The 280,891-nt window shown below is 36.9% G+C and overlaps 2 protein-coding genes across 3 annotated transcripts in view; one reads left to right on the forward strand and one right to left on the reverse strand.

The window, feature by feature from the left end:
* Window positions 1-62,863: 62,863 nt before the first annotated feature.
* Window positions 62,864-243,371, reverse strand: LOC112045732 (homeobox protein araucan). Of its 2 annotated transcripts, none has more exons than XM_024082034.2 (6): window positions 243,018-243,371; window positions 129,791-130,156; window positions 105,065-105,177; window positions 87,904-88,208; window positions 73,797-74,376; window positions 62,864-69,233 (listed from the first exon to the last, which is right to left on the reverse strand). In XM_024082034.2, the coding sequence occupies exons 1-6, from the start codon at window positions 243,123-243,125 to the stop codon at window positions 69,230-69,232; spliced, it is 1,476 nt and encodes a 491-aa protein (XP_023937802.1). In that variant the 5' UTR covers window positions 243,126-243,371; the 3' UTR covers window positions 62,864-69,229. The 2 variants fall into 2 exon arrangements, with proteins under 2 accessions (XP_023937802.1, XP_023937803.1); XM_024082035.2 differs by lacking the exon at window positions 243,018-243,371 and adding an exon at window positions 164,306-164,595.
* A 9,808-nt stretch (window positions 243,372-253,179) lies between these two features.
* The window catches only part of LOC112045729 (uncharacterized), a 77,782-nt gene continuing 50,070 nt past the window's right edge, over window positions 253,180-280,891 (forward strand). The window contains exons 1-4 of the mRNA XM_052890839.1: window positions 253,180-253,405; window positions 253,995-254,581; window positions 277,189-277,215; window positions 278,328-278,453. Coding sequence (XP_052746799.1) covers window positions 253,279-253,405; window positions 253,995-254,581; window positions 277,189-277,215; window positions 278,328-278,453 — 867 coding nt within the window. The 5' untranslated portion in view covers window positions 253,180-253,278. The remainder of the gene's footprint in view (window positions 253,406-253,994; window positions 254,582-277,188; window positions 277,216-278,327; window positions 278,454-280,891) is intronic.

Genomic DNA, 280,891 nt, shown 5'->3' on the forward strand with positions numbered 1-280,891 from the left:
CATCACCTTATAGCCTAGTAAGCTTAGCTTGTGTTATGTACTAAGATGACAGATGAATAAATTCCAATGTACATCATCATCATCATAATTGTCAACCCATATTCGACTCACTGCTGAGCTCGAGTCTCCGACCAGAATGAGAGGCTTTAGACCAAATAGTCCACCACGCTGGTCCAATGTGGATTGGCAGACTTCACACACGCAGAGAATTAAGAAAATTGTCAGGTATGCAGGTTTCCTCACGATGTTTTTCCTACACTGTTTGAGACACGTGATATTTAATTTCTTTTCACATAACTGAAAAGTTGCGGTAGATGCCCCGGACCGGATTCGAACCTGCACCTTCCAGAATCGGAGGTCATAATCCACTGGGCTGTCACTGCTGTCAGTTATGTACATTATACTACTATATACTATGAATATGGTTTATTAAACAAATAACATGCCTGGAGATGCATGAAAGTTGATCCAATTGCACAAAAAGTATCATTAATTATTTTATTTAATGTCATCATCATCATCATCATCAAATACTGAACCTAAATAATGGGACAGCCTGTACAACACGTCATACGTCATATTACAGTACTTATTAAGACTCATCGCACCAACAATACACTCACGCGGCACGCGGTTGTAATAATAGATACCTATTAACACTGTGCTCCTAATTGAAATGTCATATAAAGAAAAAAACCTTAGTATTATCTACTTGTTTCATATCCCTATAATTATCCCTTTTGAAGGCCTCCATGGCGCAGTGGTTCGCGCAATGGATTTACATGACGGAGGTTCAGGTTTTCTTAATTGGTTCAGGTCTTGCTGGTGGGAGGCTTCGACCGTAGCTAGTTACCACCCTACCGACAAAGACGTACTGCCAAGTGATTTAGCGTTAGCGGATGTTGTAAAGAAACCGAAAGGGGTGGTGATTTTCATCCTCCTCATAACAAGTGAGCCCGCTTCCATCTTAGATTGCATCATCACTTACCATCAGGTGAGATTGTAGTCAAGGGCTAACTTGTAAATAATAAACAAAAAAAAAACCGAAAGGGGTTGTGGATTTTCATTCTACTCCTAACAAGTTCCGTTTTCACCTTAGATTGCAACATCACTTACCATCAGGTGAGATTGTAGTCAAGGGCTAACTTGTAAATAATAAAAAAAAACCGAAAGGGGTATGGATTTTCATCCTACTCCTAACAAGTTCCGTTTCCACCTTAGATTGCAACATCACTTACCATCAGGTGAGATTGTAGTCAAGGGCTTACTTGTAAAGAATTAAAAAAATATATAATCGTACCCAGGAGCCCAATAATTGAATGCGCACGAGACAATCACTGTACCAAGGAGGCCTTGCCCTTAGCTCGTAATAAAGTTTGATGATCCAATAACAGAATTGTGATTGTGTTTGCGCATTTTACTTTAGTGGATTAATTAAAAGGGATTAACAAGTTCTTATTAAAAACATTAAGGCAGTTAAAAGTGCTCTATAAAACTCTCGAATGATGATGGTTTTGAGAGAAAAACAAAACATAAACAAACCATAATTATATCGGTATCTGAAATTAAAACGATGGCATCTCAGACTGCAATCTCGTTTGTATCCCATTCTGATTTTAATGTTAAAGCAACTATTATGTATTCTGGGTTTAATTATTTGTGTTTATTAGCGTAATTAACGCAGTTTATTGTTTTTTTTTCTGTTGTAAAGTACCAATTTGGTACTTCACAAAATTACGATCTAGCCTTCCTACTTATTAGTAATTTAACTTTAACCTAAATTATACTAAAATAATGTCCAATAACTTAATCTTAATCTTTCACTATTACTTTATTTTCCACGTGATCATCCTTGTCCGTTTAAGTTCACCATCGATCTCCTATTAAAAAGTGGATGCACAATCAGCGACCAAAAAACGTCCCCACTCAATGAGTGCCAAAGACAACTTCTTGGCACTCAATTAAAGTATTTTCATTTGCAAAAATTTAAACTCAATATCTAAGGTTGAATTGGCCCTAAATTTGGGATTTAATTGAATATTGAACTATATATTTTAAAGGTCTTTAGGTATTTTCTTTACCAATATTTCTAAAACTGCCAAAAAATTGGCCAGTTTTTAAGTGACGTTTTCTACATAATTGTGCGTCCTTTTATTATAAGAGGTCAATGCTTCTCACTGTATTCGTCACGTCGAGTAGCTGGATTTCCTCTATATTTACCTCATGGTCTTCGTATATTTGTTAGAGTTATTGTCAAAACAAGCTTTTAGAAATATGGGTAAAGAATTACATAAAAATAAAAAAGAGATTACATAAGTGTGAATTCTGTAGGTAGGTATGTTCCCGTGTATTGATTTGTATGCTTTTAAATAATAATTTAAGATGGTGATAATAAAATAGTTGGCTGAGTTTGTTGTAAATTTAACGCTAAGCTAAGACTGAACGCGCTTGGAAGCCTTTTCTCGACTGAATGATGAATATTAAACAAAATAAAACAAAAGTGTCATTATTTTTTAATATGTACTAAGGATGTCGCGCAAATGCAACGTTGAACCTAGAGATTTTTTTTAATTTTTATTTTTGGGTTTTCAAAAAAGGGTTGAAAAGGCAACAAAGGCCGATGTTTGCACCCACTTATCTTTTTATCAGCTTAATTGAAATCCATACAAGAATCGTTGAGATTGATCTAATCAAATGAGTCAGTAAAAAATAACGAACGGGTCCTGACCAAAGAGATTCAAAGGTTCAGAGTGACTACTCATACAGGCAATTATCATTAATGCGAAATCCAGTTTATTACTTGATCGATTTCATCGATTATCATGAAGCAAAGTTGGAACTTTAAAGGTCGGTTTTGGATTTCGTGATTATCAACAATATTTAACAGTGTTGGCAGGCAAGGATTTTATATGAAATAAAAGAAATGGGAGAGACATAATGTTACTTACTTAGAAATAGTACTAAATAATAAGTACATATTGAATCATTGCCTTGTCTCTATAATCACTCGTACATATTTGATACTTCCTTAACTCGACACGAATGTAAAATATGTAGTTTAGTCCTATCGTATTTTCCTATCTATCACTGATAAATTGATGAATTATCTTTACCCCCAGCGCATCTCGGTCAACGGACAAGCTTTAAAAAGTTAAGTCCTTTTCGAAAAAAAAGAAAAAAAGGAGAGCCCCTAATTGATGCGTCGTCTTTGTTTAGTTTAATTCTAACATGCTTTTGCCATTAAAGTGGTCAGAAATCGGGCTCATGTTTGAGATAAGGGCGTCTTCTACTCCTTACACGTTATAATATTATAAAGTTGGGGCCAGCCCTCCGTGATTTTAACCCTAGTTTAACTATTGTTGTATTATACATTGATATAGCACATCCAACGACATACAAGTAAGACTGAAACAAATTGTCAGACACTGAAAACATGCTAGTAGTTATTCGTTATAATAATTATCGTAATTGAACTTTTGTCTGTTTCTTTTAAATTCCTTACAACTTAATGGATAGAGTCGCTATGAATTGACATGAAATAAAAGAATAAAGGGAATTTTGTATTTTTGAGGTCATGGAATACATATATATATATATAACCTATATATAAACAGAATTTTTAAATTAAATGAACATGTCACGACACGAATTTTTTATTTCAATGCATCCATAGCTAGTTTACATTCATAGCTACTACTAACAGTAGGTATTATCATTTTGAAGTATTAGATTTTTTAAAGTCAACGAAGTTCTAGTTATACTTATTATAATAAGGACCTATACCTATTATTAATAAAACGAGCTCTCGCATATAATAATGTAAAATTAATTATTATTGGGAGGTAGTTCAAGATATCATCCGTCTATAATTATAATCGCTCTAACCGTGGAACGTTGAGTCATTATGTCTTCGAATTTTGTAAAGTTAATACAATCAGGTCCAGTGTCTGTCATTTTAAGTTCAGTGTTGGTGTGTGCGTGTGTCTCGATTAATTTTTTCATCCTGGTTAACGTAATCTGTTAATAAATAGTTCTTCTGAAAAGTGTGAATTCCAACCTTTGATGTTGGTGCTATTATTTTTAAAGAGACATTCCTGAGTTTTTAAAATACCTTCCGACCTTTCGACCTTTTGTCCAGATTTTTTTCTGCTTACGAGGGATACAGTGATAGTTATACGACTGTTTGACAATATACAAAATAAAGCGAGTAAATCTAAAAATCTGGTGAATAAGAAACTTTTGCCCGTTTTGTAATTTTAAAAACAACGTCAAATGCCTAGTTAGGTTATTTTCATTACAAAATATATGTACATTAGTCTCGCCCGAAAGTACTTCAACATAAACTGCTCAAGTTACAATTAGCATGATTTAGCACTTAAATTGCAAATGCGCACTTAAAAATAGCAGTGTTAATTATACAACAATGGAAAATTATCAAGAGTCAATGATTTTATCTAAACAAATTTTTATAAAGTATCTTTAAATCTGCCAAATTAACTGAAATGGCAAAATAATGATACCTAATATCCAAGCATAAGCAGGTAGATATTTATATTATTTCTAATAAACTCTATACCAATGAGAACAAATCTAGTTGCATCTCATATAAAGCTGAAAATAGAGATGTAGAGCAAAAAAACTAGAAATGCTTACGTACTCCAACATACAAAGTTTATTATAGTAAGCAACATAACCTTTTTAACACAGATAAAAAACGCATAACTACGAGTAAAAGATTCCCAGATCTAGGATTTATAATCTGTGTTTGGTTATTACTCTGATACGCATCTACGGTGTCTTATATCAATGGTACCCAGAGCACAGAGCAAACAAGCGTATACAGACGGGCGTTCGGCTCCGTCGCGTTTTTACATTGTCACGCGGTCCCCTGGGTGCCTGAGTATCGACTAGCAATGGCGATGTGTTTGCGCTAAGTGCTTAAGTGCTTGCAAGGGATTGCGTTTCACTGATGAATAACCAATGCAAATTTATTAGCATACACGTTTAAGTGAGTCTCACTCAAACCTCATAACAGAGTTGTGGTACTTACTTAGGTGCCTACATTAAAATGGTCTAAGGTTGGTAAAATTTTGTGTACCTTAAACAAAGACTAAATGGACAATTTCTTGTAAAGCAGGAGGAACACGAGACACAGATTTATAAAAATACCATCGTGTGTTTAGTCAGGTTATTTTATTACAAATATGTTTAACCTGAAGTGATAATATACAATGTATTTGTGCCTCATGGCATAATAAATATTTAAGCTAAGCAGCATTAAAGATTTCTTATAGGAATTAAACCCAGGAAGACATAACTTGTCTTCGTTTAATCCTTCTAATATTAACTTAGTCTTTGCCTTAACAAACTTTAGTTTTATTTCATTAATGGAGACACCAGCCAATATTTAATTAAGTAATACCTCTGACAAACGAAAATACTCGGTAATCAATGAAAATAATTTGCTCAAACATACTTAATTAAGTTTGGAGTGATTTCAAAGCTGACTTTATTTCACCAATATTTTTTTATGAAAAGCGTGTTAAGTACGATTCTACAAGTTCTTGTTTAATTATATTGCATGATTAAATTCTAAAACCAAAGCATGTATAGAGTTAATAGATTTAGTAACAATACTATATGAATTTCAATGCGTTATAATCTTAAATGTCATAAAGAAACAAAGAAAGATATAAAAAACAAAACAAATATAATTTGTCAATAAAAATATTTGTGTGCTATTGTAATCCACAATTATTCAATCGTTTTTTCGTGATAAATTAAGCATCATATTTTTATATTTAATAATATTTTATTATTATTTTACATTTTACATTGAATTTTCGTGATTAGAGTTAATATATAGAGAGTTTGGTATAAACAGCGTCCCATGTGTAAATCCATTCATTCAAATCAATAGGTACAGTCGGATTTGTTTTATTGAATAATTAAGTATTTAAGCATATAATAAATACACAAATATACATAGAAAATATCATGAGAATAAGAATACAATTTAATTATATATTAGAAACGAATAATGTAATTGAGTTTATGTAATCAAGGATTAATTAATTGCGGGTTAAGAGCGCGGTGCAACCGGCCCCACAAGAGGCTCGTGAAGACCGCTCGGCACCTTTTGTGGGTTTTATGGATAATGTGTATTAACATGGCGACCTGTGTCCGGTCGCACGTCCGTCCGTCCGTAGCGTCCGCAGCTCGCGTCCGCTACAGCGTCCAGTGTCGACCACTCTCCGGCTTTATCAGCACCGGTCAATGTTCGATAATTTTATTACAGTTTTGTCGTATTACTTAAGCCTTTGAATTAAATTAAACGATACTTGTATTCCTTTGATAATATGAACAATTAATTTATTTGTATGGCGATGCTTTTCTGGATTTGTCACCTATAGCTACAGTTTGATTATATTGCTTTATTTATGCCCATTTGAAATGTATATAAGATTACATAGGTGAGTCTTATGTAGATATTTGGCAAAATCAATTCCTGCGCGCTTAGGTATAGGTACCTACTACTAGCATTATGCATTGTCATCAACTCATATTCGGCTCGAGTCTTCTCTCAGAATGAGAGGAGTTAGGCCAATAGTCCACCACGCTGACCCAATGCGGATTGGCAGACTTCACACACGCAGAGAAAGAAGATAATTCTCTGGTATGCAGGTTTCCTCACGATGTTTTCCTTCACCGATTGAGACACGTGATATTTAATTTTTTTAAATGCACACAACTGAAAAGTTGGAGGTGCATGCCCCGAACCGTATTCGAACCCACACCCTCCGGAATCGGAGGCAGAGGTCATATCCACTGGGCTATCACGGCTCTTGCATTATGCATTGCTCGTTATAAAAACAAATGTTGAGTACACTGCTGCTGCTGGACATAGGCCTCTTGCATGGACTTTCAAACAAATCCGAAGCGCGAGCATCCAGCGTCTCCCTGTAACCCGGGTAGATAATACTTAAACTTAATAGTAAAAAACTAAGTAATTCAAATATTATATTTTTAATAAATTTTTAACTCTTTTAAAGTATAATCAGTCAGTCAACCGACTTTTGAGAAGTATGTTGTTCATGAGTTTTATTTCATCTCCCTAACCTATACCAACCAATCGCAGTCGAGACTTCAAATCCCACTCTTTTATAGGAGGGGTAGCCTGCGCACTCTTTGATTTTTTTGTACAAAAACTTAGAAGTTTAACCTAATTTATAAAAAAATCGATACTACACATCCTTGTGCAATATTGCCATTGGATGCAAACACAACATGCTTACATTGGGTAAAAATATAAATTTACTCTATAAACACATACGAAAAGATAGCATATATACATTTAAGCTTAGTTTTTACTACTGATTGTGTTACTGAATTGAAGAAATACTTCATTGCACACATAAACACAATAATAAATAAAACATTGAAAATGAAAATCTTAAATTTTCATTGTCAATAAGTCTCCAGTAGGCAGGCAGGTGACATTTTCTCAATTGATTTGATGTTTATAGGTTGCCAATAAAGACCTAAATAGTGAATAGACCAGCTGGCATGGCTATCCAATACACCTACACTGGTTTTTTTTTAAATAAATTTTGAATGCCACATTTTTAAAGCTGCAGAATGTTCCAAATGAATTCCAAAGGTATTGTACGTATTATCTACACTACATTTTTACATAAACCCAAAAACCTAACCATCATTCGACAGGTGGGTAAAACAATTCAACTAAAAATGCGAAAACGCCAAATTCATACCTCTCACGCCGTAAACAAGCAAAATAACCTATGTAAAATCTAGAATACTAAAAACACCGCACCGAAATTACCAACAAAGGTAGTTAACATTTGTCCCAGGCCGGCGCGGCGTCGAGTGCCGGGCTTTTGAAAGCCCCCGTTCAAACGACACTGTAAACAAAAGTATCATATAAGTTTATTAATTACAAGTCCCTCGCTCGAGCCTCCATGAATATTAATTACGAGATAGGCTTTAGAACTCAAGAGGGAAAGTTGCACAAAGAGCTTTATTATTTAAGAAGTAGCGCCTATGCGGCGGAACGAAGTATGTTTGCCGAAAAACTCGATTGAGTTTCGACCCTATTACGTGAGACATAGAGTTGGATTTTCATCGGTGGTGTTGTCATAACTAAACAAGAAAGTAACGGAAGAAAGTCAATAGACGTAGGTGTTTGGGGCTGGAAGTAGAGGCCACGCCTCGACAAATAACGAGCGATAAATTACAATTTATGCCTCCAAATTAAACGCTACATTTTGATGTTTTCGAATTTTTGAATTGGAATATGGAAAAGCGGAATTTTGTTGTTGCGAGGTCTATTATTCCCATATTAGGGGAGCCTGAAGGCAGCTGTGAGTAATTCACCGCAATGGTTTATCGATAAGCATTATTTTCGAATTATTTTTCCGCTGCGCTGTAAAAAATGCAAAAGCCTTTAATATGCACCGACAATAACATCCTACCCATCCATTGGACTTGCCAATGGATAGGTAGGATGTCATTCTACTAAAATTTTGTAAAAGTAGTCTTTAACCGTCTAATTAGTCGAGTTACATAACTTTCGTAGGTACTATATGAAAAAAAATCATAGCTAAGAATAGCGTTTTTTCCGCACATACTGTTATGTGCTTATGAGCATACTTATATTTTTTTTTAATTTCCATTATAAACCTAGGTAACTATGGGGTTCGATAAGATCTACCTTCCTAACCGCTGATAGAGTTACTTATTAGTACAGTCAGACTCGATGTTTTAACAGTGTTTGAACTTTTGTACGTACCTATTACAAAACAAAGTCGCTTCCCATGTACATGCGTACCCACAGTATTTTCATAGGAATTTCTAATTAAAAACCTTCAAATTATCAATACGTAGCTAAAATTTTATTAAAAAAATTCAACCGACTTCAAATTCACAAAAATGTGACTACTAAAGTAAAAAGTGAAAAATAACATCCTATGTGCTACCTTGTGATCAGTTTGAAGGCGGTACCAAGTTAGTGATGTGTTAATTAAAGCCGTTTCTGAAAGAACTGAAAGAATATCACAACTAGTGGAAAAATACTGCGTCCAACAAAACTCTAGGTCATAGTTCCTCAAAGTGTAAGCTACGCCCTGAAGTGAACCATAGAAATAGAACAGTTTGATTTGCTATTTCTTCTTCGTTTTAAATAACTTGAGCTTAGCTCTTCTATCTTATATTTATCTTTAATCTCTACCTTTATTTGGTATGCAATTAATAAATTTAAGTTAACGTGACTAACATGTACAATTATATATATATTCCTATCAATAGACGATGTACAGGTTGTATAAAAATGAATTAATTGGTAAAAGCAAGAAGGATCAAAATAAAAAATAAAAAACACATTTATTTACATTGTAACAAGACTTTTTTAATTAACACTAATCTCTTATAAAAACATGCCATAAATGTCATACAGAAGCACCCATCACACCACAGGACCACCAATCAAATCACACAACAAAAACCAAGAACCACACAGCAAACCACAAGAAATTCTATCATTTAGGTAGAAAGCTAACGACCGAGTCTTAAAAGTTCCTTTCAATATAAAAATAAAATGCTATCTTCGGATTGGATTAATTATCCAATAGATATTCATCGCATGTAGAAAGTTCTCCCCTAATTCTATTAGGAAAATCGCACCCAAATTGGTCCATCTATTTAGAAGTTATAATGCCACAAACAGTTACTTACAAGTAAACTTAACAATAAAATAATCTGTGAAATTTAAAGTTTGAGAAGTACTGAGTTAGAGGTACCAGTAACATGCCAACAGAACCGCCATACCTAATATAGTAAGTACAAAGTTACCGCCCCCTATCTGTAAACAGTAACACAAGCATTCTACATTACGCTACCATACCTACTGCGACACACTATAGTCTGGCCATTTTAAGAATGCCTGTCTGAGAGGACAACCTAACGATGTAACTTTAAGTGAATCCGAATTTATTTTTATATATTGTCCTTTTAGCGAACTAGTCATGACTGAAAACATTTGACAGTAGATAATAAAATCATTGTGATAATTTTAATGTTAAATAATATGCCGTTTACAAGGTCATCATTATATCAACCCACATTCGGCTCACTGCTGAGCTCGAGTCTCCTCTCAGAATGAGAGGGGTTAGGCCAATAATCCACCACGCTGGCCGAATGCGGATTGGCAGACTTCACGCACGCAGAGAATTGAGAAAATTCTCTGGTATGAAGGTTTCCTTACAATATTTTTCCTTCACCATTTTGAGACACGTGATATTTAATTTCTTAAAATGCACACAACTGAAAAAGTTGGAGGTGTATGCCCCCGATCGGATTCGAATCCACACCCTCCGGATTTGGAGGCAGAGGTCATATCCACTGGGCTATCACAGCTCGTTTACAAGGTAATGTCCAATTTTATTTATTATTTTGTACCTACCTATGTATATTATTTTTTTGTATATACAAAAATATTATCATCAACTGACAGAAGTCAAAAAAGCATAATTTCAGCGACCGCACTATACTCTACAAATAGTCGTAGGTTCGTAAAGACTACAATGCTATTTCTACGATGGAAACGGAGAAATAACGGAGAAATAATAAATAATAAATAACTTTTCGGCATAATACATAACTAAATTAAGACTAACCATAGTTTTGCCTTTGAATCGACGATTTGTATACTTACAGAAGGAAAGTACAGTCAAACCAACTTGATTTATAGGTAATAGTGAATTGGTATATGGTACTTAGTATTGTTTTTGAGCATTTCATTACTTAAAAAAATAAATACTACGAGGTCGTAGCTACGTGACAATGATACGTCACGTATAGACTACAAGCTTGAAAAAATGTACCTTTAAAATGTACCTTTCCGATATTTATTTTTAATCATCGTTAACACTATAACAAACCCGTACATTAATAATTAGTCGCAATTCATCATTTGTACCTGAGAAATTCCATTCACTCGCGTACTCACCTGTACCGCTCAGAAATGACGGCGACGTAGAGTCAGAGTTATTTTCTGATATAGTAAAAGCCTTTTAAGCGTTATTCACGTTGGTTCATTTCTCAGGTAATTTGTTTTCAATGGCTTGTAGTCTAGTATATTGGTGATAAACTATATCTAGCCTATTTTTGAAATATATTAAAAACTTGAAAACATTTTTGAAAGAACTTAATTTACAGAAAAATGACGTTTATAATAAAAATTAAGTACGTAGCATTTAATAGGAATCATAATAATAATCAGTTATTTGTGCAGAAAAAGATGAAAGGAAAAAAGGAAAACTTGACGGAAGTACCTAATACTCTAATGGCACGTGTTTTATAAAAATAATATTTCAAAGGGCATGTAAAAGTACACGAAAGGGCAACATTTATGTAATGGACAAAAGCTTTAGGCCATTTCGAGAACATTTTAAATACGTAAGTCACTTGAACTGTGCCTCAGGCCTACAAGTGAATCAACCAGAGAGAAGGGATCGTCTGTACCAACCATTTTGAGACTAAACGACGTAGAACTTACATCCACCTATGTGAATAAGTAACTTTATCTCAAAGTAGTAAGGTTGGTTTTTAATTCACAATGTAAAAAATATAGGGTAAAGTCCCCCGGTGTCGTACTATACCTACCCATTAAATTTTATATTGACTTTTTCTCCAATGTTACGCTCTGTTCTAGGTATTGTTCGGAAGCTTGTTTAATTATGCCTCGCCGGTATATCGGTATAGAACCGAGTGCTTTTCAATTTTCAACAGATTTCAAAGGTTTTGTTACATTTTGTATCAGAAATAAACAGCGTTCTCTACAATGGGGGACGATATTTAACTAAGCTAAACCAACAAGCCTGAACAATGTACTGAATAAAAACTAACCATTGATATTTGAGAACCAATTTTTACCTACCTGGAAAATTGGTGATTCCATTCGTGAAAGATTTACATAGTTAGTCTCTAACTCAGAAATAAAAACACACCCGTCACATTAATTTTATAAGAATTTTAATTTGTTTTGTTTATTTTAAAACAAATCCTATATTTTTTATATTTAACCGTTACTTTATTTAAAGTAGTTATATATCAAATCAAACTAATATCTATATTTAACCTTGCTCAAGTGTGTGTTTATTTGCAAATACATACAATTATTTTAGAATAAATAATAATACTTAATTATTTAAAAAAAATATACTCAATAATTGTTTCAAAGTTATGACCCCAATCGTGAATTACGCATATTTGTAAGCACAAACAAGTAAAGAGTCAAAGTCTCTCACAATTTTATACCATTGAATGTACTCGTACATACTATTTAAGCGTTGCTATTGTAAGGAAGGTACTGTAATATTCCAAGTCCTTACAATAATTTATCACTACTAATAAGCATAATAACGTAACTCGCAACGTTCCTTTATTTAGCGCCGCTAAGGCACTACAGCGGAGGTTATTTAAAGTAATTATTTAATTAACATGCTGTAGCAACCTCTTAAGCGAGTTAGGACAACAAGGAATTAAGTACGGAGCTAATGTTAACACGCGGATACGTACCTATTGTTCCGAGACCCCCCGTGGCTCTATTTATGAAGGCAATACCCAACTTTTGGCACACATACCCTATTCCCTTGCAACAAACGCCACAATAAATATCAACACACGGCTAGTGTTATTCACAACATCGTCCATTACCGTTTATCTTTGCTAAGTGTTCGTTTATTTCTATGGAAATAACGCAATGTATACAATACACAGTGACTGTGTCTAAAGTTATTGGATGTATGTGTAATGTGGTAGCGTTGTGGAACTATGACTGTTATACACTTACCCCTCGCTTTTAGCGTCATTAGTTGTGCGAGATTTCATACGGACGCATAATGTGTGTTTGTTTTCATAACTCAATGTATTTCAGCCCTTTGTGTTGCGGATACACTTAATCGTTGTGGGAACTCATATTCTGACTCGGCTTTTTAATTTATTGGCATAATACACTTTTATGGTACAGACAGATGCATCGAGCGTATAAATATTACGCCTGTATCTGTAATAGGCAGATAATAAATAGCTTTATAATTATCAATACATTAGTATTTATTTATAATGATAAATGATTTATCTAATTGCTCACTCGTTCTATATTTTTTATACAGCTTTTTGTTGTAGCTTTTATAATATAGTTAGATATATTATAGCTCATATACGTAAATTGTTACGCCCGATTTTATTTTTACACTAGAAGACGCTCTTAGTACCTACCTATATCTATGTATTCATTTATCTTAATTATTTTTAACAAATGAGTTTACCCTTATACATAATAATAGCTATTATTTTTATAAATAAATGAACTCAGCTATCTAGCCCCAAAGCAGGCGTAGCCTGGGATATATGAGTAGGTACTAATAGCTAATAATAATTAATTGTTATAAAATGAATTATATCTGATACCTACATAATTATCATAATCAAATCATATTCGGCTCACTTTTGAGCACGAGTCTCCTTTCATAATGAGAGGGGTTAGTTCACCACGCTGGCCCAATGCGGATTGGCAGACATCACACACGTAAAGAGAATTAAGAAAATTCTCAGGTGTGTAGGTTTACTTACGAAGATTTTCCAACACGGTTTAAGAAAAGTGATATTTAATTTCTTAAAATGCACATAACTGAAAAGTTGGAGGTGCATGCCCCGGACGAGATTTAAACCTACGCCTTCCGAATTGAATGCAGAGGTCATATCCTACAAATGAATACTTATAATTTATATAAATCCACCCAGATACTGTAAAATTCCCTTGCTCAACCGCACATCATCACACAAATACTTACTTTCCATTAGTAGGCCTCTTACCTACGGACGTGGATGCAAAAAAGGCTACTAGTCACGCGGCTGTCATATAGTCAAGATAAAAGATAAAGGAAGAAAGGAAAAGTATACTTATAGTGGACTAGTGGACGCCCGCGAGTTCGTTCGCGTGAAATTGTATTTTTTTAAAATCCCGCTTGGACTTTTCCGGGATAAAAAGTGTCCTATGTTATGCTCCAAAGTCTAATTCATCTCTATACCGAATTCTGCCAAATCTGTTAAGTGATTTGTCGGGAAAAGGTAACAGACAGACTCACTTTCGCATTTATAATTTAAACTTATATTATAAAACTGAAGAGTTTGTTTGTTTGATTGAACGCGATAATCTTAGGAACTACTGGTTCGATTTGAAAAAATCTTCCAGTTTTAGATAGCCCATTTATAGAGGAAGTCTATAAAATATATATTATCCCCATATTCCTACGGGAACGGGAACCACGCGGGTAAAACCGCGCGGCGTCAGCTAGTATTAGTATACTCGTAGATATCGAAACATCCCATTTACATACACTCATAAGTCAAAACCGACGAGCAGGAACCACACAACACAAACAGACAAATATTTGCCAACCATTTAACGCTAAAGTGCCAAACTGTAACCTTACCTTTCCGGTCCTCTACAAATAACAAAACAAAAAAAGCAATCGTTTCACCGCCGAGATTGGCAACATAAAAGTTAATCATATTATCGGGCCCGGTGTCGGTCGCATTGTCCCGGGTTCAGTGCCGGCCCCCCGCGATTCGTTGCCTATTTAATGCCACGTTGCACACGTAAACATCTATATAACTTTGGGTGACATCCCCTATTCTAATTTTACTGAGTAGCAAGCGGTATCTCTACAAAATGTAAGGGAAGATTTTGTAGGATTTTATCAGACTACACGACACTCCCGACTTCATCTGCGTGGTATCACACTATCACACTAATATTATAAAGGCGATAGTTTGTGTATAAGTATGTTTGTTCTTCTTTTACGCTGCGGCTACTGAAGCGATTTGGCTGAAATTTGGAATGGAACTAGATTTTACTCTGGATTAACACATACTTTTCATCCCGAAAAAATCCATGGTGTCCGCGGGATTTGTGAAAAACTGAATTCCACGCGGACGAAGTCGCGGGCGTCCACTAATCTCTAATAAAATATTTTCTTGTTACATCATCATCATCATCATCATTATCAAGCCGTATTCGGCTCTCTGCTGAACTCGAGTCTCCTCTCAGAATAAACCCTCTCATTCTGAGAGTAGACTCGAGAGAGCCGTGATAGCCCAGTGGATAAGACCTCTGCTTCCAATTCCGGAATGGATTTGTTTCGAAGATTAACAAACATACATCTTTTTTTAATTTTGAATTTTAAATTTTCAAGGAAAAAGCTAGTTTCTAGATTGGACCCACCACGATGCTTTAATGCTGGTTGGCGGGCTCAGGATGATTTTGTGTGATTTTTTTACAATCACTCATCATAATCATTACAAATCATCATCAGCCTGTATCCGTCTACTGCTGGATATCATCAATACCACCATATCAGTCAAAGGACTGCAGGACATCGGTCTTTTGCATGAACTTCCAAACATAACGATCCTGAGCCGCCTACACCTAGCGAATCCCTGTGACTCGTTTGATGTCGTCACCTGGTGAGGGGTTGACCAATACTGCACTTTCTAGTGTGGGGTCGCCATTCCAGCACCTTGGGACCCCATCGGCTCTTCGAACTGTGTGCTGCTCCTACTACTAGACATAGAGTTTTATAAATTGCTCTCCGAAGCACCAACACAAGTTCATCACTACCTACCACTAAGCCTCTACTATCTGTTCAACTCCAGAATGGTACCTAGTCGAACTGATGAAACCCCTTCATCGATTAAATGAAATTCATGAACCCCGAAACCTTCACCGACGGCAACAAATTGAAAAAAAAAACGTTTAAGACTATAAAATAACTGTTTGTAGTTGGTTGTGTATTCATAGTTGGTAACATTATAATTCGCTGGCTATAACACGTTAATTATGTTTTAAATAATTAATACATATTAATTTTTTTTGCACACTAGAAGAGAATTAAATTTTTTTGTTAACCAAGTATTAACGATTATATTATAATTATAATTACTGTAAAGTTACTCTATTTCATAATTCTTTAAAATAAGTTATTATAATATAAATGGTGGCCATTAACGCTTAATTATTATTATGATAAAGCCTTAACTGTAAAACTGTTAACATTAATTAGGCAGATGTATCACATTACAAATAAAACGGGCTTCCTTCTTTTGAACCGACTCTAAAAGAAGAGGAAGTATTAGTTATATGAATGTATAAGTATATATTATAATTAGAAACCTCCCCTTAAATTTTAAAGGGAAAATTAGGATGAGTTGTAAGTGTGGAACTATCGCCTATAAATAGAACCACATATAAATGGCAACTATGTATACATCGAAGAGCCGATGGACATTGGGGTCCCAAGGTGCTGGAATGGCGACCCCGCACCGGAAAGCGCAGTGTTGGTCGATCCCCCCACTAGGTGGACCGAGGATATCAATCGGGTTGCAGGGAGCCGCTGGATGCTCGCGGCTCGAGACCGTTTTGTTTTTAAGTCCATGCAAGAGGCCTCTGTCCAGCAGTGGACCAGTGGACGTCCATCGGGTGTTAATGATGATGATGATGTATACTTTTATGATGACCTACGGATCCGACACTTGTACTCTATCTATGGGCCTCTTATGAAGGCTCAAAGATACTCTGCGATTGAGTGAGCTATATAGCAGTCTCTCTGCGTCATAAATTCAAAAATGAAGAGGTCAGAGAACCAAAGTCACTGCCATAGCTCACCAAGTCGCGAAGCTGAAGTTGCAATGGGCACATATATGGAGAGCCGATGGACGTATGTATTCTGCACCGGAAAGATCAGTGTTGATCGATCGATCGGCCCCCTACTAAGTGGAATGAGGATATCTAGCGGATTGTGGTAACTGCTGGATGCTGGTGACTTGAGACCGTGGTGTTTGGAAGTCCATGCAAAAGACCTTTATATACAGCTGTTAATGATGACGCCTTTCTAACAAGCACAGCAATGCTGTTTGGCAGCAGAAGGAAGCGTGGCAGTCCTATGTACCTACTTCCGTACCCCCGACCTTTGTCCCCAAAATCTCCCAAGATATACCTATAACTTGCCCAGAAGATCAATTAAAAAGATCGTTATCTAATTCTTAGCCTATTTTATACTCTCGTTACGCGGCAAGGCCTTCCTCGTTATAGGAGAAGGGGATATGGAGTTTTAACCCACCACGATGCTCCACCACTATCAGATGTAAATAATAATGACCGATAGTAAACACAGTATCTCAAAGCCTGACTCAGGATTTGAACCCAGAACTTCGTGATCCAAAAACATACAGGCTAACAAGTTTAAAACAATCGCACCCGTAGCTTCCATCAAAAATTACCATTCAATAAACGAATAGGCAAATTCTGAAAATAAATAAAATGGTGAAAGAAATTGCCCTAAAAAGCCGACCTCAGCAGTCAGAAGCGTCGATAGCTAAATAAAAATTTGCCGGATCATTAACGACCTCAAATGGGGGTCCCGTTAATTGATCTGGTCGGGTAATTATTCACAGGGGGATACGTAATAGACTTGGGTGGATCGCGACTGAAAGATGCAAATTAACTATGTCTATCCTTTATCTGTAGCAGTCATTTTTAGCACGTACTGTAGATATTGGTTTAGTTCGATGATCCAACCTTAAGTTGCCTAAAAAGCATGCTTTATTTGTATACCACAATTATAATATAAGCGAAACAGAAATATAGCAAGAAGTAGAATACAAAAAAGAAGGTTTGAAAAGAGCCGTGATAGACCGGTGGATATGACCTCTGCTTCCGATTCCGGAGGGTGTGGGTTCGAACCCGGTCCGGGGCATGCGACTCCAACTTTTCAGTTGTGTGCTTTTTAAGAAATTAAATACCACGTGTCTTAAAACTGCTTATCAGAGAATTTTCTCAATTCTCTGCATGTGTGAAGTCTGCCAATCCACATTGGGCCAGCGTGGTGGATTATTAGCCTAACTCCTCTAATTCTGAGAGGAGGCTCTAGCTCAGCAGTGAGCCGAATATGGGTTAATAATGATGATGATGATGAGAATAAAAAAAGGCGACCTTATCGCTTAGTAGCGATCTCTACCAGGCAAGATCTCACCTTAGACATAGGAAACCTTTAACGAAGGTAGGTAGGTATAAGAGACTCATCATCATCATCATATCAGCCGATGGACGTCAACTGCAGGACATAGATAGGTACTTCCAAACATCACGATCCTGAGCCGCCAGCATCCAGCGAATCCCTGCAACTCGCTTGATGTCGTCAGTCCACGTGGTCGTCCAACATTGCGTTTTCTGGTGCGGGGTCGCCATTCCAGCATCTTGGGGCCCCAACGTCCATCGGCAGTTTGAACTATGTGCTCCGCCCATTGCCGCTTTAGCTACACGACACGTTGAGCTATGTCGGTCACTTTGGTTCTTATTCGGATCTCCTCATTTCTGATTCGATCACGCAGAGACTTTGAGACTATCAGATACTAGAGCTAGGTATAACTGCCTCGTAGGTCCAATGGTTAGCAAAAATGATTAGCATAATTATAATGTTTGTTACCTCATAACTTCGTCAAATATTAATAAATTTAAAAAAAATATTTTTTTGTTTAAAAGAGTACCTTCCAAATTGTCAATTCCAAATCCCATTTTCATGAAAATCAGAAGAGTATTTTTGTGTTAAAATCAATAGCTGGAATATGTCTTTGAGGTCGGTTCCATTTTTATGTTAAAAAGTATGCAAAATTACAGCTTTCTAGTAGTAATAGTCTCTGCAATAAACCGCGGGCAAACGGACGGATAGACAGACATGGCGAAGCTATAAGGGTTCCCTGTGGTCTACGGAACCCTAAAAATGAGCCTGCCCTTCTGCCACTAGTCGAAGCAACTAACCGCGATGAAATAGTTCGGAGAAATTTATTGCCATATCATGGCCCAAAAAATAAATTATGATGAAAAAAAAAATTACCGAATCATATCATCGCGGCTAGTTGCCTCGACTGGTGACAGAAGGGCTGGCTCATTTTTTGCTCAAAGGATCAGCCTGGCTGTTCAGCGCGGAATTGCAGCCAGTATTTTTGCCACCATTCCACGTGAGCATGATTTGTTTAACCATTCGCTGCCCGCGAGTATTTTTTGAAAAGCCCGTCTGCGTTGAAGAAGCCGACAGTCAGGGAATGCGGTTTTAATCTATCGTACCGATAGAGGAATATAAAGATTTTTTAAATGACTCACATTTAAAAAATCTTTATATTCCTCTACCGCGCGGAGCACGATACTGTGCTCGCCTATTGCCCTTAGTTAACTTTATATTTTTTTACATGTCACGTAACGGATACGATGGGCGACCGGTCGTCCATTTAGGAGACAAGTGGATTAAATAATAGGATAAGTAAGCTTAAGCAATAAGCAATAAAAAAAAATATGAAGAATGATGATATTTCAGGTCAGTTAAGCATATGAGAGAGCTGTTTTTCCCACCTCTAGTCTACACAAAGTAATTATTGGCGGGCCCTTCGTTGTCTCCCCGAGTGGCGCTAATCACCGCTCGCCGCCGGTGTCGATGACGTCTTGCCGGCGCTCGCTGACAGAATTTTAATATATTTTCCTGCCGTATGTAAATCGCGCCGTATTGAGCCGAGCGCAACACGCCGCGCGATTTGTCACGCCGCAATTTTTCAACTTTCAAATTGATAAGATGAAAATATTTTAGAATTTAAACTATCGTGAGTGTTATTCATATTATTTTATTATAAAACACGGCTAAAACTCACGTAGTGCAATGTCGGAGTATGGCCAACTAGTTTCGAACCCATACGAGGCCCCAATAGAGCCGTGATAGCAAAGTGGATATGATCTCTGCCTCAGATTCCGGAGGGTGTGGATTCGAATCTGGTTTAGGGCATGTACTTCCAACTTTTCAGTTGTGTGCTTTTTAAGAAATTAAATATCACGTGTCCCAAACGGTGAAGGTAAACATCTTGAGGAAGCTTGCATACCAGAGAATTTTCTTAATTCTCTGCGTGTGTGAAGTCTGCCAATCCGCATTGGGCCAGCGTGGTGGACTATTGGCCTAACCCCTCTCATTCTGAGAGGAGACTCGAGCTCAGCAATGAGCCGAATATGGGTTTATAATGATGAATGATCCAATAAAGCTATCTTAAATCCAACTCCTGTTAACAAATAAAATATACAAAGCTATTCAACGTGACGCAATGGCAGCTGGGTTAACTCCGTGGTAAATTAGCTCTACCCCTACATCCAAGTGAAAAAACGAGATGAAAGGAGATTTATATTTGTTAAGAAGTTATACGTCTTCATAACGCCCGACGTTTCATTCTGTCTAGGTCGACAAGTGGACCCCCCCTCGCTCCCTGTCGTCCCCTTTCCCTCCTTGTTATGCATAAAATTCTGTCTTATTACTCCCAACTTCGCTATTATATTTGACGAGGCGAAGTTGCGAAGTTATTTTGTTATTAAAATTTTTGGTCGCGGCCGATGTTGACAGTGTTTGCGCTGTTACCCTGTTTTTGGGGTATTTTTTCTGATTTTCCTTTGATTATTTATAATTTTATACAGAAATTCATGAGCTACAAGTGATACAACTCCAGAACCTGCTAGTCAATGAAAAAAATTACATGAAAAAAATATGATGATTGCTTCGTAGTCAATTTTAGATATTTCAGATCCCTCCAAATCAGCTAGTTTACCCTACTATTGTATGTATACTGTATAAAAAAGTCACCTAAATTATTTTTTCAACTTTTATATAAACGAATTTTTCAATTTAAAATATTGTAAAGTAAAAATAAAACATTAGACTACTTAAGTATAATGCAAGATTCTCGTACTCTAGGTACTGAATATTGTAGGGTAATCGACGACTATAACAGCGGCAACACTTGTCGCGACTCCGAATCTAGAATGTAAATGGCTTCGAAATTATGAAGCAAGAACTTATTTGATTGAACAAACCTACAGATTCGCGGATTACTGTCGGAAACTCGGCAGACGTTTGCGTTGGATGGAACTCGAATAAAGGAGGACAAAATGGGATCTGGGGGGTGAGAATATTAATTTACGTCCGCGAACCGAGGAACAAAAGTGTTTATGAATGCCCGCTTTTGATAATTAACTTATTCCTCTGTTTGTTTTCAGCTTTGTTCGCTGGGAAGTGCGACTTATGTCAAGCTACGCTACTGACTTATGTGAGTATGCTAATATGCACAAACTACACTAGAAATGTCTACATAGAAACCTCCTAAAACTAAAGACACCGATTTGTAGGAGTAACGAGAAAATCTACCCAATTTGTGTTCTATTTATCTGAGATTATTATAATTACAGAAGTAAGTAAGATAATAGGTAGGTAGTAGGTAAGTAAGCAAGAAACTGATCTTTAGGAAACCAATTCCCTGATTTGATCAATCAAATTCAAATCTAAATATATTAAAACGAAAGGTCACTCGTCACGAAATCTCGAAAACCGCTTTACGTACAAAGTTGAAATTTGGCAGTGAGGTCGGTTATACTTTGTAGATGCCCGCTTAGAACGGATTTTAGGCCGGATTAAGCTCTAAGGTCGGATGAAGTCGCGAGCGTGCTGCATACCGCAATAGTACCACCAGTGAAGCTCGAAAAACTTGGTGGTTTCTAAATTGTGTAACAAAGAGCTCTACAACCAATAACTGTGCTACTACTAAAAATAACACATTCCCAATTTACTAATTGAGTTATGACGTCACAGTTCATTCAATACGTGCATTCATCAATGAGTTTTTGCTTTACGAACATGGAAAAAGAAATGTAGAACGTTTTACCGAACTAGCCAGGATGACACGGGTACAAGCTGGTTTGCCATACACTCTCACAAGTCATAAAGCATTTTTTCCTCACTTCCTACGTAACGACCTGCGTATCGTTCACACATGGCGAACTAAATTATGTTACTTATAAACGACAACGAAATAAAAATGTCCAAACATTTGTATACATTAAATAAATTTATCATCGTGCCATGGCGTCAAAGGAAGCTGCCGAGCACACGTGGGGGCCTTGGCTTGGGCCCTTAGGGATACACAACGTATTATTTTTTTCAATAACTTAACTAATGCGAGATAGTCGTAGACCGAGAGCTGGTGATTCATATTTCCTAAACCATAAGTCATAGTTTAACTATCGTATCTACCTATTCCATGCCTCATGCTACTATCATTTACATCTGATATTGATCGTTAATGAATTTAATTTAATTTAAATTAAAGTAAAGGCAGACAGACTAAAAGGTGGGAAGATGATATTAGGAGCATAGCGGGGCCAATATGGTCTCGTATAGCAAGAAATAGAATACAATGGAAAACTTTAGAGGAGGCCTTTGTCGGAAGACAAGCTGCAGACTAACGACCGTTTGCCGATAATAATTGTTATTATTATTTACTAAAAAAAAAAAAAAAATGTTATTTTATTTAAAGATTTGTATATTAATAAGTAATTTGGCAAATAGTAAATTAATTTTTAAAAATGTACACTGTAAACAAAACTCAGCAATAAAGGCTTTTTTATTTTTTTATTTTTATTTATTTTATTTTACGTTATATCGAGTTTGGCGTTGTCGTAAGAATTTAGAAATGCAAACTAAATATATTACCTATATTCACTAACCACTCGAACCACGCATTCACTTATTGATCGGTCTAAACAATGTCAGCCATTGACAATCAAGTATGCTCACATGCCTGCAGCGCTAACGGCTTGACGTCTGATAAAACTGATCCTGTGTTGTTCGCAATCAGCATGATGACATGAATATTGCGACCAACATACTATCAGTTTAGAGAATCGTTTCGTCCTCTGTCTTACTTTCAGCCTATAGGTCTCATCAGGCAATGCTTCTACGCTCGCCCAAGCCCTCGCCGCAGTAGTCCTGTATGGAGCCAATGGCAATTACTCAATCAAAAAAGGATAATTTGTAACCGAATTGAGACATTATTCGAACCGAGGAACAAAACATTCGGGCGGGCATTCATAAAGACTTTTGTTATCCTAAGTCCGTCAATAGTTACGTAGGCTTTTTGCCTATATATAGATGTAGGTATGTGTAATATAAATATGGCCATTATTCTTTGAAAAAATATTTCGTATTCTGTTTAAACAAGTGGGAATCAACACTTGAATTTTGAATGTGATACATACCTACCAATGAGTTTGCACAAACGCGATCATTGTTAAAATGACTTGCTCTCAGATGGTGAGAGATTCGCGAAAATCGTCAAAATCGTATGAATATTCGCGCCGCGTGAAATGATCTTCCTTTGTGAGCGATGACGAGTTGTTATGCTACGATACACGTGTATGTGGGCGCTGTACTGAGACGAGGGAGCGGCCGCTCCGAGCTACCTGTCAAAATATGACGAGCGCTTTACTCCACTACAGATGTCACCATTGTCAGCCGGCTAATCTAATTTTGCGATGTCGTGCGTAAAGTACGGCGTGCGATTAACACATTTTTCGTATTTCGTCACCCTGATATACATAGACCCGAGATACACAGAGCGACCACTTTTGTTATAATGAAAACTTCTTTTTTCACAGAGCGACCACTTTTGTTATAATAAAAACTTTTTTTCTTTTTTTCACTTTGGGATAGGGAAAACTGGTGCGAGTCTCACGCGCAAATATATGATACATATAAATATTCAACGTCCGTGACGATGTCTTAGAACTCGACAGCCTGACATAGCTCAGCAAGTCGCGAAGCTGAAGTGACTTTGGGTAGGCCACATAGTTTGAAGAGCCGATGGACCTTGGGGACTAGGTTGATGACTAGATATTAAGCGGGTTGCAGGGAGCCGCTGGATATTGGCGGCTCGAGACCGTTGTGCTAGGAAGTCCATGCAAGAGGCCTATGTCAGTGGACGTCTATCGGCTAATGATGATGATGAAGTCTGAGATTTGAATTTGTATCTATCGGTCTCTGTTTATAGTAGCTAGCAGACGCGATCTGTATACGGGGCTCATGTTACTATGTCGTCATCAACCCATATTCGGCTCACTGCTGAGCTCAAGTCTCCTCTCAGAATGAGAGGGGTTAGGCCAATAGTCCACCACGCTGGCCCAATGCGGATTGGCAGACTTCACACACGCAGAGAATGAAGATAATTCTCTGGTATGCAGGTTTCCTCACGATGTTTTCCTTCACCGATTGAGACACGTGATATTTAATTTCTCATGTTACTATACACGGGGTTAAAAATAATAGCCTATGACGCAAATAATTCTCTATTGGTAAAATAATTTTCTAAATCAATTCAGTATATCCAGAGATTATATACAACCTCACAAACTTACAAACATTTTCTCTTTATAATATTAGTCACCTTTATCAACCCATGTTCTGCTTACTGTTTAAGCACGAGTCTCCTCTCAGTATGAGAGGGGTTAGGTTAGGTCAATTACCTATAGTCCACCACGCTGGCTTCGGGTATGCAGATTTTCTCACGATTTTTCTCCTTCACCGTTTGCTATGCACGTGAAATTTAATTTCTTAAAATGTAGTATAACTCAAAAGATAGAGGTGCATGCCATGGATCGAATCTGAACCTACTTCTTCCAAATCAAACGCAGAGGTTATATACAGTAAGCTACCACGGCTACAATATTAGCTAAATCACAGCTTTTTGGGTCTAATATTACGGAATAGATTTAAAAAAAAAAAGGAAAAATACGTGCATCTTGAATAACTTGTATCAATGTATTGTAACGAATTATTGGGAGGCTGTCAGTTTTGCGTAAGCCGTGACATGAGAGTGGCAGGAGGGGTCGGGCGGCGCGCTGGTGCGTGGAGCGCAGATTGCGTCGCCCGTCGGCTAAGCTCTAACAAACTGATGTCGTTCAGCGGGTAGGCTATCGGCTACTACTGATGTCTTACGGCTAACAGACTAGTGTGCGAGCTAGCCAATTTGTACGCTCACGATAGTGTAGATACATAGACAGTTTCCCGGAAGCGTTCGCACTTAAACAACATTACAATAGGTACTAACATTTGTGGAGTGTTGATTTTAGTGATTTTGTCAAGCCATATTGGGCTCACTACTAAGCACGAGTTTCCTCTCAGAATGAGATGGGTTAAAAAATTAAAATCTATATTTAATTTTTAAAGTAAACATTCACACATACCTAGATAAGACAGGGTCTTTAATTTATAATGTACCTACCTATGCGATACCTCTCAGAATGAGAGGGGTTAGGACAATCCACCACGCTGGCCCAATTCGGATTGGCAGGCTTAGTAGAGTATTTCTTAATTAGTCTCGGTCTGTCTAGTGCGAGTCTTCGGCCGTGGCTAGTTACTATCCTATCGGAAAAGACGTACTGCCAAGTGATTTAGCGTTCCGGTACGATGTCGTGTAGAAACCGAAATCGGTGTGGATTTTCATCCTAAACCTTACGTTGTTAAATTAGCCCGCTTCCATCTTAGATTGCATCATCACTTACCATCAGATGGGATTGCACTAAAGGGCTAATCTGTAAAGAATAAAAGTCACCACAGTCCAAACTACAATAGTTAGTCAGCGTACCTAACCTATGGTAGAAGCATGGGCCAAGAAAGTTCATCATCATCATCATTATCAACCGATGGACGTCCACTGTTGGACACAGGTCTCTTACATGGACCTCCAAAAACAGCGGTCTCGAGCCACTAGCATCCAGTGACAAAGTTACCTCTTTATAATATTTGTTTAGTTAACGGATAAAATGGTGAACGGTGAACGTCGATAAAACGAAGTATGATTCCAAAATTTGACCCACACATATATACAGGGCAAATTAAATAATAGTTTGTATTTAAGATGCAATAACTGCAATGAATACTATTAAAAAGGAAAGCAACATTCACTGAGGCGTTGCTACAACAATTCTGGCTAGAATGAGAGCTGCCCTTACCGACAGCTGTGTCAATTTTGTATTCTACCCACTTTGTTTTAGACCGGCCACAAACGTTCTGATCCATTTCAATTTAAATCTTTTACTAAAGTATATTCATTTATAATATTATGTTTAAATAATTACAATCTTTATTTCATTTTTAAAGTAAATACAGACACAGACGTGACATGGTCTTTAATTTATAATGTACCTACTTATGCGACAAAATATATAACAATTTTATAGTGGTAGATAGAATTCCAAATCGATCTCCTCAAAATTTATAAAATTGTTTTATATCCTCGAATTAATATTGCATTAACAAGGTAGGTAAAGAGACATTTTCAGATTGGCTATCTAACAACATGCGAAGCGAGTGCTAAATTCAACATTCTATTAACAAAACGGTTCCAAATCAGTACATCCTTCAGGTGCAATACCTACCATAGACAGAAACAGAGTTACACAGAAAAACAAACGAAACCAAACGATATTCATACTTTTTAGTCTTAATCTTAATTTATTTTAATTTAATTTATGTGAATATTAAAATATGTATTTTGTAGAATTTTGTAGGTGAGAATAAACAAATATTCTTAAAACGAAACCAACAATATTTCTGTTTTATATCTGGGGGACAACCGTACCTACGATGTCCGCCCGACGGAGTCGGAACGTTTGCGGCCGAATTTAATAATTTGTAATCATTCTCACACTTTACGAGGAACAGTCCGTTTGAGAAAATTTGATATCCCCATAAAGTCTGTAATTGTGTTATTTTGAGTTAATTAAAAGTTATGAATTTAATGCTAAGCTAAGCCTCTCTTGACGTTTTAAAATGTAGCCATCGGGACGTAATGGTTTTAATTGTTTATTGTGATGATTTTGCTGACGCTCATTATTGTTTTTTTATAGTCAAAGTTAACTCAATTTAATTTATTAAGAAGATGAAAATTTCTTTTTAAGTATTTAATAATATTTTTACGTAAGTGAACCAGTAAAGTTACTCATCCTCTGAAGCCTTTTCCCAATTCACATAAGGCGCAGGAGATTTGACCCCCTTGTGCTTAGACCCACCATGCTGGTCCAATGCAAGTTGACGGATTAGCCGGCGGTTAGGTTTCGACTGTGGAACGATCACTTTCAGAAATTAATGGTAGGTACCTATAACGATGTTTAAACGTGCTGTAAGACTAACTCAACTTCTGTAGATGCTACTGTGTAATTGTTAGAAGGAACAAAAACCACAACATTTCATCATAATATCAACAGATGGACATCCACTGCAGCTCATAAGCCTTTTGTTGGGACTTCCAAACATCATGATGCTGAGCTGCTTGCATCTAGCGAATACCTGTGACTTGTTTGATGTCGTCAGTCCACCTGGTGGGTAGTCAAATAACACTGCGTTTTCTAGTGAGGGGTCGTCATTCGAGCAACTTGTGACCTCAACGTCTATCAGCACGATATCTAGTTACGAATAATAATGTAAACAACAAATAAGACCAGAAACCTGGCCCAAGGAATCGAACCCAAGACCTCATGATCATATTAGCCGCACATAATGTGAATTATGTTGTTGCTTTAAGACAATGATTTTTCACATTTATGTAAGCGTACCAAATTTTTTTCTAGTAGAAGTAACTGTAGCTACGTATACCTACATATATCTTGTTCTCACTTTTCAAGTGCGAATTATATTATAATCTGAGTCTAATTTGGCCGTGGATAATTTCATATGCATAATTTCCATATATGAACCTCGATATTTATAAAGCAAAACATCTTTGAATGTTCATAATAATCCAAACTTATTAACTATCTCTTTATCTCACATACATAATATACAATTAAATACCTTCTAATATAGGCTAACCAACCACTACAATGACGGAATCGAAGAAAACCGAGACGAAACTGCAAATAACAGCGATGCGATGATGTTGGTTTGGTGCCTTAGGAAAAAAGAAACCTCTTTTTTCGAAATCAGTTAACATAATAACATACTAGTATATAAGACGTGATAGGCTCTGACTTCGATTCGGAGGGCGTAGGTTTGAATCCGGTCTGGGGCATGCACCCCCAACTTCAATATGCATTTTAAGAAATTAAATATCACGTGTCTCAAACGGTGAAGGAAAATCATTTTGAGGTAACCTGCATACCTGAGAATTATCTTAACTCTCTACGTGTATGAAGTCTGCCAATCCGCATTTGGCCAGTGGGAGGCCTAACCCATTCTGAGAGGAGAGTCGTGCTCAACAGTGAGCCGAATACGGGTTGTTAATGATGATGATGAATAACTTAAATATACAAACAGCCTCATTACAGTTTTATAATAATAACTGAATTAATTAGTCAGTTTCTTTTCTCACATCACGCGCGGGACTGTAAACAGGGCATACCGTTGTACTGATTACGTATTCCGACATTATTACTACGAACCAACGATTAGACTCACTCTAGATTGTTATATTTTGTTAATGTAAGTAGGTAATGACAGCTATAATTACGACGTTTTTTGTCTTCGTTTGTTTTATAAAAGAAAATTTTAATTTGGACTACATATACACGACTTCGTCCGCGTGGAATTTAGTTTTTCACAATTCCTCAGGAACTATGGATTTTTCCGGGATAAAAAGTAGCCTATGTGTCAATACAGACTATAATCTATATTTACTTCAAATTTTAAGTGATTCGGTTCAGTAGCCGAGGCGTGAAAGAGTAACAAACATTCGCATCATCAAAATTATTAGGTTTGGCAAATCTCGGGAATCCGTGGATTTTTTCGGGATAAAAAGTAGCCTATGTGTTAATCCAGAGTAAATCTATTTCCATTCCAATTTTCAGCCAAATCGGTTCAGTAGTTGCAGCGTCAAAGAGTAACAAACATCCAAACATCCATATAAACTTACACGTTACAGAGGAAAAAGAAAAAATACGCGAACACAAAATTAATCAACATCAGCCAAATAATGTTTATGGGTTTTCAAAACTTTCAGTTTTGCTTTTCAATATTTATGAGACAGCTTCATTTACTTATATCCTTATTGAGTAGATAGTTTAAGTAAATATATCTATTAGATGATAATATTTTTTGTACAATTTGCAACATACTCGTAATATTCATATATAACATGTGCTAAGTTGCTTTGAAATCAACCACTCTAACACCAAATACTTAGATAAATGCATCCGGGGTAGTGTTGTTTATTTATGTAAACAATTATATGTCCATATGATTATAGACTTTAATAACTAAGAGATAAGTAATAAATTACAATGATTTCCTAGTGATAGCCCAATATCGATAGTTTTGAAATCGATAGTGTAGCACAGTACCTAGTCATTAATACTGAAAATATCGATAGGTTCTGTAAACTAAAAAACCCAAAAAATGAGAGTATGTGGAATGAAAATTGGTGAATAGAATGCATTTCGAAGGTCGCCCTTTTTGTGGTGAAAGTGATTTTAATAAAAATATTTGATACAATATAATTGACAAAAACACCTATTATATGATGGTACTCTGCATTTTTCTTAGACAAAAATCTGTTTCAATGAATGTTGGATTGTAAATTTAGTTTTTATTTGACAAACATCGTAAATACAATATAATATGTATGTAAATCGGAAATTGTATAATTTGATATGAAGGAGAAGACATTAACTACGGGACAAGGGGCCCTAACTATTTACTCCTCTGGATAAGGCTTACCCTTTTTGACGTGTGTTTCTAATCATCATTAGGTATTTATTTATTATATTGACCGAATAACAAGTTCACTTTTATTTTACACAAGTAAATACCCATCTGCTTTTCTCTACTATCTGCGTCGATAATGCAGCGGGTAGTTCATGTGGCTTTTAGGAGCTTAAGTTCTATGGGTCTTTTACTTTCATCTCAGTAATGATCAGTAGCAGCCTGAATAATAGTGGTAATACAGCATCGTGTTTCAGAGAGTTCAGTTTAAAAGTTAGCCGTTTTACTATCATTAGCCCGCCACCCCACATAAGAGCACCGTAGCGGGTCTTAGTTTTAAATCTCTTTTCATATGCGAAGAGAGATCTGACCCTATAAGAGACCATTCAAATGGGCTGATGATGATGAAGTGATACATGATACATGCGAGTAGTATATCATTGATAGCTCTTAGTATTTTATCGATAGTCAATCATAGTCGAACATCACTATACAGATGTCTGCGAGACGGTACAGGGACGATCTAATGCCAAGATAATGCTCAGACAGAGGAGTTAATTGCAAGCAATGCACCACAACCAGGCGTCGCAGCCCTCACTCCCCGGGGGCCCCGTGTCCCCGTCGAAAGCCCCCACCCAAGCCCCCAGTCCTTAATCATTCACCTAATGGAAACCCATCTGATGTCTATCGCTAAAATACGCATGAAATTTAAATGACCCCACTCGGAGTTGCGAAAAAATGTTCACCCAAATCTGTATTTAATCGTACCTACTGAGTCAAGGGCAACGGATGTCGGCACTGAAGCGGTTACTATGACGACCAACGTTTCCTTATACAAGCTTTTATTTAACTTTGGATAATTTAGCAAAGTAACTATTCATCTTTACTTCTATTCGTAGATAAGTTACAGTAGAATATTCACCTGAAATGGCTTGACCGATTTTTATTATATTTTGTGTATAGATTCAGTAGCACGGAGAATAGGTGATACACTATTTCTCACCCCTATCCCCAATTTTTAAGTCATGTATCTTTGAATGAAAGAAATCTATATGGCAGTACGTTTGCCGAGTCAGCTAGTAATAGTATAACAGATAGATGTGCATTTGTATACTCTGATATTGAAAGCTCTATTAAGAGTATTCTATCTCTAAGTTATTGAAGCGAATAATTTATATGAGGCACTCGAAAAAAAAAAAATATTTGCCGAAATGTGTCCCCCGTTGAACAATAGATATGCCACCAACGAGGGACCCCCGCGGTGTGCGCGCTGAATACGAATAGAAACGTACACAGATAGACACAGTACCATCAATCAATGTACATCGAAATGTTTCATTAGTAAACATTAAGATGTTTGCTTACATGTCCGAATTGTGTCGGGCCACGCTATGGCGAGGTTGTTGTAATTTCGAATTCCTTGAAACGACTTTTGTGTGAATATAGGCTGCAAAATAAACATTGCGGCTAGGGTTGCCACTGCCACATTTTTATGCGAGCCGGGTTGTAACGTCACTGATCTACATACGTAGATCAGTGACGTCACAACCCGGCTCGCATTGGGTTTGACACTTATGATAGATCTGATAGAGTTTTAAACGTATGAGAGATTTTTTTTTTAAATTCTTACAAATATAGGTTAACGGTTAGCATTTTGATGACCATTTAAGAAATTTTTAATCTAGCTAATATTTTTTATATTTTAGTTTTTTTTTCGTTTGAGGCCCTAAATAAATAAAGTAAAAATTGAGCAGTTTTCTTGTTTCCTACAGTAGGCACAACATATTCCTAAGAGTTCAGCATCTTGTCTTTGATTTTATTACACTTACATATAAGATAGCTTGACGTTCATACCAGATGATCCAGTGAAAATTCCTGTAAAAAATCACTAATTTTGTTTTAGAATTTCTCCCAATAGATTTTTTCCCAAATCTATATCAATTGAGCAGTTATTTAGTTTCCGCGAGACAAAATATTAACAATATTTTGTATAATTTACATACTATATATACTTATATACATCTTATATCTTATAGAAAATTGAGTTTTAGTAAATCAAATTATGAATAACTGAAATGTATAACATAACATCATAACTTTATATTTAAATAAAAATATCTTTAGTTCGTCCCTAAAAAATTTCGCAACCCTAATCCTAAACCCCAATAAATAGTTCGTCCACGCGGTAGGTGTCTTGAGTCTTGACCATTGGAGGTGAGAATCTCCCAAAATCGATCCAAACACCTTTTCCGTTTCAACATTACACAGTCCCCTAATGCGCGTCCTATTGTACAAACGTAGTATAAATCATGACTGGCCAGAATCTGACAGAAAGAGAGATATCAAGTAAACTTTTAATATTTCGTGATTTTTTTGTCCAAATGTCGTGTCTAAGTGATTTGTTTACTCGATTTCAATGCGATGGTACGTCCTGTGGGGAGAATAGGTACAACAGTGAGTAGGTAAACGTCATGATTTGAAAAAAAAACCGAATAACACTTAGTCTTTGTATGGAATGAAATGGTACTATGGTGGTAGTAAATACCATTTCCTTTTGATAGAAGGCAGTAATAGATGATGGAATAGATGTTTCAAATACTGCTGATCCATATTCGAACTCAGTGTCTTTTAGAGGAACATTAGTAATTTAATTAATTTAGGCTGAAAGTTTGTCAGCTTACGAGTACCTAATGCTCCTACCATTGGTAAGTATTTGAGTTTGTACTGTGGTGGTTACGGTAGCTAGCAGATTCGAGTCTCATCCCCGAATTCAAGGGGTTAGGCCAATAGTCTACCACGCTAGCCCAATGCGGATTGGCTGACTTCACACACGCAGAGAATTAAGAAAATTCTCTGGTATGCACGTGTCCTCACGTTGTTCTCCGTCACCGTTTGAGACACGTGATATTTAATTTATTTAAATGCACAACATTCAAAAGTTTAAAGTGTATGTCCCGGACCGGATTCGAACACCCTCCAGTGGTAGCAGTTATATATATTATATAGATATATGCCTTTAGTTATTTATATTATATAGATATATGCGTTAATACAAAGGTTAAAATCATTTGTCTAATGTTTTTACCGCGTACCTCAAACGCCTTCGCGTAGTAAGACGTCGGGCCAGTTCGAACACTCGTATGTTTGCTATAAACAATATTACAGGAGCAACTCGAGACAAATAAAATGCAAAGAATAAAATAAAGGGACATTCTTGGGTCGCATATAGGTCGTAGACTCGTTTCTTTTTATTTTTATTTAGGGTTCCGTAGAATTATGACCGGGCGAAGCGTCAAGCTCTATGAATTTATTTGGGTGAAACTTTGCACTTTTTACGTCCATTCTCCGAGTATTTTACGTATGTTTACGAGTATTTAGACATAAACAATTTAAACTTGTGTTATTAATACATTTGTATATATTTTCTGCTAGTTTTTCGCTAGTAGGTATTAAACATAAAAACAATGAAGAAGGCCAAGCCTAACTCCGTGTAGGAGTTTATAGCCACCAAGCTGATTCAATGCGCGTTGGTGGGCTTAGGAATATGATAATAATGATAATAAGATGATGGTCTAAGATCCGGCATCACAAATATATACCAGAACCATCACCTCGTGATCCTTCGGTGGTGGAGGAGGTGGAGATGATGGTCCTGGTATACTATGCTGACTAAAGTGAGCTACTGACTATTAAGTAATCTCACACGATCAGTTTTATCGGATTTCAAGCCGTTAGCGCTGCAGGCATGTGTGATTACTTATTCGTCATTTGCTGACCTATCGATGCAGAAACTGATTAAATACTAATAAATTGATTATTCAGTTCAAATAATGTTTCCTCGATACGGGATTTTAGGTACGATCCGCATCTTCGTTCTTGGCTAATCTTTTGAAAACCAGCTTTTGGCTTTGTGTTGAAATTAGTCAGTCACTTTATCGAATGATACTTATTTGAGATGCAAATCGGTTTGGGCATTTTTTCTGTAAGAGGATAATTTTTGTATTTATACATGATTGTTATAAAGTGAAGTCCTCTCCAGTCTGCTCACGATAAACTTAACTTAACTTGGACAATTGCTTTCATGCGGTTTTCATCAATTTATAGTGACCCTGGTTGAGTTTGTTGAGGGCTCTTCTCAGACCAAGGCGCTTTTGGAACCCTCAAAACTATAATTTTGACTTCCATTATCACCATTCAATCATGACATAAGTTGATGATTCAAAAGTGCTTGTAAACTAATTATTGAAATAAATTAATTTTTACTTTGACTTTAATTCTATTGGTGACGAGGAAGAATTTTTGGTACACATAATTTGTTAAGATTCCGTGTAAATTGATTGTAATATGGCGACAATTGTTGGAAGAGTCGGATGAGCTTTCATAGAAAACGCAGCCTAATCCCTTAGATAACAAAAACATGTATTGGTGAAATATTTCTCTTTTTATTATATTTTTGGCTGGCACTCTACCGACAAGGACAAATCGCCAGGCGTTCCGGTACGATGTCGTGTAAAAACCGAAAGGGGTGTGGATTTTCATCCTCCTCCTAACAAGTTAGTCCGCTTCCAGCTTAGATTGTCATCATCACTTACCATCAGGCGAGATTGTAGTCAAGAGCTAACTTGTAAAGAATAAAAAAATATTGTTCTACGAAAAAACCTAGATGACAATATATCTTTTAAGGCTAACTTACTCATTTTATCTTCTAAAAATTGTCACTTACAGTGAAAGTACTTCAGTTTCCTCGCGTAAATAAAGTTTAATATGGTAGAAACTGAATTCACGAGTAAATACGAAATGTTTTAGGTTTTTAGGTTCAATGCCTACTCATTGAGAACTATAACTTCTGTTTGGCTCCAGTCCAGTTTTGGCTGCAGTTTCTGCCCTTTGGCCTTCCTACTTGTCGGAGTTTGATCCCTGGTTCATTCCTTTTGTAACCTTAGATTTAATAATAGAGCTTTTTTAACACTTTCGCTGCGGCACTGATCTTTCTGTACTTTCCTCTGGTGTGGTACGAGGTCCATCGACCTCGTAACTCTTGAACACGCTAGACGTACAAGGTCAATTGACCTCGTACCGCAGCGAACGTGTTAATCTGGCTCGTTGGATATTGGTTAGCCGAAGCCATTTCTTCGGCTTCGGCTAGCCTACCTTGGATCACGAGGTCTCGCTTTCGAGTCATTTGTCCGCTTATGAGTTAATGATATTTTCATTCGTCTAGTAACTTTTCAATAAGTTAGTGATGACACACTCCCGTTCTTTGGAGAACATTTCGGTTTACCTAATCACACACGGCTATACTGCATTGTAACAGCGTGGTTTCATACCTATATGACGTCTCTAAGTATCAGTGGGCATTTTCTGTCACCTATCAATTAATAACATACATACATAAGCTAGAAAAATTATTTAAACATACATACATAAGCTAGAAAAACATAACCTCCTATAGTCAGCCCAGTAAATAATGCTAGCCACATACGGTCAAGTATGCCATTAAATCGTAGGGATGTAAGTAAATTTGAAATAATATGAATACCTATGAGTTTTGATATTGCCGCGTGCCGCAGTGGGTAGTGACCCTGCTTTCTGCTACCTCGGCTGTGGGTTCGATTCCCACAACTGGAAAATATTTATTTGATAGGCATGGATGTGTTCCAGTGTCTAGGTTGTTTTCATACATTATGTAATTATTTACGAGTATATGTAATATATCAGTTTACTTTGGACCTAGATAGTGATGTGTGTTTAAGTACCTTCTTATATTTATTTTACTTAAATTTTAAGTAACTTTAATTTTAAGACTTCGACATAACTTGCAAAAGTGCTTGTAAACTAAGGCTAATTGAAATAAATGAACTGTGACTTTTACACATATTTTTTTTCTGATTTGAAAAGTTGACCGTTTGTGGCTGACATTATAAAAGCCTCGCACACACATTCTTACGTTCTTAACACCATGTGGCGCGTGTCGATACCAATACAACATACAAATGTTATGTGATCACTATAATAAATCATACACGGTGAGCATTCCACGCATGCGCCGCACAACTACAGGCATGCCAGACAACTATTACATGCATAGATGAAGCGTAATCATTTATCATTAACAAAAATATAATTAAGTACATATAGTTATTGATTGCGGCTTTTCTCGCCTGTATGTAAGGACTAAGACCCAGACTTTCCTCAGTTTATTAACACTAAAAGTTAGTCATGATTTTACCATGGGTATAGACATCAAGAAGAAGAAAATTAAATATCATGTCAAACGGTGAAGGAAAAACATCGTGAAGAAACCTGCATACATGAGAATTTTCTTAATTCTCTACGTGATTGAAGTCTGCCAATCCGCATTTGGCTAGCGTGGTGGACTAAGCCCCCCCTCCTCACATTCTGTGAGGAGACTCGTGCTCAGCAGTGAGCCAAATATGGGTTGTTAATGATGATGATGATAGACGTAGTAGAGTTAATGGAGATCACCACGGTGGGTTTGTCTTTGGGTATATTTGAATCCGATCCTCAGATCCTCCTCCCCAGATCTTCAATCATCTAACCATAAATCGTCATCTATGTAATATTTTCTGCGGAATATGAGAATTTGAACATGAGAAATTAGGTCCCCAGTCGCCAAACAACTAGCTCCGTGGTGATCCTTCGCTAGAGACCCTTAAAGTTCGAACTCTAGCGGTGTTTTTCCAAGGGTTAACGCTAAGGTAAATGACTTGCGACTGAGGACGTAATATTTCATTATTAAATCAAGGAAAATATAAAACAATGGCGCATATGCTTGGCTCGAAAACTTGGTGTTTAGATGTCCATGCAAGAGGACTCCAGCAGCGGTCGTCCATCGGGTGCTAGTGATGATGATGATAATGATTTGGACGAATGTGGGTCTGGACCCTTGAAGCTTGTATTTTGTACGAAATTATCAATTTACAGTATGTACTTACATGGAATTAACAAACAATAATATTAAACAACCGTAGGTATACATGATAAGTCTCGTTTCGAATAGTAACCATTATGTATTCAGTGACATTACATCACCGCTTTACAATGTATGTTCGTAACAAAACAAAACATTTTCATTATAAAGCTGCGCACACACAAGAGTCAACGCAAACAAAAACAAACTCGCGTTCGCCCGACGTCGGTCGCGTGCCGAGGATCAACAAATTTTCATATCAAAGGACTGCTCAGTTTTATGAATTACACTTATTTGAGTTGAGCGTAATGTCTCCTTAATAGTGTGAGAGTTGACGGTGGTAATCACAGTCGTTTTTATCTAGGATGTCGAGAACGGAGACACTTCGCAGTGTGAGACATATTTAAATTTATTTTTATACATCATCATAATGATCATATTCTTCCTCCTCCAGTTTTAGCATACTATTACAAGGCCCCTCTGTTTAGGAGAGAGGATGCTATGCTATTAGAGACACTCAGGACTCAAACCGTGCTACTTGAGATAGTTTAGTTTTGAATTATATACTGTATGTAATAGGCTAGTGAAACACAAGCTGTATATTTTATATGCTGTCACTGCCTGATGAGACAGTAAGCTAAGAGTATAACTATAAACAAACTTAGTAAATACAGAACCAAAAAACTCAGTAAGGTTATAAATTAATAGTTGCTTGTGAGAAAATCCAATGTTTTTTGTAGACCTGAATTAAGAGAGAATTAGAGACTTAACATAAATAATTTAATGTTTTCATTATAGTTTGTTCTATCATATGCATAAATTGATTGATTTGTATTAAACAAATATATTTCAGTCACTTGAAGTGACTTATATGTATTTGTATTTTTGCCAGTAAGGATGAGACGGCTGACTCTTTGACTACTGTTATTAGGGGGCTCGTGGGAGAATTTAATTTGCGTTCGTATAATCGCATTAGTGTGTTCGCATCTTTATTTCGTTTTATCGTGACGTCGCAGTAAGATTTTTTTAGGTAAAATTAATTTTAGGGGTGGGTTACGAGACTAGTTAGAATTTATATTGAATTATTATTAAATGGATTTTATTAGTACCTTGTTTTAGGGGTTGGAAAACGCCTCAGCTGATAGTTTGATATTGTTTTTAAATATTTTTATAATTTTTCATTACTTATACTCTTTTTTAATTTGTTAAGTTTTATTTTATCTTACTAATATCACAGAATACACAATATATGTATAGTACAAGCTAATATTAAAAATGTGAAAGTTTATATAACAGTAGCATTATAAATAAACTGCGAAAGATTTTACGATTAGCTACGTGCTCAGACCAATTATAGAAGGACCAGTATCGCACTCATAGTCACGAACAAAATTGTCATCTCATCATTTTCTGAAGAAAACGAGCTTAGATTCTGTATATATCTTATACTAAACTAGAAGTTTTTGCCCGTTTTTTACATAATTCAATTACTTACGGACGAGTTCTATTACCAAAATCTTTTGTTTTACGGAAATCGAATCCAGGACCTCTCTGTTGAAAACTAAAGCTACCAACTATGCCGTAGGAGTCATGATATAACTACTATTGGAAAAGTACGTTGGCGACACGACGCGACGCGATGCGACGCGACGCAACGCGACTCGTTGCGGACCACCTGCGCCGGCGGCACCAGCATTGTCCGATTTGTTACCGTTTCCATGAATTTTGTTTACTCAACATTGTTTTTGTCCCTTTTTTTCATATTTGATTTATCCATGGCCATTAGGTTATGGTTAGGATGGCCCTATTTATTTACATTAGAGGACTATATATTTTTAGCTCATACCTAGACAATATTTGAACTATCTTCGTGGATAGGTAGCAACAATCTTAGTTACATACTTACTTACTTAACTTTATCAGCCGATAGACGTCCAATGCTGGATATAGGCCTCTTGCATGGACCTCCAAGCACAACGGTCTCGAGCCGCCAGCATCTAGCGGCTCCCTGCAACCCGCTTGATATCCTGTCAACCTAGTAGGGGGACGATCTTAGTTTCGATAGGTTAATAGGTTTGTTTTGTCACGTTTCCACGTGTATATTCTGACATATTGGTGCCAATGTTCAATGTCTTATACAAATAGCAATCTATTAGTATTTTAAAACAAACACAAGATTGAATAATAATATAGAGCCGTGATAGCCCAGTGGATATAACCGCTGCCTCCGATTTTGATCGGTTCGAATCCGGTCCAGGATCTTTTCAGTTTCAGTTGTCTTCTTCTTCTTCCAACTTTTCAGTTGTGTGCATTTTAAGAAATTAAATTAAAAGGAAAAACATCGTGAGGAAACCTGCATACCAGAGAATTTCCTTCATCCTCTGCGTGTGTGAATTCCACCAATCCACATTGGGCCAGCGTAGTGGACTATTGGCCTAATCTCTCTCGTAATCACCATAATATCAAAAACTAAACAAACCCCTTAAATTAGACAATTGAGAGTAACGTGAGTTTTTGACGGCCTCCGTGACGCAGTGGTATGCCTGGTGAATTAACAAAATGGAGGTCCTGGTTTCGATCCCCGGCTGAGCCGATTAAAGTTTTTTTAATTAGTCCAAGACTGGCTGGTAGGAGCATTTGTCCGTAGCTAGTCGCCACCCTATCGACAAAGAGGTTCCGCCAAGCGATTTAGCATTCCGGTACAAACCGTTCGTGTAGAAACCGAAAGGGGTGTGGATTTTCATCCAACTCCTAACAAGTCAGCCCGCTTCCATCTTAGATTACATCATCACTTAGGTGTTATCGTCAAGGGCTAAGTTGTAAAGAATAAAAAAAAAGTAGAGAGAGAGACGAATCTTAGCATTCCATGGATTCACCGTGCGGGTGTCCAAAGTCAAAGTCAAAGTCCAGGACTTGTGACTACTGGATGTAGGGTTAAGGAATTCCTTGACGATCGATCAACACCCTTCTCTGCTCGTGTTGTTCTCCCTACCTATCCAAATTTGGTAAGATTCTATTTTCTTGGATCTTACCAAATTTGGATAGGTTTACAATTCGGAGACTCTCCCGAAATTCCCGTGAGCCTGGCCACCCGACGCATGGCAAGCAAAGAATAAGGACGCCATGGCGCGCCGCAGGGCGTCCGATGTATTCGCTAGATAGCCATTTACATGTGTTGTCAAGTTGTACGTGTTCATTCAAATATTTGATTCATTCGTAATAAACGATAGCGTGGTGTTTGGAGCCGAGGTGTCACATATTAAATTCGAACGTTTTTTTTTCCGAAGATACCCCTCTCGATACATTAATATGGGAATTTTTTGAATCGGACCCCTTTTTGTCGATTGAGATGTTATGATTAGCTCTCGAAAGGTAATTACGTGTTGAATGACATCAATTTGAAAAACACAGCTACCTGTTATGAATATAGACAAATATACCCTCGTAACTTTAGTTTTAAGTTTTCGACTATTATTACCACCCTTAAATTAAATTAAATTATGACATAATTTTGACCTTTCAAAAGTGCTTGTAAACTAAGCCTAATTGAAAAAATGAATTTTGACTTTTGACTTTGACTTTGACTTTGACTTATAACCTATATGCTATAGTCAATCTATTCCAGGAAGTCCGTTTGACTTTGGATGTAGTAGTAATGTACAAACAAGCTTTAGACAGGCGCGTGTATAGGTATCTGTGAGTGACGATGTAACGCTATCAAAAGTTCTAAAATCAAAAGTCGTTTATTTCAAGTAGGTACGCTTAGTGTACAAGACTCTTTGTATGTCATGTTTGTGTATTTGTAAAAACTTTACCACCTTTTCGTAAGCCAAGTTCTGCTAAAAAGAAAATCTATAACAAAAATCCAGTCCTTCTATGTGTGTCTGCTCCCAGAGCATTTTAAGGTCCAAGCAACCGTTGGTTGGGTCCAGAGCTCTCACAATACGCACCGTCTCAAGAATCACTGCCTTATGTATCCGACCCTTAATCCAACAGTCAAAGTTGCTGATCGAAGCTTTTCGCTATAGACCATTGAATGAAATAAATGATTATCAGAACAATAACAATTGTCATAACATGCCGTATGGTAATCTCGTGAGCAAGGTCCAAGTATTTTGATTATTTTTCTCTTTTCAGCTTTAACCACATTACCGTCGTGGAGTACAGTAATATCAACAATTACTGGCTTATTAATTATTGACTGCAATATAACTATGAGTGATAATAATCGTTAGGTTAAAGAAGAGCAAAGCACTGTTATTTTCAAGTACTGTCACTGGTCCGTACCTATAGTATGACATCTCAAAACGATGAGGCCATTATGAAGGAAGCAAGCAAGCTGTTGGTTATGTAAGATGATCTTAACTTCTTGATCATGTCCAAGCAAGTATTCGCTGTTAGCAAGGTGAGAACACCCGCAATCAATTAGCCCGATGAGGGCTCCCCAGGACATGCTCGGCATATGTCTAGGGCACCACATACACTGCCGAAGAGCTTGGGACAAGAGGGGCTAAGGGCGTCTATGAATGCTCCCGCTACTGATGGTGTCACGGATATATGCGCAGCTGTGCACTTTGTTCTTGTGGTGGGTGCGCCGCTTGAGATGGTCTCAGTCCATAAATGAGCGTCATGCATGCGTACTATAGGGCAACAGAGGGGGTAACTAATCTCGCTGCGTACCATTTGTTGGAGCAATCAGTGATCAGGGATCAATGACCTAGACTGCGCAGCGACTGTCAGCGACGTCATATTCTGGATGAAGCTCAACTTCCTTCATGACACATCGATACTACCCGTAGCTTACATCGGAAAACTCTGCAAGCCAACAGCCAAGAGGTTCTAATGGATGATGAGCAATTGAGGAAGAAACAAAATATTCAATATTAATACATTATTAATTAATAATGTAATTAATTCTATGTGAAGATGAAAGCCGTTAGTTTTAACTATCTCCAAGAATCTTTATCATCAATTATACAATCATAAACTGATTTCTGTGACCTTTGACCTTGAATAACTTACGACACTGTCACGAAAATTTATGAGACTTCTAAGACAACTTTTATAACACCAAAATTATGTACTCATGTTTTTTTTTTTTTTAAAGTTTACAGCTTATTATCTCTTATTCCGAGATTAAATCCTTATTTTTTTTAAACAAAGGTTTGGCTATTGCAGGCTATTGAACCAGTAACGTTTTGAGCAACGGTTTTGGTGACATTTTGATACAAAGGGCTTGTAGACGATACAACAAACTAAAATGATTCCCAAATCCACTACAGTACCCAATAAGTTAAGACACATAAGTCCAAACAATATCAATTAATGTTGCTATCAAGTCCGAGTTAACAACAAATCTTTCACCGAACAACAAAACAAAAGAAAGTGCACGATCACGACAAAACAAAAGAAGTTAAACAAATCAACTAATATTATAAACAATGATCACTTGTCACCCGTATGGGGGTTTTTGTGGTGGTTTTTTTTAGTGGTTTTTGTTCGAGTCGATGGAGGAAGGAAACCTCGGCAGGCGGTCCGGGCCCCCCGGGGTCCTCGTACACAAAACGCTTCGTGATTCATATAAAGACAAAAAGGACAAAACGGCCGTAGCAGTCCGCAGTATGACCTCGATGTAGCAAGCGCACAGATTGGCGGAGAATGTTGAGACCAGCTACTCGTACTGTACACTTCCACCTGTGAATTTCATAACGAATTATAGTCTATTTACTCATATTTTTTTGTTTGCTGGCAATACAGGTGTTAAACTAGCCAAAGCTCGGCAGAGATGGTCTGATCTGGAGGAGGCCTTCACCCTCTCCTAGACGGGTTCTTGTATTACTTATACAATCTGTTTTTAATAAAAATATTTTGTAGTAAATAAGTACAATTTGTTTAAATTGTATTATTACTTGTATGTATTACTTGTAAAACAAGAAATAAAAGGCTTTTTTATTTTTATTTATTTATTTACTCATATTTACACTACATAACAGGCCAAGTGATGCGATGATCTTGCGCTCGAAGGGTATCCGTATCTGTAAAACGACAAAAAGTCATGTCTCCTCTAAATATTTGGTAGACAAAATGGAACCATAAGTCCGTTTGTCTGTCCATGGTTTAACACTAATAGAAATCTCTAATTCAGTATGACTATAACCATTAGTAATGTCAAATGTAAAAATATATATAATTTTTTATAATTTTTTTTTATTTGTTGTTATAGCGGCAACATCATCTCTGGTAATTTCAACTATCACGGTTCAGAAGATACAGCCTGGTAATGGACAGACAGACGGGTAAACGGAGAGCGACGTCTTAGTAATAAAGCTTCGTTTTCCCTTTGGGTACGGAACTCTAAAAATAACTGAGTGACCGATTAATCTAAAGCAAGCAAGTACTTACTTAATGTTTTGTTCACGTGAAAAATAGCCCCTAAAAAGTTAGGGGATTTCTTAAAATGCAATAAAAGGGAATAGAAGTTGTATAAAATCCTTTATTTTTCAAGATACAATATTTTACCTAGACAAAAGGTTAGGTAAGTAAAGTAAAGTTTTTCATCCAAATCTACTAAAATGTACTTTCACACTTACAGTAGGTATTAAGGACATTTTAAACTATATTTTTTATAATTTGACAAAAAAATATTTGAAATATTGCGAAAGCTTTATATAAAGCCCAAATCTTTTATTACATGTTATAGCCACATATTTATCAAGACCTCTATAAAAAGGAATGTAGAATATTCCCAAAGTATAGACTTTCGCTAATAGCTTGGAATTTAAAAGTAAAATAAAATAATCATGCATTCGTTCACGCTAAGCTAATTCTATCGGGTAATGGAGCTTGTATGACATTTTTTTTCTAGGAACCCACACATCTCACCAATAGAAGAAATGGGTGAACGTTCTTTTCAAAGATAGTTTCACTACCCGCAAATTCCGCATACGATACTCGATACATAAATATCCCCACTGTATGTTTGATAAACTGTTGTAGACCGTGCTCGCAGTACACATTGTTTGTGGTAATTAATGAAAATATGCCTCCAAATACGCATATGCGATTTTTTCTGGTTCATCTTCAAAATATTGCTACAGCAACACTGCTTTCTCATTATCGCTCTAACAAATCACCAATTATGAATGATATGCGAATCATCCCGTAGCATACTCAAAGTAGAGTCAGGTTATAGATAACTATTAAGTAACTACTCGTAGATTCATCCAGATTATTAGATCGACCTGTAAAATATTGGAGGTTTCTTTCTTCTCAGATGTTGAGTGACTGGGTCACGCGTATAACCCTGTAATAGAATCATTTTTTCTTTCTTACCCAATCTCAGTAAAATAAAGCTTCTAATTTGCTACTAGTTTTAGTATTTTCAGTTTTTAGTATTTTTATACAAACAATTTCTCTAAATCGACCTTTAGTCCTTAAGTAAAAAACGCTATAATTTGAATTATTACCACTAACGTAAATAACTTCACTCTTGCCTTTAAGTTCGACTTATGGAGGTTCTACCGTATATTCTGGATTATCATTACCAACCCATATTCGGCTCACTGCTGAGCTCGAAGCCCTCTCATTCTGAGAGAAGCTAGGCCATAGTCCACCACGCTGGCCCAATGTAGATTGACAGACTTCACACAAATTTTTCAGGTATGCAGGTTTCCTCACGATATTATTCCTTCACCGTTTGAGACAAGTGATATTTAATTTCTTAAAATGCACTTATCTGGAAAGTTGGAGGTGCATGCCCCAGACCGAATTCGAACCTACGCCCTCCGAATCGAAGGCAAAGGTCATATCCACTGGGATCACGTCATATACAGCAGTTGTCGTGGGCTATATCGTTGTACGCGTATATTCTGGATTTGTAGGTATATTTCTGTCATCGGGTAAAGGCCTCCACCATTGTCAACAACATAATAATTCTCGTAATATTTAGTCTGTGGGAACGCAAAGACGTCTGCGCGTCGAAGCTAATAATTCCATAAAGACAATACAACATTTCCCGCCGGCGACATAAATTATGCGATCGTCTAAATAAGAGGAACATTGGTGCAATCTGGTCTCTTGCCTCGCTCAGGCATGATACACATCGCTTGCTATAATATAGGAAACTTTTTGCAAGCCTTCATTTATAGCCCTTGGGCCAAGGAACAACGAACAAGGTTATTCTTAACCATTATTGACGTTTGTCAAGTTTACCACCATCTGTTCGGTCAAAGTGAGAAATGCGGTATAGTAAACCTTGAAATAAATGAATTTAGACTTTGATTTTTTATTTTTACTGCACAATATTTGTGTACCTACGTGATATTCATGGCGATTCTATGAACGCGATGAACCATGGTAGTTTCCATGCCATCTTCCAGACTCTAAAACATCCGACAACAAATATGGCCAATTCTCCGACAAGGCACCATATTTTATTTCTGTCTGTAACTTGAACGTGGTTATGCTAGTTGACATAAACGCAATTGAGATTTTATGTAACAAATGTCATCCGGTGTTTACTGTTGGGTATTTTAGTAGTTTGATATTAATTTTAATATTAGGTTTATAATAAAGACCAAAATAATTAATAGGTCAGTAGGACCCTTGTTGAAGGCTGTAAAGACGGCCTGTGGAAATGCATCGGTTGAGACAACGTTGACGATTTAGTGAAAATGCAAATTCATCGCATTTGAATTTTATATAATGATCGCAAGTTATGTGCATCATGGCTTAAACTTTGTCGACATCGACCACCTCCCGTAAAAGCATTTTGTATTAAGTCAACAAATCCAAAAACCATTCGGGGTACATTTGTTTCCATGAATAATAATATGTAAATGCCTTATTATACATACCTACCTCATATATTATACCTACGTGGAGAGTCAACGACTTCCCATACCCGTTTGGGCTTTTCTGACAAACGTATGTTACATACACTTTTGATACAGAAATCCTTTTTAGGTAATGTTTAAAAAACCAGAAAAATTAAAACAATTTTAAATTTTAAAATCGGTTATTTTCAGAGGTAACTAGTTTACTTCTAGTGGGAACCTCTTTTATTGTATTAAAGTTAGGTAACGGCATTGCAGCAGTTTGATTGGTCTAAAGAGAAAGGCGAAAGGAGACATGATTTTTTAGACACATAGCTTAGGGTGGCGTAGAAATATACTTCTCATTTAAAAAACCGAAACAGTACGCAAGTACAGTTGAGGCGGACTGTTTAGATTTTTTGTATATTATAAAATATATACAAGTATGTCTTGTTGTAGTGGGTACTCTTCTAACGCCTCTGAAAGAATAATAGATAGAATCTACTGAGAAGAGCCAAAACTCAGCAGTTGCCCTTTTTTCCTTTTAACCTCACAGACACGTACATTTTTTAAAATACTATTTTCCATATTTTTTATAAATATCGCCAAAATAGCGAATAGGCCAGCCGCAGGCTAATTCACAATCTTTGACGTATGCTAGTTGACATACACGATACTGCGATTCTATGTAGGTAACAAATGTCATCCGGTGTCTGCTGGTGGATATCATACAGTAGGTGGATAACATTTCTCTATTTTAATGTTTATTTTAATAGGTATAGGTAGGTTGATAATAAATGCCAAAATAGTGAATAGGCCGGCAGTTAGGTACGAGTAGATCCAATTTCGAGAATGAGGTGAACCGCTGCCGTAAACCGTGGACAGCGTTCGGGAAACTCCGCGACATCTTTACGTCACAAATTTCTTAGTGCCTAAAAACGAAAGTCTTTGAATAAGTGCGTGTTGCCAGTGACTTGGTGGCTAACTGTTTGCCTTATTGGAAGGCTCAAAGTCACTCAGCGGGCGATGGAGCGAGTTACGCTTGGAATTTATCTGCGAAATCGAATCAAAAATGGGGAGATCCGCAGACGAACTAAAACACTGACATAGCTCAGTGAGTCGCAAAGCTGAAGTGGCAATAGGCAGGCCTCATAGTTTGAAGAGCTGATGTTCATCAGCTCTTCAAACTATGAGGCCTGCCTATTGCCACTTCAGCTTCAGTTGGGGTCCCAAGTTGATGAATTGGCGACCCCGCGCCGGAATGCGCAGTATTGGTCGATTGCAGGAAGTCGCTGGATGCTGGCGGCTCGAGACCGTTGTATTTGGAAGCCCATGCAAGAGGTAGACGTCCAGCACTGGACGTCCATCGGCTGTTAACAATGATGATCAGGTTGAATAGCTAGCCGCTGAAATAATTTTTGTGTGCCTATCTACCTCTTTTATCTTCTGACTTCTAACTTCATTGTGTAAGATAAGAAAGATTTATACTGTATGAATACAGTACTTCTTAAGTAGAATCTTTCTGCCACTATGAAACCTATGCCAATACAGAATTTCTTAAATATTGAAAACTTAAAAAGAAGAATTCACTAATTAATTAGAAAATGACAATTTAATTCAAGAAATGGTATTTTGTCTCAGAACATTTCCTTGGCACTTATTCTTTTGTCCAACAAACTACGTAAGTAAGTACTTGATTAAAACGAATGACAGCAAAAAGTGTCTCACTCAAGACGAGTGTCAATAACGAGCTCGTCATAACCTCGAGTGGCGCTTCGTGTCAAGTGGTCACAGGATGACTCGACCGCACCGATCACTTAAAAGTAAGTAACTATTCATTTTAAGATAATTTTAATTATTGAGATAATGTGTAATGTACAGTTAGTTTTATATTTCCTATGAAAAAACTAACCGATGCTAGGGACTGAGTTCGCATAAAGTTCTGTTTTTTTTTTCATGACTAAACCAATAGACTGATTATAAAAATTCATTCACCGATGAAAAGCTACATTATGGCCGAGTGGCATGGGCTGTATTGTTTCACGAGAACTACGCCGGTGAACCCACACCCTCCGGAATCGGAGGCAGAGGTCACATCCACTGGGCTATCACGTATCTAGAATAATAATATAAATTGCCAAACTTAGATTTTGTCTTTGGGAAGACATACACGTCTTCCCAGCTCAAGCGAGATTATGCCACAGTAACCAATCTCATTTAGCCCTTGAAGTATATCATCTAGTCAATAATACTAGCCATTGTGAGAGAGAGATATTTTCCCCAAGAAAAAGAGAATTTGTTCCTAAGTTTTAGAGCAAACAGAGCTGCACTCTCTATTCCCTCACTTTCATAGACTAAACTAATGAGATTTGAGAGAGAGGCACCTTCTCTGAACAAGATTTCTTATTGCTTCTAGACTGCGATTATATTATTCTTACAAGCATTAAACCAAGAACTATTTTATATGGATCCGCCTCTGGAAATCCAACCCGACGTAGTAGTGTAAACGACACACCACGGGATGAATGAGGCAGTCACCTTAAGTACTTCATAAATAAAAAATTATCACACACCACTTCTTACTTCACCAAACTGATTTACTACTTACTTATACCGCATATATCGTTAATACCTTTATTTGTTGTACTTATTTATTTATAGTGTTTACGCCTAAATGGGGTATCGTTAGGGTACTGGTCGAGGCTCTCCGGAAATCGCTGCAGCAATAAACAGGCCCCGAGGCCTTAGCCACGGCTCGGGGGCCCACTGTGTGATCGATGCGCGTGAAACGACAAAAAAACACCACTATCTCCTTAGCAAACTGTCATGATACACGACCGAAGATACGACGTTACTTTGACTGCAATTAATTGCTGTTTTTACGAGTAGCATCATTATCTAATGGTGTGAAATTTATACTAGTTTTTTTTTGTTACCATTTTTATTTTATTTTTGTTAAATTTTTTGATTTTTTTTTTATTCTTTACAAGTTAGCCCTTGACTACAATCTCACCTGATGGTAAGTGATGATGCAGTCTAAGATGGAAGCGGGCTAACTTGTTAGGAGGAGGATGAAAATTTCCACACCCCTTTCGGTTTCTGCACGGCATCGTACCGGAACGCTAAATCGCTTGGCGGTACGTCTTTGCTGGTAGGATGGTAACTAGCCACGGCTGAAGCCTCCACCCAGCCAGACCTGGATAAATTAAGAAAATCTCAATCTGCCCAGCCGGGGATCGGACCCAGGACCTCCGTTTTGTAAGTCCACCGCGCATACCACTGCGCCACGGAGGCCGTCAAAAATTTTTTCACAAATCCCGCGGAAACCATGAAGAGTCCATGGAATAAAAAGTATCTTTTATATTGCTCAGTTACCGACTTTAGGTGTTATTTTTTAGTGAAACTCTCATTAAAATCGTTTCAGCTGTTCCAGAGATTAGGCCAGACAAACAACAGATAGACAAAAAAATATAAAAATTGTGTTTTTGTATCGTGTAAACAACTATACTTAAGATTTTCTGTGGTGTGTTTCTTTGTCATTCACGTAGTATATCAATGGGTGAACATGTTTCATAAAACTTATGAGCATCGCGTATATCTTCACCTGCTTAGAGTATGACATAAATTATAATAACATTATGTTGTACAAGCGCGCGCGCCTGCGCAGCGCGGCCCAACAATACTGATTCACTAGGAAATAAGACGTAACAGAAAAAATAACTTAGGCTAAGAGCTAGTGTCATCAAACATTCGTCAGGTCATTGGTGGTTCAAAGGAAGATCAGGCTAATTATTATCTATACTATTATCTATAAGAGAATAAAAACCGAATTCCTGAAAGTCTGAAATTAATTCTGGCATTAAAACGTGGCTTTAAAAGTACTGCAGCAGAAAACACAATTCACATTCTTTCTCTCTGTCTGTTTTTTCACATCAAAATACTAAACGGATTTTTATAGATATAGTTAAAGTAATGTTAATAGTCTATATGCCTAAGAACAAACACTTGGTTTAACCAATATCGAATGAATCGTTATCCGAAAAAGAAACAAAATATCTCGTTTTTTACAACAACTAACAACAGTTATTTTGTTAGTGGTAAAAAGGCAAAAAGATAAACCAGAGAGAAGTAAGAGTATGTAAATGTTATTAAAACAATCACAATCCTAGTTACCCTTCATTTTGGGTTTGGTTGCCAGTCGCCAAAAATGAAGGAAAATTATCGATTAGCTCTTTGACTATGTCTAAATTATTAAGAAATAGAAAAGTATAGGAACCGTATATAAAGGCGTCTTGTCGTACTTCCTTGTGTACAGGCCCTGACTAATGTGATATGAATTTGGATTAAGGATTGAATAACGGTGTTAGGTAAAGTATCGACGTTTGGACGCGGTCGTGCGCCGTTTCTATTAAAGTCCAGTTCTTTTTTTATTATTTTCCTTTTTTTATTTAGTTTAGCCTGGTTATTTTGTAACCCATCCCTTTTAAGGGCAAATATCCCCCAAACTCTTCTATATTTTTGGGTTTTGTGTCTTAAGACCACAAAAAAGGGACCACATACTCCACAAGATCAACTCGCCATTTTCATAATCTATACATATTATAATAAATCTGTAGAGCGGTCAAATCTTTATATGAAATATATTTCCAAATTAACTATCAGGGGGTGATTAGTGATCGATACTGATGCCAAAAATCACAATCACTAAAATTTTTGTCTGTCTGTGTGTACGTTTTAGACACAAAAACTACTCGAAGGATTTTAACAAAACTTGGTAAAATTATTCTTCATACTCCTGGGCAGGTTATAGTATACTTTTCATCACGCTACGAGCAATAGGAGCAGAACAGTGAAGGTAAATGTTGAGAAAACGGGAGAAGTTACTACATTTTTATCAGCGATTTTTACTACTGTAAGGGCTGGATTTAAGAGATCTAAGGGCGGACGAAGTCGCGGGCGTCCGCTAGTGCATAATATAATAGTCTACCTCTTCTTATCTTTTTATTTTTTGTCCACCTGTTGTGCTTCCTTCGCAATATATGCCCAGACCAAATCCTTTTATTGCCTTTTCTTTGAAGTTTTCTTTTGATTACTTGTTTTGTGTTTAATTTTATAGTATAAGATAATACTATGTCCTCCTGACCAAATTTCAGCCACCGCAGTCAGACTGGGTATCACAGGGACACAAGTGAGTACGCATATATCTATCTCTACTAAATTGATTGCACAAGCAGTTGAGAGGAATATGTTGGAATTCCAGAATGATAAGGACACAAGTTATTATGCACCAAAATGGGGCATAGAGATCTCTACTACATGGATTCACCGTTCGGGTGTCTAATTCAGTGTGGCTGAAAAAAAAATCTCTGATCAGAGCCTGGGACTTGTGGGCCGGGTGTAGGGTTAAAGGGGTCTTGGTGCCAAGCAACAAACAAACTCACCTTCACCGATCGTGTACTTTTCTAATAGAGGAAAATGTAACATAGCTTTAGAGCTATTTTTATCCTCGCTCTACCGCAGCTTTATCATAAACATAATATATAACTATAATGTAGATAATAAATATAATATTGTGCAAATACGTGCTACATATGTAGCGCATCTAAATTACTATCAGTAACAAATTTTCGCTCAGTACATTGAGTAATTCTGAAACTATTAAGTCATGGCCATACATCTTGCGGCGCTATGCAATAATTCGGTACATTAAACTTTTATTTCCCGGGGCTTTGTGTTACCGATTCGAGTTAGTGGGCATTAAAAATCGATTCCGGGGAGGATCGCGCGCCCCAGCCCTACATAATTAGCGCTAAGCAATATTTAGCGGCGATTAAACCGAATTGAGTTAGAGGTGTCGTAAAAATCGATTAGCTGGAGTCCGGGTTATGTAACCGCACGCTTCCGAATTCCTTTTATTATCAATTAGACGGGTTTATGTGTGGTTCATAGACTAGGGGGAAACGTAGACGAATATTTTAAAGACTTCTATCAGTTATGGAAAATCTACGCTGGCCTCGAACTTCGCAACGTTATTTACTCATTGTGAAACAAATCACTAACTTACCGTCGAGCCGGAGCGACAATGATGCAGTGTTATATAACGTTATAATGCATGCTAGACCTACAGATTAGTACACATACGTGAATTTTCAAATTGCTGAGTTAAGTGGCTGCTATTCATTTCCTTTCAAGATTTGACCCACACATATTACAAACAGGGGTACGATTCAGGTATTTTACACTCGTCGACGAACTTTTTGCGTATAACACATGATATTCGAATTTGAACTTTATGTTTATAGGTTGGCAACATTAAAATGCCACTATCAACGAAGTTTTCGTTTCTTCAACTTGCAACGGTTTCTTCTCAGCAGAATCTTCCTTCCGAACCGGTGGTAGAATCTTTACAAATAGTCAACTGACGTATCAAAAGTGCTTGTAAACTGAGCCCACTTGAAATAAATGAATTTTGATTTTTTTTATTTTGACCCATTTTGTTGTAGACCACTACTGTACTAGATGACAAATTAAATAATAGCTTGTATAAGTTCGTAATGAATGCAGGCTAAGCTGTCCATCACATGTCTATGTTTACGTTAAGTCTGCGGAGGTGGCGTAGTTCGTAGGTGAGGATTAGGCCGGGCGTGTCCCGGCGCATCGCCGGCGGCTTATCCTTGAGGGAGTGACCCTTCACGATGACAGCTGCCTTTGTCGTGTCCGAGGAGTTTTATACCGCAAAATCAATGGTGTTATACGTGTAGCTAATACTATAGATAAGTCACTGCTATCCCTACTGACTTGATAATATACACTTTTATTTATGAAATGTCGTTTGTCCAGTGATAAGTTTCTTAAATTACAAAGCTTGAGATCGGCCTATAGATTCAAGAGATTTTTTTTCTAAAATTTTCTCAGTAGCAGTGCGGGATCAGTTTAGACCCCTACGGGTATGTTTTGTAGACCTTGTGCACTTCGTCCAAGACATTTTTCTTATTCTAAAAATGATAGCGGCCAGATTTAGCTGTCTTTATCACAGCAATCCTGTGATGATGTAATAACCAAGGGAAAGAAATAGTGTAACGTTTTTTTTTTACTTTTTTAATTTTTTTTACGTTAATCACTCATTATTATTAATTTTTTATTTAAACATTTAACTTATTTTATTAGTTTTAGTTTATTTAGTTACTGTTTATCATTATAATAAAAGGCGTAGCACTCAATATGTTTTAAAAATAGAATGATGTCTTAAGTTATAGAGCGCATAATTGTCATCATTTATTGGGATGGCATAGCTTGAGTCTTTAAACATCAACATTAGATAGGTGAGGAAACTTTGTTTTTAATTGGATGAACCACGACGAAGTCTTGAGCGTCTGATAGTAGGTACACTAATAATTATGTAAAAATCATCATCGAAGTTACTTTGTAATTCATTGAAATATGTAAGCAGGTTTTGATGCACCACATAAAATACAATAAGGTTAGTACTTTGGCGCGTATTGGCCGTGGATCGCGGCGGGGACCAATTTATGGTTCTCCATACAAGCTTGTCCGTTTTTGTTAATGTAAAAATTAAATCAATAGCCGTTGATTGTTTTACCATAAAACAGAGGACGGCCGTCTATAAAATGCGTTCTTATCTCCATTTAATCACATAAATGAGTGATAATTTTTGTTTATTATTATGGTGATGTACAACTCGTCATTTATTTATTAAGCTAGCAATAAATACATATTTAATTAAATTAAAATTAAGTATTAACAGTAATTTATATTTAAAATCATCTAATTGTTCACCAATTCGCTGGCGCTATTACCCCTGTTGGCTAATCGTGGATGGCAAAGCTTGTAAGGTGATAAAGATATTTTATGTAGATAAAGGTTACAAACAAATTTAAATTACATTTAAATTTTGGGAAGTTAAAAGCCTGTGAGAATGTTCTTAGTCTTCTTTGTCGGTAAGCAGATTTCTTGGTTTTACACCACCCTTAAATAAAAAGCATTGAAACAATAATAGAAATCTGTTTCTGATTTCCTATTTACAAACATATAAAGGCACAACTTAACTAAGCCTTCTTCATACGCAACAAATATCTTTAATTGAGATATTTGTAACCTAAACTAAAAAGCAAAAAAAAAAAACGTCTAAAAAAAAAATCTTACCTATGTGCTACCCTCTTATCAGTTTGAAGGCGGTGCCAATCCAGTGACATGTTTTAATTAAAGCCGTTTCTGAAAGAACCACAGAAATTGTGTAATTTAAACGGCTTGAATTAAAACATCACTGGCTTGGCACCGCCTTCAAACTGATCAGAAGGTAGCACATAGGTAAGATGTTATTTTTTGCTTTTTAGTTTAGGTTAATTTTTGAGTTGGAAGTCGGTTGAATTTTTTTTATTAAAATTTTTATTAATGAAGTAAGATTAAATTTATCGTCAGACCTTGATAAATATAATTGAGGTAATTTGTCAAAAAAAATGTTTGTACGCCAAAGTTTGATGAGTGGTGACTTGTTTTAGTTTAGTTACGTGTTGGCACGTTTCAAACACTATTTGAAGTTAGATGTAGGAAGACTGTCCAAGAGACACTTCTGGCCGAAAGTCCAAGCCCATCAATATTAAAGAAACCCACGTCACTCAATCATACGTCGTTTAACGCGCGAGGAAACCACGCCAAAGATTTGTCTCATTAATATTTCAAATACGGCGGAATCAAATATCGGAGTTCGGAATACTTTCACGGGCGGAACGGATCGGGACGGGATCAGTCGGGAATACCGGAGGAAAGTCTTTAGGACTTCAAATCCGGCAAACTGTGCAAGCGTGATTGAATTTGCCGATTGTATTTTGACGAAGAAATATGTTTTTCAAATTGTGTTTTTACTTTTAGTGTTTTGTGTATAGAGGAACTAATCAAATCTGAAAAGTTTCGTAGTAACTCGTAATTTTTTATGTCATCGTCAACCCATATTCGGCTCATTGCTGATCTCGAGTCTCCTCTCAGAATTGGAGGGGTAAGGCCAATAGTCCACCACGCTGGCCCAATGCGGATTGGCAGACTTCACACACGCAGAGAATTAAGATAATTCTCTGGTATGCGGGTTTCCTCACGATGTTTTCCTTCACCGATTGAGACACGTGATATTTAATTTCTTAAAATGCACACAACTGAAACGTTGGAGGTGCATGCCCCGGACCGGATTCGAACCCACACCGTCCGGAATTGGAGGCAGAGGTCACATCCACTGGGCTATCACGGCTCTCAATTTTTTATGGTTTGTGTTATTTAATTGTAATTTTATACAATGTAATTTAGGTGTACAATGGTATTCTATATTTGTTATCTAGATACTCCCTTTTTGTCATCATGATCTCCTTTAACTTACCTCATATAGATGGGGACGGCAAAATATGTCAATATATTCGCGTCTATAATTCGTCGGCTAATCATCTACTTCTTTTAAACATTCCGACCACTCTTCCCTCTTTTTGTATTAATTTTAATTAATTATTATCTAGATCAGTAAGATCTTTCAAATATGCTGCAATGTTTTTTGTTGTACAATTATTTTGTCGTGCAATTATAAAATATTGATGATAAAATATAAAATAAGGCAATCCGACATGAGCCCACACTAAACTCTGCCAGGGTTTTTTGATTTATATTATTATTCAGAACTAAAACCAACATTTCTATAAACAGCTCAAACCAATCCACATACTTTGTATAATATTTACTCACGTTTACGATTGACAAACTCCTTATTGAATGACATACTCATTTCACCAAGGACCTCTAGAAAACCTGCTAGGTTCGGAGTCACTTCGAGCGTTTGTTCGTTTTGATAGTGCCTATTTATAAATATTAGGTAAAGTGAGATCCTTGTCTGGTCATTTATAATCCAGTGGACATCCCGTAATGGCCCGTAAGTAGCCCCGCGCAGACGGATGGCCCCAGATAAATGATACGCGTCATGTTTTCAGCTATCTCCAGTGTTGGGAGGCTGGAATGTCCTGATCTCATCTCGGGAGATCTGTGTACCGATACCGCCGCGCGTCGGGCAATGAAATATTTCACGCCCTTCTTGGGGTCCGCGTTTATCTCCAGAACAATATTGATTTCAATTTTGACTTATTCAGATAAAACTATCAAAACATACAAAAAGTAAAGTATAGGTACAATTTGTTTTGTTTTAATAATATATGCCTTATCTATATTAATATTATAAAGCTGAAGAGTTTGTTTGTTTGAACGCGCTAATCTCAGGATCTGCTGGTCCGATTTGAAAAATTCTGTTAGTGTTAGATAGCCCATTTATCGAGGAAGGCTATAGGTCATATATTATCCGCGTATTCTTACGGGAACGGGAACCACGCGGGTGTAAACGCGCGGCGTCAGCTAGTGTTAAAATATAATATGAACAAAAATCACTTGACTTGTAAGTGTTAACTAACTCTTACAAGTCTCTCCGTTATGGATTGGATAATTGTTCAAGTCACTCAAGCAGTTAGCTGCTAGAGTGACCTGAAGAGTTGTAAGCGATAATCTGATTCTGAGTTATGAATATAAAATTAGGCCAAATATTCAGCTAGTATGAATATAAAATTAGGCCAAATATTCAGCTTTCTAGTCCTTCTAGTTCTTTCAGTCAGCTATGGAGTCGAGTAAGGGTAATCACAATCAGGCCATAATCTTATGAATTTAAAATTAGCCAAAAAAATTATCGCACTATATCGTCGTAAAAGAAACAAAACGCTAACAGCTAGATTGATTTGAACAATTATTCTGTTACATACAGTAAGTCTTGTAAGGGTCGGTCAAGTGATAATCTGACTTTTGAATGTAAAATGAGCCAAATAATTCAGCATTTTCTATCCTCCTAACATAAATCTAGCATAAATCGTAAGAAATCTGTTTGTGAGACGGGTCATGCATATAGAGGCGATATTACGCACCGGGTGATTTATTAGCAAGGTGCATTTTCGACCCCGGGCGTGATAATATTTCGCCCGGGCGATTTTGGCATCCCCAATAATATATTAGAAATGTGTAATATATTTTTGTTCACGGCATGTTTGCATTATGAGGAATGACCACGTGGATATTCCGTGTTCTGTATTCCGTATGAAGAAATTTCTCAGTAGTATTTATTAAATAATACTTTGTACTTTTATGAGACATGTTAGCTCAGTGGAATATAGAAAACCTGCATAGCCGAGAATTTTTTTAATTCTCAACGTGTGCGAAGTCTGTCAATCCGCATTTGGCAGGGTGGAGCAAGCAAATTATAGAGAGATTTTGCTGGTAATCCTCTCGCACCTACTTCTATGGCGTACAGACTAACCACAGCCATTTTCAGTTCGTTCATGTGTTAGGTCATATTATGTATTATAATGTTTTTCATACGTATATGTGCGGCCCTATCGCAAATTCCGTTCTTAGAGGACGTTTATTAACTATAAACTACCTCCCTGCCAAATTCAATTGTACGTCAAGCAGTTTTCTCATGATGACCCTTGGTCGTATTTGTGATATTATTAGGGTAAATAAAATTATATGATTAGATATACATTCAAAAAGCCGCTCTACAATAAACTGCAAAGTGAAACTCTTTGGTGGCGATTAGACCTTAGGCGACAGGTGTTTGAGGTGCCAGTGTTGTAAAGAGCCGAGACCATTTTAGATGCTAATTATTCGATAATTGGGCGTATCAATCAAATAACAACACCTTTAAATGTTGTTTACAACACCTTTATAGGGCCAGTTCAATGTAACTTGCGTCAATTGCTCAACGTCAAAGGGGCCTGACTCACACCGAGAGGTCGTGGGTTTGATCCCGCACCCGTTTGACCATTGTCGTTCCCACTCTTAACACAGTCTTTTTCGACTTATTGGAGGGGAATGGAAATATTAAAAAACAAATATTCTTTAAAAATTGGTTCGAGAATACGTCAGAGCTGTAAAAAAAATGTTATTGACAAGTAACTCCTCTAACTCCTCCTTTTTGAAGTCAGTTGAATATGGCGAAGGTCTAGTCATATCACTTTTAGGTCCTAAGTCATCATCGTCATCATATCAGCCGATGGACTTCCACTGCAGGACATACGCCTTTTGTAAAGACTTCCAAACATCACGTTATTAAGCCACCTGCATCCAGTGAATCCCTGCGATTTGCTTGATGTCGTCAGTCCACCTAATGAGGAGTCGATCAACACAGCGCTTTCTTGTGCAGGGTCGCCATTCCAGCACTTTGGGATCCCATAGTCCATCCGCTCTTAGTACTATGTACGCCGCCCAATGCTACTTCATCTTCGATGAGCTATGGCGATGACATATGTCCTAAGTGACACCTTATAATTATTATCTTATTTTCCGCCAATAAAAAAGTAAAAGGGACGGATAGAAGAAGAATGCATGCGAACTAAATGCGTATGTTGAGATAGACGTGTGGTGTGACAATAATGGATAAAATATGGAATGAATAAATATAAGAAAAAGTCTGAAAGTGGCGCCGATGACAGAAAAGTTGAGTAGTAAAAAAAGAATTATTCAAATCGGTCTAGGCGTCTTTGAGTAATCGAGTAATATACACACAAAACAAAACAAAAAAATTGACTCGAATTGAGAATGTCTTCCTTTTTTAAAGTCGGTTAATAAAAGTAATGTGACTGTGTTGTCATGGACATGTTATGCTCGAGACCGTTGTGCTTGGAGGTCCATGCAAGAGGCCTATGTCCAGTAGTGGACGTCTATCGGCTGAAGAGGTAAGGTAATAGAAAGGAGATATTGCAAATGGAAGGACATAAGAGGAGAGAAAGGCCAAGAAGAGATGGTTGGAGTGTGTGAAAGAGGACATTTGTGTAAAAGGAGTGGATGATGAGTTGACGAGTGATAGAAATGGGATAACATAAAGGAGATCATGATAAAATAGAATACATTGGAGTATGAATAGAAAAGAGATATACCTACTCCCGAAAACCACTTACTTACACGTTATGATACCTATCTGTAGGTTCTGTTTCTTTTCTGTATAAAAAACACAGACATTTTACATTTATAGAAACTGAATGAATAGTTAAACCCATACGGTTAAACCGTTACAAACTCATAAAACGTTAACCATAAAGCTTAGGTTAACGCTATAAAATCATAGAATATTCAAAGGGCGAAGGGTTAAAGGTTAACCGCTAGAGGCGTCCAGTTGTGGCAGGCGGTTAAAACTTCGTGGCCAATCCGCCTGAGTTTGGGAGTGTTTCAAAATATACCTATTCGGTTTGAAATACATTTGTTGGGGACTCAAGTAGGTACATAAGTCGGTACTTTTGGTTTTGTTTAATAGGATTTTGAATTTTGGAGGCAATGGAATTCACACATGTATGGCAAGTTTGTTGATGACACTCCCATGATATGCGGGCAACGTGGAGGGGGGGGGGAGGACAAAGCGTGTATCAAGTCGTACGCGCGGGCCAGAGGAAGTGTTACGATAGAATTTGCCAAGCTTATAGGTATGCCTGACTGTTTTTGAAAGATTTTTTTCTTTCTTTTTGTTTGAACTTTCGTGTTTTGCTGGGCTCTACAGGTTTCAAAATGTTTGTAAGTAAACTTACTTACGAGGTACTTGAATTAAAGGATTTTGAGTTTATTTTTGAAATAATTAGTCAGCTATACAATTCCTATGTACGACGAAATTTTTTGACCTTTGAGAAGGAAAACATAGTGAGGAACCCTGAACACAGGGGAATTTTTTTTAATTTTCTGCGTGTGTGAAGTCTGCCAATCGGCATTGGGCCAGCATGGTGGACTAATGGCCTAATCCCTATCATTCTGAAAGGAGACTCGAGCTCAGCAGTGAGCCGAATATGGGTTGATAATGATGATGATGACTGGTATAATGGTCAAAAAATATTTTTTTGTCAATGAAGAAATATCGCTCAAAATATCTAAGTCCTTATTCTAGATGTACTTCTTAGTCTAGGTAGGTAGGTTAGGTTCTTACAACATAAAAGTATAAGTACAGACCGACGAGACAACAGAACCGCAATAAAACACGGCAAACAAAACAGAACGACTGATTTACTTAATCAATTCCATAAATACCAATTGAATGCGTAATAAACACTCCTCCCCCTCCCCCTCCCGGTCCTCATAAACCGGCCATAAACATCGACAACACAAATAGCGGCTAATCTATGGAGCCAATCAAACGAATATATTTTATAGTTCACCTTTACGAGATGGGATGATTGTCACAATAAAATTGTTTGCTGAAGTCATGAAGATTAAGATTAATTAACCGACCGCAGCGCTCGGAAACGGGATTTGAGACACTATGTTTTCATTTATTTCTTTTCTAATAATCAACTTGGCGTGAGTCTATCCATAAAAAGCGGTGATGTTATGTTAATTTTTAACCAACTTCAAAAAAAGGAGGGGGTTCTCAATTCGAGTCTGATTGTGTTACCTGATTACTCGAAGACTCCTGGACCGATTTGAATAATTCTTTTTGCTTGAAAGGGTATTCCTGAGGCGATCCTATTGTCATCAGGTTATGATCTGATGATGGTCATCATCATCAAATCAGCCGATGGACGACCACAGCAGGACGTAGGCCTTTTGTAGGACCTTCTAAACATCACGATCCTGAGCCGCCTGCATCTAGCGAATCCCTGCGACTCGCATGATGTCGTCAGTCCACCTGATGATGGAGAAATAGAGGGAAACTTTCAAAAACTGTAAGGGCAACTATTGCGTTTTATATTTTTTCCATTAAGCGCTTTTTTAAAGTCTATATTATTTACATTTACATTTTTACAGTAGGAATAGCATCAAATGTAGCCTCAATAGCTCAACGGTAAGAGGACTCATCACAGAGGGTCGGTGGTTCGATCCCCGCCCCGTTGGATTATTGTCGCACCCACTCTTAACAGTCTCAAGTCTTAGGTCAAGACTTAAGTCAAAAAAAAAATTGCGACGGAAAAAAAATTGACAACAGTTGTAACGTTTGCTAGTAAAACTAGGTCTGGTATAATTCTGACTAGAAGGTTCAACCATTTTCTTTATATTTATAAATTTATCTTAACATAGACACTTATATACAAATACATACGCACACACACACACACTCCTGTTTTGTTTATTTTATTTTACTTCAGTTTCGCATGCTTTTGTTCTTTGTATTTGTTTATTGTTTTTTTTAAACCAAAATTGTAGCTACATTGTTTATCAACCAATTGTAGCATTGAAAATGGGAAGACACTGCCTCCTGTAACACAATATTTACTAGTACAGGAGGCAGGGCTTCAAACTAATTGTGATAATGTAGTTTTGATAAATAAAGATTTATTATTATTACTATTAACCAAACCCTAGAGGCAAACACTAGATTAAGCTGGTTACGACGTCTTTATCCGTAGCCAACCAATAAGCCTCAGAATCGAATATATTAAATAATAAATTTTGTTCTGTCAATGTGTTAAGAAACCATAAACTCTTAATCAATAAGTAGCTATAAGAACCTACTCTATAGCTCTATAATTAAACTCCCCTTAATTAATCTAAATTACCAAAAACTCCGGAGCTTATTTGAGGGTTCTCGAAAAAACGTGGTTCTTTTATTAACTCCTAAGTATTGTTTAGGAGTTTAGAGGGAGCAACCCTCTCAGAGTTAAAAGTCGTTATCGGCGTTCGTTTTTTTCACCGTTTTGTTTGAGTATTACTCAGGATCGGAGGAAATCTGAACCGTTTATCGCTGTTCTAAATCTTTATAGTTAATAAAGACGGAATTTGGGATTAAGCCGGTACGTAATATTTCCTAATGAATCGGTAATTCAAGTGACGTTTTGTTATCTACCAATGGTTAATGTTAAATGTTTCTAGTCATTCGCCTTACGTGAATCTAAAAAGAAATAATGATATCCACACCAAAAGTTCCCAAATATCTCGAAGATTTTTATAATTTAGGTATGTATTGAGTTGTGTGCATTTTAAGAAATTAAATATTACGAGTCTCCTTCACCGGAAAACATCGTGAGGAAACCTGCATATCTGAGAATTTTCTTAATTTTTTGCTTGTCTGAAGTCTGCCAATCCGCATTGGGCCAGCGTGGTGGACTATTGGCCTAACCCCTGTCATTCTGAGAGGAGACTCGATCTCAGCAGTGAGCCGAATATGGGTTGATAATGAGGTATGTAATGCGTAGGTACTTACTTGCAGCTACAACAATTGCAAAGTAAATATACTTATAACAAATAATATGTAATTTTTTTACTTAATACATAAACTTATATCATTTTTCAATTGAGTTCTTTCTTCTTATAGATGTACTAGTACGCCTACGGTTTCGCCTTCGTAGTTGCCGTTACTGATGGAATACGGGGATAAAGATATCCTAAGTAACGTGGCTTTCTCTTGGTAAAAGATTTTTTTAAATCGGTATAGTAGATCCAGAGTTAGTTCCAGAGTCGGTAAACGCATACAAGCCAAACTTTACCTCTTTATAATATTAGTTTCTAGTTAACTTGCCTAATAAAATTAAGAAATCTATAAATATATTAATTGAAATGTTCTTAGACCGGTCACCTTCTTATAAGAGTAGAACAGCTTATTCAGAAATGTTGCTTTTTGTCATTTGATTTAAAGTAATAGTGACAAACTGTCCGACACATATAAGGTGGTAAAACCCACAGAACATACAAGCTAACGCAAATTCTATAGTAAAACCGATCTTTACGCATTGGCGTATCTAGGATTATTTTACTTCCCATTATTACTTCCTAAGGTTGACCTGGCCCCTGTCATGCCGCTGAGCAGAGCCGACACCAATATAGAAAATTCGTTCGCCTCTGAAACAGGCCTCATCTTGTATTTTGGCGTCCATCATAGAATTTTTAATCGACAGCCCAGAATTCTAGGGTGGGCACTGGACAATTTTAGGGTGGGCACGGCCTACCCGGACCCCCACTATAAACGCCTATGCCCTTAAGATAAGGTACCTAAGGTAGCGTCATCTTCTCACTACGATTTTGTATAAAAGTTTATCTCAAACTAAAAGCACTGCTCATGTAAGCTATATTAAGATGTCTCAATGGTCTAGCGGCTTCTTGATGAGATTCTGACGACAAGGTCCCGGGTTCGAAGCAGACAAATACTTGAAAATTTCATCATTATCATCATAAATCAATGCTTACCGTTTACAGCAATGACCCATTGGTGTATTGATTTACGTTGCGTCGTCGTTACATGCCACATTAAAGTGTAGAGTCGTCGCATTCAACGGACGACGGGCAGTTCTCGTTTGTTTTGCAAGATTTTTTGAGACTGACTAGGTGCGTGCGTCGTGCGTCACCGCAACACAGGTATGGCTCATGCGTTGATCCGTTGCAACAACTACTGAGGCATCGTCCTTAGGTATATGTTTCTACAGAGAACCGAATATTGATCTAATCGTACCAAACTGCTTAGAACTAAAAGGGTAAATGAAATGAAATCCTTTTGAAATAAAGATTTAATTACAATCGTTACATAATTTTACTTATAATAATAATTAATAGGTACATATTCTATAAATATCTGTATAGAACATTTTATAATATTAATTAAGCGAATGTATTCGATTTGGTCACATTGAAGTTTGTTATGTTTATTTTTTGAAAAAATCTATTTTCATACCAAACAATCATTGATATAGACAACCAAATATACACAGTTCAAAACCCTTTTCCACATATCGATTGCTGGATATTATAGATAAAATATCAAATTTTACCGACGAAGTCTTTTAAAATAAGAGGAAATCTTTGGTCGTGTATAATCAATGTCGTGTTTGGTCAATGCATATAAGCCTCAAATGTTATGGGTGACTATAAAACAATTAGCTATAAAGGGATTTTACATGTGACAGCTAAGAATATACAATTATGTTTAATAAGACAAGTTATGACATTCTGGGTCCTAGTTTCTTAAAGAGCTTGCGATAGCCAGACATACTCCATACCATTGGTGGCGTGCATAAGGTTTTTATTAAGGGTAGGCACTAGACTTGCAAATTGTAAGAAATGGAAAATTCCTTCGCTAATACAGGTTTTTACTTTCCCGCAATGATAAGTTCTTGTTTTATACTAAGGAAAATATTTTAAATATACGTTTTATATTTGAAAAGGGTATGGACGCTTGTGAACCTGCAAGTCAATGCAGTCCAATATAATTCATTCATTTTGAGCTCGTGACTATTTTCATTTTAACGCAAAAATCGGGGGTCAAAAGAATGAAACTGACATTTCGTAATTTAATATTATGATTAGAACACAAAACTCGTTGCGGGCTTTTTATGACTCTATAAATTAGTATCCCTCTTCAATATTCATTTTCTAATTTTCATTTTTTATTTTTGTTAGCAAATAGATACATAAATAACGAGTTAAAAAAATAACTCTCTCATTTGCTAGCCTTATAGTTTTACGGTATATTTGTTTCAGAATTCACAGTCATACTAAACTCCGGACAGCTCACTTTTTTTTTAATTTTCATACAGATTTTAATGTATTTGAAGAAAATGTATTTCTATATCTCTGTAGTAATTTCGATATCATATTGCACCTTGTAGCGTTGCCTTTATACTCGTAGAAATGGTGATTTGAAACATAATAAGGGTAAAAAAATACACAGGTGAAACGTTAAAAAAAATTAATAACAATTTTTGACGAAAAAAGGAAAAAAAAATCAAACTGTTTTATAACTTTAGATATTGCACAGGTGCACACTTCAATTAATCAGATTCTAATTAAATTGAATAAAATATTTTGAGTCGTACATCAGTCAGAATCCTGAGCGTTAAGCCATCAACCTATTTAATTTCTGTAAACCATGTATGTATTTTTACAGAAATGAAATAATTAACAGTAAAGACAGAATTAAAAAAAGTAACAATACTGAGTACATACTATTTATAACAGAAATATAAAAATTGTTATAAATTGTAGTTACTGCGTTTTGTTGCGGTACCCTTAGGACTCACATTACACTGTAAAGTAATACAGCTGTAATAGCAGTTTTATTTCCATTCTTAACTCTTCATGCTATAAGGCAGGGGTGGCCAACTTGATTAGACCCAAGATCTCCTGTTTACTATTGAAACCCTGTACGATCTACCAATTACATAATGTGAGTACTTATTGCGTCTTTAGTAGCCAATTCATAGATATAACTTTGATCAATGGAATCATTAAACCGATGAATTGAACCAACTTCTCAAATCGCTAAAGCGACTTGAGAAGTTGGTTCAATAGATTGCTACCACTGCCCTAATTTCTGTCGTTTACTTCTCAAAAATGAAGTTGTAGGTAGGTAGACGTTTTTTCATAAATGAACCTTGATATTTACAAATTGTTGAAATTTTTTCTTCTCTATGTCAACTATCATATATTATAATTTTTATAAAAAATATACGAGATAATGCGTGAAGGAGTTGGTGATTACGTTGTGCAGTCTGGTCTACGTATTTATATTTTTTGCCTTGCGACGATCTACTGGACTAACAGTCGCGATCGACCTGTTGGCCATCCCTGCTATAAGGGAAATGACAATCTAAGAATAAGTAAACTACTGAATTACTTAATTCAACCCCAGTTTTACTGTAACGAGGTCCATAAAGCTTGACAACCCTGTTGCTACGTCCTAATAAAGTGCCTCTCAAACGCGCCGTTACCATGTTTACTGTTTACAATTAAACTTACTAAATCACACACATAACAGTATTTTTTTGACGTGACAACGTCTTGTAATTCGATGGAGCCTGCACACTCGAAAAAAGATGACGTCATGCGTCGTTCCCTCGCTGTAGGGTTGCCAACTTTTTTTACAAGAAATAAAATATATTCTGGTCTATGAAGATTATTAAACAATATTTTAGAAAAACGAACAGTATTTTATTTATTATGTAAAATACGTTAGTTAAAATTTTCTTTTCAAAAATGCACCATTCCATCAGTATTTTCTGGTGTTGTCACTTTTTACTGTCATCAGTAAACCGTCTTTACAGACAACCGATTTTTTTATTAACATAAAGATGGATTTCTATTTTTATTACCGTTTGAGATAGCCACGGAATCTATGAGTAACTCGGGTTATCGCATCTCTCACACAAACGTCATAAACAAAGGACAAGGCATGTCAACTTGAAATGCTATAGTAAGTAAAATCACAAACTTATTTTTTGTTTTGTAAGACCTAATCCAATATTTATCTTCGCAAAATATTTCTAAAGCAACATTGATGTTCGGAGTAGGCTTGAATATTTTTTTCATCAAAATTCATACTAAATTTAAATACTCAAATGAGAGATAATTCGTTTTCAAAGTGTACTATTTTGTAGGAACAATAGCAACAAATTACTTTACTGCCTTTTTTACATAAATTGACTATTCTTAGAACTAACTCCTATCTCGTAGTGCTTTTAATGTGAACCACAGATTATAGTATAAACATGATTATTAAATTAAATAATGTTTAAAATGATTCTACTATTTCATGTTAATGATAGACAATTATCGCATTTAATGAAATGTAAATAAAGCATTATATTAATCCGGGTTTTAGTTTACACGAAAACTTAGTGCGATTAGCAGATTAGCGCACTAGCAACCTTTGTTTTAAACGCATGTTCATATGAAAATCCCCAGAAGATACAAAGCATTTTTTAGTAAACTGGTATCGAATCGGCCACAAAACTTTCGTTATGGCGATCGGCATGATGTCACGCCGTTGAGATTGTGAGATTACTTGATCGTCAGTGGCTGACATTACATCAAAGGTTACTCGTGTGCTAATCTGCTAATTGTATATTTCAAACGTGCCTTATGAATACCCACGTGACTTATTTAACATCGAAATATATTTACTTTTTTTTTATTCACAAATACTTACCGATACGTTTGTAAACTGATTCTGCGATCGATATTAATATTTATAAAATAAAATAATATAGTTAATATTCAGAATAAATTTATTTACAGTATATTTCTAATAATACTTTTTAAACAATATATTTATAATCGACGCGTTCCATCGTTGGAAATGAAATTATTTAATTAGTAGTTAATTACTTTGTACACTCGATGTGAAACTAAATAATAGAAAATCTACAAATCTCCGCCTATTTACAATGACAACAACAATAACTGAATGGAAGAATATTATTGATAAAGGCTTAACAAATAAAACGTTAGGGCAAAGACGGGTCTCAAGATGGGGGCCGCAACGACGAGGGACCTATTCCCTGCCTTTCTATTCCAAAACTCGTCATTATTGCACTGCGATCTTCGAATTAATTTTGGCTGAATTTTTGATCTTATTTCATTTGAATAAAGGCGTAATTGAAATGTTTCTTTTTAATTTATTCAACAACCAAACCGTAGACTATGTTTTGTTGACAAATAATGCAGTCTGATAGTATTATGCTAACTTAAAAAGGTTATAAATTTATTAGATGTATACCTCTTAATGGCTCAGTACTGGAACGCTAAGTTAAATGGCGTAAGTCTTTGGCGGGTAGGGTGGTAACTAGCCAAGATCAAATCTGCACCAAACTAAACCTGGTTTGATTTGTTGAAAAATATAAAATGTTACATTTACCTGTGCTGATAATCGACCATAGGTTCACCGTGATGTAAATCTTTACACAATTACGCCACAGAAGGTCTCAAAATGCTCAAACAATTATTATATTCAGCGTTTTCTGGATTTTGTTCATAGAAAACTTCCATAAGAATATCAGCCGCATAGATCGCATCATAGTTTTGAAACAGAGATGTCGGGATTAGGTTTTAAACAATTAGTAGAAGTTTTTTTTTATATAATAAATTATTACCATTATAACTACATGCTTCATTCGACCCTCCTTTAGGCATTAAATACACGCTCGGTACGTAGTTACATCTAAACACTACGAATTATAACAATCTTCCGAAGTGTCATAACATAGTCAACCAAAAAGCTAATGAATAATTATGACGGTGCATTAATTACACGATAATATGAAAAAAAAACTGACGATCAATAAGAAAGCTGTACTTTTATACATAGAAATGAAGCAAGTTTTTGCACATATAGGCGCTTTAGATGTAAGATATAAAAATCGTGACGATTTAAAAACATAAAATGTTTTACAATAATCGATTTTCATAGAAAAATGTATTAGGTCACTTCGTTCCGGAAGGATCAATAGTTATTACACTTCGATTTTGTTTGGAAGAACTAAATACACAGTAAACTATAATAATAATACAATAATCTATTGATTATCATATAAATTAAATCTATACATTTAATAAAATTGTTTGTTTAGTACTAACTGAACCAGAAAAAATATTCCGGTATAAAAATCAAAAGAAACAAATTTTGTAAATGTAGTGCTTTTATATAACGCCATCTAGAAGTTAGTACCTTTTGAATGTTCCGTTTCCCCACCAACTAGTCGTAAATACTCAAGAAATTCCAACGGTTGGGGTTCGAACCCGTGACCTTCCGGTGTTAAGTCCTACCTCTTAACCGAGGAACTATTCATATTCAGGTTCCTAAATATGTGGAGTTTCTTAAAAATCTGTGTCTTGTTTTGCTATTTGTGGTGATGTTATTCATTTTTATTGATATCCAAACTATCGTTTTATTAAAAACAGTAATAAAAAAGTAAAACGTCCGATAAAACTCGGCATGATGTCATGCCTATCGCGACAAACACGCGATTAGTTTTAGCGGGCGTCAAGCCGTTAGCGCTGCAGGCATGTGAGATTACTTGATCGTCAGTGGCTGACATAAGACTTCAACTAAGCCACGATTGTGAAACATCCTGTGCTATGTAAAATTCAGCTAATAGTCGAGCGACTGATCACAGTAGGTACTTATTTATGAAATTGTGTATGTTAATTAACTTTTTTCTGTATAGGTGCTTTTAGTATTTAGTATCCAACTTCATTAAAACTAAATACTAGATGGCGCTAGTAGCATATGGTAAAAACCTTAAGGTTTTGTTCTATATCTATGTCATTATGTCAGTGTATCTGCTGATTTATTACGAGTCAGTGCTGGTTGTTTGTGGTACGTAATTAATTGTGATAGTACTTTTCATTCCAAAAATGTAACGGTGTCTTAAGGCATTAAACGCCCTTATTTCTAATGAAGTGAAGACGCGGGTAAAGGCTACTTTACAATAAATTCACTAAAACCAATGGCTATTTTAATTGTTTAATTTAACACATAATTAATTATTAATTGCGTTTGGGTCGTATATAAGTAATTTGGATAGTTATTTATTTAACGAATATACTTAATAACTATAAAAATACTGAGCAACTTTTCCATACATGATTTAAGTACCAAGACGACAGCTGTAAGTGCCTACGAATCACATGATACTCATTTAAGTACAAATTAATGGATCTTTTTTTTATTATATTACATTTTTATAGTCTGTGCTTTTAAATTTAGGAATTTCAAATTATTCTAAATAACCAAAAGATTACGAAATTAAATATACATCATATGTTAGAGCGACAGCAGGCCAGATCAGCCAGAGATGTTGTAACCAGACTAAATCATTGTCAACGACATTAAAACCGTAATTGCATTAAAATTTTGACGTCACGACACGATTTAAATGTCACTGCAACGATCTCGGCTCCACGTCACGATTGTCATGTCAGTGAAATTGAAATTTAGGCGATGTGCGTATAGCCCTAGGATGACTCGCTCGCCCTTCCTCCAATTTTCTTGACTCGATGAGTGAAACACTACGCCAATGTGATCTCTCAGAAGTCTCTAGAAGTTCCTAGTTGAAGGTGCCGCAACCCAGGACCCACTTGCTTTACCTGCAACAATAAAAAGGCAATAAGTAGGCATGCACCGATCGTTTAACCCGTTTTTATTTGACAGTTTGGTCTCCTCCCAATCATATAAAATGTTTGTGATATCTCTTTCCGTTTTGACAAGTAACATTTTATGACATTTCCATGTACAATGTGAATTGTTGAACTAGAAGCTATTGTGTTATGGGCAGGACAATCAAAATCCAATAAAAATTTTAATAACGCTTCCGAACGATGCCACATTTTAAACAGAGTAGGGTCCCCTAAAAAGAATAGCGGTATTTAAATTACCGAAAAAACAAGGTCCGTCCCGATTCGATTCTATCTCGGTGTCGCCCGGCGCGCCATTGCCGACCGGGGCCTGTGCGTCCCCCTCCCCCGCCGCCCGCCGCGTTCACACAACGGCCCAAAAAGGTACAAAACACAAACCAATCGAGACGAGGTGACGAAACGTTCAGTCTCATTATCTGAGAATTTATTAACGAATCGCCCGGACCGGAAAACCGAAATGTGAAAGAAATAAAAATTTGACCTCGCCCGCGGTCATCTAAACTTTGTACACGGCGTCAATGAAAAAAGAAGTCGAACTGGTTCGCCGACTGAATGAAGCGGAGAAGGACCCGAGCACCGGGAGATAAGGGGGAAGATTAGGGCGCTGGGAAATAAAAAGAGTATTAAAGCGGCTTTAATGTGGAGGCAGTGTAATATTGTGAATGAAGAGGCCCCATTGAGCCTGCGCCTACGCACGGCCGCGAGTTATCTCTCGACTGCCGTGCGCCGACGCGACGCCACCGGCTATACTATTGTACGTTCGTAAATTAAGGTTTTTTGTCATAAGAACAATTCCCGCTTTGTATTATTCAAATGAGCCAGTGAATGGTAACAGAGCTAGGTGTGCCCGGATTACGAATCGAAGGCCCACAATCCGCCGTGATCGCTCGTCATGAATACGGCTTTGTAATAATTCCGACTGTGGCATCAGACTGCACTGTAACTGTGGAGACTGGCGTCGCCCGGTGACGGCAGTGGGTCATGACAGGTAATCTATTCGATACAATACCCCTAACTTCGATTTGAAGACAGCAGTGAGCTTTGTGCTATTGTAATTGAGAGTGGTTGTATGATTAGTATCGATATATTTAGTGTAATTGTTTTTAATAACTAAAAGAGACTTGAGGACGTTGTGTTACCTTTTAAAGAGTTTTACAACCATAGTCATAATCATTGATTGTTACAATTGCCAGATCACTGTTATTGACACTATTGTGTAATGTGTGCGTTCTTCGTTAATTTGGCTAAAACGTATGCACCATTGGAGTATTTGGTGTGGTAGTAATATTACTTTGGCTAAATAAAAAGCGATACGGGTAAGGTATTTAAGTCAAAAACGAGGAGCGTCCATCTCTGGCCATTCTTTTTGGGGCTCCTTTAAAAGAATGCCGCGATAAGCGAGTTATTTTCGCGTCAAGGAATTCGCTGGGCAAAAAGGCGTGAAAAAGAAAATAATACAAAAGGTTTGGTAGATGTGAATTTGTGAGCGTTCGGCTAAAACAGAATTCTTGGCGGTGACTCCGTGTGAGGCGACGTCGCCTGCTGGATTTATTGTAAGCAGAGCGGCAGGCGGGTGCCGCGGTGGCGTTCGAAGAAATGCTTCTACGGCTCTCGGAAATATGCGCCGCGGCTTGAACATAATGGGAGCTTCAAGGATTCCCGTTCACACTTTTTTGCCTCGATCTAGGATACTGAGTGATGTCACCGCAGTTATGTTATTAATTTACGTGAACTTCAAGTCTTTAATTTTTTTTTTTTGTGTGTTGAGTAAGTGCCGATGGCTCCATGTGGGACCACTACGGCGTCAGGGGGGGGTTTGGGCGAGCGTAGAAGCATCGCCTGATGAGAAATAAAGATAGAGGACGGAATGACTCTCTAAAGGCGTCTCCTATGAGACTCGGACCTCGGCTTAGAGGGCCATTCGGGAGGGTGTACCCGTGATCTGAGTGAATCAGTCCGGATGCCCCCGAGATCGTGAGTTTGAAAATCCACGTCCGGGTGACGTTAGATATCGGGGACCTCGTCTTCGCCGGCGAAGACGTGTGTTGCTTATGATTGTGTTACCCGGGAAGCATTGTCGGTCGTCATGTCATTGTCTGGATCGTAAAGGACGCAAGATCTTTAAGATCTAACGTACATCTAACAGTTGATATTTATGTTACTGCTTGATGTAAACGCATATTGATGAACTTATCGTACATCATTATTTTAAAGAGCGCTTCATACGAGTGACCACTAACAGGTTTTATTGATAATGTCCGGAACGGACGCCATAAAGTGCACTCCGAGACACACACCACTAACTTCCTAACTTCGGATTATGAATAACTCACTCCGTAATCTAACAAATACAATAGTGTAAGCTTAAATTGTTTATTTGCAAATGTTTCATACCTCAACCAGGGAAGCGACCGATTTTTTTATCCAATAATACGCGTTGTACAAAAAAAAACCTACCATTGGAAACGTAAGTAAGTACCAATCAAGACACGCGTGGCCAGCTAAGTTTAATTCAGGTGAACAGGCGGTGTTTACATTACTTATATCTTGGAAGATCGTCTGCCACAAAATCGATTCAAAAGAAATCTACAAAAGCTGCGAAAAAGTATTTTTATTCAAATTTTCGTAGGCCAACGCAATTTGAACGGTATGATAGATCTACGCAAGATTTCCAATTTGGGCAGGTCATCGTGTAGGTGCGTTGTGATTCTGGCTGACACTGACTAATGACGCGAGATTGCAATCTCTCCCTCCCTACACCCTCCCTGCCCTGCGTCCCTCACTCCGACACTCGACGTTCCATTGTTTTCAATTACCAACATGACACTCAAGCTCTCGCAGTTAAATTGATCGCACACTACCGCAAGACAAGGTCTACCATATTTCTTTTGAAAGTGGCCCATACAATATAGTCGCTTGCACTGCATACATTGTTCAAAGGTGGATTGAACAACCATTAATAAGAATTTTTAGTAAAATTGATGTAATTTTAAGAGCATTTTTTTTTCTGCTTAGGACATTCTGTAGCACAACATAGATGCAAAAATGCACTGCTTACCCTGGGGAGTAATTACGAACCGAACGAGAAGTAATTTTCCATTTTTTACAAATTGTACGTATAGTATATACCCTAGTTGAATACCCTGTGCATGCCACTGTTCTGTAGCGTAGAAGTTTCCACCATCAATACCATGCTCAGTGAAACTCAGTGATGCTGTGTGAAGCAAGATATATTACGATAACACTTTAGACTACGAGGTTTTTAACTTATAATCCTACTTAGTCAAGTAATACCTATTCAATGACCTAGTCAAGGTCAGAGATTTAAAAACATCAACGTCATCTCGTAAATTATTATCGGGCTATTTTATAGGCTCATTACATGGAATTGACACCCTCCGATCTTAATCTGAATTGGTAACAGAAACTACCAATGCAATCGAGAATTTCGCAACTCTTAACTTACTTACTAAATAAAAAATAACTCAATATTTTACATCCCAACCTAGGACTCGAACCCAGGATCTCTACGTCTGAAGCTACAGACTATAACCACTGGGTAAACGAGGCAGACGTCATATAACGTAATCTATATAGCTAGTAAGTGAGTAAGATGCGGCACCGTTTTAGTCCTCGATATCTTTACAGCGATCATCCATTTCCGATACCCCTCATTTGCATATGTTTCATCTCTCGGGTTTCGGGGATACGATGGGACATCGGTATTGTTTTAACCGGCTAAGTAATAGTATAGCAAACGTAAGAAATTTAAGACATTTAATAAGGCGGTTATCTATCTATCTATACCTATACTTACAATAAATCTGTAAAAGATCAATTCATGAAATATATTTCCAAAATAACTATCAGGGGGTGATTAGTGATCTATACTGATGCCAAAAATGCAATCAGTAAAATTTTTGTCTGTCAGTCTGTCTGTATGTTCGTTATAGAAACAAAAACTACTCGACGGATTTTAACGAAACATGGTACAATTATTCTTCACACTCCTGGGCAGGTTATAGTATACTTTTCATCATGCTAGAATCAATAGGAGCAGAGCAGTGAAGGGAAACGTTGGGAAAACGGGAGAAGTTACTCCATTTTTACAGCGATACTTAATGTAAGGGCTGGATTAAAGAGAACCGAACGACGACGGACGAAAACGGACGAAGTCGCGGGCGTCCTTAATTAATAAAAAGTCATTTTATTCTTCTCTTTCCTCTTTGGTCCAGTAATTAGCCTGTGAGCCTTCTAATTATATGAGGCTTTCTCTATGTTCGAGCCTTGGGACATTTTACGAAAAACTGAATTTGACTTTCTTCTTAGAAACGTTGGAAAGTGATGTTGCACTGCCGTTGCTCGAAGAGTTTGGGGGAACACATGACAGCTCGCTCGAGGAAGCAATATCCCTATGGTATTGCTTCCTCGAGCGAATCTGTCTGTCCGTCACAAAGAGCTCTACCGTCTACTACTTATAATGTTTAAACATAGTATAGAATATGCAGTATTCACCTTTTGTAGAACGGTTTAAAGGCGGCCGAACCCTCGTTGTGGTGCTGGTTGGGTTGATGGTTGTTCGCATGGTGAGGGTTGTGGTAGGGGTCCCGCTGTGGCGACTGCTGGTGCCGAGGGAAACAATAGCCGGAGCCGCCGCCGCTGCCCAGCGGGTTGGCCACGCTGGGCACCTTCATGTTGGGCGGAGTTTGTGGCGGAGTGTCAGTCTGAACGTCGGGGAACGCCGCTGGATGCACGCACGGATGCTGGTTGTACTGTCCGGGGAAACCGCCGTATCTCCCATACGACCCGCTCGCTGGACTCGCGGCCGCCGTCGCAGGTAGTGCGAACCCGTTTGCACCACCGTCAGACACCGACCGCTCCGGCCCTGGCCCGTATCCATGCTGAGGCCACGGCTGCGCGGCCGGTGGCGGCGTTTTACATGCCGCGGTGTCTGCTAAAGACCAAATCTTGGGCTTCGACGCTGGTATCGGCACGCCGCAGTCTGAAGTCCCTCGCTTGGACTCCTCCTTTATCCCGTAGCCGAGTAGTTGACTGTGCATGCCCTGGAGAAGCTCGTCCCCCTTCCTTTCCTCATCTGTAAAGATAATCGTATTCCAAGTCATGATACAAATTTAAACAGCAAGTGGAATCCATACAATGACAGCAGCGTCCTTCAACTTGTGGGAATTTTCGAGAATTAGAACTAGGCATAGAAAAAATATGAATTGGTTCTATTAATTACAATTACCTTTTATTTCCATGAAAATAAATAGTTACTGCAAACTTACAACTTCTCGAGATTTCCAACCAGTTTGAGGACAATCACAAACGCACAGCCATAGTTACCCATAATAAAAAAAATGTAAATGAGTAGAGATACGAAATCTTATAAAAATATACAATCGTACTGAATAGAGACATCTACAAAGAGGTGCTCTATAAATGTATCTTCATTATTAGCATTAATGTCGTCTTGTTTAACGCTTTGTGAGTTTAAAAATCCAATGTTGTCTACGTATCCTAAGTAATATATCGTTACAGCAGTCACAGCGATAAAAGAGAGCTTACAGTGAGCTTATTCAATATCGATACGCCATAGAGCTGACCGTTACACAGTGGCCGTAAGTTTCCGCTCGTAAGATGCGGTATCTACGCTACCCTTCGTGAAAGTCATGTGAAAATACGTCCGACGCGCATTGACCCGTTCGTTAAGTGGTTATCCGATTAGCGAAGTGAAAATACCACTTTGGGGCGCCTCCCCCGCCGCGGGCGACGCGATCCCTTACGTAGGTACGAGTGTTTAAGCCGGGCATTTATTTCGCATTTCCCGACACCCCCGTGGCTGCGCCATTCGCGCTCGTCTCGCCGGAATGCGGGACCCACACAATTAATGGTCAACCTCGCTCCACTCCTTGCCTCCTGTTCAAGTAAATATATTCAGCGAACTACCGTTATCAGGTAGGTCTTAAATATTATTAAACATTCAATTTGAGTTTTGAGATTTTGATATGTAGTTAAGCATTAGGTATTATCCAGCGCGGAAATGCAGCCAGTATTCTTGCCACCATTCCACGTGGGCATGATTTGTATAGTTATTAGGATAAGTTAGCTTGAGTTCCTTATTCGTTCTAAAAAAAATTGAAATTATTATAGTAAGTCATTAATTAATTTAACCATCCAGCAGGCTAATTCACAATATTTGACGTATACGAAATTGAGATTCCATGTAACAAAATGTCATCCGGTGCCTACTGGTGGATATCATACAGTATGTTGATGGTATTTTGTCAATTGGTTTGATGTTTATTTTAATAAGTTGATAATAAAGAACAAAATACTGAATAGGCCAGCTGAAGGTGCACATCAACGCAGAGTGTTTATGTAAATGTGTGTCGAAAATTACATCAGTAGGTAGGTATGTAATTTTAAGAGATTTTGCGATTCATAGACTATACCTAGCCAAATAGCACATCGATTCTCTTTCTACGATCGCTAACGCTTCGAAAACTAGAAAAATGTATCGGATTGACAGATCTTGATCACGTGACCTATCGATAGCAAATGTCATTCCCATAATTTTCGAAGCGTTAGCGATCGCTGAAAGAGAATCGCCATGCCACTTGGCTAAGGGGGCATAATTTCTATGTGTATGTGTGTTCACGTGCCACGTTAAAACAGTACATAGGTTCTTACGAGTAGGTATTACTTAGGCATCTATTTATTTAGTACACTGTATTTTAAAAAATTATTAAAAAAATTGTTTCCATCGTTCCAGTTCTGCAATATTCCGAGCCAGACGGAGCACGTTGTTATAATTTAACAAAATTTTACAACTGCAATGAAATTAAACCGACTCGCTTATCCTCGATTCGTAAAAAATGGGTGTTATTGTGCAATTTCACAGAAAATGTTTATTCAGCAAAATTTTATAAGGCTCTAAGTATTATCATAATACCATTTTCCGTTGTAAAGTGGCTTTCTGGGCGTAGGGTCCGCGTAATGAGATTCAGAGGCGCGGGGGGCGCGACCGCTCGGCTTCATTCACTTTATTCCGCTTAATGCTGACTGCTCCTAGCTTTTATTATCCGATTCACGACTGACGGGTACTGTGACGTCTCTGTATAAATCGGTCACATTACATATTGATGCTACAACAGGATGTGGAATCGCAAATAAAGAGAATGATATAGAATTTCAAAACATGTGCAACTTCTTTGGTTTATTGTGAATGTATTGTATGTGCATAATATACAAGACGTTTACTGCATTTGCAACGGTATACAGTACAGTTGGGGTAAATTATTCTTATAAATTATTAATCATTATCAATTTACTTAGTTGCGCAGAAAACGGGCACATTGTCTGGTGCATATAAAAGGATATTTAAATTAAGTACTCAAACACTTGGAGTTATCGCTAGGATATCTCCATATAGCGTCAATATTGTGTCCAAGCTTCTTAATAACAAGTTTAACTTCATCTTAGTAGATGGTTAATGAACATGCAGTGACAGATGACAGCACGCTTATTCAATCCATATACTCTTAACAGATTAATAATGTATCATTATTAACGGAATACGGAATCATTTTGGTTTAGTTACGTGATTTTGCCGGCATTAGTTACCGTTTTCAATATACTAGATCGAAATATACTGGTATTAAATTTGAAAGGAACTCAAACAAGTCATCAAAATTATAATTATGTTTAAATTAAGGTATATATATAATGTAATGTATATAAGATGTATATACTGAATATATATATATATATATTCAGAATATACTGAATATATATATCTGTAATACTGAATATTCAGTACCCATCAGCCGTGCAGCGATGTTAAAGTGGGGTTATCCGCCTGCCCTTCGCTAGGGATAAATAGGGACGCCACCGATACTCGGCGCGAAGATATCCATCCGGCAAATTGTTTTAATTTTCATTGTATTAATGTAATAAAGGCCCGCAACGGGAGATAAGCGGCAATTGGATGATTCCGTAATGTATTTATGCTACGCGATACGTCCAACGTGTTCATTACTGTAATTTCTGTACAAATTGTTTCGTTTACTTTGTTTACATTGATAACAGATTGTGATATCGTTGCTAATGATTTTGACTTTTCCAGGTTAGCAGCCAATTGCGCATTTTGTGTTTTAATTGGGTATTCTATATGCGGTGCTGATTTGATAATCTCATATATGAAATTTGCTGTCAATCAATTAGTTAGGCTTATTTAGCTTGATGTTGACTGGTTTGTTTCTTTGTTTTGTTTTGTTTTCTCGTAATGGAAGAGTATGGGTCTAATAAAACGTAAAGATGGTTTCGAAGGCTGTTATCTAAAATTGTAATTATAAAATATTTCCATGTCGCCCCTAAAAGTGACCATTATTTTAAAAATGTAGAGATTAAAGTTTTCCGAAAATCTTTAAGAGAAAGCTAACTTCAGAATTATTTTCAAAATTTTCGATTTAATACTTTCGGCAAAAAAAAATATTTCAAAATTCAAAAAGAAATATATTTGATATCCTCATAATAAGCTCCTTCGTTTTATGTGTCCACGATGCAGTTTGAAAAAGTGATTTTCATATCCAAAAATATCAGTTTATCAGTTTTCCAGAAATCTTCAAGTAGAAAGTTATCTTTTGATTTATTTTTCAAAAACTAGATAGGTACATATAATTCTATTCATATATAGGTGCTACTTTGTTGTTGAAATAAGTGTAGTGGTTACTTTCCCTAATTTTAATTCTAATCATTAGATGCATTTCATGTCAAAACTAATAATTCAAATATTCTAAATTCAAATTATAATAGATGGGACTATTTTAAGCCCAAGATATACCTAACATATCAAATCCATGCTCAAGGGACTCTGCACTTAAAAGCTTTTTAATTTGTATCCCTCACACCCAAGCACACTGCGCGCCCATCAAATGCACATCACCCATCACCCATCTCCGGATATGCAAAGGACCATCCCGCGGCTAGCGTGGAAATGGCAAGCTCGGCGCGTCGAGTGGTTTTCCCCTTTAGTCATCGCTAGGGACGAAGGGGACCAAAATAGGAAAATATAAAAGTGCGAGCTCAAATCGAGGACAAAAGGGTTCTGGGCATTTTTATATATGTAGAGATATTTTTGACCTAAACTAAAATGAATTTCCATTGTTCTATGTTTCATGCACCTACCTAAGTATTCTATTTCGATCCTTTTTTCCAAGTTTGTTAGAAATATTTTTATTAAAAGTAATACATATTATAAGCTTAACGACATTAAATAATCGCGAAATAATAAATTAATAAATCGCGATTAGACAATTAATAAGATTTATCGTTATTTATTTGCGTTTCAATAATTTCATATCTTTGAATCAATCTAAACCCACATTCACACGAGAGTTTTTTTAACGGACGTTAAAAAAGCGTTCAAATACAACAAATTCATTCCCAAGTATATGTTCACACGACAGCGTTGTCAAAACGCTTTATTTGAGCAGTTTTGCGTTTTCAATTTTGGGAGTTGGTAATTAATAGACCTTAATTTAACTTCATACTATATTTGAACGCTTTTCTAACGTCTGTTAAAAGAACTCTCGTATGAATGGGGGTAGCTGTATTTTTTATTATTATTTTAATTTACATCTTCAATTTTATCACGTGTATTATAATATTATCATATTCATCATTTCTTAAGTAAATAGTTAATGGGCTTACCTAGCTTTCAATAAATGAATTTATAAATAAGGTGAGAGTTTGAACTCTTTGGATATCATCATCATCATATCAGCCGATGGACGTCCACTGCAGGGCATAGGCCTTTTGTAGGGACTTTTATTATATGTACCTATTATAATCTTTATCATTTGTCAAGTAAATGATTAATGGGCTTACCTAGCTTTGAATAAATGAATTTAAATTTAAATAAGGTTATAGAGATAAATAGTTTGATTTGTTTGGATTTCATATCAGAATCGGGACCCCAAAGTTAGCCTCAGCGGAGGGCCGCTCCCCGCAGTGCACTCAGCTGCACTACAAGCGACGTTGCAATTTATTGCTCCTCCAAACAACAGGCCAGCGACACTTCCAAGTTTCACTGCTGTTTGTCTGTACGCACTCGATTTCCATTAAGGCCGCCCGGATTAATATTTTTGTTTGAGGAGTGCGTGCTCGCGACAAAAATTAACATTTATTGGATGGGGACGGATTTAGGGGGTGGCTACACGAGTTCACACAAGAATAAAACACTGGATTTTGTTGCCAGCGTGCAATTAATGGCCGTATCGCCCCATACAAGATATCATAAACACAAACACAATTTGCTTTAAATGGAAAATTTGGAACAGTTCCGAGTATTGTCATTTTTCTTGTGGTATCTGAAAATTCAGTTACAGTAAGTCAGTTAAACATAACTTATGATATTGTAGTCTCCATTATCAACCTATATTCGGCTCACTGCTGAGCTCGAATCTGCTGTCAGAATGAGAGGGGTTAGGCCAATAGTCCACCACGCTGGCCCAATGCGGATTGGCAGACTTCACACACGCAGAGAATTAAGAAAATGTTCAGATGTGTGTGTGCAGATTTCACGATGTTTTCCTTCACCATTTAAGACACGTGATATTTAATTTCATAAAATGCATTGTGATCTTACTAAGTCCTAATTTCAAAATCACATAAATTGTGCCACACTAAAATGCAGAAAATACCTAATTCCTATCGTATGTTCTATCTAGTTTAGTTTTGAAGGCAGTGTACTTCTAAATATTTATATCTTCTACTCTTGTATTAATTAACGTTGTTTAGAGCATTAATTAAATTTTGTTTGGTTAAGCAGTTTTTCCAGAAACACTAACATTACGTCTTCAACGTACTTGTAAACCATTTTTGTGTTTTTGAGTTTTTTTATTTTTAAGTATTTTTTGTTACATGAACTTTAAGTTTTTTTTTGTTATACAAGTATACAAGTCTTGTCTTCAAAATTCGAATTATAAGTCATCCACGCAGACGTAGTCGCGGGCGTCTCCTTGTTTGATATGAAGAAGCTGATTTCTGCCCTGTCCACGACTGTCCCTGTTTATTAGTGGGGTTGTACGCTTTTATTCATGAGTGGCTTAGAGCGAACGACGTTTGTTTGTTTACAAACCTCGAGCGGGGCGACGGCGACGTGTGAAAGCTTTCATTCTCTATTTGCGAGTTGCGACTCCGAGATGATATATTACGTGTCACGAACACTGACGTTTCGGTTAGGAGTCCCCGCAAACTGGTCGATTTGCACGAGCAACTAAAACTACGACCAATTTAAACTTGTCACAATTCATAAAACTGATGAGTTGTTCTGTCAATGAATTCTGTCCTGTCCTGGTACAAAAAATAGATCGGACTATTTTTTATTTTTATTTTGCAATCACAACAAACAAACTACTAAACCGGTAACCCATTTACTATTGTCATACTCATTAACACAGTCTTAATTTTCTTTAAAAGGAAATATTGATCATATAAAAAAGGTATGGCAAATACTTTAAGAAACTAATTAACCCCAGAGATCTTAATAAATTAAGACAATTGTATAAGTTTCTACATCAATGCATAAGCCAATAACATAGGCGTGATACAAATTATAGAGTCAAATTTCGCCGACCGACAACTACCTAAATACTGCTAAACACACACTTCACTTATAGACAGACTTCTTGTAGGGTAGGGGTAGGGTAGATTAGGGGTAGGGTAGGGATAGGGTAGAGACAGGGTAGGGGCAGGATAGGGGTAGGGTTGGGTACGGTACGGTAGGGTTATTATAGTGGGTTTTGAAAGTTTACATCGAGTTTTACGCAGACGAAACCGCGGGCCTCCGCTAGTATTTTATACAATTAAGTCTATACTAATATTATAAATCTCAAGAGTTTGTTTGTTTGAATGCACTTATCTTAAGAACTGCAGGTCTGATTTGAAAAATTGTTTTAGTGTTAGATAGATCTTTATCGAGGAAGGCTTTAAAGGATATAATATTATCACGCTATGACCAATAAGAATGGAGCACCAATGAAGAATAGGTATTTCAAAATCGGGGTTTTTTTCCTATTGTTTATATTTTGACTTATATCTTTGTAAAATGTTTCGAAGAGGGTGAAATAGGTGTTGAAAGCTTACATCGACTTTTACGAGGACGAAGTCGCGGACGTCCGCTAGTTGTAAAATACTTTATTAAATAGATACGTTCCCATCTTGCAAAACAGAATCCACAAGTTGTCGACTTTTACTTACAAGTAACTGCCAAATAAAAAAATACTTAGCGAAAGAATTATATTGGCCATCGAAATGGGAATGTTGCCAACATCTTGGCAATCGTAATGGTTGAAGGCTTTAGAATTAATTCAGCGTTTTTTTTTATAGCAATAACTGTATTATTGAATGGCTTAAAACACACTTAAACTCATAAGTAGGGGTGACATTTACTACGCATTTTCTTGTATTTTAGGTAACTTGTATAATCGCGTGGTATTTACTATTATCATTAATAAGTTCAATCTATTGTCTTCAAAATAATATTTTTGTTTGTAAAACCTATCCAATAATATATCGCATGTTGTTATTGGCTCCCATATATTTTTGCCGGTTCTCCTTTAAAATCGATTTAGTTAGATCTAGAGATTACCCTTACAACATCACAAACTCACAAACTTTACCTTTATAATATTAATATAGAAGTAATAGATGATGATAATCGCCGTAGCCGAGCGTGCAACCAAGTTCTCAGTCTATAGGGGCCCTTATTATTGGCGACTTAAAATGATATATGGGTTGCGAACATTGATAGTTAAAAGAATTGTTACGGTCTTGTTTGGTTAGGCGTTAACTCAGTTAAGTCTATGGGAACCGCGGTAATAATACAGGATTAAGATTAGCTGTTATGTTGTGTGCTTTAGGACTTATGAGCACGAGATAAGGTTAATGCTATTTATTTATTAGCATAATGTGTGTTGGCTTGTCTCACAAGTTTTATTTCTTTTATTCACTGACTTCAAAAAAGGAGGAGGTTCTCAATTTGAAGCGTGTGTTTATTTTTGTTTTTAATATTTCTTACCTCATAACTTCGCCATTTATTAAACAATTTTGAAAATTCTATTTTTGTTTGAAAGAATATACTTCCATATTGATTTGGATGTGTTCATTTCATTTTTATAAATATCGGTTTAGTAATTTTGTGCTATAATCAAAATAATTGAAATACGTCTTTGAAGTCAGATCAATTTTTATGTTATAAAGTCAGCTCCTGCGATTTAGCCTGATTTTAAGTGCAGTCTAAAATGTAAGCTGGCTTACATGGGAGAGGTGTAATATTATTCAACCTATAGGTACTTCGTTTTAGGTTTTTACACGGCTTCGTACCGAAACGCAAATTGACGGTACGTCTTTGCCGGTAGAGACTTTGTGCGAATGCGGAATCCTAGGGCTAGAGAGACGTATTGTTAAGGAACATCTGAGAGCGTTTCCGTGGGTTCCGCACCTTGTTTGAGCACTTAATGTGTGACTAGGCCAACCACAGATCATAGAAAACCAATAGGCTAAGTAAGGCCAATATTAGAAATTTTCATGAATAAAATGAATATTATTTTTATTACCTAGTAGGTACCTGTTTTTTTCATTAAACAATTTGCTCTTTTCCCCTACTTAACGTGGATACTGGACAATTTTCAACAGGTGAGAATCGAATCCCGGATTTATATTGGATTTGAGTCCAATTCTTTAACTAAGGAGCTTTGACGCTGTGAGTATTATAGTTGTTACATTATTACCATTACTTCGACATACGTTTGGGGTTCAAAGCGCATTACTCAAGTGGCCTCAAACAAAAGTTAACCCTATTAATGCAGCGGCGTTGCTCGCACGTGCCTGCGAGGCACATTCTGCCTCTAAAATCCTGTGCGGATCTATGCAAGAAGTGACCTAAACATTGTAATAAATATGAGGATTTTTATTCGGTCATTCTTAAGACTTTTATGACAATATATAAATGTGAAAATAATACGATAATGTGTATATTAGCGCTTCTTATTTATTTAAATTATTACATTTGACTTTAGATCTTAGGATCCAAAGTTATTAGATTTTTTGATGGCCTCCGTGGCGCAGTGGTATGCGCGGTGGATTTACAAGACGGAGGTCCTGGGTTCGATCCCCGGCTGGGCAGATTGAGATTTTCTTAATTTGTCCAGGTCTGGCTGGTGGGAAGCTTCGGCCGTGGCTAGTTACCACCCTACCGGCAAAGACGTACCGCCAACTTCGTAGAAATTTGGAGTTTTCATGAAGTTCTGCGTAGCAGTCCGGAGCTTTTAACAAATCCTCTGTAGTAGTCTGCAGTTTCCAGAAAATTCTCCGAAGAGATCCGAAGTTTTCGAGAAATTCTTAGTAGCAGTACCTACCTATTTAGATCAAAAGCTGGTGATGTCATACACCTATGCCTCGGGCAGCACAGAAAACTGACATTTCTGTTCTCTATTAGGCACTAACATCTGTTAGTGATAATTGAAGTAAACCTAAACCCCCTTAATCGGCTTTAAAATATAGTGATGGATTTGAGCACGAGCACAGAGGACTGGCCCAGTAGTTTATTAAAAAAAAGTTGGTGATTCGCAATGTTGGCCGGACTGATGACATCAAGCGAGTCACAGGGATTCGCTGGATGCAAATAGCTCAGGATTGTTATGCCCTGCAGTGAACGCCCATCGGCTGATATGATGATGGCGACGAAGAAACGTGAGAATATTGTACACATATATTCGTAAATCTCATTACTCCCTTGCACCGGTCTGTAGTCGAGGCGGGTTGCTCGTTAGCAAATAAATTAGAAAACAAGTTTGTATGCATGTTACTAACAGTTAGGTACTATGTTAAATAGTACAACCGAGCATCTATTGCAGGCTTTATTGCATCTGTCTTAGTTTAATTACGAATAATATTCATAAATAAATTAATTAAGTATGAGCGCTGGGCTCGTACTTATTACTTTTTATTGCTTCAAGTCTACGCTAAAACTGATAAACTTATTTAAGTCAGCATTATTGTATGCATTAGTGTAGGTACTAAATTGTTTTATTGAATAGTTTGAGGTTTCTCAAAGTGGGGACGCGAGTTGGTTCGCCATTCGGCGGCAGGGGGCTCGCGACAAGATTTACGTAACTGATACCAAGTCAGAATTAAGGTTAAAATTGTCCAAAATTACTCTAAACATTGAATCCATTTGCGACAAGCACACCCATCACATTAATATTACAAGACATTTCTTTCGGTACTTTATGCTACCTTTTATTCAAATAAAAATCTTATTTTCTTCAACAGTCTAATTTACCTTTTTCTTATTCCTTTAGTTAGTAAGGGGTTCGCCTTCACTTGGAAATTTTAACAGGGATTCGTGGAGCCGACACTTTGAGAAAACCTGGAATAACTGTTTGCTATCTCACTTGAAGTTAAGTGACAGACAGACAGACAGTCTCACAAAATAAAAAAAAATGCATATTTTTTCTTGTATAAGACTTTATATGATAATTATTTGTTGCTATTGTAATTAAAATTTATTTTTATTTTGAATTATTATTATGAAAATGAACTTATACAATAAATAAAAAATATTACTGTTTATTGATCTACGTACTGCATGAATGTCAATTTCAATTTATTATTTAAGCAATTCCCTACAATCACATTATGTAAGACGAATGTATTGATTAATTTAAGAAAACAACAAAAAAAAAATAAAAGAATTTGGCTTTTCGTCCAACAAAACGGCGTATCCAGTAAGCCAAACGTTCGCGTCTCCATCAATATCGACACTGGTGTTATTATGTACGTTTTATAACCCCGGGCTTGCAGCAAGGACCCTTCTACGCAAAAGTGGACTTCATTAAACCGGCACACGGCGGCTGTTAGCCGTGACGCCCCCGGCGTCCAGCCTCCCAATAAAAACACACGCCGACAAAAAAAACGCCTGCGTAATACCTAAGAAATTCGACTTTGGTGTAAATGCGAGAACATACTTTCCACCGACCTGACATTCTTGAGATGACTAAAGGTCCCATCCCCCCGCTCCTAGTCTCGTCGTCATCAACCCATATTCGGCTCACTGCTGAGCTCGAGTCTCCTCTCAGAATGAGAGGGGTAAGGCCAATAGTCCACCACGCTGGCCCAATGCGGATTGGCAGACTTCACACACAAAAAGAATTAAGATAATTCTGGTATGCAGGTTTCCTCACGATGTTTTCCTTCACCGATTGAGACACGTGATATTTAATTTCTTAAAATGCACACAACTAGAAAGTTGGAGGTGCATGCCCCGTACCGGATTTGAACCCACACCCTTCGGAATCGAAGGCAGAGGTAGTATCCACTGGGCTATCACGGCTCCTAGTCTAATCACCATTATGTCTATGGTAACATCCTGCTACAGGCCAGCCGCCTAACTAACTGGCATGTCGATTCTCTTTCTACGATCGCAAACGCTTCGAAAACTAAAAAAATATATGGGAATGACAGATCCTGATCGTGTGACCTGTCGATAGCAAATGAAGCGTTAGCGATCGTTGAAAGAGAATCGACGTGCCACTTGGCTAAGGGGGCAGGCCTCCCTCCTTATAGAAGAGAGGTTGTTTTTTTATTTACAAGTTAACCATTGACTACAATTACCTGATGATACGTGATGATGCAGTCTAAGATAGAAGCGGGCTAATTTGTTAGGAGGAGGATGAAAATCCACACCTTTTTCGGTTTCTACACGACACCGTACCTAAACGCTAAATCGCTTGGCGGAACCTCTTTGTCGGTAGGGTGGCAACTAGCCACGGCCGAAGCCTCCCACCAGCCAGACCTGGATGAATTAAGAAAACCTCAATCGGGTTAGCAGGGGATCGTACCCAGGACTTTCTAGTAAATCCACCGCGATCTCACAGCGCTTTCTCGTGGAGCTATTGAGGCTTTAATTTTTTTTTTCACTGTACAGCCCCTAGGAATATTAGACTCATTATAATATATCAATGGATATGAAATGACTAATTACATAATCAAAAAACAACAAAAAGAAATTCTACCTTTAATCAACAATACATTCCATTTCTTACAATGAGTGAAATAATGCAATTCTCATACATTTTTCTAGTTTTCTTAGCGTTTGCGATCGTAGAAAGAGAATCGACGTTCCACTTGGCTACAGGGGCTGGTCTGGTTTATACGTGAATACGAACTGTGCTATAAAACTTCCAGCCTTTATGAAATTAGGTAAGTCCGGCTATTGCAGGTTGCATTGGTCTATTGAAGCACGTGTGTGAACTCGATATATTGCTCGTAGAACCCGCGCACAATCGTTATACGCATTGTAAAATCTTGTAAAACGTTACTTACGCTTACGATTCACATAAAAGGCGACAAATCCTTTGGCGAGAACACGACATGAGGCAGGTTGGTGAGGTAAAGCTTCGGGCATACTGTTGCCTCCATAACAATGTCACTCACAGTCCTCATACAAAGCTATCTTATCACCCCACAAGTCCCAACAGGTTAGCTGAAGTAAATTAAGAAGTAATATGAGTTCGTATTATGCTCACGGAATCAGAAGAAGAAACTATCGTGAGCCCACTTTGAGCTCACGACATCCGGTATGAAAATTTTACAAGAAATGAAACTATTAACTTAGAATAGCTATTTTATTTTATTTGTTCTAAAAAGCTCTATATTATTTATTATCAATTTCCCCTTTTAATTTTATTTTAGATACAAAATCGTACATTGTTTTTTCATTCTAAACTTTAATACTTCGAAACTGTAAGCTTTTATGAGTCAAAAAGTTTCGATCTTCGTCCGTTGGACTGTTTGTCGTAACAACTACTAGCACAGACTTATCGTTATCACTTAGTTGAACGGGAAAGTAAAAAGAAAATTTTCTTTTAAAAAGAATAAAGAAACGCGCACACTATCCTCATATTATCAGAGAAAGTGCGTCGTTTGGAACACGTGCGTAATCAGTTTGAACTATATACCTACCGAACGAATGATCCAGCTCCTCGTGTAAACACTTCCTAGACGCGCTCCTTGGCCCCGCGACTCTGTGCGGAAGAACCGATGCACGAAGTCTGGGTGAGCGCCGCCCACTTTACTACAAATAGGAAATCCGGGAGCGAGGAGCGGTTACGCACAGTTACACGCCTGAGACCACCCTCCCCGCCGCCCCCGCGCCGCCGCACGCCTCCTGCGCCCTCCGCGTCCCCCGCGGCCTCTCAGGACCCGAACACCCTCCGGCCCTCAACCAGGTTATGCCAATTCACTCGACGATTTATGCACCGACAAAATTAAACCAATTTCCAAGCGTTCAGCTCTGTCTACGAACACCACACAACCAAAGACGTTACATTATGAACATTGGAATTCGCAAACGCATCATGAAACACAAGTTATAGACAACATTTCGCACAGCGGTACATGTCACATTAGAGAGCGCGCAGAGAATGTATGGAACTGTATCAACATTCGACAATCAATTCGCGGCGGTGATCGGCGGTCAATAGCCGATATATCCGTCAGGGAAGCCGCTACCAAATTGACTGTCGGATGTTGGGAAAGATGGAACTCAACGAACCTTTGTTTGGTTTTAATTTGTCGTCGTCTTTCTCCTCGTCGGACAGCATGGTGTCGTCGTCGTCGTCTGTCTTGTTCTTGGGCTCCCAGGTCATCTTGTTCTCCTTCTTGAGCCGCCGGCGCGCGTTCGCGAACCACGTGGACACCTGCGTCAGCGTCATCTTGGTGATGATGGCCAACATTATCTTCTCCCCCTTGGTCGGGTACGGGTTCTTCTTGTGCTCGTTGAGCCACGCCTTTAGTGTTGCGGTGGACTCGCGCGTCGCGTTTTTCCGCCTGGCTGCTAGATCGTACCCCGCTCCGTATCTGTTAACAAACGGAACTTTATCCACACACCTAGGGGATAACACGCTTCTGGCCTTTACAACATTCGCAAACGCAGAGGTCAGCACGCACAAATTTCTGTATGGATCGGTCCGCAACTTTCACAACGATACGGATGTACGTCCGGTACAATTTAGCTGATGAATGATTTTGGGGACGACCGTCAAAATATTTGCGCCGCAAAAAGCGATCAAATGAAAATACCGAAGCCAGCGAACAACCCTTTATAAATTTAACAAACATTTGGCTTTGGCAAAAAATACGAGAGTTCCAATTCAATAAAACGCCCCGATTGGAAACAGGCGTTTTATTTGCGGCAATAGATAACCGGTGGTGGAGAGAGCGCGCATCGGGAGCCGTTTCGAAGGCGCACGGCCCTATTTGCATCCGCATTCTAAGCGTAATTGTGGCAAAACCGCTCCCCTAGGCTGAGCTTACCTGAGTTCGATTTTCTCGGCGACATGACAAAGGCGCGGCCTGAAGGGCCCAATAAATAGGTTCCGCGTGAAAATAGTTAAAAAATGGTCCGCGTTGAATTTTACCACATACACAGCAACTTGATACTCTACACCTGTGCAGTAGAGTTCATTATCGGGTGAAAATTCCGCGGCTTCGGACGTGATGCGAATGAAATTTGCGACGGTGAAACCGTTTGTTGGTGCGGTGTTGAGACGCTTTGATTTAGTATGAGCACAATAAAAACAGATAAAGTAGTCTGCACTAACATAAATTCTACCTACCTATACCTACTACTTGAATAGATGCTCTTAAAATATAAATACACGACGTTTATCACTCATTTCTGAAAAAGCTTTCCTCGTGACAATAATACCTAAGTTATCTAAGGGCAGAATAGAGTCATATTAAGAATAACTGATTTTATAAAATAATCTAACATTTATATTAGCAATACGGCAAATAGTGGTACGGTATGGTAGGCCTAGGTAGGTACGTGACACGAAAAAGTCTCAAAAAATCAGAGTAGAGTAGTGAAAGGCAAAAAACGTGATGTCACACAGTGACTGAAAATTAAATCTTCCGTTCTTTCATACACTCCGCACAAGCACAATGCACAATTCCTTTATTATTCCTTGTATTTATTATCTTTTTTTCGATTGGTTGTCTGGAAGAGATCGCTCATTAGCGATAAGGCCGCCAATTGTACATTAGTTTTAAGTTAATTTCTTGCCTGTTATTACTATTTTTGGTGTACAATAAAGTATATTTCATTCATTCATTCATTCACAATTATTTTTGCCAGGTAAAAAAAATAAAATAATTTACATTTCAAGTGTAGTATCAGCTTAAAACCCGTAAGTTGATTGCGCTAGTTAGTTCGTTGTTGTTTTACCAGAGGGCGGTGCCCGCGTTGCAATATCGGTGCACGGGCGTCGCCGTGGCGAAGGGGCGTAAGTGCCAGTCGTGCGCAATCGATCGCGACGCCATCTTGCCTCCACGTTCGCGGCGGTGACGCGGTGAATCGGACGATCGAATTTCAAAAATAAAAAAAAAGTCACGTTAAGTATGGCGACGCAAACTAACAGTCCCATTTGAGTGGTTTATTTCTAAACGCTTTTATTTATTTATCGCCTTTTCTAAGCGTTCATGATAATAGATATTTTATCACCAATAGCTAAATGATCTTCGTACCATCATGAAACTAACGCCATCTACTGAAAGTAATACGAAGTGAGGATTTCCATACGTATTTATATCATCAACAAACTTAAGCGGAAATTTATTTTTTGTTAATGACTATGAAAAAAATTACTCGTATCCCATGCCATAAGGTTATTTTCTTTCTATAATTTAATTCGAAAAATCTAGAAAACGTTAAGCTAAGGTACAAATAATAGAGCCACCATTACAATGAAAATTGTATACATTAAGTACCTACACTAAAAAATCTATATTTAACCTAGTATTAAACGTAATTAAGCGGGACCCACACGCATTAACGCATTAGATAAAGGCGTACCCACACATACAGAGACGCTGAAAACCGCCCGCATTAGTTTTACACGAATAAGCTCTTCAGAAGTCTACGCGGCGGAGACAGCGGTTGAAGCGCAAATTGTAGCGCTTAACGCTGAACGAGCTTCATTCACTGTATTCGCTCACCAGCACTTCAACCGCTTTAAGGGATTATTAAAGCCGTTTAATTAATTTAAACCAGTCCACTCTCCACGGTGGTGGGTGAGAAATGACGTTAGTAACTTACAAAATAAAAGCTAAAGAAACGACCAGCTTTTTCTTGTTATTTATTATTTAATACAGATTTAACTCTATAAGTAGATACTGTTCTTACGGTAGCTTGAGATTTAACCCCTGAGGCAAAAATAGGGGTGCTATATGTTTGACGTGTCTGTCTGTGGCAACATAGGAATCGAATAAATAAGTTTCTCCTTTATGAAAATTTACTTCAGAAATCTTTTTACATAATTTTCCTACTTCATGTATACTCTGCATTATAACACTGGGATTAGTATTTAGATACGCTGTGATAAGTAGTTAGATAATATTAGCCGTATTACTGGTAATCTTTTTGGAATTAAATCATGCGACTTCATTATAAATTATACTAGAGGACGTCCCGCTATTTCACCCGCGTTTCCCTTACCGTGAGAATAAGGAGATATATAATAGCCAATTACTCGCTGATAATGTCACTTTCCGTTAGTGCAAGAGTTTTTAAAATACAAGCAAGATAACAATTGTCATTTTTTTTGGTTTTATTTGGTTACTTAGCACAGAACTCAACTAAATATTTATTTATTTACAAGTATATTTAGCATATTGGCTCATAAAATAATTTTATCGTTACAGGGTCATTAAAATATTGTAGATAGTGTATTTTTAATCGGAAAATTTATCAATAAATTAATATTATTTATAAGAATACCTACCTTAATTAATAAGATACCCTACCCGGTACATAGTTACTAATTTAAATATCATATAGCATTAACTTTAATTAAGGTACCTAATACAAGAAGTAAAGATAAGTTCCTACTCTTTTTTGGGTTTATCATTATGGATATTCATAATATTATGTTTAATTGCAATCCTTAATATCTGGGCGACCAAGATTGCTCGGTCGCTTTTTTATACCATATTTTTTCTTAAAAAATGCATATTATCCCCAGGATATTAGAGATACTTTCTCTCTGATGATAATAGATGGTCTATTATTAAAAAGGTATTTGACAAATTCCCTAGAAAATATAAAAAGTTCTAAGAGACGGTGGTGCGACATGCAAGAATTTTTTTAAAAATTCTTCCGGAATCTAATAATAAATTCCGGAATAAATCTATTCCGGAAGTTATTATTTAAGTTTGAATTATATTATGTTAATTTTACAAAAAGAACAAGTACATACAAAATTTTATCTAACTAAGTAAACCATTTTTGAGATGCTATACCTAGCAGCATAATAGGTATTACCTAATGCGAATTTGTCAAAGTACCTAAACCAGTAAACCGATTTTAAAAATTCTTTCATTAATGGAAAGCTCCCTTATCAGCAAATGATATAGGCAATATTTTATCCCCTCATAAAGACGGCGGAGGGTCTGGACCCTTGAAACCTGCTACCACAGACTGAACTCTATAATTGGCTACCGTACTTAAAATGACAGACAGACAGACACGTAAAATTTATAATAATAACACCCCTTATTTTGCGTCGGTTTTAATAAAGATAACCTCGACGAACAGACAAACTGACGCCGTGAACGTTTTAAATGTATATACTTTATACGTTAATCTTTTGATAAGTAATGTATTTTTTTTTACTTTGACTCAACTGTCAAATTGATAGAGATAACAAGGGAAACTTCTTTTGGGATTATTGAAATGGATTTAGCCGCTCTGACATCGGTACAAAAGATTAATGGAATGCTATTTTTCATTGGAATATGTTTGCATACTTATTTGATAAAATACGTATAATCTCATACTGACGTAACCATATCAGCGATGTCCTTCTTGTACTTTAAAATGAAACTTTTCCCGTAAAAATAATACAGAAATATGCTCTGTGTAAAGTAGGTAAGTAGATGTTTTAAAATTACACGAAAATAATAATGTTTGTTGCAATAATGTGTCTCAAAATATGCTTAAAATAATTTAAAGCAACTTTAGAACAAGACAAGAAGCTGAAAAAATGTTATTACTGAATAAAGAAATTTTACTGAAAATAAATGTACATAATATGCCCTTTTCACGTATAATACGCCTTGCAAACTCCGTGGATCCGTGGTGTATCTACGTAGTTACATCTAATCTGTACCTAGTAAATTCAGGTAAAAATGTAAATATAACCGGCTACTTAACGGAAGTTAACTTTACAACATTGTGCCTGTTACAAGCAATTTCGTGTCTGATTTCGCTACATTTCTTTCACTCCAGGAATATGTTCAGGAACTTCTTGCTAAAAATAACTCAATAAATAATTATAACCAAACCTAGGATTTAAATACTAAAAATCAAAATCTCATAATCCAAAGCTGACTAGTGAACCTACGAGGCATTTTAGATGTATGACACTATAGCTTGGCAAATTCGTTCGTAACACGCAATTCCGCACGGGGCGGGGGGCGTGTAGCGATGAAAAAAAAAGTGACTGATGCACGTCGCGAAGATTTTCCCCTTGTCACCCGCATGGGAGTGTTATCAACGAACGTGCCAGACTATAATAACCATATCTCCGGTTCTATTACACCGAATCACACGACCGTAGCTTTTAATTTTACATTATGTATTACTAACATTTTAAATTGAGCACCAAATTGTGACAATTTGTTATGTGGTTTTTGCGTGATGTCCAAACAAAAAGTTGGACAACCAAAATTATAATAACCATTGTGTTTTGTGTTCACACCGTTCAAAATCAGTCGATTCTGATTCTTTTTTTCACTAGCCTAAATCTACAGTACATTGTATATATAAAACAAAGTTGTGTCCTTTATACAATAAAATAACGCCGTGACAGCTAAAAGGAATTAAAATAAAAAAATGTTGGTTTTGTCTTCGCCCAAATAACTATGTACTAAATGATCGATACAATTCAACGAAGGAACTTTCTCTTATGATTTTTTTTTATGTTATTATCTCATGTAAAGCGTCATCTTTAGTGTTTTATTATCCTATGTGTTTTATAATTATTAAGTAAACTTTCCGGATAGACTTAACGTCTGTCGTGTCCACTAGTACATCGTTGTAGAAAACCCCCATTCCGAGAGTGTTGTTTAAATCTATTTCCGGACAACCGCAAACACAAAACGGTGTGCACTGTACATTAATTGCTAATGACGCAACGCGTTTCATCATACCGTTTGTAGTCACTATTGGGAATAATCGATGTAAAGCGTTTGGATGTGTACCTAATTCTAATCCGCGAGGCTCCCCCGGGAGGTAGCGGGGTGGTATACAGGGGACGTATGTACGCACTGGTATATAGTGCCGGGGGGTAGCCCGCAATTCCCCCAGATGTGAAAGCCTCGATACAGCGATTGAATGTACGCTTCTCGAATGTATACGACGTATGTACGTGCGTTCACCGCCAACCGCAACAACTCGGTCCGCATCTAACCTGTATCTGTTTTATTGGGGTTTCGTTTGTATGACCTTCTGTTTCATTGCGGAGCTTCGCGCGTTTAATTCAGGGTGTACCTCCCGGATACCGAGTATTGTGGAAAATTGATTTAAGTTACATGCAATAAGCACTCTTCTGTGAAATGAAATTTAATGAAACGGTATTTTAAATAGCACTCTAAGTAACTAAACTGTTCGTAACTAAACTGTAACCAGGAAAATCAAAAATCTCACCATGATGCAAGAAAAAATCAAGTAATTAAACATTATATAAGTTTAAAAAAAAATTTCTAGTCAGGCTTTTTATAATAAAATTATTATGAATGTCTATATTACAGTGACGGCACGGGTGTTTGTCTATCCAAATGAGAACATACATACATTTAAAATCTCATATCTGTAATGTCATTGCAATATTTCTGATCGAAAATCAATAATGCTGTAGTTCTATCATCCTCATAATCATTGTCAACCTGTGGACGTCCACTCTTATACAAAAGCCATGATTTTGATGATGATGAGGACTTCCTCACGATAAGAAGCAGCTTGTATTCAGCTTCCTATTACCCGCTTCATGGTATCGGTTCAACAAGCTAAAGGTTAACCAACACTGCGTTTTCTGATTCAGGGTTGTCGTGGACCCTTAGCATTATTCGGTTCTTCGACCTCTATGCCTTTGTCAGCTAGGTTTCTGGTTTGGTTCTTCTGCGGATCTCCTTTTCTCTGATTTGATGACGCAGTGATACTCCGAGTATAACACGCTCTACCGTTTGCTGAGTGGTTCTATTCGTAAGCTTTCTAATGAAACCCAAAGTTAGTAAGTTTAGTTATACTTAGTAAAACTAGCGGACCCGAAGCGGAGCGAAGCTTGACAGTTACCCAAGCAGCCAATTGCAAGAAAGCTATCGTAAACAAACAGTTTTCAGCCGCTTGAAAAATATTGAAGCAGAAACGAACTGGGTGATCATCATCATCAACCCATATTCGGCTCACTGCTGAGTTCGAGTCTCCTCTCAGAATGAGAGGGGTTAGGCCAATAGTCCACCACGCTGGCCCAATACGGATTGGCAGACTTCACACATACAGAGAATTAAGAAAATTCTCTGGTATGCAGGTTTCCTCACGATGTTTTTCCCTCACCGTTGACTGAAAAGTTGGAGGTGCATGCCCCGGACTGGATTCGAACCCACACCCTCCGGCATCGGAGGCAGAGGTCATATCCACTGCACGAGAGGGCTAGCACGGCTCATAACTGGGTGATGATTTCCCGAAATAACTCAAATTTATACTGCCATTGAATGATTTGTAACATTTTGTGACTTCTAAAAGTACTGGTTCATACACTAATTAAAGTTATATTTTAGCCCTAAATAGTTAGGCTTTCAAGGCTTAAACTAGTACCCTTTTCCACCGTAATAGAGTAAGTACCTGATGAAAGCTTTCCTGTACACGTAATTCAAGAGCAGTTAATAACCTTAATTAAGTATCAACTATAACAGCACGTCATTAAGGAAAATTCGATATATGGCCCATCAAAATTTAATCAGTAATTTAAATTGAAATACTCCTTTAAAATAGCTAACTACCTGTTTACTCATTTATTTTTAAATGTAAGTATGTCCTTTGGTCAATTATTTTCAATAATATTGAAAGATGATTTTTTTTAAAGTCACCTTTATTAGAGTATACAAAAAAAAATCCATGCGTCAGGTGACCCAAGAGCTGGCAGTTATTTGGCCCAAAGGATAAACCATGCCATCAGCGTATCTATTGGGTAACTGGCCAAGGCAGACGGCTCAGGTTCGTGATGTTTGGAAGTCCCTACAAAAGGCGTGGACGTCCATCGGCTGATGATGATGATGTTGAGTGGTCGTTAATGAGTTTAACATTATCCCCCTAAGCCCACCAACTCGCATTGGAGCAGCGTGGTGGGTCTAAGCTTCCTTTAACTAGAATGCGCTGACACTGTAGTATAGGCCGTTAAAATGGGCTGATAATGATGACTTAAGAAAATACAGTTATTTTGAAATCACAGACAGGCAATTCTATTTTATATATATTTTGGTACTTTCATAAGACGATGACTTTAATTTAGGTGACTTTGTTCACGTGATCTTTTATGTAGCACTTAACACTACACTATTACTAATCACTAAACACTAACTCAAATAGTTTGGTCTGTTTATAGTCTTCTCACTGTGTTCGTAACGTCGAGTAGCTGGATTGCCTCTTCGTTTACGTGATGGTGAAGTTTTTTTTCATGAGCTTGACACAATTTTTCAACTATTTTATCGACGTATTCAATTTTAAGGTCCTGATGAATAAATAATTTCGAATGTATGTTATCATACTAGGGTGATATTTATGTCAAAAGTATTTATCCCCCTTCCCCGAAGGCGCGCACTCAAAAGCACTCCGAAATCGCACCATTTACGCGACGTCTCGTTAACTGCCCTATTTGGTTTATTTAAAACGTAACAGCCCGGATCCTTGGCTCACAAATAATTCCCTCAGCGAGCCGCGAGCGGTGTAATTTCCTGCGTATTTTGAACTCAATAGCGCGGCACAAGTGCCTCCTCTTTTCTCTAATTTTTGTACGTTTTACTGCGCTGTTTTTCACTGATATACAACATACTACATATACAGTTCTTTGGTACCGTGATTAACCGGTACGAGTGTGCAACATAATTTTATGGTTTATTATTTTTCTTTACAGCTTTTACTTTAACCGATTCAAAAAGACGTTTCAATGAGGCGATTTCAAAACTCCGATTTGTTGGAGTTTTTCTTCATTGTTATTATAGTCAAGGAAGGTTTTAGCTCTTAGCTATAGCGCTGTTTTCCTATTTTTAATATGTCTTGTATTCGAATGCAGTTTAAACTATCTTGAAAAAGTATAACTATTTGAGACTTTTGGAAAAATCTTTCTATGTGAAATAAAATACATTATTATGTTCCTTAGTTGTGAAGACACAGAATTACAGCATATTAAGAAATTTATCGTAGAACAATATTACATTGTGGACGAGGACATTTTTAAAATTGTATAAAGGTTACGAGTACCAACTCGTATACTAAAGCAATTTTGTAATAGCAACAGGGTATCTGCGATAATTACTTTCAGAGCTACAGGGATTAAGGGACCAACTTAGCGACGCTGCCACGGATCGCTGAAAAACGCTTCATACTAAATGGCACGAAAGAATGACGTCGTCGCTCATTTGATTCGTATGGGCATTCAAACAAAATTACAAATATCTTTGTTATTTAAATGAGCGTTTATGTCTATACTTAATTTAATAAAAAATAAAGATTTTGGAATTCTATAAACATACAGACAATCTAGTTTTCTCATATATTAATTAGTTAATATTACCAGAATGTCTCATAAAAATCAATACTTTGTTTACATTGTGTATTTTTATTGTGATTTCGTGAGCAATGATTTTCTACTTAAGCGGAAACTAGCCGTATAATATAAGCCCTATAATTTCACCTTGGTAAGCTGATAATGACAATATCTATGAGTTTGGTATATCAGTGACGCTTGTTAAAAATAGCGGGATAATTTTTCATTTCGGCGCTTGGGCGTGGCAGATTACAGGCCGCTCTCTACAATACGAGACCGGCCACTCGGCTGAAACTCGGCGCCGTGGCCTCTTGTTGCTCTTGCACGCTTTCCATGCAAGTTCCTTTGTTCTGTTTATACGGGCCGGCCAACTTGCACCGTTTCACGTATTTTACGGGTTTTATTAAAGCCTTCATGAAGTTTTTTCCCTTTGAAATGAATATACAACAATTTTATTTGATTACATTTGCATATGAAAGCCGCCTGCAATTTGTTGGTGTTACGCTGTTTGTTGTTGTGTACGAGTTTTTATTCATTTCCATAGTGCATTCATACGAACAGTTTACTGCACTGCTGCGTTGAATTGATCGTGGGAACGTTATGTGATGGCCGTCATTCCACTTTCAATTAGTAACATTGCCAATTTTATATCTATAATAGTTGACTCGCTAAACGTTTTGGCATATATAGGTAATATGTATATTTCTCTCAAATAAAAAACCTACACAGCAATGATATTAAAATGATTGAAAATGTTGTCTGGACGGGAGGGAGGAAGACCTACCAAATATACAAAAAAAAAATCATTATAGATAAGCCCTGTTGGGAAATTGATTTATGAAAATCTGAATTTTACACTGACGAGCTCGTGGGCGTTTTCTATGATACATGATAGCCCAGTGGATATGACCTCTGCCTCCAATTCCAGAGTGTGTGGGTTCGACTCCGGTCCGGGGCACGCACCTCTAACTTTCAGTTGTGTGCATTTTAAGAAATTAAATATCCCGTGTCAGTTAGTGTCAGTGTACAGTTCAATAATCATCCTGAGGAAACCGGCAAGAGACTCGAGCTCGGGTGTGAACCGAATATGGGTTGATGATGATTACTTTTGTAGATTAAACTGAAGACAAACAGTAAGAGAAGCAAATCAGTTACTATTTTTCTGTATTCCCAAAGGATACATATTTACGTGTAAAACCGTGTGATATAGCTAGCAATATTTAAATATCAAATCACCCTGTACACAAACATGTCAGAAGCAATTGTAAGCGCCCAATAGTAATATATCACAGTGTATATCCGTCCCCTCTCGAAGAAGCACGTCTTTTTTACACATAAAAACTAACTCTCCTAATTATTTTTAGATTACGAGACGTAAATAATTAGAGATAAAATAAAACGTATTTTTTTACTTCATCCTCTTTCTTTTTTTTATCCCACGTTGATTTATAACTTTCATATTTGTTTATAATATAGTTATAGTGACACAAATTAGGTCAGAATATAATATAATACTTAGAATATTTTTTTATCGAATCATTTCACCGCGGCTAGTTGGCTCGACTGGTGACAGAAGGGCTGGCTCATTTTTTGCTCAAAGGATCAGCCTGGCTGTCCAGCGCGGAAATGCAGCCAGTATTCTTGCCACCATTCCTCGTGGGCATGATTTGTATTTAGGATAAATTAGCTTATGTCCCTTATTATATTCTTTCTCAATAAAAAAAAGTACTTAGATAATTTTAGCAATTTGATTTTTATTTAGTCTTATTAAAATACTTACTTTGAAACCAAATCAGTCTATTCAAAATAAGTTTAAGTATCTGTGAAAAATATCTTTAAGTAGTTATGTCCTTTGATACTCATTTTTGCTATTTCATCGAGTATCGAGTTAGATGTTAAAGCTTTTTATTAGATGGAAAATATTTGGGTATAGAAAATCTGTCAATTTTGCCAGTGATACTCGAAAATTTAAAAGCGGACGTAGCCATCGGCTGGCCACTGTATATTTCTGTCACGTCTTTTTTACACATAAAAACGAACGTGGCTAATTATTTTTAGATTACAACGGACCGCCCGCTATATATTAAGTCGAGCGGAGCCGGATTGTCAGCATAACTTCGCTTTGATGTGCCATGATTTGTTTTTATTTGAAGCCACTTCCACTGTGATTCATTGGTGTATAAATTGGCCGGGCCGCCCTGGAGTCAGTGGATTGATCTATCTCCGCTGCACTCTGTTATGACACGCGACAATTCCGCTTTCCGATGCGTTTTGTTTATTACTAGTGGATGCGACATTGTCCGCGTAAAGTATTTTTCAAAGCCCGCAGTAATCATGGATTTTTCGGGATAAAAAGTAACCTATATGTTGCTCAATAACCTCCTCTATCTTTTATTAAAAGTCCTTTTAAAATTAGTTCAGCCTTTTTAAAAATTAGCCCTAACAAACCGATATACAGACTGACTAACATTAAAAAGGTTTGTTTCACTTGAGAAACCGATTTAGCCGAATCTTTTTTAAAAGCGATTTAGCCGGAACGCTAAATCGCTTAGCGGTACGACTTTACCGTTTTGCTTAGTTTTTGCCCTTTTTCCAGTTGAATCTGCATTCTAAATCTAGTCTTATCTAAATATACACATTCGAATTTTCATGTGTTTGTATGTAATAACTATTTAATATAATTTTGAACGAACTTATAACAAAAATATTGTTTATTTTTGTTATATTCTTTAAAAACTATAATTTTAACAACCCTCTTATTTGTCCGTATATCTATTTGCCTATTTCTTGTGTCAAGCATCAAGACTGATTTAAAGGTTCTAGGAGAAGTATTGTATTAAAACCATGATATCAATAAAACACTAAAAGTAATACCAAAATATCAACCAAAACCAATTTCATACAGATGAAGTAAACAAAGTACAATAAAAGTGAGTTAGTAAATGTGAAACACAGATCCTCTATGAAAAAACAAAAAAAAACACATAATAATGTTCAGGAGTATTGAAATATGTACATTGTACATATTCAGGTTACATTGAAATATGTAGAATGAAATAATGTTTAGGACATATTGAAATATTTTAATTGAAATAATGTTCAGGTTATATTGAAATGTGTACAATGAAATAATATTCAGGTTACATTGAAATATGAAGAATTAAATAATGTTTAGGACATATTGAAATATTTTAATTGAAATAATGTTCAGGTTATATTGAAATGTGTACAATGAAATAATATTCAGGTTACATTGAAATATGAAGAATTAAATAATGTTTAGGACATATTGAAATATTTTAATTGAAATAATGTTCAGGTTATATTGAAATGTGTACAATGAAATAATATTCAGGTTTCATTGAAATATGAAGATTTAAATAATGTTTAGGACATATTAACATATACAGATAGAGGTAATGTTTAGGACGTATTGAAGTATGCAGTGTAAAATAATGTTTATGACACACTTAAGTTGAGATTGTAGCTAACTTGAAAGCTTGCCTTAAGCGTAAACACAACAAATACTTTCCAAAGAAGAAGCAACACGATTCAATTAGGGTTAAGCGTGAATCTTATGTGGCAACACCTGTCTTCTTCACACGCGCTATTAAAGTTACGAGAGGAAAGAGTATACGAAACCGGGAGTGGTTAGATGGTTAGAGTGACTTGAGCAGGCACAGCTCACAGTACAAGCAAAGCTTTGCCAAAGCTAGTCTGCACTTCAAAAGTTTTAGTATTTATTTATTTTTTCATGTGCTGATATATATTGCGTAACCACAATTAGTCCTGAGGTATTAAGGTTTAAGATATGAACTAAAACAACATTTGCGAAATATTTAGATTGCAGTTTATTTTGACCAAAGTGACAATAATTGTCTTTCTGTTTAATTATTATCGCTTACTAGGTATAATATTAAAATTTACTACAACTCTGATGGTTGTTAAAATGGTGTTCAGGTTAATACATAAGAATTATATAGATATATCTAAAGAAGATAAACAATATCGCGTCTGGAGTGTTAACAAGTTTTCTCGAACCGTCAACGCTGTCCGGAGAAAAACTGTGAATTAATCAGCGTTCAGCGCGAAATGCGGCCATCCATCTTTGTCACACTTAGCCGAGGGAGTGAGATGGAAATCCAGAAGCACTGTTGAATTCTCTAATTTTACAATATTGTTTTCAACGCTGAAACATCGATGAATTAATAATTGCTTCAAAGTTTAAATTACCGATGCAAGGAAAGCCTTAGAAGTAGGCAAAATACACTGATTGAGATAAAATTATGTTGATTTTTTTAATCGATATCGAATGTGGTTTTTTACACGACAACCAAAACACGCAAACGTTCACAAATTTGTATGACAAATATTATAATCACACTAATATTATAAAGGCGAAAGTTTGTGTGTGTAAGTGTGTATGTTTGTTCCTCCTTTACTTTCCTGGAGCGATTTTGGTATGGAAACAGACTTTACTCTGGAACCACAAAGGAACATCTCATTTCATTTCCTCCCGGAACAGGCCACGGTTCCCGCGATTTGTGAAAAACTGAATTTCACGCGTACAAAGTCGCGAGTGACCACTAGTTATTAATATTTTCTGTCGCAAATTGCAACCACAGTGAAACCATAAACCGACCAGCTTTCTGATTGTGTAAGTGCCGAAGGCTTCTTTATTGTACCTCAGCGGAGTCGCAGGTTTGAGCGAGCGCAGAAGCATCGCCTGATAAGGCTCGAAGGCAGAAGCAGAAGATGAGAGCAGAAGTGAGCGGAACCACTCTCTAGGGGCGTTTTTTCTGAGACTCGGACCTCGGCCGTTCTGGAGGGGTGTGTTTGGCCCGAGTATATAAGTCCGGGCGCACCTAAGTTTGTCGGTTACAAAAAAACCTACGTCTGGGTGATGTCAGATATCGGGGACCACATCTTCGAAGACGCTGTGTGGCTTGTGTTTGTGTTGCCTGGTAATAATTGTCGGTCGTAATGTCATCGTCAGGATCGTAAAGGACGTTTTTCGGGCGTCTAGATCTACAACCGGCGTTGTGATCGGGAGTGTAGTTCAATTTAGTTGCATTCGTAAATTTAGGCAAATATGCTGATATTATAATAGGTATTTTGAAGAAAAAAGTCTCATATTGAAAATTAAGCACCTGTTATACATTTTTACCAGCAACTTTGTAAGTACAAACACTAGGTACAAGTTTTATACTAATTTACAAACCTCGATGTTTTTAAAATGATGGTGTTCCATACATTTTTTTACGGGAATTTTTTTTTAAATCGTGTCATCTTAATGGAAGATAAATGATTATTTCATTCAAAGCTTCTTCTACATAACAAATAAAATATTATTACCAAATATATAAATTAATTACGGAACAACCTGTATATGTACCTACACATATTTCGCTCGTATTCTTGTAAGTTGAGTATTTCTTAATTTCCAATTATTAAACAATTATACCACAAGTGTATAATTCCCAAATCATTTGATTTTTTAGTTTAGAAAGTGAGGATGTGTCAACGGCGAATTCAACTTTAAGCTTATAGAATACAGGTGGGTTAGGGAGTGACCCGGGGCAAGCACGCACGGCAGCGATGTGCGTGCGTTTCTCACCCGTTTGACCGCGCGTTAATTTGAAAAGGATTAGGCGGCTGGTATGCGTTATTTTCAAGTTTCGACCGGCAAAGTTTCCAAGGACGTAGCTCTGCTGCTAGCGCAAATATGAAAATAATTGCTATCGATACATAGCTATTACTCTTTAAACCTACCAGTGTACTGGTAAAAATCTAAACACTTCGAAATAAAAATTGTGAAAGAACAAATTTAAATTAATCTGGTGGTTTCATAAATTTAATGCACTGAATTGATTGAACACACGTGATTTCAAAAAATCAAGACCGTATTTTATATTAATACTACATTTACATTAAGTACATCTGTTGCTAGTTTCTATTACAAGTTTTTGTAGAAAACTTTTATGTTACGTTTTATTATAATCACTCAAAAGCTATATATACACTGTTTTAAGGACTTCTTACTGTAGATTAAGTAGGTACATCTGTTGATAGTTTCTGTTACAAGTTTCTGTAGGAAACTTTTATGTTACGTTTTATTATAATCACTCAAAAGCTATATATGTATACACTGTTTTAAGGACTTCTTACTGTAGATTAAGTAGGTACATCTGTTGATAGTTTCTGTTACAAGTTTCTGTAGGAAACTTTTATGTTACGTTTTATTATAATCACTCAAAAGCTATATATACACTGTTTTAATTTAGGGACTTTTTACTGTAGTGTAATTCGGAAAAGACAATGACTTAACGCATACAGGTAGGGACAGACTTCTCTCATGCAAAGTATATAAACAAGTCTGTCTCTACCTTAATACAGTCGCGATTATAGCCCCTAGTTAACTTGAAACCATGGAATGTCTACCCGGGCCACGAAATTATCATGCGTAAGCGTCAAAATGCCAATAAGTAATTATAAGAATAAAGTAGACTTTGCGAATGATCTCGTCAGGGTAAATACTATTTATTTCTGCAACATCAAGCAACATCTCTGTTTTGATGTGAAGAATTCTCTATGTTCCTCTATGTTCTTTCTTCCAATTATAGGGCGTAGTGTAGCCTGTAGATGTTTCATATCAGCAAAAAAAAATTGGCTCTACTATAGGCAATAGTTTATACAAATTAGATGGGGTTGTAAAAGAAAACTTTAGACTCGAAGAGTTACCTATTCTGTTGTGGCATGATTCATTTATTAGTGTACTAGCAAACGCCCGACTTAGTCCGCGTGGAATTCAGGTTTTCACAAATCCCGCGGTAAACATGGCCTTTTCCGGGATGAAAAATAACCTTGTGTTAATCCAGAATAAATCTATTTTCATTCCGAATTTCAGCCGAATCGATCAGTAGCGCCTTTATAATATTAGTGTGATACGTGTTTAATAATTCTCTTCTCTCTCTTTCTCTTAATAGGTAAATGACCACATAGAACTCGACTACGCTTAGCAGCGTTCTATGCTAATGTAAGCGCGTAACAAATTTTCTTTGAGCGTCCAGGCTCGTGGCCCGATAAAACTGTAGGTATTTCATTAATATTATTTGACATTTGAAAATAAAATATACTATTTTATTATTTCTTTTTATGTGTATTCAAGACATTTTAAGTATTTTATTGACTAAAAATTAATTGTAATAAAAAAATATTTACCTAAATGCAAATTAATTTTGTAAAAGAATTACCTACCTGCTAACCTACTCGTATAACAGCTAAAGTTAATTAGCATCTAAACTACTTAACAAAGTTTGTATTTTATATTTTTACATGTGTTGCGATTTGTATTACAATAAAAAAGCGATTTTGACATCAATATCGCGATTAAATATACCATACCACTTGTCTAGGAAGTAATAAAACCACTTGCCTTAATTGTAATATAAAATTATATTAGATGTATACTGTCTATACGTAAAGTTAAACAACGTCTATGAAATCGTTTGTCGGTCTGTCTATTTATATCACTCGAACTTTTTTAAACGGAAAAATTTTAATCTCCCTAGGCACGCAAAATCAGACAATGTTTTTTATGGATATATAATGTATTAATTTTGTATATTATGAAAAAGAAAATGATACAAAAGCAAACGATTTTGTATTAAAAAACACTACGTATCGAATGTGAAAGAGAGTTGCGGCTCGATTTACACACCCATATAAACAACACGCACACGCACACAAAATGAATATTAATTACACCTAACACTAAAACGCGACTGCCAAAAGCCCTTCGCATAGCGTTGTACGATAATAGCTTAATACCGAGTTAATACGCAAGTATTCGCGGGGTTATTGTGCGGGGTCCAAAAGGCCCTCGGGACTTACCCGTAGGCCGCGAGCGTGGGGTCGTAGGGGTAGTAGCCGCCGGAGGGTTGAAGGCCCGCCGATGTCCAAGCTGACATCTCGCCGTTTCCCTCTTTCAGAGCGTACGGGTTGCTCTGGAAAACAAAACACATTTTTTTACATTATTATTCCCAACAAAAAATGTCTTTACTTTAACAAATTGCTCTTATTTTTGCGAGCTTTGGATGAAACTTTCGGAGTATCAATCACGTCAATGACGTCAGTAAAGTTCACCTCATTCAACTGTAATTACTTGCTAACGCAACCTTTAAGTTATTCTGAGGAGGATGGGGAATATGATTGTTACTTCAATACACATGATGATGACATAATATCAATAAATAATGTCGGTTCAAAACTTTGTAACTTACTATAATAAAACTCTTATAATAAAGCTAGAGACACACATAATAAAATTTAGTACAGTTCACATTGATACACAAAAACAATAGTATTTGACAATCAATTAAAATTGGCCGTAAGATACACTGAAAGAAAAAGTCTTAGGTGTCTTAAAAAGATGATGCAAATTTTAAAATACTTTACAGCATGGATGAATATTTAGATACCTGTATCTGCGTTTGAAATCGTAAAACCAACCGGTAAATTAAAAATATCAAAAGAGTAATCGCGGTCAAAATGGAGCAAGCTCTTTAACGTAAGAACCAAGAACGCGTGTCACTCGCTTAAATAGATTGTAATGCTCTCAGTCAATCGCGCCGACAAATACGCCGGCTCAAATTTAATTAAAGTTAACTCAATAAAGGAATAAACTCACGAACAACAATAAACGTCCCGAGTGTACGGCCTGACATATCACTAACGTATTTGCATAATGTATGGAGGGGTTAAACTATTAAGTTTTGCGCACCCTATACGTGATAGTTGTTTAACTGTGAGGGTAAAGCCTACCCTCTTACTTAGTTATTCGCATACATTAGGAGCAACTAAATTAAAAGTGTGAATGATTTGCCCCGGGATCCCTCGTCCCCTCTCTCGTCTGATAATAAAATGAAAAGCATTAGGATACATATGGAACAGTGTTCGGGAAGCGATAACGGTACACAGCTTATTTGTTCCCCTCGCGACGGTAAGAAAACGCGGCTGATACATTGTTAGCCATCTCACCCCACTCTCCTCTCTTGATACTTTCTCGCCTATATCAATTCAGGTCTACTACGGTTTGTTTTGGATTGTTGCTGTTTTGTGAATAACGCCTGGGTGTATTTACAAAGGACCGTGACGCATCAATGGATAAATATAATGACACTTGAATGGACAGGTCTTGTTAAAAATGTTGTTCAGGCATTTATTACGCTGAATACATAATTGTAATCTAAACAAAAACATTTTAATTGTTAATAATAGATGAAAAAAAAATTAAGTATAGAAAAAAATAGTCATTAAAAAAAATCGTTTTAAATTCTTTAAATACAAAAAATCAGTAGGTACATACAAGATTTACTGATTTCGCGAGTACCTAATGTACACGCGAGCATGATTACATTCCTTCTTAGCACGGAACAGGTAATAGCTTAATTATTGTGCCGCGACTGAGGTGGACCTTGTTTGTAGCATTGAGACAAATTGCCGGGATAATTATCCCAACTTTAAGATGTGTATGATGTTAAGGCCATAGCACATTGTCGACTACAACTAATTGAGAAACATAATCTACAAACAACTTGCCGTATTAAAATAGTTTGTAAAGTTACATAATTTTGCCTCAAGTTGTTATTATTTTAATATACTCGTAATTACTTGTACACCTGTAATATATATGGTATATTATTGCTTAATGTTCTAGTATTGTAATTCTAGTCATATAATAGATTATTAAACATAATGTGGTAATCAACATTGTAATTTATTCTATGTTGTTGGATGTAAACTTAATGATAATATGGACAAATTCATGAATGTGTTTTGCATCCAACATAAACGGGTTTTGCATATGTTTATTTGTATGATAAATATATTAAATAAATACTAGTTACAAGTTTTCATAGACGAAATCATTATCACACTTTGATTTAAAAAATGACTGACGATTTTATAAACTTTGGCAACATTAATAAATATGAAGTGTGCAGAGGAATGATAAATACGGTTCTATATTTATAAGTAGGTGTTGCCACACGTTAATAAAAATTAAATATAGAATAAACCACTGCACAATCTGTCATGTTACCTAACGTAGGACGCTAATTAATTCCAACAGACTAATATCTTACAACAACCGCGTTGGCACCTAACAACGTTACAATACCTAAACTGCCCTTTCGGCATAATAAATTCACGTCTTGTTAAACTTATATCCAAGTTGTAACCGAATGTTCTAATAGCAAACATCGATTTCGTAATCGATTGTACGTAATGTCGATGTCCGATCCAATGATGTACGCGAGCCTTAACTGTCGTTAAAATAAATTTGCTGGATATGGCAAAGTGAGACAGGATACCAACCAAATCAACATTGCAGATACTTTACTTATAGACGAATACAAGTAGTTTTGTGAATTCATGCATTTGCCTCTTTTGTGTATTTTGAAACAGAAAAAAATTATGGTGTACGCATGGCAGTTAACAAAAGTTGTTTTGCACACTTTATGAAAATTACTGTAACAATACTATTTTGTTTACACGCTGATTTTTAAGTTAATGACACCATAAGTGGAGCGAGAACCACATAACCCTACGGCGGTTGAACGAAAAGAGCAAAGTGGCAAAATTACTCCAAAATGCAAATACAAATCCCATGAAAACTCCATTAAAAGTATGACCGATTGTGATGAAAACGCAATCAATAAAGCGGTTTCGGCACGTGGCGTGCCCAGGGGGCGTCCATATCTCATAGTTAGTTGCAAGGCCTGTCACGAGCATGGAAGGACAGTTTTTATCACGGCCCCACAAAAGAGTTGCGAATTTGTCACTAGGCTTATTTGGGGAGTGTTCGCTACAATGATAGATATTAATGATGCAGTTGCCGGCACCGGAGAGTGGCTCATTGCTCTTGATCTGTGACTACGAGAAAGTCGGGATTTTTTATGCTACCAATTGGTAGAATGTGTGTAAAGAACTACTAAAGGAAAAATAGCCGTGATAGCCCAGTGGATATGACCTCTGCCTCCGATTCCGGAGGGCGTGGGTTCGAATCCGGTCCGGGGCATGCACATCCAACTTTTCAGTTGTGTGCATTTTAAGAAATTAAATATCACGTGTCTCAATCGGTGAAGGAAAACATCGTGAGGAAACCTGCATACCAGAGAATTATCCTAATTCTCTGCATGTGTCTGCCAATCCGCATTGGGCCAGCGTGGTGGACTATTGGCTTTACCCCTCTCATTCTGAGAGGAGACTCGAGCTCAGCAGTGAGCCGAATATGGGTTGATGACGACGACTAAGGGAAACAGTTGCCAGAACATCACCATGCTGGCACATACTCGCCAGGAAAACTACGCAAACCAAAACTACAGAAATAAGCGTAGGTACATACTTCTTATTGTTAATAGACTTCTAAAAAGGAGAAGGTTGCTTTTATAGTAATAGTTGGAATAACAAGCTGATAGCCTATCTGACGGTGTGTGTGAAAAGAGTAAATCATCGCCTATTAGACCAGGCGCTGTGAGGAATTGAATGTGAATAATATGAGAAATTTTGTTCACAGTTTTGAACTCAGAAAAGCATACAAATTATTTAATGGAATGGGAACTACGCGGCTGAAATTGCGAACGTACCGAAATTTAAAAAAAAACAACATAAATGATGTAAACAATACTTTACTTTTATTTCAAAACACAAAGTAATGTAACTGCGAAAAGCTATTGTGAGAGTGTTAACACTGAGCCGTGATAATGCAATTTTGAATTGTCAAAGTGTGCGCATTAATGGAGTCACGTGACCTCTGATGGCGAGGGCGGTTTTCATATTTTATACTTAGCTGGGGTCGTTTGATACCCCAAAGAAATGTCTTTACACGAGTTACACTCGTTTCCATTTCGAATTTAAAAATAAATTAGCAAAAGCCCGCGACTTCTACCGCTTGAAATTTTCTTTTTACAAATATCTTGGAAACAATATTTTTTATCCCGCATTTTTTCGAGATAAAGTGTAGCCAATGTTTCTCAATAATCTTCCTTTCTATATTTCAAAGAAAATCCCAGTAAAATAAGTTCAGCCGATATTAGCCCGGACAAACACAAACAGACATAAATTTAATAAATCCTGCGGTCCATGGTTTAAATCTCTAATCATCATTTAAATAATCAAAGCAAACCAAAACAAATCGAAATTCATTTATTTCAATTAGGTTTAGTAAACAAGCACTTTCGAAACGTCAGGAAACAATATTGATAATAAATTAGTCGAAAGCTTAAAATTAAAGTTACGAGGGTTCCAAACGCGCCTCGGTCTGAGAAGACCCTACAACAAACTCAGCAAGGTTCTTTTTAGTACATACATTTAACAATAGGTATATAAGTAGCTAGCCATGTAGGGTATTTAATTTGCAACCTTTTTTAACATTTACATAATTAACACTGTATAATACGATTTTTCTTTAGACTTGCGTTTAATTAAAATATTGAACTTATTGAGGTAAACACCCGTGGTTTCATGTGGTGCTTTATTAAAATGACTTATGCACTGTACAACATTAGGCTATATGGTAACGAAATAATTTTACATGAGTGAAATTGCGAGGCAAGGCTAGCTATGTAATAATTGAAAACATTCACTTAAAGTTACCACAAAGGGGAAATCATTCCGTGTTAAAAACAAAAACGCCAATAAAAGAATAATATTAACTTGGCTAACAAAAGCTAAACAGTAAATTAAACTGTTAACAGCTGTTTAATATCTGAATCACGTGAGTATTAACACTATACTAACTAACTACTTTATATAATTAAATACAGTTTCTTACGTGTAAAAGTAAAAACACTGTAACTGACTTTTCTGACAACATATTTCTGATAATATATTTCACTATCATCATTAGGTACCAGCCCATATTCGGCTCACTCGAGTCTCCTCCCAGAATGAAAGGGGTAAAGGTCAATAGTCCATCACGCTGGCTCAATGCGGATTGGCAGACTTCACACATGCAGAGAATTAAGAAAATTCTCTGGTACGCAGGTTTCCTCATGATGTTTTTCCTTCACCGTTTGAGACACGTGGTATTTCATAAAACGCACACAACTGAAAAGTTGGAGGTACATGCCCTGGACCATATTCGAACCTACACCCTATGGAATAGGAGGTAGAGGTCATATCCACTAGGCTATCACCGCTCATTTAAAGCCATTCTATAATTTAAAAGTTAAGGCTCGTATGAAGCAGACTCTAGGGCTGTTGTTTATTTCACTCAAAGGGTAAGCCTTTCTATCCAGAAGGGTAACACCGTCAGCATTTTGGACGAATTAACTTATATTAGGGCTATCTCAGAGTAATTAAACTTCACAGATTTAAAAAAAGCTAGTATCACTTTAAAGGTAAATTCTATAAACGGCTAATGGATACATGCTTGATTTAAATGAGTAAGTGAAATAATTGTGGACTGACATAATTAATTTACAATTATTTATTTATTTTTCAAATTACATTTTTATTAATTTTAAATTTTGTTATTAAATAATTTAATTTATGTATTTTGTTTGTTATTAAATATAAATTACATGAATTTGAAGCAGAAGACTGAATAGAGTAAATTAATATTAATAATTAAAATCGTTTACTTAGTTATTATACAGCGGAGTAGAAGAGTGCAAATAGGTAATTGTTAATGTGAGCTTCAGTTAACTCACGATAACTTCAATATTAACAAACAGCTTTTACACAAAACCACGGAAGGCCCGTTTCGTTTTAGGAGCTATTAACGATCCCGGCGTCGTTATAAAAACCGTTATTCCTATTTAACAGTGCGATAAACCTCATTTATTAACCCTTGATGATGTTAAGTGGGAGTTCAGTTACGTGTTGAGGAATTCCGTAGTCTAGATTAATATTGTTAATTTGTTTGTTTGTTTATACGAATAACCGATGACGTTACTGAATAATCGACGACGTTGTAAAAAAATATATTGAGTTACTATTTATTTTTTTATTAATTTAAGTTAAATCTGATATTATCGCAATAGTGATTATATTTTTTACCTTTAATATGAATTTATTATAATTATTAGAGAGTGATATTTGTTATCTCTTAGCTAGTTCATTAATTTTCAACCAAGTTTGCCCTTTTTATTAAAAAGGTAATTAATTAAATTATTACTTATGTTGGTTCAGTTATACAGTTTTATGTAATTTGCACATAATAAAAAGGCTTAGCCTAATAATTTATGCACGCCACAAGTTGTGGATCAGCAATAGTGTTCAAAATCGCTCAACACAATAACACCGAGCGCAGATCAGGCGCCCAGACATTTCAGATTTGTGAATCAAAAAGCCATCATAGTAATCAATGAATGAGGTAATGAACACATGAGTGAAAACAAAGCCGTCAGTTGATTCCACCACGGAACCCCACAAATCGCTGCCACTGGATGTCCTCCCCAATCTTCTGTAACACTGCACCTTACAACATTTTAATCAATTCTCCGCACCGCTCTCGAGTCAGTGCGTCAGATAGGGCTCATTAAGACCCCCAAATAAACATAAACAGTGGCAAGGGGGCGCGTCGACCCCCTATTAACGCAAACTCTATTATTCACACGCGTCGCTACATCTATAAATAAAACTTAGATGCAAAAATGTGGGGGCGCATTGGACCCCAACCGAAATGTTAGGAGAACTCTCTGTACTGGATCTCTGTTCATTAATCTTTAAGACTGTTAAACGATGATAAATTGTGAAAAAGTGTCTGTACGTAATAGGAAAGTCTTTTCTGCGTGTTTATAACTAATCATGGTGTTAAATCAAAAATCACATGCTCCAGTGCATCTGTGAATAAATCTAAAGGGGGTATTTTGTTGTATATCTTTATTACTCTGGAGTACAATTAGCTTGAAGAAATAAGATAAATAATAAATGTTCTATTTATATTAGAAGGTATATGTATTAGAAGATTGCTAAAAGTGTATCAGTGCATAGAGCCAGGCTCAGGCAATATTTCTCTAACGTGTGTACGTCATAATAGGGAGCGGAACACCATTATAGAGCAACGGCCAATTCGGTACAGATTTGGCACTCGGAAGGCTCAATTATGTTCAGTTTATGAAGCAGAAAATGGTATCAACAGAGTGAATGCGGCGCAGGAGCCAGGCGGGTGATGTACTGGCACCGACTTGGCAGAATAGAGGCGTCGGTGCGGCGCCCGGCGCCTGCGGGGCTGGCGGCTTATGGACCGGCAAATAACTTATCACTTTAATGCAATCGCACTAACGGTGTAGCACCGGGTTGACTTTTGACTTGCAGAAGGGTTGGACATTTTCCACTACAAAAGATTTATTCATCCTACTATAATATTAAAAACGCGAAAGTTTGTATGGATGTTTGTTACTCTATAACGCCGCTACTACTGAAGCGATTTAGCTGAAATTTGGAATGTAAATAGATTTTACTCTGCATTAACACATATGCTACTATTTATCCCGAAAAAATTCATGATTTCCCGAGATTTGCGAAAACTGATGATTTTGATGATATGAATGTTTGTTACTCTTTCACGCCTCAACTACTGAACCGAATTAGCTGATATTTGGTATTAAGACTTATTATAGCCTGGATTAACACATAGACTACTTTTTATCCCGGAAAAATCTATGGTTCTCGAGGGATTTGTGAAAAACTAATTTCCACGCGGACGAAGTCGCGGGCATCCGCTAGTTTTCTATATAAACCAATAAACGTTGTTCTGCCATATACCTACAATCTAATTGTCTTTCATTCAAAAATGATAAAATTTCGATAGTAAATGAATGTATAAATAATAAACTTCTTTATTGTCTTAAGTTTCATGGGAGTATTAATTATTTCCGTTTAATTAATTCTCGACATCGTAATGATATCTGTTACGTGGAATAACCAAAAAACAATTAAAAGCTGTTATCGCAGACGCTCGTAAATATTCATAACAATAAAACAAAGGTTGTTATTAGACGTTTTCAAAAAAGGAGGTTCTTCAATTAGTTACATTTTCTTTTATTTGTTTGCCCATCGACTCGATTACCAATTTCGGGACGTTGAGCATGTTTGTTTATCTGATAGAGTAAGTTATAGGGCTCATCCCCAAAAGTATTTAGAGCCTCAAAAGCTCAATGGCAAAGCGGTCGGACTCATCACCGAGGGGTGGTGGTTCGATCCCCGCCCCGTTGGTTTATTGTCGTACCCACTCCTAATACTGTCTTCCCCAGCTAGTTGGAGGGGAATAGGAATATTGGTCATATTATGTGGTAAATGTTCTTTAAAAAAAATAATAATAATTTATACCTCTTCACTTTTTTATTTATTAATTAATTTGATCAATATATAGTCACAAATAATTAGAAGAATGAGCCCTTAAAGCCTCTTTGAAAGGAGAAAAAAATATTTAAAATTACTAAAACCCCGCGGTTTCCGGAATACAGGAATAAAATATAGTATGTAAATCCCTGAAAATGTGGTTTTCCATTAGTGTAAGATTTTTACTTAGTATAGTAGGTAGGCACCTAATCAAAATAAAAATTGTAAACATTATTAAGAAGGAAGCACACTACCTCCTAAAGAGCTTTTTCATTTATTTTATTACTGATCCAAATATCTGGTATAATGATGTGATTTTTATAAAATTAGACAATATATAATAATAATATTAATATTAGATAATCATAATTATAGCGTCAAAGCAAGAAACGTCAATAAACCGATGGATACAAGAGAGTAGGTAGAACCAAGTATAAGTTTTTCTCATCGTTGTATTTGCCCCTACGAGTAGTTAAGTCTACTTGGCACTTAGAAAAGGTCAATAAATGCATTAGTGGCATAGGTCTAATAGCAAATTGAAATTTACAGAAAACAACTTTCAACAAAAGCACATTATTTCACCGCATGCGGGGGTAAGTGCCCTAAAAAAACCAAAAAGAAATATAACTGCTGTATTATTCATGCTATAAAATAATAACGATACTCAGCACGACTAGCGAAATCTGAAAGTGAATTGTAGCGAGTGGGAAAAAAAGTGAGTCTAAGTGGATAAGGAGTGAATACAACCAAAAGAGTCATTTCATGCCCCAGTGTGGTGACGCAACCTGCGCGGCGACGCAAAGTAAGCCTTACGACGTTTGTGGTATGGTACAAAATTGTCTGACAAACGATCGCCGTGGCTAAGTTCAATAATGCTTTCCCCCAAAATAAGCTATAAAACGAGTGGCACCGGGCGCCGGCTCCGTCCCGAGCTATATTCCAATTATTTGTTTGTGGAAGGCACGAGAGTTTTATTTTACGTTTTATTTAACATTTATTCCGATACGGCAATTTCACGGGCATCAAGGAATCGCTAGATTGGCTCGTGATTTAAACAGAATTGCTCATTTTCCACATGGACAATATGCGATTCGTTAAAATATTATTTTATTACCCGTGATATTGTATTTCTGTATCGGGTATAAGTTTATATTTTTTTTAACGATTCGATTTTATCGCATCGATATGGGAAATTAAGTTGTTTCTCGTAAGAGTTTTATTGGCTCCCGCTAATCGATATTTCGAATTATCAATTAGATTTGCGTTAATAAGCAGTTTGTGAAAACACGGGTGCGTTAAATAAGCGTTCAAATCGGAACACTCACGGTTAAGGCGAATTAGTTTACACAAACTATGTACTTACTTTGTGTTACGAGTATATGTAAGTAGCAAAAGCTCATAACTAACTTCGGAATATCTCTCTAATGACATCAACATCTTTTTTTGTGCCAAGCCAGAATCAAATAAACAAACACCGCTTATCGAATTAATTGTTAATATCGCATAAATCAGGGAGTAACTACCAGGCACGATGATCGAAACCCCAACATTCGGGACACACCTGAGTGAGCCGCGCCGGCCCGCCGGCCGCCGGGCCGTAAATAAATAAACAATAAAGCGGAATTAAACAAGTCAATCGGAGAGAGAATGTGCGGTCACGGTTACGGGCAAATCCGACGGCAACCGACCGTAATTCAATGATCATAAACGCAATGATATCAATTAGACGAGACCCGAGACCGATAAAGATCCGCTTTAATTAGAACAAACAGCTGGCGGATTGACACGCCGTGCGTACGCCGCCGAGGCGTACTCAGCTCGAGAGCGATCAATTATTGAGCCTCCGTGATTGATTTCGTCGCGCCGCCTTCCGCAAATCCGCCGAAACCTCAAACCAGAGCGCCAAGCCTCTTCAGACCTTCCGGCCGCAGACGCGCGCCGCGACCGTAATGTCTGTAATCAATCGAAAACCCAACCATCCGAATTAATAACCCGACCCGATAAAAAACTTTCCGGACACGCGGACGTATCCGCTAATAGCCGTCGGGGGCGCAGCTGAACGTATAAATTACCTATAAAATAAGGACATTAAAAACCATTTAGACCGATGACTATTATGAAGGCGAGTGATATAAATAAATTGTATAAATTAATATATTTCGGTGCGAGTCGAGGTGTCAGTGTTAATGGTGTCTGCGGGGCGGGGGGCGGACGTACAATGAGCCCCCGGGGCGCTTTGTTACCCGGATACCCTGGCCGTGACATCTGTCCGAATAGCTACAATAACTCGCAAAAAACGCAGTTCAAATTCACAACTGCGGAGCTGGAGTGACGCGCTCGCAATGTTTAAAATATGCGAGTATTGTGCCGAAGTTGCAGCGAGACGTCTCAGTTCAACTCATTGTTGCAACTGACGGGGTATCTATTATTCCCGTCGTTGCTCCTACCCTGACAGTGTCGCCCGCGCTTCGGTGGTCCGTTTTGATTCCGGAACAGGCTTTGCCAATTATGCTGTCACAATATTGTAAGAGGCGATAAATGTTATCATTTCGAGGTAATAGTGAGTATGCGAGCTACGCGATAGTGAAATATGTATCGGGGACAGTCTCTGTTCAATTGACGTCTCATTTTAAGAGCCTTTTGTTATTTTTACTTCAATATAAATATACACTTTGAAATCCTGATTTTTTATTTTATTATTGTGAGTGACAGGATAAATAATAGATTTCGCAATACAAGACTAATATGCTTATTTGGGCTTAATTTTTTTACAATTCAAGAAACGCACTGAATACCTAAGTAGTATTTTTGTATTGTTCAACAAAGCCTTGATACAGAGAGCAATTAAACATTGTCAAATCAATCAAGATCGAAGTGTTAGGTTTGTTTAAGGCGGATTTACATTTGTCTGACGTGACGTGATGCATCAGAACAGAATCGACACGTCAGACAAATATAAATCCGGCTTAAGTCGTGTTCTTGCAGGAAATACCAGCATATCACAATACTTAAACCTTTGCAAAATAACGCTCCGTCTACATCTGCATATTTTAATAGCCTACTAAAGTATCTGGGCAAGACTTATCTTGCCCTGGTACTTTAGTAGGCTATTTAGTAGGCTATAGAGGCGATAAATGGGCTATCTAACACTGAAAGAATTTTTCAATTCGGACCAGCAGTTCCTGAAATTAGCGCGTTCAATCAAACGAACAAACTCTTCAGCTTAAAAATATTAGTATGGATTGGTATTCGAAACTCAAAGCGACTCTTAGTCGAACGCGTTACCTAAAGCTAATTGCTCGAAATTTTCGTCAAAAAAGGATATGATTTCACTTGATTATTGTATATTTTTCACAGTAATCAAGCTGTTAAAACAAACGAAGGGAAAGCGTATAATTACATATTAGGTAGTGGGATATAATTGCGCAAACTTCATATATTTAGAAAGTTTAACAAACACAAAAGACTCGTTTGAATAAGCATATAATATAATTAGTTTTATTACCACCGTGTACATACAAGCTACATGATACCTAGTAATTAAATTGTATTACGAATGAAGAAGTGGGTTTTATACGTACTCTAATGTGGTAATTACATAGTAAGCGGAACAGTTTTAATGCTAATTTTAATTCGTCTGTAGAAATGTTTATTGTATTTCATAATGGTGTTAATATGAAAAGAGGTGCTCCGGACGATGTTTTAGAGTTCCGTAATCTTAATATGCGAAAGGTCATACATTACAAAAGATAAGATAGTTTATATATAGATAGTAGAAGTCCGAAGTAGGTCCGCTGAAAACGATAATGAAACCGCTGAAAAAAGTAATAATTAACTGAGGAAGTAATCGATAGATTGTTTTATAAGCAGACTAGCGGACGCCCGCGGCTTTGTCCTCGTGGTATTCAGTTTTTCACAAATCCCGCGGGAACCATGAATATTTCCGCTCGCTTCCATCTTCGATTGCATCATCACTTACCATCAGGCAAGATTGTAGTCAAGAGCTAACTTGTAAATAATTAAAAAAACCTTGCTAATCGGTCCAGCCGTTTCAGAGATTAGTTGGTTCAAACAGACAAGACAGACGATACTTGTAAAAATTTGTTGAAATAAGTATTTACTTTCATTAAGTGATTAACTGTTATTTAAAAGTTAATTACAAACTGTCACTAAAAACTAGACAAAAGGGATAACTTACATAACAGTTGGTAGTTTATCAAAAACAGACACTTAAGTTTTATTTATTTGTATAGATTGAAATAAAACATAAAAAGGATGTTATTTATATGAATGGCCGTCCTCAGTTAACAAGGCAAAGGTGCTCAAAATACTCATTCCGACCGTTATCTCCACCGGAAGTGAACCCTGATCAAGGCGTCATTTCGTTTGCGACCTAAGCATTATGCAGACAAAAAAAATGAGCTCGATTGACCGCCAGATACCGCGTGTCCAAGTTATTATTTCATTTAAGTTTGTTTTAAGGAATCCTTCGAGTGCCATGAATAAAACATTAACCATAAATATTGTCAAAAAGCCTCCCTTCAACAGTGGGTTATAAATTTAAATTAATGCTATGCCTGTAAGTGACCCTACCCTAGGCAATGAAGCGATGTACAACTAATAAATAATACAAAATTACGAGTGTAATTTTGTAATTTCATGCGCACATATTCCCTGTTCTCTATACTATCTATTCGTACGATATTCCTATATTTACTTATGAAGAAGGTTTTGGCATGATTTGGTTGTACCTAGTGGAAATCTGTACACGTACAGACAGGTGCGTTTCTAAGTGAAACTGACGGAGAGTCGGCAAATCTTAAACATAATTTTAAATTATTATAAATCATTCGCTATCAATAATCAGTAAAAATATATATTTCTTTTTCTTTTTAAATACAGACATAGAATCAAAATCCGAAAAAATAGAAACTGTGATTAAATGTACATTAATTGTAAATTTTCAATTGCATAATTAATTGTTAAAGTGTTTAGTCTAATTAAGTCGAAACTTCTTTGTGTTTAGATAAAATAATGAAGCCGAAACTTCTTTGCGTTTAGATGAAATAACTACCTATTCAGTTACCGTTAACTTTCAATCAAGGAAATATCATGTCACTATAAAACAATCAAGTTTGCGTATAGCCCAGCTGATGTATGGATAGGTACACGCTGCAGCAACGTGATACATTTTTGTGCATATGTCGTGTATCAATTAGGCGAGACTTCCCAAGCGATCCATCGCGTTAAAAGCGGGTGTCACAGCGCGGAACGATGGCAATATCTAGCAATATCCTCCGATTCCGGGAGGTCGTTACGAGTTTCCTGCGAACCGCCGCGTCCGCAAATCTACGGCGCACGGTCAGCGGTTCCGAGTGCGAATGTGGCCGTACAATAAGCTACACGACCCCTAAACCGCCAGACACTTCGAACATTGAACTCTTTTTACACCGTACTAGACCAATGGGTCTTATTGGGATATATTTACGTTTGGAGACCTTGTTACTTGGATTTTAAATTTACTACACTTTGTCTATCAAAATTACTTGATAACAATGTACACAAAGTCACTTTCAAATTCATTGTTCTTATGACAATTAAACAAATTATTACTCGTAAACTATGTAAAGAAATAATGTTAACTTATACATATTAAACATACAAGTACACGTGTAAGCATGATATTTTGTATTTAATGCCTTAGTGATGGAGGCTAAGCAAATACTTCAACACAAAAAACTTAATAGTCCAGTACTACTTATTTTTTAATAAAATACAATTGGAAATGAGTTGAATACAGCATATAATCTTTTTAAACACTATCAGCCACTTTTAAAGATAAACTCAATTTATTTTTCCTTTCCAACTAATCAAAATTATGTACCTACGTAACTTATAAACCGTTAAACTATAGAGGTTTAATATATTGAACTTCGTTGCACTTATACATTGCGCTGAAATAAGGTCATTAAGTGCTAGTAAAATGAAATTAATTTATAATTTATTGTCGCTATCTACATTCTAAAATAATTAGCGCGATAAAACAGCAATCCTGCAGGTCTATTATTGTAAAACCACGGAGCCTCGTTGCCTCGGAGGGCAAATTAAGTCATCTTTCTTGCTGTCTATCATTAATATCTGATAGTGGTCGTTAATGAATTTAATGGTTTTTTTAATGGTTTAAAATATGTATAAAATATTGTATTGGAGTGTTTTTGTTACAATAGTGTCTCCGAGGGGCGTCACTCTATGCATGCGGTCAACAATTCGGCGCGAAGTGTGTCCAAACAATAGTAAATGCATTTAGCTTCCATTGTATGATAAATGATGGAGCCGTGGCGGTAATTTATAAGAGCGGAGGCCGCACGCCGCGGGACGTCGGGAAATAGGGAAACGCGGGCGAAAGAGGGGAAAATCGGGGAAATTCGGGAAGATTTATTAGCGGCCGAGACTCGGCTGACCGCGACTGTTTGCCCACTCATTAAAGTCGGCAAGTAAACGTTTAGCGTGGCGATGAGTATATTTGCGGTGCAATTAACGCGAGCGAGGTGAGACGGGTATACATCGACCATTCTATTTACTTTTTGACAGATTGCTTCACTAACACTAAAAACCATCACAAAAATATTATGTTTAAAAATTTATTTAAAAATCGTCATCTGATTTGCTAGCTTGTTTGACATAAAGATTTAAAATCGAAATAAGAATATCATGTATTATATGATACCTTTTTCTTTTAATAAACCCACGACTTAAACTATTGAATGAATTTAAATTTCATAATAATATAGAAGGTTGGTTGCAAAAAATAAACCATAATGGGGTGAAACAGGGGTTAAAAGTTTGTATAGAAAGTCTTTCATTTCTCAAGTTACATTCATAAAAATTGGTACGTGTCCTACCAAAAATATATTAAAAATAACGTACCTAATTCAAGATTTTTTTTTAAATTCTACCCCTAAAGGGTTAAAAAATGGTTGAAGTTTTTAATTATAAATCGTTCATGTTTTGAGTTATAATTTTATAAAATAATAATTAGTTGTTAATTTATTCTATTTATGAGGGGTAAAATAGGGGTTTAAAATTACAATTTACATCGATTTCCACGCGAAGTCGCGGGCGTCCGCTAGTTTCATATAATATCGTAAGGATTAGCCGAGCCGGGTCTGGTGGGGTTAGGCGCAGAGGCGTTACGAGCTGACAGATTTTGTTTGCGTCCACGTATACGAGGCGAGGATACGCAAACGCTCTGCGCCGGCAGATAACACAGAAGTGCCCCGTATCGCTGCGCAAACACGCGGGGTGTCAATCATCGCGAGGCGGTGCCTTACAGTGCTGCTATCGGTTGTCATATAATCTAACGCATTTATGTCAAATCGCCGATGTGCCAACGATAAGCCCACCCACGGACGGGCCTGTTGCATCACGTATGATGGCGGCTGCCATCTATTTTATATTCTACATTTCTGTACTAATAATCTTTTTATATAAAGACTAGCTGACGCCGCGCGGTTTCACCCGCATGGTTCTCGTTCCCGTAGAAGTACAGGGATAATATATAGCCTATAGCCTTCCTCGATAAATGGGCTATCTAACACTGAAAGAATTTTTCAAATCGGACCAGTATTTCCTGAAATTAGCGAGTTCAATCAAACAAACAAACTCTTTAGCATTATAATTAGTATAGATGTATACCTAGGAATTACTTATTAATATAAATAAAATGTGTAAGACTTTAATGTTGACATTTAAACTCAGTAGATAACGGTCAAAATGTTGACTAAAGTCTGAAAGTCCTGGGATCAATACCCGTTGAATTTACACTATTGTTGTTATTCTCTTCTTTGTGAAAAGGCATTAGGTATGTCACTCAAGGTCTAATGAGAAATTCCATAATCGAAACTCAATAGAAGCTTGCTTGTCAAATTAAGAATGTTTTGATGTGATTTTTTTTTTTTTTATTCTTTACAAGTTAGCCCTTGACTACAATCTCACTTGATGGTAAGTGATGATGCAGTCTAAGATGGAAACGGGCTAACTTGTTAGGAGGTGGATGAAAATCCACACCCCTTTCGGTTTCTACACGACATCATACCGGAACACTAAATCGCTTGGCGGTACGTCTTTGCCGGTAGGGTGGTAACTAGCCACGGCCGAAGCCTCCCACCAGCCAGACCTGGACCAATTAAGAAAATCTCAATCTGCCCAGCCGGGGATCGAACCCAGGACCTCCGTTTTGTAAATCCACCGCGCATACCACTGCGCCACGGAGGCCGTCAAAATGATGTGATTTATTTTGCTTCAAGGCCCAACGTGTCAAAACAGGGACCTTGAGCTGAAGAATTATCAAACATACCAACGAGCCTAAAGCATCTCGTAAGATTAAGTAAAGTTGACATTTAACTCAATAGAATCAGCACGGAACCCATCACCGATAAACCCGTTTTACCCATAAAAGGTAATGCAATAAAAACCATAATATTGATGGCTTGCATAAAAAATTATTGAAGCATGTAATATGAAAATTAAATTATGCATGCACGCTTCAAAAAGGGATCGTACGGAATCCTAAACAAAGGGCAGGTGTTTTTGAATTCGCTTCTGCATTGTACTTGAACGATTCGCTAAACGTATCTATGTAGATACGTTGCAATTATTTATGTCTATTTGATAAATTAATTATATTATTACAATACCGCTTACCTACAACTGTTATGTGTTCATTAATGAAAGACAATGATTGACAGAGCAGTCCAATGACCTTTTTTTTCAAGATTTTGCTTATTATATGAAAAGTAATCGTTTGGCTAATATAATGGAGCCTGCACACATACAAACATAATATCAATATTATGTACAATGATATTATAAGAAAAAAGAGGTAGATAGATTACACCACATTCAATGCTTCCAACTGGCAAACAAAAATTATTTCAGCGGCGTTATCAACGGCGCGATGACAGTGTGGTGACTGAGCTCAGGTTTGCTAATTAGCATAGTTTTAATGTGCTATTTGCGGACCGTGTACAACCTATCTAACTCTTTTTTAACATCATTGATTATGTAGGGTAAGGATTATTTGACATCGTACCACGGCGTAAGTCGTACGTATGTTGTACCGTACTTTAAATAATACTAACTAGCCGCGCCCGCGGACGCCCGCGACTTCGTCCGCGTGGAATTTAGTTTTTCACAAATTCCTCGGTAACCGTGGATTTTTCCAGGATGAAAAGTAGCCTATGTGTTAATCCAGGCTATAATATATCTCAATACTAAATTTCAGTTCAGTAGTCGAGGCGTGAAATAGTAACAAACATTCATGTCATCAAAATCATCAGGTTTCGTAAATCTCGGGAAACTATGTATTTTTTTTAAGATAAAAAGTGTTAATCCAGAGTAAAATCTATTTCCATTCCAAATTTCAACCAAATCCAAACATCCATACAAACTTTCGCGTATATAATGTTAGTAGGATATACGCAGTGTCAGTCATGCAATGAATGAAATCACAGGAAAAGCAAGAGCCTGAAATATATGAACGTCACAAATCTTTCAGCCACTGAAGCAGTAACATCACGTGGTACCCCGTTACAAAGTATGGTAAACATTACTACGAGACTATATTTATTTTTGGAAATATCTCCCCGTCTCGGACTAATTAGTAAGGGAATAAAGTAAGCCCGTGGCCCCTCAAGCCAAGGTCGTGAAGCTAATTAATTGGAACGAAAATCCAATAGATGTTTCCTCTCGATACTCTTGGTGCTTTAGGGTTGTCAATGTATCCATGTTCACACACTGCTTTTGCTTTTATAAATTAATTGAAAATATATAATAATAAAAGTCAAAATAAATTCATTTTTGCAAATTATAAAAAAGGTGACGTCATGCGTCGTTCCCTCGCTCTAGGGTTGCCAACTTTTTTTTACAAGAAATAAAGTATATCTCGCTCTTTCTTTTGAAAAATGCAACCATTCCATCAGTATTTTCTGACGTTGTCACGTTCAACTATCGCCAGTAAACCGTTCAACTATCCCAACAGTTTACAATAGTAACAGTTTACAGACAACCGATTATTTTAATTAGGCTTAGTTTACAAGCAATTTTGAAACGTCAAGTTGAAATGAAATGAAATGAAATGAAAATTTATTGTTTTATCAAGTTTACATAGCTGATTGGGCTGGGACCTTCTATTAAGTACTAGACCTGTATCAGAAAGCCCCGCTCTTCCTTAACTATAATATTATTATAATTATAAAACAAAAACAATAATTTTAACATAAATCAAATAATACATAATTTTCTTACAATTGTAACATGCAAAATAAGTGAGAAATATAAATAAAATTGTGTGCATGAGCATGCGTACAAGTGCGTGTGTGCGTGTATGTGCGTGTGAGTGTGTGAATGTGTGTGTGTGTGTGTGTGTGTGTGTGTGTGTGTGTGTGTGTGTGTGAGTAATTGAAACTGAAATGGAATGTGTATCCAATCTAATATTCCTGTTTATTGTTTTGTCTTAACTAACTCGGAATTTATTTAATAACGTTCAACAGATCTTCGGTTTCATCATAGGTAAGGCCTTGTAACCATGGAGAGAGCTTCCCTTTGCAGTCAAAGTAGTTTAAGGGGTAAATACCCAAAAGTTTATTAAGTCTATTATATAACATACTTGATCGTTTTTTATATTGCATAGCTGCAAAACAAGTTTTGTTAATTATTGTGGTTGTAACGTTGCCGTAACGTCTTTTATTTAAATGATCTGGATTAAAATGAAGGGATTTGTGCAGTTTCAAAGTGGCGTTTAAGATGAATAATTGTCTTACTGTTAACATTTTACTTTCTGAATATAATAAGTCCGTAGGGTGTTGATAGGATTTAAAATATATGGTTTTTAATAAGTACCGCTGAGCTCTTTCAACTTCAACAAATCTTGTTTTAGCAGCTCCTCCCCATAAAGGAATACAATAAGTTAAGATGGGTTGTGCCAAAGCAATATATATTTTGTTGAGCAAGTTAGTCGGAGCAACATATCTTAGTTTCTTAAAAATCCAGTTATTTTATGAATGAAGATACAAAGTCAAAAATTTAAAATTAAAGTTACAAGGGTTCATAATGCGCTTTGATCCGAGAAAAGCCACAACACATTCAGCCATACAAATCAATTTTGTACATCTAGAGAAATTACTTAGACAAAATCATGTTTAAATTTGTCTTTGTACACCTATTTCGTAATTTGCTCAATACAAAACAAAACATTATCCTGCACCAAATCATTGCATTCCCTCACTTGCATAGTCCTACGGGACTGATGATACGCCGGGAAGAGAGCAAGCACTAATTTGAAGGGTTCTATTGAAACATAAAACAACACAGTACATTTAGGTTCATTCAAAGTTTTAAAGATTCTCAGTGCCAGGATTGATAGCTTAGAAACTGTAGAGCTACATGAAAGCAACTTTGATGTTTCCAGGCATTAAATCAATTGACAAAAAATTATTTACTTACTGTGTAATATCCACCAGTAAGCACCGGATGACATTTTGACATAGAATCTCGATTCCGTATAATATGTGAACTATCATACGTCAAATATAGTGGATAAGCCTGCTGGTTTATACTTCCTTAATGCTATGCTTCTGTTTTCGTTTCTTTTGCTAGTATTTATTATGATGGGTGTAGAATGTAGATTTTTACATTCAATATTATTATTTTTAATTACGACTAACTAACTAACACTATTCGTGTTTCTTCTTTACGCTGCAAGTTAGTGTTTTCCTTTTCTTCTTTTTTTATCGGGTCAAGGTAAACGGATTAACGAACCGAGAGCCGACCACCCGCACACCAAAGACGGCTTAATAAGGACTCATTAACACCTTAATAGCCGCTCTCGATTCGCCTTACTCGCTTTACTTTTATTTATTCCAACCGTCTCTCTCCTACCGCTGGATCCAACGGTAATGGTAGCGCTGTCTCACTCGCACGCCCCTCTGATTGAATTTCTTTTCCAAACTTATCCTCTTTACACTAAAGTCAAGATGTCGGGGGCGTTTTGTTCAGTCCGATTCTTTCTTATCCGACTGTTTAATTTGAACGATAATGAAGTACATTCGTTGGGACTTTTCAATGGGTTTTTTAAATGGGACAAAGGTGTTTAATGCGACGACAAGTTAGTGCCGCGGAGTGGGACCGTAAATCGTTTGTCACGTCAATATGTGTCACAGTTGACATGCCTTGTATTGAGAGACAGTTTTGACGCCTGAAATACATACGTATGCTGTATGGATGCTTCATAAGAATACTGACGTCGTCTATGAATACATTTTTATCACTAAAATTTATAAGATAAATTACAAGATCTGTGCCCAGGACATTTTTCTATGTCTTTTATTTATGTATTAGGAAGAGTCCTCGTGGACATGATATGCGATGAGGTAGTACCGGTCTTTAAGCCTAAAGCACGGCAACATTTTTTATTGTCAGCCTTATTTTCTCTATCATCTCTTTTTCTCAACCAGTGTTTACACAATAAAATAACAAAGTTATTTTTCGGTGCCAGCCTTTTTAGTAGGTACAACGTTTCTATTTGTAGGCCTGATAGTAATAATTGATTGACATTTTGAGATTGACTTTTTTTCTTTTGATAGTCGAATATTGGTATAAACATTACTTGTCCAGGGTAGTGTGTATTCAATCAAGTTCGCTCGCATTTGCTGTGTAACAATACAATTTAGGATGGAAACGGCTAACTTGATAACTCAAGTTATACATAAACTGTATAACAGTTTATTGCATTCATTATGAATTGGTTGATAAACCGCACCAGAACGAATAATTGCCGTTGACCAAGCTACTCCTACCGAGCTAGGCTTGTCAAATTAATATATACTTATTAACCAGAGCTCAGATCATGGTATTAGTTCAATCGACCTCAGAACTTCTCATCATAAAAAAAACACGCCACTTACTAAAGAGGCCTTTATAAAAACTTTACATGTAGATGAAGTTGCAGTAGTTTATCATACCATAAAAGTAGTTGGAGTAGCTTCTTTTGCAAGCAATAAATAAATAATTAATTAACATTATTTACCTTAGTAATGCAATGTTAAACTTTAAATTGCACACCTTGCAAAAAATGTGAACGCTTTGCAAACGCGATATTAGTTTGTATTTATACGTTTCATATTTATCTTTACATCTACAACTTGATATTACATACCTACGATACCAAAGTAGGTAATCTATATAACAACTTTCGACAAACTGACCTACCAGTCTGCTTTTTTCGGTACCTCGGGTTACTTTTTAAAACGACGGCAATAAAGACCGAGACGTGAAAAGTAAAACGAATGGAAGAAATGGATTCAAGTCTCAGAAATAGGTACTATGTGACCCATGAATGTCCCTTAGAGTTAAGGTGAATATATACAAAACCAGCCATGTGGTATGGATAAGAATAATGGGCGGTAAGACGGACGAATAGTAAAAGCATGCGAATGAAATGCGATGGTGAGATGGACATGGTGGTGTTACAAAAATTAACAAATTAAATAAATTCTGATTTGGAGCCATGACTAGTGTCTACGCCTGATGTACCATAGATATCTATGGTATTTTAACGGTATTACAGTAAAAAAGTTGTGCAGAATGAATTCAGAAAGGAGCTGGCAATTGGCCAAATCAAACGTTGCTTGAAAAAATTACCAATGGAGTTGATTGTCTCTTATTGGTTGCATCGTGGCCAACCGAGCAAAAACTACACCAAGTTATAGCTGGTAGGTAACCCGTGAAGCCAGTTTCTTAAGATTTATTTTTTGAATTAAGAATCGGGCGCAAAGCTCTTGGGCCTGATTCTTAATTCAGTTTAATTTCTTTATAATGCCGTACCCATTGCTGTTACATTTATAAACGGCTTCCGAAAAAGGCGGGCGGAGTTCTCAGGCACGATTCTAAATTCATGATTTTTAGATTTCTCCCTTCCTAACTCCCTGCTAAATTTCGTGATTGTAGATACTGGAAAAAGGCGGGGAGGGATTAGGATGATTAATAAATTAAGTTATACTTTATTTTAAGTACGTATTAAAATTGTGAACTTAACATATAAACAAAAAGATGTATCAGTCAGCCTAGGTTTTTAGGCTCAGTTTACAAGCACTTTTGGAACGTCAGTTGACTATTTGTAAAGATTCCACGAGAGCTTAGTTTCAGACGTACTATAAATAGTAACCATGCAATAAAGAGTCGTATTTATTTTATGTACCACAGTAAACACTGCGCACTAATTTCACACCTAATTCTTAACGCGTTGAATCGCAAAAAAGCGACAGCGTTTTATTGATTATCAAAAGCGGACAATAGACAGAAGATGGCGTTGAGTATTGTTGCCGACTCACGCCGACAGACGGCGCCACCGGGAATGCTCGTGTACTAAAATGGCAGTTGAATATTTTTGCCAACAATGGCTCTACAACCCTGTCAACCGAAAACGCACCCTAGCAACAACGAGTTTGAGTGCACTTCAGAATGGAGTCCGGTGAAGACTTACGAAGCCAACCTCGGTATATTTGTGGCGAAGCATCGTCATTGTTCGCTAAATTGTCGCTTGCACGGAACCGGCCGGGCTTGTCGTGCGCTAGGTACCTCTGCCGCACACCACGACGTTATACATACATTCGAACACCTGTTATTAAATGAACAGGGTCACAGAGCGTACGCTGCCTACCCGCTCGGAGCTCGTTAAACACAATGACAGATAGAGATCTCGCCGCCCGCTCGTCGGTGATTTGGGATGCTTCCACGATCACCGGCCGCGGTTATCACATGATATTATAATTACCGAGTTGAACAAACTCGTAATTTTAACATTCCCTTATCGGCGATGCGATCTACAGCGGACCGCTAAACTACGAACGCGAACTCGGAAACTTCCGGCTGTTTCTCGGAGATTAAGCCGTCTTCCTCTTAACGCTTGACAAAGAATGGATCATCTTTTCGTTCGATCGGCTTTTCAGGGCTTAGCGGATTTCGCACGAGCCCGTGTCGCGGGTGACGGGATCACACACGCTTTTCAACAATGGGATGCCAATTCCAGATTCCTTTTCATCCAATAAAAATAAAGTCGGTCTCGACGACGCCGTAGTCCCTCGCGGTTTGAGCTCTGCCTCTGTCTCATTCTGGAAAGAACGTCTTACAAGCGCCGCTCGCGAAAAAATTGTCGAGTCGTTCCGAAAAACGCAACCACCCGAATCCGGTCACAGCTAACGTAATCGGTATAATAATAGCGGACGCTTTTCGAATTTATTTTCGAGTTTAAATATTAATGTTACGTGACAGGGCGGCGGCGCGGTCCGCGAGGTGTCGGCGGTTTTCTGTCCCAGCGCGCCCGGACCGGTCCGGCGGACCGCGCTCGAACGAGTCCAAGCGGCGAGAGCGACAGACCTTAGTGTTGCGCCACATCTGCGGAACGTTCGGCGACGAACGTTCGGTTCAATACCTTTTTTATTCTACCACAAGTAAGAACTGACTGCGATTTCAATGAAGTTAAGTGCCAATGAAGTCTAAGATGGAAACGGACTTACCTACTTGTATACAAGTTAATTCTACCCATACATCTGACGGTGGTTACGCGGCATTATTGTAAAGCTAAATCGCTTGGCGGTGCGTCTTTGCTGATAGGGTGGTAAGTAGTCACGGCTTATGCCTACCATCAGACTAGAAGTCAGCCAATTTTAAACTGACCCGAGCTGGGAGTCGAGCCCAGGATCATGATGTCCTTCGAGAACGTATGGCATTGTCATATTTCACTGTTGGGTGTGTCATTAACCAATAATTTCGTCGCTGTTTCGGCGCCGAACGTTCCGCAGGTGTGCCACTACACTTACCGTTGCGAGCATGGCACACAAACGACCTATTCGTACCAATTTTCAACCTCTGTTTGCACTTTTGGCATCATCGCCTCGTTGATGACCGAAATGTGCGAGCTTGATAAGGGCCATTATTAATGATGATTAGGTAGGTAGGTATACATAATATCATTTAGGTTCATAGTTTATTAATAATATCATTTATTTAATATCAATTAGGTGCTGGCTCGAATGGTGAACCCGCACCGGAAAGCGCAGTATTGGTCAACCCCCCACTAGGTCGACCAACGAATGGGATGCAGGGAGCCGCTGGATGCTGGCGGCTTAACTGTATTTGGAAAACCATGATGATGATGATGGATGATGATGATGATGATGATGATGAAATAAGAGGATTAACAATTAGGCTTACCAGAGGCGAGTAGAACGCCGAACTGTCAACCCCGATGCTGGGGTAAGGGTTCTGATCCGTGGACGGGTACGGCGCTCCGTAGACGCCGACCGCGGCGCTGGACAAGCGCGGGTACGATGAGAGCGCTAGCCGGGCGTCGTACTGGCACGAGCACACCGTCTGGCCGGACACGGGGTCGGTGATGATGGGGCGCGGGGTGTCGCAGCACGGCGCGGCGGGGGTGCTGGCGTGCGAGCCGGCCCCCGGTGACAGTGCGCCGCCAGCGACCCCCGACCCGCCGGGCGACAGCGGCGGGCCGGAGCTGGACCCGCCGTCGGGCGACGTCGCCGCTCCCCCGTTCCCGCCGCCGCTGCTGCCCACCAGCAACTGCCGACAACAACAAAGCTGATCAGACAAACACGTCACACACTTCAACCCATATGCGGCTCACTTCTGAGCTCAAGTATCCTTTCAGAATGTGAGGGGTTGGGCCAATAGTCCACCACGCGGGCCCAATGCGGATTGGCAGACTTTACACACGCAGAAAATTACGAAAATTCTCTGGCAGGTTTACTCACGATGTTTTCCTTCACCGTTTGAGATCCGTGATATTTAATTTCTTAAAATGCACACAACTAAAAAGTTGGAGGTGCATGCCCCGGACTGGATTCGACCCATACCCTCCGGAATCGGGGGCAGGTCTTATCCACTAGTCTATCACGGCTCAAACAAACACGTACTCGTTACTTTTTTCACCAGAATTTGGTATTTCAACATTTTTAGAGTTCCGTACAATGACGGTAGAGGAAAAAAGAGGTAGATAGGTTACGTAAATCGCATTCAATGTTTAGAACTGGCACGCAAAAATTATTTCAGCGGTGTTGTCAACGGCGCGATGACAGTGCTCAGGTTTGCTAATCAGCATAGTTTTAATGTGACACTTGTTCCGCGTATAACATATCTACCTCTTTTTTATTCTAACATCATTGGTTCCATACCTCAAAAGAAAAAAAAATATGCACAGCATTGTGCAAGAAAGAGCAACTATAGTAAAAAAGTAATTGATTTTCGAAACCAATGCTCTGTTACACTTTTAAACACAACATATCAAAGAAGAGGCAGACATAACGATAATATAATAAACATAAACGTCATCATTCCAGCCATATTATCATAATATTTGTCAACGGTCTTCTTTTGATGGCCACTAGGAAGAAATTAAAAAAAAAACAAGTAAAATACTTCCCATTCAGTTCGTACAGGGCTGTCACTTTTTAACGGGGTAAGTAAGGCGATTTAGAGATGAGTATAAAATGCACCATTATATCATTTGTTTTTTTTTATTATTTATATCTTTAAGTATTTATTTAAATTAGTGGTCCGTGGGCTTTTTCGAGTTCCATTTGAAGTACTAACATTTGTGCTGTATGTATGAAAATATAAAAAATACATTTGATTTTGATGTTTTTACTATCATTATTGCTGTAAATTTATGATAACTATTGATTGATGAATATTTTCTAATATTTTTTTTAACTTTGAGTTTTTCTCAAAACTCGTCTTTTTATAATATCATTTCGAAGTATTACTACTCAGCTTCGCATTTATTAAAGTATGTAATTTTTTAAACTAAACAAGGACTTTTAAACAGAGACTATGCTCCTGTGTCATACGCGTGGCAACCCTGGAGGCAAACAATATTTACAGCTCGCTTTGAGAAAGCATTAAACACTTTATAAAAGTAAATAATCGGCCGTAAACACCGGTATTCATTTCATCGGCTTCATTGGCTGTATCAAGAAATCATAAATCTATAATAACGCAACTTAGTAAGCACACAGTTCTGAAAATAGTACTCGTGACTTGATACGACGTGCTCTATGGTACAGTTGATAGTGTTGTGGTTCTCAACGGAGAAGGATTGGGTTCAATGCCCAGATCGGGTCTGTTTAAGATTTTTTATTGTCTAAATGTTTCTGGTAGGTACAATGCCGTGTAGAAATCGTCAGAGGTTTCTACGAGACCTAGACCTTCGGTAAAAAAGTGATAATTGGGAACAAAAATGATATTTGATTAATCAATAAATTACGAGTATGTTATGCACTACTGACTACAATATTCCTAATACGCCCCTAAATAGTAGAATCACAAAGATAATAAATACCCTGTAATGATAAATATTTAGATTTGTCATAAGCGTCAATCATCATTAAGTTAGGGGTCGAGCTCTAATCGATCTACGCCTGGTTTAGCTTATAACTATTGTCAACCTGAACTAGCGTCTTTTATTATTTATTTTACTTTTACATAGACATTGTTGCGGTCCCACTTTAGAGCCTACGTCACATACCGAGCTCTTTCATGATTCTGATTGTATAAATCAGAATCATGAAAGAGCGCGTGCGGATTATAGACAATTAGCAGACGCCAAGGTCTTTTCTGCGGACGTCTACCTAAAAACTACCTACCTACCAACCTATTCTTTGTAGGTCAACTGCTTTTCGGTATTTCGTGATGCACAAATTTCGCTTTTATATATATAAACATAGTCGCCGGCAACGGTTACCAAACTGTATGCCCGTTAAACTGCGGCAATAATAATAAAAGTTTATAGAAGACGTTTGGGAGGCATGCGGCTTCGCATTGAATTTATTTGACAAATTTATCACCGCCAGTTCCTTTCAAAGATCAAAGTTTAATTGGGCGGCCATTTTTATTTTACTATCGTTACAATGTTTGTGTATTATTCTTATTGTATTTTTATTTACGTACCTTCTTACTACGTAGTCAAAGAAGAGGTGAATCATATTTTGTTTATATGTGGTTTGGTGTTTGTTTGTGAAATTATGATTTGTATTTAATAAGACCGCCAACCCGATATGGAATAACGCGGTGGGTCTATCTAGTAGTAGAGGTAGCTCCATACCCCATCTCGTATGAAGGAGGCCCTTAACGTAACATGGAACGAGAACCAGCAGTAGCCAGACATGCCTCATTTTATGAAGGTTGAAAGTTTGTTAGCCCATGTTTCTACCATACTGTAGCCATTTATGGAGTTTGCACTATGGCATTGGAAGGTAGCAGGTATCGAGAATCCAGAGCCAGAGCCTCAAACGGCCAAGCTTCATTATCAACCCATATTTGGCTCACTTAGAGAATTAAGAAAATTCTCAGTGTCTCCTCAGTGTTGGTCGACCCCCCACCTTGGTTTCAACATCAAGTCGCAGGGATTCGCTAGATATAGGCGGCTCAGGGTCGTAATGTTTGGAAGTCTCTACAAAAGGCCTATGTCCTGCAGTGGACGTCCATCGGCCGATATGATGATGATGATGATTATGACCTACGTAATACAAAACCTGATATGGGTGCAAACGTTGTATACAAAACTGTATAATGGAACGTGGATAATAAATTCATGGTAAGTAGGTATTAAAGCAGATAAAAGCAACGTCAATATAACGACTTGCCGGGTTTCGCGGGTCATGCAACACCTGTTTAGATATTTTAGTCTACAACTTTAGGCGTATTGTGTCTGTTAAAAATAGTGAACGCGACTTACGCATGTAACTTCTACGTTATAAAGCTTATATTACTTTGAACTATTTTATTATTCTGCACCTTGTATTACTATGACGTGGAAGGTTGCATGTACAGTAACTAGCGATATAGTACAGTAGAAAATCTTACTTTATGACAATTGTAGTAGAGATCTTTATTGTGTGGCTATATTTTGGTGTGCTGTGGACTCTACCAAGTGAAGTTCCACGCAATGTGTGGGTGCGAGTAATCTTATTAATCGAATGCACACTTTTTGTTACGTTATAGACATAAACAGCAAGATTTTACTACATTTTCAGGGTACCGTGTGATGCAAGGTTTTTTTAGGTTTGTCGTTATATTTGTTATCAAAAACCTACCTGCCTCATGGTATTGTTTTGCACTTATCTTTTAAATTTCTTCGTAGGTAATTTTCCCAGAATATATTATACTTATTACTCTTAAATTATAAGCATATTTTAGGGTCTATGCCAGGCAGCGGTGTGGTGTGTGTTGTAAAAAAACACTGTCTTCCTTAAAATTTTCCATTTTTAACCGACTTCGACTTTAATAACCTTGCCCTGATGGTTGGGTTACCTACTATATGATAAAATAAAAAAAGGATCATAAACATTTTGTTCTTAATTCTTAAGTTCGGAATGTTATTTCAAACACAAGTTCGGATTCAATGATGAATGTTCATAAAATTTTAAAATAAATGATGTTTGTTTGTATAGTTTTTGAAAAATATAGTATTTTTATATTAAAATTCAACAGTATATATAGATAGTGAACCCAAAATATACTACAATACTGTGTATAGTACGGTTGGCAACCCTATGCACCACCGACCACAACTCAGCCTGATGATCCAAGATTCAAATCCAGAACTTTATGTCAGTAGCCGCAATGCACAAGTTTATATATAAAGCTCCGTGGTGTTGCCCTTCCCGTGAGAATAAGGGAATAAAATATAGCCTATGAAAATCACAAATATCGTGGCCTTCTAATGGTAAAAAATCAAATTTAAAAAAAAAATCGGTTCATAACATCCAGAGATTACCCCCTACAACACCACAAACTTTACCTCTTTATAATATTAGTAGGTACCTATAGATTAAAAACATCTTGAGAATATCACTATCTCGGATCGATTTATAAAAAAATATTTTTTTTGAATTTGAATTTAGTGTGTGTTAGATACTTTCATTCGATATCTATTAGGCCCGCTTTTGAATTAAAAAAAGGTTATAAAAAACTCCCGTCATGGACAAACACCTTGTTAACCGCAGGTTGTTAAAAGTTTAATTTGACCTCGCTTGATCAAAGTAGTGATTACTTTGACAGCTCGTTTTTGTTATGAGGGTGAGCTGAGTTAATCTGAGATTGGCTGACAGTGAGTTTAATGAATATTAAAACATCTTTAGTTGATCCATCGTGTAGACCCTTAATTTTATTGTCGTTGACGATTTAGCCCCTAACGTAAATAGAGGGTTATAAAAACTATCTGATGAGCCGTGATAGTCCAGTGTATATGACCTCTGCCTACGATTCCGGAGGGTGTGGGTCCGAATGCACCTCCATGCAACTTTTCAGTTGTGTGCATTTTAAGAAATTACCTAGATATCAGCTGTCTCAAACGGTGAAGGAAATACATCGTGAGGAAATCTGCATACCAGAGAATTTTATTATTTCGATGCGTGTGTGTGACAGAGGTCATATCCCCTGCACTATCAAGGCTCTATATCATATATCACTATTTAAGTATTAAAAATATCTTCTACGTACGGAATTGTTCCTGTTAATATAATATAGATAGTTAAGTAGCAAATAACTCACGAAACTAGCTGGGTACCCACATTATAATCTAACCTTCTAGTCAGAAACGCAATAATCGAGCCACGGAAAGCTGTCAAGTCCTAATTGTTAATACGGGTCTAAAATGATACCTAGAGAGATTTTAATGCGAGATTCGCATGCTCCCAAAAATTATACGAATTAAGATAGTTTAGGAATCGATCATTCGTATTTTTATGATAAAACGAACCGATCATTTCCTCGAAGTCGATTTCGAATCGATTTTGATCGAAGTCTAAATACTAGTCGAACCTAAATGCAATTTTATTTTTATTTAATTCACCATCTAGATGTGTAAAGTCTTTTACACTAAGTAAACTATTTAGCATGGTTTTGTATTTAGATATTGTTCTTCTAGTACAGGAAATCTAGAAAAAATCGTATAAGATATGTACAAGAATTTTAACCATTAATTGTAGATGAGAATGCCCTCTACATTTTTTGTCAAATAAACTTTAATGTTAAACTCATAGATTAGGAAAAAACGCAATCCAAAAACTTTTTGAGTACCTGAACCACTCCAAAGCGGTCGATGTACTTAAGTTAAGCTTGTTAAAAAATCTCGAGTCATGTAATTCTTGTAGTCATATTTCCTAGATTTCCTGTACTATTCTCCATATCTTTATTCTTATTACTATGAGGATAACATTTATTATCAATATGTCACGTGAGCAACCTATCAATGGTTCATGTCTACATTTATTTAAGTTTTCAGAATTAAGTGAGTTTTCAAGAGCATCTAATATTATAAGTGTAAATTATAACAAAAATTATTTTAAAAAAAGCATTTGTTCAGTTTCTTGTCGGCTGGCATAATTTCGAAATAAACGCATTTTTCTTTCTTTCTTTCTTTCTTACTTAACAGTAGAAGGCGAGCACATGAGGAAGTAACAAAGAACCATTCATTAGAATATTTAATTTAATAAATTTTGAAAGTTGATCGTGTTATTTCTTTTATGTAAATGAATGCATTTCTCGGCCGATTCAGATCTAATCGCAGTTTAATCTAATGTAAAGCTCTCGCTGGAGGTTCTTTGATCTTAATCGGAATTTCTTTTCGATCTTATTTACATTAAGAAGAACTTTGAACCGTGAAGTTACTTAAAAGTATTCTTTTAAGTTTTAACACCCTAACGGTTTACGGATCTGTAAATTGAATGGTCTTGGTTATCAATGGTTGGTATATTTTACGAGTCTTTTTTTTAAATATTTTTTGCCATATCTTTTAAATATGACCAATATTCCCATTCCCCTTCAACTAGTCGGGAAAGACTATCAGAGTGGGTATGACAATAGTCTAACGGGGCCGGGATCGAACCAGTACCCCTCGGTGATGAGTCCGACCATTTACCATTGAGCTGTTGAGGCTCTAAAGGCTATGTAGGCTTGTGTGAGAACCTTATACGGTAAGCCCTTTGCAAATATTACTTATTAGTGAATTCTTATTTACAACTAACTATAGCAGATGCCCCGCGAATTACAGAATTGGGGGTAAAATATAGCCTTTGTTGCTTGCTAACAAATCTTTTTATTGTTGAAAGGATTATTTAAAATGGCTCCAGTAATTTCTGAAAAGAAGCCTGTTCGTAACAAACAAATGATTTTCAAATCTCACATCTCTATAATATATATAAATTAATGGCGAATTACGCCATTAATTTAATATTATGCACCAGATGTGGACGTTCCTTAACATATTCTCATCGACATTTTTGACGACCTCCGTGGTGGTATGCGCGGTGGATTTACAAGACGGAAGTTCTAGGTTCGATCCCCGGCTGGGCCGATTGAGGTTTTCTTAATTGGTCCAGGTCTGGCTGATGGGGCTTTCGGCCGTGGCTAGTTACCACCCTACCGACAAAGACGTATCGCTAAGCGATTTAGCGTTTCGGCACGATGTCGTGTAGAAGTCCAAAGGGGTGTGAATTTTCATTCTCCTCCTAACAAGTTAACCCGCTTCTATCTTAGATTGCATCATAACTAACTTGTAAGGAATAAAAAAATAAAAAATAACATGGTCCGTATCTCCGCGTGCATCTTTAAAAAAAACAGTGTGAAGAAAGTGAAAACCACCGAGACAAGTAAAGAGGCAAACAAAAAATCCTTCAGTACCTTTTGACGCTCCACTCCACTCTTATTCAATATGGCAAACAAATATATTTGTTCAAGATAATACTTAAACTTTGGGCGGGAACATGAAAAGGAATGAAGTGGTCGTCAAAAGATTTGATCAAATATAGTGGGGTTGTCTTAGATATAATAGCATAAGTTAGTGTGCACACACGCTCCACTCGAGCCTCTAATGCCATTGAGGACTCCAACCTGTTCTTAAACAAAGAACAGCAGCGGAAGAACCGCCCGAGTCGAATGTCCATTTTAAAATATCGGCCCTTTTTGTGGGCCGGACCGTGTTTTGTTTTGAAATCATTGTCCATTTTAGAAAAACCAATTACGTGGGTACTCCAGTTGGTAAAGCAGTTAATTTTGATTGTTTTATATTTGAATTATTTGAGTTATAGTTGTCTGCCTTCGTCGTTGGTTATACTATTAGCTTTTATGCCTTGGAGTCACTCGAGGTCTGGAGTCTCGGAGATCACTTTAAGCCGTCTGTCCACGTCATTATCATTAAAACCTGCTGTTGACTGTTGTCTACGAAATTTTCAGTAGCAACCCGGAGTTATACCTAATGGAGATGATATAACACCTCTGAGTTTCGTATTAGTAGTTTTAGTAATAGAGCAAATTCAAAATTCATTTATTTTAATTAGGAGGGTCCTAAATGCGCCTTGGTCCGAGAAGAGCTTACAACAAACGTGACGCGTGAGCGTGACGGTGTACACGCTGCCTAACAAACAACTGAGCTCAAGTCATCAAATACTATATTATTTAACCAACATTGATACCTCCACTCCACTGCTGCACACCCATGCTGCTTATTTCTGCCAAAAAGCAATATTGCTCTATTTCGGTCTAAAAGATATAGTTGTAAATACAGGCTCATGACATACTTATTTAACATTTAGAAGTAGAAAATGTAATACATATTTAAAAGTAAAAAATACCTACATTTGTATTCCAATGTATGTGTGAACGATGCTTTAACTGGTAACTAGTACAAAGGCAGCCGCGATCGTCCGCCATATTTAATCAACACTATCAGCGACACAGATTACAAATATTACGCTATCATGTACCCGTATGTATACATATAGAAGAAAGCACGTGCGTTACCCGCCCATTCGACGTCGATACAACTTCTACGTTTACTTGACCGTTTTCCGAATGCAAAATCGACTTCTACTAAAGGTAAACCAGACCATTCTTAGTTGAGCGTTACCCGAGTTCAGATAAGAGTTTTTACCTTTACTTTAAACCAGCAGAACCTGATGAAAATCAGTAATATTTTATTTAGAAAAAAATTGCAGTATCTTTTAAAAATTACCAATATTCTCTTTCCCCTCTAACTAATCGTGATTACCTACTGCCTTACGAAAGGGCATGTACCACAAAAGTCCGGGGATCGTACCCATGACCTATCGGTGTTGAGTCTATGCTATGAGTTTTCAATAACATAATTAAATTATATAAAATTAAAATAAACTTGTGTTGCCAGTGATGACCTATGGGTTCCGAGACTTGGTCGCTAACTATGGGCCTCATGAGAAGGCTCAGAGTCACACAGCGGGCGATGGAACGAGCTATGTTAGGAGTATCTCTGCGTGATCGAATCAGAAATGAGGAGATCCGCAGAAGAACCAAAGTCACCGACATAGCTCAACGAGTTGCGAAGCTGAAGTGGCAATGGGCGGGGCACATAGTGCGAAGAGCCGATGGACGTTGGGGTCCCAAAGTGCTGGAATGGCGACCCCGCACTAGTAAGCGCAGTGTTGGCCGACCCCCCACCAGGTGGACTGACGACATCAAGCGAGTCGCAGGGATTCGCTGGATGCAGGTGGCTCAGTATCGTGATGTTTGGAAGTCCCTACAAAAGGCCTATGTCCTGCAGTGGACGTCCATCGGCTGATATGATGATGATGATGATGAAAATAAACTTACTAATAAAATCGAGTGGGTAGCACTTTACCACACAATCACTAGTAGGTAAACACGCTTGAAACAAGTGGAGCCACCAGCAATTGCTAGTAGGTACAAGAATATAATAGTAGGAACGCAAATGTACAATTATTGTAATGTGGTTTAAGCCGTCTGTGGCGTGTATATCTGTAATTAGTAATATCAGTGCCGCGCCGCCATGTCTATACAGGTACCTGCTATATTATATATATTTACGAATATGTATTTTAGGTATCAGTGATGCCGTTGTCAATTGCCCAGATAAGCTATGATGGTGGCGCGATATTAGGTTCACGCGAAACTAGACCTTATCCCCCGTTCATAAGGTCGAGTATGGTCTAAATTACAAAGTAATCGTACGAAATGTATGGGAATGTTATTGAAAAACTGTAACATCGAAACTGAACTCTATGTCACTATCGCTTCTCAGGGGTTTAATAAACTGTCGTTTATTTTCCTCACCAAACTTTTCATATCTGTGAGTGGGGATGAAATAAGGAATCTCAGATCCACTATTTCACCCCTATTTTATTGAGACAAGAGCTAGTATTATATATTACAAGAAGAAAACGATAACATATAGTCTAACAAAGTTACCTACGTTAACATTTATACTTGTTGTAACTGAACCAAGCTACTCCTTATCAAAAGGAACTGTCAGTTTAGGAACAGAATAAGAAAGAGGTTATTAAGTCTAACGTTTTTTAAATCTTATAAATAACTTAAGATTACGACGAAAATATGAAAGATTTATTTGTTACGTCATCAACCCATATTCGGCTCACTGCTGAGCTCGAGTCTCCTATCAGACTGAGAGGGGTTAGGCCAATAGTCCACCAGCGTGGTGGGCCCAATGCGGATTGGCAGACTTCACACACGCAGAGAATTAAGATAATTCTCTGGTATGCAGGTTTCCTCACGATGTTTTCCTTCACCGATTGAGACACGTGATATTTAATTTCTTAAAATGCACACAACTGAAAAGTTGGAGGTGCATCCACTGGGCTATCACGGCTCTTTTTTCTCAATTATCAGACAAAATAACTAGTTGAAATTATTTCAAATTGAAAAAAAAACAAAAACCTAAACAGAAATTTCGATTTAGATATAATAGTTAGGTACCTATTAGTTACACGGAATACAACTAAAAATCCCTCATGCCAATTCGCATAACATTCATTTATAGAAACAAAACAATTTGTATGACTACTTATAACATTGAGTAAAGATATAAATCTGAAGTATAGGAATCGAATTACGATAAAATGATTGAAAGTGAGCAAAGCAATGATACGGGAGGGACCAAATCAAATAACGACGATGTTATTTCATACAATCCGTAGAACAAGCGGGGCCGCTCCACTGCCTCTGTCAACAGAAGTTCCAATAAAAACTACTCACGGGCGACCTCACGACAATGCAAACACTCAGCCTCCCAGAGCACCGTCTCTATTACCCCTTAAATTAAATAAAAAAGTCGGAGTAATTTAGACCAATCTGTCAAATGAAAAGTGCTCGGTAAAGAGAGGGCCCAGATTAATGCTTATGTGGGCGTATATTAGATATGATGGGGTGAAACAGGCCCGGACGCGCTCGCAGGGTTGAAACGTGTGGGTTATATGAGCGTGAACTTTTATTTTCTATTTGTGTTCCCGCTTTCCAAGTTAACTCTTTTATAAAATCGTGTTGCATTCGGAACTGGATCAGATGGGATTTGTTATGAAGTGTTGAATATTTTTTTGTACAGTGGGACTTTTAAAAATGAAAATCGTGTTTGCATGCGACAGAATCGTGGAGTTTGCTTCTCAAATATAGGGGTCGACAATACGAGTGGTTTTTAATCCGAAATACATGTACTTGTTTGAAATATAAGTTGGGGTTTACAGGTATAGAAGGTACATCTACATCGTGTTATTAATATTTCGTCAAGTATGATAATTTACATTATTCTTTGTTTTTGACAAGTTTTATTTCATGTATTGTTCTTCTTTACTGAGAGTATATTTTTAATATCTTCTAGGATTTTCATTATCAACCTATATTAATAGCCGACTATAGGAGAGACGAATTGAATGAGTATAAGAGGAATTGAATAGGATACTTTGTATATGAATCGTTTTTCAAAAAATATGATTTATTATTATTTCATATAATACAATTAAAGCATGGATATAGTACTTGCTATAAATTTAATATATTTAATAAATTATAGTATTTAGATATAGTTTTGTTTCCTAACCACAGACAAGTTACTACGACATAGGTGTTACTTCATTATAAACCACAAACGACCTCAACACAGTCACAGCAATACGAGCAACTCAACGGTTGCTCTAATGATAGGTCCTCAAACAAAACATCGCATTTACAAGTGGCCTAGTGGATTGGATTTATGACCTCTGGTGTGGGTTTGAATCCGGTCCTGGGCATGGACTTCCAACTTTTCAGTAATGTGCATTTTAAGAAATTATATATCACGTGTCTCAAACGGTGAAGGAAAAACATCGCGAGGGAACCTGCATACCAAAGAATTTTCCATTTCTCCTCTTGTTATATTCTTCTCTGTTGATAAACACAAATAATAATATTATTTTATGTGTTAATTGTTTTACACGCGAGTAGGTGTTGTTAAGTATTTCTAGAATTCAATGAATTATGTATATAAATTAATAATTATATATATATTCATTATTAACACGATTGTTGTAAGATATAAAAACTGATGTTTTACACGTTGTGTTAGATTCTTCCGCGTAAAAGATAAATATTAATGTTTAGGTATTATTTTTTCTATTTGCTTACATTACAATTGCCGGTTCGCTTTTATTACTTTATATACCTTTTAATTTTTTACAAGTTAGCCTTTGACTCACTAGCTAGGACCAAGGCTAATACCTATCAAATTAGACCTGCAGTATTATTCTGAATATTTTTTGGAAACTCTATAGTAGGTATAAGTTTAAAATTCGTCTTTCTCTCACTATAAAACACGATATTAGAGATACTGTGACAATATACAAAACATTATTCTCTAAGCTGATCAAATCTGGAAGTTAAACTAATGATAACGAAACCAACAAAGAAAACGATACAAAATGTTATCTGTACATGACTATTAATATTTATAATTTTTAGTACTTACGAATAAGTAAATGAGAATTGATTGCAAGAGAAATAATATAGGTATATCCACATATATTGATAATAATAATACGAACATATTGATAAGATTTAAAGAAATATGATCTAAAACTGTAGTATTCGTCAGTGTTAGTCGGCAAAACATTAGATTTGTTCGATAGCATCTACATTTGATAGCATCTATTGTAAACGATTTTTCGTGTTTTCAGCTAATTAACGCACGATCTACGGGCGCCTTTAATTGCGGTGTTGTTTGAAGAGTTTCATAAAAACCCGACGGATAACATTAAGTATCTGATACGTTGGCATAATACCGCTTGTACGTGTGTTTCTTTTATCTCTGACAAGTTTGCGATCCGCTTTGATGGTTAGCGCTTTTTGAGATTGAACTGAATAGTATGAATCGGACTAAATGATATTACACGTTCAAATTAGGCTGTATAGTTTTTGAAGTATAGTTGACACAATAGTTATAAAATACCCCACGAGTAGGTATAAAAAAATATGTATACTTATACTAGAATACGGAACATAGGTTAAGCTATATCTTGGCAACTTCGTTCGTACCACTCCCGATGTTCCGCGCAAGACGGGGGGGCGTCACTTCCCTGCACGCACGATTTCACACCCGCGCAGTCTTTCCCTCTGTCGCCCTCATATCATGGAAGTGTTATCAACGACCTTGCCAGACTGTAGGTAGATGGTATGTCTGTGCATTTACATGCTCATCCACATGCTTATCAACGAGTATACTCGTAGCAGTACGAAGAGGCAAGCATTGCGGACGTCGAGATTCTGTCGTCAGTGGGCTGGACTTTTTTAACAGGAATTTCACTTACAGATAGCACATTTTATAAGGTGTTACAGATGCTATACTTATATACTTTTATCCCTGTATTTCCTAGGGATGGAAACTACAGGAGTGAAACTGCGAGGCATCCGCTTGTTAGTTTGCGCCTTTCAAATTAATTATTAAAGGAAGTACCTAACTGGTTTCATGTTAAGTGCAAAAACGGCTAATGAGAGACCTACAGGAGGTAATAAAATTCACATAAAACATCTGAATAAAAAAGCTGTCAGATTTTAATTACTAATGTATCAATTTAGTTATTCAGAGTGAGTTCACAAAGTACTGAGTTCTTCTATGAAATTGATTATAATTAATTCTCTGCGTGTGTGAAGTCTGCCAATCCGCATTAGGCCAGTGTTAGACTATTGGCCTAACCCCTCTCATTCCGAGAGGAGACTCGAGCTCAGCAGTGAGCTGAATATGGGTTGAGAATGAGGCATAATAAATCTCAATTTATTGAGAGATAAAACATTAATTGCGTGCAGGATAAATTAATCAGTGCAGTATTACAGGAAATTAAACTGGAATCCAATTCGAAATGCGATGCCGCTAGAGGGCTATCAAAACCGGAACACCTCGATAAGACTATCTCAGATTTTATCTCACCTAGATTTGAAAATTGATTCGAATTCCTGTCAAAAATATAAAACTGCGATTTTAAGCGATACTTTTATGTTTATTCATCTTCACACAAGAAGTACCTACCTACAATTAAATTCGTCGTTCCTCGTTATCAACCCATAATCGGCTCACTGCTGAGCTCGAGTGTCCTCTCAGAATTAGAGGGGCCAATAGTCCGCCACGCTGGCCCAATGCAAATTAGCAGACTTCACACACGCAGAGAATTCAGAAAATTCTCTGGTATGCCGGTTTCCTCGCGATGTTTTTCCTTCACGGGCATGCACCTCCAACTTTTCAGTTGTAAAAATATATATGTCGGTCCATATTTAAGTAAACTACATCTATGTTCTTTTTTTGCTAAAGGCAGCACAAGTTTAAATTATTTATTTTACTTAAGATTTAAAAATAGTTTATTCTAGATTAAAATATGTTTGATATTTAAATTTTTATACATGCTGATAAGTTCATAATTTATAATGGTTTTTGAAAGCACTTAAGTCTGAAAAGTTGAGAATTTGAATATTATTTACTTGTCAGTTAAAATGAAAATATAACTAATACCATTTCTTGTTTACCGCCATTTACTATTGCCAAGGAACATTGTCGTAAGCGGTAGGTGACCACTAACAAATCTAATCAAATTGGCGAATATTTCCACCCAGGCTCAGTTAATTGAAACTGGGCGTGGCCTCATCTAATATGCACCTAGTAAATCTGTCCGCTGGGCAACGGATGTAGGTATCTAACTACGGGTATTGGGGAGGCTTTCACGCCGTCAATATTTGATGAGATTCGGACGGCGGTCGCCACGTCATCGCCCCTGTGCCGAACTGCTCAAACTCCCTCAAATATTCATGCACCTACCTCACCTGTTATTACTGTCATTAGGTGTACTACGAACTAGTATTCCTAGTATATGGCCTGAAGTATTTTATATCGTATATTTTTTTAAATTTGCTATACAGAAAAGCATTACTAAATCCTGCCCTATGCCTTAATCTCTCTATAAAGAACTAAGTCCTCTGGGGCTATTTTCGGACCAAAGCATGCTTTGAACCCTCGTAACTTTAATTTCAAGTTTTCAACTTTACTTATCCATTATATCTACTCTATCACCCAGAATCGCGAAATATTTCTATATTATGCCTTATTAAAAAAAAAAACTAAACTCCTGTGCCATTCTATAAAATCACAAATCACAGAAATAATTATTATAAACGCGAAAGTTTGTGTGTGTGCTGTGTTCTTCCTTCACGCAGAAATTTGGAATGAAAATAGATTTTACTCTGGATTAAAACATAGGCTCCTTCTCATCCCGGAAAAATCCATGGCTCCCGCGGGATTTGTGGAAAACTGAATTCCACGCAAAGTCGCGGGCGTCCTCTAGTAACTTAAGGGAAAAGTCTCAGGCAACTAATAGGTAGTTATTAATGACGTCAGACAAACATCAAAAGGAGCAAATACTTTGTTCCCAAATTACTAAGCCTACTATTAAAATTTACTATGTTAATCATTAATAATATCCAAACAAAATAATAGTAGCTACCCAAAGCGAGTGTCCAAGCAGTTTTATTAACGTAAATACACCGTGTTCTCAAACTAAATGGGCACTCGCAACGAAATTAGGTTCTGCGAGAGCATTACAAGGTATCAGATGACTTTAATTGTATAACATTAGCTCTTGCACACAATAAACTTCGTTTAGCTGGAGAGCGTCATAACCCGGCGGACATAATAATGTGTTTATTTTAAAAGCACAGTTAACTCGCTGCGGTCGCATAAGTCCATTAGGCCGCGTCCCCACTGGGAGTCTCAGCACATAAGGCCTTTAGGGTGTATTTTCATTGTCGGACAGGGAAAAAAATCAGAATAGATTGAGAAAACACATGCCTTAACGCCGTTACGAGGGTTCCGTAGCACCTTGGTCCGAGGAGAGCCCACAACAAACTCAGTCAAGGTATATATTTTTTTTTACCACCATTTTTCAAACTTATTTCATACTAAGCACACAGTCGTATAATACAGTTTAACACCAAGCTTTTTTATCGTTTATATGATCATTAACACTATAATAAGACTTTCCTAAAAGCTTGCGTTTAATAAATATATATCTGAATAGAAATGTAGATATATCTGAATATCAGAAATGGCTCCAACGCTTTTTTTTTTTCATTATTTAAATACTTTAAGGACTTTACGACATTGTACAGAGTACAGATAAACAGAACAGAGGCCACGTGGCACGTCGATTCTCTTTCTACAAACGCTAACGCATCGATAAATAAACATCAAATCAATTGACCTATCACTTACCTACTGTGTAATATCCACCAGTAAGCAACGGATGACATTTTTGACAAAGAACCTCAATTTCGAATATTATGTCAACTAGCATACGTCAAAGATAGTGAATTAGTCTCCAGGTTGACTCAATACCGCTAGCAATGTCCTTTTCGGTGGCACAGGTTCTTACTTGTGAGAACGCGGCTTTATATTAGAGACATTATCACAAAAGCTTGCCCCAATTTTGGCCCAACGGGATATGTTAAAGAGGTCATTATAATAATTAGATCGCTGTCCTGCTATTATACGAATTTACGTCAATTATGTCAATTACGTGACTTAAGAGATGACCGCGATCAGCCGAGATAAGAAATCGATGTCGTAACGGTCGGTAGACTATAGATTAATAATAATATTACCAAATATAAAATTAAGTATATTAATACCTACCTATTAGCTGCTGCCCGAGACTTTACCTTTGTAGTTTATTTGTGATTTTATACATTAGAATCTATGTCCTAACTAAGTTTAGGATCACTGTTTCCGTTAATTTATGGTTAATTAATACTATAAAAGCAATTAGTGGCTTAGCTGTGATTGAGTTCAACTTTTGAGTTTCTTGCCGGCTTTCCTCTTTTTTTTTACTCTTTACAAGTTAGTCCTTGACTACAATCTCACCTGATGGTAAATGATGATGCAATCTAAGATGGAAGCGGGCTAACTTGTTAGGAGGAGGATGAAAATCCACACCCCTTTCGGTTACCCAGCCAGACCTAGACCAAATGAGAAAACCTCAAACTGGATCTAGAACCCCGAACCTCCGAATTGTAAATCTACCGCGCATACCACTGTGCCTCGAAGGCTGTCAAAAACTCGGCAGAACCTGCCTTCCGAACCGGTGGTAGAATCTTTACAAACTCAAACTTGACGTTTCAAAAGTGCTTTGAAATTAAGCTTACCTTAAATAAATGAATTTTGAATTTGAATTTTCAAAAATGTCTCTTTGTCAAGCAGGCGGTTGGAAACCCATAAAGTGATAGTCCGTAGTAAAAACGATATACCTACTTATAATACGAGAAGAGAATCCTTCAACCAACCATGCTGATACGGGCTTAAGGTAATAATATTTAGACTTTATAACTTTCACCATCAGATGTTTATAATAATGATGGGACAGGACCCAGGACCTCATAATACGAATGAGATTGGGAAGTCAATCTCTATACATATTGACAGTGATAAGATAAAACTACAGAGCAACATGAATATAACATCATCATCACCATCACATCAGCCGATGGACGTTCACTGCAGGACATTGTGTTCCTTTCCCGTGTAACCCTCGAGCCATAGAGTTGCAGTGCGAATTTTTTTGCCGCATTATTTCACCACGGCTAGTTGCTTCGGCTGGTGACAGAAGGGTTACCTTTGAGATCAGCCTAACTATCCAACGCAGAAATTAATAAAAATGATCAAATTGATACAGAACAGAAATATAATTTGATTAGTTCTAATGATCAACGTACAGACAACACCCGGTCAGCGATTCGAACAACATGTTTAGTTTAGATAATTTATGTATAGAGAAGTATGACCGCAGGCGATCCGCCGATGTTAACCCTTAAGAGGCACGCCATCGAAATCGATAACCGATTATTAAAATGATTGGGGTCTTTTCGGACACTTATGACTTGACGCACAGGAGTCGGTTTAAACCACAGATTTAAACTCTAAAGTATAGGTTTCGCGACGGGAGGTGAACGTAAACTACATACCTAAACGCAAACACGTATCATCTGCTGTATATACTTGACAGTGGCGTGCACAAACTCTGTGGCCAGGGCAAGCACTGTGTGCTATAATCGAAATTCTAATGTGTGTTTTTTCGTTTCTTTGCGTTAAAGCTTTCACTATATAACACTAAAACTTTGCTCATTGTCAAGGTTATAGAAATAGACAATAACATCTTCATTATCAGCCTATTTTAATGGCCTAAAGGGCCAGACCGCCCTCCTTATAGGAGAGGGGTTATGGATACCTATTTTACAGCCCGACCCAGGAATCGAACCTAGGATATCGTGATCAAAGCCAAATAGGTTTAAAACTGGGCCCATTCGACAGATCACATGTATAGCCTAATAACATTAACCTATAAACCTATAGCATAATATCATGAAAAAGGAGATGCTATATCTACAATATAATAACCTAGCCTTTCTCAAGTTATTGGGCTATGCTACACTGTTTTTTTTTTCGATTCGATCCAGTAATATATACCTAAGATTAATGCGTTTACACTTAATGGTAAGTGATTTAGAATACATTACCTACAAGTTTCATAGTTGATTGAAAGAAAGAGAGATTAGGTACTATATATTGGAAACGATTCTCAAATCTATAAACTTAAATAACAATTTTATTTAAGCGCTAAATTTTATTTAAATCGTATGATCCATTTCCGAATTATAAGTATGTATATTATTATACAAAAAATGTTAGATAACGTAACGACCCTCAACATAAATAAGATATTATATTAATTGTTTTCTTAATAAACAAATTAATTAATTAATTAATCATAAAAAATATAATTATTTACAAGGTTGATTTTATTTATTTGTAGCTACATTAGCCTTGGCCACAATTTATGTATATTGTGCCTTGGCTCAGATTTCACAATAAAACGATGTAATTTCAGGGAGCATTCCCATTAATAGTATAATGGCAATATTATTGACAATAATTATGGTAGGGTTGCGTTTAATCACGTGATAGCCCAGAGGATAGATGGCCTTTGCGTTTGATTCGAAGGGAGTAGTTTCGAATCTGGTCCGGGCCATGCACCTCCAAAAATTTTCAGATAAGTGCATTTTAAAAATTATTAAAATAGATAAAGAATACTTCAAACGGTGAAGAAAAAATATGGTGAGAAAACCTGCCACTAACTGATTATTAGCTTAACGCCTCTCGTTCTGAGAGGAATCTTGTGCTCAACAGTGAGCTGATAATGTCTTGTTAATAACGATGTTGCAAACTTCATGAGGATCGAAAATCCTAACAAACTAGGAAGTTATTAGGAAGTTCCAGTCAGTTTTATATTTCCTGAATTGGTTCAGGTCTGCCCCTGTAGCCAAGTGGCATGTCGATTCTCTTTCTACGATCGCAAACGCATCGAAAACTACAAAAAATGTATGGGAATGACAGATCTTGATCACGTGACCTGTCGACAGCAAATGTCAATCCCATACATTTTTCTAGTTTTCGAAGCGTTTGCGATCGTAGAAAGACAATCGACGTGCCAATTGGCTACAGGGGCTGGTCTGCTCGTAGGCTGGTGTGGCTGCTCACCACTACCAGTAAACGTACCACCACGTGATTTAGCGTTCCGGTACGATGCTGCATAGAAAGTGTCCGAGTTATGGGTAAAAGAAAAACCAAAGCGAAAGACTGCATCATCACTCATAGTAACCACAGTAACAGTATGTGATACTCTTAACAGTCAAGGGCTATTGTCATTGAATAACAAAAAGAAAAAACCCTTTTTTTTATATATTTAATTTGTTTATACCGCTTTGCAGAAGTATTTTTCCATTTGGCATCATCTTCCCAGCACGCCACGTACGAGTATATATTTAAAGAAACTGGCTATAATTATTATTAAGCTAAGCGGTTTCGTTTACTTCGCAGTCATTTTGAGAACGCGTCTAAATACGTAATTTAAGAAAATTGTAACTGTGTATTTTGTTCGGATTTTCATGATTTTAACTTGGTCCAGTGATTAGCCCATGTGGCTTCGAATCACGACATCCTGGATTCCAGTCCTACGTTAAAAAAAAAGAAAAGAAAAATGCGTTTATTTCGAAATTATGCCACACATCACAATGTCTCCAGTACACCATGACATCCAGGACAATACCCTGCGATGTGTGACATAACGCAGAAAATGTCCCCAGCTCAACACAATGCTACGTGACCATTTAAATCAGGACACGTAGCGCTGATTTTCAGCTGGAACCACAGATTGGGTAACGCCACGCTTTAATGTATAAATATTGATTTTTGAAAATTTCGAGTACTAATTCTCAGCCCTCGAATGATGGTAGTGATACACTCCCGTGCCTCGGAGAGCACGTGAAGCCTTCGGTCTCGGACATAAACATTAACATCATAATTCAGTGGTAAAGTGGTGGAATCGTCATCGAGAGGTGGTAGTTCGATCCTAACCTAACCGTCTGTCTCTTCGGAATTGATGGGGAACCGGAATATTGGTCATATCAAAAAATATATGGCAAATATTAATTTAAAAAAATCATCATTATCAACACATATTCGGCTCATTGTTGAGCACGAGTCTTCTCTCAGAATGAGAGGGTTTAGGTCTTAGTCCACCACGCTGGCCTAATGCAGATCGACAGACTTCACTCACGCAGAGAATTTAGAAAATTTTCAAGTATGCAGGTTTCCTCACAATGTTTTTTCTTCACCGTTTGAAAGACATAGGTAACTGAAAAGTTGCAGGTGTTTGTCCCGGACCAGATTCAAACCTACGCTCTCCGGAATCGGAACTTATTGATCGTAGTGGTCAGGGTGATGGACCTTAAGATATACCATTAATATCCCCTCTCCTACAGGAAACTATGCCTGGCTCTGTAGTGGGCATTTAAAAATGATGATTAAGACAAATTAGTCATTATACCGATTGCATTGCATGGGTACTTATTACTGTAATGTAATCGAAATGGCGATTGCTTGTATGGTACAAGCATTGATACTATCTGTTATTTTATCATGACAGTGACAAGTTCTCCTGTGTCGCACATGACACCTTTTCATACAATGAGAGTATATAAAACAGGCTATACCAATCTACTCTCTAGAGAGACTCAACAATTAAAGCCTCAATAGCTCAATGGTAAGAGCGGTCGGACTCATCATCAAGAGGTTGTGGTTCGATCCCCGCCCTGTTGGTCTATTGTCGTACCCACTCTTAATACAGTCTTTCCCTACTAGACGGAAGGGAATGGGAATATTGGTCATATATAAAAGATATGGCAAATATTGTTTTTTTTAAAGGTGTGTTTGCTTCTAAGGAAATAGTTACTGTAGAGTGTATCTATGCCAACTTTAAGCTTGGATTGTCTAAAAAACTCTCAAGTGACATTTTAAAAAATGCACATATATGCAAAGTTGGAGGTTGAATGTCTTCGACCGGATTTTAACCTACGCCTGCGAAATAAGACAGAGGTCATATTCACTGGGACACCAATCTTAAAAAGAAAATCCGCTCTTAGTAATAAAAAGGAATAATAAAAAAAAGCCCGAGTTGCAGACTGTAAATGGTCGCTTAAAACGCAATTTAAATATGGAACTAGCAGAGAGCGTGGTACTTGGCGCCAAGCCTACGCTCGCGCCCACGCGTGATGCATCCTCCGAGGAAACTACAAGTACATAGAGGATACAATTATTCTCCTTTATATAATAAACAGACGGCTCGGAAAGGATTTATGGTGCCGTCGACAAAATCATTTTAAGAAGATCAAGAGTAAATGAATAACGAAAAACCGGTCATGTTTATACCTGAAGCTGTTTTCAGTTCCATAATAAAGGACTTACTCGTATCTCTCGAATTATTTCTAGTGTCTAATTAGTGAAACTGCCAGATTATCAGGAATAAATGGAAATAATTTTAGTTATAAACTATTAACATTAACATTACTTTCCTCAGGTGCGGAACGAGGCTTTTTGACCTCATACTAAAACTTTATGCGGTGCGGTTCGAGGTCCATCGACCTCGTATCTCTTGACGACACGAGGCGTACGAGGTCAATTGACCTCGTACCGCAGCGAACGTGTTAAATATAGATCTTACCTAGTCACAAATTAGGGTCGATTACAATGTAATAATTATTATAATTGATTAATATTAAATAAATCTTAATCATCCTGAAATCTTATAAACACATAATAAATGTATATAGATAAAATTCAATGTCAGCTGTTCTAAAATAATGAACGTAATTCGATAATTGTTTTTTTTTTTATAGGCAAATGTAAATTTGCCTATAAAAAAAAACAATTATCTCATGCGTTGACAACTTCAATCGAAAATGTATACACACGATTATGTCATTCGTCGCGTCGTGTCGCATCGCGTCAGTCATATTAATAAAAAAAAAAAAAAAAAAAATAAATATACTTAAACAATACACATCACTATCTAGCCCCAAAGTAAGCATACAGAGTAGCTTGTGTTATGGGTGCTAAGATAGTTGATATTATAATATTAATATACAATTATATACTACATATAAATACTTATATAATGTATAAATACACACAGACACTGGAAAACACCCATGCTCATCACACAAATATTTTCCAGTTGTGGGAATCGAACCCACGGCCGTGGATGCAGAAGGCAGGGTCACTACCCACTGCGCCACGCGGCCGTCACATTAATCTCACCACAACAACAATAACGCTTATTTAACGCGCCACTACAACAACAATCCCATTCAATTATCACCATACGGATCGAACAATAAGTCTGTCGGGAAAATTTCCGATAGTTTACTAAGAGATGAAATTAAAAAAAAACCTGAACCTGCCTTGTAATGCCATATAAAAATTCTAATTGTAATTCGACATAATCCACAAACTCACGCAAATACAATCAGTTATAAAAATCAGCTGCTCTGAATTATTGCGCGTAATTTGGCAACAAATTAAAATCACTTGTATAGGAAAAATTATATTATCTCAGGTGTTGACAACTTCAATCGAAAATGTATACACACGATTGTTATTCGTCACGTCGTGTCGCATCGCGTCAGTCATATTAATCTCGCCACAACAACAATAACGCTTATTTAACGCGCCACTACAACAACAATCCCATTCAATTATCACCATACGAATCGAACAATAAGTCTGTCGGGAAAATTTCCGATACTAAGAGATGAAATTAAATTGTAATGCCTTATAAAAATTCTTATTGTAATTCGAAATCATCCAGAAACTCACGCAAACACATACAGTTCAAATCAGCTGCTCTGAATTATTGCGCGTAATTTGGCAACAAATAAAAATTGTATAGGAAAATGTCAATATCTCAGGTGTTGACAACCTCAATCGAAAAGATATACACACGATTATGTCATCCGTCGCGTCGTGTCGCATCGCGTCGGCTATTAATGTCGCCACAACAACAATAATGCTTATTTAACGCGATTCCATTCAATTATCGCCATGCGGATTGCGCGATAACTCCGCCGGGCGAATTGTCGCTAGTTAATACGCATTGTGTAATTCATTTAAAGCTCTGGCGATACATTGCAGACATATTGCAGTGGCACAATCACCTTGTTCGATACGGACAAGCTTTTCTGCAACGTAGTCTACATAATTGGGTTAATTTTTAATGAATTGACCATATTTAATGACAAGCCAGAACTTGGGAGCAAGTTTATGATAAAGTAGCTGACGCAGCGCGGTATCCTGTTCCCTTAGGAAAATGGAGATAAAATATAACCTATAGCCTTCCTCGACAAATGGGCTATCTAACACTGAAAGAATTTTTCAAATCGGACCAGTAGTAGTTAGAGATTAGCGATAAACTGAGATGAGACTGAGATAAACAAACAAACTCTTCAGCTTTATAATATTACTATAGATATAGATTGGAAAAATATTACTCTTTTTTTAGCAAGCAAGCAGTAGCCTATTTCGATCTTCTACTACATGGCCTCTTATGCAGTTTATAGCCACCACGGCGATGGCCTAACCCAGCAAGCTAATTCACTATCTTTGAGGTACCTACTCGTTCTATGTAACAAATGTCATCTGGTGCCTGCTGGTGGATATCATATAGTAGATACATGACATTGCTCAATTGATTGATGTTTTTTTGATAGGTTAATAATAAAGACCAAAATAGTGAATAGACCAGCTTGTCAAATTTTCGACTAATGATCACATGTTATTTTATATGGCCGAGAATATTAATCTCCGAAGCACGGGGATAAAACACCATCTTCTCAACTTTGGGTAGCTTTTGAGAGTTTCTGGAAAAAAATACACTTTTATGCGAAGATTCAAACTCTGGACTTAAACCCGCGTACCTACTACCAATGAACTAACAAGGCTAATCTTATTTTATAAATGCAAAAGGTAAATATGAAATTTGGCAGGGAGGTAGCTTATAGTTAGTAGTCGTCGAAGAGGTCTAAAGACGGACGAAGTCGCGTTCGCTAGTTAAAATATAATTGTCATTGATATAGTAATTACACATCTAATAGTAGTTTGACGCAGCATCGATCGGTAAAATGCCTGGTGGTTGCCATGACAATCGGTAATCAATAGCGACTCCTTTCACAAATACAAATACACTTTACTTCTATATATAATACTATTGAACGCCTGCGACTTCGCGTTTTATTTTGGTTACATAACTTTTCTTTTCTTTTTAACCGACTTCAAAAAAGGAGGAGGTTCTTAATTAGACGCGTATGTTTTTTTTATGTTTGTTACCTCATAATTTCTTTTTTTTTAACACAATTTTGAAAATTCGTTTTTGTTTGAAAGAGTTGGTATACTATAATGAGTGGACATTTCATTTGCATGGAAATCGGTTAGTAAGTTTGAGTTAAAATCAAAATAAATGAAATACATCTTTGAAGTCGGTTCCATTTTTAGGGTTCCGAACATACGTACCTAGTATAAAAACAGAACCCTTATTATGTTAAAAAAAAATATTCCTGTACGTTCTCTTTGTTATGATGCCTCAAGAACATGAAAATAGGAAAACGAAAATTATTTTAGAAACAGTTATTTCAAATAATTTACATGTATTAGAAATAAATGTAAACCTAAGAGTAGATACATTTATGTCACCATCGCGACCATGTGATAGTGACATAAAGATAGTGCACAGAAACCAATTGTGGTTTGTGTTGCATTATGGTTAGGCTTAATTTCAATATGTATTTTGTAGATTAATACTAATATTATAAAGCTGAAGAGTTTGTTTGTTTGATTAAACGCTCTAATCTCAGGAACTACTGGTCCAATTTGAAATTTTTTTTCAGTGTTAGATAGCCCATTTATCGACGAAGGCTATAGGCTATATTTTATCCCCGTATTCCTACAGGAACGGAAACCGCGGAGGCGTCTACTAGTTAATAAATAAAACGTGTGAATATCGTTAACTTACCTATTATTTCTTGAAAAATTACTCGATATTATATAAATACAAATTGTGAATAAAAATAAACCATTAACAGTTTTATGTATTGTTGAAGTAATTGATATAAGTCAATTAATTGAGCCAATTATTTGAATTTTTTGTATATGTTTGTGTATTTTAACCCTTTCACGCAGCATGATGGACAGATTTATAAAATTTGGAATAAAGACAGATTATATCATTGGCTTTTTGTACCAAAAAATCTATTAGTTCCCGTGAGATATGTGAAAACAGAGAGAGTCTCGAGAGGTCTTTATGATTATTATGTTAATATTTATTAAATAAGCTATCTAAGTTGTTGATTTTTTTTTACTACTTTTTTACAGAGTCATGTACTCTAAGACAAATCTAAAGATACCTCTCATGCTAAATAGAAGCTAGCCGTTTAGGCCTAGAGTGTGTCACAGATATAGAATTACACACACACACACACACTCGAAGACATACCTATACACAAACACATACATATATATAAACGGAATATAAAATATAAACTCACTCGCATGTGCATCGTTGCTTCAAACTTATGCATCACCAAAGTATTGCTATGTTATGAACAATCACAACTCACAGGCGCTCGGTTAAAACTCGTCAATTCAAGAACCGTTTACTACATTTACATTAATTTATTGCCATTTATATATGAGGCTATTTAACGCCACACACGATGGAGTCGTTATGTATATTTAACCGAAGATTTAAATCATTCGATACACCCTCGGCTTAATTTCACGGTGAAGGTGGAAACATTAAATGAGTGAACTCACTCAGGACATATGGTAATGATGTGGTTTTTATAGTGGATTTGATGCCCAGCTGAGGTAAATTTAATAATTTTATATTATCTACATTTGGCATGTATAGGCATCTGCTCGCTATCCCATCATACTAACAAAGACCTCACCTAGCGATTTTAAATTCCTTTATGTCAATAAAACCTTCATTTGCGTAGGATATAGCTCTTTCTACCTCTTTCAAATAAACACGGTCATCATCATCTCCTTACCCTTATCCCATTTAAGTGGGATCGTATAAAAATATGTCAATCTTTTCCATTCGTCTCTATTACTCGTCAACTCATCATCCACTCCTTTTACACACATGTCCTCTTTCACACAATCCAACCATCTCTTCTTTGGCCTTCCTCTCCTCTTATGTCCTTTCACTTGCACATTCAACACATTGCACAATAAACACGGTAACTATACTAAAAATATAACTTAATAGTCTAAAGAACGAACCGATCGTATATTTCCAAATGGTCTTAAGACTATGCTAAAATCGAACCCGGAACCTACAGTTTTTAATGCAACACTCGTACACAATTGTGCCAGAGTGTTCAAGACGTAAGGTACTATAATAGGTACACATGAACATTACCCAGAGAGCCACAACGGTGTTGCGAGTAAAGTGTATCCATTTATCTGAAAATCCGGGGTCACGGAAAGTCCACAATAAAAGCGGGCCCCGGTGGCACAGTTTAATTGAGTCCCCCGACCTCATATTCCGCCCCCGTCCACGCACCCCGGTCCTCAGACCCCGGTCCCCAGACCCCGGTCCGATTGAATGTTATTTATAAGCAGTAAGACCTTTGTTTCAACCACAGAACACACAAACAAGGAGAAATGGCAAGTGGTAAAATGCTGAAATCTAATTGCATTATGAAAGCGAGATTCTTTATGTCAATGTAGTAAAAAACTAAACCACTAAAAAGTAGATTAATTTTAGGTGTAAATTAATTATTTATTGTAGGTACTTACACCCGCAGCTCTTTCATAAAAACATGATATTTAATGTTGGTACTAATCAACCTAATAATGGACGATCTCTTATTCTCTGACTCTCTTCCATAAAATCAAAGATTTAGACGTTATATACTTCTTGTAATACAGTGACTCAACAGTGAATTTCTTTCTTTACTTAAGTCCGACTTTTGTCAACATTCGTTTTCATGTTATTTTTTTCACATACCTACTTAGTGTAACATACCTACTCGTATTATGCGATATAGGATGATCATGTGATCCATTGATAACGAATCTCATTATTTTATTTAGTTTTCAAAGCGTTAGTGTTTGATGATTGAATTTATGTCTAACTTGATTACAGGTTCAGGTACCTCAACTACGAAATGACTTTACAAGGAGCTCATGTGAAAATTAGATCGATTGAATTGTAGTACAAAAACAAAGCCTTCATAGCTCAGTCACATAAAACTTGAAAAAAAAACGCTCAATCAATAAACTCGCGTTCAAATCGCGAACTAACACACTACGACTTGGTAAACACCACTACGCATTTGTACGCATGATCTAGCAACAATTTTCCGTCTAATTGAACGAATGCAATTGACCATTCCGTCCACTTAATGCTCAATAGCCCCGATATGGTGGCAGAGAGCTGTTCGGCGAGCCGCTTTACACCGTACCACTTTGCTATATCCAACTTTGCGACTTGCCACTTTGCGACTTGTCACTTTGCAACGAAGTAGATACGCTTACTTCGTTTTCACTCTATAGGCTAAGATACATTGAGATATTTAGAATAGAGTTTGGAACATAAGTTGTACAATATTATTAAATAATTTTGTTTTATATTTGGCGAGGTTTGAAGGAGTTACTTGTACCTAATAAACCGCTAAGGACGGATTTTGCGACATGGCCGGATTAAGGAAATCTAAGGGCGGACGAAGTCACGGATAGTCGCTAGTAGGTACTACTTACCTGAAGCGCGTTTAATAATTGCGCATATTTATAAATTTAAACCAAGACTTGTGTACCTCTTCGTAATGTGATGTATGCGCCTGGTTTAAATAATTTTACCTTATTTATCATTGGCTATGTTTATACAAAAAGTTATCTATAATTCACACCAGGTTACTTAGGTATTTATGGTATTAATACCTACGATGTTAATTTTTTAGTTATCTAGTAAAGACGGTCTTTAATAGATAACTCCTTGCCTACATTTGTTGCAGTTTTAATTGTGTAACTACACTATTGAAACTGCAACAAATGTAGTCAAGGAGCTGGATGAAATTTTGCGCGAAGATAAATCTACAATAGCGCATAAGCCGCTTTTTATCCCTACATTCCTATGGGAACATCCTATAGATAGGTGCGGGTAAATAGTGAAAAATAAAAAATCTAAAATCACCTCTATTTTATATTTTTACTCGACTACGGCGAAGCCAAAAGGAAGGGTAATGATTTTAGCAGTCTATGTAATTACCTACTTTTATTTATGTAATTACCTAATTTATTTATTATATTAGTTATTATTATTTAGTGAATATTACTTATAATTTATTGTATTGCCATTTCCCATCTGACAGGATGTTTAGATTATTTATGTTCAGGTTGCCTGGAAGAGATCACTATTAGTGATAAGGTCGCCTTTTGCCAAAAATTGTATGTGTTCTATTGTTATTTTCTGTTTTGTGCAATAAAGTTGTTATAAATAAATAAATAAATAAATACCTACGTATTTATTTGTATATGTTTTTATTATCTACCGTAGCATCTAAGCTACTGTACCGATTTTAATGAATAAGGTGTCAAAAAATTCGTTTGGGTGTTTTTAAGTGGGTGCGACCACGGCTCTGTCATTTTTGTGGACCCATGCACTTGTCGATTTCTATCTAAATTATTTGTTTTGCTCTTTCTACACCCAAATATATTCGTAGTCAGGTTATAGTTTTTAAACTTATTTTTTTTAACGCTGAAATAATTTTAATGCAGTTATGAACACAGAGATGGATAAATGATCGACAGCGTATCGAAGTGCACCTTCATCTGTTGAGTTCGTAGCCACTTAACCGTTACAAGCGGTTTTCACAAAAAGAAGAACTCTGCAAATATCTTAAAACAGAAACTCTTGTAAACACTACAAAAACTAGCACAATGGCGAACTTACCTTAAAGCAAACCAACATTATGGTGTTATCTTTTTTCGAAGCAAGCAGGCTAGGTATAAAACTGAATTATTTATATGAAATTACTTACGAACATGGCCTTTATGAAAGATTCACGATGTTTTTTGCTCGTTCTACGCAATGTATTTATGTCATGCAATTCTAGTTCGCCGAGTGGTAAACTATTCAAACAACGTTGTTACTAATTATTACCTACATAATAAGTAGATATGTTTTACCGAGTTTTATATTGAAGTCATAATTAAGAAAACATTTTTTGTTGTGGACAAATTCTTATTGATACCTTAACGCTATGGGAAGGCGAGGCTAATTTATATTTTTTTTATTTTATTTTTTTGATAACTAGTTATCGATAATTTTGTTCAAGAATTTGCGATACTAGTCCTTGTGAAATGAGTCTGAGGGTTATAATGACCACTTATACGCTTTTTATCATCAACATCCGAAAATATTTGCTTTCTAACCATTTTTTATTTACAATTCAACTACATTGAATTAAACAATTAGCCACTTTATCCACTTCAGTTTCAACACACTAGTGACATCTAATATATAAAATATATCTCGTGTCACAGTTTTCGTTGCCATACTCCTCCGAAACGGCTTGACCGATTTTGATGAAATTTTTTGTGCTTATCCGGTATCTATGAGAATAGGCCAACATCTATTTTTCAAACCCCTAAATCCTAGGGGTAGGGTAAAAGTAGGGTATGACTAGAATAGGAGTAGGGTTGAAGTACGGTAGAGGTAATGCAGGGGTAGGGTAGGAGTAGGGTAGAAGAAGGGTAGGGTAGGGAAGAAGTGCACAATAAGTCAAAGCGAAGCTTAAGCGGGTCCGCTAGTATAGTATAAAATCTTTGCTACCAACACAAAATCTAAAACTCATTTCATCCAATTAATAAAATAGATACAGACAGATGAACGCGCTCGAAACCAACCAAAACGCGACCAAAATATGTTAATGAATATTTAGTAGGTTGGTCTATTTATTGGGTAAATAGGATCAACGGTTTAACGAATTGCGTTAATTCGTCAAACGTTTAACTTGAGTTAAGAACTTAAACTGAAATTAGGAATACAAAGATCGTTTAGTACTGAATTTCATTTATTTAGGCCTACTTCAAAAACTATACCGAAATTAAATCAATACCGACGGCTTTAAAACCCAAGCCTATTACATATCCAAGTTATCAATAATAAGCCTAATATGTTATTGATATAATAGTATTATTGATAACTTCTAAGATCTTAGCTCAAATGTAACATTTTTCATTATAAGAAGTAATTACAAACAACCGCACAAATACCAAAGATATTTTTACGATCTATCTCAGCGATGACGTCATACTTTCACGTTTTTCAGCGATCCATGGCAGCTTTATCATCAATATCAATGACCCTTTAAATTATTTTAGCTCCGAAAGTACCTAATTTACTTATAGTACCTAGTAAGTACTTATACAATTTAAAAAAAAAACTGTCATCATCTCTATTTATTCGATTTTAATCTACACATATACTTACGAATAAAATAATCATTAACAATAATTGTACGAAATAAACTAATTTGTAGTTGATTTGATTTTATTGATCAATAAAAACATATCAACATTTATATGTCGGATATTTTGTACATACATCGCACAAATACAAGGGCTCTATGTAAGGCTAACGCCAAAATAAAACACCATAACTGCCTACTTTTAGAAAATATACACTGGTTTGGTTTTTTTTTAATTCCTGGACATTTTTAATTTTCATACATGTGCCCTTTTCGAAATTAACGGAACATGCCCCATCTGCATGTCCCGTTAAATATTACAGCCAATAGACCTAAAAATCGGGAATTTGGTAATAATTGTTTAGGTACCTATCACTAAAACTAAGGAAACAGTACTTGGGCATAATAGAAATGTCAGAGAAACTAAATGAGTCGACATCGAAGTCGATTAGTTATCGACAGTCGGCAAAAACTAATTGATAGGTGCATAGCGAGTAATTGATGAAAAACCAATAAAAACAAGTATAAAAGGAACTCGGTATTTTACCCCTTACATACTTGAAACATAGGTCATCGAAAGTAGACGTAATTATAAGTTATGCAATTATATGCATTTATTATAAATAACAATAACATATTTATTAAATAGCTTCCATCAACACCTTAAGAAGCTTTCGTTTGACTATTGGATCGAGGGTCCATTGATCGAGGGTCAGATAAAGAAGGCGGATCCTTTCAATCCTCAACCATTGAGTCAACGGATATTGTAAAGAGGTTCCGCACTCTAAAAACCAAGAACGCTGATTACTTGCTATTAAAAACCAATTAATAATGTAAGGATCGCAATGGAAGGACTGAATTCTTAAACATAGTTAAAATAAGTGTATACAAATAAATGCGAAAATAAACGTACTAATAGGTATATGTAAATATATTAAATATTTATATATTTTTTGGCTGATGGGAGGCTTCGGCCGTGGCTAGTTAACACCCTACTGGCAAAAACGTACCGCCAAGCAAATAAGCGATTTAGCGTTCCGGTAAGATGTCGTGAAGAAACCGAAAGGAGTGTGAATTAGCATCCTCCTCCTAATAAGTTAGCCTGCTTCCATCTTAGATTGCATCATGATTCATCACTTACCATCAGTTGAGATTGTAGTCAAGGGCTAACTTGTAAAGAATAAAAAAAAATAGTATGTCTTCTCTTAATAAAACGGTGTTGCTTATTCGCCGACGGAAAACATTACCAGGTATAAAGTTACGCCCTACATAATATTTACCGTTGCTAATATTTTACTTAGCTTCTAAAATTACTATGAATGTAGAGTTTGCACAATTAATTAGCAAAACCTACTTAAAACATCAATAACTTTATGGTTAATGGGCAGGACTCAACGTTAAAAGGTCATAGATTCAATCCACCCGATACACTATTGTCGTATTTACGTACTAACTGAATATTCAATTTCGAAAAGGGCACAATATGTTAAATATTCTGTACATACATCTCACAAATACAAGGGCTCTATATAATTCTAATTAACACCATAACTACTTTTCGAAAATATACACTGGTTTGGATTTTTTTTTTAATTCCTGAACATTTTAAACTACTGTACCTAAACAATATGGTTAATATAAGAAAATGCTATAGAATATCCTGAGACCATCATCTAAAGATTGGTACCAACCGATTCTGGTTTGAAATGTGAGTAAAAGTATTGCTGAATTTTAATGGCATAGAATGAATTTACAACAGGTAGGTATTATTATATATGTAGGTATATCTACCTACATATATATAGGTACTTATTATATATGTAGGTAGGTACATATCTTAGCTTTTTCATATTTATTAAAGATCTAGGTTACACATAATATACCTACAGGTAGGTACATAGTTATCATTTACTAGAATATCACTAATATCTTTATTGTCTTGTAAGTTATTATTTTATTTGTATAATAAATATGTGTATGAAACTATTTCTATATTATGTACTGTGGCATTTAGATGCATATTTGCAATAATTGTTGCACATCAACTTCAGTCTATTTTCCTTATGTTTATCTTAGGGTATATTTTGATTATTGTCTATAAATTGTGCATAGATATATACTTAGCGATAAAGTCCTATTGTATTATTTTGTTACCGACTACTGCTTTATTTTTCTTGATTTTGTCCTTATTTTAATAGGTAGGTAGGTATGGCTACCTTCTTTATAAATAAATAAGAGATTAAAATATTTAAAAAGACAATTTCTGAAGCAATATTCCTACCTAAAAGTAGGTAGGTACCTACCTAAATTCTGCTAATGAACATATGGTTTTAATTGAAAATTAACGTAGCAGTTGATATTTGCTGCAGCACTAGATTCAATGAATTTTTTTTAATCTGCTGCATCAGCTGGGTAGGTATCAAATAAAGGAAAGAAATTTTATTAGGTACTTACCTAATATATTAAGTTGAATTACCTACAAAGGGGGTGCAATTTTAAGCAGCACTGCCAATAAGTAAAATAGTTACTGAAATAACTACTCATTTAAATTAAAATTAATACAAAACACCTAAAATAAAAAGAATTTAATATATAGGGTTATCATGCCTACTCATCATCAGGTAGGTATTATTTAACAATCCAAAAAAATAATTACCAATATTGATATAGATTGAGAATCATTTTCTTCTCTCAGTCTATACCTAAGTACATAAAACCATTCGCAATTTTTATTGCTACGATATAGGTTGGTACCTAAATTGTATGATGATGGATCAACAATACTTAGATACTTGCATGTAAGTGTGAATAGTCAAAACATTTAAAGGTTCCCTACAAAAATTTCAGTAACAGTATACTATACAAAGATGCCTATAATTTAAAAGATTTAAATATAAAATATCAAAACCTAATAAGAAATTACGTACCTACTGTCAGATCGAAAACTATGCATAGAAAAGATAGCAGACACCACGCGGTTTGACCCGTGTGGTTCCCATTCCCATAGGTATCCGGGAATAAAATATAGCCTATAGCTGTAGGGGATATTGTTGCTTTACAGCCGTGAAAGAATTTTTCAAATCGGTCTAGTAGTTTTAGAGCATAATCAATCAAAGCAAACATTCAATCAAATCATTCTTATTAATAATGCATATGCATATAAAAGATAAATAAAATAGCATACCTACCCCAATTACGTTTAACATCATTATCAACCTATTTTTAACAGTCCCTTAATGCCAGGCCTCCCACCTACAGGAGCATAAATCCACGCTGCTCCAATGTAGCTTGACAGGACATTAAGAATACATAATAAATTAAATACTTCAGTAGATTCAGTAATGTTTAACTACCTATGTACCTGCCTTGTCAGAAATAATTAAAACATTATTTATTTACCTATAGCATTACCGTTTATAGTGCAAGCTTGTAACGGATTACAGAGAGGAACAATAAGAAAATGGTCAAAGTAAAGAGGTTATGTTTAGTACTGACCTGCGAGGCGGAGGGGTAGGAGTAGCCGAACTGTGCATACGCTGCCATAGGGACGATCATAGGGGCGGCTTCACGGCACACACTGTCTCTCAAAGTCTGACACGGACGGCGAACTACGTGTTTAATACTAAGGTTTATTACAACTAATTAGTTAAGTTAATGTATCACAGTCGGTCCAGTGCGCGGCGGCGGCGCGCGCCCGCCCATCGCGCGTCAGAGGTCCTCCCGAGTGAGCATGCTCGCACGACGTCCTCGCACTCCGAAATCTCAGCACAGACTGGCGCGCGAGAGTACACCGACGCCCCACCGACGTAGGAGAGAGCAATTTTCGCCCCTCCCACCGGGCGGGGCGAGAAAATTTCGCCCAATGGAAATACAGCTTTTCAATCCTTCTAAAAAGCCTGTCTGAAAACGCGTCACGCGATTGGGCGGCGTATCCCCACTGGGGTTGAGCTCCGCCCCTTCAAAGGGTGCCGCCTCGACGAGTGGGGGAACGAGTCGAGTTCATGTTTATGGGATGCGGAGAGAGACGCTCGCTCGTTCGTCCGGCGACCGGCGAGAAAACAAATCTTTATGGGCAAAAAGCCGCGCGCCGAGACAAGTTGTAGCTCCGCGGCAGATTTACGTCGCCGGTGCCACGGCCTGCGCTTGACGACTCAGGGCTGCGCTCAGCTAACGCCTATTGAATGATAAATGGATTACAGAGACACCAATGCATGTAGGCTATTGAACTCTCCGTTAGGTAGGTTACCTCATAGGTAGGTATTTCATTTTGCTAAAACAATTCTGCTAGTTCTCTTTTTTATAACCTAGTAGACGAGCGACATTATAAATAATGCATTATGTGAAGCAGTATTTTATTAGGTATAGAAAAGCTTTATTTAAATATTGATGGGTTGATTTCGAAAAATAGCTTACTTTGTAGGTATTTGTATTTATAATTATGTTTTTTTTCTGTAGTAGGTAAGTAGTTTTCATAGGTTGTATCTTAACGTATGCCCGTATTACAATTGTTAGGTAAAACGGCCTATACGTAGGTATAAGTTGGGCTACGCAGTAACACATTTTTGGGATGTTAGGGACGTACAGACGTACAAGAGACGTGATAGCCTAGTGGATATTTTTAGCCCGATTCAGAGGGCGTAGGTTCGAATCAACTTTTCAGTTATGTAGGTACGTTTCAAAAAATATATACCTACCTATCACGCGTGTCAAACAGTGAAGGAAAATTATCGTGAATTTCTTATAATGCACAATCCGGACCGGATTCGAATCCACACCCTCCAGAATCGGAGGCAGAGGTCATATCCACTGGGCCAATCCAAACTGCAGGGTGGGTAGGGTAGGCCTGGGCCGGGGATGAGCATTCCCCTTTAAATATAATAAAATAATATCGAGATCAGTGGCGTGCACTTCATAGATGCAAAAATGCACTGCCTACCCGAAATACTCAATACTAACTTAAGTTGGACCACAGAATACGTAGTTCGACAATAAATTTTCCATTTTTCACTCAGAGTAAAATTGGAAAATTACTAAAAACCTTGTGCACACCACTGATCTAGATAGTCAATAAGATTATTGATTATATAGATATCTACACTTATAGTATATAGAGGAAAGAAATGTATTTTTTTATGTCGTCGTTATCAACGTATTGGCAGACTTCACACACGCAGAGAATTAGGAAAATTCTTTGGTACCTATGCAGGTTTCCTCACTATGTTTTCCTTCACCGTTTGAGACACGTGATATTTAAATTCTTAAAATACACACAACAGAAAAGTTGGAGGTGCGTGCTCCCGACCGGATTCGAACCCACGCCCTCCGGAGTCGGAGGCAGAGGTCATATCCACTGGGCTATCACGGCTCATTTTTTAATGTAACTCAAAAACTACTGGACCTATTTGCTTTCGCCAATTCGCCAAAGCTACATTATCAGAGAACAACATTAGCTATTTTTTTATCCCCGTATTCCCACGGGAATACGAACTACGCGGGTGAAATTGTGGGGTTCCGCTATCTAATATAAACTCCTAGCCATCGCTTAAGTAATATGAACTCCTATAATATGGGTTAATTTTCACATCAAATTATAAATGCGTGTGAACGCGCAAAAACAATCCACAAAGATCAAATGTTTCGTTATCAACCCATATTCGGCTCGCTGCTGAGCTCGAGTCTCCTCTCAGAATGAGAGGGGTTAGACCTTAGTCCACCACGCTGGCCCAATGCGGATTGGCAAACTTTACACACGCAGAGAATTAAGAAAATTCTCTGGTATGCAGGTTTCCTCACGGTGTTTTCCTTCACCTTTTGTGACACGTGATATTTAATTTATTAAAATGCACATAACTGAAAAGTTGGAGGTGCATGCCCGGAACGGATTTGAACCCACACCCTACGGAATCGGAGGCAGAGGTCATATCCACTGGGCTATCACGGATTCAAAACGCAAAGGAGGAACAGACATACATACTTTCACACACATTTACACACTAACTTTCGCATTTACATATTAGTGTGAAGTGTGATGTGATGTAATGTGAAGTGTGATATCAAATTTTTGTATCATGACATCACACTAATAAGTACCTAATCTATTAAAAATCAATCAATCAATCAATTTATTTCTTTGCAGATACATGCATAAAAAAAATACAAGTGTGTAACAAACATCTTTTTTAAATGTATCACTCTTTCCTCTCCTTTAGATAAGAAAAGAATTGCTATGCTTCTTTTCTTTTCTTTTGACGGCCTCCGTGGCGCAGTGGCTTTACAAGACAGAGGTCCTGCGTTCTATCCCCGGCTGGTAGGAGGCTTCGGCCGTGGCTATTTACCACCCTACCGACAAAGACGTACCTACCGCCAAGGGGTGTGGATTTTCATCCTACTCCTAACAAGTTAGCCCGCTTCCATCTTAGACTGCTTCGTCACTTATCGTCAGGTGAGATTGTAGTCAAGGGCTAACTTATAAAGAATAAAAAATAAAAATAGCATACAGCTTTACAGCCGAACAAAGAACCTCGTCCTGTTTAGAAGTCGGTTAAAAATAGGCTATGCTATCTGAAAAACACTGTAATGATAATGAGATGCCTAATCAAAACTACTAAGAAGAAAAGACGTTTTTCTAAACTACCTACATATAACAACGTAAGTACCTACTATAGTACCGTTAACACACCTTTATAACGTGTAGGCATTTTGCACAGAATAATAAATTATAATTATAACACATACGAATAGGTATGAGAAGGTATAGCGATATATTACGTTTAACGAAAGTATAAATTATCATACATTAACTTGTATCTACTTAGAATTAAAAACCAGTCAAGAGCGAGTCAAACTGGACACGATGTTCCGCGCCTTTATTATTTTGTTGTTATGTATAACTTAGTCAATAATACTGTCCTTATTTTTTTTCTTCTGAGGTTACACTCATCATAATCATCATCATCATCATATCCGCCGATGGACATCCACTGCAGAACATAGGCCTTTGGTAGGGACTTCCAAACATCACGATACTGAGCCATCTGCATCCAGCGACTCCTCGCGACTCGTTTGATATCGTCAGTCCACCTGGTGGGGGGTCCCACCAGCACTTTGGGACCCCAATGCCCATCAGCTCTTCGAACTATGTGCCCCGCCCATTGCCATTTCATCTTTCATCTCTCTTTGAGATTACACTACTTAACTTTATTTTATTAGTGACTAGCTGACGCCGCACGGTTTCACCCGCGTGGTTCCCGTTCCCGTAAGAATCCGGGGATAATATATAGCACACAGCCATTCTCGATAAATGGGCTATCTAACACTGAAAAAAAATTTCAAATCGGACCAGTAGTTCCTGAGATTAGCGCGTTCAAACAAACAAACTCTTCAGCTTTATAATATTAGTGTATGTAATTATTTATGTCCGATTAATTGTTTATCTTCTGTTCTTCCTTCATTACTGTCTGACAGAATACCAGCGTTGTGAATACTGATGTACTCATCACAATATTAGCTGAGGTCCATTTTATAAATTTTCTAGTAATTACTTATCATTAAATAGTTTTTTTATTTCTAAGATATAGCCGTGAGAGCCCAGTGGATATACCTAGCCCTGCCTTCGATTCTTAGGGCGTATTTTCAGTATATGTTCAGTTTAAATCACGTGTCTCAAACGGTGAAGGAAAAACATCGTGAGGAATCCTGCATACAATGCAATCCGCAGGGCGCAGCATGGCGGACTATTAGCCTAACACATTCTGAAAAAGACTCGAGCTCAACAGTGAGCCGAGTATAATGGGTTGTTAATGATGAATTAATAATATGAATATATTAGTTTTAAGTTAATATATAGTTATAACAATTAAATCATCCAGTATGTAAGAAAAACGCTTTTCTCACGTTACAAAGAGATAGAAATAGATAAGATGTCAAAAATGTTTCCAATGGATCCTTAAGGATTGTGTGTAAAAAATTAGAAGTAAAGTATATTTGTGAATGGTGTTTTATGAATGAAAATTGCTTGAAATATAACTAGGTAGGTATGATTAATTTCTAAAATTCTAATAAGTTATTATAATTATTATTTTTCAAGATACAATTTTAGTTTACATACTGGTTAATTAGTATCTCAATAGGGACGTAATTAGGCGCGCAAAAAAATCCTAGAAATTTCTACTTTTTTGTTAAAACTTTTATGTAGAAAAAGTATCAGAGTAAAGAAGATTTTGGCTATTCAGAATAATAAAGAAACGTTTCTACGTAACTCTGATGTTTTATTTATTCCTTCACTACTCATATTGAACGGAATGCTCTCCCTTTAAACATACGGCAATCAAAGACACTGGACATTTTTAAAAGATGGTAAGTGATGATGCAATTTAAGATGGAAGCGGGCTAATTTGTTAGGAGTAGGATGAAATCCACTCTCCTTTCGGTTTCTATATGACATCGTACCGGTAGGGTGGTAACTAGCCACGACCGCCAGTCAAAAAATTTTAAATCGACTATGTACATGACGAATGTACGATGACATGAAGAACCAGGAGTCGCAGTATGCATGCAGTTCAGGAACTTAGCGTTTGGAATTCTTTACCAGAGCCCTTTGTCCAGCAGTGGATGTCCACCGGTTGGTAATGATGATGATGAATTGGATGGGTCAGCTTTTATAGGAAATAAAACGTGTAGCTTATCTGGGAGATTAACATTTTGAGTAAGGTGTAGGATTTAAGGCTAGGCTTCACTGTGAAGGCGTGTTGTGTTAGGACAGCTTAAGGGGTGTCTTACTGCTTAATATAAGTGGCGTGCACAAGATTGTCGATCAGGGTATGCACTACTAAGAAAAAATAACCAAACTGGGAATCTGCATTTAAAAGTATTAGGAAAACATCTCTTAGTGTATGCAGTACTTTAATGCATGTATGAAGTGCACGCCATTAATTGTTTATCTTCTGTTCTTCCTTCATTACTGTCTGACAGAATACCAGCGTTGTGAATACTGATGTACTCATCACAATATTAGCTGAGGTCCATTTTATAAATTTTCTAGTAATTACTTATCATTAAATAGTTTTTTTATTTCTAAGATATAGCCGTGAGAGCCCAGTGGATATACCTAGCCCTGCCTTCGATTCTTAGGGCGTATTTTCAGTATATGTTCAGTTTAAATCACGTGTCTCAAACGGTGAAGGAAAAACATCGTGAGGAATCCTGCATACAATGCAATCCGCAGGGCGCAGCATGGCGGACTATTAGCCTAACACATTCTGAAAAAGACTCGAGCTCAACAGTGAGCCGAGTATAATGGGTTGTTAATGATGAATTAATAATATGAATATATTAGTTTTAAGTTAATATATAGTTATAACAATTAAATCATCCAGTATGTAAGAAAAACGCTTTTCTCACGTTACAAAGAGATAGAAATAGATAAGATGTCAAAAATGTTTCCAATGGATCCTTAAGGATTGTGTGTAAAAAATTAGAAGTAAAGTATATTTGTGAATGGTGTTTTATGAATGAAAATTGCTTGAAATATAACTAGGTAGGTATGATTAATTTCTAAAATTCTAATAAGTTATTATAATTATTATTTTTCAAGATACAATTTTAGTTTACATACTGGTTAATTAGTATCTCAATAGGGACGTAATTAGGCGCGCAAAAAAATCCTAGAAATTTCTACTTTTTTGTTAAAACTTTTATGTAGAAAAAGTATCAGAGTAAAGAAGATTTTGGCTATTCAGAATAATAAAGAAACGTTTCTACGTAACTCTGATGTTTTATTTATTCCTTCACTACTCATATTGAACGGAATGCTCTCCCTTTAAACATACGGCAATCAAAGACACTGGACATTTTTAAAAGATGGTAAGTGATGATGCAATTTAAGATGGAAGCGGGCTAATTTGTTAGGAGTAGGATGAAATCCACTCTCCTTTCGGTTTCTATATGACATCGTACCGGTAGGGTGGTAACTAGCCACGACCGCCAGTCAAAAAATTTTAAATCGACTATGTACATGACGAATGTACGATGACATGAAGAACCAGGAGTCGCAGTATGCATGCAGTTCAGGAACTTAGCGTTTGGAATTCTTTACCAGAGCCCTTTGTCCAGCAGTGGATGTCCACCGGTTGGTAATGATGATGATGAATTGGATGGGTCAGCTTTTATAGGAAATAAAACGTGTAGCTTATCTGGGAGATTAACATTTTGAGTAAGGTGTAGGATTTAAGGCTAGGCTTCACTGTGAAGGCGTGTTGTGTTAGGACAGCTTAAGGGGTGTCTTACTGCTTAATATAAGTGGCGTGCACAAGATTGTCGATCAGGGTATGCACTACTAAGAAAAAATAACCAAACTGGGAATCTGCATTTAAAAGTATTAGGAAAACATCTCTTAGTGTATGCAGTACTTTAATGCATGTATGAAGTGCACGCCATTAATTGTTTATCTTCTGTTCTTCCTTCATTACTGTCTGACAGAATACCAGCGTTGTGAATACTGATGTACTCATCACAATATTAGCTGAGGTCCATTTTATAAATTTTCTAGTAATTACTTATCATTAAATAGTTTTTTTATTTCTAAGATATAGCCGTGAGAGCCCAGTGGATATACCTAGCCCTGCCTTCGATTCTTAGGGCGTATTTTCAGTATATGTTCAGTTTAAATCACGTGTCTCAAACGGTGAAGGAAAAACATCGTGAGGAATCCTGCATACAATGCAATCCGCAGGGCGCAGCATGGCGGACTATTAGCCTAACACATTCTGAAAAAGACTCGAGCTCAACAGTGAGCCGAGTATAATGGGTTGTTAATGATGAATTAATAATATGAATATATTAGTTTTAAGTTAATATATAGTTATAACAATTAAATCATCCAGTATGTAAGAAAAACGCTTTTCTCACGTTACAAAGAGATAGAAATAGATAAGATGTCAAAAATGTTTCCAATGGATCCTTAAGGATTGTGTGTAAAAAATTAGAAGTAAAGTATATTTGTGAATGGTGTTTTATGAATGAAAATTGCTTGAAATATAACTAGGTAGGTATGATTAATTTCTAAAATTCTAATAAGTTATTATAATTATTATTTTTCAAGATACAATTTTAGTTTACATACTGGTTAATTAGTATCTCAATAGGGACGTAATTAGGCGCGCAAAAAAATCCTAGAAATTTCTACTTTTTTGTTAAAACTTTTATGTAGAAAAAGTATCAGAGTAAAGAAGATTTTGGCTATTCAGAATAATAAAGAAACGTTTCTACGTAACTCTGATGTTTTATTTATTCCTTCACTACTCATATTGAACGGAATGCTCTCCCTTTAAACATACGGCAATCAAAGACACTGGACATTTTTAAAAATGCCGTCAAGACTCATTATCTGGTGCAGTAAAGACGATCTGTATATATTATTTCTTTATTAGTTATTATTATTATTATATTTTGATATGTATTTTATTCATTATTGTAGGTATTTGTGTAATATTGTTTATGTATTAGGATGTAAATTATTTGTATGTACCTATGTGTAATTACTAATACTATGGTTATTTTTGTTTTACGCCACCTGCTGATGTTCTTAAGTTTTCCTAAACCGAAGGTTGCCTGGAAGAAATCGCTACTTAGCGATAAGGCCGCCTTTTATATGCTGATCTCTTCCTAATTTGTTTTTATTTCATTTGTCTTTGTGGTGTGCAAATAAAGTATATCTACTTATCTATCTATATTATTTTCAAAATTTGTATTTTACAAAAAGGGGACGTTATTGGGCGACTTTACCCTACTACGTGTAAGTTGAGAGACGCCGTGCACGCAATGCTTTCTTATCTTTGTCGTTATCAAGTGGGCAGGTGTCAAATGCGTCGCTCGATGTGAATGTGTGATGACACGCGTTACGATTTTGTTTTATATTGAGGAAGAGTATCGGTTTTTGTATTTTTACCATCGAGATGTTATTAAAAATTTGCAATGCGACTAAGTACTCGAAAAGTTCATTAAAAGTTGTTTCAGTCACTCATTTATAGTCATAGTATGTAACAAATAAACTCAAAACTAGTGGAACGATTTGAATAATTGTTTCACCGATAGAAAGCTATATTATTAGCGAGTAACATAAGCTATATTTTAACTCTGTACTTCCACAGGTATGGGAACTATGCAGGTGAATCGTGAAGATCTGCTAGTTAATAAATAAAATTATGTCCTCAGCAGCTTTGTAATGTAGAGGAAAGTCAGCACAGTAGAAACTTTTCTTATGGCTTTTAATCAAATTTTTTTTGTATATATAAAATTTTTTTTTGGCTCTATATTTTTTAAGTAGGTAAGTTTAATCTTACCGGTTTCGATGTTTTTTAATACTCGTATAATGATTTTTCAACAGAAGACGAAATAGACGAATAAAAGGGCGATACTTAATGATATAGTTAAATATTTTTTAAATTGAAAAGAAAAGTAATTATCATTCTATCTAAATTATTGTCAATCAAGTGGATTTTTAGGAACGTACCTACATAAATTATAACATAAATAGGTAAAGATTTATTATTATTACTATGTATTATAATATTGATTTGTTTGTGGAACCCTAAAAATGTGCCTAGAAATAAAAGCGTAATGTATTTTCGGTTAAAAATAATAATATAAAATATCGCCCCTCAGTCGAGCGACGCACGCACCACAACCCGCGGGAGGTCTACTAGTTTATGGCTCTACCTACTGGTGAGCTCGTGCGGGGAGACCTCAGGGAACGTGACGTCACCAAACGCACAAAGCCTAGTGCGTTTTCGTGCATTCTAGTGCGTTATGCGTTATATTGCATTCATTGTGTAGGTATAAGAACACTCCCAACCTTAACTCTAACTTCAAGCAGAGGCGTCCCAAAGACGTCCTTTACGATCCAGACGATGACATGACGACCGACAATGCTTCCCGGGCAACACAATCACAAGCAACACAGCGTCTTCGCCGGCGAAGACGAGGTCCCCGATATCTAACGTCACCCGGACGTGGGTTTTCTAACTCACGATCTGGGGGCGTCCGGATTGATTCACTCAGATCACGGTTACACCCTCCCGAATGGCACTCTGAGCCGAGGTCCGAGTCTCATAGGAGACGCCCTTAGAGAGTCATTCCGTCCTCTATCTTTATTTCTCATCAGGCGATGCTTCTGCGCCCGCCCAAACCCCCCGGTGACGCCGTAGAGACACGTGATATTTAATTTGTTACCGGATCGGATTCGAACCAACGCTCTCCGAATCGTAGGTAGAGGTCTTATCCACTGGGTTATCACGTCTGTATAAATGTATCAGTTAATGTTAAATATCGATGGATGTTTGAATCCTGAGAAGCTAGAATGACGACACCGTACTGCAAATTGCAGACTTGTTTTTTATTCTCTACAAGTCATCATGCAGACTTCAATCTCACCTGATGGTAAGTGATGATGCAATTTAAGATGGAAGCGGGCTAATTTGTTAGGAGTAGGATGAAATCCACTCTCCTTTCGGTTTCTATATGACATCGTACCGGTAGGGTGGTAACTAGCCACGACCGCCAGTCAAAAAATTTTAAATCGACTATGTACATGACGAATGTACGATGACATGAAGAACCAGGAGTCGCAGTATGCATGCAGTTCAGGAACTTAGCGTTTGGAATTCTTTACCAGAGCCCTTTGTCCAGCAGTGGATGTCCACCGGTTGGTAATGATGATGATGAATTGGATGGGTCAGCTTTTATAGGAAATAAAACGTGTAGCTTATCTGGGAGATTAACATTTTGAGTAAGGTGTAGGATTTAAGGCTAGGCTTCACTGTGAAGGCGTGTTGTGTTAGGACAGCTTAAGGGGTGTCTTACTGCTTAATATAAGTGGCGTGCACAAGATTGTCGATCAGGGTATGCACTACTAAGAAAAAATAACCAAACTGGGAATCTGCATTTAAAAGTATTAGGAAAACATCTCTTAGTGTATGCAGTACTTTAATGCATGTATGAAGTGCACGCCACTACTTAATCTAGGTACCTACTCTATGAAAATCCTTGCAGTTGCTAATTATGTGCCTTCATTTAAATCTCCATAGGAAATAATAAGTAAATAAACTTATTTATGATAGTTATGTTAGTTTGAAGAGCCTTGATAGTCCTGTGGATATGTCCTCTACCTTCATAGGGTCTAGGTTCGAATCCAATCCGGGGCATGCACCTCCAACTTTTCAGTTGCGCATTTTAATAAATTAAATATCACGTGTCTCAAACGGTGACGGTAAACATCGTGAGGAAACCTGCACACCAGAGAATTTTCTTAATTCTCTGCGTGTGTGAAGTCTGCCGATCCGCATTGGGCCAGCGTGGTGGACTATTGGCCTAACCCCTCTCATTCTGAGAGGAGACTCGAGCTCAGCAGTGAGCCGAATATGGGTTGTAATGATGATGATGATGTTAGTTTGCTAAAGTTACGAAGGTTATCTATACATATAGTAACAGCTAAAGCTGTTTTTAATACGTTAATCCATGAAATTGTCTGCACAACTGAAATAATATACATGACAAATTGTCGAGAAAAAATATATAGATTTTTTTTTATATTCTACAAGTTAGCTCTTGACTACAATCTCACCTGATGATAAGTGCGGATACAATCTAAGATGGAAGCGGGCTAACTTGTTAGGAGTACGATGAAATCCACACTCCTTTCGGTTTCTACACGACATCGTACCGGAACGCTAAATCGCTTGGCGGTACGTCTTTTTCGGTAGGGTTGTAACTAGCCACGGCCTCCAACCAGCCAGACCTGGACCAACTAAGAAAACCTCGATCGACCCAGCCAGGAATCGACCCCAGGACCTTGTAAATCTACCGCGCATACCACTGCGCCACGGAGGCCGTCAAATTATCATATTAAACGCGGGTAACTGTACACGAGCGGTTGTGAATAAGTGTATGTCAATCGTGTGGTTATTTAGACACAGGACTAACTTAAGTAAGATTTTCGTCATCTGAACCCACATTTAGTCCATAATTACAAAGCATATAAAATTACAATAACGTCGAAATAAATACCGTCAACCACACGTTAGCGATACCATAATAATATTATCTCTTCATCTTCTAGTTGGTAACTAAAGAAAAAAGTTTGTCACTAATTGCATCTCCATACTCTAGTATCAACACATCCGATCTGTCGCCTCGAGGGACATATCACGATGTGCCATTTGAAACACAACCTTATGTTAGTGGTTCAAAAATGATTTTCCCTTGTTAGAGAAGCGGGGTTGGCGCCAACACATCTGTCATCGTTAAAATTAAGAGCCGGTGGTAAATTTTGAGAAGGTTCAAGAATAATATTTTTTTTGTTTTTTGTTAGTGTACCCACACTACGGTTAATAACTGAGATTTGTAGAATAACCATGTCATTAATAGTTAGACCGTAACTAAGCAGTTAATCTAATTAACATTATGAACGATATAGTTTACCTAGATTGATGGGTGTTACTTAATTTTGATGTGTGTCTTAGGCTCTCTTTAAATAGGAACTTAGCCATCGTTAAAAGTCAAAAAAAAAAAATATGTTGTAGGTACCTACTAATATTTGAGTTCAAATTAAAACCGAATATTACAGAGACTATATGAAGAACTTGCTTCCTTTTTCATGAACTCGCTACTAAGTTAATAAAACGAAGTATCCTTTTACCGCGAGCTCTCGGACTATCTGTCACAGTAATAACGAGCAATTTGAGGCATTTCACAAGTTTGGAATACAACGTACACCTGACCTGATATTAATCTCACGTAAAAGAAATGTCTGCTAACCCAACGTACAGGGTAATGGGTCAAAATCAAATTTTTGACAGGGCCTGTTGAAAATCAATTCACTTAATAGTGACACTTACTGCACGCCATTGACGATCAATTATTCTCACGTTTCTGCAGCACCCACGACTATAACTGATCGTGTATTGGTCACTGCGTGCATGACAGCTCGACTTATGAAACGTCTTCGCTGCCGTTTGCGCTGCAGAAATGTGAGAATAATTGACCGTCAATGGCTGTCTTACCGGACACTGTGACTTAATAGACACATGCTAAGTGAAGCTCCAGGACATAGATCTATGCGGACTGTGATCCTAAGGAATTGCCCAGCTCTAATACACAATATTTTACAAAAACGAAAACTCAATATGCATGTAGTTGATACAGTCGATTCATTTTATATATAGGTTTTTTTATTCTCTACAAGTTAGCCCTTGGCTACTAATCTCACCTGTTGGTAAGTGATGATGCAATTTAAGATGGAAGCGGGCTAAATTGTTAGGAGTAGGATGAAATCCACACCCCTTTCCCTTTTAAACTAGGTACATCGTACCGAATCGCTTAATCGCTCGGCGGTATATATAAATTATACAAACAAGTATATGTCGGGGCTGACCACTCAAGCTGCCTCTATCACACAAGTCACTGAAGTCGAGGACCGTAGACAGAGAACCTCAGAATATTCACATCGATCGCACATAGATTAATATTTGAGAAGTTAATAGTTATTATTGATACTTAGACAGGAAATGTAATTAATTAATAATTAGGTACTTTATTTGTATCCAACTTTAAACAACTAAAGTAAAAAACAAAAAATAAAACTAATTAGAGGTAACATAATGAGGAAGAAGATGAATTGTTAAATTTCCTATTCGTCTGTCTATCAGTCACCTTGTCACCTTTCAATTTGTCACCTAGTGCCGTGACGTCAAAAGTAGGTACGTTTTCGCAACAATCTCACCCTTACTTCTCTACCAGTCTGGTTTAAATCATCACATCCCACTGAATGAGATACGATTATCCGATGAATTATTTACTATACCGCAATCTCTCGTTCATTACAGTTTGGAAAAGTCGTTAATTAGACAAATATGCAGACAGACAAGACAGATGTCTAGTTGACGAGTGCCGGGTCTGTGATTGCGTTGATCCACAAGACAGCAGCTGCCCTATTCACTAGGTCTGGTCTATTAGCCACCTAATAATTAACATCTAATCAATAACAAACGTTAAAACAAATTAGCCGTGATAGCCTAGTGGATATGACCTCTACCTCAAGTGCATTTTAAGAAATTTACGTGCTTCAAACGGTGCAGGAAAACATGGTGAGTAAACCTGCATACCAGAGAATTTTCTTAATTATCTGCGTGTGTTAAGTCTGCCAATCCGCATTGGGCCAGCGTAGTGGACTATTCTCCCTCTCATTCTGAGAGGAGACTCGAGCTCAGCAGTGAGCCGAATGTGGGCTTATAATAATGATAATTTCTTATATCGACTCTCGTACTATTGATAGAGACCGTGCTGGTTGCACTTTATAGATGCATAAATACGCTGCCTATCCTGAGGAAGAATTAAGAACTTGTATATGCGAAGGAATTATTATTTTGTATAAATTTTATGTATAGAGCATACCCTATTTAAGAACCTTGGACACGCCACTGACAGAGACCGCAAAATCAAGGCATAACTTGGTGGTAAAGCAAAAAATCAGGTAAATAAGTACAGTACAGTTCCACTAATTGTATTAAGAAGTAGGTGCATGTCACGTGATTGTGACACAACCTTCGGTGCTCTTTATTGCATTAGTGTCACTCTGTGTTATAAATAACCCGCTAAAACTCAATCTAAATGTGCCTTTGCTTTTGCTTATAAGTCTGCATCCAACTTCCTACCAAATAAGACTTTGTTGGGACGCTTTTACTACCTTTTCTCGCACCTGCCAAATATACACAAAAAAAACCATAAAAATCTGTCAAGAAGTTTTGGGTTTTGTAATCAAACTCCTCTAATGTGACGTGAAAGTTTATGTAGATTTGTCAAATACATATAGATACTTCTCCAAAATGGTGGAATTAAAAGTTGCCGTTGATTTCTCCGGGATCCCATTTTCAGATCCTTTTTTCCTTCTCATGGTACCAGCCTCGGAATATCTCCTTTCTAACAAAAAAAGAATCATCAGAATTGATTCACAAACGACGAAGTTATGTGCGAACACACATAAAAAAATATATATATGGTCGAAATGAAAAACCTACTCCTTTTATTGAAGTCGGTCAAAAATCCCGAAACTGCTTTGTATTGGTGGTGCAAATAATAATAATAATATGCTCCCGACCGACTTTTCAGTCACAGCGGCTAATCCCATGGTGAGATTAACCATGTACGCAGGAGATATTATAGTGCACAAGTGTAAGCGCAAGCACAGGTGCACTCTCTCTTCCCTCACTCTCGAAATCCGATGGGACGGCAGACCTACACGACCGGTGAGAGATCAGGCGCAGGACCGACAGCTTTACGTGCTCTCCGAGGCACGGGGGTGTACTAACACCGCCAACTTTCCAACTCCATGCTGGTATAAAGATTTTCCTTGTAAGAAAATCCCAATAACCTATTTTTTTTTTGTTGGCCTTACCCGGGATTCAAACCCTCATTGTCCGTAGCTGAACCAGCTAACCACAGAACCAATGAGGCAGTTAGGCAGAGGCAGGCACAGCCGTGATAGCCCAGCGGATATGACCTCTGTCTCCGATTCAGGAGGATGTGGGTCGAATCCGGTCCGCGGCATGCACGCCCAACTTTTCAGTTGTGTGCATTTTAAGAAAGTAAATATCACGTGTCTCAAACGGTGAAGGAAACCATCGTGAGGAAACCTGCATACTTGCGAATTTTCTAAATTCTCTGTGTGTGTGAAGTCTGCCAATCCGCATTGGCCTAACCCCTCTCATTCTGAGAGGAGACTCGAGCTCAGCAGTGAGCCGAATATGGGTTGATAATGGAAGCTTCGCAAATATGAGTAACGTGAATATCTATTAGGCGGAGGCTCGATCGCTCCAGTCACAATGGAGCGCTGTCGCAGCCACTGCGCCGACCCGCGCCGCCCGTCTACAGGCGAATTCAATTAACAGTACAAGGCAGCAGGGTAATAAATTCTCTAAACAATCAGAACTCGAGGCCGGTAATATGTCCGTCCGTGCATACGCATTGCGGCCGAGTTTAATCAACGAATAAACAACGTGTACGGCACCGGCGCGCGTCCCTCCCACGGGAGGACCGTATACCATACCTATAAGTACGGGTGTTTGTTTAAAAAAATGTTTATTAGCCATGTAAATTTATTGACCACCTCTCTGGTGGAAATGGTTCGTTTTAAAGAATTCCTGGATTAGATTCTTCGCTTGAGTTAATGTAGAATTTTATATACTCTAAATTGGCTTAATTCTGATATGGTGGTAGAGAAAATACGTCAGCAGTGGCTAGCTACCAGCACTGACGTACCTACTGTCAAGCAATGAGTTTTTATAGGTATGCTTCGTATTATGAGGACCTGTTTTCGAGTCCTGGGTCGGGCTATGAAAAATTAAGCTTTTTCTCTTTTCTCAACCTGGAGTTGGGAAGTTGGTGTTGATACAACCCCTTGTCTCGGCGAGCCACGTTAAGGCGTTGCTCTCGGTCATTTATCATTATCATCATTATCAGCCTATTTTGGGCCAACTTTTATGTAGAAGGGTTATGGAACGACCCACCACGCTGCTCTAACGCAGGATGGCGGGATTAGAGTGACAATGTTAAATGAACAGCCACTATCAGATGTTAATGATAATGATAATTACTCGTATCAGTTATTGTCTATGAGCCGTAATAGCCCTGTGGACATATAACCTCTGCCTCCGATTCCGGATGGTGTGTCAGTGTCAGTTGTGTGAATTTTATGTAAATTAATATCACGTGTCTCAAACGGTAAAAGAAAAACATCGTGAGGAAACCTGCATACCTGAGATTTTTTTTAATTATCTGCGTATGTGAAGTCTTCCAATCTGTATTGGGCCACCGTGCTGGACTAATTGGCCTAACCCTTCTCATTCTGAGAGCTCAGCAGTGAACCGAATATGGGTTGACAATGATGAAGTTAAGATGGCACAAGACCACGTCTATTCCCTGAACTATAAATGAAAGAAATGCAAATGAAAAGACAAATACAAAGTAAGATAACTATTCCTTAGGGTGAAAGGTTTCTTCTTCTTCTCTTTCTTTTTTTTTAAACAAGAGAAGGCACAGACAAAAGCCAGTCTCGAACACCTAAAGGCAGTGCAAGGATACACTCATAGGTACAACAGAGATAATGATCGTCTAACAGATGCCTCGGAGGCTTAGCATACAATGGGAGGAAGCGGGAGCGATTCTGACCTAACTTCCGGTTGTTAACAACGCCGTATCATATTCTCGGAACTTCCAACGTACTCCCATTACGACGGTAGTCTCTGAAACGAGAGGAAGATTACCGACAAAATAAAATTAGATGTCTTTGTGAAAATACAATTTTATGAAGGCCATTAACCCGCTGTGAATATGACTAGGCCAAATCTTTTCCTTTTTTATTCATTGCAAGTTAGCCCTTGACTACAAATCTCACCTGATGGTGCCCGATTCTAAGATAGAATCGAGCTAACTTGTTAGGAGGAGGATGAAAATCCACACCCCTTTCGGTTTACTAAATTGCTGTACTAAATCGCTGTACGGTACTTTACCAGTAGAGACCACCCTACTGGCAAAAAGGCTTCGGCCGTGGCTAGTTACCACCTAGTTAGCCACGGCTGAAGCCTCCCACTAGCCAAACCTGAAACAATTAAGAAAAACCTCAAAGGTCTCAGCCGGGTATTAACACCAAGGACCTCCATGTTGTAAATACAGCGCGCATACCACTCCTGGTTTTTCGCGGATAATAGCAAAATAAATAAATTATTATATAATCAACAAGGATGTGTTTTCATTTTTTTCCGAAGTAACTTCTGGACCGGTCTTCAAGACCATTATGCGAGCAAAAAGCGCAAATGTAAAGCAGTACAAAGGACGGGTCAAGTAGCCGCTTAACCGATAGGCGCAAAAAATACAGCATCTGTCCTAAGACCGTAGGCCGAGTTCCTACATAGCGTTATAATATTAAATAAGATAAAAACAACAATTACTCCCATTTTAATTATAATTACAATGAATTTAATTGTTGTTTTGATACAATAACATAGATAGATAGAGAAGCTTTGTTTTGTGTGTTTTTTTTTATGTATTACAATAATAATTTAAATTTTCATTTTATGTAAAAGTAAATGTAGTCGAAAAATAAAACGCGAAAAAATATTTATTTTAATTTATATAGAAGATACAGGTAATTTAAATATTTATCAGATATTGTATTAACTTCTGATATATTTATATAAACAGCACACGCCCCATGGTTTCACCCATAATTTCAGATCCCGTGGGACATACATACAGACATAATATAGCCTATAATATAATATATATTGGAAAAATAATTATCAAAATTGGTTTATTAGATCGAGATTACCCCATAAAACCTATGAAACTTTACCGCATAATTTCGAATTAGCTCAAAATTATTCAGGTATTCAAACTCTCTGTATAGTCGAGCCCTTCATATTTATCCGCCCACAATGTTGACAGCAAAAAATTGCTCAACATAACCGGATACGGAAGTGCACCCACTCACCCACTCAGCAATTGCGCGGTGGGTTATGCACGTGTGTACAGCGCTTACAGCTTCTTAACCAAGCTTTTACTAATTACAAGCTGTTATAAAATGGACTGCGATAGCCAGACATACCACATTTTATGAAGGCTAAAAGTTTCTTAGGTAGTTTAAATAAATACCAATAGGTAGTTTCTCAAAGGTAACTTGTAAGTTGTATCGTGCCGGAACATTGAATTGTTTAAAAATAGATACAGAATTATTTGATCATGTGCTGGTACTGGTAATAATATTTGCCAGTGGTTCAAAACCTTTTCAATTTTGTCACCTATAACTTTTATGTTCACATTTATATTCACAGTTGGACATGGTAGATGACGTCATTATCGCAATCTAGATATTTATCCGTGAATTTTGTAATGCACTTACATTATGTCAGCCACTGACTCAGACCAATTATAGAAGGACCTGTATCGCACTCATAGTCACGAACAAAATTGTCTGTCATTTGCTGAAGAAAACGAGCTTAGATTTGGTATATATCTTATACTAAACTAGAAGTCTTTGCCCGTTTTTTACACAATTCAATTACACAAAAAGGTATTTTTATGGAGCTCTTTAACCGACGAACATGATTACAACTATTTAACATCGATACTATAAACACAGTTTCTATAATCGCATTAGATCGTTGATCATATAGTTTGACATAAAAGTAACGTCTAGCGAAGCAGGTCCGATACAATAATTGGTCTAACTAACGATAACTAAGGCCACTGACGATCAATTAATCTCACATACTTGCAACGCTAAAAACATTCGGATATAGTTTTTCGGGTAATTAAAATGTATTGTGTACACGAATGTAATCGCACATCATTACTAGAGTCTTACAACTCAATAGTCTCAGGAAATGAAGACGCGTTGTTGTCGCAAGTTTTGCTACATGAGAGTGGTAGGGGCATCTCAAACGCTAAGAGCTTTCTTAGATGAAAATGCATTTACATTTCCCGTGTGAGAGAGCACATGTGGCGTGATTGCTCTGGCACCCCTGCGTTGTTGTGTTCATCGCAGACTGTCACAGCAGTCGTAGAATTAAAAAAGAATATTATTTTTTAAACATGACTAATCCTTTCCCGTCTAACTAAGCGAATAACTTGTGCTAGGAGTGGGTATGAATAGAGCAATAAACGGAAGCCATGATCCTTATGATTTTGAATCCAACTTTTTTTTGAGCTTTTGACGCTTCGAATTAAGTCACCAGCCCAATTTCAATAAGGAGATTTCTTTATTTATACATATACCAAACTATCTAGTTGTTTAAATAGTAAAGAGTACCCCACGAGACTGATATTGATTTTTTATTTGAAGAAATTCCAATAGTTGCTGGGTAAACAGTATTGATAGGTACGTGCTTCTGAAGTCACGTCATGTACTGAAATGACAAGAGTTCACAATGAGGACGGTCTTATTTCGAATGTGAGTTGGTCACTAAGCAACATAGGATAAAGTTTCCATAAACGCACTGCAAAGATGTGGAATGCTCTTCCGACTTCCGTTTTCCCCTCCACCTTCAACATGGGTATCTACAAGTCAAGAGTGAATAGGCATCTTCTAGGCAAGCGCGTTTCACCATAGGCTGTATCATCATTTACCATCAGGCGTATTTGCAGTTAAGCGCTTGCTTATTCAAAAAATTCCTTTTTATCTCTGTATTCCCACGGGAATGGGAACCATACAGTAACTAAGGGGCGTCTGCTAGTCTTTGATATAGGTTGAAAAAACTACACATTTTACATTTTAGGACTAATCTTTACTTAACAGCAAATAAGATGGCAGACGAACACTAACGATACCATTGTATAAAAAATACATGCTCCCTGCACAGACTTTTGCATTCACAATTTTTCGTTTATGGATTCGTCTTATTTAATAATCAGTAACTGCATGTGATTCTTGAGACGGCGCGTATTGTGAGGAGGTTCCTCACTCTGGAGCCCTGACCACCGGTTACTTGGGCGCTCATATGTCCCGCAGAGGGAGGGTGGATTTTTTTTTATAAATTTTTAATAATATTTTGTATTTTATACTTATATTGTTAAAAATTAAAAAAAAGAAGTAATAAATAAATGAGAGAATAAAAACAGTAACAGCATAAATTATTTGACAAGCGCGCCAAGTAATTCTGCGGCAAGTATGGTAGTGTGCGATAAACGATACGGTGCGATTGGTACCATGTTCCGCGTCTATTTGAATACTGAGGCCAGCGCAGTACGCGCCGAACTAGATAGTAGATAACTATAAAATGTAACAAAGACCCCAGGACTTATCAAAACGGCCTGCAATATGGCTGTGAGTACCTACTGGTTAGTACTCCAACACAAGGTTTCTTTTGAAAATCACACAACAAAAATCTTTTACAATAAAGTCGAAAATACTTATAAACCACGGCGTTTCTTAAAAATTAATTAATTTCTTATATTAATACTCCACAGCTCCAGCCCATATGTTATGATCAATAAAATTTTACAATAACCTACCACACACACAACTTGCATTATATTATAAAGAGTAACTAGAATAATGAGGATGATGACTAGGTTTGAATATATTGATTTTTATGATACATTCGGGTAAATAGGGTCATTGTTAACTGATTTATACATAAAAAGCAAAGATTGTCTGGATATTTGCAAAATAAATAAGATTATAAAATTTCAAAATCTATTAAAAATCTTTTATCGTAATTAGATGAAAATTCATACAGTTTTACATACATACAGCTTTCTTACATGAAATGTGACATTTTTTAATATAGGACCTATATACATAAACGCACAAATAACTAAGATATTAGTAATTTTGTTTGAACGCACATACAAATCTAACGATCACTACATTGCCTACGACGTCATTAGTTTGTGCCATTTTGTATGTGGCGTTATTCAGGGATCTGCGGCAACACCGCAAATCTGACTCTTTAAATCCCTGTAGCTTCGAAAGTAATGATCGCAGATACCGTGTTCCTTTTACAAAATTGCTTTACTATTAGCTTACTCTTAATTTATATACAATTAAAAAAACTGTCATCATTCCTAATATATAATGTAATGTATTGCTTGAATTTGAAATTATTAAATAAATAACTCGGTGTAACTCTGTTGTGAGGTAGAAACCTTATTCACAATAATAATAATTCTTTATTGTCAGATAAAAAACTACATCGTATCGATTACTTATAAAATAATTTAAGTGTTTGTCATTTCAAGATAACTATGTTTCATAAAGTGCTTGAAGTTATTTACACGATACCAAAGCACAAACCGTGATAGCCCAGTGAAAATGACCTCTGCCTACGATTCCGGAGGGTGTGGGTTTGAATCCGGTCCGGAGCATGCCCCTACAACTATTCAGTTGTATGCATTATAATAAATTAAATATCACGTGTCTCAAACGGTGAAGGAAAAATAACGTAAGGAAATCTGCCAGAGAATTTTCTTAATTCTCTGCGTGTGTGAAGTCTGCTAATCCGTATTGGGCCTGCGTGGTGGAATATTGGCCTAACCCCACTCATTTTCAGAGGAAACTCGAGCTCAGCAGTGAGCCGAGTATGGACTGATGATGATGATGAACCACAAACAAGCTTTTTGAAAATTGTTGTCTGTCTTTTTGTTTGTCCGGGCTAATCTTTGAAACGGCTGATAGAGTGGGTTATGGATCAAAAATTAGGCTTTTTTTATCCCGAAAAAATACATGGTTCCGGCGGGAAAAACTGAATTACAAGTTAAAGAAGTCACGGGCATCCAGAAGTAGGCACTTACTAACATAAAAGTAAATAAAGTATATAAAATGGTAAAATGAAAGTTAAGATAACATAGGTATACCTAATAATAAAAGTTGTACGTTATTTAATATGACACGTTATCTTAGAAACCAAGTTAAGTTTACGTCATACTTGCGTCTTGGTGGACAAGTCGCCAGGGATCATAACTCTGGCTAGACATATAATATGCACACTGATGACCTTAGGGATGAAATGCATTTGTATACTTGAAATTACTATTGGTATTTCATATTAGTCTATGTTAGCACTGACAAATACTTTCTGCTCGTTTCTTTCCTTTATTTTCTTAAAAATAATATTTGCCATGTATTTTTAATATGAACCTTGGCTGAGTTTGTTGTGGGCTCTTCTCGGACCAAAGCGCATTTGAAACCCTCGTAACTTTATTATGTTTCTCATGACATTTAATTTCATAAGTACTTGTAAACTATGCCCAATTGAAATAAATGGTTTTTTTTTATTTTTATGATGAATATGCCTGTTTCTCTCCAATTAGTCAGAAAGACTATCTTAGGAGTGGGTAACACTACAGTCTAATGGGCGGGGATAGAACCAGTGGCATAGCGTGCCTTAGAGGGCCTGGGGCCTAATTGTCTAACGGAGTTCATTGATCGTAAAGTTCATACGATCGGCTACGATCAACGATCAATCGTAACTTTACATTGGTATTGTCTAATTCAGTTCATTATATGAAGACCGGATGGTGAACGATGAACTGAAATCATTCATGAAGATTGCGTATTGTTTATGCAAAACGATAGTGAAACTATATTTATAATAATATCAAATTTACGTCAAACTCCAAAATAATGCATATATTTTAACAAAGTTTTCATTCTTTTATTTAAAACATTAAAGAAGCATTAATTTTCACGAAAAATATCTACTATTAAAGAAAATAGCGTAAGAAAATGGTACATGCAACTCAAGTAACAAAACGCAATTAACGAATTTAACCAAGGGCTATTTGGGCTATTTGGGTACCTCCCTGTTGTCTGTGTAGGCTAGTGTCAAAATAACGTGATATCCTATTAGTCTGTGGTGAAACATAGCATATTAGTAACCTGTGGATTACAAATTTTAATTTATCAAAACAAAACAATATTTTTATATTTCAGGTTATTAAGAGAAAATTAAAAAAATGAGCAAAGTTTTACTAATTTTTAGTGATCTTAGGAGCAAAGTTTACTTCGTTTGTGTTATTGTTTCTCAAGAATATAAAAGTAAACATAAAGAAAACTACCTCTATCTACTTTTGTCGATGTCCATTTCTTAAGAAGTTTCTCATTAAAACAACCCTTATCTCAGTGTCCACGCCCAGGGCAGGGCAAGGGTGATTAGCGTAACTACAAGTGGTTAACTTAGAGTTAGCCAACTGAAGAACAATGCCCGATTAATAAGTGGTCGCGCTACTTGTCTACTACATGTCCCGGCTGCTAGTATTTAGCACATTCTGGCTGCGCAAAAGAAGAGGGTGGGCATTTCCTCTGTCTGTTAGAAGAGTCTGCATGAATTCTTTTTATGGGGGCATTATTATCCCAGTGTTAATTTCTAAGTCTTTAATATATATAGGTTTACCTAAGTGTGTGATAAGTGACTTCACAACCAGCCTTATTATAAAAAGATTTGAACAGTTCTTTAGGGTGTTTTATTCCGGGATTGCTTCACCAGCAAACAAAATTGTCATAATAACAATGGGTTCGCAAAGCTAGTTTATCTAGGCATTTAGATATAATGGTATATCTAAATGCCTAGATAAACTAGTTTTGCGAACCCATTGTTATTATGCAAAATCCTCTACTGAGAGCAGAATGTTATTTTATTTTTTATTCTTTACAAGTTAGGCTGAAAATCCACAACTCTTTAGGTTGTTACATGTCATCACACCGGAATGCTAAATCTTTTGTCCGTATGTCTCAATCAGTCCAGCCAGGGATCAAACACAGGACCTCCGGAACATTAATTATCATTAACATCTGATAATGGTATATTATACATTATCACCATAATACTACGAATCCACATTCGAGCAGGTTTTTTTTTTATTCTTTACAAGTTAGCCCTTGACCACAATCTCACCTGATGGTAAGTGATGATGTAATCTAAGATGGTAACGGGCTAACTTGTTAGGAGTAGGAAGACAATCCACACCTATTTCGGTTTCTACATGGCATCATACCGGAATGCTAAATCGCTTGGCGGTACGTCTTTGCCGGTAGGGTGGTAACTGGCCGAAGCCTCCCACCAGCCAGACCTAGACCAATTGAGAAAACCCTAATCCGACCCAAGGACACCACTGCTAATGTTAACCTCTCAAAGATTCTATCTAAGTTTTAGTATGAAATACTTATTAAATTTCAGAGTAAATTGATTACTATGAACTGACCATGTGTGTGTGTGTGTGTGTGTGTGTGTGTGTGTGTGTGTGTGTGTGTGTGTGTGTGTGTGTGTGTGTGTGTGTGTGTGTGTGTGTGTGTGTGTGTGTGTGTGTGTGTGTGTGTGTGTGTGTGTGTGTGTGTGTGTGTGTCGAGTCTGGCCCCTTTAAGGTGTAGCTAGTAAGGCTTCAGCATCAAAAGTGTCTGCAAGTACTTTACAGGCCGACTGTTTGGATGAGAAGTATATATTTTATTATTTTTAAGCTTTGTGGTTTCAGGGTTTAAAAAATGTCTAACTGAAAGTCTACGTCACTGTATTTATTATTATTAAAATAAATAAACTTTGAAAAATCTTTTTTTTATAAACTTCTAACCCCTATTTCACCCTCAGAGATAGGATACTGTAATAAGAAGATAGTTTGTGAGATTGTAGGGGTAAGCACTGGACCAGCTGGGCATAGGCCATGTATTCCTCAGGTATCATACAGAGTTATTCAAAATGTATTGAATTCCAAAATGTATTTTTTACAACTACACTTTTTTGAATAATTTATTTAATGGTAAAAAAAATGTTATTCATAGTAAAATGTTAAACTGAAAGCTTTAGTTTTGGAAAAGACTACAACAAAACAAACTCAGCAAAGTAAATACTCTTTTATTTTCAAATATCAAAGACCAAATCAAATATCATCAGCATTTCACAATATATGCAAATATTTTGATAATACACACACATTTATGATTTGACCAAATAACAGGGTCATCAGTACAATGTCTTCAGCACACCAATATATTATTCCACTGTATTGCAGGTGCTATTTGCAATATTGGAGTCTGCAGTTATAGGGCATATTCCAAATCTCCTGTAAAGCAAAATTGTTAATATTGAGCATATTATAAAATACACACATCACTATTTAGCCTCAATGTAAATGTAGTTTGTGTACTAAGATGATGAATATAGATATATTAATATAAATTCTTATAACCAATGCTGCACCAATGAAAAATGTAAATGTACCTATGAGCGATGACGAAAGAGTTTGTTTGCCATAATCATACTTTTAAATATAAAATTTGATTCCTTTTTGCTTAATAGCCAGCAAACTTTACTTGCTTCATCTAAACCACACACATTGGATGCAACAACATGCTAAGGTTTTAAATATTGTAGGTAGTGAGTTTATGTCGCTCTATTCACTTATCGTCTCTTTGTCTGGTACATCCAAAGAAAGTGTGTGTAAGACATTGGATGCTGGAAGAAAGATGCTGTTTGATCCCCAGTTCTTGGAGGAGTGAGATGTTGTTTCGAATTCGAAACTGTGTCCAGGATATGCAAGCACTCTTCTCCAACACCACATTTCTAGAACGTGTATCTTCTTTTTCTCACTTTCTCTCAGAGTCCAAGTCTCAGCATCCTATAGAAATTGATTAATAGCACTCAATTAACTTCATTGTTTTGACTATAGAGGTTCATTGCAAAGAATATATTATTTAAAACGATTTCTAAGAGAGTTCATTGTTTACAAACATAAAGCACTAAACACTTTGTCAAGTTTCGTCTTATAAATGCTAACTGTGGACGGGGAGACTGAATTGAAAGATTTAAAATGGAAAAAAATATTCATTTTAGATATTTAGTATAATATAAATTATTATTTTGGAATTTTGGTCATCCACAATTTGTCCGTTTTACGATCAAAGGTGACTCAAGACCCATCGTAAGTTTTTGACATAAGCCATGAACATAAAACTTTACACAATTCGAAGACAATCGCAAATAACTGTCAAATCATATCAAATCATTCACTCTTCGTATAAAAATAACGATCTAATCGTAATGAACTAACTATGCCCAACCGATGGCTTTCCATTGGCTTACACAATCCGAAATAGCCGTTTGACAAGTAAAAACGTACGATTTCAACTGTCAAATTCAATCGTTTGCGTTAGACAATTAGGCCCCTGATTTAAGGGTAAAGATTTCACAAAAGAAACGAATATGATCGCTTAAAATGAATGTGACTAGGTACTCTGTACCTACTCTTAAATCTATGAATATGACAGTGATTTATTTGTTTTTTCGGAAAGCACCAGATTAAGAGAGATTGTGGAATACATTTTACATATTTTTGCTTTCACAGGTATCTACAGGACCCTTGTAGTCCGAGGACCCTGTTTCATTGCTACGGCTGACATGACGGTAGCTTCGTCCCTGGATAGAACATAATTATGATAGAACATATTTCGGCGGTTAGACCGGATACTCTTTCTGCGGAGCTATTGCATAAAAAACAAACTCTCTATAGCATTAATTAAGAAAGCTAGGATGATATTTAGCAAACAATACCTACAAACAACAAGATGATGTTTATTTATTAACTTACACTGTTTACATGTTTACAACAAAACAAGGAAACAATCAATAAAACAGAGACATGGTATAGAATGTGTGTAATACAAAAAGCTACTTTATCGCTTCGTAGCGATCTCTTCCAGGCAACCAGGCGTTACAAAATCATAAGAAACACGTCTGTACAAAAAAATACCGAGTGATGCTCGGTAAACGATATATTTATTACATTGGAGTACACAATAGGTGTGTATTGCTCATGGTGAGGCTGTTTGCATTCAGCGGATGGTTTTTAGGATTCTAAACATTGATATTTTACACTATAGATATGTTGCGTGCCTACAAAATCAGCGCAAAATGTGATCCGAATTTAGGTACTTAACTGAACTCACATATACACAATTTTGTGTTTAATTATATTATAAATCAAGCTTCGTTTTGACATAAGTGCACTTATTCTCTATCCCTACTCTACCCTCTATACCTCTACCCCTACACTACCCCTACCCTACCCCTACCCTACCCCTACACTGCGGATAGCTCGAGTCTCCTCTCAGAATGAGAGGGGTTAGGCCAATAGTCCACCACGCTGGCCTAATGCGGATTGGAAGACTTTAAACACGCAGAGAATTAAGAAAATGCGCTGGTATACAGGATCCCTCACGATGTTTTCCTTCACCATTTGAGATACGTGATACGTTCTTAAAATGCATACAATTGACAAGTTGGAGGTGCATGCCCCGGACCGAATTCGAACCCGTCTCTCCGGATTCGGAGGCAAAAGTCATATCCACTGAGCTACCATGTCCTCATATAGGCCCTCTGTAAGACCTCAAAATCCGAAGCAACATAGGATAGCCGCTGGACCATCGAGGCAAAGTAATTAAGTATCTATTAGTATGTAATAGATATAGTACAAGAGGATAGTACCACCAAATACCTACACAGCGTGGGAACGCTCGTGTGATCTGTTTACTCAGGGCTATTATGAGCGCTCTATCTGTCCCAGAACTAAGTCGGCTTGACAAACACTTTGACAGCAATAGTACCGGAGTCTGAGATGCAAAATTTGCAGTTACTAAAGCGTCATGTGGACCGATTAGATTTGGTAGAAGAAGAAGAAGAAGAAAACTTTATTGCACACAAAAATACAATTATAAATTAAAACATTAAACTTAAACTTAGCATGCAAAGGCGGCCTTATTACTATAAGTAATCTCTACCAGGCAACCCCTAACGAGAGAACTTGCGAAGAAGAGCGGGAAGGTGCAACATGTACATTATATGTAATTATTAATATAAATAATTAAATAAATATAATATAATATAAAATAAACGTTATAAGGTATATTGGTAGATTTTATGAGAGAAAAAAATAAATGGTATAATAATATTGTTTCCTATCACTAATAAATAACAGATGAGGGTATATATTTCTAATGTCGAATCCTAGACCATTATAGGTACCTACTTACCACCACAGATTAAAGAATTTTCTTCACTTTTTCTGTTATGTGCCTACCACCGACCTGGTTTACCTAAACATATACTATTCCTATATTCCTTACTTTTTTTTACTAAAACTACCATACAAGTATAAGCATACTCGTATTTTCTTATATTTTACTCTAATAGGTAATGGGAATTTCATTTTTATTTAATACTTTGTTTCATATTACTTAGAAAACAGATAAATGACACCAACCTGCGGTCTTAAGACAGCGAATAAAAATTGCACGAGATAGTTGGAAACCTATCTCTTGCAATTTTTATTCGAGAAAGTTTTGAAGGGACAAAGTTTGAGCGAGGCAGTTGCACTGAGAGTGGGAGTGAGTGCAAGTAACTACTGTGACAAGGAACTACGAACTGTGAACTGTGGCTCAAACTGACAAGTACAGGTTAAAGGAAACTTTGTTGTATTGTCGAAGACAAAGTTGGGTAACTAAAACTCTACGGAAACATAGCAACGTCTAATATTTATCAATTTAGAAAATATACTTTAGATAGTACATATATAATTCCACAGATTCCACTTTTATTCTACAATAAAAAAATTAAAACATCAATTGTTCGAGATATCTGTAAAAACATATTGGCAGTCAGTACAACCTGCTTCTTTTGAAATCACTTACAACAACTAACTTCATCATCATCATCAGCATCATCATCATGTCAGCCGATGGACGTCCACTGCAGGACATAGGCCTTTTGTAGGGACTTCCAAACATCACGATACTGAGCCACCTGCATCCAGCGAATGTCTGCGACTCGCTTGATGTCGTCAGTTCACCTGGTGGGAGGTCGACCAACACTGCGCTTTGTAGTGCGGGGTCGCCATTCCAGCACCTTGGGACCCCAACGGCCATCGGCTCTTCGAACTATGTGCCCCGCCCATTGCCACTTCAGCTTCGCGACACGTTGAGCTATGTCAGTGACTTTAGTTCTTCTGCGGATCTCATCATTTCTGATTCGATCACGCAGATATACTCCTAACATAGCTCGTTCCATCACCCGCTGTGTGACTCTGAGTTTTCTTATGAGGCCCATAATTAGCGACCAACAAATAACTTAGCCTAATAACCATTTTAGGCATAAATTCTAACAAATAATTTTAAGCACAAATTTTAAAATCCTAAAATTAATTGTTTGAATATATTATTTCTGTACTGGCCGATGCCCCGCGGCTTCGCTCGCGTAGTTCCCGTTCCCGTAAGAATACGAGGATAAATATGACATTCATGAATAACATGGCTTTTTAATGGTAAAAGAATTTTCAAAATCGGTTCTGTAGATCCAGAGTTTATTCCCTACAATTCCACAAACTCTCTAATATTGGTTATTTTTATGTATATAAAACTCCATTAATAACAATGTTCTCACTTGGAGATAAGTGATAATGCAGACACAGATCATTGCTTAGAGATTCAGGTTATTCAACCTTTGCCCCAGACTGATTACTATGCGGAAGCGTGTCGGTGTTTTAAATCACTTGACATTTTTGCCGGTAGGAATTAAATAGGCCATGTCCGAATCCTACCTAGCAACTGACTACTTACCTTCCTCTGTGACAAATCGCAGCAAGACGCTATATGACTAGTATGTATTATGAATGGGCTTGGCCTTCCTCTATTAACTCGTAGAGAAGTCGGTTTGAAGCTAACTTTGAACACCATGCTGCCATGGATTAGTGAGCTTAAAATGTTAATCTTTGAACAGTGCAACGATTATGATAATAAGCAACAACAACACCGTCACCAAAACGGGGAAGTCTAATACCACCGTATCCCAACTTCGGGGTGCTACAGAGAAATTCTTGGAAGAATATTTCAAGGCCCGGGACTCTAATCTAGGACACAATGTGACTAGCATACAAGAGTTTTTAGATAGCACAAAAACGACTGATGGCATCTCATTACCAGTTCCATGAATAAGTCAATCCAATGTCCAATAATGGCATATAATGTGCATACGAAAGTTAGTACTTAGACAGCGCTAAAAGTGACTGATGTCAACTAATCACCTGCTCCATGAATACCTCAGTCCAATCTCCAATAATGCCATATAATGTGACTGGCATACAAAAGTTCCTAGACAGCGCTAAAAACGACTGATGTCATCTAATTACCTGCTAAAAACGACCCACGGAATCTCGTCACCTGCTGCATGAATAATGTTCAAAAGTCTGATCTCTAAAAATGTTTTGTGATGTGTGTAATGTGATTGACCTACTACAAGTTCAGGAGTCAATGTTCCATAACTAGATGGCGCTATGAACAACCGACGGCATAATGTCACCTGATGAATACCTAAGTCCAATCTCCAATAATGACGTTTAATGTGACGATTCTACTAGAGTTCTTAGTCAGTTGGCATATCTAAATAAATACTTATATAAGTCTGCATTAAGAACGACCGACGGCATCTCGTCACCTGCTTCATGAATATGTACTTAAGTCTGATCTCTAAAAATGACTCGTAAATTACTGAACTACTAGAGTACAAGAGTCAATGTTTCTAAACTAGACAGGCTAGGAACAATCGACGGCATCTCGTCACCTGCTCCATGAATACCTAAGTCCAATCTCCAATTATAATTCGTCAGCGTACAGTCGGCGCCGGGAGGCGAGCGAGGTTCCTCAATATTATAATGTTATTCTAAACACAGAATATATTAAGCGGGGCCTTGTTTCTCAGAATGTTGCCAGTTCAAGAGGACTCCGAGATTACGGTTCTTCGATATTTGCTTACATATCTTGCTATAGCTATTATATTCGTAGCGTGGAGGTATTACCTACACCCTAACACAAGTAAGAGTACTACAAGTTGTACGGTGAAAGTTTACTCTTTTGTTTAGCAGCTTTTACAACCCATCGAACATTAACCCGCCTTTAGATATTGCGTTATATTTATTAAAAGTTTGTCTCTAGGAATTAAAGACATTTAATTTGATTAATTTAATGAAAATATAAATTAATCAAATTAAATGTCTTAAATTCGTAGAGACTAACTTTTAATAAATATAATTATTCATTATAATCCGTGATAGCCCAGTGAATATGACCTCTGCCTCCAATTCCGGAGGGTGTTGGTTCGAATACGGTCCGGGGCATGGAGCCCAACTTTTCAGTTGTGTGCATTTTAAGAAATTAAATATTACGAGTCTCAAACGGTGAAGGAAAAACATCGTGAGGAAATCTGCACATTTGAGAATTTTCTTGATTCTCTATGTGTGTGAGGCTGGCAATCCGCATTAGGCCAGCGTGGTGGATTAAGTCCTAAACCCTAGTATTTCGTTAAACTAATATTTTAACGGCATATTACAGAGCCAGACCTTCCCTCCTTGTAGGAGATGAAATGTGGAGCTCAAACCCACCACTGTGAATAAAATTCATTCACAGCTACTCATCATCATTACCAATCCATATACGGCTCACTGTTGACCACGAGTCTCCTCTCAGAATGAGACAACCACTATCAGTTGTTAATGATATTTAATAACTGGGACTAACGCTTATTTGCTTTCCGAGACACAGGGGTGTAATTCAACCAACTTGAGAAACCTTAAAGGCTAAATCTCAGTGTCTCATAGACCGACACAGGAGTCGTAATCCTGAAATCACATAAGCTAACCTCTGGACCAACGGGCAGAACAAAAAGCTTTATTATTTTTAAAACTAAGGTATTTTATTGAAATTCAATTTCAAAACTATAAAGTAAGTACGTGAGCTCAATTTGAGTAAAGAAAACCAAATAAATTGAACTTTCCATTGACTATTCTTGCAACAATCTAGAAATAACTTCCAAGTTCTGAACTAAGCTTGAGGTACAAGCCCCACTAAATTTGTCACACGGTTAGACTTCGTTAAAAAATAATGAGCTGAAAATCGGGCACTTTTAATAGACGCTGGAAATACCTTTGCCTTTCCAATCGAGTTAAACTGTGCTCTTTTAGTTTTATCACATTAATAGACTAAGAAGAGGGGTGTTATAAGTTTGACTTGTATGTCTGTCAGTCTGTTTGTGGCACCATAACGAACGGATAAAGCGATTTCAATTTAGTTTTGTTTTTGTATTAAGGGTGACTTATGTGCGAATGTTATTAGACATAATCGATGAAAATCGCTTGAGCCGTTTAAAAGTTGTAGGGGGTAAAAGGGGGAAGAATGTCTGCAAATATACTAGAGTGGGGGTCTCAAATGAAAGCGCACTGAAAGAGAATATTGATGACCTGAACGAGAGTGTACTTAATAAATCCATGACCTTCATAGGTTTTCAAAATTTTAAATTTTTTGTAGATACTAACACCCACTAATTTAATAGTAAAAAGCTAAGTAAGTACCTACCTACACGTGTCGTATCGAAATTTTCCCGACAAGTTTCAAAAACAAGTTCTTAAGTTTTTAGATGATTTTAACATAAAAATAACTTTTAATCACCGAAATATTGATGTATTAAATAAAGAATTAATACTATTATGACCAACCCTACGTAATAATCCATGAGTATTAAGGAAAATCTATTTTCTCTTCATGGACATTTTACATAATCTTGATGAGTTATTCTAAAGCAAATGCTGTGCCGCAAGGTTTTTAGCAGCTAGGGTAGGTTAGATTCACTGTTGAGCACGAGTCTCCTCTCAGAATAAGATGTGTTAGGCTAATCACCATGCTAGCAAATGTAATAATTTGTTAATTTTATTAGTTATTTTTGCCAACAAATTCGTGTCAAAGCTTTCATTCTGGAGTTATTCACCGCGGGAAAAAAATTTAGTCTCACGAGAAAACAGAAACTACGTTTCATCGTATTTTATATGAAACCTACATTATATTATGAAATTATTGTACACTGTCACATTAATCCGACATTTCAACTTATCATCGCATGCAAATCTAAAAAACTAACTTTCGAAAACTTTGAAAAAAAAAATTCACATCCAAAATGAGGCATTGTTCGAAGTCACAATCAATCAACACAGGTTACTTAGTGTATTCTCTTCGTTTTTTTTTATTATTTCGTCGGTTTTTACGTCCCGGTTTTTTATCTCGGTCGATTTTATCGCGATATAAATCCAGATAATTAAGTGGTGGGACAAAAAATGGAGGCGTGATGCGTTTTCGGCCCGTCGACTCTTATAAAACTAGATGGTAATGAATGAAGCGAGATAACGCGAGATGAAGGGATGCTGCGGCGACATGGGTCCTCGTGCGGTGCTGAATGGACTCGCCTGTGTGTGTGTGTGTGTTTGTGTGGCGTGTGTGACCATTTGTTAAGATACTGACTCCTCGGACAGTTTGATTCCGATACATTTTTTTTTATTCTTTACAAGTTAGCCCTTGACTACATCACCTGATGGTAAGTGATGATGCAATCTAAGACAGAAGCGGGCTTATTTGTTAGGAGGAGATTGAAAATCAGCACTCCTCTCGGTTACTATACGGCATTGTACGGCAACGCTAAATCGCTTGGCGGTACGTCTTTGCCGGTAGGATGGTAACTAGCCACGACTGAAGCCTCCCACCAGCCAGACCTGGACCAATTACGAAAACCTCAATCGGCCCAGCCGGGGATCGTACTCAGGACCTCCGTCTTGTAAATCCACCGCGCCTATCACTGCGCCACGGAGGCCGTCAAAATGTTTCCAGTATCCCTTTTTAATTAGGAAGCTATGTGAGTGACAGAAATCCCAGAACTACCACCCGACAACGATATTTTATACTATGGATATGTTACGTGCATACAAAATCACCGCAAAAAGTAATCCGAATTTCGTTCCTCCATTGAGTACACACATGCACAATTTTGTGTTTAATTCTGAATAAAATTATGAATATATTAATGGGTAAACAATTTTTACAGTTTCTGAACACAAAACTCGACATTGTATAAGTACAATATTTAGATATTAGGTATTTGTTTAAATAACTTTCGTTGTTTACTATGCGACCAAATGAAATTAAGACAATTAGCCGTATTTGTTTGACTTTGTTTCGACGGGCTAGTGACATATCTAATAGTATAAAATCTTTGCCCTCCTAGTTGTGCTTTGTACTTAGTAAAGGTAACTCGATACGATAACTTTTATGGTGCTAATAATTTGATTTAAAATAAACACATATCGAATAGGTAGAGGTAATTAATCAAAGAATTCAGGGAGAGTTAAAACTATACAATTTTTGGTTCCTAAGTCTTAGTAATTTGCCAAGTCTTTTTAATTTATGCTAAATATACTTAATAATAATATTAAAGGTCGAAATGCTTAAAAGCACAAACTATAGTTTAAAACCAGCTAGAAGGGTTCATAAAAAAAGTTAATGCGTAAGTCGTCGTCGAATGAATAATATTATAAACTAGTTCCGCCCGCGGCATCGCCCGTCGCCCGTATAGGTCGCTATTTGCCCCCTCGTTTCATATACCTTGATAGGACTCACTATGTAATTACCATGGTGATTAGCCAGTCCACAAAAACGAAATGGCTGCTGTTATAGTAATGAAAATTAATGTTATAGATGCTTTAGTATCACTCATCATATACACAGCTAGCTATGCCGCGCGGTTTCACCCTCGTAAATACCATTTATGAAGGAATATAGTATTTTTTTTATTATTTATATATTTAGTATTCTACAAAAATCATATTTAAATTAAGCCTAACCATAATGTAACACAAACCACAGTTTGTTTTACTGTACACTGGTTATTATTACATAATACTATATTTAAGAAAAAATTAAATAACAAACAAAAAGAGAAGAAAAACAAAGAACAATCATTAGCGGGTAGTTAAATAAATCTATACTTATATTATAAAGCTGAAGAGTTTCTTTGATTGAAAGCGCTAATCTTTGAAACTACTGGTCCGATTTGAAAAATTCTTTCAGTGTTAGATAGCCTATTTATCGAGGAAGGAATAGGCTATATTTATTATCCCCGTATTCCTACGGGAATGGAAACCACGCGGGTGAAACCGCGCGGCGTCAGCTAGTATCGTAATAAAAAGTGACATTAAGTTAATGCTTTTAAATAAGTTTTATAGACTAGCTTAGACAAACAGACAGTCAGCCAATAGTCAATATTCATTTATTTTAATAAGGATTAGTTTACAGTAGTAGTTTACAGTTTAGTAGCACTTTCGAAACGTCATGTACTTAATAATATTATAATGGTGATAATAATTACTCGAAAACTTAAAATTAAATTTACGAGGGTTCCAAATGCGCCTTGGTCCGAAAAGAGCCCACTAAAACTCAGCCAGGTTTTTTTCTTTTTTAGTTTATCACCATTTAACAATAGGTATATAAGTAGCCAGTCATGTAATACATTTCATTTTCAAACTTTTTGTCGTTTATATAGTCATTATCACATTATTATCACTATAATACGACTATTCTGTAAGCTTGCTTTTAATAAAAACTAAAAGCGCTATGAAAACTACCTTCGGTTTACCTAATTCAAAAAAAAACTGAACATTTCCCTTAAAAATACCTTTTATAAATAGATAATAGTAATAATTCTCGTTGTTTAACGTCTCTCTCTCTCTCTCTCTCTCTCTCTTTTTCTATGCAAGTATGTGATGAACTAGAGAGTTAGGAAAACAGTCTAATTGGGTATAGTTGAATCTAGGATCGTTAGGCCAACGAAGTTTGCATGTTTCGTAAAGCTCACCCAACATTCTATTTTATTCTATCGGAATGGATTTTTCATATTTTATTTTTCTCTACGTTCGTGATGGAAACATTGTTTAATTTTTTTGATAAACGCAACATATGTGTATGTGAAGATAGTAATACTTGTCGGAACAAAAATGTAAAACGACTAGAGTACGAGTAAGTTTTTTTTTATTTTCTACAGGTTAGCCCTTGACTACAATCTCACCTGATGGTAAGTGATGATGCATCTAAGATGAAAGCGGGCTAACTTGTTAGGAGTAGGATGAAATCCACACTCCTTTCGGTTTCTACACGACATCGTACCAGAACGCTAAATCGCTCGGCGGTATGTCTCTGACGGTAGGGTGATAATCAGCCACGGCCGAAGCCTCCTACCAGAGGGAAGAATGAGAGGGGTTTGACAGACTTCACACACGCAGAGAATGAAGAAAATTCTCAGGTTTCCTCACAATGTTTTCCGTCACCGTATGAGACACGTGATATTTAATTTCTTAAAATGGAAATAACTGAATAGTTGAAGGTACATGACCGGATTCGAACCGGCAATCAAAAAAAATCGGTGGCAGAGGCCTCGGCTCTCGAATAACATAATAGCCTTTATAACCTTATTAGCCCCAACCTGTCAAAAGCAACGAGACTAGAAGGAAAAGAGCCCCCGAACACAACAACTAATTACTGTTATTATAAATGTTCATCAATACAGGAGCCGGGCGCGGTTACGTGCCGCCGCGGGCGAATGCTGAGACAATTCGGCCCTGGCCAGTTTATTTGAGAATATTTTTCCTAATTAAACGCTAAAAATAAGAGTAAGAATGTTTTATCGCAGCCATCGACCCGCTCTGTGCGGCCACCGGGAGGAGATCCCGGTAATTAACTAAAATCGGCGCGGTTCCATTCGTATAACAAACAAAAAATGCAGTACGGGCCCAAAGGGCGTCCGCGTAGGTTTAAAAATGCGTAGGTATATGTCTCGCTGGTTTATGTGAGCGACTTTTTTTTAAATAAACGACCTTTGCTGTAAATATAAAACTCAAAGAACACTAATAATGCTAGCCACAAACGGTCATTTATTCTCACGTTTCTGTAACACCCACGACTATAATTGATCGTGTGTTGGTCACTGTGTACATGACTTGTATAGTATGCCGCGTGGGTACTGCCGTTTGCTTTTCAGAAACGTGAGAATAATTGAAGATATAGTACCTAGGGCATATTTTGCGACACGAAAGATACCGTTTGCTTCAAACCATCATGATGGGCAAGATTGCAGGCAAAAGAGGTGTAGGAAGAAGAAAGAAGTCCTAGCTACGAAATATAAGGGAGTGGACTGGCATAAAGACAGTCGAAGAACTAGCCATGGACAAGGAAAAGTTTAGAAAGCTGACCGCCGACCTTCAGTAATGGAGAGGCACTCTAAGAAGAGAAAAATTGACCGTCAATGGCGACCTTAAGACAATCGCGTGGTGCAGTAAATGCCCTGCTCTCTGCATCCACGGCCGTGTATTCGATTCCTGCAACTGGAAAATATTCGTGTAATGAGTACCTATGGGTGTTTTCCAGTGTCTTGGTGTGTATCATAATCATCATCATGTCAGCCGATGGACGTACACGTCCACTGCAAGACATAGGCTTTTTGTAGAAACTTCCAAACATCACGATACTTTTCCATCTGCATCCAGCGAATCCCTGCGACTCGCTTGATGTCATCAGTCCATCTGGTGGAAGTTCGAGCCTGCGCTTTGTAGTGCGGGGTCGCCATTCCAGCACCAGCACCAAAAAATATATTTTGTTTTTGTTTGTCCGTAATTTATGTTGACCGGGCATCACACTGAAACTACTAAATGCATTCAAATGAAACTTGCCACGGTTTGAGACCATAATACGATGAAGGCTACTTTTAAAAAGTTGAATACTTTTTGTTGCGAAATTAAATCAGGGGTGAAACAGGTTTTGAAAATTTGTAAGGAAAAGCATTCAATTTTCAAGTTATACTCGTATATTTGTAAACATTGGTAAATGTAGGTACTACCAAAAAATACTTCAAACAAATAATGTGATTCAAGATTTTCAAAATTCTAACTTAAAGGGTAGGGGATAAAGTTTTTTTAAATAAAATCGTTTGATTTATAGTTTTATAAAATGATTATTGGACTTATTTATTAGGTATATATCAAAAATATAACATGCGAAAATATAAATAGACATAGGAGTGAAATAGGGCAAAGCTTACATCGATTTCTACGCGGGCGAAGTCGCGAGCGTCCGCTAATCACTACATAGTGACAAAGTCGCTTTCTCTGTCCCTATAATACGCAACGGATTTTGATGCGTTTTTTTTAATAGATAGAGTATTTGAAGGGGAAGGTTTATATGTATAATAATATCCATGGTTCCCGCGGGATAATCGAAAAGCTGAAATCCTTATAATCCATATGCTTATAATAAATCTGTAGAGAGCAATTCTGTACATGAAATATATTTCTAAAATAACTATCAGGGGGTGATTTGCGATCGATCGATGCCAAAAACGCAATCAGTAAAATCTTTGTCTGTCTGTCTGTTTGTCTGTCTGTCTGTATGTTCATTATAGAAACAAAAACTACACGACGGATTTTAACGAAACTTGATACAATTAATTATTCTTCATACTCCTGGGCAGGTTATAGTATAGGTACTTTTCATCACGCTACGCTCAATAGGATCAGAGCAGTGAAGGGAAATGTTGGGAAAACGGGAGAAGTTCTTCATTTTTAGTAGCGTCGCTGCTACTGTAAGGGCTAGATTAAAGAGGTCTAAGGGCGGACGACGGACGGAGAGCCGTGATAGCCCAGTGGATATGACCTCTGCCTTCGATTCTGGAGGGTGTGGGTTTGAATCCAGTCCGGTGCATGCACCTCCAATTTATTTAGGAAATTAAATATCACGTATCTCAAACGGTGAAGGAAAAACATCGTGAGGAAACCTGAATACCAGAGAATTTTCTTAATTCTCTGCGTGTGTGAAGTCTGCCAATCCGCATTGGGCCAGCGTGCCGGACCATCGGCCTAGCCCCTCTCATTCTGTGAGGAGACTCGAGCAGTGAGCCTAATATGGGTTGATAATGACGAAGGGCGGACGAAGTCGCGGACGTCCGCTAGTATATAAATAAAAGCATCTGGCGCCAAGCAAGCATGTGCCCGGTGTCGTTTATTTAGCAACGCCGATGTAGGTAGACGCTATAAAAGCACAACGTACAAAGTGAGCCAGTAAATCAGTCCGCTAACAATCCCCAATTAAAAAACAATAAAAAAATAATTATCCAATACACACTACGCGATCAATGGAGAGAACGTACAAACGGGTATGTTTCTCGTATCTACCCATCGTAATAACAATGCCAGTGGTTTTATAATGCGGCTAATGATAGGTGAGATAATTGTAATTATACCGAACGGCTGGTGTGGCTGTTTGTTAAACAATCCATAACTCGGCACGGCTATGAGGTCCGACCGAGTGTGAATTGGGAAAGACCTCTGCATATGCTAATTGCCGTTCTTATGTTACACGTCTTAATTACTAACAGAACGTATGACTAGCATTATAATAAGCGTCCGATTGTGTGACTTTTTCCGCGTTGGATTCATTTTTTTTTTGTAGTTTCCGTGGTCGTTACAACTTTGCACGCCACTTTGATAACGTTGTCTATTGTCTAGCTCTATAATAAGACTAATTGCCTCGAACGTCTATCTTTACTCTGGTCTAGTATACAGCTTCGTACCTATAATAAAGTCTTCGAAGAAGGTTCGAATCCTGCCGAGCTATGCGACCAAGTAAAGAGAAATAGACAAAATATCATCCCATAGTGGCGGAGTTTTCCCGTCTCTTACGGTCCGATTTGAAAAATTCTTTCAGTGTTATATAGCCCGTTTATCGAGGAAGGCTATAGACTATAGATTATCCCCGTATTTCTACGGGAACGAGAACCACGCGGGTGAAACCGTGCGGCGTCAGCTAGTTATAGAATAATGGTGATAATAACTAGTAGAAAACTCAAAATTAAAGTTACGAGGGGTCCACAAACATGCCTTGGTCCGAGAAGAGCCCACAACAAACTCAACCAGGTTTTCGTTTTCTAATTCATCTGTCTAAAAGTCTACGGTAGCCAGACATACTTCATTTAATTAAGACTGAAAGTCTGTAAGCCTATGTTCCTACCATACTTAGACTACGGTAGCCATTATTGGATGGACTATGGTGGCTTAAGAAAGGTGCAAATATATATATTTTCTTTTTTATTGCAACCCTTTTAGAAACACCGTTACCAGGAAAAAAAAGTGTATGGCGACTGGCACACTTCCTCATGATATCGCAAGCTCTTGTTGTATGTAGAATTCCATATAGGTATGGAAAGTTATTGAAATATCTAAATGATTTAACATCAGAAGCAGATTTAAAAAGCAAAACACGATTATTGAATGAAAGTCTCTCATATCTAACAATTCCCACGCACATATTGTATGTATGAAGCGACATCTTTCTGAAAAGTGACTGAAAATAAATAATAAATAAATAATATTATAATTAAAGTAATTTAATTATAATATTGATTAGTGTTTGATCACAGTATACTATTATAGTAGTGGTTTGACAACAACCTGATGACTTTCAGTCTTAATTAAATGAAGCATGTCTAGCTAACGCAGACTTTTAGTATATTCACAGAACAGATGGATTAGAAAATTAAAACCTGGCTGAGTTTGTTGTGGGCTCTTCTCGGACCAAGGGATGTAGTTATTGCAACTAGGCGGGCGTAATCTTACAAATGTCGTGTAAAATTATTTTTCAGTAAATTTATTAAAAATAATCACAGTAGTCTTCATTATAATATATAGATTAAGTATAACAGATGTTTTTTTTTTTGTTTTTTAACAACATTAGTATGAAAGGATCGTTCGGCTCGCATCATCACGTCCTAACATTCAGTGCGGTGGTAATAATATACAATTAATAAAGTGGAAGGGACAGAGGAATTATTCACAAGCTGTTTACAAGCTACTCCCGCCACAATGTCTTCCGTAATTATTTCAAAACGGTTATTTTAAACGCTGGTAATTAGCGGCCGGGGCTTGCTTGATCGCTATCAGGTCTCGTCGACTTATGAAGTTCTAGATTGTGAGCGCTTGTTTATAATTCACTCCGCTTGCCACAATCATTATACTGCAATGGCGTTTATGATTCGAGATATTGTTTTACACGAATGGATCGTGTATGGTTTTCGTTAAGTAAGCACATTTTTTCGTTAATCATCTCATTCATCTACACCAATCATCTCACCATTACATAACTTAAAGTTACCCACACACAATGATTATTTTATATTATAGAACTACACGCGTAGTTCCCGTCCCCGTAGTAATACGGGGATGATATATAGCCTATAGCCTTCCTCGATAAATGGGCTATCTAACACTGAAAGAATTTTTCAAATCGGACCAGTAGTTTTTTAGATTAGCGCGTTCAATCAATCAAACAAACAAACAAACAAACTCTTCAGCTTTATAATATTAGTATAGATAGCGGACGCCCGCAACTTCGTCCGCCCTTAGACCTCTTTAGCCCAGCTAACAGTAGTATCTCTGTAATAATGGAGTAACTTCTTCCGTTTTCCCAACATTTGCCTTCACTACTCTGCTCCTATTGATCGTAGCGTAATGAAAAGTATACTGTAACCTGCCCAGGAGTATGAAGAATAATTCTACCAAGTTTGGTTAAAATACGTCGAGTAGTTTTTGTTTCTATAACGAACATACAGACAGACAGACAAAAATTTTATTGATTGCATTTTTTTCATCAGTATCAATCACTAAATCATGATAGTTATTTTGGAAATATATTTCATGTACTGAATTGACATCTCTACAAATTTATTATAAGTATAGAAGATAAGTTACGCAAAATCACTGCAAAAAGTGATCCCAATTTAGCGACTCCACACATGCACAATTTTGTGTTTACTTACATTATTTATGTAATACATAATTATTATACTTCCTAAACACACAATTGTCTGGCCATCGCAGTATCTCTACTCTCAATTTACATATTATTTAGAAGTGAAGAGTATCTATATGGCTAGTCAGTCTCGTCGGTACGTCAGTACGCTGTCACTATCAGTTGTCAATCTCGACAGCGCGCGGTGACCACCTATTCAAATTAGTGTCATCGTCGCATACACCTCCCTTGACCCTGTTAACCCCACAAATTGTTTATGATCCGTCTTGATAGAAAATAAAATGTTATAAACACAAATTGTGTTCGCTATTTACATCGTTCGTATCGTTCTGTTTTAATGTTAAATCGGTCAACTGAAAAATTCCGACTTCAACTTTGATATTAAAAATAATATTTTTTCTTTATACTAAAGAAATATTTTACAGTTTCGTAGAAATTCTCTTGTTCATGTTCAACCTCGTAAATAAACTATAACTATCTAGTATATACTTTTTGCGCTAAATACCAAATCATAACATGCCCCGACTTCCAAATAGACTCAAAACCGAGATGACCAAGGTTCTATTGGTACCGAATGAATTAATTGTAAGCACTTCACTTCACTCCGTGGAGTAAATTTGTAATGTTTAAAAATACATTGCAATGCTTTAACATTATTATTATAAAATTGTTTTTATCACAATTTATTAGAGGCGGCGAAAGTTTGTGTGTAAAAGTTTATTTTGTTACTCCCTCACGCTGCAACTACAGAACCAATCAGGCTGTAATTTGCAATGGAGACGGAGGGATGATGAATAATTATACCCTGGATTACCAACGCTTTCTGTGTAGGAAATCCGTTATTTACGAGATTTACGAAAAACAGCTATATACAAGAAACGCTCGTTTAATTATATTAGTTAGGAACAGAAAGCAATTAGGTAGATTGGTAAAGAAAATCTGTTATTAAAATTACAACCATTACAAAAATACGTTAAATAAAAGTGTGTTTAAACAATTTACTAAATAAGAATGGCTGCTATTTGGCATTAAAATTCTATTTCCCCATCCCCAATGAAAATGTTAATCTAACGAGTACCTATTAAATACTAAAACAGATGCTTCATTGTTCTTAGGCAGAAGAAAGAATTCTTTTTATAGAGAGCCTCCACCAAATTGTAATTAACAAAATTTAATGAATAAATCAATTCACCCAAAACACACATCTCCGATAAAAGCTTATCACACGGCACATCTATATACGCCGAGTAGTAAAAAACGCGAAATTAATTTCCAATAGAGAGTCTATTAAAATAAAACAAGTACATAAAGACTCGTTACCGTTATCAGCATGTCAATCTGACAGATGACCACCTCTGCAAGCCATGCGCTCTACCCTACACCTCCATTGTAAAGTTAACCTCTATCAATTCAAACTTCGAACATAACGCTAGTTGACTCACGCGTCTATGTCCACCTTAATTTTTTATGTGTAATTGTGTACACTTTATACAGGGTGCTCGGGAGTATTTCCCGTAACTCTAGGGTTATATTCTCTGAGGAAAGTTAATTAAAAATGTATAAGGAGCATGTATTCTAAAATGAACATTTTCCGGGTAAAAGATATTTCTTTTGTAAATAGATCTTAAATTGTGTCCCTTATATCGTAAATTACCCGTATATTATGACCTAGTCAAACTTATTCATTGATAAATAAATTCAATTTAGTATCTCTGAAAAGATCTCAGCACAGTCCCGGATTCAACCGAATCGACGGCTTTTTTATAGTCCACAAACGTTAAACAAAGTAGCTGGTTAATTGTTTATATTCATCGGTCTTTTGTATAACCTGCCACACAAACTACGTTTTACTTATTAACCGTCTTCTTCTAACTGTCTTCAAAAATATAACATCAAAGCCTCTGAGGAAAATCTATAAAGTCAGGGAGCGGACTTTGAGTGAAACTATAGCGAAGCTCAAGAATTAGTAGGTTCCGGAAAAGAAAAAGAGGAAGACTACATACTCAAACAAGAAAAGCTCATAAGACAGATAGTGGGTAGTAGAAAATCTGTTGTTGGTATTCAAGAAGTAGAAGGTACTGAAAAGGAAAATGACTAGGAGTATCTACAAAATAAATGAGTTGCCATCAAAAACAACAACTTGTAAAAACTCTCGCAACTTAGATTTTATATCAAAAAAAGTTACAAGATTTTTATTAATACTAGGAGACGTTCGTGACATCGTCCACGTGAAATTCCCTTTACACTAAAAACATACACACACACACAGACACACACAAAACCCGCGAGAACCATAGATTTTTCAAGATAATAAGTAGCCTATATGTTTCTCCGTAGCCTCCAGTAAAAGGCCCGTTGAAATCGGCTCAACCATTCCAAAGATTAGCCCGGACAAACATAAAGACAGACAGACAGTTTGTGGTTTGGTATCATGTAAATATCTATAAACACTTGAGAAAACACAGCTATATTAAAATCACAGATATACACTTCAATTTTATTTATATGTAGGTATTAATGATTTATTGAACTAATAATTTGTGAGATAGAGAGTTTTTAAAATTACATAACTAACATAAGAGGAAACGTAAAAGTATGTATTAAAATTGTATACACATTATGTAATAAAAAAAATGTTCTAAAGAAAATTACATTGTTTAAGCGTACACAAAAAGGCATTGTTTGACTTCGAAAAGCTGTTAAAAAGACAAAATATCTAATCCAACCCTTCACGGCGTCGTGTAGATAGGTACCCACTTTTAGCCGACATTTTATTTGCTCGGTTTACACGGACCATAAATCTAACAATGGTGCGGTCCCGCGGTCCAACCGGCCACGACGGGGCTACATGCAACATTATTCTCAACAGTGTTAACTGGCAGATATTTCGACGATACGAACGTACGCGGATTGTAGCATGGACCGCGACCACGAGTTACATTTGTCAAATTCGTACACGGCGGTCTCGTGTCTACTCAGCGTTTACACGCATGTGCGTTACAACAATCTTACTAATTCGTTCCTATTGAACTTGATTTGACAACCTTTTAATAGTTTTTCCAAACTAGCTAGGAACTAGTTCATAGATTGTCAACATTTTTCTGGTTCTGTTTAATCAGATTTCTCGACAGTGACTACGCACGTCGAACGCAGCACGCTCTATGGCCACGAGTTACATATTTTGTCAAATTCGTACACGGCGGTCTCCATTAGTTAACGCATGCGTTACAACAATTTTACTAATTCGATTCTATTGAACCATTTGACAGTTTTCATTAGTTTTTTTTAAAGATACAGGATCCGCAACGACGAAAATATTTGACAAATTTGTACCCGTAACGGTTCTATTAAACCATTTTTAATGATAACAGTTTAGTAGTTTTGTTAACTATGAAGATGAAGGAAAGCCGATTAGTAGGTTCTGTTCTATTTACAAGATCCTTTGACAATACGCGCGCTGATTGTACCACGGTCCGGTCGATGGCTATATTTGTATATGTTCGTATACGGCGGTCTCGTAATTACGCAACATTTACAAGCACATTAACAAGTTATTAATTCGATTATATGACAACTAATTCCTAATTATATCATAGATTGTCAACATTTTTTAATTTTTAAAATCAAATATTTTCAACGGTACCAACGAAAGCCGATTGTAACACGAGCTACATTTGTCAAATTGGTACACGGCCAATACACGGCGGTCTCGTGTCTACTCGTATTTACACGCATACGCGATAAGCGTTGTAGGAACTTTACAAATTCTTATCTATACAGTAATCCCTAATTAGTTCACAGGTTGTCAACATTTTATTAGCTTTGTTAAGTGCCCGAAAACTGTTTTGATGATTCAAACGAAATTCTGCTCAAGGGCGGTTGTATTTAAATTGAACTTGAATTATTTGTAAATATTATGTTTTCTGGAAATTAAACAGATCATACAATCATATAATACTTAATGAAACTGTTTATACAACTGCATCAAAACAGAACTATACTTTAGACCTATTTTTGTCTGTCTTAACATATTACAACAAGGACTTACGAGTAGACTCTATAATATATTAAGCTTATAAGTTTTAAGTAAGAGTGTCATAAACCTAAAATTAACAATACTAATATAACCTGTTACCTTGAAGGATTTATTCAGTAAAAATACATTAACATAAAATTGTATCGACTCAAGATCTCAATTACTCGCAAACGGGTAATTCAACCACTAAACCAAAGAAGCCGTTCAAAGCTTTTAAAGTAAAGAAAAATGCCGACACAATACTTACGGTTTCATTAGCAGGTAGCAAAAAGAACACAGTAAATGAATAATATACGTGTCATGACAACTTTATCGCCATTATAGTAATTTGCTTTCAACATAGTTGGCTGGTATCTCGCTACTGACAAAGTTCCGATACCAGTGTCGAAGCTACAATTAGGAACGTACGTTGTAACGCATGTAAATATGTTGTTGCATGTAAAAATGTATAATGGCGGTATTTTGCTTAAGCAAAATGTGTTTCAAATAGCTCAACAAACAAGTTAATTTATTTGAATATACATTATTATATATTATTTTTGGCGTGACCAGTTGGCCTATTTCCTATTTTTAATATTTCCTTCAATAAGTTGATAATAAAGACCAAAATAGTCAATTAGGCCAATAACTACATGATAAATAGTAACTTCCACCAAAGTCCTGAAAACTAAGGAAAACAGGACATCTGGCAGCAATGTTTGGAATAACAACACTAGTATAGTCTAATAACAGCATCAGCTGATTGCAGATAGATCATAAATGGAGAAATATATTTAAAAAGATACAATGAGAAAAATAAATGTTTATCGATAGTCAATAGTAAAGACTCGAAACCACATTACTACAAAGCTTTTAGCAAATCTTACATGAAAACAGAACAGAAACAGAAACGTTAAAAGAAAAGTAAACAAATCAATATAAAAATGCCAACTATAACAATGATCGATGACATCGAATCATTTGAATTCGAAAACCTTAAATTGCCAATCGTAAATTAGTATAAATTGTTCGACAAAAAGTGGCTATAGCTACGCTATGAATTAAGTCCTTAATAGGCACCTCGAATATATTTAAGGCCGATTTGCCGCTGATATCGGCTTCGACTCGAAAACGCTCGCTTGTGACATTGGCAATAAGGCGGCGCGTCAGTGAGCGCGTGTCGCTTTGTGACTCTTTCGCAACAAACGTAACCTCGTGACAGTTATTAACCATAGGTGTTGATGTTTCACATTAAATATTACAAAATAAGTCTCGCTACCGATCAATGGTGTTTACATTTCGTAGATATTATTTGTTGGATTTTTGACTTAATTTTTGAATTAAAGAGGCATAATGTTATTTAACAAATAAATGATTCTTGCTAAAACGTTTGTTTTAAAACCTGTACAAAGTATAATTTACGTTCTTTTCAAAGGTTAAATTAATTTGAACCTTTATTAAAATTAATTCCACGATAGAAAAATAATAATCAGACTTTTTGCTAGCATTAACATGGAATACAAATTACAGGAGTAAAGCAGATTTTGCTTTACTTAAACTTGTTATATTTATTGTGGGAACTGTTACTTGTAATATGGTAATACAGTGGAACGTCATAACTACATCGAGTTAAGAATCAAGAAGATGAATTGAACTGAAGAATCTAAGTACCTTCTATCTACAACTAGCTACATGTATTTACATACTGACTATGACTTGATGACCATTTTTTACTAATTAATACTATGATAATGAATTATCAATAGTCAAATATAAAATATACAAGATGCATAATAATAATTGAATCATGTCTTAAAATGTTTTTTTTTAAAAATCCTATTTCAATTCAATAAATGTTTTTGCTTGTAGTGTTTGAATGGGAACTTTAGATAACTTTGTACTTATTGAGACGTCAGCACAGTTCATTGTGACCGATTTGGACCGCAGGATTGGTCTAGAAATAGTTTGAAGCGGTTACATGGTGCCCGCTAACTCTGCGACCGAGCCCGAGCAAGCCGTCGACTTCTTATGAATAAATTAGTATGGCCGGCGGCGGCACTGGCAGGTGGAATGACCTGACACAAAATATTTTGATGGAATTGTTTTAATTGCCCGCTATCTCGACTCACTATCGCCGCGTTTTGAAAATATGAATTTATTTTATCAAACATTCACACCATCGTCGCATTTGATTATAAAATCGATCTTTATATCGATTAGAAAACAAATATCCGGACTCGGCTCGATTAATTGTTTCTCGATTGGTAATAAATTATATCTGTATTGAATGTTTAATTAAACTGTTGTTACTAATATTTGTATGCTTTATCTTTATAGGAAATCTTTTGTGTGCGAGTGGATAGCGTTTGAGAGTTTCCCATTATAAATTGTTTAATTATATACACTTATAGATATTTAGGTGTTACCTTTAGGGCTCCCACACACGGGCCACCGGCCACAACCACAAAACGCCGCTACCGGCATATTTCCTCTAGTTTTCATACATTTTATATAGACTGGCCACACACGGTTGACGCCTGTGGCCGCCACACGCTACAATCGTTGAAACTCGCTTCTTGTGGCCCGCACGAAAACGATAAACGAATCTGAGAATTGTTTGTCTCGACCACCGGCCACAAGTGGCTGTCGCGCGCTTCAGCCACTTTTGCCTCTTATTGCTTCTTGTGGCGGCGTTTGTGGCTGTCGCGTGTGACCCGTGTGCGGGGACACTAAGTTGAAATTTTGTACCTTTACAATACAAAAGTATTGAATCAGGTATTATTGTACTGCGAAAGAACAGATTATGATTCTTACATGTAATTAAAGCCTAGCCTTAAATTAATTATTTTACTTGAAAGTCTAAAAAATTATAATCATATGCGGAAATAAAATGACTAAGCTTTAAGTGCATTATGGAGTCGAGTTCAGATTTAGACTGACCTACGTCTCTCGTATGTCACTAACTTCGGGACTTTTTAATGACTAGACATCATAAAGCCCTTCCGTGTATGATTGTTTGTATTTCCCGAATCCAAATATGGTGTATTGGATAAAATTGAATTTTCATCGAAAAAAACAATTAATATTAATTGATTATTATGAAACATGGCTAAAACTCACGTGATTTAACGTCGGAGTATGCCGACTAGTTTCGAACCCATACAGGGCCCTTAGTTATGAGCTGGTTCTTGCAACGCGGCACAATCCAAACTCATGACTAAGGGCCCCGTTTAAATAAAAGTATATAGTTTAAATAAAGAAGTGAAACATAGATACTTACAATTGTCTCATAAATCTGACGAGATATTGAAAGTGAGTTTGGTGGTATGTGAAACTGACGCCAGTGGTCAAAGGTGACGAGTGACCACTGGCGAGTGTCGAATGTCGAGTGACCAGTGACGAGTGACCAGTGGTGAGTGACGAGTGGCTGTTGGCGAGCAACAAGGGCCTGCATTAATTAGGACACTCCGGAAGTAACTCGCGTGCTTCAAGCGATAGGCCTCTGAATTATTTATGCCCTTAATATTATAATTATCATACACCAGGCTTATTATCGTTTGTTATTATATTAAATGTTTATAATAACCGCCGGAGCCGGCGGGCGGTCCGGGGCCTTCTGTTAGCTCTTTGTGGAAGCTTAATCTACTTATGAAGGTACTCGTATATTTAGGCGCTACACTATTTGTACCTACATATTATGTAATATTAAGGACGTGGCAGGTTTTTGACTAATATGAATTGAAAACTTAGTGGAACGACTTTTTTATTGCACTTTGTTCCGTTATGCCTCCACTAATTCAATCTTCGCGCTATCGATAACAAATGTTGCGCAGAATTTAAGGCAATGACAACATAGCTCACGTACACTGCTGTCATGCACATCGTATTTATAACCAATTGGAGCTACTGTTCATGAGTGGTTCATCACGAAATGACAGCTGTTGTCACCAAACCGGCAGGTCGTTGAAATCGTTGTAATCTAACCGGTCGCGCGAAGTTAAACGGAAAACAAATGTTCAAGAACGAAAATTCCCTGTACGTGGAGTCAACGAGAGCAGTAGCAGTCCAAGGTACGTCGTGCATTGTATTGTTATTGTCTAGATCATGTAACACGTCGTTATCGTCAAACACCGAGCGCGGAGTTTGAAATCCCAGTGTAGCCGGGTCACAAAAGTGCAGGTTGCTACACACTTAGTTTTTCCAAATATACCTACTTACATACTTACTTCATTCTTTCTTTGGCATATTAAAATACGCTTGATGGACGTTTTTACCGCTAGAAGGATCATTTAATATTACTGAAGTCTATGCAGAGCCAAATTAGGTAAAATAAATTACTAAGTTGAGCTAAGCTGAGAATCGAACGTAAAACCTCTGATTATTAATAAGAATCGCTACTTAACAGACAAAAACATCGGTGGTTATACTCTATTTTTTCAAACATTTTTTCAAATTTAAATTTTATCAGCTAATATATTAAAGGTTGCGATAAAAATTTTTGGTTCACATTTAGGATAGATGCACTTAATCATAATATATACACGCTAGGTACATCTCGGTTGGATATTATCGCCATTAACTCGGTGATCAATCTATCGTTGAATATTAATTTAACATCGGTGCGAGTATGAAACGAGCCCCATTACCCTACTACCTAACTATCGACGAATCTAATTAATCAACCCAACAGACTCCATAGATTGTTTCATAGATTATAAAAATGAAAGTACCTATCGATGCTTATTTATTTTTTAAGACGCACTCAGTCACCTATGGGCAATGATTTTATATACTAGAGATGGGACACCAGCGTATCAAAACTGTGGCGGACAAATGTGGAAATTTGACTTAATTTCATTTAGTCGCTTATTAAAATACGAACGTTATTTAAACAAATAATACCTAAATATTATCTACAATGTCGAGTTGTTTGTTTGTTGTTCAGGAAGTGTAAAAACTATAGATATATACAACGGAATTAAAGACAAAATTGTGCAAATGTGCATGTGCGCGCTCAGTGGTTTAGCCTAAATTCAGATCACTTTTTGCGGTGATTTTGTAGGGACGTAACCTATCTATAGTATAAAATTATCATTGCCTACGGGTGTTAAGATTTTACTCGACAAAATTTCGTGAATAACTAATTAGGATAAAATTCAAGTACTTTACTAGCACTTTTGAAACGTCAAGTTGAACTATAAAAGACTCTACCATCGGTTCGGCAGGCAGATTCTGCTAAGAAGAGCCGGCAAGAAACTCAACACTTGCTCTTTTGAAAAAGAAATCATACAATTTTTTGAACAATTTACAATTGTTACATCATTAAGATTTCTTTTAATTTTACTTACTGTGTGGAGGTAGAAGCTAATCGAGAATTATCATTAAGGAACTCATCAATTGTGTAGTAACCTTGACAAATTCAATGTTTTTTAGCACATTGCTTAAACGTATGAATTGACTGGTCCATAACTGTCTTGGATCTTGTTACAGAAGAGTACACCGAACCCTACGGAAGATTTTTTTACTCTTTGAAGAAGATAAGCGGATATAACTAACTTATGCCCGTGCCTGGTAAGACGGGGGTTTAGATCTTTTATATAATCCTCGATATAAAATCTGTATCAACTGATTGGGAACATGTTGCGGTTTTTAAAACCATGAGCTAGTAAGTGAGTCGATTCGTTTCGACGTCATTCGTTTCTAACGCAACTTCTTTATTAGTGACAATTTAGTTTTGGTATTCTATAAACATAAAGTCAAATTCGAATAAGATATGTGTTATAGGCGAAGAGTTCGTCGACGAGTCGACGGACGACGATAGCGAAATCGCATCTTTTCTGAAGCCACCGCGCCGATGAATGTCTGAAGCTTCAACCGCCTGAACAATGAAGATCAAAAACCACTCTATCAAGTTCGGCACAACCTTGAAAAATTGCCGTGTGAACATGCGTGTATGTGCCGTAAGTAAAAAGTTAAAATTCGGGAAATAAAAGAAATGAAGAAAAGTTGCCTCCTTATACAATTAATTATTAATAAGACATTTCAATATGTGAATGAAATCAAGTGGAATAACAAGTATCGGCATCTCGGTTATGAATAATTACGAAGTATGAATAACGAGCTTTACATTGACAACTCTAATTAGTTAGAATGACAGATTTTAATTAAATTGATTAAAATGCAATAGTTATAAATAATAAATAATGTGTAATCAAATTTTCGCTATTATCTACACAAAAGCCACCATAAAGTGGTCACATTAAATTAACTAATTTTAAAATAATTGGAATTGACGTGCATTTAATTACTTATTTTTAGACTAAATGTAAAATCATAATATTCTAAGAGAGATTAGTTACAAACAAACAAAAAAAAACATCAAATATTAACTCTTTAGCATAAATGTTATATGTAAGAAAGTAAGCTATGCTTGTCCAATTTCAATATAAATGTATTCATATGTTATTTTCATACTTCTTTTTTTTATTAAAATTTGCCATATCTTTTAAATATGACTAATATTCCCATTTCCCTCCAACTAGTCAGAAAATACTGTATTAGGAGTGTGTGCGACAATAGTCCAACGAGGATCGAACCAACACCCCTCGGTGATGAGTCCATCTTTACCGTTGAGCTATTGAGGCTCTAAACATTGTAGTGCTATCACTAAAGTTTTTTGAAAAAAAAAACAATTTGAAACAACACAGTCGTTCCGCTAGATGCGCTGACAGTACACGTATGAGCAATAAAAGACCTTAACGTGTTGTTCACAAGATTCATTTCACTTTGACGACGACTGTTTCAATTCCGATAGTTAAAAACGTCTCCACGAACGAAAGCGTGCAAATGTCATACTAATAACACAAGTTTACACAGGCATTCGAGTGTAACACTAAACCGTCTGTAATGACTTAACAATGTATTAAATGAATACTTGTGATATTAACTCGTTCTAATTATAATTAAAACAGGTCATTTATAACGAGTGTGATAAGCGGAACGCGGCTTGTCTAGACAAATATATTATTTATTAACGCACATCGTGAATATTTTAATATTGCAGATAAGTTACGAGTTACCCACCTAATTATTGTCTGAAATTGAATTTTATTTTTCGGGTTTTTTATTTTTATTTTAAGTTTGAAAGTGAATAAATATTATGACCTAACAAATGAACTAACTAAAAATGGCTATGTAGTTAGTCTGTTATAGGTGCGAGAGGATTACCATCTCTCTATAACTTGCTTAAAGACCTTGGCCTCTCTAGAAGTGCAGCTAGCTCTATATTAGAACGAGTATCCAAAGCTGCTTTAATAGGATCTTACCAAATTTGGATGGGTAAGGAGAAAAACACGAACAGAGAAGGGGAGTGTTGATCGATCGTCAAGGAATTCCTTAACCCTACATCCAGTAGTCACAAGTCCTGGACTTTGCTCGGTGTTTTTCTCTCTACCACGCGTAGACCCGGCACCCGCACGGTGAATCCATGGAATGCTAAGATATTCGTGTCTCTCTTTTTCATTCAACGAAAAGTATTCTTTGATGGCAATCTGTCGTTAGTAAAATTCAGTGAAAGCGCATTCAAGAGCTAACTTAATTTTTTTTTTTAAATTGCAGCTTGATTGAACATAAAGCCGATAGCCGTGATAGACTAGTGGATATGACCTCTGCCTTCGATTTGGAGAGTGTAGGTTCAAATTCTGTCCGGGGCATGCACCTCCAACTTTTCGGTTGTGCATTTTAAGAACTTAAATATCACGTGTCTCAAACGGTGAAGGAAAAAGATCGTGTGGAAACCTGCATACAATTTTTTTAATTCTCTACGTGTGTGAAGTCTGCCAATCCGCATTAGGCCAGCGTGGTTGAATTCAGGTCTAACCTCCCTCATTATGAGAAGAGACTCGTACTCAACAGAGAGACGATAATGGGTTGCTAATGATGAACAATAAGCCGCCAATCATCTTTATCCTTGAACCAAGCAATGGTTTTACGCTTGCCAAAAAAACCCTAAGAACTAAGCTCGCGTGATGGTTTGAAGCCTATTGTAATTAAATAAACAGAAATTTAAAAAAAAACGTCACAAACATTTTGTACAGAAACTTAACTAGAGCTGATTGCTCTAAGATACAGAGCATTAATTGTTACAACTATTTGTTACATCTAATCCTTTAACCAATCAATCAATCATAACTAATTAATTAATTTGCAATAACAGCCATACAGGTGTTATTAATTCAACATTAAAGCGTTTTACACTTCTTTCATACCCACTTGGTAGTCATTTGTAACAATAAATTAAAATTATTTACAGGCGGTGGAGCGTGGTTGTGTGTGTGTGTTTTTATTTTTAATTTACACACCGGTATTGATGTAATCGTTGGTAATTTGACCTTTTCCTATATTAAATTAAAAATTCAGTACGCATTTTGATGCGCAAGTTTATTCTTAGCGTAAATTCATTGAAGTGTAGCACAGCTGCAATTTGACTAGGGCTGCCAAAATATGAAATAATATGTCGGCGAGTGAGTTATTTGTACGGATAGCAAAATCTCAACACAGAACCTAAAGAGTTTCTTTTCTACTGCTGTCACCTGTCATCATTGCTTGAGAGACTAATTATTAATTAAATCAAAACGAAACAGTATTTTGATTGCAAAATGATTAGATTACTAGATAATAGGTCGATTCGAAATAACTAAAGAGTAAACATGATAATTATTAGGTTTGAGGTTATAGATCTTTCAGTGAGCCAAGCTTCCACGGCGACATATATAATAAGCTTTGTTTTTTGACGTGACAACGTCTTATAATTCGATGAAGCCGTCTGCACACTCGAAAAAAGATGACGTCATGCGTCGTTCCCTCGTTCTAGGGTAAGCATATTCTGGTCTATGAAGATTATTAAGTATTTTATTTTATAGAAATGAAGATTTTCTTTTGAAAAATGCAACCATTTCATCAGTATTTTCTTTTTACAAAGTTTCATTTTACTCGTAACACTAAAGTAAAATAAAATATAAAAAATTTGAAAAGCTCCCGAAGGTCATGGAATTATTAATTACACTCTCGACAAGTCATCAATATTCGCTTTTATTTGAGACCCCCCTCCAGACATTCGGTCGATTATTTGCAGACATATTCCCCCCACTTTCACTGTTCATCATGGTGACGGCGGTGGGATTTAATTAATATGAAAGGACAATTAGTTATTGTGTAAAATACATTTTGAAGTAATAAAATACTATCTACACTACAATAGGTAACGAGTCTTAAGGATCCAGATACCCAATTGTGTGTATTCTCAAGAATAAAACTTCGTGAAAGCTCAAGGAATCATGTCAGATCTCAAAATTAGAGACTCATAAGATTTGATTTTTAACGATGTTTTCGGAATGTCGCCGCAAAGCAATTTAGCATAAATAAATAGATTTCAAACGGAAGAGTCTCCGATAATTTTTAATCACAAGGAACATGTCGCTTACTTGGTCCTTGACAGCCCTGACTTTGGTATAGAATAACATTAAAATTACCGGTCCTTGGATGAAATGCGGGCGAAACGGTTACGAAGACACGTGTGTCCGCGGCGCACCTGAGCCGCTTCACACGACTTTCACACCGACACGGCATTAGAGGTAATGGAAAAATGCGGTAACTGCACTTAAAAACACTTTAGCTTTTCGTCTGGCCGTTTGAAAAAGCGTGTATCATTATGCACTCTTAATTATACTACACTATGTATCTAATTGCGTATGCGCATGTCTAAGACGCGACCCCGCTACGTCACCGAGCTGGCACCGCGTCTAACTGGGAATTGTTTTTTTTAGTTAATAGTTGATGGAACCAGAGCCTGTACCCATGTGGTAGGCCGATTCTCTTTCTACAATCGCTCATAATCATCATCATCATTAACTGACTTGACTTCCAAACAAAACGGTCTCGAGCCGCCAGCATCCAGCGGCTTCCTGCAACCCACTTGATTTCTTCGGTCCACTTAGTGGAGGGTCGACCAACACTTTCTTGCGTTTTCCGGTCGCCATTTCAGTACCTTGGGACCCCAACGTCCATCGGCTCTTCGAACTATGTGGCCTGCCCATTGTCACTTCAGCTTTGCGACTCGCTATAGCAGACCGACCGACTTATGGCGGTATAATCATTCAAAACTGGCTGGATTTTGTAAATGGCACAGGCTGGTGTCGGGCAGCAGAGACACTGGCGCGGAAAAATCCAGCCCTGCGAATGATCAACCCGCATGCCCAGCGTGGTCGTTTGTAATATCTTTAGTATGAACTGCAATATCTAACGCCTCGAAAATTCAAAAAATGTATTGAAATGACTGTTCTGATCGATAACGATACTTAATCACGTGACCTGTCGATAACAAATGTCATTCACATACATTTAATAAGTTTCGAAGCGTTTGCGACCATAGAAAGAGAATCGCCGTGCCACGTACCTACATAAGGAAAACTCGGCGCCTGTAACAGAGTAACTAACACCTAAATTTTCGATTTCATTTACAAAATATATTAATAACTCTATAAATGGATATTCGTGATAGCCCATTGGGTATGTCTTCCTTTCGGAGGTCGCAGGTTCTAATCCATGCACTTTCAACTTTTCCGTTAAGTGCTTTTTAAGAGTAAAATGTCACGAGCCTCAAACGGTGAAAGAACAACATCGTGATGAAACCTTCACAGCATATCTCAGGATTTTCTTAATTCTCTACGTGAGTGAAGTCTGACAATCCGCATGGGGTCAGCTTCGTGAACTAGCCCAACCCCTCTCATTTTGAGATGAGACTCGTGCTCTGAAGTGAGCGGAATATGATGTAATGATGTTGATCAACAACACGCCAATGAATTTAACTAAAACAATAAATATTTAACTAAAACACTAAAAAAACTTTCTATGACAAAATTCATACAGCTGCAACAGAAGATAGGCATTTTAGGTTGTACACAGTAGACTGAATGTAATTAATTCAAATTAAAATTTTGATAATTTATATGTGTAGGTATAAAAAGATAGCTGACTGAATGACTAATATAAATTTTCAAACAGGTTCTCTTTACATTTTTGCCTTGTAAGGAATGATTTATTCAAAAAATAATAACTCAACTTAAATTAATTCGCGAGCGTATACTATTACTACTATTATTACTATTTCCTATAGTTACTATAACCAATACTACAGATGCCCCCCGGTTTCACCCACGTAGTTCCCGGTCCCGTGGGAATACGGTGATGCGATAATATAGCCTAAAAAGCCGTGATAGCCCTCTTGATGGATATGACCTCTGCCTCCGATTCTATACTAATATTATAAAGCTGAAGAGTTTGTTTGTTTGAACGCGATAATCTCAGGAACTACTGCTCCGATTTGAAAAATTCTTTCAGTTATAGATAGCCCATTTAACGAGGAAGTCTATAGACTATATATTATCCCCGTTTTCCTACGGGAACGGGAACCACGCGGGTAAAACCGCGCGGCGTCAGCTAGTGATGAATATAGCTTAGGGTGTGGTGGACTATCGGCCTAACCCCTCTCATTCTGAGAGGAGACTCGAGCTCAGCAGTGAGATGTAAAATAGTGTCTACTAAATCTAAAGCCAAAACTAAAACGTATATTTTTTGACTCACATATACCCACTGATTTAAGCAAGTCGGCAATCGGTTTTTAGGAAAAAAAAAAATTATAATTGCAAGTGCGCGCGTGCAGATCGTCCATGAATATCGCACTTTTTGCGTCCGTCGGAGATTACCGACGTCCGGGGGATTGTGCGCATGCCGACATCCTGTGATACGATCGTCTGTTACGGTTACATCCATTATTAGATCAGCTGTCATATTGCAAAACAGACCGAGAGCATGTAATTGTCAGACATACACATCTCTGGCACAGCTGATAGTGCTATGGTTCACAACAAAGAGTTCCTGGGGATCCTAGCACGGATAATATTTTCTAAATCGGCTCAGGTCTGGTCTGGTGGTAGGCTTCGGCCGTGGCTAGTTTCCACTTTGAGCGCAAAGACGTACGTCTAAATCGACAGAGGTATGGGTAGAATAAACTTGTACCTCTTACAAGTAAGCTAAATTTCGTATATGTCAACTAACATACGTCAAAGTTAGTGAATTAGCCTGCAGTTTGGATTGCAGTCATAGAAAAACATTATTTTAGGAAGGCAGAAACTTTGTCAGACCTACAAGTAAGTGTGGTAGACAATATAGAGCGTGGTGGTTTTGGAAAGTAAAGGTTATCAACTGTATGCATTTATTTGTATGTAGACATTAATTCACTTTTGAATCAAGATGACGACGACGTCTTGTGGCAAAATGAAAGTTTTCTATCCCTTACTATTGGAACTTCCACAGAAAATTGTTATTATCTTCATAATCAATCCCTATTCATTATGGACCCCGAATTTAGAGAAACAAACAAACGTGTGCTTAAACAATGTTTATAATAATCCATTACTGAACGAATGTCAAACTTATTTGAGCCGTTTTGAAGTCTAAAAAAACGGCATGCATTACGGAAACTCCAGTGTCTCGTTTATTGAGGGAATGCGACGGATACTACCTATTCGTCTATTATTTTCTCTGTCTACGATAAACCCTTCTGATACAATGAAAGACATGTGTATGACAGATATGTGTATTACGGATAATCATATGTCAGAATCTTCTAATTGGAAGACGCCCCTATAAGTTGATCAGTCACACGACACACGACACTCGGCGATTCCATCACATACCATCACTGGCAATTCCATTAACTTCAGTTAAACGCCGGGATAATGACCACTTACTGTGTTATAAGCTGTGTCTATATAAAACCTTGCCCAGCATAGTTGAACATGAGGTACCTTAACCAATATACGACGAAGAAACTAACGCAATATGTAAATAGGTTGTCTTACAATAACACTGTTTGATAATAAACTAAGTTTTGTATACCTTTCGAAGCTGTTTCCGAGCAATATAATTTAGTTTTGATTTGAAGAGTATCAATTTTAAGACGATAACGGACGCAGAACAGCACATTTTAAGAATTATGGCGCAGCCCTGTAATAAGAGGTGGTCATGTCGGTTTATTAATAGGGCATAATACGTGTGTGAAGTCTGCTAATCCGCATTAGGCCAACGTGGTGGCCTAACCCCTCGCATCCTGAAAGGAGACTCGAGCTCAGCATTGAGCCGAATATGGGTTGATAATGATGATGATATATTACAACGAATTTAGCGACTCCACTGAGCGACTTACATTATATATTCATGTATATATAGTTTTTACACTTCCTACACTTTCTTTAACACAGAACTCGACATTGAAGATAATACCTATTTAGGTATTATGTGTTTAAATAACTTTCAATTTAAGCGACTGAATGAAATTAAGACAACTATGTACATTTGTACACTCGGTCTGTCTCTCAACGATATTTTATACTAGAGAACAAAATATCGTTGAGATACGGTATAGGTCCTATACGGTTTTAATATCCATAATGATATCCTATACTATAGGATATCATTATGGATATTAAAACCAAAACAGCAATGAAGGCTTTTTTAATTACATATAATATTCAAAATCAAAATCAAAAATCATTTATTTCAAGTAGGCTCAGTTTACAAGCACTTTTGACACGTCAGTTGACTATTTGTAAAGACTCCACCACCGGTTCGGAAGGCAGGTTCTGCTGAGAAGACACCGGCAAGAAACTCAACAGTTGCTCTTTTGAAAAAGTCATACAGTATTATAATTTACAATTAATAACAATTACTGTTTACATTTTTTATAGTTTTACTTTCTGTGTGAAGGTGGAAGCTGATCCAACGACCTCCAAGCATCTTTATCATTAAGGAACTCATCAATGTTGTAGTACCCTCGACTAAGTAGATGTTTTTTAACACATTGCTTAAAGCTATGCATTGGCAGGTCCATCACAGTCTTGGGGATCTTATTATAGAAGAGTACACCCAAACCTACAAAAGATTTTTTTACTCTTTGGAGACGATATGCAGAAATAACTAACTTATGCCCGTGTCTAGTAAGACGTGGGTTTAAATCTCCTTTTCGTTTGTACAAATTAATATTTTGTCTTACATATATTATACTGTTATATATATATTGACAGGCTACTGTTAGTATACCTATTTCTTTAAACTTTTGACGAAGGGACTCGCGTGATTTTAATTGATATATTGCTCGAATTGCTCTTTTTTGAAGAACAAATATAGATTGTATATCGGCAGCCTTGCCCCACAATAAAATACCGAAAGACATTACGCTGTGAAAGTACGCAAAATAAACAAGCCTAGCTGTATCAACATCAGTAAACTGTCTTATTTTTCTCACGGCAAATGCCGCTGAGCTAAGTTTACCAGACAGTTTTTCTATATGAGCACCCCACTGAAGTTTACAATCCAAGGTCACTCCCAGGAAAACTGTGGAACTCTCCATTTCCAGTGTTTTACCATCGATCATTATAGACTTATCTAATTTTTTAACATTTGGCAATGAAAACTCAATACATTTAGTTTTCTTGGCATTCAAAAGTAGATTATTTGCAGTGAACCAATGCGACACATGCGATATGGCACGGTTTACGTCGTCAGAGTTATCTTTATTTCTGTCGGACTTAAAAATTAAGGATGTGTCATCAGCAAACAGTACAATCTCACATATGCCGCTGACATGGTATGGTAAATCGTTTATGTACACTAAAAATAGAAAAGGACCCAGAATTGAACCCTGTGGGACGCCCATTATGGTAGTGGAACCGTGCGACTTTATATCATTTATGCATACCTTCTGCGTTCTATCACTGAGATAAGAGGCAATGAGATCGAGTGCAACACTTTTGATGCCATAGTGGCTTAACTTGAGTAGAAGGGTGTTATGGTCAACACAATCGAACGCCTTGGACAGATCACAGAACACACCAATAGCATTCTTAGAACCTTCCCATGCTTCATAAATATGTTTTAAAAGTTTAGCCCCTGCATCAGTTGTATTGCGACCTTTTGTAAAACCATACTGTTCAGGATGAAACAAGTTATTTAAATTAAAATGACATAAAAGTTGATTTAATATGATTTTTTCAAAGACCTTGCTAAGTGTTGGCAATATTGTAATCGGTCTATAATTATTAAGATCTGATTTGTCTCCTGATTTAAAAAGTGGTATCAATTTGCCATGCTTCATTAGGTTCGGAAAAATACCTAAGTCCACACATTCATTAAAAATAATGGCTAAGTGGGGAGCAATTACATCAATTATATTAGATATTACTTTCACTGACATGCCCCACAGATCTCCGGTTCTTTTTAATTTTAACAAATTGAAAGGTTTTTTAATGTCTGATACAGTTATGTGGTGAAATTCAAAAAGAACGTTGCACTCTTTAACATTGCCTCTTAATAGTCTCTGGGCTTCCGTAGCAGACGAATCTAGTGAATCAGTTAACAAGATAGGAACATTCTGGAAAAAATCTTCAAAGGCATTAACAACCTCGATATCAGTGTTTACCTTTTTGTCATTGACAATTAATTCAAAACTGATATCCCGCGGTTTGATTTTTCCTGATTCTCTATTAATTATATTCCAGGTGGTTTGTATCTTGTTCTCAGACTCAATTATTTTCTGTTTGATGTGTAACGATTTCGCAAGAATACAAACACGTTTGAAAATTTTTGAGTAACTTTTGACATAATCTAAATAAGTTCGCGTTAGAGTATATTGTTTTTCCTCGTACAACTCGTACAGTTTGTCTCTACTTTTGTAAATGCCTACAGTAGCCCATTCGCTAAACTTTAATTTTTGGCTAGCATTAATGCGTTTAAAGTTAAAAATTTTACTAAACTCTCTGTCTATTGTCTTGAAAAGTGTACCAAAGAGCTTGTCTGGATGATTATTTTCAAATGCAAGACTTGGAATTTTAGAAATAATTGTGTTTTTGAATCGCTTTAATTTACTTTCAGTTATTGGCCTACACTTTACCCATTGATTGCTATTGGTTTTATTATTTAAGATAGTAATTATTTGACCACTATGATCAGAGCTTAATTTATTTATTATCTTCTTTCTCTCAAGCACACAATTATAAAATATATTATCCAGACAGGTACCTGAAGTTGCGGTTATCCTAGTAGGTTCGTTAAAAGCATGCATCAAATCAAAACATTTAAATAAGTTAAGAAATCTAACAGATTTTGAGTTTTCTGTTAGAATATCAACATTAAAATCGCCGCAAATCAGTATTTGTTTGGAAGATGTGCACAATCGCCTCATTACATCTTCCATTACCTCTTCAAATTGATCAAAGTCAGCAGGAGGGGGTCTGTACACGCATACTATAATAATTTGTTCCAACTCCACACAAGAAAGTTCAACAATGCATTCCACAGAAAGACGAACTATATCTTTTCTATCTTTACATTTTAAGTTATTATGTAAGAAAATTAAGGAGCCACCATGACCAGCCCTTCTGAAGAACACACTTGACAATGAATAATTATTAATATTAAGAACTGACAGCTGTGAGTTAGTGAGCCAATGCTCCGTAATACATAATATGTGTATATTGAATTTTTCTACAAATAGTTCAACTTCTAACTCCTTGCCGTTGATGCTCTGTATGTTTTGGTGTACAAGGTTAATGTTACAGTGCATCTCCGTTGTCGTATCTTCTAGTTTAAAAAATTTTCAATTGTAACAGTACCAGGATTGGTACTGCGGTCAGGTATAGAAATATTTGTACTATTAGTACAGGTTGTAAAAATGTCAAAAGACTGTGTTACAATACTTGTAACTGGATCGGTTAAATTACAATTAACAATTGAGACAGTACTATCATTCGTACTCTGGTCAATAGAAACATAACTACTATTATTACATGTCATATTAATGTCAATAGACTGTGTTACAACACTTGTAACTGACTCGTTTAAGTTGTAAGCCAACAGAGAGGCAACATGCTGCTTACATTTTTTTGGCAGATATAAATTATCTTTAGTCAATGAATAAGATGAGATAAACTTATTCATGTCAAAATAAAAAAATGCATCGCTGTGATGGTATGTCAAGTTGTATAACATAAGATTCAAGTTATGGATATGCTTATTTTCTTTAGCAATTGACTTAAGGTATGGAAATGCACATAATGTAAATTTACATTTGGTTCTATTATGTAATACCAAAAGCTTTTCAATACATTTTATAATTTGATGCCTTTTAATATTTGAACTGTTCCCTAACATCATATTTTGTCCATTGCATGTCTTATTGACGTTGAAGCTAAGTAACACGGGCACACATCCATGTGAGCGCCTCCTTACAACTGGACTCGTCCTGTCAACGGACGATGGTGTTTTTGCAGTTTCCCGCAACAAGCGTTATGAGTCTTACGTGTTAATTTCACATAGCGGGCGTATGGTTTCTGGGAACGTGTATTTTATAGTTTCTAGAGATGGACATCATTGTCGCTACACTTTTTTGCCGATGAACGATGTGGGTGTCTTTAATCAATACGTTCAATACTCGTAAGTACACATTTAATGAATTCTTGTACCCAAGTCGAGTAATAAGTAATAGAAGAACGATGAGCTATTTCAACTTATTGGCTATCTCATACATAATGCGAATAAGAGAAGTAGATACAAAATGCGAGAATATTTTCACGTGGAAAACATCCAAATGAATTAAACAGGTGACCTGTAAAAAAGTGCGTTGTTGGAAAACCATAAATAATATTTAGTAGCTTTAGGTGATGGAATGGCGCTCGTTTCTTGGGAAAGCAATGAGTCACGAAGCTGAAGTGGCAATGGGTGGGGCACATAGTTCGGAGAGGCGATGGACGTTGGGGTCCCAAGGTGCTGCAATGGCGACCCCGCATAAGAAAGCGCAGTGTTGGTCGACCCCCACCAGGTGGACTGACGACATCAAGCGATACACAGAGATTCGCTGGATGCAGGTGGCTCAGGATCGTGATGTTTGGAAGTCCCTAAAAAAGGCCTATGTCCTGCTGTGGACGTCCATCGGTGTACATGATGATGATGAGAGGCAGGCCCTAATGTGAGAAGTTACTTGCGTTGGCACACTGGCTCCAAGTCACATCAAGGAAAAAGGATCCCGACCGATAGACGTAACAGTGTAAGCTGAATACGTTAAGTGGCTTAGGTATGCCTCTCTGACCGAGAGTTACATAATTGTTCCTCTTGCCGTGGATACCCTTGGACCATTGAGTCGCAGTGCATTTTTTTTCCGACGCAGTTAAGTGCTCGTAACTTATTGGCTAGCTCATGTTTTGTTCAATGGATCAGTCTGGCTGTTTAACGTGGAAATACAGCCAATATTCATGCCATTATTCCATCTGGGCGTGATTTGTATAGTTATTAGGATAAGTGCAAAAACAAAAAATCAAAATTCATTTATTTCAATTAGGCTTTAGTAAGCACTTTTGAAAGGTGAAGTTATGTAATAATTTAATTCAAATTAATGGTGACAATTACAGTGGAAAACTTAAAATTAGAGTTACGAGGGTACCAAGAGCGCCTTGGTCCGAGAAAAGAGACGTTTTTCTTGTATTCCTTCTTTCTTGCACATATATAGATGGCCATGGAACGTGGCATCGGTTTTGCGGGGCTATATCGTGCTGTTTTTGGAAATCGCAAATGACTTAAGAACTTTTTACATTATTTAGTGTTTAAGTCTCTAGCTGTATCTCTCTTACAAAATAAATTTTAACTAAATTTAACAATGTTAAATGTTAAACTTTGTTAAATGTTAAATATTAAGAAAATCGGTGTACTTTTATTGTAGGTACGTCAGGATTTTAAGGTTATTTTCGTCGTTATCAACCCGTATTCGGCTCACTGCTGTGCTCGAATTCTTCGTTTACTTGATCTGGACTTGCATTTTTTCGTCGACAACAATTTAAGAAGTCTTATCTTGACGATTAGCACATTGTAATGCGTTTTTCTATCGAGTGTGTTTTGCCTTGTGTTCATGATGTAAGTACCTACCATACGGACTTAATTGAAGATTATAATCCGAAAAAAAATTTATAGATTCCGTTTGCTACTAAACTTGAAGCAGATATTTAACTTGGGCTTTTTTACTCATAATATCTTTGTTCTAACGAATCGAGAAGAGTTTACTTAGTATTAAAATTTTTGAAATTTATTTTATTATACCTACTCAGGGTCGGTTCCTTATGACAAGTGTGGTATAGTTTAGCCCTAAGTTTTGTCACTTTCTTACTATATGTCAGATGACAAAGTGAAAAAGCTTGAGAATTAATCAGCCATTCATCAGAAGGTGGCTTAATCCTGTTTAGATATTTTTAGTGGATTACTTGTAAATAGTACCTACTTTTACAGTGAGTCTTTGACTTCTAAAAGTATTCTTTTTATTTTATTTTACAATCAAAGATCTTCTAGAGATGACCACATTTTAAATGCCTCTAAGTTCTTTTTTAAATCTTCAATGTCTAAGTTTCAGTATTGGCATCTACTACGAATTCTGGTTATTTATTTTCATCCTAAATATCAAAGGAAGCCAAATTTGGTTTGCGAATGAATTTTATCAAAAGCATCTTTTATAAAACAAACAATTATCGAGATTTAAAAACTCCGTATATTGGCAGATACGTAATTCCTGGAGTGTTTGCATGCTCTCCTCACTTTGAAAGGAGCGAGCAATACTGGGATATTCAAAAAATGACTCCAAGTTGAACGTTTCGCTTGTTAACATTCACTACTAACAAAAACTCGTATGTCCATTTGTTCCGATATGACAGCTACCAGCCATATATCTTTTTTTCAGGAGTATAGCTGTATTGATAGACGAACCAATTTGGTACGAACATATTGTTGGCGAGCGGCGTCTAGATTGGATAAATATCCAGGGACTTGGTCATATTAAATTATACAGTGGGTAGGTACCTATACAGTTAGTTTTACATCGTACCAGACTGATTTAATAATTAAATGTACCTGTATATATAAGACTATATAATCATTGATTTGTGCGGTTATATATGCATTTAAAAATTTTATTTAATAAATAAATAAAGAATCTTGACAGACAGGCAGTCAGGCAAACAAACGGATAACAAATAGATATTATAATATGAGAGATCCGTTTTATTCCTTTTGAGGTACAGAACCCAAAAAAAGATACATCAAAAAACGTAATTCAAGAGAAATTTATAACGAAAGTTATCTAAACACCTTTGCATGTGTTACTAATTATTTGCGGCCAACTGCTATGAATTTCCTTATGTTAAAATCGAAAGAAAGTCATCCGCACGATTTTACGGAATCTGTACTTAACACTTTTTTTTAAATGGTCTTATATACTCATTATCATTCTACTAGATTGTTTTTTTTTTTCAATCTAGCAGTCTAATGCTTCCGACCGCGTCCCTTGCTCATGTCCTATCAACCTCAATAGCTCAACGGTAAGAGCGATTGGACTCATCACCGAGGGGTGGTGGTTCGATTCCCGCCCCGTTTGTCTACTGTCGTACCCACTCCTAACACAGTATTTCCCGACTAGTTGGAGGGGAATGGGAATATTGGTCATATTATAAAAAATAAGGCAAATATTCTTTTGAGGACAAAAATAAATTGGACATGAACTAAGGACGCGGTCGGTACCAACCAAGTCAGAACGTCTATTGGTGGTCATACGCACTAACCAACGTACGTTTGGATCACGCGAAGTTTAAGGCTCGTTGCACACGGGCGCGGGCGGAAAAAACGTCTGACAAGTGTTTTGTGATAACACAGTATACAACATGCGTGTATCGCAGTACTTAGTTTGTGAGTCTCATAAACTTGGAGTTAGTAATATTGGCAGAGCGGATATTGGGGACTTTTGCACAAGTTGGCAATTTTTGTGTATTTTTTTTTTCTAATTTCCAAAATACTACGACTTTGAGGGTTAAATAGGAAATAAAGGGTTAGGTATAAAAAACAATTGAATTTACAAGTGAATGGCTCAAGCTCTTCTAAGGGCTATTTTATTACAGATCCCCACTTCATATGTAAGGGAGGTACCCATAAAAAAATATTTTTCACGATTTTATTTTACAAGTTTGTTCACATTTTTATTATATATATGCTCATGCTAATTTAAAGCTTTTTAGTAGTAATAGTCTCTGCGCAGTTTTACTGGATACCCTGCCGTTAGCGCTGTAGGCACGTGTACTTATTAGATGATGAGTGGCTAACATTAGCCCTTGATAACATTCTTACCTGTTGTGATGATGCAATCTAAGAAGGAAGCGGGCTAATTTGTAAGGGGTAGGATGAAAATCTTTTCGCTTGGCGGTACGTCTTTGCCGCTATGGTAGTAACCATGGCTGAAGCCTTTCACCAGCCAGACCTGAACCAATTATTAAAAGCTCAATCGGGTCAGCCTGGGGTTCAAACCCCGGACCTCTGTCTGGTAAATATCCGCCGCGCATACCTACCACTGCGCTATGGAAGTTGTCAAAAAAAGTGATTTTCTTCTATCTGTGACACATATAATGTTAAAATATCTTTGGTGATATTAAATGTAGGGAGGCGATGGTGGATGTAGATTCAGTTTTGCAGTTGTAATCGGTTGTAATGTATAATCATCAGCGTGGTGGGACGGCATTGCAAAGTTACTGGGAAATTGTTTGTTTATTTCATAATTGTTCTTAAGTGATTGTAATCTAACGTGTACTTTTTTTAGGATTCCGTACTAAAACAGTCATTAATCATCATTAACAATCCACATTCGGCTCATTGTTGAGCACGAGTCTCTTCTAAAGTAACGATAAAATTCTCAGGTATGCAAGTGTTTCTCACGATGTGATTTTCTTTTACCGTTGGAAACACTCTGTAACAGTATTATAAAAAAGATAAACTCAGTAGGTACTTCATAACCAGTGACGTGCAATAAATGCAAAAATGCACTGCTTACCCTTCGTTTTTACTTCACACCTGTATTTCGGAAAATATTTTTTTCATTTTGTACGGTTTGTGCCTAATCTAGCCTACTCAAGAGACGTGATAACCCAGCGGATATGATCTCTGCATTCGATTCGGAGGGCGTAGGTTCGGATCCGGGCCGGCGCATGCACCTCGAACTTTTCAGTAATTAAAATATATCACTGGTCTCAAACGATATACCTGAGAATTTTCTTAACTCTCTAGGTGTGTGAAGTCTGCCAATTCACATTGGGCCAGCGTGGTGGTCTATTGGCTTAACCCCTCTCTTTCTAAGAGGAGACTCGTGCTCAACAGTGAACCGAATATGGTTTGTTAATGATGAATGATGATTCTAGTTGAAAATGTGCACGCCTTTGTTTATAGCCCGACAGAACTCGAACACAGGACTTCAAAATACGAAGTAATATAGGCTAACCACCAGGGCATCTAGTTAATGAGTGCTGCCTAATGAGATGTTATTGTATCAATAGTTAGAGCGGAAACGCCGAAGGAGCTTTGTTATGTACCCGCCTGTACATATAGCTACGAGTAGGTACATTTAACGGTGATATTAGTAGAAACTAGAGTCGTAATGGAATTTGCATGTGATGTACAGTGTGGCGGCTCCGTACCTACTGATATACCTACTTGTATAAGCTACAACTGTAATCTCTGAGGATCACGGACCGACGGGTTGATTAATTAGATATCTATATACATATAGAAGCTTCAATAGCTCAACGGGAAGGGGATCGGACTCATCACCGAGAAGTGGTGGTTCGATCCCCCGCTTTAGTTTCCGCGGAATTTGAGACTATTTCGTCCGTTTTGCGTCTACTACGTTTATTTAGCGTTACGGTACGATGCCGTGTAGAATCCGAAGGGGGTGTGGATTTTCATCCTCCTCCTAACAAGTTAGCCCGCTTCCATCTTAGATTGCATCAACACTTACCGTCAGGTGAGATTGTAGTCAAGGGCCAACTTGTAAAGAATAAAAAAAATAAAAAAAAAACCTTTACCGACCCGGAAGAGGCAGTGATAGCGATAAATCAGCACGTAGATAACATGCCTTCAGATCTGTGGCCCACCTGTTTTAAAAAATGGTTCGATCGCATGAAATTATGTTTAAAATGTAAAGAATATTTTGAAAAGCCATAAACACAAACAACACGCAAAACTTATAGTGTGACCTACGTTTAAGTATATTTCTCATCATATTAAAAAAACAAAAATCCTATAAAAAAAATATATAAACAGAAATGGAATTGATACGGAATTTACAGAGAAATATTAAATTGAATACACATTGGTTTTAACTGTATGTACATGAGTGCATACCTATAGTTTCGTCTCATTTGAAAAAGTAAAAAAAAATCGTGGTACGGTTTCAAGCGAAAATGTTTGAAAACGAACGTAAAATGTAATATTCTTTATTACCTCATATCTTTCAAACCACTGAACGAACGGATTTACGTAATTAGGATATCGTTAGATTTGTCTCAATTACCCAAGTATTCTTAGATAGGTGAAACTAAAAAAGTTCAAGTTACATTTGTAAAAATTGGTATTTGTACTACTAAAAATACTAAAACATTGTTATTCAAGATTTTTTAAAATTCTTCACCTAAAGTATTATTAAAAAAGTGTTGAAATTTTTTTTAATATAAAACGCTCATATTTTCAGTTTTAGTTTTGTAAAATGATTTTATTGGACTATTTATTAAATAATATAAAATATGCAAGAATGTAAATAGAAGGGGGTGAAATAGGGGTTAAAAGTTTACACCGCTTTCCACGCGGACAAAGTTGCGAGCGTCAACTAATAAATCTATATAAAAACGTTACATCGGAACTATTCAATGTGAAATATTTGATATCTTATGCGGTTTCAGTAGGTACTTAGTCTGTCATGATTGTTTGTACATGAGCTTTTCTTTGATTTTTTTTTATCGTCGTTGTTTTCAAAGCTAGCGTGTTATAACCATATTTAATCCGAGGACATCTATTTCAGTCGAGAACTCTTGAGCTGTAGAAAGTTTATAAGAAATCGCTATAATTGCAGTGACAAAATAAGTAAAAAAATTTTAAATTCAAAACTTTTTTTTTATTGCAAAATAATACAATGATGAACCTAAAGGTTGCCATTGACGGTCAATTATTCTCACGTTTCTGAAAAGCAAACGGCAGTACCCACGCGGCATAGTATATCTACAAATAATGTACACAGTAACCAACACACGATCAATTATAGTCGTGGGTGCTACAGAAACGTGAGAATAATTGACCGTTTGTGACTAGCATACGCTGAGATATCCATATAACTATACAAATCATGTTCACGTGGAATGGTGGCAATAATACTGGCTGCATTTCCGTGCTGGACAGCCAAACTCATGTTTTGCGCAATTAATTAGCCAGCCCTTCTGTCAGGGGAACTAGCAACTACCAGCGGTGATATTTTTTAGCACTGCGACTCCATGGCCCAAGGGTCTCCACGGCAAAAGGTTCAAATATGTAACTCTCAGTCAGAGAGGCATACTTGAGCCACTTACCGGTTTCAGCCTTTTCTGCTGCGGCTCCCGGTCTTGATTCTGTCTCCCTGATATGACACGGTGCTAATGTGTCAACGCATGTAGCGTCCCACATTAAGGGAATCAGCATCAATCCATCAGGTCTCTTGTCACTTATTCCTGACGGCTTGATTAGCGCAGAAATATTTATGGTGACAAGAGCCCTTTTATTATAATATCATTAAGAGATTTATTTATTTTAAGAAGGCTCAGTTTACAAGCACTTTTGAAACGTCAGTGTGCCTAGTGGGAGTTTTCAATATTTTCATACTGGTACTATCACGTTGACGTTTTCGCAAATTTTATATGGAATTGAGACAGTTGTGCAGTAGTGCCACTAGATGGCGCTGTTTCAATTCCTTAGAAATTCGCGTTTACGTTACGTGACAGTAACAGTATCAAACTGCCACTAGGCCCTTAGTTGACTATTTGTAAAGATTCTACCAAGTATTTCATTATGTGACCTATATAGCCCGACTTTTATGATACCCACTCAAAACACTTCTTCGTTTTTTTACGTATTAAAGGAGAACGGGACTATTTGTTTTTAAATAAGTTATATTTATAGTTATATATATTTATAAACGCAAGTCTAAATCAGTTTTTTCCCTAATTAGTCTAATTAACCTATTTATTAATCTTTTAATTCATTTAATGTATCTATTCGAGTACTAAATTACGCATGTTGAGGTAACCTATAAGTGGGTCTATGACACAACAACTTGACTAATCTATGTTTTGTAAAACTCAATTTTATTTGTCATATCCTGTTGGTACCCTATAAAAAAAAAAACAAAAATAAGTATTTAAAAAGATATAGGTATATTTAATAAAAAAAATTGCAGAGAGAAAATAAGTATTTCATATTATTATGTTCATATCACTGGAACAAATCTTTCAAATCAAACTCTCACTATGCGCATATAATGTGCCAAATATTGTAATATCACGTGCAATAGGTGCTATTTCCGCCGATTTTCCTCTCAAAATCATATTTCCCGAAGAAAATTTCATGTTACTCGCTCACTCACTTCTTATTTTACATTTGTCTCGTTATTTGTAAGAGTTTTTGTTCTAGATTTGAAAACTTTAAATTCTTTCATAATCAGTAAGCTTTTTATGATTAATGTAGACTCCGCGCCACGAAACAAGTCTCGTAGACGCGGCGATAATGTCTCTCATAATCATTTGGTAATGGCGATCTTATTGTCATTTGTGTAAGGCGCTGTCAATTTTAATTCAGGTTTTAGCCGCGAGACATCTTTCCTGGTGCGGATACCTAATCCTTTTACGTTGGGATGAAATATTACTATATGCTTGCAATCGAGAAAAATTTTGAACTCAATACGGTTCTTTTTATAATCAATAGTTATTGATTCTAAAAGATTCTAATGATGTCGCTACAGAGTAAGATGCCTTTAAAGGTTTTACAAGTTAGGTACATAGACTTGTCATCAAGAGGCCTATGTCCAGCAGCGGACGTCCATCGGCTGATAATGATAATGATGACGTTCGTTTACGTTCCACGTTCTTTTGAAATCACTCACTTTAAATTGTGTATTGAATGACGCAGCAAAAGAAATGGACAAAAGATTTTTGGCTCATGATATCATCTTTGTCTTATGTGCGAAGACCTTAATGGTGTCATACATTTAAAATCCTTCGAAGCGTTGTTTGTACGTCCATACGTTTGGAAAGTAACGATTTCTTTTAAATTAGGCCTAAGCAGAGTAGTGTCATGTCAGAACCTGTTATTTACAGCCTTAATGACATGTTAGTTTGTACGTTCTATAATTATGTAGACTCTATACGCGACTGAATTGTATTACACCTTGTTCCATACAACATAAGGTATATTTTCAAACGTATTTGTTGTAAACATACACGCATGGGGTTGAACTTTTATCTATGCTTCCATCGATTTGGAAACGACTGGTTAATATGTTCATATGTCTAGTTATCTATTGTTTATTAACTGACATCATTAATGTTGAAAATTTGGACGTTTATAATTTAGGCGTTTTACAATCTCGTGATAATAGCTTTAATATTAAAAATTATACCTATATAAAATGTTAGAAATCCAATTTTCTGGCGAAAACAGACAATTTTTAAACAGACAAAGTTCAGGCCCAATTTTTTATTTTATTTTATTCTTTACAAGTTAGCTCTTGACTACAATCTTACCTGATGGTAACGGTTGATGCAGTCTAAGATAAAAGCGGGTTAACTTTTTAGGAGGAGGATGAAAATCCACACTCCTATCGGTTTCTACACGGCATCGTACCGGAACGCTAAATCGCTTGGCGGTACGTCTTTGCCGGTAGGGTGGTAACTAGCCACGGCCGAAGCCGCCCACCAGCCAGACCTAGACTAATTAAGAAAATCTCAATCTGCCCAGCCGGGGATCGAACCAAGGACCTCCTAAGAGAAACTTAGCTATCTGATCCTAATAACTATACCTTACTGTACAAATGACGTCAACGTCCTTGTCTTCATACTTTGTTAAAAAATAAGCCATCCCAGTCGAGAAGCAACTAATCCCTACTAATATTATAAATGCGAAAGTAACTCTGTCTGTCTGTCTGTTACATTTTCACAGCTAAACGGCTGAACTGATCAATATAAATTTTGGTATAATAGTAAATGGGATTTTGAAGCAAAACATAGGGTACTTTTTGACCCTGAAATAAAAATAGAAGGGGGTGAAATACGGGTTGAAAGTTTGTATAGAAAGTCCTTCATTTTAAGAGTTACAGTTTTAAAATTTTGATCATAAATCATAAAAGAAATATGAAATATAATGTGATTCAAGAATTTTTAAAATTCAACCTCTAAAGTGGTGAAATATGGGTTGAAAGTTTACATCGATTTCCATGCGGACGAAGTCGCGGGCGTCCGCTAGTAACTAATAATTCAGAGAAATTTTAAGGTACATGGGTTAATTTTTTTTATTATAAATATTCAAAGGCATAAATGGCACAAGAGACTGATAGCAAACTAAAATTGCCCCGTTCGCTGGGCGTCGTGCCACGCCGCTAGGGTAACAAGCGAGAGGCGCTGAAGGCTGAGTTAGTGTAGCCACTTGTGGTGGACTTGTAACGGCTTGGATTTATTGGCAGGCCCTCGCTTCGGACACGATTGCATACACCTAAATATCACACACGAGATATGGCATCACTGAGAATATCTTCCTAACTATTGGAAACGCAATTTTCTAACCTAAAATTGTTTTCTTATTAAAATTTTAATTTCCCTAAATGAGAGTTGATATGAATAACTATTAATAAAATTTAGTTAGCCATTCTCTGTGAAAAATCACAGAGACACAATAAATACCGAAATCATAGTTTAAATTGGGTGCGAGTGCTAAATAGCAAATGCTGTTTATGATTAAATTTTTATTGACACCACCTACAAACCGATCACTTGATAGTAATGTACCTAATAGTAAATACATTACAAATATAAGTTACTTAGTATCATTTAATAATTAGAGCATAACACGTTGGTCCAGTTCAGAAGAAATAAAAGCTCATTTCATTGACTAGCCCAGGACTCAGGATTTCGCGATCCTTAGTCCCACAGGATTACTTATATGTAAATCTATTCCAGGAAGAGCGTTTACCTTTCCATGTAGTATCAAGCGTACAGACAAGTGTTTGAAAGTAAACACTTGACAGACAGCATTTCATTCATTCATTTCATTTATCAATCCATATTTGGATCACTGCTAAGCTCGAGTCTCCTCTCAGAATGAGAGGGGTTAGGCCAATAGTCCACCACGCTAGCCCAATGCGGATTGGCAGACTTCACACACGCAGAGAATTAAGATAATTCTCTGGTATGCAGGTTTCCTCATGATGTTTTTCCTTCACCATTTGACACGTGATATTTAATTTCTTAAAATGCACACAACTGAAAAGTTGGAGACCGGCCCCAGACCGGATTCGAACCCACACCTTCCGGAATCGGAGGCAGAGGTCATATCCACTGGGCTATCACGGCTCAACAGACAGACAACGCGTTGGTGAAAACTACACAAAACACAAACGTGCTTGTGCCTATCTGTATGTAGGTACTACATCCAAATGGACTTCTCGCAAAAAAAAAGTTCATTCAAAAAAACTACAGAAAAGATTGAAGGAGGAAAGAAAGAAGAGAGACCGTTCGTGGTTGGACCGATGGGTATGTTATATGGACCGCTCCTCATGGTTTTAAGAGCAGAATTATGAAAGGGTTGCCCAGTGTGAATGCTCTTGAAATTTCTTGAAAAAAAAAGCTACAACTGTTAACGATTTGATAGCGAAAGATAAACATTCAGGAGACGTATTTTCGAGGCGTTAGCGATTGTAGAAAAATAATCTATATATGTAATATGGCTAGCAATTCAGGTAAGCAATACTAAATTGAAAAATCGGTGAGCACTTTCATTTTAATTAATTGCCATACGGGTCTTTGCAGTTCTCTCTGCTACGCCATGAATAGGTGAAAGTACCGGTCGAAATAAATATCGAGAACCAACTTAGTACCTACCTAGATACTTATTTTAAGTATTATAATAAATAAAATAATACTTAACGATAGAGCTAGACTGTATAACGTGTGCGCATTACTTGACACCTGGGTACCAAACACATCCATACAAACACAGTACAAACATCATTCGAGCCAGGCGTCAAGTTATTCCGCACGAGCTGTACATTGCTTAAATAGACTTTTCTTACGTACCTTTTTCTGTTGCTTAAAATTTTATTTACTACTATAAGCACATCATAAAACTAAAGCTGACGCTTTATTTTTATATCCGTGATTATAAAAAATTAATAGGTACATAATATTGTTTTATTTTTTTTTTACGATCAGAAAAAATATGACTTGATTTGAATTTTGCCTATATCAATTATTTATGTTAATGTATGTAGGTACAATGTAATTAAGAAACATGAAAAAATGTTGCTCATAATAATGTATGGAGGATATTTAGTAACTTAATAAGTTAGTCTGAATACTAACTAAAATAACTTTAGCTTAGTGTATTTTTTCATTACAAATTCGAGGATATAAATAAAAATATTTCTTAATATGGATATTAATTTGTGCTATTAAATTTAAAAGTTCAAAAATAATTTATTTCAGTAATATATTGTATTTATTTTGATGATGTTTTTGCCTTGATATATTTTTATACCGATATAGTACTAACATGGAAACATAATTATTTTGTTTTACATAATAATATAGTATGTAATACTAATTTGTAATATAAAAAGCGAGTTCAACTTGTTATGATTTCTGTTATTTATTAAAAAATAGGCTGTTAATTAGGGAAAAATAATATAAACTCATAGAACTGTCATTAATTAGACATAAATTGGTTGTAAACACACACCAGTCAAGCTCAAACATGACTTACGAGTAAGTTGTAAACGTAATAATTAAATATGTTACGTTTGGTGGGCTATTGATATATTGGCATATTATTATTTATCATCCGTTTACATTTTATATAGACAAATTCATTACGATACAGTCAGATGGGGGCAATTCTGTTAACGGGCCGACATCGTAAAATTATCGTTGAATCCATAATAATTATCTCGAAAAGTTACACAGTTGACACCGCAGGCGGCAAAATAAGGATTAGATAACCAACTTCCACTCAACTTACTTTACTTGTGAGTTAGTTTGTTTTGGGTTGAAACTTGCCAATAACTTTTGAACCAGTTGCGATGACAACACAATTTTAACAGCCTTACTGTGTTTGCTTGTGCTATGGATATTTGAACTTTCCAAATGGAGTTTTGGATTCGATAATGAAACATGGTATTGAAAAAAATTCAGCAACTACAGGAAATTGTGAATTGGAAAGTGTTTCACTTGACATCATAAAAATTGGAAAGTGTTTCACTTGACATCATAACTGACGTCACTAGTGACAGTTTGTCTTTGATAAGTACTAAAAAAATGTATAAAATTTTATTACCTACAAAGATCTTTGATTGCTAAGATAAACATAAATCCATCCGATGTACAACAGATGTTTGCTTAGATGCATAATAAGACTTCGATAACGTATAGCATTATTCTGTATTGTGAGCTACCAGACCTTCCGCGGTTACACAGTCGTAGTTTTCTATTACCGTGGGAATATATAAGGATAAATAGACCCAATGTTGCACGCTGATGATGCAGCTGTCCATTGGTGAAAGATTGTTTTAAATGCTCCAGTGTTTCGGAGCCTATTCGAAGCAAACAAATGAAAAATCATATCGTGCCTCTTTATAATGTCTAGAAATCTTTTGGAAGGTAAGCTAAAATTAATATTAAAATAATGAATTTTCCAAAAATGTTAAGGGTAGGCAATAGATTTGTGCCAACATTGAGTACCACTGAAATTGCTCACTTATTGTTAAGTGATTACGATAAGGCGATGCATTACTGTCTTTTAAGGAATACTTTTATTCGAAAAGATCTATATAGTATGGTACTATTTTTAGTGATACAGACACAGCAACATTGGCATCGTCTAACGTGGAAAAATACAGACAAGTTCGTCTACTTGGAATCCAATAGGAAATCAGATAAACAACCACTTCCTGTCCCATTTTTTTTAAATCAAAACCGTTTTTCACTATCGTTATATTACATGATTTTGTATTATCTATACCATTGGTATGTTTAATCTTATCAGCCGATTTTCCTTTGATGTTCATAAATTTAATCTTTCTGATTTTTGCTATGAGTCGTTTACATACTTTTTATTCGTTGCAGATAGAAATAATTCTTGTAGCTATTCTCAGATTTTGATACATCAAGGAAAACCAATTTTTCAAGTTATCTTGGACCCTTAGCAAAATTGCTTTCTAAACATCCTGTTAAGTGTTTTTCAGATAGCATGGGAACGGTGACAGTGCGTATCACTCAAAGTTTGCCGCGATTCACGATAATCGGACGTATTATGAACGTCATAAGGCAACTGGCACAGTACCCATGCTATCTGAAAAAACACTTTAGCAGAGTCTAACTCACTGAAAGGCTTGACTTTACAAAAGTGCTAGCAAAGTCTACTTCAAATAGATGATTTCATTTGGCTTTATTAGTACTTTGATAATCTACCTACAAGTAAAAAAAATATTGTCTTACCATAAGTTATTACTTTTAGCATAATAAAATCACATGTTTATATAATATTGAAAAAAATGCATCTACCTGAAGTTAAGTGAAATTCGTTTATTAGAACTTGTAAAGTCTAGTTTGTACATTACTGTCTCAAGCAATTATAGCTTGACCCTTTATTGAATTAAAATAAATATTATTACATTGGACTTGTATGCAGTTCAAAGTAAATTTCTTTCATGAATCACTTAGATATATCAAGATCCATAACATATCTATATTTCTCTCATTCAACATCCTATCCTTTTTTTAAATGTTAATGTTTTGTTAATTTATTCATCATTAATTTATTACCATTTACATTATCTAAAACTAAAGTAATCTAAAATTTATTAAATATTTAACTATCTTATCCTATATAATTTTAAACCTATATACTCGTATTTGCGAGTACTTAGTACTTATGGCATGTTTTAATGGTCTGTCCTAAAATTTAATTGGATTTTATTTAATTGAAACCTTTTTAAAATCGTATACCCGTACTAAGTTCACAAAAAGCAGTACCCACTTACGCCTTTGCTAGAAGGTTAGTATCTAGGCACGGCCGAAGCCTTAGAGATAACAGATTTTAAACATAATTATGGTTTTTTTTTTATTTTAGCAAAATTATCTTTTTAGGAAATTAAATTATCTTTTATCGGGTGCAATTTCCAAATCAAATTCAATTCTCCTTTGCCCACTAATTAAGCAAAATGAGAAAGAAGTATTATGTCAATAATACAGCGTGCGAAGACCGAACTTAGGACCTCTAGAATTGCAGTCCGACCACCTAATAACTGAGCTGTTAAAGTTTTTGAGCTGTTTTAGTTCATCAAAATTTATAATTTTGTATTACATGTAAGTGCCTAAGTTTGTTTAGATGAAACTTCACGTTCATTTGAAACGTAATTTGCGGTTTTCAGTTGCCTTGTGGATGTAAAGTACCTAGTTAAGTACAGCGTAAAGCTGTCTGTAGTTGCAAAAAAGTACTAATTAATGGAAAGCTTCTTTCATGAAAGTTGTAAGTATTGCACTTAGTTATATTATCCCTAGTTTCTTTTTGTGAAAAACTTTAGTAAGTAGACTATTTTAGATAATTGTGTGTAATCCTAATTGGAGTATAAAAGTGTAGTCAGTATGAAGATACGTAATATTATAATGTCACATGATGATTGTCAGTCGCTCGTAACGCCAGAAGGTACTGCTATTGGTCGCTGCATGTCAGGGGAAGATGGGTAGACTTACATCTTGCTGGCTAAAGAAGTCGTCCTGGGCCTCCTCGGGCGGGCAGCCCATGTCCTGGAGCAGCGGAGTGACGTGGCGCTCCCAGTCGTCCATCATTGGATAGCTCATGAGGCCCCTGACACCGCCTCAGCGCTCCCGAACAACCATCGCTAACCAGAGTCCACCACTCGAACTACAAACGACGTGACAGAAACTTTTCGCGCCAACTAAACTCGAACTTTAGGGAAATTGGCGCGCTTTTGGGATTCGCCGGTGCCCTCGCACGTGCGGGATTCGCGGGGCGTGCGAGCGGGTGAGAACACCGCGGTCGGTGCCGTGAGTGCGGTGCCGCGGACCCCGGCCGCCCGTGGACGCGACCGGAACAGGAGTGCGTGCAGCCGCCGCACGCCCTCCGCGGCGCGCCTCCCGCCGTCCCGCTCGCTCGCGCGCGCGCGCCCTCGCGCCGTCCCTCTCGCCTCGCACCTCCCATGGGCGGCCGCGAGGACCGCCGCCGGCCGCGCAACATGGCCGGACCTGACCAGCGCCGGACCTCACCACCAGCTCTCACCACATCACTCACTCGACGATGTCTTGGACTGTGATGGTAGCACCTCTGCAAACGATCCGATCAATTTAGAACTTAAACTAGCTGACTCCCGCGACTTCGTCCACCCTTAGACCTCCTTAATTTGGCCCTCTCGCATAAGCAGTTCTCGCATAGCAGATGTAAACTAACTATGGGTACACTAGCTCCCTGCTAATTTTCAACTTTGTACGTCTAGCGGTTTTTGAGATTGCGTTATAATTAGACGCTTTAATTAGGAGAAAGCTCGCCTGCATATATTTCAAAGAAACTGAGAATTGCATTTCTATTTTGAATTTGTATTTCAGACTAAAATAATTGTAGATCATGAAAATTATCCGCGAAAAAAGTCCTTACACTTTTTCCCAATTTTTTTTATTTTATTTTCCCAGCAAAGAATTCAGAGGTTATTGATATTTCATTGAGAAAGTCTTCAATTAGATTATATTAATATAATTTTAAAAAATAGTTCTTCTGTCTTTGACTTCTGTGTCTGTGTGAGCAGATCCTGCAGTATGTGGTCACGATAACGACCGGAAAACTTCACTAAGCAATTTTTTTTTACACTTCATTATACTCGTAACTATGAATGAAAACATCATGATCAAACCTGCATACCAGAGAATTTTCTAAATTCTCTGCGTGTGGGAAGTCTGCCAATCCGCATTAGGCCAGCGTGGTGAACTATTGCCCTAACCCCTCTCATTCTGAGAGGAGACTCGAGCTCAGCAGTGTGACGAATATGGGTTGAACGATACTCGTAACCCTGTTTCATTTCACTGTGTAATTCGATGTGGTTAAAAGCGAGTCATGCACTTTTGGGTTTTACAACTATTTTTTTTTTAATATTTTTTAGAAATTAATTAATAAGAAAAGCACGTATCCTCAGATATACACCAGCTGTAAGGGCTGCTGGACCTTTGGTAATAACATCGGCAGTGGTTAATTACAACCCTCCCTCTAAGACGTACTGCCAAGCAATTTAGCGTTCCAGAACGACGCTGCGAAAAACTCATCAGAAGTATGGTTGAATGAGCATGGACTTCTTCCAAGTAAGTTCGTTCTGCCATCTAAGACTGCATCGTCACGTAACATCAGGTGAGATCGCAGTCAAACGATTACAAGATGAAGGTACTGGGTTCGATTCTGGCTGGGCGGATTGAAGTTTTCTTGATTGGTCTGTCTAGGTCTGGCTCGTAAGAGTGGCTAGTTACTACCCTAACGACAAAGACGTACCGACAATTGATTAAGCGTTCCGGTACGATGTCATGAAGAAACCGAAAGGGGTGTAGATTTTCACCCTACTCCTAACAACTTAGCCCGCTTCCATCTTAGATTACTTCAACACTTGCCATCAGGTGAGATTGTCCGGTCTATCGGGTCTAACAATTCCCACCAACAATCTTACCAATAATAACCCCGCGAGATGCAAATAATAACTTTAAGCGAAGTCCCGGACCTGTGAACGACGGATGTAGGGTTAAGTACGTCCTTTAGAACTTCTTTACGTAATTAACACTTCTTGCTCTAGTCATTCTCCCCGCCCAGCTAGACCTGGCAAGATCTCACTAGTAACCCTGGACACCCGTTCTAATATAGAACTAAACCATATAATATCATCATCGTCATCATATCAGACAGCCGATGGACGTCCACTGCAGGACACAGGCCTTTTGTAGGTACTTCCAAACATCATCCAGCGATGTCGTCAGTCAACCTGGTGAGGGGTGACCACTGCGCTTTCAAGCGCGGGGTCGCCATTCCAGCACCTTGGTATGCTATGTGCCCCGCCCATTACCACTTCAGCTTCGGGACTCATTGAGCTATGTCGGTGACTTTGGTTCTTCTGCGGATTTCCTCATTTCTGATTCAATCACGCAGTGACATTCCGAGCATAGCTCGTTCCATCGCCCACTGTGTGACTCTGAACCTTCTTTTAAGGCCCATGTAATAAAGTCGAACATATTTTCTCCGACTACATTCTCCCAAATGTAAGTGTAAGTACTCCTATGGGTAGGCAGTGCATTTTTGCATTTATGAAGTGCGCGGCATTGGTTCAGTGTAATCACAGATATAATAGGTACATGAGGTTCAACATCTGTTCCATAAGTACACTTGCATGCAGCACTTTTTAGGACGAGTTCCTTGTATGCCCTGTGAAGTTTTATTACGTTAACACCTATTGTTTCCACTTGACATCAGAGGGTACGCCCAATGTGCTTTAATATTCGTAATAATAAAACACCTACGAACAAATATCAAAATATAATACTTGGAATGTTGAATATTGTTCCGATAGTTGTTTCAGTCTAAGATCCTATAGCGAAAAGCTTCGACCAACATCTAAAGAAGCTTTCGTTTAACTGTTGGATTTATGGTCGGGTAGAAAAGGCAGTAATTCTTCAGACGGCGCGTATTGTGAGGAGGTTCCTCACTCTGGAGCCCTGACCACTCAAATGTCCTGCAGCAGGAGGGTTGATGACTTTTGTTAGTTTTTAAATGTTTTGTATTTGGCATTATTAAAATTATTGAAAATTAAAAAAAAAATGAGAGAGTAAATACACCTACGTACTCACGCAAGAGTTAAAATTGCAAATAAAAAATCCACCTAGGTACTTGTACTATTCAAAAATCCTCTTTGAATATATGTACTACCTATTAAATTACGAATCTACTTTTTACTATCAGAACACTATATAGACATCATCATCATTAGCCTCAAAAGCACAACGGTAAAGGGGCCGGTCTCATCACCAAGAGGATGGTCTCAACCGGGAGTCGAACCCAGGATCTCATTGCCCGTATCCGAACCAGCTTACCGATGAGGTACCATACCATGATCGAAGAGCCGATGGACGTCGGAGGCCGATGGCGTCCCAAGGTGCTGGAATGGCTGACCAGAAAGCACAGGACCGAGGACATCAAGCGGATCGCTGGAAGCCGCTGGATGCTGGCGGCTCGAGACCGTTGTGCTTGGAGATCCATGCAAGAGGCCTATGTCCAGCAGTTGGACGTCCATCGGCTCGGCGAACAATTAATCACTTTTTTGTTTAAAACTCATCTTTAGTTGATGATGAGTACATAACCAATAGGCACGTATAAATACCTATTAGGTACCTACCTAGAAAAAGTCATACGACAACATGTTTACACGAAAATGCATGTTTCCGATTTTCTTTTAATTAAGGTCGACTTCGTCAAAACTGATAAATTTATTGTAAACTGTATCATATAATTAAAGTAGATAAGATAAAAAAAAAAACGTTATTTATCTATGATTAACTATAAAACGATACAAAGCTTTTCAATTTTCAACAAACACCTAATTAGATAAGTGGAAATTCTCTAACTTTTTATAACTGTGTCGATAGTCGTACTCGTACCTAGGTTTTTTGATTGGCTAGTTGATTGTGCAACATTTCCAAGGTTCAAATCCTTGGTTAAACCGAATGTTAATAAATAAATCATGTATTTAGACAATACAAATATTCCTACATAGCCCCTACCAAATGCGATTTGGCCGGAGAAGTATAAGTCATCATCATCATCAATAACAACCCATATTCGGCTCACTGCTGAGCTCGAGTCTCCTCTCAGAATGAGAGGGGTTAGGCAAATAGTCCACCACGCTGGCCCAATGCGGATTGGCAGACTTCACACACGCAGAGAATTAAGGAAATTAAGGTTTCCTCACGATGTTTTTCCTTCACCGTTTGGACACGTGATATTTAGTTTCTTAAAATGCACACAACTGAAAAGTTGGAGGTGCATGCCTCGGACCGGATTCGAACCCACACCCTCCGCAAACGGAGGCAGAGGTCATATCCACTGGGCTATCACAGCCCATGTGTCATTATAAAATCTTTATTGGATCTATATTTATAGGTTCTTGCCCTTAGACCCACCGAGCCAGCCAGACCTGGACCAATAAAGAAAACTTCAACCGGCCCAGCCGGGAATCGAACCCAGGACCTCTGACTTGTAAATCCACCGCAAATACCACTGCGCCACGGAGGCCGTCAATGCTCGACCCGAGACTCGAACCTAGGAGTTTATGATCCCATGACATAGATTATATTTATACTTAGCGTATGTCAGAGTAGAAATCCAACTAATAGATATCGTTATGACCCGCGGCACCCCACTAGCTTCGTTCACAACTGAGTGCTTTAGTGGAGCGAATACATGTACCTACAAAGGGCAAAGCGAATAGGCATTCGTAAATCTTCTATACATATAAATAAAATTAAAATGTTTTTATTAAGTAGTACTTATAGTCATTTCATCATTATCAACCCATATTCGGCTCACTGCTGTGCACGAGTATCCTCTCAGAATGATAGTCGTTAAGCCAATTGCCCACCACGCTGACTTCACACACGTAGAGAATTAAGAAAATTCTCAAGTATACAGGTTTCCTCACGATGTTTTTCCGTGTGTGCCATCCTGGAACCAAAGTTTCGCATTAAATATTAGAAAAGGCTTCCTATTTTAGCCGCATCGTTTATTTGAGAATAACCCAGTCCACTCCCATATATCGTCCAAACATTGTCGTCTTTAGCTGACGGCTCTTTTGCCCCATATTTTCCTTCCAATATTAGTTTTAGAAGTGAAAAGTTAGTATATCATGTATTTTTGACAGAGTAACCTCTAGTTAGGCAGTCACCTCTAGTTAGGTAGGCAGTTCCTATAGAAGGTCTGGGGTTAGTTTAGTTTCGTTCGTACAGGAAAATAAATGTTTTACGGTATCCAAATGTTCACACAACTCAGTTTAGGTTCCAGGCAGGTATGATCCAAAAGTTTCGATAGTTACGAACTTCCTCGCTAACAAGGTCTGGACATTTAACTTTTAATTGGTAGCTTGTAGGATCTTCGGCAACTTAAGTTTGTAAGTGTTGAACGGAGTAATGCGCTGTGTCGTAACGTGGAGTTACTCACTACATAAATCAAAGGCCTTTAAATTTTTACCTCATTGTCTTGTTGGCCCAGAGATTAAGCTATACGAAATTTTTTGGTAGGGGAATTTTTTACAGGTTCGCGTCACCGACAGGGTAGGACATGTAAGGTAGGAGTAGGGTAGGGATAGGGTAGGGGCAGGGTAGGGTAGGGTATGGAAAAGGAAAGTATAAGAATACGGTGTGAGTAGGATAGGGTAGCGCGATTTCACTTGGGCGTCCGCTAGTAATTTATAAAATTTAAATGCTCTGACATGTAGCATCAGGGTATTTGTTAAAACATATGAGTCCATTGAATAATATGTTTAGGAGCTCCTTTCTGGCTTTCTTCCGACTTCAGCATCAGACCTGCTTCATAGAAGATGCGCATAATTGAAAGTGAAATAATCTATTAATACTTTCGAGAAGTGAAAGAAGTAATTATTTATCAATAAACTCTGATGTGGAGTCCTATCTTCAATACGCGAGTAAACTTTTTAAGTATTTATCAATGTCGTGGACTTCGCTGTAGGTAGATACAACATCACTTACACTTCGCTGTGAGGTGTGACTGTTCTGTTTCGCAAACTCTGTGAGGCATTTGGTCAAGGTAGAGTCCGTAGGTACGAGTGTAGTTGGTCTGTCCAGTGGCTGGCCAACCACGTAGACTGTACGGGGTTTTTCCTTCTTTCACACAGGTACAAGTAAAAGTAAAAGTTTTTTTTTTATAAAAGTATATTTGCCATATTTTTTTAATATGAGCAATATTCCCATTCCCTTAACTAATCGGGAAGGACTATCAAGAGTGGTTACGATAATAGTCCAACGGGGCGGGGATCGAATCACCACCCCTCTGTGGTGAGTCCGACCGCTTTTACCGTTGAGCTATTGAGGCTATAAATTGCAATGATTTTAACTATTGTAAATTATAATAATGTGACAATGAGCTGACCACACAGTTCAAAAAGCCGATGAACGTTGGAATCCTTAGGTGCTAGAATGGCGACCCTGCACCAAGCGCTGTTATGGTTTTATCGGCTATCAAGCCATTGGCGCGACAGGCATGTGAGCGTACTTGATCGTCAGTGGCTGATATCAGTTTGAGGTAGGAACAGAATCCAAGCTGTAAATAAGAATATTTTAAAATTAGAAAAAGTTTATACCTACCTACATACCTATAGATACAATTATCATTAACAACCCATATTCATCTCACTGTTAAGCACGAGTCTCCTTTCAAAATAAAAGAGCCTTAGTCCACCACGCTGGCCAAATTGGCTAACTTCACACACATGGAGAATTAAGAAAATTCTCATGTATGCATGCTTCCTCGCGATGTTTTTTCTTTACAGTTTGAGATACAATTAATTAGGTACATACAAACATACGCTCGAAAGACGTAACCATGCTTCACTAATCAGGTAAAAATACAATCAATTTAATTTCCTCGTTTCGAACTCTGTCTGAATTCAAACGGAATTTATTGAAAAAATAGGCACTTAATTACTCCAGCCCGGCGATTAATTAAAACACAGATAGTTGCAATTGTAAAAAAGGAAATGTCGACAATTGCAGGAAACCAGCGCATGTACCCGTCAGCCCGCAGGGCAGAGGCGTGGCGGAATTAGCTTCCAAATTCCCTCATTTACGGAAAATGCCTTCATCGGTAAACCCCTGCGGTAGGTACAACGGTAAAGGTCTATTCACCGAATCTTTTAGCTTTCACGCACTTACTTTACCGAGCGATTGGAAACGTCTAATATCCTCGTACTCGCAGTGGCGTGCACAATGGTTTCAACTTGGGTATGCACTTTAGGTAAAAATTGTATAAAATGTTCTACGTTCTACGAAAGTTCTTTCATATAGGTTTAACGAGTCCTCAGGGTAGGCAGGGCATGTTTGCATCTATGAAGTGCACGCCACTGCGTCCTCGTATTAATGATGACAGTTTTGCTTTGCTTGTACTTTGCTTTGTATGATTACCTACTATGGATCGTCATACAGGACATGTGGCATGGCGACATGTCATTCGTTCATCGAATTTTACTGCTCATATTTTTTTCATACCGGGCTAATTATGAAAAATCGATTCTTATGGAGTAAACTCCAAAAATATGTCGTCGATCGGATCTATCATAGAAAGAGATTCGACGAGCCACATGGCTATGTCCCCTGAGCCCTATAAAATCCTTAACTGACCTGAGCTTGGAATCCAACCCAGGACCTATAGACGGCCTATAGATATATATTTGACGGCCTCCGTGGCGCAGTGGTATGCGCGGTATTTACATGACGGAGGTCCTGGGTTCGATCCCCAGCTGGGCCAATTGAGGTTTTCTTAATTGGTCCAGGTCTGGCTGGTGGGAGGCTTCAGCCGTGGCTAGTTACCACTCTACCGACAAAGACGTACCGCCACGCGATTTAACGTTCCGGTACGATGTCATGTAGAAACCGAAAGGGATGTGGATATTCATCCTCCTCCTAACATGTTAGCCCGCTTCCATCTTAGACTCCATCACTTACCATCAGGTGTGATTGTGGTCAAAGGCTAACTTGTAAAGAATAAAAAAAAAATATATAGAAAACCACAGCACTAACTGCGGCACAGAAATCATAAGAAGTATGACCAATATAACAACCGTTAACAAAACAATAATCCGCAATAAATATGCGACACTCGATTACACCGCCGATAGTCGAGTACGAGTAAATAGGTGGAACCGTGTCGCAGTCGAGGATCACGAACTGTCGTGATCTATGACGCGCGTGTCAACTTGCCTCCGACACAACCAACTACATTATAAACTATAGATATGTCACGTGCCTACAAAACCACCGCAATAAGTGAGCCTTAAATTGTATATAAATTAGGAGTATGCTAATAGTAAAGCAATGTTGTAAAAGTAACAGGCTATCTGCGATCATTACTTTCGGAGCTACAGGGACTTAAAGGGTCAGATTTGCGCCGCTGCCGCGGATCCCTAAATCAATATAATATTCAAACCTAGTCATCATCCCCATTAAACTGCTCTACTTCTGCATTATGCACAATTTTGTGTTAAATTCCATTATATCATCATCATCATCATCATTAACAACCCATATTCGGCTCACTGCTGAGCTCAAGTTTCCTGTCAGTATGAGAGGGGTTAGGCCAATAGTCCACCACGCTGGTCCAATGCGCATTGGCAGACTTCACTTAAGCAAAGATTTAAGAAAATTCTCTGGTATGCAGGTTTCCTCACGATGTTTTTCCTTCACCGTTTGAGACACGTGATATTTAATTTCTTAAAATACACACAACTGAAAAGTTGGAGGCCCCGAACCGGATTCGAACCCACACCCTCCATCACGGCTATTCCATTATATAATATGTTTATGTATTAACAGGATATTTAAGGTATTATTTGTTTAAATAAGTAACTTTCGTTGTTTAGATACTATGCGACTCAATGAAATGAAGACAATTAGCCGCTTTTGTTCGACTTAGTTTTGACGCGCTAGTGACATATCTCTATTATAAAATCTTTGAATACAACGACCTCGATACTTGTCTCATTATTATACAAAGCTCCAACATTGTTCAATTTTGGCCATGTATTTGCAAATATTCGGTAGGTATTCATTTGTTTGAATTATTTTTTTTAGTTGTCGTGATATCCCAGTGGATATGACCTCTGCCTTCGATTCGGAGGGCGTAGCTTGGAACCCAATCCACCGTATGCACCGCCTACAGTTATATGAATTATGAAATTGAATATCACATGTCCTAAACGGTGGAGGAAACTGGAAATCGTGAGGAAAACTGCTTACCTGAGACTTTTCGTAACTCTCAACATGTGTGAAGAAGTGGTGGACTGTTAATTTTGTATGAAAAATTGATAATTTTGAAAAACCCACGAAAGTCATGAATAATTACCGTCTCGATCAAGTCATCAATATTCTCTTTGAGTGCGCTTCCATTTAAGACCTCACCGAGTATATTTGCAGACATTCGGTTATTCTTCCCCATTTTCAACCACAGAACTTTTAACGGCTCAACCTATTTTCATCAAACATATCTAAGAACACTCACCCTTACAGACATAAGTCACCTTTCATACAAAAAAAAACTAAATGTGAAATCGCTTCATCCGTTCGGGAGCTATGGTGCCACAGACAGACTGACAGACAGACACGTCAAATTTATAACATCCCTCTTTTTGCGTCGGGAGTTAAAAAAATGTGTTTGGCCGGAATTTACTTAAGCAACCTGTTTGCAATGTGTTACTGTGAATAATAGGTATCATTTATTTTTTAATCTAATAATAACAGATGAGGGTGTATATTTCCTTTAATTATTTTCAATAAAAAAAAATATAGTGCAAATAGTGGAATTATTGAGTTTAATACGTATATTAGGTGTATGTAGTAATGTATTCACAAACAAAAAATAATTCAAACAAATTATGAAAATGTATTTATTAGGTAAAACATAATGTCGTTGGTTTAAATGTTTTTATTTTATATTTGGCGGGCGTATTGCAGTCTCTACTTTCATTAGCCAAACTCTACCAGAAAACACAATACAACAACAACATATAACAACGCAGCAAGCAAAAACGGAACGCGTTGAAACAACGTTGGGAATGTTTGGATTTGACATTTGCCTTGTCAAGTTCAGTTGTCACTGTCACTGTCAGTTGCGCGTAAATCGTTGAGTTTTCGTGTTTTTGTACCGTTTCCCGTGATTCATATTGATAATATTTATTAGATTTGTTTGAAAATGCCTCCTCCCGCTGAGTTGAGTTGCGATGAAATATTAAAGTTCATGTTGGCCCACAACGGGAAAGTGACCAATCATGAATTGGTGAAACATTTCAAAGTGTTTTTGATGAATCCGGACATGAGAGGTGATTATTGATTACTAACTTTTTGTTAAACTCTAACATTTCATTTAGGTTACGTAAGTTCTTTACATCAAGTAGCCAAGATAATCCATTACTTATTGATAGCCGAGGCTTAGGTTTAGGTACATATTTTGCAATTCTTCTATGTTTATAGTTGTTAGATTATAATCACTACCAGCCTATTTCAATAGCCCAATACAGGGCTGACTTTACTGACTCTAGCATTATATAGACTGAGGCTAGCACTTCATAGATGTAAAAAGGTATTGCCTACCTTAAGGACCCATTATCAATCTGTATTGGTGCAGGAATTTCCCATTTATTTACATATAAGCATAATAAGTATAATTCATACCCTACTTAACAATGTTATTCACGCCACTGTAAATAACATAATATATATATACATCATCATCATCATTGTCAGCCGATGGACGTCCACTGCTGGACATAGGCCTCTTGCATGGACTTCCAAACAAAACGGTCTCGAGCCGCCAGCATCCAGCAGCTCCCTGCAACCCGCTTGATGTCTTCAAGCAACGAAGACATCAAGCGGGTATATATATATATAAAACAAATAAACTCTTTACAGATGAAGCACGCAGCACTTTCAAAAAGCATGTCAATGCACTAGCAATAATCAAGAATCAGAACAATGAAAAATGGTTGATATTGAAAAAAAAATACTTGCCGCCTACTGGGAAAGAAAACGAAGAAATAACAGAGTGTAAAAGCCCTGATATCAGGAATGAAAGTGAACCTATCTTAGAACTTCCAATACAGCCTCCTTACAAACCTCCTCCACCTTTGCAACTTAACCAAGACTTTAATATCCTCAGCAACATGGTACCAGATCCTACTCCTATAACATCACCTTTACCGCCTATAGATCTACAACCAAGTACAAGCAAGGACAGCTTAGTAACTGAGGACATACCTCCAAAGGTCCACCCTCGGAGACGTTCATCAGATAAATCTGTTTTGGACAAGTCTATTCCGAGTCACAGCTTAAGTTCATCCAGTAGTGAGTTAAAAGAAAACCCACTCACAACATCACGGAGTGAAAGCATGCTGGTAGAGAGTGAGCAAAAGATATCTGTGAAGGAGCGCAAGCAAATGTTTAACAAAATGGCGTCAGAAAGTGATGTTTTGAAGTCTAATCAACTCAGCTTTAACTCGGTGAGTACTTATTATTCTGTTGAATGTTTTTTCAAACAAATTGTGGTTTTTATGAGTCTGCACCCTCTAGGTAAAATGAAACGCTATTATAACTTTGGACTTTCACTGTATTATTTTAAGTAATAATAAAATAAAAATAAAAATAGCCTTTATTCTCTGACTGCTGAATACATATGAAATATTTAATAATTTATACACCAGAGCAGTCAGGTTGTCCTTCGACTTGGGCCTCCTCCAGACTTTGCCACTCTACTCGATTGTTGTTGCCAGGTCGTCCTCCCATCTTTTGTGTGGCTCCTGTTTCCATATCTGGGGTACCATTGCATGACCTCTTTTGACCATTTTTCTTTCAAGGATCTGAGCATCCTTTAGATAACAAAATTTTGAACAATTAGCAACAAATAATATTAGACTAACTCTAGTGCTAAAGTGACAATGTAAACAAAGGTCTAAGGACTAAGAGGCATATGTGATGTACCTGGAGAGGTTAGAAGGAATGACTCTACATTTTGTGGTTACTGTATTATTATTACCATACTAATACAATAACCACAGCAGTATTTTTAAACTGAGACTAATTTTAGAAGGATCAATGTCTCACCCAAATTCACAAACAAAATAATTTTGTAATTTTTTGAGGGGGAGAGTTAACTCACACATCAAAAATATATATTTTCCTTCTGTATTTGCCATATCTTTTTTTAAACATAACCAATATTCCCATTCCCCTCCAATTAGTCTGGAAAGACTGTTTTAGGAGTGGGTACAATAGACCAACGGGGCGGGGATCAAACCACCACCTCTCGGCGATGAATTTGACCATTCTTACCGTTGAGCTAACGAAGCTTAATACTCTTTAATACTCATTTGATTTCTTGATCAATGTTTTGCGGTTGCGGCTGAAGAATAAATTCTTGATAGATATTGTTTTGGTTACAAATTTGATATAATGAAGTTTGAAATAATTACAAATGAAACTTAATTTCATCTTTTATTAAACTAGAAGTTGTTGACCGTTTTTCGTGCCATTTAACTATACAAACTGGCATTTTTATGGAGCTCTTTACACAACAAAGCGATTGCAACAATGAAACATTGATTCTATAGAAACAGTTTTTATAAATTTGTTAGATTACTTCAGCCTTTTTAGCCGTCTGCAACAAAACCAAATGGTAGGGTTATGATTTTGAGCGTCTATGGATGTTTGTGAGAGCCGTGGTAGGCCAGTGGATATGACCTCTGCCTCCAATTCCATACGGGTGTGGGTTCGATCCAGTCTGGGGCATGCACCTCCAACTTTTCAGTTGTGTGCATTTTAAGAAATTAAATATCACATCTCAAATGGTGAAGAAAAATCGTGAGGAAAACTGCATACCAGAGAATGTTCTTAATTATCTGCGTGGGTGAAGTCTGCCAATCTGCATTGGGCTAGCGTGGTGGACTATTGGCCTAACTCCTTTCATTCTGAGAGGAAGTTCGAGCTCAGGAGTGAGCCGAATATGGGTTGATAATAATGATGATGATGATGATGGATGTTTGTATTATATATGTTCCACAATAGTGCCCGAACTACTGAACTGATTTTAATGAATGGGTTGTCAAAAGAGTTGTGTTTGCACCTACTTTGATTATGTCAGGAACCCCTCCATTAATGGGTGCAACTATGGCTCTATCTTGGTATCCATTTTTGTACCTGTGCATTTCTCGATTGCTGTTTGAAATATTTTCTTGTGTTGTCCTTTTTTAAAACTCTTATTTACATAGTCGAGTTATATTTTTTAAAGTTTTTTTTGTCATATGATATGATATTCGGTTGGTCGCATTTGTCCCATTCTTATAGATAGTAGAGTACCTATTAAGCTAAAGAGTATTTTTTTTAATAATTAGGAAATAAATTTATGATTTATTTTATCGATTCTTGTGGCCTCAAGAAATTTCTAATTTTGTGTTGTAAAATCAATTTACATATTATTTGTTTTCATTCTCGTTCATTAACACAAAATTAATATAAATCTATTCTGAGATTAATCAATTGGGATGATGACTACTTTTGAATACCTTGATTTTTCAGAGACTTTCAGGAAAATCAAGTCTATTTAGTCCTTGCCTTAAACATTGGCAATAAAGACATTGGTATTATTACTTGGTGGTTCAAGCATGTCTACTTGAAAGACAGGCCCTTTTGTAACAAGAATTAAAATTAAATACTATTATTAATTGTATCATAATTTGTGAACACATAGTAACTCTGAAAAACATCAAAAAATCATCTAGTTCTAGCCGAAATGATGTAATTATTATTAAGTGTTAAAAATTTCCATAACAGTAAACAATGAATACACAGTACAATACATGTCTCCAATAGTATTCAATACTCTATTATACTAATATTAATATTCTAATAGACTAATTAAACAGTCATGAAAAGAAAGAAAGAAATTCGACAATAAATAACAACAGAAACTATGCAGGTGAAACCGCGGGCTTTCCGTTCGTCACTCACGAATCAATTCCTCTAATAATGCAGACTCGAATCCAAGACTAATTCATGATCTGTAGCCATACTGGGTAACAACTGTACTAAGGAGGCAGTTACATACAAAAAAGCACCACTATATTTATGTAAAATTTCTGGTAACTATCTATCTACGCCCACACACTTTGCGTTTCTAATATTAACTAACTAAAGATAGCTGATACATAAATTACTCAAAGATGAAGCGATTCTAAAATGGGCTCGTTTTGAGCCGCAATAGCGGTTTTTTAGGAAAATAGTTAGATGCCATCAATCTTCACAAACTCGGAAGAGACGTCGGATCTGCATTGTTTTTCCGTCGTTCGGACCACCAAAAAACGTGCCGATTTAAATTTTATCTATAGTAGAAGATCCATAGCGATCGCATTAGTGACTTTTTCAGGGAAAAGGCGAAAGGGGACCCTGCATTCCTAATGTGAAGTCAAAGTTAAAATATTATATCTACTTTCATAATGAGATAAATTATTCACGTCTATATTGCAATAAAAATTACGTTATACCGCATGTTAATAAATAGTTTATAAATAGTTCCTAAGAATATTAGTTACTTTTTTATAAAGACTTTTTCCGAAGTCAGCAAGGAATCTTATAGTTATAGTTTCGCCATGTCCGTCTGTCTGTGCTACTGAAGCTTTGCTCGGAGACTATTACTGCTAATAATTAAACATGAGTATGTTCACTAAAAATGTCGAAGAAGTAGTACAATAGAATCTTGAAAAATATTATTTATGCTACCCCTATACCTACATGTAAAGTGGGGATGAATTTTTTACTCGTTTATCTCGTAAAAAGTATCGTTTTATAGGTTTTTAAAAATATCTAGGTTCCATTAAACACCTTTTTTTTTAAATTCAGGGATCCATTTGTAAAATATTAATCTTTGAAGTGCTAATTTTTGTTTGAGCCAAGGGGGAGGGACCCCTTCTACCAGATAAATGATTGTTTATGGATACGCGAAAAACGCACAGAAGTAGGATATAATATATATACTGACATTAGAAGGATGAAATTAGAAGGAAAACGTGCATTAACATTAAAAAATGGTTGATCATTCTTGATCCTATTCCAAAATTGAACTCAAACACCTTCGCATATAAAGCAACAGGGTACACCTTTTCACCAGAGAGGTGAAAATTGTAAAGTACATTAAAACGAACCGGTCGCATTGACGACGCACTCAAATATAAAAACATCTCAAGCATGTTTTACAAAAAGTCACTAATCGGCATTTTAATTAGGCAGCTTGTTACTTATATTGTAGGATATTTACTTACTTAATTATTGCTTTGAGTAAGTGGTAATTATTAAAAAAATTGGGGACCGCAGTTTGGAGGGTCGTGGACACCTGCCGACGAGTACGTAGGTACAGTGCTCGCGAGAAATGTGTATTGTTCCAAGTTCAAGTGCGTTTTCTAAAAGTCAATCTAAACTATACTAATATTATATAGAAAAAAGATTTGATTGTTTGTTTGGTTGTATGCACTGAATAGGCTTGGAAACTACTGAACCGATTTGAAAAATTCTATCATTGTTGGGAAGCTACACTATCCCTTAGTGCAATCGGCTATATTATATTTTCCAAAAATAACCCAAGGTGTAAAAAATTACCTAAAATTAAAACATGTGTAATGTTTTAATTTTGAAATATAAACACGCGTCTGAATGAAAAAAACCTATGTTTTTCGAAAATACGTAATATTATGTTCGAGCATGTTTAATTTTTTGGCACGTTCTACAGCCTAAAAACCGTTTGACAGACTTCGACCACTTAGGCCTGAGTTCACCGAATTTCATTTAAACGGCGTTTACAGAACCAGCCCGTCAAATATTAAACATAGTTTGAACAAGGAGCGTTTTTTTCCTGTTCACCAGACGCTTTTTGACTCTGGTTTGTAAACCGAGCGACGGAGAACGACGAGTGAACGATTTATGAACAATTTATTTATTATCTATAACAGTATTGCCAACTTGCGAGGATTTCCCCAAATGGCGGATCGAATTTTTTGGGGAATCGCGATATTTTCTTTATGTACCATGTCAAATTGACAAATATTTGTCATTTTGTTATATTTTTTCGTTTGGAAATCGAAGCTGGCAGCATCCAGTAGAATAAAACCTCAAAGCTAGGAAGTGATTTATTAATGAGAGAAAATGAATTATTTCTGAAATGAAAAATATACTTTTTTATAATTTTACGGGTCCTTTGCATTGTGGTAGTTGAGAGAGTATTCTTCGCAAAAATTGTGAGCGTTACAAAAACATAATCTGCACTTATATCTGTCAAAGACGTCTTAACCGGGGTACGCACGCTCGGTTAAGATAAACGCCCGATTTACGTCCTTAACCGGCATATGGGCTGTGGTGAACAGAAAATTTGGACTTAACGACGTTTAACTTATTTAAACGGTTGATTATGTTTAAACGAATGTCGGTGAACTCGAACCTTAGTAAGTTTCCCACTAATTTTAATGCTGTCGGATTTTCATTGACTTACTTGCTTTTTTTTAAAATTTCTATAAGACATATTGTAACCTCCATAAAAGTTTGTCGTATCTACATTTATAAGTTAGCTTTAGGTCTTTATCGCTGGTGTTATATTGTTTTAAATATTTTTTAAGTCTTCATATATACTACTCCTATGTCTTGAAACCAATTTGGTGTTATAATCGGGGCAGAGTGTACCCAAACTCCGTAACAAAGTGATAAGTGAGTGTGTTTAGTGATCGCGATACACATTGTTCATTTAATATAAGTCCTCGTTTGTGTAATTCCACTACGGCAAGTAGGTACCTACTTGATGCCGCTTGTTCATTAAACGTATGAAAACCGACCCTGTTTGTTTCATCCTACCTGCGATGCGAGTGCAATGACGTCACGCGGGCCTATGTTTGCAGTGCATGCATAAACTGCATATGCAACGTAAAACAAATTTATTTTGGTATAAACTTCGTGCGCTGGCATTCAATATTGATTCCAGTACGAAATTAAAGCAGGAGCGTTGAGAAAATGGAATATATTATTACACTCGATAATAATGTAGCTTTATAATATGGATGTTTCATATTGGAATTTTTACTATAAAGTTTTCGTGAGCAGCTGCATCTTAAAAAGACGCTTGACTTTGTTATTGTTTTATTACTGTTGATTATTAATAAGTTACTTACACAACTTAACAGCCACAATGTCCTACGAATTGCGTGGTACATTATCTTGTTGGGACGCTCAAAATTTTTCATTTCCTGGTAACTCAGTTAGCTACCAGAATCAAAAATTTTCGTAAATAAAAAAGTTGATCGTCTCATCGTGATCAGTTGTACAATATGTTCTACGGATCCCTGATTTTTAGGCATATGCTGTCGCGACACTTTGTAATAATTATTTTTTAATAATAATTTTTTTAAAATACAACGGAGTTAAAACATTAACATACCTTGAAACTAAAAAGGAAAAATAACATTATAATATTTTCTACCAATTGATCACTTTGAAGGAGGTGCCAAGCCAGTGATCTATTAATTCATATCATAAAGATATTTGTTTCTCAGACATGCTTTTTTTTCTTTTATGTGTTTTTTTAAGTAACGACTAAATTCAACACCAAGGGCTTGGCACCGACATGGCACACACATATTGCAAACGGCTTTTCACGCTTTTGTATCCTATATACCTACTACTTAGAATAAAATATAGTAACACTTTACTATAAAATTGCTACAATTTAAAGAAAATCATCGTTTTTTGCATCACAACGTTTATAGGACATCTGCTAGTGTTTAGCATTTTATATGACCGGTTTAATTAACGAAATGTTTATATTACGGACAGTTAATACGCCGTATTCTTGTCTGACTACTTTTATTGTGATTCAAAAGTGTCATCGACGAATTATGATGTAGTTCATAATGATAGCACTATCCCGATAATTATAGATTATACTGCGTACCGTAAAATGTAAAAAAATATATTATAATACGACTTCGATAACATAAAACCTAATTGCTACGGCTAAATGCGAAGCGCTTACGAACGAACCCATATTATAATAATAGCACCGAATTATAATACGATTACTTACGGTTTAATATAAAAGGAAAACCGGACAAGTGTGAATCGGATTCGCCAACCGAGGGTTCCGTACAAATTTACATGTACTCGATGATTGATCAAGTATTATAATATTTTTGAATTCTGTACTGTCTGTGTAGGTTATTCAAAAAATTTTTTATAAATGCCTCAATAGCTCAAGGGTAAGAGCGGTCGGATTCATCAACTTGAGTTGAGGTGGTGGTTCGATCCCCGCCCTGTTGGTCTATGGTCGTACCCACTCTTAAAGCAGTCTTTCCCGACTAGTCGGAGGGGAATGGGAATATTGGTCACATTTAAAAAGATGGCAATATTCTTTTAAAAAAAAATGTCTGTCCTAATTTCAAAGGGGTTTCTTGCTTAAGACTACTACGCTGCTCCAATGCAAGCTTATAGTGATATTGTTTATCTCTGTAACGAAAACAATTGATTTTCAGTATTTCATAACTCGACGTTTCAAAAGTGCTTGTTATTTAACAAGCACTTTTGAAACGTCGAGTCAAACAAATTTTGATTTTTTGATTTCCCTTTTTTTAGGAAAGATAAGCTCGCGCTTGACTACAGCTATGCCTGATGGAGCAGTAATGTAGTCTAAGTTGGAGAGCGCTTAGGTACCTAGAATATGCCTTTATTTGCTTTCCAAGTATGTGTCTGGAATAAAGTCAGAAGGGCAATTCAAACTATTGGTGGAAATCGTTTAGTGTTGTTAAGATATCCACAACATAAGTTACCAACGTTCGCGGCGTTTTACCATTCTATGGTACAAAGAGGAATTAAGAACTAGATGTTGAAGTTCCAAGTGCGTACTCCAAAGTATATCCAGTAAAAAACCGACAGACAGGCTGCACAGGCTAACCAACTGGATCTACAAGACTATTCTAGTGTTATAAATACAAGCAAAATATTAAAACGCAGTTAACAAATAACTAATGTTATGAATATCGTTTGTTAGAAAGTAGTTTGAATAATAAACGGTCGAGGGACGCGCCGTTCATCGGTTAAACGTCGCGCTTTACACCTGGCGCAGGTAATTGAATTGTAAAACCTTAGCCGTGACCCTGTGGCGGTCAGTGTGACGTCACTTTCAATTTTATCGATCGGCTTTAGGGTTCCGTAGGCAAAATTAAAATATTTTGCTGTCTATAGTTTTGCTAAAATGACGAGTTAATATACGCGTCTACATACCCGCATCGTAAGTATCGGATACATGGCATTAAATGGATTTTTAACCCCCGACGCAAAAAGAGGGGTGTTACAAGGATGACGTGTCCGTCTGTCAGTCTGTCTGTGGCAACATAGCACCCGAACGCATGAAGTGATTTCAATTGTTTTTTTAAAAAAGAATATTTATAAACCTTTGTCATCCGTCTAAAAATGAACGGTACTTTTTTAAATCTTGGCAAAGAGTTTTTATATCAGAAAAGTGCTCAACATTTTATGAATAAAATTAACTTTGTGAGATAAAATTTAATTATAAATATCAGCAATAAATATCAACCATGTATCACACAAACACAAAAATATTAATTTACTTTATTAGTAACTGGCCGTTTTTTGTGCATTCGTCTAAGAAAATAAAACGCTGGTGTGCGCACTTCGTTTTCTGTGCAGAAATGACAAGCGTATCAAAAAGTCATCTAATGAAAACAGGCAAAGATGCAAATTCGTTTTCAGAAAGTGTGTTTCCTCGCAAATGTGTTATAAAACGTCTTATGACATGCGCTTTGATAATTACAGCCTCTGCTTCCTTACTATAGCTCACGCCTTGGCTCCAATATCCAAGACCAATATCGCCTCGGCTGAAACGAATTTAAATAACCCTAACCTACTCCATTGTTTTTTTTTATATCTGTAGGACTTGGGTATAGTTTTAATACTTGGTAGCCCGTTCTCCTACTTCTAATTTTTCATGGGGTTTCAAATTTAAAGGCCATTGTTTCATCCCATGAAAACAAAACGTGCAAACATCTAAAAGTGACATATTACGGCTTAACAGCTTCATAAACATTACGAGCTGGCCAAATTAACCTAGCTCCACTGCCCTCGCGGGGCACATCAAAAATAAAAAAGGGGGGATGATCATTGCGAATACAAATGCAGTCATAAATTAAAGGGTAAACTGAAAGCCTCGATTTTGCGCGTAAATGTATTATCTTTTTATAAGCAAACCACGTGCCCAAAATTAAATTAAGTAATTTTCTCTTCTAAATACGTTGCCAGCAAGGTAATTCACTAACTTTGACGTATGACTTAAACGAAATTGAGATTTTATGTAACAAGTGGCATACGGTGTCAACTGACAACGCTTCGTAGATATAATACTGTAGATTGATGACATTTCTAGTTAATTTGATGTTTATTTTAATAGGTTGTTAATGAAGACCAAATTAGTGAATAGGTCAACTGAGCTGTGGGAGATTTTTTTTTAAACGACCGGTTGGACATTGGCTGTGTACTTGATGATAAGTGACAATGCAGCCTAACATGAGATTGGTTTTATTTTTTTTTCTATTCTTTACAAGTTATCCCTTGACTACAATCACACCTGGTGGTAAGTGATGATGCAGTATAAGGTGGAAGCGGGCTAACTTGTTAGGAGGAGGATGAAAATCTACACACCTCTCGGTTTCTACGCGACATTGTAGCGGAACGCTAAATCGCTTGGCGGTACGTCTTTGCCGATAATAGGGTGGAAACTAGCCACGGCCGAAGCCTCCCACTAGCCAGACCTTTAAGAAAATCTCAATCGGCCCAGCCGGGGTTCGAACCCAGGACCTCCGTTTTGTAAAACCCCCCCGCGCATACCACTGCGCCACGGAGGCCGTCAGAGAGTGCTTATGAAAATTTCTTGGGAAAAAAAAAACATGTAACAGAACTCGAATCTTAGACCTACTGGTATGCATCTAACAAGGATAACCAGTGGACTATTCAGTTAATCTCGATCTCGGATAGGAAACGATATAATTGTCGGAGTATAATACGTCGCCGCTACGGGATCCTGTCGCATAAATCAAACTCAAAATAGACGCCGACGCGCGTTTCCGCTTCTCAATCGGGAGATACTTTTCAAAATTAATCTTAAAAAGACATGACGAAAGTGCAGTCCTTTTTCTAGTTGCTTCATAGTGATACTTTATATTACAACTGCTGTATGAAAATACATGTTCAAAGTTGAGTCATCATCATCATATCAGCCGATGGACGTCCACTACAGGACACAGATCTTTTGTTGCGACTTTCAAACATCACGATCCTGAGCCGTCTGCATCCAGCGAATCCCTGCGACTCGATGTCGTCAGTCCACCTGGTGGGTAGTTGACTAACACTGCGCTTTCTAGTACGGGGCCATTCCAGCACCTTTGGACCCCAACGTCCGTCGGCTCTTCGAACTACGTGCCATTGCCACTGCAGCTTGGCGACTCGCTGAGCTATGTCGGTGACTTTGGTTCTTCTGCGGATCTCCTTATTTCTGATTCGATCACGCAAAAATACTCTTAACATAGCTCGTTCCACCGCCCGCTGTGTGACTCTGAGCCTTCTTATGAGGCTCATAATTAGCGACCAAATCTCGGAACCATAGGTCATCACTCGCAACACGCACTGTTCGAAAACTTTTGTCTTCAAGCACTGACAAAATTATTAGTTAACAATTAGGTAGTACATCAAGTAATATTGTGTCGTAACAAAATGGACGACAGCGTTTTTGACGATTGGAAAATTTGAAAAATACATGATTTTTAATGATGTTTTATAAGAAATCTTTAACTTTTATTAAATATACTTAATATCGATATATTTCAGACCCTTATGCCATAATATGACTTTGATTGTATAACCAAAACAGACACTTTCGGTTCTAGCTCACAACTTTAACAATAAAGTTTCAACTATTCGCACTTAATAGAACTTCAAGCACGATTATATGTGTAGTTAATTTAGATGCTGTAATTAGCATTTACTTTTAATGCATCGAGATTACACGTCCGTTTGATTGATGTCCTAAATATTGTTCGCGTCACAAATTATTTAATACTTTGACATAGTTACGGATACTTACCGTGTATATGTTACCGTTAAATGTAAAATACGTTAGTTTATAATATCACTCGTGATATTATAATCTGCCGTCTTATTGTGAACTGAAAATTCTGATTACAATTTAACGTTTTATTTATCGCTATATTATAATCTATCGGAAGTGAACCGATTGCAATCTTAAAACGTCAACTGTCCGAACTTGCGACTGATTGGTCGGCGCCGGTCGCCTTACAGCTGACCGTTCTGTGTCCATGAAGTTAAGAATGAAACACATATGTCAGTCAAATAAAGTACTTCAAGTATTATGACTTCAAATATTTATTTATTATTTATTATACCCAAAGACTGACATAAGTGCCCACCCCCCCATCAATCAGAACCCTCCGATTTTCTTTCTTTTTCTTTGACTTGTACATAGTAGTAATATTTTTGTAACTCTATGGTAAAGTTATCCTGATTGACAATTTAACGGTTTCACTTCTGTTAGAAAAATAACATGTTAAATTGTAATCAGTATTTTCAGTTCACAATATGACGGCAAATTATAATATCAAGAGTGAGATTATAAACTAACGTATTTTACAATCTAACGGTGACATATACATAAGAGAATAGGACATTTATTTGTCAGTACATCTACAGACCAGCGGCGAAGAGACCATACAGGCCGATTCCTGCCGAGTTTTCTTTTAAAAATCCATATATACGTATTCGTTATTGTAATGAATGTGTATGGATGTATGACAAACCGGAGTTTATATCAAGAGGTATGAATTTTCTTTACTTTGGGACGGCTTACCTTCGTCTAAATTCCATCCTTCGCCACTGCTACAGACTACATAATATACTCAGAGGCACAAAATAATACCATAAAATTAATTATTTAGAATTTATACGTGATATATGTATGATATACTTTCATAAACGATTAGTTGCTGTACTTTGAATAAAAGTACATAGGTATATGCTGTTCCTGTATATTCTCAGCTGACTCTGAACATTGTGGTGGGTTTAAACTCTATATAGCTCTAATAAGAAGAAGTCTAGCTCTACATATTTAAATATGCTGATATTGATGATTCCGACGGGGCAAAAATCTACGCGGATGAAATCGAGGCACAGCTAGCATTTTATAACAAAAAATACACCGAAAATGTAATATGAAATGTCAAACCGACATTAATATTCACGCAGCAAGTTGCTTGTATCGTGACTCGCGACTGTCGTGCGACGCCGCTCGCACGCGACGTGACGTCATCAACGTACGCCCGTATTAGTATTTTCACGCCGTCCGTATTACAATTAAGCTTTTAACATGGAACGCTTGCAGACCCTAACGCGTAGCACGAACCTCCAGTTTCTAACTACAGACTTATAATCAGTAGGTATGCAGCAATTACTACTAGGCATCGATATAAATCGTTAGATGGGCCCCTCCATACTAAAGGACGTACAATTTTATGTCATTACTCAAAGACGTGCACGTACATCTTATCTTAGTACGTAACAAGCGCATGCTGTAAGTGGACGTGGACTTAAAAAAATATTTACTGTTTTTTCTTATATTAATCCGTTAATTATGCCTTCGTGTTCATTTTGGAAGTGTAAAAACACAAGCCACAACATAAATAAAGAGAAATGTGTTACGAGTGGTGACGTACTCAATGTGCGAAACCAATGACAATTCCGCGACGCTTTGAGGACCATCTAACGATTTACGATTGATGCTACTAGGTATTACAAAATATCCTACAATGCATGCTGATGATAAAAATTATAGTTAGGAGACTGTAGGCACACAGCATATCTAGGGAAATACTACCGTCAAGAAACCCTTCTTTGTTTTTTTAGGGGGAGAATTCCTCATGGACACCCGTGTTGCGTAGAACCGTTCTTATCGACTAAAAACACATACGTTCTATAGACTGGTGTCCCTGCCATAAAGCCTACCACCAAATTCGCAAGTATTCTTTACCTCCCATTCTCTTTTTCATCGTTTTCCTCGATCTTCATTTTATATTTCAGAAAGTTCTTACAATCCAGGATCCGAAGAGCATTTTGATTACTATCAACTTAATTTTTCGTGAGTAGCTTCATCTTCATGAGACGCTTAATTTTTATATTTACGTAAATTCTTGATTCTGTTAGCCAACAGGGTTACTGGATAATAAAAAATTCTGGGCATAGGAACGAGATAACGTATATTACACAACGTTTTAACAGCCTCCTTAATTTGATATACATATTAAGATCCTCCTTAACTGCTCTTGACATTATATTTAACACATGGCAAACTTATAAAACTCTAATTTTGCATCGTGAGGTTAAAGGTAACAATTTGTAGGACAATGTGGCTGTTAAGTAGTATAACTATTAATTATTATTTAACAATCAAGCAACAGTAAAAAACAGCTGGTTAGTAACAATTTCTGATGAATCGTTATTGATACAAGGAGTTGTTCAAAAATTGTTACTAACCAACTGATTTTTTACTGTTGCTTAATTAATAGTTATACTCGTACAACTTAACAGCCACATGGTTCTACAAATTGTTACCTTTAACCTCACGATGCAAAATTTGAGTTTTATAAGTTTACCATGTGGTAAATATATGTATGTCAAGAGCAGTTAAGGAGGATCTTAATATGTATATCAAATTAAGGAGGCTGTTAAAACGATGTGTAATAAAAAATAGCAAGTCAATAAAGCTCTTTTAAAGCTCCTTGTAATGTAAATCGAGTAAAGCCATTCATAGAAAAGACATTCTTTTCCTTGAGTGCAAGTTGAATGCACCATCAATGGCATTCGAACTAATGTTGCTATTACACGATTGGTCATCGTGACAATCATATGATGGGTCATGTAGCGTCGGAAGGCTTATGGTACATGCGATGGTTTTTAGGATGACGTCGCTTTCGGTTTTTCAGCCATACATCATGGTAAAGTGGGTAGTAGCGATATGCTTCTAGACGTGGATCATTGATCAGTATTTGAAATAATAGATAATATATAACATCATTATTAACTACCCACTATAAAATTATTTTTACACTTTTAAAGCACTAATCTCTACGATTTTGGAAAGTTCCCCTCGATTTCTCCAGAATGCCATAAACAAATCTTGACATGCATAAAATAGGACCACCCTGGACTGGTCGGTTTACTGACGATAGTTGAATGTCACAACGTCATAAGAAAATACTGATGGAATGGTTGCAACGAACATTTTCAAAAGAAAATGTTCGTTTTTCTAAAATACTGTTTAATAAATAACCTTCATAGAGCAGAGCAAATTATAAGACGTTGTCACGTCAAAAAAAAATTCAAAATCGGTTTACAAATGACGGAAATATGACGGAACATACAATAATGAAAAAAAATTACATACAGCCGAATGTAGAACCTCCTCCTTATCGGACGTCGGTTAAAAATAAGACAAATCGTTTCGAAAAATGTTAAGTAGTGTCACTACCATGTCCCCCAAACAGGCCAGTTATGGCCCATCGTGTAGTAGCAGCATTACTGTCAGTTTACGGCACTACCCGACTTAAAATTAAACATCCTATTGCCATCGATAGTAGTAAAAGGCCCACAAAACGCTAACACGTGTCAAAACGGATTGAGTTTCGTGCTGAGCACTTACTTAGTCGAAGCTTTAAACATTAAAGTTTTTACTTAAAATTGCAGACACTAGCGAATGTTATTACCTACTTCAATATACTTTAGAGACGTAATTTTGGGATATAATTGCCTCGCTGCCAATGGTTAGTCTATGTGTTGTCGTGTCACGAAGTCCGGAGCTCAAATCTTGTATCGTGCTAAAAATTCTCAACCTAAAGTTAGTGACGAATACATTCTCCGAACACGTTATACCGGGTTCCGGTCATTATCACTTACATACATCGTTACAAAATCAAACATTAAGTAGGTAAAAGCCAACCCGCCCTAAGCTGAACTGCATTTTATGTAATGCGACCAAGTTCTATATTAAGCCATAGACTTTTGATATGAGCTTTATTTCCTCCAAAAAAATGGAAGCTCTCATCCCGTAGTTGGGAACTAGTGCTCGACTGGATGAGAATTTTTGGAAGACCAAAATGTTTCGAAGTCCAAGAAGGTTAACCCATTAGTCCCGGACTTTATCATTGACGCCTGACAGAGATCGTTACCTAATCACATTATCGCCAACATGTGGTAGGTCATCATCATCATCAGCCGATGGACGTCCACAACAGGACATAGGCCTGTAGGGACTTCCAAACATCACGAACCTGAGCCGCCTGCATCCAGCGAATACCTGCCACTCGCTTGATGTTGTCAATCCACCTGGTGGAGGGTCGACCAACTGCGGTTTCTAGCGCGGGGTCGCCTTTCTAGCACCTTGAGACCCCAATATCCATCGGCTCTTCGAACTATGTGCCCCGCCAATTGCCACTTCAGCTTCGCGACTCGTTGAGCTATGTCAGTGACTTTGATTCTTCTGCATATCTCCTCATTTCTTATTAGATCACGCAGATATACTCCTAATATGACTCTTAGCTAACCGTATGGTGCTGAGCTCCATATACCCATCTAATGAGCAGAGAAGCCTGGCTTTGTATTGAGCGGTTAAAATTGACTGATAATAATTTGGAACCAAATTGGAAGTCATACAAATATTATAAATGCGAAAGTCTCTCTGTTAACATGATTAAACCACATCCATCTTATTACAACTACGTATGAACATTGATCGTTAATTTTAGGTGAGCTGATTTGGATGAAATTATACATAGCATAAATTGGATCTGGAAAGCATTACATGAAAAATCCATGGTTCCCGCAGGATTTTTAAAAAACAGATTTCACGCGAACAGAATGGAGGGTTTCCGCTAGTTTGGAATGACATAGATCATAAATTCTCTAATCATCATTATCATTAACAGCCCATGGTAGTACGAGTCTCCTCTCAGAATGAGAGGGATTACGCTACTAGACTACCATGATAGCCCAGTGCCGATTGGCAAACTTCACAAACGTTTACGTTCACGCAGTTCCAGGTGTACAGGATTCCTCACATTGTTTTTCCTAAAACATTTGCGACAAATGATATTTAATTTCATTAAAGGCACTCACATATTGGAAGTGCATGGCCAGTACTGAATTCGAACCTATCGAAAGCAGAGGTCATAATCGTTGTGATAATATGGCTCTCAAATCGTCACAAAATACGTAAAATATTTCCCTCACTTTCGAGACATCACGTCATTGAAGCAAAGAGGCGACAACGTCTCAGATACAAAAAAAAGTAACGCTACTGAGACATGAGAAGCGGGACTGGTCGCTGGTCTGCTGGCTCCAGCGACATCTCTCCCGGGATCGCCACGCGCAATGCCCCCGATGCCCCGATAGCGACCACGCTCTGGTGGCCGGGACGAGTGACGCGACTCATTGTTCGCCGACGCAATTAACGAGCCTTGTCGATTGCGATACACATTAGCTGGACGACTGAAACGGTAATGCCGCCAACAAACAAACAATTGAATTGATACATCGATTTTTCCCATTCGTACTGCACCTACCAGAATGCGGGGCATTGATATAATAAATGCAATCAAGGATACACTCGCTTCTTGAGTATTAGATGAGTCTTAGGGCATGGACCCTAGCCTAAGGCTTAAAAAACTCAAACTAAACTTAGGCCAAAGTCCTTGGTTACATTTGTGATTAGTTGAATAACTTTCGAAGTCTACGTTTCCTGATTCCTACAACCTTTAAGACAAGAGTCAATGACAAACAATATATAAATTAAAAGCACGCGAGTCCCTTATTGAAAAGTTAAAAGAAATAGGTATACTTACAGTAGTCTGTCAATATAATATAATATTTGTCATTATATTATATTATATTACGGAAATGTGCATGCCGTGTCTACCTTCATTTGATTGTGCAGAGCCTTGTGTTTGTGTTTTTTTTTTTAGATTGTATTTGTGTAAATGCTGCAACAGTCACTGGTGGACCAAATAAATAATAAATAAATATAATTTTTATGATTTAAAGAGATAATTTATTATGGATCTGCCAATGCATAAGTTATCAATTCAACTCCTAAAGCTTATTATTTCGGAAAACTTTTTCAATAAGTGCAACAATTGTCCTATCTTGTGTGTCATATATCAATGGTGCTAAGTGTTCAGCCAGGGGGGCGTGACGTACGCGATGTGTTTTAGATTAGACAACAGCAATATGCTGACCTGCTTGTTTTCTTTTCACTTCACTACAGAGGGTTTGCATAATTAGCAGTACAACTGATTGTTTCCCCATGGCGCGTAGGTATTCGAGCGCTGCGTTTTCGACTGGTTTTTTTCATTTGACATGTCAGCTGAGTAGTCTGGAATGAATAAAATGGAATGGAAAGGTTAGAAAGAATGACTATTCGTTTACAAAAATTCGTTTATAAATGCATCATTCATCACGAAATCTCGAAACCGCTTGACGTTCAAGAATTAAATTTGGCAGGGTGGTAGTTTAAATTGTTCTTAGCGGATTTGCGATTTTGCGATCGGACCGGATTAAAGAGGTTTAAAGGCTCTCGTAAATTTGTATGAAAGTCCTTAATTTTTTATGCTACAAACTTGAAATTTGCCAGAGATGAAGTTAACAGTTAGTTTGCTATTAATGGATTTCGCGATATAACCGGATTAAGGAATATACGATGTAAAGGCTCTCGTATTACCTACATTACACTGATGCATGTTCACTTTCATCATCATCATTATCACACTTCACACTAATATTATAAAGGCGAAAGTTTGTGTGAAAGTGTGTAAGTATGTTTGCTCCTCTTTTACGCTGCGGCTAGTTACTGAAGCGATTTGGCTGAAATTTGGAATGGAAATGGATTTTACTCTGGATTAACACATAGGCTTCTTTTTATCCCGGAAAAATGCATGGTTCCCGCGGGATTTGTGAAAAATGAATTCCACGCGGATGAAGTCGCGGGCGTCCGCTAGTAATATATTAAATATGCTGGTAATTATGTTCCTGAAAGTGAACACCAGGCATCAGTGCAATGTAACTATACGATAATAAAGTACATATAGGTGCACTATGGTCACACATAAAAATATGACATCCCACTCCAAGTCACCTCTTTGACATACTTAGAAATCGTACAATACGTTTTGTTAATGTTGACGTAGGCCTAGCATGCGCACAACTGCATATCTTTTTTTTTATTCTTTACAAGTTAGCCCTTGATTACAATCTCACCTGATGGTAAATGACGATACAATCTAAGATGGAAGCGGGCTAACTTGATAGGAGGAGGATGAAAGTCCACACGCTAAATCGCTTGGCGGTACGTGTTTGTCGGTAGGGTGGTAACTAGCCACGGCCAAAGCCTCCCACCAGCCAGACCTGGACCATTTAAGAAAACCTTAATCGGCCCAGCTGGGCATCGAACCACGAACCTCCGTCTTGTAAATCCACCGCGCATACCACTGCACCACGGAGGCCGTCAAAAAATCTCGTGTAGGCAAATCAGCCTACTGAGCATATTTAAGACAATAGTCAATAGACGTCTTCTAGGCAAGCCGCACCTTATCTTTCACGTTAAGCCGCATCTACACTTACAATCAGGTGAGATAGTGGTCAAGCGCGAGCCTGTTATTTGGTCGTGTGAACCGCACGAGCGACAGGCAGGCGCGGGCCCGGCGGAGCCCCGCAGCGCCGCCGACTCGCGCCGGGCCCCCACGACGCGCCGCCGCCGCTGACTGCTCCGATACATCTCCACTCTCACTGGCTCGTAAATATCAATGCTCCTCACTTTGTCTCGGGAATTCATACTTTTATACTTACTCGTACCTGTTACGTTCCGAATACCACTTGTTGACTGAGACCACAGTCTTGCTGTACCAATCTTGACACGTTTACTTATGCGGGCTATAGAACTTTAGTTTTTACTGAACAGCTGAACAGTTCAGTTAAAACTGCAGGTCTGTAGCCCGCATAATAATAATATTACTAAATGAAATTTTGTACCTAATTATTAATTAAACAGTTTTCATACAAACTTACTTCCCTTTAAAAATGGAACTAAGCGGATATTTCAAACTGTGTAGGCTCTTTAACTTGAAAAATACAGAACTTTGTATTATATAATTGGTTATTTGAAGGGGGAGGGTAATTATGAGGAAGGGGTTGAATTTAGAGAACATACCTGAGCGGTGTATCTAATGAAAGAATTTCATTTGTATTTATATTGAAAAAATAAACAAATAAATAGATAATTTAGTGTTGTTGTAGGTATCTAGCTTAGGTAGGTACATATTCTTTCATATTCAATTGTTTTCTGTTTTTGTAGGAAATAATTTCTGGCACATTCTAGTTAAATTTATGACTGTCAACGTCAAACTGGAGGTTTTTCAAAATGTTTACTTGTTATAGAAAAGTCAGAGAGAGAGGGTTAAAGTCTACTAGTTAAAACGTGTAAAATACTATCGGATCCAGTAAAGCTTTGCAAACTACGCAACCAATCGCAAGAAAGCTATCGGCGACAGAGTTTTTACTCGCTTATATATAAGAATACATGTAGGTTTTGAAGACGTATAATATTCCATGTAAATCAACACAATAATGTAAATGCGGAAGCCTATTTTACCTTCGACCGGAGATATGCGACCCGAAAGTCGCAGGAGTCCAGGGGCTATACGGATACGATATACGGTGTCGGAATTTAGGTTATCGTTTAGCATAAAGCAGCTCCCATTAAGGCGTGCATGTGCAAGTTTATACCCATTCACGAGTGCGCCGAGATTGCGCCAATAAATAGCTACAGGGCTGATTTGTAGCCGCTGCACAGCGGCAGACTGTATGCTAGCTATATGCCAACTATATGCCAGCTAGATGCTAGCTATATGCTAGCTATATGCCAGCTATATAGTGGCCATGGACCGGCCGCGCGCCGGCAATCTTGCGGAAGGACACTTCAAATAAATCACACTAGAACCGTAGTACCGATTGGTGCGTTCAGGACTCTCAATTAATCGATAATGGTCCGATGCAATTAATGATGATTGCAATACGAATAGAACTGTACGAAAGTCTCGGTTTAACCATATATCGGTGTGCCAGTATTTATGTGGACCCTGTGTTATTGAATGAATTGTCTTTTTGTGACTCCGGTTTAAACTAACATATCAGTGCAGAGTTCTCATATTTAACCCTTGTTAACCTGAATGTTGGTGAGTTTTTACGTATATAAAAAGTCATGAAAAAATGAGACAATGGCGTCATTACAAGCAGGAGGATTAGAGAGAACGTAATGATAAATTCAAGTCCTTAATTCGAAAGCAGTGTCAGGTCCAGAGAAAATTATTGGAAGTTAGTTTGAAGATGTTACACCCCTGAGACTGCGTGTTAAGCCGTCATTGATACTCCTTGATCTCTCTCTTGTTGTATCGGCTTATCGTCTATACATCGTCGTATCAATATAGTTTGTGTGTCTACTCCCACTTGTTCTTTACAATATCTTAAATAGTAACAGGTGATGTTCTTCTTTAATATAATTTTGGTACAGACATGTACTCGTAGGTACTCCGAAATGGTCAGGTGATTCTGATTCCTATATTTCAAATGGGCTTAAACTTGTTTTTAGAAATAAAGACTGTAATTCTCTTGTCTTTTCTATTAGGTTAGAAGGCAAATTGTTGAGAAATAAGGTACTGTCGTCACGGTTAGAATGCTGTGGTTTCCCTATTTCTTGAAGGTCCCTTAAACAAAATGCACCATTAGGCAGTGGACGTTTAATAGGCTAAACTGCCACTACTAAATATATGCCTTTTTTAAGGACTTCCAGTTTCATAATTGGAGTTTAGGATATGAAACAGAATACACTCTGGTTTAGTATAAAAATGATAATTGAAAAAATAGTCGCTTACGTTTGATTCATCATTAACAACCAATTTTCGGCTCACATTTGAACATGACCACGAATCCATCAGAATGAGAGGGGTTAGGCTAAGAGTCCACCACGCTGGCTCAATGTAGATTGGCAGACTTCACACACGTAGAAAATTAAGAAAATTCTCAGATATGCATGTTTCCTACAGTTTATGACACGTAATATTTAACTGAAAAGTTGGAGGTGCATACTCCGGACCGGATTTAGTTAAGCTACGCCCTCCGAATCGATGATAGCGGTCACATCCACTGGGCTATCACGGCACTCGTTCGATCACATGATTGCATTAGCTCGTGATTCGTACTATCACTTATTTGTGATCAAACGGCGAAGTGTTACAAAGTCGGTCATCGCTCGTCCGTTAATTGTCTCGCAGAACCCAAAGGCCGGTACGAACTAATCTTGTTATTAAATCAAACACATCACATTAAGGATGTTATCTCGTCAATATTGGAGTCCCGAACAGTGCGGCGATAGTGTACGCATAAATATGTAACGACAGGTGGTAGAGTGGCCACGCTGGGCAACGCGCGCCCCGCAGACGATCGACGCGACAACGTCACAACGTTGCCAAGCAAATATCAACTCTAACTCTAAAGTCCTTAGATTGAGAATCGAGTCGTAGAACTTGAGGCGCTTGAGGCTTTTCACCGCCCAGTATGGTCCCGACGCGAGCCCGAAGACGGGAGAATTCGAATTTATTGACCATTAATTCAAAATATTATTTTCACAATATAAGTACTCATTTATTAATTTTGAAATATTAGGTTCCGATTAATTTATATGTGTCTTTAAGATATTTATTGTGTACTTTTAAATATCGTCTTTATTTATAAAAGTAATCTTTTGTTATCGAGTCTTCAACAGGCCTCAAGGCGCGTGTGTGATGACGTACAGTTTTGAAAATGTCAAATGAAGTTTTATTGTTGTTATCGAAATATGATTTATTACATTTTATTTACTTTCTTTAAATTTGGTAGAGTAATTCGTGTGCTTCACAGTATGGACTGCACTTACTTATTTACCGCTCTTACTTGTTGGTAGGAACATGAGTTGACAAACTTTCAGCTTTCTAAATTTAGGTACGTCTGGCTACCGCAGGCTCTCGGTTTATTAGATTTTTTTATATTATATTTCACTATTTGATTTTAATTTTAACATTGGCCGAACAATTTTAATAAACCAGTTTTACCTTACAGTTTTCTCTGTTATATGCCATCATCATTATCATCATATTAGACGATGGACGTCCACTGCAGGACATAGACCTTTTGTAGGGACTTCCAAACATCACGATCCTGAGCCGCCTGCATATAGCGAATTCCTGCGACTCGCTTCATGTTGTCAATCCACCTGGTGGGGGTCGACCAACACTACTCTTACGCGGGGTCACGTCTCGTACCTTGGGACCTCAACGTCGTCCATCGGCTCTTCTACCTATGTTCCCCGCCCATTGCTACTTCAGCTTCACAACTCGTTAAGCTATGGCGGTTTTGGTTTTTGACTTTGACTTTGGTTCTTCTGCGGATCTCCTCATTCACGATTCACACGCAAAGACACAACGAGCATAGCTCGTTCCATCTGTTATACGTAGGTAACGCTACCTACCTAACGCTAATCGCATCTTTATAATAAAACACTAGTTATATCTATAAAGAAGATGTTTTTTTAGTTCAGAAATGTATATATTCGAAACATATATTTATTATTTAACATTGGACAAGGCCTAATCATACATGCAATTAATAATCGTATTTAGATTATTTATCTATATGAAAGCATACTACGATTTAGTCTTGAGTAGAATCGAAAAATAACGGCGCGGTATATTTTTTTTTTTTAATTATCATTAACTTCTATATCCAGTGCCTTTTTTACCTATAACTCTGCTCTAGTTGTGGCTATTTAGGTGTTACCCTCTCGAAAAAGATATCCAATGTTCCAATATTTTTGCAAATAAGCTCGTTTAAGTTTAACATGCCACTAAATCCGATTTTTTTGTTTCAGACTGTGGATGAAGAAGACAGAGCATCAGTAAGTAAACATAATAATACATTCATTAATAACATAAAATTGAGAATTTTGAAAAACCCCCAATGTAATTAAATTATTAATTACGCTCTCGATCAAGTCTCTTTCAGTGCACTTTCATTTGAGACTCCACTCGAGTATATTTGCAGACATTCGGTTACTCTTCCTTACTTTCACCCTCAACAACTTTCAAACGGCTCCACCGATTTTCTTCAAGCATAAGTCACGCATAAGTCACCTTTAATAAAAAAAAACTAACTAAATTGGAATCGCTTCATCCGTTGGGAAGTTATGGTGCCACAGACAGCCTGACAGACAGACCGACAGGCAGTCGTCAAACTTATAACATTTCTTTTCGCGTCATGGTTTAAAACAAATTATTAACCAAGGCTTCGCGTTAAACGGGTTTTAGTAGACCTTTAGTGGTATAGCTCATCCGGATAGGTATATACTATCACCATACTTATTTCTGCCTGCAATTAATAGGCTAATTTACACTTTATTTAAAAGGGTATTAAAATATTCATTATCGTTTTATAAAGTAAGTATAGAAAATAAATTAGCAAATCTTTTTGAAACATGAATACTTAAAATCAATTTTAAAATACATATTTTAATACGAGCCAAGACGCTGTCATGTCATGATGTCACGTAAACCAGTAACTAAACCGTATAATAACAAGACTGAGAGAAGCATAAAATTGGACATGCTTTAGTTTATTCCTCTAGTGGCATCAAGTAACATTGTGACGTCACAAAATGGACGACAACGTTTATGAAGTTTAAAAAAATTACAAAACTTTAAAATTAAATTTTATATGATATCCTTAACTTATATTTATTCATATCGATATATTTCGGACCTTTATTCCATGTATCCAAATTAATATTGTTTATTTAAAATTTTATATGAGTCAACTATCCTATTCTGTTTGTTCCATATTCCTATTTAAGCTCAATAGGTTCACAGTAAATGGGGCCGGATTCATCATTGAATCATCATCATCATTGGAAAGCATTGCCTTAGCTTTCCAGTGATGATGCCATTTCCAGGCATTATTGAACTACATGGAATTTTTTTTACTATGGAGAAAAATATATGGTTTCCCTTACAGCTGGAGCACAAAGAAACGGATCCTCTGGACCCGAAACAGAAGCAGTGGATACTTTGCGCAGCCAGGGGGGAGTACCACGCTCTCGCGAAGATGTGCAAAGAAAATGCGAAACTTGTACGGACTAAGGTAAGTTTTCAGTTCTATCAATGCGTAAAAAAATGGGTGCATATTTTGTGTAATTTCACGGTAGATAAAAATGCAACATTAAAGAACTTCGCCTTCGTCATTTAAACTGTCTAATCATCATTATCAGCTGATGGACGTCCACTGCTGGGCATAGGCGTCTTGCATGGCCCTCAAAGCACAACGAACTCGAGCCGCCAGCATCCAGCAGCTTCCTGCAATCCGCTTGATGTCCTCGGTCCACCTAGTGGGGGGTCAACCAACATTGCGCTTTCCGGCGCGGGATCGCTATTCCAGCACCTTAGGACCCCAACGTCCATTGGCTCTTCGAAATATGTGGCCTGCCCATTGCCACTTCAGCTTCGCGACTCGCTGAGCTATGTCAGTGACTTTGGTTCATCTACGGATCTCCTCATTCCTGATTCGATCCTGCAGAGAAACTAAAAGCATCGCTCGCTCCATCGCCCGCTGAGTGACTTTGAGTCTTCTAATACGTCTAATATACGACTCTTCGAACTGTCTAAACTCTAATTAATTGTTAAGTAGCTATGTCGCTTCGCAAAATCAATGGTATATTAAACATGGCCGACGCATCGCTGACTTTCTAGCCTATGTAGAGTGAGGCCACCAACGATCCCTCCAAAACATACACTTCACGTAATACGTAAAGTAATATATATTTTATACTAGCCGACGCCCGCGACTTCGTCCGCGTTAAACTCGATGTAAGCTTTCAACTACCCATATCTTTAGAAAATAAATGCGTTTAAATGTAGTACAAAAAATTCAAGATTTTTAAATAAGAAAATGGTTGTTGTGCCTCTCCCGACATAGATAGGTATGGTGTGTCGCGGACTTTTTTGTAGATATTTATAAGATCTACAATTAATTAGAACATTTTATGGTTCTATCGTTTATAGTTTAGACAGCGTAAGCACAATAAGTAACTTTTCTGGTTGATTTTTTACATCTTGTGTCAGAAAACCCCAAATATCTTACGGAACCCTGTTTTTTTTTTCAAAATAAAATTTAGCCCATGTTACTTGTGAATAATGTAACTTTCGAATGGTGAAAAATTTTTTAAAATCGTTCCAGTAGTTTTTGAGCCTATTCATTACAATCAAACAAACGAACAAACATACAAACATAGTTTTCCTCTTTATAATATTAGTATAGATACCTAGATATTGAATAGTTTTCATAACAGCGGCTGCACAGCTAGCTAGTATTTGTATTTACCGTTCCGTAGAATCACCCTTTGTTTTAAATTCACTTGGCCTTTATTTTTGGTTCTAGTAATATTTTGATACATAAACACTTGCATTTCCTAAAACTCGCTCTGTCTTATACACACACATGTGTAACTTCCACATAATTACCTACTCTACTCTCCGCCAAATCTGTCTCGTGCACAATTGCTAACATTCTGAAACCACTAACGCCACTCGGAAGCCCCCATATCTCACAATATTGACAGCGACAAAAAATGCTTGTGCACTACGATAAAACTTGCAGCAAAAACTGATGCAGATTACAGAGAGAGAAAAAAAAAAAACAAGGAAAAAGTGATAAACGGTAACGGATGTATCTCATCCCGAGGAGTTTTTGGGGCCTGCGTTAGCGCCATCCAGAGCACATGTCCCAAAGGTGTGCGTCTAATTGGGTCCCGCAGGGGGCGCCCCGCCGCCCGCGCCGCCCGCTATCTTGACACATCTCCGGACGTCCCTTATATTTTACGAACCATCTCCGAGGCCTGTTTTGTTTTTTCAACTATTGTTTATGCCCGAGCGAGGCGACCGGCCACTTGATATATTTCTTGAGCGAACACTCGCTGATGTCTAATTCCGCGCTGATTTATTGCGCTGTCTCTTGACTGACGCTGTTCTGAACCTACGAGTACGGTGCGCTTAGCCCGAATGGACGCACGAGTACACTTTGCCTACAACAACACGAATACTTAACGTAGTCAAGGAGTTAAAGATGAAAAAAACTTCATTTATCTACACTGATATTATAAAGCTGAAGTGTTTGTTTGTTTGTTTGGTTAAACGTTAATCTGTTTTCATTATACACGTACTTAGTGCACGTAAGTAATATGTTTTCTCTTATAAACGATAGTCTTAGGAATTGCCTGATGATGAAATCTGCCTTCCGAAGGGTGGTTGTATAAGCCTACTTAAAACAAAGGAATTTTGAATTTGGATTGTACGTAATACGGGGATAATATATAGCATATAGCCTTTCTTGATAAAGCCCATTTATCAAGAAAGGCTATATGCTATATATTATCCCCGTATTCCTACGGAAACGGGAACGGGTGTCAGCTAGTTATATTATACACATATAATAACTGGTATATATTAGTATAGATATACGAGTATTACAAGCCATAATATTTTTTTCTACTTACCAAAACTAAAAATTAACATAAAGTTAGCCCC

This window comes from Bicyclus anynana, chromosome Z (assembly GCF_947172395.1).
Source record: "Bicyclus anynana chromosome Z, ilBicAnyn1.1, whole genome shotgun sequence".
In the NCBI taxonomy this organism is placed as follows: Eukaryota; Metazoa; Arthropoda; class Insecta; order Lepidoptera; family Nymphalidae; genus Bicyclus; species Bicyclus anynana.

What these genes read in the sequence shown, in the direction of transcription:
- LOC112045732 (XM_024082034.2), bottom strand. Translation starts at nt 243,125, where the DNA reads ATGAGCTATCCAATGATGGACGACTGGGAGCGCCACGTCACTCCGCTG. An exon ending in ACTTCTTTAGCCAGCAAGAT is followed by an intron (nt 130,157 to 243,017) that starts GTAAGTCTACCC and finishes TGTTGTCGGCAG; the next exon opens with TTGCTGGTGGGCAGCAGCGG. An exon ending in CAAATTAAAACCAAACAAAG is followed by an intron (nt 74,377 to 87,903) that starts GTTCGTTGAGTT and finishes TTATCTTTACAG; the next exon opens with ATGAGGAAAGGAAGGGGGAC.